A 288358-nucleotide genomic window follows, 5' to 3' on the forward strand; every position below is an offset into this window, starting at 1 on the left:
ACGTTTCCCGAGTTAATAACAGCGAGTTTTCTCGTGACGTCTGTATGTAAGTAGGTATGTGTGTATGTATGTCGTATAACTCAAGAACGGTAAGCCCTAGAAAGTTGAAATTTGGTACGTAGACTCCTAGTGGGATCAAATTGTGCACCTCCCTTTTTGGTTGCATTCGGGTGTTTTTTAAAGGGGTCTTTTGAACCTTTTTGGGGGAAATCATTGTTAATTTCGATGTAAACTGAAGTGGTGTTATTATTTGGTGGGCACTTGGCGATATATCGCCAGTCTTTTTGTCGCCAAGTTTTGTCGCTAAATTTGCGACAAATTTGGCGTTTTTTAATTTTTCTTTTTTTAAATCTGGTTTCAATTTGGCCACTGTTGGTGATATATAGAGAGTAAACTATTGAATCGCATTAAAAATGCCTAAAATGGGGAAATGACATAAAATAGGAGTAAAAGGAAGTCATGTGATGCACACATCAGCTCGTTTTCCTGGGTGAGTTGAAATGGAGTGACTCCACTTTTATTATCAATGGACTTAAAAAAATGTCTTGTTATTACGTCATAACGCATAAGCTTCGAATATTTTATTCCAACGCGTAAAACTTCATTCACATTAAGTTTCTCACTATTAGTTCTGACTTCTGGACCTTAAAAGTACTCATCAGTAAAAGAAATTTCGTCTTTTACTAAGAAGTCTAAAATCTTGGCTGACAAAAATGTCATTCCGTCATTAAAAACAAAAAAAAAAAAAAAAAAAAAAAAAAACCAAATAGCGTAAAAATCGAAAAATAAAACAACAACAAAAATTAATCTTTGTGTTTTGTTTTTCATGTTTTAATTGTTAACAAAGAAATACAAAAAAAAAAAACAGTTTTATTGATGACTAGCTGCGTCGTCCGGCTTTGAACGGTCTACCTTGAAAATAAAAGCTGTGTCAAGGGACATCGTCTGTTCAACAATCAGACTTAAATAAAAAAACACATCATGCAAAATTTCCCTTCCCATTAATGACGACAGATTCTAAAATTATTTTAAGAAATTAAAATGAGAAAGGAGAAACAAACGAAGGATTAAAAAGACGTAATCATGGCAACACAAAATAAAACGTCATTAACTTAAATGGAGAAGGAAATTTCGAACTTGATTTTAAACAACTTATAACTTTTTTTCTAATTGAGATAGAATCTCAGATCTTCGACCTTAGGTCGAGTTAGATCTGGATAAAAAAAAACGACATTTTTTTGATTTTTTATTGATGTTTTAAGTAGTGTCTGAAATCAAGCGAAAAATTTGAGGTTGCATTGAACACAGAAAAGTCTTCCCTTTCCAACAATGTATAATAATAAATGCGGGTAATTTTTTATACCTACATTCCACAAAATTGGTTCTTAGAATAAAAAAGAACTATAATTCGACTTTTTTTTTTCGAACTGGTCTTCAAAACTTTCCGTTACTGAAAGAAACAAACTGAAAATTTCAATGGGGGAGCCTCCGTGGCTCTGTGGTAGAAGCTTCATCTTCTAAATCCTTTTCTTGTGTTGCAAATCTTTCCTCTGTCTGTCCGGAGGCAATGCGCTTGGCACGAAGTTCTCTATGCATGTGAAGCTCTTTAGCTTCTAAATAAATACAAATAAATTTCAATGAAATTGGCCGAGTCTCGAGCTTTGCGAGTTCCAACAAACAGACGCAGTTCTCGAGTTTTGCGTGTTCAAACTGTAAGGCCCTTTTTGTAGTCTTCATTTTATAATGTGTAGAAATTGTTACGTTTTAATCATTAGGCTTTTGTTTTTCCTCAAAAATGTCATTCTGTCAAACATGGAATTGCCCTGTTATTAACAGTGGCAGGACGTTGTAACAGATTATGTTAAATATTGGTAATTGCTAATTAAGTATATCAATTAAAATCAGTTATGCACCTATTGTGGAGAGTCAGGAAAATTATGTTTTTCGCAATCACGTGTGTGTGTGTGCGTCTGTGTGTATGTAGGCGTGTGTGTGGGGGGGTATGTGTTTTTGCGTGTAGAGGGTATGTGTTTGTGTGTGTAAGCATGTGTGTTTGTGTCTATGTGCAGGTATGAGTGTGTGGGTAGTTGTGTGTATGAGTGTTTGTGGGGGGGGGATGTGTATGTGTGTGTAGGCTATGTGTTCGTGTCTGTGTGCAAGCATAAGGGTGTGGGTAGTTGTGTGCAGGTGTGTGTGTATGTGTTGGGGTCTGTATGTATGCGTGTGTGTGTATGTGTTTGTGTGTTTGTATGTGTTTGTGTGTGTGTATGTGTTTCTGTATGTGTGTAGGTGTATGTATGTGTGTGCATGTGTTTGTGTGTGTGTGTGTACGTGCGTGTATGTGTGCGTGTAAGTGCAGGATATTGACGCAACCTGGAGACGGTTTTCGCTATATAGGAGCAGCATCGTGAGGTGGCCGGTCGACGATGATGCTGCAGAGGGTGCTGGCGGGAAAATAAAATCATAGGACATCAAAACAGTCAAATGAAAGCAATAAGCAATCGTGATTGATCAAAAATAATAATAATAAAATAAGATAATCAATTTGAATTCTGAAATTTTTAATTCAAATTATGTTTTTCGCAATCACGAGTTGCGACAAGACCCTACTCATTGGACTTATTGTTTGTAGAAACGGCTCCTGTCCCCCAAGCCTGCCCCTCCTCTTGAGGGGTTACGTGTGTATGGTTGTGTATGTGTAGGCTTGTGTGTGTGCGTAGACCTATGTGTCAAAAAGTATGCACGCTAACGTGCATTCGTTGGCGTGTTTGTATGTATGTGTAGGCTTGTGTGTGTGCGTAGACCTATGTGTCAAAAAGTATGCACGCTAACGTGCATTCGTTGGCGTGTTTGTATGTGTGTAAAGGCGTGTGTGTGAGTGTGCATATGTATAAGCGTGCATGTGTATAAGCGTGCATGTGTATAAGCGTGCATGTATATAAGTGTGCATGTGTATGAGCGTGCGTGTGTGTAGGACATGGACGCCACCGACCAGAAGAAGTAGATTCAGGGGGACAGTGTTCAGGACCAGAGGAGCCGCGCCTGCAGAAGACGGTGGGCGGTGATGGCTCCTGGTCCAAGTAGAAAAGGAACCACAACCAGGGCCGGACTGGACCCCTCAAAGGGGCGCAAACCTTAGAACTTCAGAAGGGCGCATGATACGTCTGCACTTATTTACCAATTGTAGATATATATAACAAGGGGGGTGCGAGGGAGAAAAGGTTTTCATGATGTGTCATTGCTCATTACTAATTAAAAAACTTCTTGCATACGTGTTCACATGAGAGGGGCATTAAAACTTTTATTTGGGCGTTTTGCTGGGTATTTTCGGGGGGAGGGGAGTCTTCGTCCTTGTGTGTGTGTGTGTGATTATAATATTTTGCCTGCTATCTTTTTTTTGATTGACCTGAAGAGAGGGAATGGTATTAGGAGAGTAGTGCAGGGTTTTCCTTTAAGTGAGATATGTAATGCTCCAAAATTTAGAATGTCAGGGGGTTTTTCCTAATAAGAGCACAACAAGAATTTTCTTTAGAGGGAGCAAATAAAAAAAAAAGAAAAGAAAGAAAGATCCAGATCTAATAGGGAAAGGTAAAGAAGGAAAAGGTGGGGTCCGGTGGTTCTACCCCGGAAAAATTTTGACATTTGTTGTTTTAAAAACGCAATTATAGACTTTTTTTGCTGATGTTAGGGGGAAAAAAGTACATTGGTCTCAGCGGATATTCTAGAAACTGAAGCCTTAAAAGCACGATTATAGGCCAGATTTACTGAATTTCAGTAAGGAATGGAGCTTCAGAGACTGGCTCCGATCGATTTTTTTTTAAATAAATCGGAATTAATTATTCCTCCCCCTTCAAATTTTCGAACTTAAAGTTTAAAAAACTCACTTGTCGACAAACGGAACGTTACGGAAAGGAGTTTCTGGAGCTTTTCCCTGGAAAAGGGAAAGAGGTAATTGTAGTTTAAAGAACCTATTTTTTTTTAATGCATCGATTCTTAAAGTGTGTTCCGTGGAACCCTAGGGTTCCGCCACGAGTTAGTTATTGAGAAACTTATTTTCCACAGTAAATTAATGAAAAATTAAAGAAAAAAAAAACATCAAGGATTTAAACTGCCACGACAGATTGTAGTTGTAGTCGTCATTATGTTTTGCATCGCCATGCCAGCATGACAAAGAAAATTCCATCTGATTTGAAGCAAATTCTTTCTTTAGCTTTAACAGTAGTTTTAACAAGTTTCATGCCCTTCAGTTAAGACTATTCAGCTATATTTATATTATTCATATTAGAGACATGAGTAGTTAACACAAATAACTAATTTCCCAGACAGAAATATGTTTGCTTTCCGCAGGAAAAGTTTTTATGAGATTGAATGAACTTCCTGACGAACTGAAGCTTTTTTTTTAACTGGAACAAAAAACATGAGTATATCTGTAAGCTTTCAATGTTTTCCACGCGGAGCGATAGGGATTGCAAATATGTACCGAATTTCGTCTGATTCTATGCTTTACGCTTTGAGTTGGATTGTGCACAAAAAATCGCTCAAATACATGTAGACGCAGACACACGGACAGATTCAATAAATGCTTAAAGTAGGTTGGGCACAACTTAAAACTGGGTAATGTGTCAAAATATGAAAAATTTCTCGAAACTGAGTTTCTTCTTATATAAGTAATTAAGATAGCGAATGATTATTACTTTTCATTTGACTTTCAGATCGTTAGCATTTTGTCTTAGGGGTTCCTTGATGTGTAAGTGAAGCACTAAGGGTTCCGTAGCTGGAAAAGTTTGGAAACCGCTGTATTAGAGGAAGGCGGTTCGGGGACCCTTGCGCCTATATAAGTCTTGAAAACGTTATTGTGATACCATATTTTGTAATACAGTGGAAGCCGGTTAATTGAATCGGTGGTTAATTGAATCAACTGCTTTAATGAATCAAATTGTCAAAAACAGAATAAAATCCAGCTTTGTTGAATTAGTCACTTTTTGGAATCAAAACTGTTTAGAGCAAACTTGATTCATATAAGCGGCGGTCACTGTATTAGAGCCAGTAATTTTTCGAAATTAAAACTCCAAAAACGCAATTCTTAGCGATTTTCGAACTTGCTAGGTATTTGGGGCCTCCCTTGGAAATTTTGAGAAATTGAAGATTTGAACATGAAATTTCAGATGCTACATAATGCTTTCGGTGTAGAAGGGGGAGGGGGGTGGTCCGGAGAAGTAGCATTTTGAAGACTTACTTATTTTCAGACGAACTAGGAAAAAAGGGAAAAAAATTGGGTGTTGGGGAAAGGGATGGGGGGGGGTGATAATTAACTGAATAAGCTGTAACTATTGAATATTTTTCATTCAAAGATTTCTTTAAAAGAAATTAAGATTTTCCCCAACCGTATTATTATTATTATTTTAAAATTTTAATCACTTTGTTTTCCCAATGTTCTTTTCTTCTCTTCAATAATAAAGAATGGTTTTGAAAAACATTCAACTCAGAATTCTGGGGGAAGGCACCCTTCAGGTTGCGCCACTGCCCTCCAACCAAAAATTCTTTAATAATTGCATAGAAATTTTGCAAAAGGAACCTGTAAAGCTTTTATGACGTTTCTACTTTAACTGATTACATTTCATTGACTTTCTCGCTTCTTTTGAACGAATTAAAATGTTATTGATTACCGATTCTTGATAATATTAAATATTTCATTATAATAAAAGGAAAATATGATTCTTTTGGATTTAAAATTTCTTTAAAAACTGTGATTACCGTATCATAGTGCACAAGAAATTGCTCTTTTGGTCAACATTATTACCACATCCCAAGCTAAAGTAGCATGACTAAACATAAACATAAAATTGTAATATAATGTTATCTGAAAATAACGGAAAATCTATAAATGATTATGAGTAAATGTTACAAAATAAGAAAATGAACTGAAGTCAATAATAGCGATTGTGGAATCAGATTAGGGAAGATATGAATTAATAATATACAGTGGCTCCCAAAAGTGTTCGTACACTTTGAATTTTTTTAGTAAAACCGAAATACCTCGAAATTGAATGCGAATATGAAGTCCAATATTTTTTCACATCATTCTCTTGTTATTCTAAATACAACTCATTGGTTTTTTTCAAAATATTGACGAATCTTCTTTTTGAAATGGGTCAGAAAACGAAGAGACAGAGAAATAACACGTCACAAAAGTCATCGTACACTCAAATATTTTCGAATAAATTCATAATTAAAATTATCATATACCATTTTATTAATATTTTTGCATTGTGTTGACCCTTATTCGTCATTTGGCTTTAATTTTTTGTTTATTTATTCCTTAATATTGTGCTTATTACTGTAAAATGGCTGGTATTCGTAAAAAACCGCAAACACCATTCAAAGTTTGAATTTTTTTTCTCACAGTAGTGGTAAATTGGTTTGAAATATCTCTAAATTAGTTAATTTATTTGTTTGTATAGTAAAGTGCTTGAGAAAATGCTTTAAAGAAAGGAATCGGACCGAAAACAAGGTAAGAAAAGGTGAACCGGCAAAGTTGACAAAACGTGATCGGAGATTTAAAGTTAAAAAATTTATGAAAAATACACATTTGAGTGCTGTAAAAGTTTCTGCAGAGTTAAATAAAACATTTTACATTTAATTTTCATCTAAAATTGTTCGCCAAGTTCTCTGATTAGTTGGATTAAATGGGACCTCTTCCCGCAGAAATTTTCTTGGTCGTGCGAAAAACAGACGCCTTACGCTTTTCGTCGCAAAAATCAATGAAACATGCTAAAAACGTTTTAGTATTACGTCTTACTTACAGATAAAAATTAATGTAACATTTTTGGTTAAATTGTTGTATAACTGTAAGTAGAAGAAAAAATTAGGATCTTAATCTTAAGAACTTATTTGGATCAGTTAATCAGGACGGTGGAGGTGTTCTAGTGTGAGGGTGCATATCAGCATCAGGACTTGGTAGTTTGTAATTTTTTGATGAAATAATGAATCATGCTGTTCCTTTAAATATTTTAAAAACCAATTTTGAGCTCTTAGTCAATAATTTGGTTATTGGAAACAACTTTGTTTTTCATCAAGATAACGATGAGAAGCACACGGCTTTCAACGTTTGCGTCTAGTGCCTCGAAAATTGTCCTAAAGTTTAAAAAATATCCCCTAAATCTCCAGATTTTAACTTAATGTAACATAGTTAGAGATATCTGGAGGTTAGATTACGAAAATAGGGCTTTAAAACGAAAATAGAGCTAGAAACAATAAGACTCGAAGTATGGTTGAACACTTACTCGGAAATTACGCACAAAAAAGAAAGAAAAAGAATGAAATCTATTCCCAGACGTGTAAAAGGTGTTATGAATACTGTATGATATTCTACTAATTAATAACTTAATGAAACGTTAGATTATTCAATAATATATAGACATTTTATAAAGTGTACGAAGACTTTTGTGAGATAAAATTTCCGGCACCTTTTTGGTTTTTGATTTTTAGAAAATTAAGTTTTAATATTTTTTAAAAACTTTTCATGTCGTTTTGTTAAAAATTGATCACAGATCTTATTATTAAATACCTATTCCGAAATATTAATTCTAACCAATGGATTGGGGCCTATTTCGTTGAAAGTCGTAAGTGTACGAAGACTTTTGGGAGCCACTGTATGTACAAAATAATGCTTCTTAAAAAGGAAAAATTTTCCTCAAAAAAGTAAAAGTTTATAAATATAAATTTTAAAGGATTAATTTAATAAATATTCTCACAATGATAAAAGGATCCCATTTCTTGACTACCTTCCCACAGTTCGTCAATAACTTTTTCATTGTAAATTGCAAGAAGTTTCTGTTGTCTCAAAATGTCTTTTTAATAAGTCTTTTGGATCATTCCATAAGTGACTAACGTAACATTCGCAGCTGATTTTTAAACTCTTTTTACTTATACCGGGAGTAAAAAATAAATGTATTTTGGTTTAATATGCAGATTTAAAATGTACAAGGTGACTATTTTTCATTTCTACCAAGAATTTGACGCAAAAAAAGCGTTGGCAGGTGTTTTTCACCAAAAAAAGGCATCATGACTAACGTAACATTTTTGCAACCCTGAGAAACAATGCTTATGTTACGAGGCAAATTTTTCTGAAACTTACGCAGACATTTAAAATTGGCCGATATATTTGTAAGAGGTATACAATCTATTTTTAAAAATGTACTACAGATTTGTTACAGATTAATCTTTTTTGGCTCTTAATGGTACTTTTACGAAAAACTGTGTGTGACTAACGTAACGTGACTAACGTAACCATCGAATAACAAGCAATGAATGCATATAAAAAACTTTTTATAATCAATTTTTTGCTCTTATATTACTTTTACACTTTTCAGGAACCTTCTTTGTGTTGTATTATTATTCTTTCTTTACTTTTTTTTCTATATTAGTGTACGAAATTGAATGGAAGGATTCAGTTCAATTGACTCAATTTGAATGTGCGAAAAAATAATAAACAAATAAAAAAAACTGCTTTTACAAACTGAATAACATCATTCTTGTGCTAAATAAATTCTACATATCTCTCTTTTAAAAAATTAACTTTTTGCAAGTTGGTAATTTCACTGAATTCTAGTATTCTGCTGATATACTAGTTATCGTCATAAGAAACTCAGTAGTGATTTCCCTTACGAAAATAGTTGATAGAGCTTAATAGAATTCTATAGAAAACTATATAGAAGTCTATAAGAAAGTTCCCATAGAAATTATTTCTATATAATTCTATAGATATCCATATAGAATTTGAGAATGAAGTTTCTATAGAGAATTTATTTAATAAAGTTCTATAGAAACTGCTATAGAATTTGACCATAAGGTTTCTGTAGATGATAAATTCTATAGAATTAGATCAAAGAAACTTCCCTTACTGTAGAATTTTGTAAAAAGTTGAGAATTCGTTCATTTTGTTTACAATTATAGTTTTCATTAGTGTTTATACAATACTTCTAGTTTGGAAAGGCTAAAAAGCCCTAATTAATTAGGAAGTTTAATCCCTAAAATGAAATAGTTTAATTCCTAATTAATCTATTTAATTTTAAGAATAAATAATTTTAACAATTAATTATTTGTTAAGGTCATATTTTTTATTACAATGGCGGATTTAGTATGGTCTTTAATGATAATACTGTAGCACTTTGTAATAGTTCGAAGAAAAAAAAATCAAACTTAATTAAATAAATAAAAAAAAAATCATAAAAGATAAAAATTATTTATTATGTACAATGTTTAAGTTATTTTATAATAATAATAAAACTTCTAAACATTGAAATTAATTCTAAGTGCGTGAGAAGTCGTATAACTTCTTGTCAATGTTTAGTAAATAAAATAATAAAAATTCCAAGATGCAATCTCCATATTTTGTTGCAAGAGCTTCCAGCAATATTTCTCTCAATCTCTTTGCGCATGCGCCAGTCTGTTTTCCCCTTTCTGTCCCGAACGGCGAATCGTCCATTTTGCATTGCACGTGCTATCCAACATAGCGCTGAAAATGGCCGAAACTTGGGGAATCTGTTGAAAGTATGTATTATTTTTGTGTTGTTTTGTTATATTTATATTTTTATTGTTATTTTAAGCCATGGGAATGCATAAATTTATGAATAGTAGTTATAAAACAAAACTTGAATTTTAAATCCAGAATGAATTTTATTATAAATCGGAAATAGCATTTGATTTTACTACATAAATAAAGCTCATGACTGAGTAATGACATTAATTTACTAGTGATTTTTGCATTATTAATTGATATGTAAGTAACAATAACCGAAAGTTTAGACGTGTTAACATTGTTTTTTATACTGATAGGGGTTTTAATATTTAATCTGCACTCCCAAATGGTACCACTGTCCAGTTTTATGAAGTGTCTTTATCTAACAATAATGTGTAATCGTTGTAATAAATTGCTGCACCTAATATTTTTAGGCATAATTTGGTTTTGTCAAATGTATATTAATTATGTAAAGCATTGTCATTGTGTTTTATGAAGCTCTTGATAGGATCTAGAGGCTGTATAGGAAGATCTATAAAAAGATCTATAGAAGTTTTATAAGAAGATTTATAGAGGCTCTATAAGAAACACCTGTATAGAGTTTTATAGAATTATGGCCCAATTTTCTATAGGACATTTCTATAGGATTCTATAAAAAATAACTCTGTAGAATTCTATAAGAAGTATATAGAATTCTATAGAACTAATTTTATAGAATCCTATAGAATTTTTCACTATAGAATTCTATAGAAAACGACCTATAGAAAATTGGGCCATAATTCTATAAGATTCTATATAGGTATTTCTAAAGATTTTTTTTATAGAATTCTATAGACCATTTTCATAAGGGTTTCAATGGCATATTATTTTTTAAGGTTTACTGATTCATCGAACGAATAGTGTTGTCATCCTTTTGAATTAAAATGTAATATTGAAAAAAAAATATTCGAACGTTTTTGCAGAATGCATTTTAATTCCAGTTATCACCGCAAATGTTTGACTTTCTAAATGATCATTCTTGCATTTTCTGAAATATATGGCAGCAGCGCTTATTGTCACTGTATCATGTAACATCTTCAAATGTTTTCCAACGAGCAGCCGTTACTTCATTTTAATAATAGGTGGAGATGTATTTTCTAAAAAATAGAGGCGTTCTCCTTTGTTAAGACTGTCTTTCTATTTATTATTTTAATTCTTAAGCTTGGATTCTTGTGTTGAATGCACATTCATCAGAGTACTCATTTTGCTTCACTCACTTTTTTCTTTTTTAATAATTCTTTAAATTGTAAGTATCTTTATAAAGACCTTTAAAAAAGTATTTTTCTAAGTAAACAGAAGGTCTACAATGTAATATTACTGGTATTTTTCACCCTTTATATTTTTAATCAATATAGAATGCCTACATATTCAAAATTGTTCATGAAAATTTACATTGAATTAAATAAGTTTTAAATATTAGCAGTCATTTTTAAAATGTTACGTTAGTCACATGCAAACTGTTACGTTAGTCACAGCTCAAATGTTACGTTAGTCACACTAATTATTTTATATCTACTGATACTAAAATAAATATTTTGCACTTTTTAAGTAGATATGACACAGATGTAAGAAAATAAAAAGTGCTGTTTGGTTCAATCATCCGGTTTAGTTTTTAAGCAGAAAACAGTGCATTTTCGTGACTAACGTAACATAAATATTTTCCGTGAAGTAACCAAACTAATTAAAAGACTTATCTTATAATGTATGCAAAAAGAACAGTCAGTTTTATTGGGCCAACATCTATTCATTTAGAATAAATATAGTTCTTTTAAAAATTTGCAAAAATTTTTACATTACACAAGAAAACGTAGACGCGTGTTTTTTGCACATGCTAAGCATTTTCTACAACCTCACACGTTTAGAGCCAGAAGAAAAACACCGAATGAAATTTTTGCGAACTGTTATTGGATTTATGTACTAGAAAGTATGCTAAATAAAATGATTGGTCACAATTAAGGCTTTGTGGAAAAAAAATTTCTGGGGTTGAGGTTGACATTTCTATGGAATGACCCTTTTCAAAATTCAAGATGGCAAAAACGGACCCTTCAAGAAACTATTCGCCTACAACAGCGTATAAAAAAATGTCCTTGAACACCTGAAAAATGGGGGAAGAGGCAGGCCCGGATTTACGTAACCGCACGCTGCAGTACGGGGGGCAGGGCACACCACAGAGGGCCTCCTTTACCCTTAAAATCAGCCTGACTCCGGGCTCTTCGCCTCTGACTCCGCAAACCTGGAAAAAAGACATTTTTGTCGTGTTGTCGCGATAACGTGAAATGAAATAACTGAAGGGCGTATTTAAAAACGCAACAGAGCGCTTAGAAACTGACTAACATTTACAAGTACGGGATATTTGTCTTAATTCTAGATTGAAAGAGCTCTGTTATCTTAAAATGTTTTTTTAATGTCTCAAAATATCTGTTTAAGTAATTTTAAAATTAACGATCGCAGAAACGGGCCCCGCAAAACTATTCTTTTAAATACCTGAAAAAAGAAGGAAAGAGGATGAGAGAGTCACAATATGCCCAAGTAGCATTGAATCTTGGCGCAATATTGTACTTGGTTGGCTGAATGTTGGCGTACGATTTACACCCAATATTGGCTGAAGCTCGTAGGGGATACATTTTAACAATATCGGCCAATATTGCTATTGCAATCTTGAGCCATTATTGCATGCCGATCTAACGCCAATATTGGCGTTACGTTGGCTAAATAGTGGCTCACAATATTGGCTGAAGCACGGAGGGGATACATTTTGACAATATCGGCCAATATTGCTTTTGCAATCTTGAGCCATTATTGCATGCCGATCTAAGGCCAATATTGGCGTTACGTTGGCTAAATAGTGGCTCACAATATTGGCTGAAGCACGGAGGGGATACATTTTGACAATATTGGCCAATATTGCAATCACACTCTTGAGCCACTATTGCATGCCGATTTTAAGCCAATATTGGTTAAATAGTGGCTTCCATTATTGTTATTGTTATATACACTACTGTCTACATAAAATGCGACATCAAGAAGGTGCAGTCAGAATGATACAAAATTTTACACTTGATGGCAACATTGATTACAAAATGAAAATAAACATTTATTACTGGAAAAATCCCAAATGATTGAAGGTTTAAGTACCCTGTTGAATAAACTCTAGCTTGAATGTACAACACTGTACAGTCGAACATTGAGGTATACTAGTCTCATATGATGTAATAGGTCAATTCCTATCAGTTAATGTAAAGCACTACTAATTCAATCAAACTCATAGATTGTTCAATTTACCGTCAAGTCATTCCAGATATGCTCAATTTGCGACAAATCATAACATCACGCAGGTCAGAAAAGGTGATAATGTGGGAGAGGAACCCCCCCCCCCCTCCCTGCTGTGTGTGACGGTGCATTGCCCTATTGAACACGAGTCTCAACACATGACAAAAATATACCATTAGGTTGTGATAGTGCAGTGAATCAATGTTGGAGGTGATCCTGTCCCACACACAATATAGCACCCCATAGCATCACTACAGCTGTCGATGTGGTGTGCTCTTAAAAAGCAGGCTTTGTTAGGGTCGCATACACTTGGAGTAGGTTCGAGTTCAAATCGATTTGCTAGCAACTGAATGGTTCCTGATTGCTCTCATAGCGATGAATCCAGATCGAATTTCGCAAAATAAACATTTTTGTAAGGTTATGGAGAACACGTTGTGAACTACCAAATAATGCTTTTGCTTTTCAGCGGCATACCCCACCCACAGCTGGGATGCCTTTATGGGTTGCAATCATGTACAAAACATAGTCACTTCTAATATTGATCCACAGCACTACGACAGGTCACCCTGCGGTCCCCATGACACCAAACTGCGTTAATATCATTATTCAGTCACATGTGTTGGCACTCATGGCGGGGCTCCCAGGAAGACACTGCTTGATCACACACAGCAAGGGTGTGAGAGGACTTCTTTTTCCACTTTCTATGTCCAGTGCGTCACCCTATTTTGTCACAAATTGAGCATATCTGGGATCACTTGAGATGGTAAATTGCGTAGGCTATGAGCTTGATGGAATTAGGTGCACATTTCTAGTACCTGTGTAGTAGGATATCCTACAAGACTGATATGCTTCAATGTTTGACTGTATTACCTCGTACATTCACGCAATAGGTAGCTCGACAGGAGACTTAAACCTCCATTCATTTGGGATTTTTATAGTAATAAATGATCAATTTGTTCTCATTTTGTAATCACTTTCTGATAGTAAGGTTGCCATCACGTGTATAAAATTTCATTTCACTCTGACTACTATCCTTCTTGGTGTTGCATTTCGTGTGGCCAGCAGTGTAGGTAGCTGTTAAAGTTTAACCAGGACTGAAATTGTTAGGATTCCAACAATTTCAAACGAAAAGGAAGAAGGAATTAAAAGTCGCTTTCCTGGAAGCTTCGACCACGTAAACACTGAAGATGACTGCCGCAGATGCAGTTGAAACGTTTGTGGTAACAACACTCAGACCACAGCAGAACAGCCCAAAATCTCACAACATTATCAATTTAATTCATACTAAAAGTGCCTAGTTATTAAATGTTGGTCAGAAAAAAAAGAGAATTTCTTATGACTGTGCACCAATTAATGTATATTTTATTTTTGAATCATATAACTGTAAAAGTAGCTAACAGAAGAAAAATGAAACAGTCAATGCTAACTCCATAAAAATTGATGAAAATGTAAAATGAAATATAATAAAAAGAAAACTTAATTTTAATTCTACATATTGTAATAATAACATAAGAAAATAAAGAGTGATTTGAGGAAGCATTTACTATTTTAAAGACTTTAATTTGTGCTAATTGAAAATATCGGATATTTCCGAATTCTGCTCAAAACTTACTAACATTGCTAAATATTAGTTACAAAAGTTCCTGAGCAGAATTCAGATTAGAGTTAATTCTCCCTCGACGAACAAATAGAAAATTTGTACACATTTGGTTTCATTGCAATTCTACGGTTGCACAGAAAGTAAATGTAATTGAAGTACAGTGCAAAAGTTGCTCAAAATCTTTGCTTGATCGTTTTCATTGTCATTCAAAATAATAATAAACTTTTTAATTTGAAATAACTGATTAGTAAAGTTATTTTGCAATATTGAACAATTAATGGTAGGAATTTTTATTCCTATTTAAAAAAATTAAATATGAACATCATTTTTAAGTACCTTTTTCTGTGACTCGGATAGTTCAGAAATAGCAACTTAATTTTGCAAGAATTAACTCCTTCAGTAAAATGTTTGACCATGTTTATGTAAATAAAGTAAGTAGATCTTTAAAATTTCTTTATCAAATACTCCAGCATATGTCTAATATTTTCACATAAACAAAAAGTATTCAATAATGAACTAACAATTATTGTCAAAGAAAAATAATAAGATCTATTTCACAAAATTGGCATTCATTATAATAAATGTGGAAACAAACTACACTCAAACCTAGTTTTGTGTGGTGGATAGGGACCGCATAAAAAAATTCACTCAAAACTTCACTATTAGCTACAAAAAAATGCTTTCGTAACACAGTCTCACTTGAAAATAACCCAAAACTTACGAAACAACTGTAGGAATTTCTTCTTTAAACAAATTCAAGACACTTTTCACTCCAGAGTTCCCCCGTACCTACCACTTTTTGTGGCTTAACCAGTTAGATGGGACCCTGAAGACAGCTCTGCATTTGCAACTACTTTGAATCTCGCCAACCATTTAAATCCGCTTTTAAAATATACATCGGAGAATGATTCATCACTTAAAAATACTACCGAGCACTTGTTTTATAGACAAGTTAGTCAATTGAGTCACAATTTGATTGAAATTTTCATGTACCACAAAGAAAAAGGATCCCACACAAACAGGTTTGAGTGTACTGCAAACAAAGTTGTTAAGTTTTTCTTTTTTAAAATGGATGTAATGTAGGTGACAATGAACACTGAATAATCTGAAAATCATTTATTATTGATGCAAATATAGGTTGCACTTATTTCAGTGAAATTATGGACAAGCAGTCAGTCTAGTACATATGTTTGAAAACTAAAACACATAAAAAAGTACTTCCATTTACCATAATGAAAGGAAAATTTAAAAAGTTGAAAATGATTATTAAACCCTTTGCATTTTGGCTTAACTTCTGACATCACTTTTTAGCCCTGTATTGTCTTAGTTTTTATAAAAAATAAATACATTCATTTTTATTTCTAAACAAATAAAAAATATTCCATACATAATGCAAAAGAACTTACGGCTTACTTTACATGTTTTTCCCCTCACCTTTAAATTTCCAAAATCTTCAACATTATTAAATTTTAATCTACTTTTAATAGATGAAAGAGTATGAACACTTAATTTTTTTGTGCAAAAGAGATGAAGTGAAACAATTTATAAGGTTGAAAAGGAACATTCACTAGAACAGTTTGTTACAGGCAACAGTATAAATAGAATTATTTGTAAAGCAAATGGACAATTCCACGGTGTTGGACGTATTACTTGCACAACATTTATCAATAAAAGTTCAGATTTTCTAGATGATTGAGCCATTTTTTTTGCTCAATACTTATGCATGTAGAAACAATTAAAAAACCTACGAAATTTCAAGAAAAAAGTTCTAACTTGAAATATGAAAAATGTCATAGTGTTGAACGTATATTCAAGAGATTCCTGACATGTCATTAGAAAATAAGGGTTTGGCACAAAAAATTCAACACTGGTGTAAAATCATAGTTAATTAAAGCATGTTGGTTTTATTCGATTTCGGATACATTTCGTGAACAACTTTATCAGATAGAACTTCAAATATTTCCGTAACAATGTCTGACGCTAAATAGTTTACACTACCTTAACTGCCATCTAATCGTACATGCTCAGCTGAAAATAGACTATGGAACATAATTCTCATTCCGTAATGAGCAAAAGTCTTATGATCATCAAAACGCAAATCCGTGTAGAGAAATGAACTTGGTAGCATAAAACTAGTCCGTAAAATCTTCTTTCAGATTTTGCATTCAGACTTCTAAAAGTTTACTAGATTATTGTCAATAAGTTTAGGTGTTATAGAGCACTGTGAAAAGGAATGCAGTTTTCCAGTAGAAATTTGAATTTTCACGGAAAGTTTGTCTCATGATACATTCTCACTTTAGAATCATGAAAATAAAACTCCTGGAATCTTTATATATTGATCCAGTGTTTCCAAAGTCAAATATGATCCAGAATTTACTCCAGTTTCAAATGTTAGTTCAGAATTCTCAATGTTTGACGCAATTTAGAATGTCACTGTTCGATTATGATTTCGAGTTTTGAAAACACAATGTCGATCCAAAATTTTCACTGCTTCACATCGTTTCAGCAATTTCTTCAACGTTGGATATCTATCCAGAATTTTATCCAGTATTTAATATTTCTTGAAAAAAATTTTTGCCTTATTTCATTACTTTTATTTTGGAAGACAAAGTTCATCACTGCAAAAGAAAGCTTTCTCATTGAGTTGCTCCAATAACGCTTCCTTCCTCCCCTTCTTTCGCTTTTTAAAATTTTAGAGTGGATTAGACATAGTTAAAAAAAAAATTCACTGATGAAAATGATAAAACATCATTTAAGAAATGAAGGCAACAATAAAATTTTGAGGAAAATATCTCCGATATTCGGACAAAAGCATTTTACCATGTGCAGCGGCGAGGAAGAGCAACAAAACACAAAATGTGCAGAGCAGACAAAGTTGAAGTTTTCTTTTTCGCCGGGTTTTAAAAAATTACAAAAGCGTTTAAAGTGAACTCAAATAGCTCCAATTTTTGAGGACTCTCTCTACGTTCAAAATTTGTCTTAGCTTCAAAACAGTTTGTGGAGTTTCAGGTAATCAGACTCAGTGTTTAATTGCTCACTTAGGAAAATGAATCATTTTTCAGATTTGTTTCAAAATCGGTTGAACATCAAAGAGCCATCTTCCGCCCAATATTGGCATTCCATAATTCGACCAATTTTTCGCCAATATTGTCTCACAGCCTAAATACAATAATGGTTGCGCATTGTTAAGCCAATATTGGGACAAGATTGTGTGCCAATCTAAGTACAATATTGTTAATGCAATGAGACGCCAATATTGGTTCAAGATTATCTGCCAATCTAAGAACAATATTGTTAATACAATGGGAAGCCAATATTGGCTTAATATTGCAAAAATCGTGCCAATATTGGCCAAGACGTTGCCAACGTGAACAATCTCACGCCAATATTGAGCCAAGATAAAATGCTACTTGGGTGGCTGCAGGGCGCTTTAAAATTGCAATGGAAAATATTGCGGTCCTAATACACTGTTACAGAAACAAAACGAGCTATAGAATTTTTATTAAGAAAAAAAAAAGGAGGCAAAATTTAAATTACTATTAAAAATGATAATGTAATATATATAACTGATAATTACTTTTAAGGAATCACCCAAGATAAAAACTGAACTTTCTTTTATCCATGTCTACCCGATCTCCTCCCTCCATCCAAATCACCAATGTAAAATTTCCCCGCCAGAATTTCGCAGGTGATTCTGGGTATTGAGTAAGCTATCAGCGGTTCCTGGTTCCGGGAATTTATGTTACTCGTCAAGACACCTGTCCAAGGAAATGGGGGACCTGGGATTTTGACCGTCAAATAACGTTTAAAGTCGCCCAATGACAATGATTGAAAAAAAAGAAACAAGTTTTGAAAAAAAGGCAAAATAATTCGAAGTACCACAGTGATTAGCCAAAAGGCTTATATTGCCGTAAAACTATTGCCTGAAGAATTTCGAGGTGTCAGGAATAGAGAGTAGAAAAATCGACAGTTAAAAGGGAAAAAATATTTTTTAAGTAGCAAAAAAAAAAGGGGGAGGGGATAATTTTTTTAGCAAAGAACCTTTTTGAACGAAAAAAATTCTGGCGTAGGGGCGCATCGGCCATGTGGCCGGTTGCCCGGCGGACCAGTCCGGGCCTGACCACAACATCAAGTACGGTCAAATGAAAATAATTAGGAATCGTGATTGCTCGAAAAAGAAAGAAAGGAAGAAAGAAAGAAAAAGAAAGAAAAAGAAGAAAAAGAAAGAAAGATGAAAATAGAAGATTTCGAAGGCCCGGGATTTTTCCCAGTAGGCCTGATTGGGACCTTGGGACCATAGAGTCCCTTACCCACAGTGTGGTAACGGACCATTTAACGTTTCTCCTGCCAATGGACTTTATATTCCTAACTCCTGATGAACATGCGTAGTTATTGCACAGACTTTTGATAACGGGAAATATGCTCGGAAAAGAGATAAATAAAAATGATGTGATTTTTGACTTATATATTTACTATTGAGGAGCAAAAAGGCTTAGAAATGGGAAAATGCTAATAAGAATGAAGAAATTCGTACCAAATGAATTCTTCATCATTTCTTTATAGAATTTCCAAGCTAAAAACTTTCAAAAGATCTCGCTTCTTAAGTATAAAGAAGAGTTTTTAAGCCGATAAAAAAAATGCATAATCTAGCTTCACCTTTAGAAAAATATGTTCAGTTCTTTAAAAGCTAACTGCAACCGCTGCCATCTGTCTTCTTGCCTCCTGCCATGTGGTGTTTACGTTTTTAGAGTGAACGTGGAGGAAAGTTAAAAACATAATTTTCTTCTGACTTTAACTGTTGTTTTAGATTAATAATGGGGAAATCAAAAGCAAAAAGGCCCAAATCACGAAAAGTGAATCCTACTGGAATTCCCAGTGTTAAAGAATTGGAGGAATGCGAAGAGATACTAATTCCAATGAATTTTGAGGCCGGTACTTTAGAATCAGTCATTGAAAAGGTAATTACGCATGCAACAATTGAATCAGAAAGAAAAATATTTTTTCCGGAACGCTATAAGTCACATATTATGTTGTCTTCTTCGTTAGGGACAAAAGTTATGATTGCATCATCACTGCGTTGTAGCATACATTGTGATCAAAGTTACCAAGAGGTCAAATTACCAGCAATTTTTGAGTCTCTGGTATCGGGTCAGATGCTTAATAAAAGTTTAACTCTTGATCGTCGTCCCAAATACTCAACTGGAAGGTCATGTATAAATTATTTACCTACAAAGTTCATGCATACATTAAACACCAGGACTCGACCCTGGATATGGTGAAAAAAGTAGACCGATAGAAATCAAAAGGTTGGGAGTGTTCTACGCAGTAGAATAGTAGAGTGTTCTATAAAAAAAAGTTAGGGAAAATTGCAATATGGTAGACTCCAAATCTTTTACCCCAAACTAAGTCTGTCTTTGATCAATACTGGTAGCGTTGTAGGCTCTGAGGGAAAATGACTGATTCTGACTTTTGGAAGTTTAAAGTTTTCAACTTCCGACCCTGATTTCTTTGTTTCAAAATCAGTCCAACTCAGCAGCCTTGTAAAAAAACTAGCCAATTTATTGTAGAGATATGCCAATTGGTCATATTATAAATTCAACTTTAGGGCATTTCTGTGGTGGTAATAACTCATTTTTTGATTTTTTTGAGACGCGCCCATTGGTCTTTGCAGTGACAATATGAAAACATCATAACACGAGATCACATTTTTATGTTTTTAAAGCTTGTTTTTAACTAATTTGAACTCGTTTCTTACACAATTGTTATTAAAAAAAAAAAAAAGACTACACAGAAGTACTCATTTTTGGGTACTCATCATACACTTCATTTTAAACAATATGTAAAACAATCTGCTCTTGAGTTCTTTCATCCTACTTTGGCCGATCATCCCCCATGGCCAATTTGCCACTTCGCAAATTGGCCGGCTTGCCCGAAATAAAGAAAAGATCAGAATTTAGCAGCTGGTAAGTTTACTGTAATGATGGCCAAAATGCAAATTAGCTGGCCATTTTGCGAACTTTCCGATTTTATGCTTTGGCTGTAACATACATACAATGGTTTCCTTGTGTCATCAACTGCCTTTTCGCTCCTTATTTGCATATACAGTGCAACCCTGGTTTTACGTTTTTAGTCGGACTAGTGATAAAAGACGTACCAAGTGGGGGGAAAATCGGGGACCAGGTTGAAAATCTAAGCATATGGTTTAAAAATAGAAAATTACCCATACCAATGAACTGGTGGAAAAAATATTTTTCCTTTTGTAGTATTTTTTTAGCATTAATTTCATTTGCATGCTCTATACTAAGGATGTTTTACAAATTTGTTGTTTAGTTGTACTTCTTAGTTGGCATTTACAACATGATTAAAATTGAGGAATAAAATTCAAATATTGCCAGATATTTTTGTTTTCTGTCTTTGAGTGTGAAGTATCATTAAAATTTGATTACAATGATTAATTTTAATTAGATTGTTTTTTAACAATATTTAATATTTCATGCAATTTAAAACTTAAGAAATTGAAATGCTGCAAAATTTAATACAGTACAGAACCTTTCTATGTAATCCAGAGTACTGGGAAACCAGAAAAACTGGGAAGTTCTTGCTCGGTTTTCTGGCTATTTTTAAAAATGCGCATTTTAGGCAGTTTTTTAAAAGTGAGCATTTTTTTTTGAAATATCTTAAAGAATATAAACGATTTCTTTGAAAATATAGTAATGACTCGGGTAGAACTCAAAGTTTTGTACAAAAACAAACTTCAAAGTTGAGTCATTTAGCATACAGGGCAAAAAATTTTCCCAAATGAACCCGATCAAAATTCCAACTTTTCCTCGACTTTATTCCAATTTAAAGCTAATAAGTACTGAAATATTCTAATGTGTTTTTTTTTTGTTGTTGTTGTTGAATGGCTGTACTTTAAACTTTTTAGAGGGTAAAAGTGATCACGTGAAAAATGCTGAATATCAGATTCTCGAATTCTGATAGTTCACACAGCGGAGCCTAGAAATCGTCAAACAAAGAACTGTATTAAGGCTGCAACAACTTAAAAAGCAAATTTCTATCGATGTTAATTCATTGCAACTATTAAAAACTATTGTAACTACAAAAGCGAAATTTAAAAAAAAAGAAAAAGAAAAAAACGAGTTTATAAAAGCAAACTTTTTTTTATGCACTAGTAAAAAATCAAACATTGACATTCATAAACACATTTCTTACCATTCTTGTTTTTCTTTTTTTTAAAAACATTATCGAGTACTGTAGTGATTTTTTCCCCTTCTTTTTACCATGTTGTGAAAATGTAAATAAAAACATTATCAAGTACTGTAGTGATTTCTTTCCCTTCTTTTTACCTTGTTGTGAATATGTAAATTTTTTTGGATTTTAAGTGGTTTTTTCAATTAAAATGTTTAAATACAGTGAAGCACCGTTTATACGTTTTTGAAGGGACTATATGAAAAAAGCGTACAAACGAAAAAACGTATTATAGGTATAGGTTAATGTGTATTAGAATTTGCAGGGATCAATTTTAAAAATATATAAAAGAGAAATGTATAAACGGTGCTTCACTGTACTTTCTTATTTATAAGCATTTCTGAACAGTTTACTTCATATTTTAAGATGTATTACTATTTATTATATAATATAGTAATTTGGGTCTTAAACACCATAAGCAAACTGCAATTTTTAGCAATCCAGAAAACAAGGAAATTCAGCTATCCGGAATAGCGATGGTTCCGAACATCCCGCATAATTGGTTCTCTACTGTATCTAACGATGTTCTTATTTTTTTTCTTCCTTTTTTGTTTATTTTATGTTATATTTTTAACTGCATATTATAAGCAAAAAATTAGCAATTAATTCTGAAGTAGTTATAAATTGATTTAATATATTTAATTGCTAAACATTGCAGTGTTTTTTTCTCTCAATTTTTTTAAAAAATGTTTACTGTGTGATATTAAGGGTAACGGCACCAGAAACAGATATGCTTAAGACATTGCTATCAGGTTAACACAATTTTCTGAGCTTTTCAGTGTATTTAGACTTTTAAAACTATTTTTCTCTCATGCAACGACATCTCATCTAACGTTTGACTGCTTCTGGATCCTCTAATTAGTTAATTCTATTTCTATTTGCTCAATTTTGAAAAAAGGTCTGACCCCCAGTAACGAACACCAATAATTCTGATGATACCCAGTAAACAGATAGGATGTGTAATGGACAGAATTCCCCTTTTCTCTTCGAAATGTGCATAAGTCCTTTATTTTTAGACCTAAAACCTTAATAAATTCAAATGAACATGAAACACTGGTAGACCTCATGGTGGCTGTTCATAATTTTCCACCACTGCCTTATAAATACTAACTGGCGCCTTAAATTCACTTTGATAACACTAGATGGTTTCACCGTATTCATGAGTTGTAGCAACCAGGGCTGCAGAGTCGGAAGAAAAATGACCCAACTCCAACTCCTGGATCTTGGAACGTCCGACTCCGGCTTCTTCATTTATTAATTTTTTTTCAACCCCCTCCCCTCATGGGAAAGAGAAAAAAACCCTAAACAGAGATTGAAACAATACTTCCTTTTTATGACACTTTTGCTTTGTATTTTACTGTAAACCTAAGATTCACACAACGTTAGAAATTGAATTTGAAAATCAATTTATCCAGTAGTTGGGATTTCTAATGTGAGATAACTTTAAAATCCTATTTTTAAAGTATCGAAAAGGACTGATTTGCTCCTCTTTACTGTTTAACAAATAGATGCTGATCAAATCCTGTGCTTTCTATTTTTGAAAGCTGTAAGTTGAGAGAAAAAAAAAACTTTTGCCATACCAAAAAACTTTTCTTGAGGGGGGTGGTCCGTTGACCATCTGACTAGATTACTGAATTTGAAGTCTCTGACGATTTGTCGAACCTCCAATTCATCCAAAACATCTCGATGGGTATTAAGAACAGCCAAGTTGTTCAATCCCTTCTGCTCGACTGTTGATGGGAAATACGACTTCAGACGTAATAGAGCGCAAAATGATCGTTCTGCTGTTGCTGTTGTAACTACTTCAAGCAGCTTAACACACATAAGCAGCTTTTCAAATAACATTTCTCCAACTGCAGGCCCTTGTGTAATGTACTTATATCAAGCATGTTTTCTTAAGACCACCGGCTAAAACATATTCAAGTGTTGGTGCAGTCTCACAATGTCTAGGTTATTTTTGAAAAATACGTTTGATATTTCAACATTTGTTTCACCTCTCTTTACTTAAAACTAGCACTCTTGTTCAACTGCAATGACCTGTATGAGTCCAATTTATGCAAACCGCTCAGTAATGCAAGATTGCACCGTTTCACAAACCTCAATGTAATTTGAAGTATTCCTTTGAGGTTTTGAAAGTGTGCTGTGAGCTGTCTTCATTGTTTTCATACTTCTTTGGTATTCTGAGGAAGGGAAAGATCAGCAACTTGTAAAGGTTTCTTTTTCTTTTAAACACAAATTCCAAAAGTATTCAAAACTATCACGCCTTCCATAATCAAACCCTCATATATATTTTCCAGATCAGCAACACTTAGATGTGCGCTGCTACTCTGCCCGGTAGCGACAGATTTCACCCAAGGTTCACGCATTCGGACAAATTCCAACTGTGCTCGAAGCACCGTAACACTATCATTAATTACACCACTTATTTTCAACTAACCTGCATACTACCGTAATATTTATTTGTTTTAAGCTCTTGCGGTTGGACAGTCCCAGAATTACATGTTAAATGGACGAGATATCTCGTCATAAACTGCAAGGTGGTTAACTCATAACTGAAAGTATTTTACAATGTAACTATCTTCAAACGGAAAATAAAAAATACTAACATAATTTTCTGATTTTAGAAAGCTAAATAAAACAAATATTTTTCTTAAATTATTGGGGAGCTCTGCCCCCCCCCCCCAAAATAAACTTTTGAGGGTGCTCAGGCTCCCTATAGGCCCATGAAGTCGGCGCCACTGAAAGGCGACTAAAGGTCATGAGCAGTATTCGAAATGCATTCTCTTGAACTCAAAAAAGAATAATTATACTCCTTAAAATGAAATAGCCGAGCTTTAAAAATGTTCAACTGTGCTCATAAATTGCCAGTCGAGTAATTGTCTAATCCAGCTAATCCATCTCAGTCATCGATCTACGTGTGTGGAAATCATATTTATATTACTTTGAAAATTTGAGATACATTTTAATAAATGTATCGTTCAACAATGGCCTGATCAGCAATGGATTGCAATTGAAGGCTCACCTAAATTTTGTCATGAAATTAGTTGAAAACAATTATAACTCATGTTCTAATTACCTTGGAACAGTGGAACAAATTTTATCTGATGCAGAAAATTCAAGTTTTCATAGATATTTTTAAATATTTTTTGCGAGCTTTTTTAATGTTCTTTAAAAACATTCTTCTTTTTCGCGTTGTTGGATTTGGGTCTGAGGTCGCATGCCAAATTTCAAAAGAATCTGATCGCAAGAAGTGGGCGAAATTTAAGTTGAAATTTATGTTGCAAGATTCTGTCACAAGATCCATACATACAGGTGAAGCTAATAAAAGCGTGTTTAAAAAAAAAAGAAACCCGGAGTCGGCATGTTTTTGAATGGCTGATTCCTTTACTCCAAAATCAGACCGACTCTGCACAGCCCTGGCAGCAACATCGGTTTTACCCGCCTAAAATTATTATTTTTATCCAAAATAACGACTGTCTAACAGGAAATATCCAACGTTGTTTAGCACAAATAAACAGATTTCAGAATTTTCGCCCCTTTTCTTTGATATCATATTTTTTCTTCGTTGCGTTGTAGGTGGTTATGGTAATGTCTTTCTTTGGAACTTTTTTCTTTTTTTTTTCTGTCTTTACGTTTCCATTTCATGTTTTATTTTGTACTTGTTTAACTTTTTGTTGTTTTCCAACCTCTTTCTGTTTTCCTGAATTATGTTTATTCTTCCTTTCGCTAAATGTGGCAGTTGATTCGTAGTAAAAATTTTTCGGACATAAATTTATTGCTAATTTATTAATAAGCTGTTTCATTTTGACAGCAACATGTATTTTATGGGTCTTTTTACTGAAATTAATTGCTTAAGGGTTTTCTCTGGGAGGGAATCATGAACAAATCTTGACTTTGAGTTCCGTTTTGTCTTGTTTTGCTTTTGTTATTGCTTATTTTGATATTTAAACTGTCTGCTGTCCATTTTCATTGCTTTTACTGGGTGTCTTTACATCTAGAAGCTCACACCTTTGAATTGAAAAAGGGTTTCCTTGAAACCTCGAAACACGTGTATTCTGAAATCTGTTTATTTGTGCTAAACAACATTGGATATTTCCTATTATTTCTCGGCACAAAGGTATTTATTTATTGCTTAACGACTGTCTGTTACTGGTGCTGTTACCCTAATGTGTCATAAAGTTTGAAAGAAAAATTGAAAAGCAAACAAACTTAAATTTAACATTTGAGTGTTTTCTTTTACATTATAATTACTTTCAATGTGATAAAATTAGAAGTAACAATGAATTAGTTTTGTATAATGGTACTAATACTTTCATTCATTGTATAAAAAATATGTTTACCAATTATCAAACATTTAAGTTTGTTTACTATTTGGCTGCCGAATAGTATTCGGCTGAACTGAATATTCAGTTTGTCTGCCGAATATGCAGTATACAAAATACTAACCGAGTATTCTGTGTATCTCTGGTCAAAACCAAGACCCCAAGCAAGTTATTAACTGTCAGGGCTAGAGTCGCCAGACTTGCTGTTGCTCATGTTGGAAAGTTTTGGATGAAAAAGTTTTGAGAGATTTTGAGATCTTAATTAAGGGCCCAATACAGGTTGATTTTACTACCGCTTTTTGGTATTTTCACAAAAATCTTATTTTAAAATCGGTACTTTCACAAAAATCAAGTTATAAAATCAGCTGCTTCACAAAACTAACTTTGAAAATCGACACATTCTAGAAACAATATTAAAATACGAAAGTTTCACAAAAACCTGTGTTTTAAAATGGAAAACATGTTTTTCTGTTTAAAACATAGTTTACTCATAAAATAAAATGCTAAGATTATTTACATGAACAATCACAACTTTTTCATAAACTCAAGTTTCACTGTTTTTCGCCAAATTGCTTTTAAGCAATCTTTTAGCATCAGTTTTAGGGGATGGTGATTTCTTGAATTGTATATAGTACAAAGCTTATTGAGCTGAGATACAATGATATTTTCCCTACCTTTTAGGTCCCCCCCCCCCCCCCCCAAAAAAAAAAAAAAAAGTTCGAAATATTAGTTAATGACATTTGCACTTTTCAAACTAAAGTTTAAATTGCTTTAATTTTCTGAGACAGAAATTAGAACGTGCCTTTAAAAGATCACAAAATCAATGCTGATAAAAAAAAAAACTTTCACAAAAATAGAATATTGATACAATACTTTCCCAAAAATAGGTTGTGAGAAAAAAATCCTGGATTTGCCCCTGTAATTTCTATTTGGCAATAGTATCAATTTTAACGTAAATGATTGATGTGAATAGTACCATGTGAGTATATGTATAGTTCAGGTTTAATTAATAATGAATTAATATTGGATGTTATGTTTCAGTTACAAAGTCGTGAAGGGGATGAGAAGGAATGTGCTGCGGTCACTATTGCAAATATGGCCAGCAATCCAAGTTTCATATCATCTCTGATGGAAAGTGAAGCTGTAAGGATAGCTGCACCTCTTCTTATTGATCGGAATCTTTCCGTGAGACATACTATTGCAGGATGCCTGAGGTATGCATCTTTTTGTCATAAAGTTTAGACAATCATTTAAGTTATATCTGGTTCTAAAGTTGGAAAAAAAGTATTTAGGGGAACTCATCTTGTGGTTTGGGGTGACTGACCAAAAGAAAAGGTGGTTTGACCAACTTACATTACATTTGCATTATTCTTACAATAAAAAACCAAGTATTTTAAAGAACCCTTCCCCCTTCTAACTACATCACTGGCTATATCTTAGAGGGGGGGAGGGGGTTCAGTTGTAAAAAAGTGATTTTTTTGTTTTGTCTTGTAGTTAAACATTTCAAAAATATATTCCCAAAATTTCAAGTCGTTTCGAGCAAAATTCTCAAAGTTGTCAACCATTCAGTCTCTGCTCCTTCAAACTGTAGCTCCGACGGCTGGCAAAGAATGCAGCAGTTCTGACAGCTGCGGACGCTTAGAATGTCAGTGCTGCTTGCTTGGGGTTAATTAAATATGCTATAAATAAATAACGAGAAAAGAAGTGGCGGAGGAAATCGAAGCTGCTACGGAGACTCTTGTATGGAGCTGGAATTGATGCTTTTTAGCTTCTAAATCTTTAAACGCGTTTTTCTCAAAACCACTTTTTCAAAGTCGGTGTTCACTCCCATTTTAAAACCAATTGAACAATTCATTTCCAATTTTGTACACACTTTCGGCATATAAAAAACCTCCCCCCTACGCTGAGTGTGAGTTTTTTTCTTTTTTCTTAATGCTTTATTTACTAACAAAATAGCAAAATTTTTCGTGAAAAATAGCATTTTTAGCTTCAAATGGTCGCCAAAGATTTTAAAGTAAAACAGAAAAACGGTCTGAGAACGTAGGGGGGGGGGGGGATTAATTAATATTTTGACTAAATTCAAATAGAATTTGGTTTCAGGTAAATGTCAGTTGAGTCAGTCTGTGATTACCGCAAATCATCTTTTTCCAAAGGTGCTCTGGAAAAGCTCTGTCACCTACTTGTCTATGGATATTTTTTAATAAAAAATTTATAGAATATTCTTAAAACCATACGTAATAATGCACAAAAGGTTTTAATAAATTTAATCAAACCATTTTCTTTAGACAAATTTGTAAAAATAGTGAATTTTTTGATGCTGAAAACTTGACCACCCTCCCCCCACCCTAAAAATAAATTTTAGATAGAAGTGTGTTTTGATAATCTCCCGTTTTGCATCTATCTGGTGCCTTAATTATCCTTTTTTCTCTAGCATTGTATATAGCAGGGATTCACGATCCCTAGGAGGAGGGGGGGGGGAGGTAGGTTTTGAAGAACTTTATGGGACACACACATGAATGTCTTTCAAAATATAAAGTAAAAAAAAATAAAAGTTACTATACTTTACGCAATTTTTAAATCATATGGAAAATGGAAATGTTTTCACCAAGATCTCTTTTTTTGAAGTTTTTAGTTCAGTTTTTGTCTACATATGCCTGTGAATATGCGTTTGCAGAATTATTAAGCTCAAAATATCGATCAAAATTAGATGCTTAAAGTTACCTGAGGTGCAATTTTTCACACTACAACCTAACAGGGTTCGAAAATATCGTGTTATTTATGAAAATATCAAAAATATCCTATATTTTGATATATATCAGATATTTTGATTCAGGTGGTTGGAAGTAGCGCGCTGTGCGCCACAATTAGCGACGCTACTGTAGTAGCTACATTTTTTAGTAGTTTGTATTGTAGTGCACTACTTAAAAAAAATTAGAGCAGCGAGTAGTTCGCTACAAAAAAAAGGTATTTGTAGCGATTTCTGAAAACTACTTTTGAATAAAGTTTCAAAAAAAAAAAAAAAACACGTTTTCAAACGAATTTGACTGGTGCAAGTTTTACACCAGTAAAACTTGCATCAATCAGATTCGTAATACTGAAAAATACGAGCTGACGTCTGACATATTATTTTGATGCCGTACATTCTATCTGTTTGACGCCATTAGTTTGTTTGGCATAGAAACTTTCACATTTTCCCAATATTCGCCTAAAATAGAGCAAGGCTTAGAAAGAAAGAACATGCGAACTTTGCCCCTTAAGAAAAAAGCTTTCAATATCAATGTCATATGCACGTGCAGTCGAATCGCAACTTACGCGAAGGATGCGTTTCAAAACTTCTAGGTTGATATTTCGCGTTGTGAAAAAGGGTATCTATACAAATTTTTATGAACATGCCAATTATTTTAAGCTCTTGAAAACAACCCTCAAACTGTTTTAGCCCATTGTTCTTAAAAAAAGCTGTATTATTGAATAAAAATATGATTCGAATGCACAAAAGCAACGGAAGAGAATGGCATAAAATGAAACAGTACGTACAATAAGTATAGTATGTAGCAATAATAAAATGCAGCACAACAATAGTACTGTTGTACATTAGATACAGTAATTTTATTCTACAAAGCACATCGAAACTCTGTGCATTTCTTCATTTGTCAGAAATTTTTTGTTTTCCCCTCCGTTTTCAAATTTTAGATAAACAGCATGCTTATGTGTGAAATATGTTTCATCAACTTCATATTTGGACTGAAAAAGATGCAAGGCAGCGATTTGTACGTTAACAATCCGTTGTTTCGACTAGTACAGTGCGAGAAATTTTGGCTTTCAATGATGCTAAAAGGAAATTCCATCCACGAAACTAATATTTAGTTCCCAAAAAAGAAGTTGATATAAGCCCTGCGCTTCCGCTAAGAAAATTTTCGTGTTGCGGGTGAGGAATTCGCGTCAGCTGCAAAATTCGTTTCTCGAGTAAAACTCACTATATAGCTGTTTCGCGTTGGTCGAATTGCGTTGTATCTCGAGTTCACTGTTGTTAAAAATTGCACATTGAAGTAAAGTAAGCATTTTTAGTTATGTTTCATGTTTCGGATAGTTAGTAGTACCGTTTGGTATATTTTCCCTATTTCTTTATTTTTTCTTTTTTACTGATTGAGTGTTGATATATTGACATATTGAAAGTCAATTATTAAATGTTGTGAGTTTTTGAGGTTATTCGGTAAAATTGAAAAATGCTTTTATTTCATTTTATCAGGGACGTAAGGAAAAGATGGCGTCCAGGTCCTCCCCCCCCCCCAGCTTGAAGCTCAAAAGCAATTAATTCCTACGAAATATAAGTTCCTTTAAAATTAACTCATATATTGGAAATTAAAGTTTTTCTCTTTTGTTTATAATATGCTTTTCATCATCTAAATCAATTTTATGTATATGTATGTCTATGTAAAATTTTAATGAAATCATGACTGGATTTATCTCAGTTTCAAGTAGCCGAGTTACACTCTTTGAATGAAATATTTACTGCCAGGAGATGATTAAAAATTTGAAGGTTGAATTCCTTCCTTAAACCCTTTCTTCCAGGAAATATTCTTGCGAATCGTAAAAAATGTTTGGATTGACAAATCGTTTCAGTAAAGGAAAGAAAAAAGTAAATTTATAGCAATATTCCATGTTCAAATGAGCCTATATATGAATCTAAACAATTTTTTGATATTTTATTACTCAATTCTCAAACTGTGTGTATGTGTATGTTATTTATTTATTATTTTTTTTAAAGTAGCGAAGTAGTGACTACATTTCAAAAGTAGTTTGTAGTTGCTACATTTTGAAAAAAGTAGTTGTAGTTAGCTACATTTGTGCTAGTGTCCCTAGTTGTAGCTCACTACAAAAAATGTAGTTTTCCCAACCACTGTTTTGATTTATATCCGATATTTTCAATCAGCACAAACAAAAGTCTTCAAAATAGTAAATGCATTCTTAAATCTCACTCTTTCTTTCCTCATATTGTTATTACAATATTTAGACTTAAAATTAAAATTTCTTTCATTATTTATATTTAATATTTCACTTAACATTTTTATCAATTTTAATGGAGTTAATTTAGCATTAGCTGCTTTATTCATGTTTCTTCTGTTACCTAGTTTTAGACAGTTACATGATTCAGAAATAAAAAAAAATATGTATTAGTCAGTGCACATTCATAAGACATTTTCTTTTTTGTTCTGACCAACATCTAATATTTAATTACACACTTTTAATATAAATTAAAATTGTTGCATTACTAATAATTTTTAGGGCTCGACTGATGGCATTTTTTGGCCGATGGGCCGATTGTTCAAACATGGCCGATGGCCGCTTGTTTTCCTCCAAGTAGCCAATGCCGGTGGCCGATGGCAAAAAAAAAAAAACAGAAATAAATTGATAAGATTATCCGGGATTTAAAGGATCAATTATTCATTTCACTTTACTTTCTTTCTACAAATAAGGATTCATAATGAAAAAAAAATCAGATTTCAACCTAAATTTCTATTTTACGATCACCCAATTTGAACTTAACAAGTTTTTTGCGGCACATCTGTACATGCATATGTACCTAAGAACATATAGATGACCGAAATATCCATTTTGAATGCCTCCTCAGCTAATTATCGCAAATTCTCTTGTGATGTCTTCATGCGCGTAAACTAGCGTCACTCAAAAGCGTTATGAAATAGTATAAAATTTTACACAGAATAATTCACATTAGGGCAATTCTCAAAAGATGGGAGCAAACACAGACTTCAACTTTGAAGCTTCAACACCAAATTACTTTAATTTTAATTAACTCTAAAATTTTTGAGGTAAATTATAATGCTGTATAGAGACAAGAATTGACATAAATTATGGAAAAAAAGCTCTTCAAATGCCCTTAAAAAATATTTTCTTTGCTAAATGGCACAATTTTGTACATACCAAAACGTTAACTGAGCAAATGTACCATTAAAAAAAAATTTTTTTTCATTATTTCCATACCTTTCAAAAAAAAAAAAAAAAAAAAAAAAATTAAAGGCATGAATCTTACACTGAATAATTTTTTGTTAATATTTTACACAAATAACAAAAGTAAAGACAGATTATTTACTTTGTAAACGATTTTAGAAAAAAGTAAGTTTGAAATTTGATGCATGTCCAAAAGTTACGATCTTTACAATGCTATTATTTGAGAACTAAGTATATGATGTTTTCGTTTTAATGGTATTTATCGATCCTCAGAATCAGTTTTTAATTGTTTAAAAGTGTTTTCAGAAGCTTTTATGCAGTATCTTAGAAGAAAAATAATTTTTCTTAAACATACATGTGAGATGTCCAAATGGCGTTACGATCTTGACGCCGATAATTCTGTCCGTTTATTTATAATTTTTTTATAATCCACTGTCTTCTAACATCAATAAAAAAGATTATTATGATGTTATCTTCTTTAATCCATTGGTATTTTGCATAATTAATACGTTACACATTGAACAATACATAAATTACAGTAAAAACATGGCTGGTTGTGATCGAACGAAAGCCATTTTGCGCGAAAATCGCCAAGCAAACCTCCGTTGGCGACAACACAGTATACAGTAAGCTAAAGGTTACCAGAGGGAGATTCCAGTTTGACAAATGTAGTTAATCGTCAGCTGCACCAGTTTTGTCGCTTTTATCACCTGCGCTAGCAATTTTTTTTTTTCGTAACCGCTTTTATTATTTTAGAATTTTTTTTTCTCTTCTTTCTTTTAAACACATAATTTGACGATCTCCAAATAGAAATATGAATTTCTTTTTTCAATAATTTTTTTTAGACATCGTTTTAATTCTTATGACATTAGAAAAAATATCCATTATTAAAACTGATGTCACTTTTTACATTCTTTCTCAAAGCATATTTTGTTTATTTTTCCTTTAAAAATATATATGTCATATTTATTTGTCTCTATTTTTATTCCTTATTTGTCCCAATAAATCAAACTACAAGTTTGTATAATTATTTCCATGAAGCTTTTTTCTACCTTTCATCAACTTCTTCAAAATCATTCCAAAACTTTATTATATGTAAAGAGCAGTATGTATAGCCATTCAAGTACTTCATTAATATCCTCTTTATCATTAAATTGCAAAATCCAAAAAGTAGTAAATAAAATTTTCATTGGAAAAGCTAAAAATCAGATTAACAGTTGTCAAAAATGTTGAAACTTACATTATGATGATGTCCAAAATCCGTTACCTACAGGACAACAAATGTCCAAAATCTGTTACCTACAGACTGCTAATTTAATTTGCTAATTAACAATTTTTACAAATACCTGCTGTCTTTTCATGTTCATATATTGTGTTCTAGGTATGCATACTATAGAATAAAAGCAAAATTGATATCAAATTCGAAAATTTTTGAAATTGCTCAAAGTTAACTTTTTTGTTCCCACCTTTTGAGAACTGCCCATTACCGAAGCACATCTATCTACAAAATAGCCACTTTAAACGACTATGCACTTCTGCCAACGCTTCGTATAGCTTTTAGAAGCACTCCTGGAAGACATTTTTCGCAACCACCTGTAAGGCCTGCTGCTTTAACTTCATTGTTGGAAAGAAGGTAACTTCATGTTGAGGATGCACGGTTTCGATTGGTCAATACTCTGATATGACAAACAAATAACGTTTCGTCGGACTCAGCTCCGTGTGACTTTATACCTGTTACCAGCAAAAAAACATTTGCATGGACACTGCTTTCTTCCATCAGGAGAAGATAAAGCTGCATCATAGAAGATAGCAAAAACTGGAAGACGTACATAGTCCCTCAATGTGGACTATTTGAAGGTGGATGTGCTTCGGTAATGTGAACTATTCTGGGTAAGGTTTTATACAGCTTGTCCCTGAACTTTTGGAACCGCGAAAAATTACACAATAAAAGTGGAAAGATTGTACATAGACATTTTTTTAGTCATCAAATTAAACAAAAAGGCAACAGATAAATTACAATATTTAATCATAATAGGAATATTTTTATACTTATTTAAAATTTATGAATAGAAAAGTTTGCATTTTTCATAAAAGCTATAAACAGTGACATAAATTTTGCTGTAAAAAGAAATAGCCATGAAAAGAGCGATGGTTCTTAAAATGCAGCTACAATAAACAAACTCAATATTTACACCAAATTAATAACTAAATACATATACTACTTGACCTGATGTTTGCACACATAATATTGAACAATTTGATTGTTTAATCTTTTATGGAGCTTTACAAACAAGTTCAAATTAAATTTCTCAATTTAACAATAATTTTCTCAAATTTAAAAAACTGCATAATAGAAAGTCCTTGAAAATTTTCTATAAATAACGAACATAACTTATTCATTGATTTTATATAAATACATAAAAATAGTTACTTACAACGGAAAAAAAATCGATCACTATTAATGATGCAAAAAAGATGGCGAATCACGAAATATTGGTGTGAAACAAGTATGAGAAATACGCAAAATGACATTTCTTGACCAAAATAAATAATCGCTAAATATTTAAGAAATACTTGAAATGACGAAGTTGGGTTAGGGGGAATCATCACCCTCTTATTTTGGAGTAACTCACAACGTTAAACTTCGGCCCCAACTTTTTTACGTCCTTTTACCAAAAAAGGAAGTATTGTATTCGCGAAAAAATTTTCACATCAAAAATTGGCCTTAATTTTAGATTTTTCTCACCCCGAATGAGTGTTGAGTTTTTTTTCGACCCCGACCACACGTGGATATATGCCCAGAAATGTACAGAGACCTGAAATATCCATTTTGACGACCACCGAGTTAATTACAACGAATTTTCTCGTGACGTTCGTATGTACGTATGTCTGTGGGTATGTGTGTATGTATCTCGCATAACTCAAAAACGGCATGTCCTAGAAAGTTAAAATTTGGGTACGTAGACTCCTAGTGGGGTCTAGTTGTGCACCTTCCTCTTTTGGTTGCATTCGGATGTTCTTAAGAGGGTCTTTTGCCCCCTTTGGGGGGGGGGGGAATCATTGTTAATTTCGATTGTAAACTCAAGTGGTGTTATAATTTGTCGGACACTTGGTGATACATCGCCAGTCTTTTGGTCGCCAAGTTTTGTCGCTAACTTGGCGACAAATTTGGGGAGTTTTTTTTAAAAAATTTGGTTTCAATTTGGCCACTGTTGGTGCTATTTAGAGAGTAAACAATTGAATCACTTTAAAATTGCCAATAATGTGGAAATGACATTAAATTGGAGTAAAAGGAATGCCATGTGATGCACACATCAGCTCGTTTTTTATTGTAATATTAGAAAAAGTGTTCGGAGATCTTATCCAGAACTTTAAAACGCATTTCCAGCTTTCTTGGACGAAGCTAGAAGACGCGTTGGGGTTTGGGGGCTGTTTTCTATAATTTTTTATATTAAAGTTCTGAAAATATAATTTTAGGTTATGTTTTGATGGAATGGGTTGTCTATCAAGGAAATATTTCAAGCTGGAAGGCTTAAAAATGAATATTTTTTTAGACAGGTTAAGGGAACAGAGAGTGTTTAAGGACTTTTCATACAAATTTTCTATAATTTTTTATACTAAAGCTCTGAAAATATAATTTTAGGTTATGTTTTGATGGAATGGGTTGTCTATCAAGGAAATATTTCAAGCTGGAAGGATTAAAATGAATATTTTTTTAGACATGTTAAGGGAACAGAGTGTGTTTAAGGACTTTTCGTACAAATTTTCGACATTAAAGCTAGAAAAGCAATATTAAGCTTTTTTACTGGTAACCCTAGGGGAAGGAGATTCGGGAGCTCTTCTTCGTCTTAAAAACATATTGTAACGGATCTGGTGCGACTTCCAACTTTCTTGAAAGGACGACCCAGTTCTTGATAAAAACACAGGAGGTTTATTTACACTATGTACAGGAAAGATTGTTTACAACTGCTAAATTAATCATCAGCAATTAAGCAAATAACAATCAACACCGTACGCTCAACAGTTACACACATATTTACATCCAAATAAGCAAAAATACAGCTCAAAAGGCTTCACCAAACAGAGCAATAAATGCTCTCCAGTGTAACACTGCAATGATTCACAAGCAAAAACTAACTCGAGACTGACTTTTTATCATGCAGGACGCTTTTTAAAGACATCGAAAGAGAACTCTCAAATATTCCACAAGATTCCCGAAAATCGTATACCGTTATTTTATTTCCTTCCATTCAAATTTTATCATTCAGAAATGAGGGGAACATATACTTCTGCAGAATGTACGGGGGCTGTATATTCATTACAAGAAGCTATTTACAGGTTACGTTGCTACAATTTTAGATGAAAGATAATTTAGTAAACGCCAAATTTAGCTAGATTACGACAAATTAATCACAAAAAATAATTAATATTTACAGAATTTGTAAAAATATTTTAAATCTTACTTAGGCGACGATAAAAATAGATAGGGAAGAGAAGTTTCACACCATAAGTAGTTTAAAATTGAAAAGCCAAAATAAAATTTTATTCTGCACTGGTGTGCAAAAATTAAGGACGAGATGGTTTTTTCAATATAACTTTGTACAAAAGCTTTCCAAATCAAAACATTTAATACCGTAAGATCCCCAATACGTAAGGACATGTGTAATGTAAGCAACACTTACTAAAAGAGAAATCAGAGGGATAAAAAGAAGCTTTATTGAAAAAGTAGCATGGAGCGCAATGCGACTGAAGGCCGAAACATCCCTGTGATGGGTGTCCAGCAAGAAACATCCGGTCTTCAGTAGGGGATATGATCTCCCCCGACTGCTAGGCAGGTTTCACAGCGTCTGCCCATGCTGAGAATGAGGGTGTCAATGAGTTGTTGAGGCATTGCTGCCCATTCGTCTTGCAGCGCCAATCGAAACTCCCGAATCGTTATTGGTGGTAAGGTACGAGCTGTCAAGCGTCTGCCTAGAAAATCCCATACATGCTCGATGGGATTGAGATCCGTAGATCGTGCCGGCCAATCTATACGTTCAATATCCTCACTCTCTAAGAGCTGTTCGGCAGCTACTGTGCGATGACATGGTGCATTGTCGTCCATGAAAAGGAACTGCGGTCCCATAGCGCCTCTAAAAAGACGCACATATGGAAGAAGAATCTCGTTACAATAACGGGTCCCGTTGACTGAACCTGCTCCTGTGGCGGATTGGTTAAAGAAGTCGGCCCTGGCATAAAGGGATGTTGCGGCCGCATAGCTTCTATCGATACTAATTTTTATAAAAATGATTAGGAAACGATATCGCTTAAATATGAGGAAACTATTCAAAGAAATTAAATACTTTCTTTAAAACAAAATATAACAGATGGGATTCTTTTCTGTGTTTTAATGGTAAACAATTGATACAAGATAAGCTAAACCTATGTTTGTAAAAAAAAGGTGATTAATCTATTTAAGTATTTTTAAGTGCCAGGTGCTGTATTGATTACTTCTGTAATAATATCTTCTAACATTACTTCAGTTAGAATAGGGAGGTTATTAGAGAGGCGAGGGGTGAGTGCGACCCCTTAATTTTTTCAAACACATATGTATCAATACAGAGAGAGATAGAGAGAGTAGATTGATTTTCTTGCATATGGGGGTTATTAAATATTAGTATTAGAAACCTAATTGTAAGTTTAACATTGAGTCAGAAATATAAGGTAATGGGGTCTTTCCCCTGGAAAAATTTTCAAATTGTAGTCCAAAAAACGCAATTTTAGATGATCTCTGGTGATGTTAAGGAAAGTGGAGGCTCGAGGGTCCTTCTCCCTCCACCGACAATTTTTTGGAAGTGAAACTCTGAACTTGCATTTATATATTATCTTCAATTATGTTAGGAAGATGGGGTCCGGGAAAATTTCAAAATCTTAGCTCTGAAAACGCAGTTTTAAAAGATTTTGGGTGATGCTAGGGAAAGGAAAGATTCGAGCAACATCCACCAAGATTTTTTTTGAAATTGAAATCTTAAAAAGGTAATTGTAAGCTTTTTTTTTTGATAAAAACTAGGACATCGACAGTTATTCAAAAGTTAAGTTCTATAAACGAAACTTTTACCGACCTTTGGTGATTTTAGGAGGAGGAGTTATAGCGAGGCTCTCCTTGGAATTTTTTCGAAATTGAAGCATTAAAAACGAGATTTTTGACATGCTAGACGATGATGACGGAGAGGGAGGGGACGGACGGACTTTCCTTAAAAGTAGTCTCCTAGTTAAAGCATATTTCTGGGGCCTGTGTATTTTTCTATATACATAACTCTGATTTTCAAGATGATATTTTTCCATTTAAAAAAAAATAGGAAAGATAAATGGTAGAAAAGGTTGGTGTGTCGACGGCACCTGAGAATCATAGTTTATATCATTTTTAAACTGAAGGGTCTTCAACCGTGGGTTTGAATCCTTCGAGGGATATTGTGTGAGAGAAACTAAATATTTTATTTTTCGCAAAAAAAAAAAAAAAAAAAATGTTAGAAACGCACATTTAGGAGGTCCTCCCCCCTTGCCTTTTACTTAAATAATCTTTATAAATCAGAATTTTGGATGCTCCAAATTGTGTTTTAAGATTGCATTTTCTGTTAAAACTTTATTGAAAAAATATTTTTTGTCACTTTTATTGCAATTGTTATGAACTACAATTCATAACAATTGTGAATTGCCATCCATAAGCAAAGTAAATGTGAATTGCAATTCATAGATGAAATTGAAAAATGGAAAAAAGGATTTTAACTTTTAAATACTGCCCTTGTTTTTCTGTTTTTTATTGCATTACTAAAATGAAATTGGCGGCCCCATTTCTGAAAAACTGCTGGTGTAGCACCCTCACGGCCCCCGTAGCGACGGCCTTGCACCCTCCATCCGCGGGCTTGAGCCCATGCATGACGAAGGACAGAGGCGTAGCTAGACCCGACTTTCGGGGGGGGGGGGGGTTACTTCTTTTATTTTATTATATATATATATATATATATATATATATATATATATATATATATATATATATATGTGTGTGTGTGTGTGTGTGTGTGTGAACTTTTACATACTTTGGAATGGGGTGCCCCAAGTTCGATACTTGTGTCAAACAAAACAAAATCAAAGAATTTTTTTTATTTATTTATTTTTTGTAATGTTTTGGAAAATTTAACTTTTTTTTTCCTTTTTCTCCATTTAATTTAAAGTGAAACTTTCTAGCAACAGGTCTAGTCAAAACCAGTCTATCCAAATCAGGGGGGAAAATCAAATATCTGATGAGCGTGTTCCGTTCATTTCAGTGTGACTGCTTAATTTAGAGGCTAACACACATCTACAAAAGCTGGCATCCCTGAAAGCTAATAGATGGATCCATTTCCGCCTGTGAACTGGATGTTTGACTTTCAATCTCATCGGTGGTCAGACTATTTTCACTAACTTGGTTCGCACTAAAAGCATGAAATAAAATAAAAAAAGACTTCTTGATTATAACCTGCAAAAAATGAAATTACTTTTCATATCGTTATAGTTATATGTTGCTTTTTATATGTATTTACATTTATGCTAGTTCTAAAGCAGTTAATAAAATTTGAATTAAAAAAGAGGGAAGAAATATAGGCGGTAGAAAGTTATTTGCACAAAGCTGCATACCATCTGTTCTCCTTTCAAGTTTTTATTTTTAATTTTATTACCTGCTTTAGAATTTACATAAATATCTATTTGAGAGAGCAACAGCAATTTTCGAGTGTTATAAACAGAAGTCTTATTTATTTTCTACTTTTTAATGCGAACCAAGGTAACAGAAATAGCACTGAACAGTCTAGATTCATTTCGTTTTTAAACATTTTATTCCTGTAATGCTATGCAGTTTTTCTTTTAAATTAAAATAAAATTTCCTTCAGAAGGGTTCGATGGAATTAATGCTGCTTCAGCAGACTGTACTTCGTTTTCTTCAGAGGACGTCAACTTTCTCTTTTTAGAGCAACCATTTTCGTCATTTACATTTTTTGGGGGGGGGGGGGGGGTAAAAAGCTTGTTATCGGTTTTGCTCGCTTCATTATACAACAATGTTCACTTAGAATATACTATTCTAAATAGTTCAAACTGCACGTTTTTAAAAGAATACGCAGTAAATACTGGCTGACATTTTCGACAAATCGATGTGATTGCGGTGGATTTTCTGGTTAGCAAAGGCCGTTTTGACTATGACAGCACAACGCCAACAAAAACCTTATGTCTCAAATTCCGGCTATGCTATCATTTTCGGATTCGAAGCAGTGGCGTACTGGGTCCAAAATGTGTACCGGGAAATACACTTGACCGGCGCCTTGTTCTATTTTCGTAACCCACCTCCCCCCAATTCAACAAGCTAACTAATAAATTAAACTTGACGAACTTCCTATCAGAAGAGTTTATAATCTTCAGCGCTCTGGGAGAAATGTAGCTTTTGTCACTCCCCCCCCCCCCCCCGCTCAATCCACAAGCTCTACTAATAAATTAAACTTGACGAACTTCCTATCAGAGGAGTATATAATCTTCAGCACCCTGGGAGAAATATAGCTTTTGTCCCCCCTCCCCTTCCGTTTGACGAAATGAGAGAAAGTTTTTCTTTTAAATCTTCATTCGGTGATGTTAGAAAAAGGGGTGTTTTGGGTCGGTGGGGGGGGGGGGGAGAAAATATGCTCAACAGAAAGTTTTTCGAAATTGAAGTCCAAAACACGATTGTAGGAAAATCTGAGACAACGTTAGTGAACGGGGAAGGAATGCGGTTTGGGACTCTTCTTAGAAATTTTTCGAAATAAGTCTCAAATATACAATACAGTAAGCCATCTTAGGTGAAGTTAGGGTTCGGAAAAATTTCCCCAGAAGTTGTTCAATATTACAGTCCGAAAAACAAAAACTCAGATGGTTTTTAGCAATTTTGGAGCAATGCTGAGTTCGGAGGTTCTCCTCTAGAATGTTTTTAAAAAATTAGGTTCTAAAAACGAAATTAATGATGTGGGAGATGAGTTGTTCAGAACTTTTCCTCCGGAAATTTTTTGAAATTAAAGCCCTAAAAGTAGCTGTAAACCATCTGTGATGATTTCAGGAATGAAGATTGGCGGAAATAAGAGTCTGGGCCGGAAATTATTCAAAATTGAAATCCTAATTACACCTTTGTCTGCCATCGTTGATGACGTCAGGTGAAAGCATGGGTTTCGAGGACTTTTCCTGGGAAATTTTCAAAATGAGTCCTAAATCGGAAATTTTAGACGATCTTTAATGGGGGGAAATATTGCGTTTGAAGGGTTCTCCTGTTTTCCACGAAAGTTTTTTGAAATTGAAGTATCAAAACGTAATTTGAGACTTAGGCTACTTTGATAACCTGAAAGGAAGAAATGGAGATCGGGTACTCATCCCCGGCAATTTTTCGAAATCGAAGTTCTAACTTCTAAAAATTAAACTTTAGACGTGGTTTTATAACTTTATGACAGGATTCTCGTGGACGGGGGAAGAGGAAGCTTTCCCACAAAATTTTTAAAATTGATGACTTGGAAACGCTGTTTTATACGTTTATAAATGTGGAACTGTTGCTACAGAGCGCCCAGGTCTCCCGCGAAGTCAAAAAAGTAGGGTGAGTACAGGGGTTGATACAAAGAAAGTTTTTTCAGGGGCAGCGGTAAAGTAAAAAGTCTCCCTCCCCCCTCCGCTCATACAATTTTAAGCTTTGGGCGTGTTCCATTTGTGCCTGTCCCCCCCCCCTAAAATGCGCTACTGCGTTGTATGAAAATGGCGGCCCTTTATTGTTTCAAACGTATCTATACTAATAATATAAAGCTGAAGAGTTTGTTTGTTTGAACGCGCTAATCTCAGGAACTGGTTCAAATTGAAAAATTATTTTTGTGTTGAATACTGCATTTATTGATTAAGGCTATAGGCTTTTTTTTTTTTTAATAATAAGATTGACCGAACTATTTGTAATTGCAAATTAAATGTTTAATTGTTTAGTTCTATGAATTCCTTATAGATGGCGGAGTAAGTTAACTCATCGAGTTGGCGCTGGCCGAAAGTGTCGATAGCTGCGAGGAATCATGCCGCACGGCTCAGATACTACGCTATTGTGAGTCTGTAGTGTCAGCGAACTGATTTTGGAATGCGTTTTTTCTTTTCTTTTCTTTTTTTTTCCTGTTCACGTACATAATTTGATTTCGTAGGCTTTTTCTATTGGGTTTTGTTTTCCTTATTTCTTCAACGTTTGTTTTTGTTCTTATAGTCGAAGATAATTACTTATATAAGTAAATAATTTGATTTGTCATATTATTCAATTGTGATTGTTCTTTACAGCGTTTTTATTTAGTATTGTTTGTTTGGCGAAACATTTTAAATTTCAGAAAAAAAAAAATCGTTAAAAGACAGGTTTACGGTAGCGTGGTTACATAGCGCGTTAGGCGATGAACTACAGTTGAAGGATTATTTTGAATTTGTATAGCTACTGTTAATCTTTTAATGTGTTTTAGCGAATAGTTTTAAATTCCAAAGAGACTTGAATAGGTTTTTTGAAAAGGTGTGTACGCATTTTACTTGAAGAAAAATGATCATTTCACATCAGAAGGGGGGGGGGGGGGCGTGGATTTTTTTTTCCTTCTACGGACATTCTTTACATTCCTAGTACGGGTATCGCCGTGCGGGTACTGATAGTATTAAATAAAGAGAAAGAGAATGTCTTCATCTTCTGGTTCAAGAGTCTGGTCATTACTAGATCTAAGTATTGACAATATGAACCTAATCATGAGAATAATATTCACTCAAAAATAAGTGTGGAGTGCAAGGGCTTCTCCCCCGAAACTTTTTTGGTTTTTTCGTTTTCAAAATGCATTTAAACGAAATTTGGTAATGTTAGGAGCAGGAGAGGAAAGAGAGCGCTCCCTCGTCTATTTTCCGGAATTGAAACGTTAAAATTAAATTTTTATCTACAATTATGATAATGAAAGGGGTCCCTGGAAGTTTTTAGAAATTTTAGCTCTTTAAACGCAGTTTTAGACGATCTTTGGTTGTACTATGGAAAGGAGATCGAGGCCCATCCCGGAAAATGTTGTAATTTGTGATTTTAAAAGTGCATTCTAGATTATCATTGGTAATGTTAGGGGTTGAAGAGGTTCGTTGATGCTCCGTGACCATATTTCAAAATTGAAACTTTAAAAACGCAATTGTAGATTATATCCGATTTTTTTAGAAGGATGGTGTGTTGGGCTTTTCTCTCCCCCAAAAATTGTAGCTGTAAAAACGCATTTAGGCTATCTGCAGTGATGTTAGGGAAGGAGAGCCACTAATCGCCGCTCAACTGTATACTTCAGAATATCGTGAAACATATTGTAATATTTTTTTTTTGGGGGGGGGGCGAAATGCGAAAAAGCTTGGGAAAAAAAATTGTTTCGAGAAGAAATTTTCCATTCGCCTTTCTTTTCACCCCCCCCCCCCTTTGTGCTCGGCGCCCAACGCGGTCGCATGCCAGACATCCTCGAATCAGCACTGTTCATCACTAGATAGTATAAAATGAAGTCTGCAAAAAGCGTCCGTTTGTTTAAACGCGCTAAACTCGAGAACTACCCGGCCGATTTCCCTAAAACCTTCACAGCATCTTTCTTTTAGCCCCGGAAAGGTTTGCAGACAGGTTTGAAAAAAAAGAAAAAATGACGATTCGTTTTTTTTTTTTTTTTAATTCTAATATAGACCCAATTTTTAAATAAAATCCCTAATATGGGGGTGAAAAATTACTTGCACATATATTAATATTACATATAGTTGGAAAGGGAAGAATTTTCCGCGTTCTACGCAATTTGTTTCAATGCTCTAACTTAATTGCGGCGGGAGTTATTTGCGTTTTTAGCTCGAATTTTTTTAGGCTTAGCTGACATTTAGGCACTACTTTCTTCATTAAATCTATCAATAAAAAGTGAACAAACTGTCTCACAGTTTTGTTTTTTGACACCATTGGAAAAAGCGATATTTTTTACTTCAGATCCATCTTGACCTATGGTCGAGAAACAAAGCTTCTATGTTGAAAGGGGAAAAAAAAAAGTTTTAAGCCTTTTTAAATCAAGTTCAAAAAACCGCGCCGCATCAACGCTACGGTATTTTCAATAACTGTTGAAATATTCCGCAGCGCTTCTGAATCATGAATAACACTTAAGTGCTATGTAATGCTGTTAGTTATGATTAGTTATATCAGTGGTGAATCTAGGGGAAGGAGCTATTGTTGGAAGCGATCCCAAGACGATGTAAAAATTTTTCGTCCTCAGTCCCCCACTACTCCCTCCCCTCCCCGGAATAAAGTCTTTGCTTGCCACCGAGTTATAGAGAGAAAGGCGCCGCGCCGTAGGAAAGTTAGATGTCCAAAATAGGCGCCTTGGTTCAAAAATATCTTGGAACCATAGCATTAGCTAACAAGGGCGCCCATATGGGGGGGGGGGGCAAGTAGAGGCTCAAGTCACTTTTATTTTGAAAACGATGGGAAAAAATCCGTTACCATTTTTTTTCTCTGGGAAATAGGTAAATTTGGATGAGAATGGAAGAAACAGAAACCGATAATGAAAGTAACTTTGATTTTAAAAACTCCTATTACGTATAGTTTTATGACGTCAAGTCGTCTTATTTGTTTTTATCATACAATAAATCTTATGGAATTTGGGCGCCATAATATCCAGTACAAAATCCAAAAAAAAAAAAAAAAATACTTAAGCACCGGCGCACCGGGAATTTTCCCGGTATCCCGGCGGCCCAGTACGCCACTGATTCGAAGCCCAATGATCTTCAAAGCAGCAAACAAAAGCATTTTCTTCAACTCGAAACAGAAAGGGCTGAGGGGGCAAAAAAAAAAAGGAGAAATGCGTTCCACGAATAGGTTTTCTAGGAAGATTAACGAAAGGACAGTCGTTTCGAGCACTTTCTTGGAAGAGTAAAGGGGTGAAATTCACAGATTGAGTATTAGTTGCATTAAGGATGAGTATTTCAAGTTCATGGTTAAAGGTCATTCAAGTTAAAAGCCATTTTGCTCTGTTATCTGGTTTAGTACTGTTCTGTGATCGCTCTCTTTCTTAAAATTATGATTCCTTAAAGAAAACCAAGATGATAGGAGGGAAAAGAAAGTTTAAGATTTTTTCAAGTAAAGAAAAAAGGAAAATCCTAGAATATTGGCCAGGTTAGATTTGCAGCAATTGCTAACCTCAAGTGGATAAATAATTAATCAAAAAACAAGAAAAGGAAAAAATCAGGCACCAAAAAGCAATAAAAGACGTTTTCTTCAAAAAGATATGCTCAAAGTTTCTTTTACTGTCAAAATGTTTCCTTAAACTGGCAATAAAGCACTTAATAATGTAATAATAGAATAAAGACCTAACAAAACTAATACAGAGGAATTTTGATCAAGAGCCCATGTTGTCTATAGTATTGATTTCAAATTTTCACCATCATATTCCAAATTTCTATAAAGTTTCTTAAAGCCCCCGTATCTTAAAACCTCTTTATCTCGATTTTTTCCCTTCCTGTGAAATTCGAAACATACAGATTCAACTGTATGTAATTTTCCCACTGCGCCACTCATAAAATTAAACATACTTAACAATTTTCAGAATCTATGACAAAAAAAGGCTACATATACGTAGATTTAACAAATCAATCTCATTTCTAATGCGAAGTGTGAAATTTCACTCAATTATCAAAAAAATGTTACAGCACAGTGAGGAGTGAGGCGTCTTTACGCTTGAGGGTCACTCATTGAGCTGATTTTCAATGGTACTGGGGGGGGGGGGGGAGCGAAGTGTATTTTTAATCACTGTTATTCAGAAAAAAAATTTTGATTTTTTTTTCTTTTCTTTTTCTTTTCTCTTTTTTTTCTTTTCTCTTTTTTTTCTTTTCTCTTTTTTTTCTTTTCTCTTTTCTTTTCTTTCTTTCCCTCTCTCTCTCCTTTTTTTTGGGACAAACATTTCGGGGGGGGGGGGGTTTGTCCCCAAAACCCCCCCCCCACTTAGCTACGCCCCTGACGAAGGATTAAAGCTAGAGAATTTAAGTAGCGGTATTTACATTTTGCTGTTTGTAGACAAGGCAACTGATCGTCCCGAAACATGACCGGCCCACCGGGCAAATGCCCGGTTGCCTGCCGGGTGTATCCGCCACTGCCTGCGTCGAAGATGTGAAGGTCTGTACGACTACCAAGCATGATGCCTCCCCAAACGAGAACACCGCGACCTCCATACCTGTCCCTTTCAATGATGTTCGAGGGATGATTGTGGCTTCCCTGCTCTCTCCAGATGAGTATGCGATGAGAATCGCTTCTCAGACTGAATCTGCTCTCATCTGTGTATGAGTACTCGTCCCCATTCATTGTCTCTCCGATTCCGGTGTTCCCGGCACCACAGAGAACGCCTTCTCCGATGGGCAGGCGTTAAAGGTACAACCGTATAGGGCGTCGCGTCGTACAAACTGTTAGATTTTTAATTTAAACTTTCACAAAAAGTGAAAGAATCATTAAATTTTGAAAAAGAATCATTAAAAATACGTTTTTGCATCATGCAGAATCAATCCTTTTTCAATGTAAACATTGCATCACATTGTGACGTCATTTGTGCGATCGATCGCGATAACTCAGTTAAATGAATGAACTTTTGGGTGAACCGAGTCACCAGTTCATTGTATCTTATAACTGCGAGTTTTTTTTTTAGATTGAGTTACTTTTTGATTGGCAACACATCTTTAACTTTCTTGCATTGGCAACACATCTTGTGTTTTGCATATTCTTAATTTGAAAGCCATGTGAAGACCTTAAATACTTTGAGCGATCTTTTCCGCTCTCTCTCTCATCTCTCTCACCTAGCATGTGTTGCATGTAGTAATTTGTCATGTCTGCCAGTGCTCTTTACTCCTGGCAGATCGTAATACAAAGTGATGTCAATTTTAAAGTTATAAAACGCCTTTATGCCTATTTAGTGTGTTACGGAAATGCCTTATATTCTATGGCAACAGCATGTTCGTAAATTGAATGTTTCGTTGTATAATAGCGGCTGATATATATATTTATTTTTTCAAAATGCTTTTTAAATATCAATGAAGATGTTGTCCTACAACTTAAGAAATCTTTTGAAAATAATAAATACAGATTTTCCTTGAGGAAAAATGCTCCACGTGTTTTTCATTTTCTTCAACTTCAGGCTGTGGACATGTTTTGCAGGTTCACTTCTACTAGCGGTGTAGTAAGTCTAATTCTACTACACTTAATGCTCACACAAACAGACCACCACCGTGCAGTCTTCTGGTCACGGTAAAACGCGATATCGGTCGTCCAGTCGCCTGTGTCGTGTGTCTAGCGATTTCTCCCGCTGTCTGCCGCCTGTTTCTTCTGGCCTGTAAGACAATATGCCGGTCATCTGCGGTGTGATTCCTCGTGGATGACCACTACTGAACCCCCGGATAGCCGTTCCTGTAGTTTGAAATTGTCTCCAAAGTCGTGAAACGATGCTGTGAGCAATTCCGAACTCTGCAGCCACACTTGTCACACTGCGGCCTTCCTCCAACTTCCCAATGATTCGACCTTGGGTAAAAGCATCCAGATGTCGTCTAACAGATTGATTATTCACCATTTCTCGCTGAGGCAGCAACTCGGTGTGGTTTTAACTGCTATACGGCGTGCAATCTCTTTGCCAGAAATACTGATCTTACACCGACAACATGCTTTATACTACTCAGACACTCCCCCATTACGTTTGCCTGCATATCTGCGCATGTGCTACCGTACACTTCTTACTTAATCTCCTGATTGGTCTTTCTGTCCGCTCTGCCTCTTCGTTCAGATGATATGCTAATTTTTCGACTTCGTCCTTAATTTTTGCACACCAGTGTATGTTTTTCCAATTTAGGGGGTGAAGATTAGAGTAAATTGGGGAAAAAACATAGAAAATTCACTCTAAAAATAATCGAAAATAGTGCGTTAAAAATGCAATTTTCGGTAATCTTTGATGACATTAGGTGGAAGCAGGGGTTCACCCATGAAAATGTTCCGAAATTAAAGGTCTGACAACAGTTTTAGGTTCTCTTTGTAAAAGTATCGCAGTATTTAAAATATCCGAAAATTCGGTTTTTATCCAGCGTACGTTCTGACCTTGGGGAAGGGGAGGGGAGCTACAGTCCCCTTAGCCAGCAAACAGACTAAAATATGTGACTTAATTTGAAACTAATAACTTCAGTTTAAAAAGCTTCGACAGCAGGACGAAGTTTTTTCCTCTAAGACTTTCCATGCCATTGCAAATAACATTGTGATCTGATGTGAGTTTTGATCAAATGGGAGAAGGGGCTACTGTTCCTATAGCTCCCCCCCCCCCCCCAACCTAACATTAACACAGCAACATATATAGTTTATATATTTATTTAAAAGAACGCATATTTAAGTTTGCAAAAGTATCGAATTTTGTCTAGTGTTATTTCTGACCACATCGGGGGGGGGGGGGGGGCTACAGCACCCTTAGCTTGAGAACGAAGTAAAATGTATATAGTTAGTTTAATTTGAAAGTAATAACTTTCAGATGAAAAAAAAAAGCGATTGCAGAACACGAAACTATTTTCTCCAAGCCTTTCCATTCCATTACAGATCACAATTTGATCCGTTTTTTAGTTTTGACCAAATAAGAGAAGGGTTGGTTGCAGCCCCCCTTCCCCCTTCTCCTTCCATTAATATTCCACTATATATAGTAGTTTATTTAAATATAATGCATATTTAAATTCGCAAATGTATTGCAGTATTAAAAGTCTCTGAAATTTCGATTTTATCTAGTGTAAATTCGGACCTCATGGGGAGGACTATAGCCCCCTTAGCCCCCCTTCTGGATCCGCCACTGCACACACCCACAAAACACTCCTCTTTCTAGCATCACCGAAGGAAGATGAAAAAGAAAAATCTTTTTCCTCATTTCGATGAATAGGAGGGGGAGCAAAAGCTTCAGTTGTCCCAGGGGCCGGTCAAGTGTTTTTCCCGATGCACATTTTCGACCCAGTTCGCCACTGCTACTAGGTCCAAGTATTGACAATATGATTCTAATGCTAAGTATAATAATCACTCGATGTTGGGGAGCGGAAGGAGGGGAGGGGGTGTCTATCTCGTAAAATTTTCGAATTTGTAGTCTTAAAAATGCATTTTAGATGAGCTTTGATAATGCTTGGGAGAAGAAGAGGTTTATCGTGGTGATACAACTGCGTTTGATAGAGTAAAAAGAATGTAAAATATTGGGGGGACATTTCTGAATTGAAGTATTTACATTTTTTAAAAACTTGCAATTCCACTTTGGGTGGGAAGGTTTCCGCCACGGTCGCATTTTTCGCCAAATGCGAAAATACTATCTAAAATACGAAAATGAAGCAAGTCGTTTTCGCTTTTCTGCTTAAGTAAAAAACTAAATACAGAAATGATACACGATTCCAGAGAGGAAGCTAGCATGGTGATTTTCACGAAAATTTTTTGTTAAGGTTGTTAAAATAACTAGTACGGCAGGCTGACGTGTTATGTTCATGAAGAAAACGAAGCCACACAAAAGTGACACATTTATTCAAACACTTTCGGACAATACAAGAAGGGAAAAAAGAAAATGGTAAAAATTCCAAGGGTTATCTACACGTGATTCGTACAAGTGCGAGCCGCGAGCAACATGGCGCTAAGACAACATGTAGCGCTTCACTTCTCTTCAATAGCAAGAAGTTGAGCTGTCAATATTTGTTGCCGCACTAGTAAGTTCAACAACTATTAGTTTTAATGAGCATTATGTCCCCTCTATCCTGCATGTATTCGGAACTCCAGCTCTCGAATACACTACCTTGCGGTGATTTACAAAACTGCCGATGAAACTAAAACATTGCCACGTTGCGTTCCACGTGTGTCTGTTGACGTAAACACAGGCAGTTTGTTCTGAGTATTTATTAACGCAATCGATGTGTCTTAGTTTGCTTTCAGCTACAGAAATTAATTCGTCCCTTAGTAGTATTCTCGAGCTTCTCAAAATAATGTTAGTTTTCCTTATTTCTTTCAAAAAAGTATTAAATGGTGGAAGCGTAAACAAGAAAACTCTGGATTAACAAAATTGGATAACGTTATACCAGGTAAAATTTTTTATTGTTTTGTATGAATTTGTAAGAATGAGTTTTTTTTAATCTTAAATTAATTTAACTAATCATATTTTACAGCAGCATTTAGTTGGAATGGACAGTATGCAAAATATTTTCTTGAATTTATTATCGTAGAACAAAATGAAAAATGTTTCACCGAGAAAGAATTTACTTTATTCCTTTTATTCTCAGCTGAAAGGTTTCGCCAAATTTGTTTAGGGTTATAGTTTTAGTATTGTGTGAGCAAAGTAGCCTTGGCGAGATTTCGCGTTTTTAGTTAAACCATTTTTAATTTTTATCGTGAGTGGAATAAAATGATAGTAAGATTACAGAATTCGATAAGTAAAAAGAAATAATGGTCAATCAACTGAAAAGAAAACTACCACCATATATAAACTGTGAGTACACATTTTATTTATTTTGTTCTGACCAGGAAACATCACGAGTTCAGTAATCATGAAAAAAGTTAAAAATGGTCGCATTCGAAAGAGTATCTTTAGAAAAAAATTTGACCCAAATATTGTGTGCCCTCGTCCTTTTGTTTTTGAGATATGGGGGGTCAAAGTCTGTCGAAATCTTACGAATATTCGCCAAATTTAAAGACTTGGCAAGAAATGGAAAATACCACGTGATTTCATCGCCTGCGTCTAGCAAGACTATCATTTCCATTTCTGGTCATCTGCAAAGCGCGTAAACGATGTTTCGAATTAACCCTTTACTTGTGTGGGTAAAATTAAAAAGTAACTATGAAGCCTGTGAAATGGAAACTAGAGAGCTTTATCCAGAGGAGCTACAACTTTATAACGAAATTGAACGCAAGATTTAACTTTGTAATCGTGATAATAATGCATTTCAGAATTTAAGTGCATTTCAAGTGTGTTTTACTTAACTAATTTAAGTTTGTACTCTTGTAATGAAATGTCTTGTAAGTAATTAATAATTATGTACGAGAATCAATTATGAATAAGTAAAAAAAAAACATGCTTATTAAAGCTTATATATTGAAAATAAAATGGATAGTTTTTGATGTTGAAAGAACATGATCATGGATTGTAGTATCCCAGCTCTTATTTATTTTTTCAAAAGTTATTATCATTCATGAAGTTTTATTGTCTGACCACTGCTAGCGAAAATGTTTAATTTAAAATCGAAAAAAATAATAATTAAAAAAAAGAAAACAACGGATAGTAAATGTCAAAAATTTGCACAGCAAAACTAACGATGTCGAAAATTACTTCATAACAGATTCTTATCAAAAATTTTATAGTCGACGTTCATTACAACAACCCCTGTAGTTCGAAAAAGTCTGTCACTGCAACTGAAAGTCGCTATAACGTAAATGCACATCATATTGCATGTTATTTAGTCATTTTTAAAAATACTGAAGTCACTTTTACCAATTATGTTTCACGTTAAAAGGGAATTCAAATACGAGCAAAATAAAAATTAATAGTTTTTTTTTTTTTTTTATTTGACTTGTTAGAGGGTTTACACATAACTTGAAAACGATACACATAACGAAAAACACACTGGAAACAACTGACAGAAATCGTTTTTTTTTTTAAATTTGAGAACAGGGTTTCAAATCTTTAAAAATGTCGTTTTCTTCGTATTTAGATACTGTTGAAGACTTCAGATTTACGACTTTTCAAAAAAAAAAAAAAGACTTTAAAGTGTGTTTACCGTTTCTCTACGGTTATCATATTTTTTTCAAAACAGTTTCATCATCGAAAAAACTCTTTCAGTGGAAATATTTCACCCGCAGAAGCATAAAAGTTTTAAACATCAGTTTTTTAACAGTCTTAAGAATAACAAAAAATTCCATTGTTTTTATAATAAAATAAAACAAATATTTCGGGCTGTGGCGTTTTCCCCTATACAGTTGCACGTTAATATCCCGGAACACAAGCCCCTAAAAATTTCAATGCCGCAGTCTGTGCCACGACACCCCGCGCCATGGTAGTCACCCCGAGTAAAGAATTAATGCGATATTTCTCACGCGCTTTGGTGGTGACCAAATATGGAAGTGAAATGTCTTGTCAGATGCAGATGTTGAATTCGCGTCGTACCTTCCCTTTGTGAACAAAACTCGCTAAATTTGGCGACTTTACTAAAAATTTCGGCAATTTTTAAGACATCATATTTCGATAACGTGGTCACGAGGGCACGTAGTTTCAGTGCCATAAACATGTTTTCCAATGCTCTTTCGAATGCCACCAATTTGGAATTTTTTTGAATTTCCTTGATCGTGATGTTTCCTGGTGAGTGAATTTGAATAAATATCAGTTTTTCTCTCTTGGAGGGGTCTTTGTGGTATTTAGGCGTGTGGCTCTTCTGAGGAAAGGTAGCACTTTTCATGTTGAGCGTATTTACAAGTGCTGTACCTGTACTATACATGAGTATAGTGTACAAACAGTACTATAAATGAAAGCCATTGCTTGCTAAACATCTCTGTCAAAGTAAGCTGTTTGAATAGTTTCGCGAGGGAAGGACATGCAGACAGATTCATTATTTGGTGAACCGCTGAACGTTTTCGGTTTTTTTAAGCTCTGCAAATGATTCGGATAATTAGCGATTCTTAGAGTCAGAGCTCAAATAGTTGGACTTCAACTGTGTTTTTAATCCTTAATGGCCAACAAATAAAAATATCGATTTCAAACGTTCCAACGCCATCTCCCCCATTTAGGACTTATTAGATTTGTTTTCATTAGAGCTCAAATGCTAATTTTGAAGAATAAATAAGAAGTTTTCTTACTGCCGATTAATTTTCTGTCTTAAATTCTGAAATTTTCTGTTTTCAAGGTGAACAATAAAGCTTTGACGTGCCAAATTAAATCAAGAATTAAAAATTAAGCCCCCTCCCTCGACTACACCATTGCTAATTTCCAACCCTATTTCTCCGACGACTTCTGTTTCTTTCAATTCATGGTGCCTTATCTTTCTTTCCTTTCAGAAAACTTATTTCGAAAGAAAGAACGGGTTGTGTCGAACAGGAATGGAATACGGGCCTCTCCTTTTAGAACTCCCGCGCGGGCAGGAGCAGCAGATATGGATACCGCCGTAAACTTTTCCGGAATGCCACCTGACCGAAGGGCCGAGAAACCCCCTCGGGCTCAACCAGAAGGAATAAAGCGCGGGAAAAGAAAAGGAAAAGAACAGCCCATCGAAGATGCAAAAGGCAAAAATCTCACGACCATGCAGATCGGGCTTGCGATCCATTAGCAGTGTATTTCCCTCGGTGACATACTCTTGCAGGCGCTCTATACATCAAGACGAACTCGGCTTGCCTCTACGGGATTTTATGCACCGCTGATGCGGCAAATAATGCGTCAGAGAAGCCCCCCCCCCCCCCTCACTTTGGGCCTCCCCGTCTCTCCTTTTCGCTTTTTTGTTATTATTTGGAATTTTAAGTTTCTCTGATGGAATACCATCGCACGGCTGTCGCGGAAGTTTGGGTATTTTCGCCGGACTTGGAGAAAGTAATTTTTTATACGTAAGTTGACTGGGTTTGTTTTTGGTGGTCGACTTTTCCACCGCTGGTGGTTTGCGAAACTATCCTAGAGTTGTCAGAGTTCCCCCCCCCCCCTTCTTTCCTTTTTTTTTGTACTTTTTCGATTGCGTTTGTGTTTGAAATATGGGAGCAATATTTACGCAAAGTCTTAGCCTTCGAAAAGCGTTCTCTGTCTAATCCCTCTACTTTTCTCCTTCTCTTTCTATGTGGAGTGTTGAAAGATGGTTTTGATTTTTGCACAGCAAAAAAATATATACAGATTTTGTTTCGCTTTTTTTTATTTTTAAAAATATATTGTTAAAGGTTTAAAATATATGGACCTAACCTAAATACAAAAAATATTCTTGTAAAGATGCAGGTATAAAGTGATACGGGGAAGAATGAAAATAAAAGCAAAAATGGAAGTAATAAAAAATAAACCGTTAACTGGGTTAACTTAACCCAAATTTTGCAAAAAAAAAAAAAAAAAAAAAAAAATTGGTCAGATTGAAGTTAATTTAAAAAGAATCAGTAAAGCTAGGGGCCCCCCGAACTCAAATTTTTGGGAGGGCGGAAATTCTCAATTTGCCGAATGAACTCCGAACTTAGCCGAATGATGATAATTTTGCCGAATCGTCAGCCCAAATTTGCTGAATAAGAAATTTTTTGGAAGGTCACGGTGACCTCCCGTGACCCATCGGAGCCCCCCTGCTGGAGACTCTCAGATCATTCTGTTAAACATCCACGTTTTGGTTGCACCCCCAGATGTATCTCGTTAGGGACCATTCTTTAATTACGTAAGGATGATTTTGGCAATTTTTGACCCTCCTCCCCCATGTAAGGGTACGTAAGATTTTTCACCCCCCCCCCCTCCGGTGCTATTCTTACGTAAGATTCCGTTTCGTTTTCCAAAATAATAAAAATAACGAATCTACGAATCTTTTATCACTGGAATCGTTATTAAATTCACTATTATTAAATTAAACCTTATTGTATCAAGAAATATCTACTAAAAAATTGGAATCTAGACAAAATGTTTTTTTGACATTTTTTTTTTTTTTTTTTGTATATGATGCGATAATAATTAAAAATAAAACATGCCATACAAAGTGCGATTTTTTTTTACACCATTCATTCCTTGTAAAACAAATAAAAAAACAGCTCATCCTGATAAGTTTTGTATCTTAAAGACGCAAATGGAATATGATCCCTGCCAAACCATTTGACCACGCGATTTCTAATGTAAAATATCGACTTGAAAAATATTACGTAAGAAGGGTTTGGATTACCCTCCCCCCCAGTAAGGGTATGTAGAGATTTTTCCAACCCCCCTCCCCCTCGGAACCCGTACGTAATTAATGAATGTCCCCTTAGTTCACACTAACATTAAAGTTACACAATTAACTTGTACTACTAAAATTTAAAATTCCTGCAGTCGATATCGTCTGCACTTGCAAAACTTTTCTGCATTTCCCCGGAATCCAGGGTTTTTTTAATTGACGAATTCTGAGGCGTTCTAACTGACCTTTCGGGACCCCGGTGCAACTCAGGTGTAAGTTTCTGTTTCGTCTTCTGAGGTATGGAATGGTTATATAGTTAAGGGTTTATCGTGTTTCCCTATTGTATTTTGTATTTTACTTGTTTTAAATTAACTCAGACAAAATTACCTAAATATCAGTGAACCAGCAGTGAAAACCTTTCCATGTTTCTTTCTAAGGGTTAGCAAAGTTATTATTATTATTATTCTATAAACGCATTTTGATAGTAGGAAGGGGGATGGAAGAATTCAACCCTTGACGTTTAAAAAAAAAGTGAAGCCATTTTTCTACTTACGATTTGTTTGAAAATTGACGAAACAACAGCGGCAAAAAGGGAATGAATTCTTGCATCTAGTTCGAGTGCCTTTGTGCAGAATGAACTCGTGTAGAGGTGCGACATCGATGGCAAAACATCGATGTTAGAAATTAAAACATCGATGGTATTGATACATCGACCAAAAAACATCGATGTTTTAAAACATCGATCTTTTTATCAATGTATAACATACATTTTTGAATATGCTACACTAATTTAAGCAATACAAAAGAATACGTATCCGACGAATATATTGAAAATACTGAACTTCAAATCATGAATATAATTTAATAAGAAAAATTTCGCCACATCTTGGTGTTATAGTAGGACAAAAATTGATAATAAGACAAGCTAAGATTATTACAAACTAGTTATAGTAATAATGAAATATTTTCAAACTGAATGAAACTAAAAGTAAAATTACATAAAAAAAAGAATCTAACTAGTAAGAAAAATGTATCATAGCACTTACCGTCAGTTGAATGATGAGAAAAAGTTGTGCTAATTATTTTAAAAATACAAAATTAATTCTAACAGTTATTTTTAAGAGCAAGAAATATGTGTTGTACTGTTAGTTAATAATTAAACACAAATTGTAAGTAATAGAGGAACGACTTGTTGGGGGAAGTTGATAAGCAACCCCGAATAATATTGGTGTTGACAGTTTGGAGAAATAGAAGTTTGTTTACTTTGTTCTCCAGACGCGCATTTCTCTTTTCGCAGACTATCCCGCCAGTCAGAGAAACATGTCTTTCCGATGGAACAGAAGTTGCCATCACTATCAAATACTTTAAAGCAACTTTTACCAAGCTCTCTCTTACCAGTTATAATTTTCACCCTAGTAATGTTATCCCTTTAGTTTAAGAACTGGGGCCTTGAAATGCACCATACCACCAGTGTCAGGTTCTTCTAATGGCTTTGACCTTTTCCTCACTATCTAGTTAATCTTTTACTATCTTGTAGTGACTTTCCCAAAAATCATCCTCTACACAGAAAAATTGATCTTATAAAATGGGTGCAAAAAAATTATTATTTTTTAGCAACTCCATAAGTAAACTTAATTACCTAGCAAAAAAATTGGAGCAAACTTTATGATAATTTTCAATTAAAATGCTAAAACATTGAAACATCGAAACCAAAACATCGATGGTCCAAAAACATCGAGAGAAAAACATCGATGTTTCCAAAACATCGACATCGATGTCGCACCCCTAAACTCGTGCCACTTGGACAGGAAAAAGGTTAACATCTAGTTATACGTGCACGATGGCTGGTGGTCTGAAACCTTCTGAAATACAGTAGAACCTCGTTTATCCGTCTCCCGTTGATTGGGATTTCCGGTTAATTCGGATCAATTTCGTGGAGTTTTTATAAAGGTTTATGTTTATATAAGTTGTCTATATATTTGCTGAACTATAGTACGCCAAACATTCGCTTTTTATTCGAATTAAATGTATGACTCCTGCATAGATCGCTTAATAAATTATAGCAATCTATAACAAATATCATGACGTACTTGGAGCGAGTCCGACACCACTGCAGCTAAGCTATAAATGATAAAGTGTGGATTTTGCAAAACAATCTTACGTAATTTTGTTACAAAGCATTGTTTTTTGTTGTAATAAAAGGTACTTTTGCTTATTGAGCAATCACGATTGCTTATTGTTCTCATTTGACCGTTTTTGGTGTCCGTGCCTTTTTCAACTTGGACCAGAAGCCTTTGCAGCACCACCGCCCACCGTCCTCTGCTGGAGGCGCGGCGCGGCTGCTCCGGTTTTGAGCTATCCGCTTCTCCTGGTCGGAGGCGTCCATGTCCTACACACACATACACACACACACACACGACTTCACACACATACACTCACACACGCCTACGTGCATACACACAGGTCTACACACACACACACAACTATGCACAAGTAACCGCCCAGGAGGAGAGGCAGACTTGGGGTGGGGGACGGGGACAGGGACAGGAGCCGTTTCTAGAAACAATAATTCCAATGAGTAGGGTCTTGTCTCAGTTCGTGATTGCGAAAAACATAATTTGAATTCAAAATTTTTAGAATTCAAATTAATTTTCTTTTTTTTGAGAATTTGTTTTGATTATTTTCCATACTGCCCGGGTTTTCCGGATTTCCTTTGATCCCAGTTAGTTCGGACAAACGAGGTTCTACTGCACTAACAGAAAAACGAACTCAAATAACCCTGCAGGAAAATCGGTGTCTGTTTTGTAGCACTAAATCAATTTCTCCCCTTTCATTGATCGTGATTTTTCCTGTTTCTCTTTCAGAAATGTCGCTACGTGTGGTGGTTACTCAGTCTGCCAAGCTATGGTAGATCAAGACATTTTAACAAGCCTGGTGAGCCTCCTGCAACAGGTAAGAAACTGTTATTCATTATTTCCTGTTTCAGCGCGATTTTCCTCTTCGTTTAGATACATATGTTACTGCAGGGGTCGAAGTAGTCCTATATATCCTATATTTCCTATATTTTCAAGAAAAGCATCAAAATCGTCCTATATTTCCTATATTTTTGAAAAATGTCGTATATTTCTTATATTTCCGTTTTTTGTTGTTGAACCAGGAGGACATTAATTCTACAAATTTTGGTGCATGGTACACTAAAGGAAAAGATGATTTTACCGCTTTTTGCCATTTTTGCAACTGTTCAGTGCCCATAAGCAATAGTGGATTTTCGCAATTGAGGCAGCATGCTAAAACATTCAAGCATAAAGAAGACTCTGAAAAACGTCAAGAGGATCCTTCTCAAGCTCTGTTTGTTCTTAGCACAAGTGTTAAAGGGTTCAGTTTAGATATAAAATCAAATAACAGTGGAATTAGTACTTGAATCATGAGTGAGGAAGAAAAAATAACAATTTTCTTTGTTCAAATTTTATTTAATTATTTCGTTTATAAAGTACACTGTTTTTTTCAAAAATTATTCTTTCAACTACAGGAAAGTCATTTCAGATGTAAGGAATAATTTTATTTGAGGTTTTTTTTAAAACAAAATCACTGATAAGAATAAATAAATAATATAGGATATGTATTATTTCTTTTTTCATAGCAAAAATATTCATATAATGTGTCCTATATTTGTCCTATATTTTTTGCGGAAAATGTCCTATATGTGACAAGTCGGTCACTTCTACCCCTGTTACTGTGAAAGACCGAAACCTCGTAAACGTCATCGTCCCGACGGTGAATGTCGACATTCACATGGCAAAGGCATCGGCGGAAGACCGAATATTTCCTATGAATCAGCAGCAAATGTTGATTCTCCAAGAAACATCTCTCCTCAACTGCCTACTTCTTTAGCTGATGTGTTTGGGACACCTTCAACTCTAAACGCTGAATTAATCCCTATTTGGCTTGGGGTTGTCCTTAAATGATGTCACATTTTTTTCTTCAACTTTTTGACCCCCTTCCCCGTTTTGTCACAAAATATCACACTATTTTTCATTAACATATTGTAAAGAATGCGTGAATGCCCTCCCCCTTGTCCAGGGGGGCTTATGATCCGAAAATTTTGGGTTGCTATTTCCGAAAAATTTCTGCTGACAACACACCTTAAAACTAAAAATTTAACGAAATGAATTTAAAAAAAACTTTTAAAATGCTTTTTTTTCAAATGATTTTTGTCTGCATCATACTTGAAGAGTTTTTATGGGGGAAGGGGAGGGGGTAGCTCCTTTATAGTATGCGAAAATTTCACTGTCTTCAGAAAATTTTACTTAAGTTCACTATCACTCCTGCCCTTGTCATTAACTCACAATTTCCGACCCCCTCCCCTCAAAACGTAATATCATTTGTGGACATCCCCTTATCTGGATTTAATTTTTACTCCTTTTAAAAATTCGCTAGAAAGGGTTTTCCGTCTTTGCACTGACTACCGGGGGGAAGGGGGGGGGAGGGCAATGGGAGGACACGGGCGGTCTTCGCGACCTCCCAAAAAATTCCATGTTCCGCAAAATTTGACGATTCGGCGAATATGGAGACAGCAAATTTGCAATTTTTAGAAAACATCATTTAATGATGATTTATTACATATTTTTTGTTCGGTAAAATTCGGAGTTTCATTCGGCAACCTGAAAATTCACCCCCCTCCCAAGAATTTAATTTCGGGACTTCCCAGCGGTGTTTGTAATCCGACATTTCAAGAAAATTTTGGGTTGCCGTTTCCAAAAACTTTGGGTTGGCAACATTCTAAAACTGAAAAATTATATTTGCGGAAAAAAAAAACGATTCCTTTAAAACGTTTTTATTGAATGATTCCAATGATTTCTGTGTGCATATTTGGGCGAAAGGGGGGGGGGATCCAGCTCCCGAAAATTTCATACTGTCTTCAGAAAATTTTACTTGAGTCCACTTGCACGCCCGGGACGTCCCTACTGACTACGTCTTAATGGATTCAGTACAAAGCGTGACAAAAATATTGTCGAATAGTTAATTGTAAAAGTGGAGAAAATTACACGAATTGATTTGGATCGATTCTATCGGGGGGGGGGGGGGTGAATCGAAATGCCGTAATTGCTTACCTTTCATTTTTGGCTCATTGAGTGAGATCCATCCGAAGACAGTCAGAAGTCGAAATTGAGTAATTTAATGCATTCAACTTTTCAAATTCGAGCAATCTGCGAGAGGTATATTGATCTTTGCCTTCGGAAAACATTCCGCCTGGAGCAGATTTTGTATTCGACAGGAAAATAAGAGTTATTGAATTCTAAAGAGATTTGGAGGTCATTCGGAATAAAACGTCTGCAATTTTAAAAGATATTAGAATTCTCTTTCGCTATCTTTTCAAATTTTATCGGATTTTCCAACTCGCTCTGGCATTCCGTATGTATTGCCGTTTGGAGAAGATCATATTATTCTAAGAAAAGAAACTTCATTTGCTTATTCGGTCGGGCAGCGCGCGTCCGAAGGGAATATGGGGGGAAGGGGCTGACTCTCTCTCTCCCTTTCGCAGACGAGGCAGAAAAGAACCTCGCGGCCATTTTTCCAAAAGAGTCAGGTACATTTATGCGTACTTTTCTCTCTCTCTCTCCTTGCTCCATGCAAATGCAGGGGCGGTCTCCGGGGTGCGCCCTGTCCCACCAGGGGGCGCGCAGGAGGAAGAGAGAGGATCGCCTGCCGCGGGCGATAAGAAAAGGGGATGGGGGAGGCCGAAGATGAAAGCCAAAAAAGAAGGGACTTGAATTTTACATAGGACGTCATACCCAGTTATGATTTGTCCTCCAGAGGGCTCTGGGAGCCAGGACGTCATTTTTCTTTATTCCTCGTCTGCATATTGCGGCGCGCGTTCGGTTATTTCGATGATGACTGCGCGGCCAGGGGTGTCCCACGGGAGTTTCCTCTCCTCCGCTTACTCGGAGGGATTTTGCCGCTCATTTTCTGTTTTTTTCCCCAATGCTCCTCTGTATCCATATGCACGGACCCGTTCCTTCGTTCCATTACCCCGTTCTTCGAGTTTTGCGTAGTGGCCGTTCGGGTCGGGCGTTCATTGCTGCCATTTTGGTCCCCAATTGCGAGTGAAAGGTATTGTTAATGAGTGCAAACTGCTGAGTGTCGTCTTGGCTTGACTAAAAAAGTCCGAAACGTCGCTGGGAATTTCCGTGGAGAGTTTTGGGGTTTCACAGGTTTTTTTCAATTTCCTGTGAAAATCAAGTCTCTTTGTCAAGATGTTTCCTGAATGGCTACAAGTTGCACGAATGCAGATTTCTCATTGCCGTGAAAAATATTTTTAGCTACCAGTTTAAAGATTAACGGATCGTATTTGTTCAGTGTATCGTCTTCAGTTCGATTGCAGCCCGTCGACTAAGCTCCCAATGAGAGCGATTAAGTCTCTGGATACCGTAGTGTTGCAAGAATTGCAGGCAAGTGAAGTGATTGGTTCTTACGTGCAATTCTGCCTTAGCTTTGTCAATAATGCTTTAGCAGCTTTCGTGGAAAATCAGGAAGGTGCCAAGCTATTATTTCAAACCAACAGAGTTTTCTCTGAAGCTTCCATAGACATGGTTGGCATTAACCGGGGACATTTCTGAATTCTTCAGAAAGATTCCAGGATAATGTCAGGAAGGTTACTAGATTTTATCAGAAAGTGTTCCTGTTTTTTGCATGGTATGTAACTGTCACAAATTTTGAACATTTGACGAAGATAGAGGAAGCTCTGATAGAGGTCTGCAGCGGTGGCGGTTCAAGTCGTTATTTTAGGGTCTTCATTTTATAGGAAAAAGCAACTTTTTTGTCAATTTTTTTCGTGTGTCACTGTACTATCAGTTGGGTATATTTTTCAAAGCACAATTCTTCATTTGTTGCCCGTTATTTTCCAGGAACGTTTCTGAATTATTCTTCTGAAATTACATTACACCACAAACTGTCTGAAGTCTGTAATTTACCCCAAACAAAACACGTGGAATAGAATGTTTTACCTTTTTCTTTAGTATTGTTAATCACCGCAAGGTAGCGTATTCGAGCTCTGGAGTTGCGAATATAGATAGGCCGACGCATCGGATTTTTAATTGTTGCACTGTTAGGGTTACCACAGCAAAGTTTCGGATTTCGCCAAATTTGCAGAAAATAATATTTTATTCAATAAACAATTCACGTGCCGCTAATAATTGCTCGCAGTGAACAATCACCAAACGCGATAACTCACCAGAAAGACAACCACCCAAACACGCGCTCCGATTCAAAATGGCTAATCTAAAGCTGATGCGCCGGCTCGTTTTTATAGGGGCATTAGACGGATCATGTCCTACGCAAGTGGAATCTGTCTAGGCTTAACCTTTTCAGCCACCATTAGCCAGATTAATCTTCTTTTTAAGCACTTTTATTATACTTGGCCTGATTTTCACGGAGAAATCTGAGGCCTGTTTTTGCTTATATCTCTGCAACTAGACCACTTAGAGACTTCGGGATTTCACTAAATGATTTGCTTAATCTTAAGGTACAACTTAGCGGTGAAAAATTAAAATTCGAGAGTAAAGTTATTATTTCAGTTTTGATGGAAAACAGCAAATTTCATGTAATTTCCCTATTAAATGTTTAAATATAAAACCCATTGTTACAAATTTTGTTGCCTTGCAACAGTAATGTTAAAAGCAATCATAATGAAAATTTTGAATCAAGGCTTCTCTGAAGCAAGCATAAATCCTAGAGAGGAACAAGGATTAAATTTTAGTGCCAACTGCTTAAAGTTTTACACACGTATATAGGTTTTTTCCCTTTTTGTACTGAGCATTTATAAGAAAAAATAAGTTGAAGTTTCGTGAGGGTAAAATTATTCTATTTCTGAAATACGTTTACTCTAATAAGAATAAAATAACAGATTTTTTTTAAAAATACCAAGAACTTTTCAAAATGCACTCAAAAGGACAAAATAACTTTTCGGGGTGAGAAAGGACAATTTAAGAATTCCTGTAGTTTTCGAAAATTCCAAGAAAATGACACCACAATCGAAGAAAAGTGCGGTTCTAGTCATTTCAAACCAAACATTCCCAATAAGAAAAATATGCATTGTTTCAACACTCAAAGTTAGCTAGATAATGATAATAAATTCCCTTCATGACTTGAGCCGCACTTTTCTTCGTTTGTGGTGTCATTTTCTTGGAATTTTCGAAGAAGAGTTTTTTTTTTTTTTTTTTTATTCTTTTGAGTGCATTATGAAAAGTGCTTGGCATTTTTTAAAAAGTTCTGTTATTCGTAATCTGTAGAAGGTAGTTGCTGTCCCTGAAAATAGTAATTAGAATATCATGCATGTGCAGTAAACTCCCGATAATCGATGAAAAATTTGCCATTGCAACATCGGATAAGCGAATTTCGCGGATATTCGTTTGATAATCAAAAAAAAAAAAAAAAAGAAGAAAAAAGATCAGGATTACTGGCAGACAAAGAAAATCTCGAGTAACGATACTAGAGACTAACGTATAAATTAGTACACTTAAAACGATAACTGGACCAGTAGCGTAACTAGGGGTTAAAAGGCGTGGCTTTCGCCAGGGTGCGGCATTTCGAGTGATTAAAAAAAAAAAACTTTTTTTAAGATTTTCTTTTAATCATAAAATTTGAAAAATGCTTAAAAAAAAAAAAAAAAAAAAACCCTCGCAAGGAAAGAAAAAAAAAAAAACTAGAGACACATCCATAACATCTACTGAAAAGGAGCATTGGGCATCATTGTAAACAATTCTAAAAAAATAAGAAGAAAAAAATAATTACGATGCTACCTCCTAATTTTCGGATAAACTAAGCAATGACCTCTGGCGACTTCTCATGTGGGCGACCTTCGGGGGGGGGGGGTGCAATTTCTTTAGTTCGTCAGGGGCGCTAGACCCCATAGTTACGCTATTGAACTGGACTCTAGAAAATGTACTTAAATGCAAAAAAAAAAGTCTTCCATTATTGCAAACGGATACAGTAAATCATGCAAACAGATCAAATAAATCGAATCAAGTTAGGTTGCGCCTAAAACGTGTAAAGCAAGGATTTTTTGGAAGAAAACTGCTCCAGTCACTCGTTTACAGGCGTAAAAAGTGTAGACGTGAAAATCTGGTTTCAACTAGTCAGGTTTCTGTGACCTAGGAAAGTTTGATGTCATTAGGAAGGAGGAGGAAAAAAGAAATAGGAATGTATTTTACACATGTTAAGTTAAAATGAGTATTTTCTACATTCAGTAAGTCATCAACTCAAAAATACATAAATGAATAATAAATCAACAACTCGCAGTAACAATGTTTCACTTAGGATAATCGGGAGTTTATTGTCATAACATCTTTTATGGATCGTTTGTGAAATATCGTATCATTTATAGTCACAGACGGGGCAAGTTGTTCCGTTTTTGCTTTAGGTACTATAAAATTAACTGTAAACAAATCTTACGAAATACAACTCAAAAAAGTCTTCACATCAAAGGGGAATTTAATACTTGATTTTAATGTCAGAATAATAATTCTAGAACTAAATTTCCATGACAAATTTCGAGCTTGTTTGAAAACGGAACTTTTAGCCCCGCTCCCCTACATTCGAGATATAGAGACAACTATTGAAAACACTAAATTATTTTGGGACTTAATGAAAAACTCGAGATAACGGAATATTCGAGTTATAAGGCTTTGGGTCATCGAGAGGCGACTGTATGTACTTGGAAATTTTAAAGTAGGAGTCAGTAAAAAAAAAATGCTAAAAAGTCAGTAAAAACTAAATCTCGGAATTGGCATGTTTTTTTTTTTTTTTTTTTTTTTTTTGTAACTCCAACTCCTTTGGTCCAAAACTGGTTCGACTCAAACTCCACATCCCTGGATCGTTTTTGCAGTAAGTAATTTTAAAATTTCATATCAAACAAACAAAGAATATAATTAACATTTCGCCTCAAAAATGACGCTACTGAAATAATTTATTACTTCAGCTGAACGGGGGTGCCCATCTCCCCCCAAGTTCAGTGGCACAAATCCCCCCCTCGAAAAAAAAAAAGATCTTAACACTCTTTCCCTTTTTTATTTTTAGCTTTTTTTTAAATTTACTTTTTTTTTAATAATAGTTATTTACTTTTTTATTTTTTAGTTATCTTTTTTTATTTTATTTATTTAAAATATTTCTTATTTATTTATTTTTATTATTATTATTTTATTAAAAGAGTTTTGTACTACGCTAATGTCACACACACACACACACACACAAACTAAATAAATATATGAAAGGAAATGTAAACAGAATAAAATAAATAATTTGAATTTGAAATAAATCAAGAAAAAATTTAAATATGGGTCCAACCCTTAGGGAATCAGCAACAAATTGAAAGAACCGAACTTCCAAAAGCTTTTTTGATCGTCTTTCATTGTAAATAGCATGAAATATGCTGTAAATTTCAGCAATGTAAATTTCATGCTTATCAAACCTTCACAGCATGCAAGAGAAGTATAATACTAAAATTTTAACTAAAAATTTTGAAAATTTGATGGAATATGAACATTTAAGGCAATTAATTTCTCACTGCGCATGCGCGAAAGAAATTTTTTAAGGTTCAAAATTTCATGGCGAAATAGATTTGTCACCTTAAAAAAAGAAAAAAAAAGTCGTTGAATATCATAAGAACTTAAAAAGATATCGGCGAAATAATGAGCTGCATTTCAGTTATTCTCGATAGGCGACGAATCGTATGGGATCGTTCGCAAATTTACAACATTTGCCTGCAATTTCCAGGGCTGCCGAGAACCAAGGCGGGTTCCTTGTCGGTTTGATCGCCGGTTTCCCTCCGCCCAGGGCCGGATTTAGGGGAGGGCAGGCGGGGCTACTGCCCCGGGGCCTCCACAACAAAGGACCCCCACAATAAAATTTAACCTTCCCATGGACAGGGCCCCTAGTTTCCGACTAGGCTGACATGACCTCTTATCTGCCCTGCATACTTCTTATGAAATTAATTAGTAGCGATTTTTCCCAATCAGGTGCATTATTCCAGGTCGTTTTGGTGCATTTATTGACACCCAAGCAGTTTCAAGAATTTTTCGCACCCAAAACCGTGGGTTCGTTTGTAGTGGAGAAGGGGGTGGCATTTCTCAACATGACCCCCCAAAATGGTAGTCTGCATGTAACCCTAGTTGCACGTGCATTTCTTTTGAACGCAGGCCCAGATTTGGAAGTGTGGAGGCCCCGGGGCCACGAAGGATAGGAGGCCCCTAATCGGGGTTCGAAAAGATCATCATCGAAAATATCCGATACTTTGATATATATCCGAATATTTTGATATTTATGTATATATCCGATATTTTCGATCAGCACTTTAAAAGTAAATACATTCTGAAGTTACTGCTATTTATCTTACTACTATTATATATGCGAAAGTTTGTCTGTATGGATGTATGGATGTATGGATGTTTGTTACTCTTTCACGCAAAAACTACTGAACGGATTTTGATGAAACTTTACAATAATATAGCTTATGCATCAGAATAACACATAGGGTAGTTTTCGTCCCGTTATGGGGGGCAAAACCCCCTTGGGGGAGCAATAAAATACAATTTTCGTATAAATCCTCTAATATAGGGATGAAAAAATGCTTGCACATATTTACATTATATGTCCATCGAAAGCTCTGATTTTTCTGCTGAAGATGGCACCTATTCGAAATTTCTAAGTAGAATAAAAAACGAGTTATGAGCTTTTTAGTTCCATGTTCGAAGGCTTTCCTAAACTCAATACAGTATTTAGTGTATCATCTCAACTCCCTGTCGATAGCGACAATTGTTGTATTGTTGACTATCTTTGCTTTTCGTCTGACTGTTCAAGGCTTTTATCAAGTCAAATCTTGAAGTAAGATTTTTGCACAAGATTGGCAAATAATATATGATTTGGCTGATCATTTTCCATTTAAACGGAACTTTAATGTAATTAATGGTTTTTATTATTATTTATGATTGGATAATGAACACTTACTCATTATCCAATCAACCAGCAGATCGCCAAAATTTTTGCAGAAAGATTTCCGTAGCTGATGCATTTGGCAGTTTTTTTCAACGTCGCTGTTTTTGAAGCCGAAGACTACGTCATAATGTTTCTCAGCTTTCACCATGTAAACAAAATATCGCCAATCAAAGAATCTTTAGAAAACTTTTTTTACTGTGTTAAATAATCCAGCAACTAAATTAGGCAAATCCATAAACATCACAAAAACTTCCATTAATTTTAATTTTTGTACAATTTCAAACAATCGCCGAATTTTTCTACTTATTTTGGAAACATTTCGGATGAAACTCTTTAGCGCAATTTTATGGTGACCAAAAGTATCTCAGCACCTGACGATAATATCTTTGTAACGAAAATTAATATCATATCGTTTTACAGAGTAAGGAAAGAAGGAGGGAGCATCATCGAAGGTATCCCAAAACGATTCCCGCAAATTCGGTAAAATCGCACCAAGAGCCCACAATGATTGAAATTTCCCAAAATAACTAAAGCAAGTATAAGGGGATTACGAGCAACTTCAATAGCAATACAGAGAAGGTTTTAGACTCCATGTTAAAAAAAAAAAGTATCAACAGATTAATCTGTTTAAACATGAGAAGAATAATTTCATGTTTTGGAAATTTGCATATGCTTGAATATCGTACTTTCGTTTCTGGTGTTTTCGTTTCTAAATCAATACTATTTTGTTTTTTATACTTATTGCTATTTTGCTTTTATGGGTAAGGAAGAAACTCGATTTTTAATCACGTCAAAAAGATGTGTTTTAAATTCTTTCACTTAAACCAGAAAACAAAAGCAAGTAACGATTTTTTTCTCATAATTATTACTGACCCAGGCAGGGTATTTTTGCTAGTGTGAATATAACTGTGTATTATTTTCAAACCATTGACATGTTTAAGCTTTACGGTTCTAATTTTGACTTTCCACTTAGCATTAGTCGAAGTCCTTCGCATGTATTAATCTATTGAAATATCACAAAAATTATATTTTCATTCAGTCTTAATTACAAATCCATACAATAAGATGAAGACAACACCGATAGTATAAAGATTACTTACAAGAAAGTGCATATAAAAAATATATGTAAGAGTGATTTCAAAGTATAATCCATCAACCATATTCAACAACTCAATAAAAACACAAGTCTCTTTTAAAATGATAAACACAATTTATTCACACACACAGTAAAAGACAATTAAATAAACTTACATCTTTAAGTAAAACTCTTCAAAACTTTCAAGCATATTTTTAACATCGATCAAATAAATCAGACACAAGACATTTTAAACATGGACTATCAACATTCAAAGTAACGAAGTCACGAGCCAAGTTTTCCCAATTAACATTATAAAGAGCCTGTTCGAAAAAAGTGTCGAACTTTCGACCCCTTGTTAATGATTCATTCATGCACTCTCATGTAAAAAAATGAATCCATTTTTACAATCCACACATTCTTTTTTAGAAAGGTAGTTTATGTTGCATATGAGCTCATCAAATAGACACTTACGTAGAGAATGAGCCAATTTACCAACTTCTTGTTATGTATATGTGCTGATTTTATCACATCGACAATCACAGGGATATTTTTTCTCAATTTCCGAAAGGATGTACTCTTTTAGAGTATAAGTCATAAGTTTGTCTTTGGCACTACGTGAGATACAAGGGGACGCGTAACACAATTTGTCAATCTGGCTTTCCAAAAGTAGAACTCTATCAGGCATCAACTGGAACACTTCTCGTTTCAGTTTGAACAATCTTTGCACACTAACACAGATGTTACAATTCGCACTCTCGTTGAATACACATAAGTCCTGTTTTATAACAAAAGCGAAATCACGGTCTTCGATTAATTTTTGATTTATATTTTTACGTAGGCTTGAAACAAGTGATCTCCACACATCTGGTTCTAAGGAAATACCATCCTTAGTTGGTCGAAGAATACCATCTTTCCCACACGTATATCTTCTAATATGCACGCGTGTACGTTTCCGAAAAGTATTTACTCAAGTGCAAATACAGTCACCCAAGTGTATCATATCGTCAGGCTGTGGAGTAGGCTTAATGTTCGTCTTCGTGCTCCTTACATTCATCTGTTCATCTTCAGGCTTCAAAGTTTCAGAATGATTTTCACCAACGTTACTCATTCTTAACTCTCATAGGATTAGGAGTCACAATACTAAAATAACTTCCTGTGAAAGTAAAAAATAAATCAAACTAGGTTTTAACACTAGCGGGTGAAGAAAAATCCTAAGTACATAGAACAAAATTTCACGACGTCTTTCAAAGCTCGGAATCACTCTGAAAATGATTCTCCAAACATCCACTATAAACCAATGAATATTCACTCTAACCAATAAGAAGTGTACATAAGTCTCTAGCTACTGACGTCATAGAATATCACACGAACTTTTGAGCAGAGTTGAGTTGTTTTCCACAGTATTCAGAGTTTTAGAAAATGCCAACACTTTGACTTCCAACTTCATCCTGACCTACTACGAGTAATTTTAAGATGGTAGCAAGTTTTCACATCAAACCGAATGTTGATGATGTTTTCGCATCTCGCGCATGACATGGTCAATCACGTGTAATTGATCATGTCAATTCTGAGCTTTGAAAGACGTCGTGAAATTTTGTTCTATGTACTTAGGATTTTTCTTAACCCGCTAGTGTTAAAACCTAGTTTTTTTATATTATTATTATTTATAGGGAGAAAAAACGTAAAATTTGCTGGCCCGTGAAAGTTAGGATATTTTGTAAAAATTTTATTGTGGGGGCCCCTTTATTGTGGAGGCCCCGAGGCAGTAGCCCCGCCTGCCCTCCCCTAAATCCGGCCCTGTTTGGACGTGATTCTTTCGTTTCGAAAACGAAAGAATCACTTGTAGAAACCCTGTACACATATTGTTGGTAAACCAAAATGGAGGAAGAAGAGATCGGGCCATGGGGGCCATAAGAAGTTCGGCTTTGCTCTCTCTCTTTCTGCGTGCTCGTGTGACGATGAAGAATAACGAGAAAACTATGGCCGCCGAGGCCCTAAGTTTAATGAGCTGGGCCCTTCCCGGGGGGCCGCCGGCAGGCATTAGCTGCGCGCACGAATTAAAGTGTCGCGCAAAAAGGAAAAGAAAAAGGAGTTGGAAATGAGCTCCGGGACCCGAGGAGAATTGCCGGGGCACACGCCGGATTACCGGGGCGGAGAATGAAGGGGCGCCATGCAAATGAAAAGAAGCCCCACGGGACGCCCGGCCATTAAAGATTTATGCTGGCATAGAACCCATTGATTGACGGCGTTTCCCAGGTATTAAAAGAGTACATTGGGGTGGTATCCTCTTCTTTCTTTCTCCCTCTCTCGCCATCCTTTTCAACTGCGGCGGAACAGATACATACATTTATATATATTTTTTCATCGTGTTCGCATGGTGTGTTCATTTCGTTTGAGGCAGTATTCGCAGGCTGTTTTGCGTCTTGAAATAGCGGTTGGAAAAAACGGTTGTCCAGTGGTTGTGCTTCAAGCTGAGGAAGAGTAAATCGTTTGAAAGGAAAGTTTATACAGTCAAAAGTATTGCACCTACAACGATGAGAAACGCGTGAAAATGACCGCACACGTATCAAGATTTAGAATTGTGTTAACCAGGTGGTAATACGAATGCAATATTTTTTTAATGGCGGCAGAGCAAGAAATGCTGTTTTTTTGTGCGTGTGTGTTGCATCTTAAGAGACGCAACACACACCGATAAATCACCGATCCTTGTGTTCTACGTTGATTTGTGGGGGAGGGGAGTACTTAAAGAATGTCATTAATATTCCCCCAAAGCACTACAAGAACAGATTAATATTAAGCATATTATAGCACACCTAAACGCTTCTTTTTTGTTTTGTCGTCATTTTTAAAATACTGCACTTGTGTTACCGCCTGCGTTGTGTAAATAGCTGGGACTGTAACAAGGACTTGGTTTTTTCCCTGCATCGACACTGTACTTGCAGAAAAACAACATTTACAGAATCATATTCTCGGGGAAAACTTGACTCCATTTTTTACTTCCTTTTACAAAAAAGAAAGTATTGTAGTCGCGAAAAAATTTCCACTTAAAAATCGACCTTAATTTCTATTTTGCTCACCCCCGAATGAATGTTGAGGTTTTCTTTCGACTCGAACACACGTGCATATATACCTAAGAACGTATAGGCGCCCGAAATATCCATTTTGACGTTTCCCGAGTTAATTACAACGAGTTTTCTCGTGACGTCTGTATGTACGTATGTATGTGCGTATGTATGTCGCATAACTCAAGAACGGTATGTCCTACAAAGTTGAAATTTGGTACGTAGACTCATAGTGGGGTCTAGTTGTGCACCTCCCCTTTTGGTTGCATTCGGGTGTTTCTAAAGGGGTCTTTAGCACCTTTTTGGAGGGAAATCCTTGTTAATTTCGATACAAAATCAAGTTGTGTTATAATTTGGCGGACACTTGGCGATATATCGCCAGTCTTTTGGTCGCCAATTTGGCGACAAAACTTGGCGATTTTTTTTTTTTTTTTTTTAAATTTGGTTTCAATTTGGCCACTGTTGGTAATATTTAGAGAGTTAACTATTGAATCACATTAAACTTGCAATAATGGAGAAATAACATTAAATTGGTGTAAAAGGAAGTCATGTGATGCACACATCAGCTCGTTTTAATTTTTAACTGAGCCATTCATTTTTAATCGTGTTATTGCATCTGACAGTTTAACTTTGCTAGTAAATTTAAAGACTAAATGTTGTTGGCTATCGATATCCGACTGCTCTCAAAGCTCGGTTAAAAGAATAAAAAATGCATGAACTTGGGGAAAGAAAGAAAAAAAACTTTTCTAGCAGGAATAACATTTAAAATTTTTCCAAAAACTGAAGCCATTAAGATCATATTTTTGAACCGAAAGGGCATCGGGAAATAAGAATTTTGCGAAATAGGAAAAAAAAATGGGGGGGGGGGGGGGTAGTAATACGAACCAAAATGACTGAAAGAGGAAGGGAGGGGGGAAAAAAATGGCGAAAAGGCGCACTATCGAGAAGAGTAAAGTATTTGGTAAGTGAGATTTTGTGTCTTCTGAAGTCTCGTGGGGAGGAATTTTAAAGCGCTCGTTCTGGGAACCGCAATGTCTGTCCGTCTGTCTGTCTGCCTGACGGTAGTCAATCGCCGGTTTCCCACTCCGCATACCAAAATATACACGTTTGCGCCCTCCTGCCACCTCCCGCCATGAATCCATTAAATGCCGAAGGAAAGGGAAAAATGGCGTGTCCCACTTGGATAACTCAAAACGTCATGTTTGTGAGATTCGGGGGCATGGGGGGGGGGGGGGTAGTTAAATAAATACCTAAACCTTTTTTTTTTTAATTGCAATTTATGGCGACTTAGAACGACGTAGGTTAATTTTGCATCAATTCATATTTTTGAAGCTATGTTCCTTATGGGACGTTATGGGGAAGTGAACTGAAAGAAAAAAAAAAAATTAACTTGAATTTTGTTTTTTGCAATCACGAGTGTGTGTGTATGTAGGCATGTGTGTTTGTGTCTGTGTGCAGGTGTGAGTGTGTGGGTAGTTGTGTGTATGAGTGTTTGTGTGTGGGGGGGGGAATGTGTATGTAGGCATATGTGTTTGTGTCTGTGTGCAGGCATCAGTGTGTGGGTAGTTGTGTGCGTGAGTGTTTGTGTGTGTGGGGGGGATGTGTATGTGTGTGTAGGCATATGTGTCTGTGTGTAGGCATGAATGTGCGGGTAGTTGTGTGTGTGTGTATGTGTACGTGTCTGTATGCATGCGTGTGTGCATGTGTTTGTGTGTGTGTATGTGTTTGTGTAGTTGTGTGTAGGTGTGTGTATGTGTGTGTATGTATGTGTGTGTGTGTAGTTGTGTATGTATGCGCGTGTGTGTAGGACATGGATGCAACCTGGAGACGGCTTTCGCTGTAGGAGCAGCAGCGTGAGGAGCCGGTCGACGGTGATGGTACGGAGGGTGGCGGGGGGAAAATAAAATGATAGCTCGCCAAAAACAGTCAAATGAAAGCAATCGTGATTGCTCAAAAAAAACATTCAATTGGTAGAGCGTGTTCATTTCTCTAAATGCGTCGTTTTTATACGCATGTCATATATTTTTAGTACGCTGAATCAAAGAAAACAGATTTTAACTCAGTAGGACTTACCGTCCCGTAGATAATTGAATTTTAGTTAAACTTAAGTTTTTTTTTTTTTTTGCCGAGCTAATGGGGTTGTTTCGGAAATTTTAAAAGTTTTTTTTTTTTTTTTTTTCTGAAATAGCATGCTTAAAAACATAGGATCTGGCCATTTTTTAAATAATTTGACAAAGTTTATTATTATTTAAAAAATATTTTAATCGGTGCGTAGATTCAATTTCATTTTGAACGCTTCTGCACATGACATCACCAGTGATGAAATGCCATTCACTGATGCCACTAGCGCAGAGCGAAATATTTAATTCGCATCTTTATTCACATGTACTGGCAACGATATGGTTGATAACGAGCATGGAGCGCAATATGTAATTCGCTACTGAATTATCATGAGCTGGAAACGCGGTAGACAGCTAGCGTAAGTATTCAGCGCGCCAGTGGAATACGAGGCAAAGTGCATCACTTGTGACATAAATACCACGCCTTGTTTGAAAACTCGGACAATAAAAAAATAATTAAAAGTTAAACGTTTTGAAAATAAAAGATTTTTCTCGCTCCATGTTTTTTTTTTTGAGCAATCACGATTGCTTATTGTTCTTATTTGGCTGTCCTTGGCGTCTGGTTCCTTTTTCAGCTTGGACCCGGGACCTCTCCAGCACCACCGCCCACCTCCTTTGCTGGCGCAGCTCCTCCGGTCCTGAGCACTGTCCTCCTGAATCCGTTTTCCTGGTCGATGGCGTCCATGTCCTACACACATGCACGCGCCTTTACATACATACGCGCCTAGGCCTACATGCATACACACAAGCCTACACACACACACACACACACACAACTATACACACGTAACGGCCCAGGAGGAGAGGCAGGCTTTGGGGGACAGGAGCTGTTTCCATTAACCCCAATGAGTAAGGTAAAGTCGCAACTCGTGATTGCAAAACACATAATTTGAATTCAAAATTTCAGAATTCAAACTAGTTTTTTTAAAATTAGTTTAATTTGCTCATTCTCTCAGTTTCAGTGACTAAAAGTAGATAGTGCTTTTGATTGATGGAAACAACCCCATTGTGCTATTGTAACATGTTTCATTTCATCTACGAAATATCGTACTTATAGAACCAATTCTCTTTCCATGTATCAGTACAGTCGGAGTCATCATCTAATGCATTTAATTCCTTCGTGGTTTTTCTAAATCTCTGACGTTCAGTAAGATATATCTCATCAAAAACAACCCTGTTGTAAAAATTTCCCCGCCAAGAAAACCTTTAACTTTTCCGCGCAAAAAAGAAGGCCTTCACATCCTAAACTCAAAAACCCACAGCCATAAAAAGTTATATCTAGTTTGCCCGCCAAGTAACTGCCAAACTATCATCCACCCTCTTCTCCTCTTTCATCACACCTACTTCCATTAGAACCTCCTCCCACCTTCAACTCTTCAGAAATGTGGATAGATCCTTTAAATTGTTTATCTTGTTTGGCGGGAAGCTTTTTGCTCACCAAGCAACCACTTCACTTTGAAAAGCTTCCCGCCAAACAGGATAAACTATTTAAAGGATCTATCCACATTTCTGAGGAGTTGAAGGTGGGAGGAGGTTCTAATGGAAGTAGGTGTGATGAAAGAGGAGAAGAGGGAGGATGATAGTTTGGCAGCGATACTTGGCAGGCAAAGTAGAAATCATAACTTTTTGTGGCTGTGGGTTTTTGAGTTTAGGATGTAAAGGCCTTCTTTTTTGCGCGGAAAAGTTAAAGGTTTTCTTGGCGGGGAAATTTTTACAACAGGGTTGTTTTTGATGAGCTATCACATCTTTTTGCATTGATATTATTACTTTGTATTTTTAGAATTGAGACCTTCAAGTCAGAAAATGTTCAATTGAAACAACGCTGTTTTGTGTTTTTAAGGAACAATAATGGCAAGCCTAATTTTACGTCAAGGTATTTTCTGACCATTAAGATTCTATGTTCGTTTTGCGAGAATTGAGCCGTTTAAATTTTATTGCAATCCTTGTAATCTTTCTCTGTTTCAAAGAAAACTTCTTGGATAATAAAATACTATTCTTTGAATTACATTGTTTTCGAGTATTTTACAACTTCGCAATAAATTCTATTAGTTTCTTTCAGAACCGTGTCCAAGGGGAGGGTTTTAGGGGTTAAACCCCTCCCATTGGCGAAAAATAATAAGGAAAATGAAGAAAATATGTTTTTTTTTTTTTTGGCTGAAATTAATTTTAATGTAAAGTTTGTGTTCAGCGTTTTTTTTTTTTTTTTAATTAAACTTTCTCTCTTTTCTTAAGTTTTTCTGCAATTTACAACTGTTAAAACTTTCTCAACTGAAATAATAATTCGGAAAAACTAAGGTGGAAGAACTGCTGAATGATCTATCAATACAAAGCATTAATATTGCTTATTGTAAGGAGATTATGATGAATTTAGCATAGCAATGAAAATGCATTAGTGATGGTGTTTGGTAATATAATTTGTATCTGCAATAACCTCTTTATTGTTTAGTTTATTAAGCATTATTTCAATTATTTAGAACATAAAACCTGATATACATTCTACATTATAAAAGAATTTGTGGATAAATTTTAGTGTTTATTGCAATGTACCGCATAGTAAGCAGATTTAATTAAAAAGAAACAAACAAGGTTTGATTAAAGTGAACCTGTAAAATAAAGAATTACTTTGGTCACCTGCGCAACCAAAACTATCCCTCAAAAAAAAGGGGGGGGGGGGCGGTTCAACAGCCCCTCCAGGTGTATAAACGCCATACTGGGATCGGCAATTTGTCGTAAACTAAAGGTTGTGGGGCATTCAATTCCCCCTCCCGCAGGTAAGATTAAAACCCCTCCCTTTATGAAAATCTGGACACGGGCCTGGTTTCTTTATTTGACGGATTATTTAACCTTTTCATGAAAGATTTTTTAAATGTTTCACAGCTTGCGGGCTATTTTAATCTAACTTTTTACTTTTTATTTAATGACTTTTTTTTCTTAAATCGTGGATTATTTTTTCGTTTTATGGGATAATTTTAATTGTTTGGTGATTTGTCTTTTTTTTTTTTTTTTTTGATGGAAGTCTTTGTCTTGTTTAATACCTAGTTTTGTGTAAAAGTTCATAAAAAAAACGAAATAACGCATGTTATCACCAAGCAAAAAAAAAAAAAACCTAAGCCAATTAATATTTTAAATTTGAATAATGTCAGAAGATCTATACAATTGTACTCGACGTCAAATCGCGGACATCCCAAATTTGCCACAGCGACTTAGCATGATTCGCACGGACTTAGCCCATTAAAAGTCTTGCTTAAATTAATTGCAAAAATTTTGTGTTAACAAATGACTGCAAAACACGGATATCCACACACGTATTTCATATATTTTAAATTTATAATGTGTTATGTTTTTCGAAAAATGCATTAATTTAGAAATAAGCAAACCAATAAAAAAGTGCTGTTTTTCGCTTTCAATTACTAAGTTAGATGTATCATATTCATATGCGTATAGTTTCACACAATATGTCAAGCAAAATATTTCAATGGTTTAACCCCAGTTTCGCGCCGACATTTAAAATTTCTTCCCTCCATAAATATATCAAAACTGAAAAACAGAGGGAAAGAAATTTCGTATCGGCAATTTTTTTTTTTTTTTTTTTTTGGGGGGGGGGGGGGGGGCGGGGAGGACAGCATTCTAATCTCATTCATTAATTTGTTTCTCTGCTTAAGTATAAACAAACAACATAGAATCTGAAAACAGAAAGCCCAATGAGCTAAGTCTGCGCGCATGCGCAGTCGCTGTGGCAAATTTGTGATATCCTCGATTTAACGTCTAGTTGCAACTGTTGGGTATGTTTTAGTATTGATTGAATTTCATTTCCTAAGACAACTTTGAAATAACTGTTAGATCTGTTCTAACCTTGCAATTGCAGTCCGAGATAAACAAACCCTATGAGCTGAGAGTAAGTACATAAGAATTTAGGGGAAATTAGTTATTTTCAAACTTTAATTACTCCGGCCCATTATATCCTTGTGGGTTGAATTTTTGTATATGTACTCAATGGCCTCCCAAGAATATGTATACAAAAAATCATTACCATAGCCCCCCGGGGGGCTGTGATAGAACCCCGGGAAGGTACTATTTTAGGGGTAAAACCAAAGGGGGAAGGGGAGGGGGGTCAAATGGCACAAAAGGCACATCAGTAGGGCACAAGGAATGTGTGCAAAATTTCAGCTTGATTCCTTTTTTCGTCTGGGCTGTAGCCCTGTCAAAGAAAGCGAAAACGTTTTTGAACAACGATTTTCTAACTTAAATTCCTCCTCCCTCTGATGGTCCAGGGGATTGTATTTTGGTTTGCGGCGTCAGGGGTCACTAGAGATTGAGTATACCAAAAATCAACTCCGGGGGTCTTCATGGGGCTGAGATACAAAGGAGTGAAAAACTCAGAAAACCGCAACTTGCTCTGTCGCGTAAACGTACTTAGTCGCTCTTATTTTCTTTCGTCTTTCTTAGCAGTGGATTTGCTTTTGTTGACTGCTGGACGTTTGGTTTCCTTGGCGGCCGGAACGCTCCTGCGTCCCGTGATTGTCGGTACTGTAAAAGTACTTATTTCCACGAGGCTTTAATTTTCGCGAGTTCGCTGTAATCGAAAAAATGTAAGCCTCGCGAAATATTTTAACTTTATACAAAAATCAACTAACACACGGTTAACACGGTAGATGATTTTTACTTTCTTCTATATCTAATATATAGAAGAAAGTATTGGATTCGTGCAAATTTTCGAATTTCGACGGATTCGAACGTTTTGAGGTGTGCCGAGTCCATTTCGAATATTTTTGGAAAATGTCTGTCTGTGTGTGTGTATGTGTGTGAACAGTTTTTTGTGGCCGCTCTACAGCAAAAACTACCGCATGAAATCGAACGAAATTTGGTACACACATGTGCCCCTATGTGAACTTGTGCCCATTTGTTTTTGGCGCGAATTCCTCCAAGGGGGTTGGAGCAATGGGACGTTTTTTGAGTTACGCGTGCTTGCATTAATCAGGAAGTAACTGGCAGAATCAAACAAAATTTGGTCCATATGTTGCCATCAACAGGAACAGGCGCTGATTTAATTTTGGTGTCAATAACTCAAACGAGGGTTGAGCTATAGAACGTTTTTTGTCGTCAATTGTGACTGCTGTATCTCAAGAAATAATGAACGGAATGAAAGAAAAATGTATCGGCAAGTAGCCCTTAGTGGGTATAAGAGCTGATTTTATTTTGGTGTCAACAGCTAAAAAGGGAGTAGCGCATTCACTCGTTCTTTTTTTCCATTGTGAGTGTCCTATCACAAGAAGTAATGCTACGTTCTGGTTGAAATTTGGAATATATGTGAATCCATATGTAAACAGGCTTTGGTTCAATTTTGGCGCCAATCGTTCCAAGAGGTGTTGATTTTTTTTTTTTTTTTTTTTTTGCGAGTAAAAATAGCTTTATCAATGCAACAGTAAGAAAGATAAATCGTAACAGATTGTCGTCTGCGTATTTCTCGTGATTTTAATTGTATGGAAATGATCGGAAATATTCATAGACTAATAATAAGAGTAGACCGAGCTTTCTCATTCTTGCTGATGAAGAAAATTGGTTCATAGATGTATCATGTGACTAGTGGAAGGGCTTGGCGAAGACTTTGGCAGCATGGTTGCTAGATGGCAGCATTATCTACAGTTTGGCACTCGACATGTATTTTACGACAATGTGTTTTCATTAAAAAAAACTTCCAGGTGCAGAGATTGAACTGTTTTTCTTTTTGTTATGCATTATTTTGACATTAGTAATAGTTTTTTGATCAGTTTTCGGTAACTTTTATTTCATTTGGAGCTGTCAGCGTTGGCGTGAACGAAATGGCGTAAACGTTTTGCGTTAACGCAAAAATGTACTAATCGGTATCTTAAATTGAAACTGTAGGTAAAAATCTTACCGTTTGCTGATTCTTCTTGGTCGCTTGCATCTGTTATTGCTTAGAGAGTTATTGAAATTGACTAAAGAAAATGCACAATACTATCTAAACGAAAAACTCACTATATTAACAAAATATTTACGACTTAGAATAACAAATTTACAAATCGGACTCCATAAAAGATCATTCTTCCGTGTTCCATAAATTCTACTTATTTTATTTTCGCGCTGGCATTGATCGTCTGCTACGATTAACACACGCTGTTGCTAGGATATCCACCAGTCACATGGTTTGGTTTATGAGCAGCAAAAGGGTTGCCATAGCTCGGTCTACTCTTATTATTAGTCTATGGAAATATTATCTCAATGATTTAAAATTTTTAACTGTTGCCATCTTATGTTTGTTAACAAATAAAATATTTGTAATTAATTCAAGCAAGGCTTTTAAAATAACTTTCAATTTTCGCCCTTTGCTTTGCTTTTGCAATAATTCAGACATTGGGATGGTCGTCAAGTTTTTGCATGTGTAATTTTGTTTTTGTTTGGAATATTTGGAACTCCAGCGCTCGAATACGCTACCTTGCGGTGATTTACAAAACTGCAAATGAAACTAAAACATTGCCACGTTGCGTTCCACGTGTGTCTGTTGACGTAAACACAGGCAGTTTGTTCTGAGTATTTATTAACGCAACCGATGTGTCTTAGTTTGCTTTCAGCTACAGAAATTAATTCGTCCCTTAGTAGTATTCTCGAGCTTCTCAAAATAATGTTAGTTTTCATTATTTCCTTAATAATTCGGAACTCCAGCGCTCGAATACGCTACCTTGCGGTGATTTATAAAACTGCGAATGCAACTAAAACATTGCCACGTTGCGCTCCACGTGTGTCTGTTGACGTAAACACAGGCAGTTTGTTCTGAGTATTTATTAACGCAATCGATGTGTCTTAGTTTGCTTTCAGCTACAGAAATTAATTCTTCCCTTAGTAGTATTCTCGAGCTTTTCAAAATAATGTTAGTTTTCATTATTTCCTTAATAATTGGTGAAAGCGAAAATTCTGGATTAACAAACTTGGATAACGTTATACAAGGTAAAATTTTTTATTGTTTTGTATGAATTTGTAAGAATATGGGGTTTTTTTTAATCTTAAATTAATTAAACTTACCATATTTTACAGCAGCATTTAGTTGGAATGGACAGTAATCAAAATATTTTCTTGAATATATTATCGTAGAACAAAATGAATAACCGAGAAAGAATTTACTTTATTCCTTTTATTCTCAGCTGAAAGGTTTCGCCAAATTTGTTTAGGGTTATAGTTCTATAGTATAGTGCGAGCAAAGTAGCCTTGGCGAGATTTCGCGTTTTTAGATAACCATTTTTAATTTTTATCATGAGTGGAATAAAAATGGTAGTAAGATTACAGAATTCGATAAGTGAAAAGAAATAATGGTCAATCAACTGAAAAGAAAACTACCACCATATATCCGTGAGAATTTTGTTGATGATTTGCATAACATGACACAATTAAATCGTAACTCAGAAATTAGAAAAATCGAAACAGAAAATTTTTAAATTAACCGATTCGGGAATTCGAGAGAAATAACTCAGCCAACAAAATGCAAAACAATAAGTGCTAGCCAAGCAAGGCAAAGAAGTATCCATCTTCTTTCGATAACAATTTGTAATGTCATATTGAATTTTCTAGCATTAATTGTTATTCTTGTCAGGCCACAATTATTATTTAGTTTTATCAAGAATTGATAAATATCGAATTCAACATCGTGGAAATAGCTGCTTAGAACTACGAACTACGTAGTTTTGCATTAATCTTTGACGTTTAGTAATGCTTCTTGAATTCTCATTTCTTTCTACGTGGGCCAAAATATCCACAAGACTTTGAAAATTAATTTAAAAAGAATAAAGCGAAAAAATCATACGTACGAACAAAAATCACAACACTTTTAGCATTTTCTTCGTTACCATGTGCGTTTGTTTTAGTTTTTAAGTCCGCCATTAGACAGTGACTTCAGTGCCCCCTATAGTTCGTTGGAGTTGCGAATTGCTTCCTCGTCAAGCATGGGGAGGGATAAGGAAAAAAAAAAGAAAAATATAGAAGAAAGTTTCGTGATGGCCAGTTGATTTTGTTCAAATTTTTATGGTGGATTTGTTTAAAGATTTTAGAAGACACGCATTTTTTTTTCCTCCAAAAATTTTTTTGGGTTCTTGTAAAAATTCTTAAAGTGGAGCCCGACGTATAGGTTTTCCCAAATCAGCGTTTTTACTTCCTTTTACAAAAAAGGAAGTATTGTATTCGCGAAAAAAGTTTCACCCAAAAAAACGGCCTTAATTTCCATTTTGCTCACCCCCAAATGAATGTTGAGTTTTTTTTTGCAACCCCACCACACGTAGATATGTGCCTAGGAACGTGCAGACACCCGAAATATCCATTTTGACGATTCCCGAGTTAATTACGACGAATTTTCTCGTGACGTCTGTATGTATGTATGTATGTATGTATGTGCGTATGTGTGTATGTATGTCGCATAACTCAAGAACGGAATGTCCTAGAAAATTGAAATTGGGTACGTAGACTCCTCCTCTCTAGTTGTGCACCTTCTTTTTTGGTTGCATTCGCATGCTCCGAAGGGGGTCTTTTGCCTTTTTTTGGGGGGGGAAATCTTTTTAATTTCGATGTAAAATCACGTGGTGTTATACTTTGGCGAACACTTGGCGATATATCGCCAGCCTTTTAATCGCCAAGTTTTGTCGCCAACTTGGCTACAAATTTGGCGATATTTTTTATTTATTTTTTATTTATTTACTTATTTCTTTTATTTTATTTTTTACTTTCTTCTATAGCTAATATATAGAAAAAGTATTGGATTCGTGCAAATTTTCGAATTTCGACGGATTCGAACGTTTTGAGGTGTGCCGAGTCCATTTCGAATATTTTTGGAAAATGTCTGTCTCTGTGTGTGTATGTGTGTGAACAGTTTTTTGTGGCCGCTCTACAGCAAAAACTACCGCATGAAATCGAACGAAATTTGGTACACACATGTGCCCCTATGTGAACTTGTGCCCATTTGTTTTTGGCGCGAATTCCTCCAAGGGGGTTGGAGCAATGAGACGTTTTTTGAGTTACGCGTGCTTGCATTAATCAGGAAGTAACTGGCAGAATCAAACAAAATTTGGTCCATATGTTGCCATCAACAGGAACAGGCGCTGATTTAATTTTGGTGTCAATAACTCAAACGAGGGTTGAGCTATAGAACGTTTTTTGTCGTCAATTGTGACTGCTGTATCTCAAGAAATAATGAACGGAATGAAAGAAAAATGTATCGGCAAGTAGCCCTTAGTTGGTATAAGAGCTGATTTTATTTTGGTGTCAACAGCTAAAAAGGGAGTAGCGCAATCACTCGTTCTTTTTTTCCATTGTGAGTGCCCTATCTCAAGAAGTAATACTACGTTCTGGTTGAAATTTGGAATATATGTGAATCCATATGTAAACAGGCTTTGGTTCAATTTTGTCGCCAATCGCTCCAAGAGGTGTTGATTTTTTTTTTTTTTTTTGCGAATAAAAATAGCTTTATTAATGCAACAATGAGAAAGATAAATCGTAATAGATTGCCGTCTGCGTATTTCTCGTGATTTTAATTGTATGGAAATGATCGGAAATATTATCTCAATGATTTAAAATTTTTAACTGTTGCCATCTTATGTTTGTTAACAAATAAAATATTTATAATAAATTCAAGTAAGGCTTTTAAAATAACTTTCAATTTTCGCTCTTTGCTTTGCTTTTGCAATAATTCAGACATTGGGATGGTCGTCTAGTTTTTGCATGTGTAATTTTGTTTTTGTTGGGAATATTGCATATTGTCAAGCATGGGGAGGGATCAGAAAAAAAAAAAAGAAAAATATAGAAAAAAGTTTCGTGATGGCCACAACATACTAGTTTTTTTATCACGCAGCTCAGCTTTTTATGCTGGCATTTCGACCAAATGAAGTACCTCCATTTTTTTTTTTAGTAAAATCTACAATGTCAAATTCTAGATATTCTCTGTATCCCATACTGCACTCTGCTGCCAAGACCGTTTTCTACTTTTTAATTTTACAAAATAGACTGCACTAATACACAATCTCAGAATTATTGTGCAGTTGACTCGATTTTTCAAGCTTCTAACTTACAAAATTCACGATTTTACTACATATTTGCTAATCACAAAAAATCTTCACTTGAAACTGCAGTTTTTCATTCTTTTTTACGAACTAAAAATGTCAAAAATCGCTTTTTTTTTGAGCAATCACGATTGCTTATTGTTCTCATTTGACTGTTTTAAATTACTATCATTTTATTTTCCCACCAGCACCCTCTGCCGGCACCACCGTCGCGTCGACCGGCCTCACGATGCTGCTCCTCTAGCGAAAACCCTCTCCAGCTTGCGTCAATATCCTACACACACACGCATACACACACTCATGCCCGTGCACAGACACAAACACACACTCCTACACACACACACACATATACACACACTCATGCCTGCACACAGACTCAAACACATATGCCTACATACACACACATGAACGCCTACACACACGCGCGCGTACACGCACACCTCTGCATACACAACACGCACACGCATGCATACATACACAACACGCACACGCATGCATTTATACACAACACGCACACGCATGTAGACATACACACACGCACCTACACAAACACACACGCGCATTCATACACACACGCTCGTGATTGCGAAAAACAGAATTTGAATTCAAGATGCCAAAAATTCAAATTATTATTATTTTTTTTTTTTTTCACGAACTCTACGTTAAGTCAAAGTAGCTTTCTCGAAGAATTCCAACACCAAGAATACGGAATGGGACTATTCGGCGCGGCCGTTTCGGCTCCGCCGTTTTGGCGCGGCCGTTTCGGCGCGAAACCCATTTCGGCACTGCCGTTTCGGCGCGGCCCATTTCAATACGACCTGTTCAAAAATCGAAATTGTCAGCATGTAAATCTGCTAAACATTGCTTCAAAATTCAAGATATCATTTATTTTTTTAAGTTTTGTAAAAAGTTTTATGAAGTAATATTTTAAAAAGTGCATTTTGTTTTCTTTTTTATTATTAGTTGATAACATGTAAGTTTAAAAACATCTTCATAATTTTTCGAAGTAGATAAGTTAGGAAACAGCATTGACATTTTTCTATGAAATGTAAATATAAAACTCATTCAATTTAAATTGATTTTTTTTTCGTTGCTGATCATTAATTTGTGCACTTACTTAAATATCTTTTCTGTAAAAAATTTAAAAATGTCAACTAATAATAAGATGAATTTTTTATATTTTTTATTGGAAAACGTTAACGTGTTGAGAAACTCACACGTGTAACCCTGCTGTCTACAAAGTTAAGTTGTGTAAAGTTCTTTGAACACAGGATAGACAAGAAAAAACTTTATTATGTAAAGATTATTATTATTTATTGCTTTTAAGTTTCATAAAGACTAATATAATGAACAAAAAATATTTTAAATTTTTTTTAAATAAAAATAAAATATTTTGTGTCTTTTTAGTTCTTGTAACTGTTCTATAGTACTTAACTGTCAACTGACTATTTCGTAACAAAAAAAAAGGCAATAATGAAAAATAATAATAATAATAAAAATTTAAAAAAAAAGTAATTTACGAAAAAATTATAAATTGAGTACAGAAAAATAATAGTGTTTAGAACTAACTTTAAAAAATAAATGATTTTTTAGTCAATAAAAAAAAATCAAACAATGCCCTAAATTTACCTTGATGTCCATACATGGGTTTGTAATAGTTAAGTCGAGCTTTTTGGTTAGTTTGAAACGTGTTTTCACGTGAAGAAGACTTATGAAATTATTTCCAATAGCTGCAGCAACAAAGAAGTAATCACCACAGAAACACAAAACGGTTCAGCATTGATAAAAAAAAAAAAAAAAAATCGACAAAGAGGTAGGACTGGTACTGGCATTATTTGCTAATTTTTCAAGATATTTTCTTTTATGTTATCGCAGTAAAACATACGTGGATCACATATGCCCCTCTTTTCCCCCACTGTAAATTTAAAAATAAATTTTAACTAGCTTCTAGAGCGCTAAATTCACATTCTTCTTTCAGAAATCTTTTTCCTTCTTTGAACTAAAATTTCTGAAATTCATTAAGTTCAGAATGTAAAAATCTGGCGCCGAAACGACCGGCGCTGAAACGGTCAGCGCCGAATCGGCCAGCGCCGAAACGGCCGCGCCTAAACGGCCGCGCCGAAACAGCCGCGCTGAAACGGCCGCGCCGAATCGTAACAAACCCCCAAGAATAGTCGATCTCAGGGATCCCTTTCATTCAATCGGTAATTTCATGTTCCTCCGTGTTTGCTTTTGTTTTTATAAAGGAATACATTGGTTTAAAAGTGGTTCCTAGGCAAGGCCCGACTAACTAAAAGTGAGGCCCAAGGCCCACAATAATTTGGAGGCCCCCTGAAGGCTATTATTTTAAAAATATGTGAATTTTTTTGTATAGTTGTAAAGCTATGCATAATTCTTTAAGTAATTTGGGGCCCCTTAGGAAGAGGGTGCCCCAGGCCCAGGCGGCCTGTGCGGTAATCAGGCCCTGTTCCTAGGCCTTGGTCGTACGATCTGAATTTTTCGATGTCTATGCTTTGAAACCTTTATTTGGCGCAAAAAACAAAACAAATAAAAATTAATTTGAATTTTGACCTCTTGAATTCAAATTATGTTTTTCGCAATCACGAGTGTGTGTGTGCGTGTATGTAGGCATGTGTGTTTATATGTGTGTGGGGCATGTGTGTTTGTGTATAGGGAGTATGTGTGTTTTGTGTGTGTAGGCATGTGTGTTTGTGTCTGTGTGCAGGTATGAGTGTGTGGGTACTTGTATGTATGAGTGTTTGTGTGTGTGTGGGGGGGGGGAATGTGTATGTGTGTGTAGGCATATGTGTCTGTGTGCAGGCATGAGTGTTATGAGTGTGGGTAGTTGTGTATAGGTGTGTGTGTATGTGTAGGTGTCTGTATGTATGCGTGTGTGTATGTATGTGTTTGAGTGTGTATGTGTGTGTGTATGTATTTGTGTGTGTGTGCGCGCGCGCGTGTGTGTGTAGCATAAGGATGCAACCTGGAGATGGTTTTCGCTATAGGAGCAGCATCGTGAAGAGCCGGCCGACTATGGTGCTGGCAGAGGATGCTGGAGGGAAAATAAAATGGTAACGCATCAAAACAGTCAAATGAAAGCAATAAGCAATCGTGATTGCTCAAAAAAAAAGTTTTCAGTTTCGATTTCAAGAACTTTCGATATTACAAACTTTTTTCTTGGACTCAAAGGGTTCGTCAATTTTAGCGTCAAGTCTATTAGGGGCCTTTCAAAAGGATGTCACGTTTTGAGAAGGGGACGGTTGTGTCGGAAAATTGTAACAGTTTATGACAAATGGGAAGGAGGAGGGTAACAAGAAGTATGATATCACATTTCTTTTTACAATATATCTTTGTTAAACGGCGTGACACGTGACAAGGGGAGGAAGGTATAAGGCGAAGTGTGACACCGGGGGGGGGGGAGGTTCAAGTTTCTTGCAATAATTCTAAAGGGGCTGTTTGGATTTTGGAAGCTGCTGTAGAATGCCAATTTGAAGTTGTGGAAATCTCTCTTACTACATTTAATATTCTATACAATATTACAAGTGATAGAAATGCTGTGATGCTGTAAAATACAAATGGGTTAGTTTTAAAACCTTTTGGAAATTTTAGTTTTCGGATTCTACGCTGCACTAATTTTATTAAAATTTAACTTTACGTTTAATTTTTCATGTAATTCGAAGTGACCGTATGGATCACTTTGAACCATACTTGGATCGGGATGAAGATTTTCGGAATTTATCATGAAGGAGATCTTCAGAGGGAGATGTTATTTGAAAACGCTGATATCACCATTCTAATAGAGACTTTAGGGAATGTTTCTCTTTCCGAAATGAGAAGTTTTTTGTGCTATTGTCCTCATTTAAATGTGAGCTTTAAAAAAAAAAAAAACTGTTGTGCTTACTCTGATTTTAATGGTATTTTTACTCTGAACTTTTTTGGTATTTTAATCAAGACTGTTTACGTTGTTAAGAAACAGTTGATTTCCTTCACGTGGGGAATTTTAAAGGTTTGATGTTCTCACTCTAAAGGGACATTATTAGAATCTGGATTTGTAGTAACTGTTAACCTTATTTTGCGATGATTTCTCAGGTAAGAAGCTATACAATAATTTAGATATCAGGTGTAGCGCTGGACACATTTGACGGGGATGGGGATTGTAAGGGAAATGGTTGACTTTATTTAAGAATTATTGACCTCACTCGAATGAATTGGAATTTTTGAGAATTACCCAAACTAACTTCATTATAACTCCTGAACGTTTTCTTGATTCATGTTGTGTGATTTTTTGGGTGTCTTACCAGTTTCGCCGAAATTTCATTCCCCTCTCCCTTTGATTTTCAGTTTTCATCACATCTTTTGATACATTAATGGGGGAAGGCCATTTTAAATGTCGGCAAAACTGGGGAGAAACCGTTTTTTGATAATTATATGACCTCTCCCTGTGTTGACCATTAACTTGAATTGATTAAAAAAAACTACATCAACGTGAGCGAAGCCGCGGGTAAAAGCTAGTTTTATCCATAAAACTATTATTTTCTCCTCTTCATTTGCTCATAATGAAATGCACGTCATAAACGCATGGAGATTGGAATTTATTTTATTTCCGATAAAGTGAATATCCTAAGTATCGATTACAAGACGACATTACAGAAAAATGTAGTTATTTTTACTGATCGGAATTCGATGCAATGATTTAAATACAGAATTAGCATCCAGAATCGATTCCATAAACATGCTCGTGACGAGCGTTTCCCATTTTCTCCGTCTTCCGAAAAACAACTCACTTCACTTGTGCAATGACTGAACATTCCAATTCGCTAACTCCATTCCTTTTTCCCTTTCCACTCTTGCTGAGGTTTTTTTTTTTTTTTTTTTTTGGAAAACACTACCAGAGCATGTTTTCTTGCGCAGCTCGATTTCGTGATTTTAAGTGTTGACTTTTGACAGTTTTCTTTTTTCTATGTTTTTTCAGACAACTTGGTCCGGATTTTATTTGAATTTTTTGAAATGCTTGTAAATCTACCAATACAATACTATTCCTCATTCTTGCAATAATTAACTGACATTATATTATTTATTAAGTAATTAAATGTCAGTTAATTATTGCAAAAATGAGTTACATGTAATATTAATTATTTTTGGTGACATTAGAGAGGACCTTGGTGATCGATGTTGCTCCCTTGAAAATTTTCCGAAATTAAAAGCCTAAAAACGCAGTGTTTGACTCTCTTTGGTCTTGTCAAGTCAGATCATGACCCTCTTTTGGATTTATTTATTTGGGCGGCACACTTGAATTTGCCTCCCTGGATATCGAACCCGGCTTGTCCATAGGTCCGCACTGTATATATATATATATATATATATATATATATATATATATATATATATATATATATATATATATATATCCAGCAATATAATTGCTGGAAAAATTAAAGCAAAACAACTTACATACATTAGAACCTTCCTTAAAGGACACCTCCGAATAAGGGACCCCTCTGTTTAAGGGACATTTTTTCTGGTCCCAGTCCCTTTGAATAGGGACTTTCATGTATTTGCCTCTAAATAAGGGACACTATTTAAGGGACAGTGCTAGAGAAAACAAAATTACAAAAAATGATGTACAAGTGCATAAGAAAGAGTGAATTTACTGGAATTCAAGTTTAACTTTTCCTTTAAAAATGAATTAGGAGAGTTGAACATTATCATATGTTGAAGAAACAAGTATTATACATTGTACAAATCTTGCTGAAGGTTACATGCATGATTTGCCCGCCCAGATATTTATTCAAGTAGCTCAGGGCCAAAGGAGAGGGCACAGAAACTGACTAGCTATTTATATAAAAATTGAAACATGAACGCTAATTCTGATTCACAATGTCTTGCATTGTAAATTACATAACATGAAGCAAATTCATGCCTTGAATTACTTCAAAATAATTGCTTTATGGGGAAAAACTTTGGACTTACCAAATTTTTAACTCAAATATCTATATATATATATATAAATGAATGTTTGTATGTCATCCATGAACTCAAAAACTACCCGGCAGATTTGGTTGAAACTTTCACCGTTTGTTATTTTTGGTACTGAGAATGTTTATAGACCAGTTCGAAAAAAATCCGATCGATAGTTCCTTTTTTATTCCAATTTAAGTCACAATCCATTGGATAAATACGAATAAAATTATCGGCTGCAGAAATTAATTCGCGTGAAAGATCTCATTGATAAGAAGTTAGCTGTTGCCATTTTTCTTGAGTTTGAACAAATAAATTCTTTCTTTATTGTTTTATGGCTTTTCATGCAACGGGGGGGATTTAAAACTTTTTCTATTTGATATTTTTAGCGATGGATTGATCTTGCAAACTGCGTGAGTACAAAATTTGAGTATAGTCACGGCTTCACTTGATACCTGGACCGATTATTATGAAAGTTGCTATATATATATGTATTTTTCCACGGAGAAGGTGCATAATATGCTCATTGAAGCCAGGTGGCACTGCAGAGTAGCAACTTCTGCCCCGTTCAACCGATTGTCATGAAAATCAGTATAATGATGTATTTTTTTGTTGGCGTAGCAACGCGCGTCGAGTACAGCTAGTAATTAATAAAAAAATTAAAAAATCATTGAGTGTGAATTTCATTTGGCTGTGTATGAGAAATGAAAAGTATGTAATCTTAAGTGTTAATAGGGTTTGTAAGTTCGTAAAAAAATTATACTGAGTAAAGTTCATTGCATGTATAAACTAAAATACCTCCGAAGAAGGGACCTCTATTTAAGGGACATAATGACGGGTCCCATTAGTGTCCATTATTGAGAGGTTCTACTGTATTTATAATTCAGAAGCATTATATTAACGTCCATTATTTTTGTTAACATTGCGCTGGCAAAAAGAATCGTTAATGTTTCTCTAACATGCTAACTTTTTTAGACTCCGAACTGTACAAAACTCTTTCCTATGCGATGGATGCCTCGATCACAAATTAATGACTTTTCATAACTATTTTTTATAAATATACTTTATTGTTTCTTGAAAAATATTTTTGGCTCAGTTTTAAAATACTGACATCGAAAAAACATCGACCTTACTGCATCGATGGTGAAAAAGCAGCAATATTTCGAAATAATCGACATCTCTTCTTGATAGTGACTTAAAAATTAAGATATTAACTTACTTCCTTCGAAGCATGTGTTACTTATGCTACTTACAGGGTTCACAAATATGATGCTATTTTCGAAAATATTCGATATTTTGATATATATCCAACTAGCAAAAATACCCGGCGTTGCCTGGGTCAGTAATAATTATGAGAAAAAATCGTTACTTGCTTTTGTTTTCTGGTTTAAGTGAAAGAATTTAAAACACATCTTTTTGACGTGATTAAAAATCGAGTTTCTTCCTTACCCATAAAAGTAAAATAGCAATAAGTATGAAGAACAAAATAGTATTGATTTAGAAACGAAAGCACTATATTTAAGCATATACAAATTTCCAAAACATGAAATTACTCTTCTCATGTTTAAAAAAATTAATCTGTTGATACTTTTTTTTTTTTTAACATGGAGTCTAAAACCTTCTCTGTATTGCTATTGAAGTTGCTCGTAATCCCCTTATACTTGCTTTAGTTATTTTGGGAAATTTCAATCATTGTGGGCTCTTGGTGCGATTTTACCGAATTTGCGGGAATCGTTTTGGGATACCTTTGATGATGCTCCCTCCTTCTTTCCTTACTTTGTAAAACGATATGATATTAATTTTCGTTACAAAGATATTATCGCTAGGTGCTGAGATACACTTTTGGTCACCATAAAATGGCGCTGAAGAGTTTCATCCAAAATGTTTCCAAAATAAGTAGTAAAATTTGGCGATTGTTTGAAATTGTGCAAAAAGGAAAATTAATGGAAGTTTTTGTGCTGTTTATGGATTTGCCTAATTTAGTTGCTGGATTATTTAACGCACAGTAAAAAAAGTTTTTTAAAGATTCTTTGATTGGCGATATTTTGTTTACATGGTGAAAGCTGAGAAACATTATGACGTAGTCTTCGGCTTCAAAAACAGCGACGTTGAAAAAAACTGCCAAATGCATCAGCTACGGAAATCTTTCTGCAAAACGTTTGGCGATCTGCTGGTTGATTGGATAATGAGTAAGTGTTCAATCAGCATTAATAATAATAAAAACCATTAATTACATTAAAGTTCCGTTTAAATGGAAAATGATCAGCCAAATCATATATTATTTGCCAATCTTGTGCAAAAATCTTACTTCAAGATTTGACTTGAGAAAAGCCTTGAACAGTCACGAAAAGCAAAGATAGTCAACAATACAACAATTGTCGCTATCGACAGGGAGTTGAGATGATACACTAAATACTGTATTGAGTTTAGGAAAGCCTTCGAACATGGAACTAAAAAGCTCATAACTCGTTTTTTATTCTACTTAGAAATTTTGAATAGGTGCCATCTTCAGCAGAAAAATCAGAGCTTTCGATGGACATATAATGTAAATATGTGCAAGTATTTTTTCATCCCTATATTAGAGAATTTATACGAAAATTGTATTTTATTGCTCCCCTAAGGGGGTTTTGCCCCCCATAACGGGACGAAAACTACCCTATGTGTTATTCTGATGCATAAGCTATATTATTGTAAAGTTTCATCAAAATCCGTTCAGTAGTTTTTGCGTGAAAGAGTAACAAACATCCATACATCCATACATCCGTACAGACAAACTTTCTCATATATAATAGTACAGTGAAACCTGTGTAAGTTGACCACTTGCAGTGCAGTACTTTGGTGGTCAACTTAGACAGGTGGTCAACTTATAAAGGGGGTAATGATTTTTTTTTTTGGAATTCTTGCACCATGACACCTTTTGTAATTCTTGCAATTGACACCTACTCTTTCTATTTAACTCACTTTCATTGTTTAGCATTACTTTGAAACAATAATTTAAGATGTTATTCAAATATTTTTAGAGATTATTTTCCCAGAATGACGTATAATGTGTCGTGCAAATTTAAAATTTCAGTAAATTGATCAAAAAAAAAAAGCCTTATTGTTTATGAAAAGTTACTCATTTTATATTAATAGTTCCTAAAAATTTATAGCTAATCAAAAATTACAAATTTTTCGCTTAACAACAGAAGAAAAACAAGTTTGGGGAATAAAAGGGTTCTTAGTAGTTTTCCCATGTGGTTAAACTCAAAAGCAGGCTTAGTTTTGCTGCTGTTTCATTTAGTTGGTAAAATGCTGGTCTGGCATCAGAAATGTTCTTGGAAAACTTAAAATAATAATAATAATAAAAAATAATAATAATAATTTGCTGAATAAAATTTTAAAAAATAAACCAAGTGGTCAACTTACAAAGGGTTTTTTACAATACTCCAATCCAAACTTGGTGTTCATTAGTGGTCATAATAGACAGGTGGTCAAGATAGAGAGGTGGTCAAGTTACAGAGGTTTTCCTTCATTATATAAGATAGGACTAATTCCGTTCCTGACAAAAGCGGTCAGCATAGACAGGTGGTCAACTTACAAAGGTGGTCAACTTTACAGGTTTTACTGTAGTAAGATATTTTCAATCAGCACAAACTGAAGTCTTCAAAATTGTAAATGCATCCTCAAATCACACTTTAATTTTCTTACATTGTTATTACAATATGTAGACTTAAAACTAAGGTTTCTCTCATTCTTTATATTTAATATTTCATTTTACATTTTTGTCGATTTTCATAAAGTTAATTTATCATTAACTGTGTTACTAATTTTTTTCCTGATTTACACAGAAAAAAAATGCATTTGTTGGTGCACAGTCATAAGACATTTTCTTTATTTCTGACCAACGCTTAATATTTAATTAGGCACTTTAAATATGATAAGTTGTTACATTACTAATAATAAAAATGAATTAAAATGAAATATTATATTACTTTGCTGCATTAATGAAGTATTAATACATCATAAAAATGTGGAGCACAACTTTTTGGGTATTTTTAACAATAAATGAACAATATTAATGTGATTAATATAATTTTTATATTTAAAATACCGTAGTTAAAAAAATAAATACCAAAGTATCATGATATTTTCAAAATAAATATCGGGTATATATCGTGCTTTATAAGCATGATCTATATTGACCGATATATATCGGCGAACCTTGGCTACTTAAGACTTTAAAATTTAATAATCCAATTTCATCTTCCTTTAAAAAATGTCAAGCTTTTTTAAATTTTATTTTTGATGTTACGTTATTCCATAGCGTGGATTTCAATATTTTTTTCAAATAAAATTATTTTTCTGAGTAGGAAAAAAAAAACGTTCAACATTTCGCAGCTCCTGTTTTGCCACGCCCATATTCGATTGTCTAAACTTTCCAAACAAAACTTTTACCGCATTTATTATTCTCTCTCCCCTTTTTACTTTTACAAAAAAAGGAAGAATTGTATTCGCGAAAAAATTTTCACTCAAAAATCGGCCTTAATTTCCATTTTGCTCACCTGCAAATGAATGTTGAGTTTTTGTTTCGACCCGACCACACGTACATATGTACCTAAGAACGTATAGAAGCCCGAAATATCCATTTTGATGTTTCCCGAGTTAATTACAATGAGTTTTCTCGTGACGTCTGTATGTATGACGCATAACTCAAGAACGGTATGTCCTAGAAAAATGAAATTTGGTACAGACTCCTAGTGGGGTCTAGTTGTGCACCTCCTTTTTTGGTTGCATTCGGGTGTTTCTAAGGGGGATCTTTTGCATCTTTTTAGGGGAAATTAATTGTTAATTTCGATGCAAACTCAAGTGGTGTTATAATTTGGCGGACACTTGGCGATATATCGCCAGTCTTTTGGTCGCCAAGTTTTGTCGCCAACTTGGCGGCAAATTTAGTGATTTTTTTAAATTTTTTTTTTAATATGGTTTTAATGTGGCTATTGTTGGTGATATTTAGAGAGTTAGAGAGCGAATCACATTAAAATTGCAATAATAGGGAAATGACATTAATTGGTGTAAAAAGAAGTCATGTGATACACACATCTGCTCGTTTCTAATGGAATTAGCCTATACGATATTTACCCAACATCTTCACTTCTAATTTAAATTGACTAAGTAATTTTAATGATCTAATTTTTAACGTCAATTTAATAAAGATAGTGTTGAATGCTTAGGTATCATATAATTGCTTTAAAAAATGATTCATTATATCTAATTTCCTTCATCCATACAAGGCCTCAGCCCATGTATTTTGTCATGTTTCAATGGTAAAGGAGGATCGAAAATGAAGGTGGTTACCAAAGTAGCAAGAAAAAAAAATCATAGGAATTAAATATTTCTTCACTTTATAATGAACCAAATTTATATAGCATCGTAAATAGTGGGATAGTGCATGTTTAAAAGTCTTTTTTTTTTTTTTTTTTTTTTTTTTTTTTTTTTTTAAAGCTGGAGAAAGTGAATGGGAGCCTGATAGTTGACACCTGCAATTTTCCTGAAACTTTCAGGATATTTTACTAGTATTATGATAAAAAAAAAAGGTAAAGCTTTTTTCCTCTCTAATTTGACTTGTTGGCCCTCGAGTGGAGGTCAAAGTTTAGGGTCGGGAGAAAAAAAGAGCTAAATTTATGATTGCTTTGCTTCAAAAGCAATGAGTGAACCGAGCCAATTCTTTTTAATAAGGATACTACTTGATACTAGGTACATTCTAGTATAAGTATTTTGGCGACTCACTCATGGCTTTGTGGACAAAAGTCAATTGAAAAAGCAATTTTTAAAACTCTTTTTACCTTGTTTCATCCTGGATATCTGCTAAAGCCGTGAGTAACCCTCGGAAATAAGTATATGATTAACTACTCACCACAGTATAGTACTAAGAAAAATAAAAAATAGCATTCGTTTCTCTTGGCTTTAGTAGTTAAACGGTCTCAAAGTCGATGATTTTTTAAAAATGGCCAAGTTTAGAGGTCAGTAACTTTGATCGCGACGGGTCAACAACTTAAACTTTTTTAATAAGTTTCCAGGCTGGCAAACCAGTGGTCCCTTTCCTGTGTGAAGATGTGTATTTGATGTTTAACAATTTAATGAAGCGATTTTTTAAAAGTTCTAAAAGTTTCCCAAAAAAGCAAAGTGTTTTAAGGATGGATGGATGTAATAGTTTGAAATTTACATTAAATCATGATATAAATGTAATGTGTATAAAATGTCACATAAGCACAGTCAAACATTAAAAAAATTGCGGAAGTAGCTAAACCAACCTTTAAATTAGCAACTGGAAAATTTTTGTTTAGAGTATGGAAAACCTTTAAAAGTCAGGGAAGTTGAAATTTTCTTTTGAGTAGACACCCTGTAATAGACAAAGTGACATAAATCAATTTATTGACAACTTTTGTGGTCATAATGTAGGTATTTATTTCTTACTGCTGAGTATTTTCTTATCAATATTGTTTGTTTTATTTATTTATTTTTTTTCACTATGAAATAATTTTCTGTTTTTATTTTAGTACAAAGAGCCTTGGACTCCCCAAAAAGTAACAGAGGGGAAAATAGACTCTAAGACAGAAATTTTTCTGGAAGCGTGCAATCTACTGTGGACTTTGTGGTAACTATCAAATACTACCCTATTTTTCTTTTGAGTTATAATAACCAATCAAATTCATAATTAGCTGCAAAATCTAATTCCCTACATTTATTATATTGTAAAAGGCTTCATTTTATTCCTAAAGTCTTATTTTAAAATAATACACAAACTACCATAGTCTTCCAAAAGCCCACTCAAAGTAATCAAGTTTAATAAAAAATACCTTTATGCTTGAAAATTATACGATATCACAATGTTAAACTTAACATTGTTATATCTTATCAAAGCAATAAGTTAAAATTTTGCTGATTATTCTAAAAATTAATGTAAGGCTTTAAAATTATCTTATTAGGCTGTCATTATCTCATCTATTATGAATATTGTGCATTAGTAGTAGTCTAATTTAGGTGGGTAACAGATGCTTGGAAAAATTCTGAATTCTTCATTAATTCTCATGTTATCGAACAAAAAGGCCCTCTGTCTTTCTAAGGCTAGTAAAAACAGCACAAAAGTTCAATATTACAGAAAACTGTGCATTAGAAAATTATATAAAATTCCATATGTTTTGATAAAAATCAAAAATGTATTCCAACTTGTATTATATTTCTTGTTGGAAAAAACAAGATTAATATTTTACAACTCCTGCATTTTTTGGTTCTTGAATCAGACTCATTAATGTATGATTTCAAGTGTACATGCACTGCACGTTAAAGACATTTTTGTGAACACCTTAATTATGATCGAGTTGATAACTTGTTATGTTATGCATGACTAACCCTTTGAACTTTATTTAATCAGGATATTAATTTTTCAGTGAAAGTTGTGACATTGCTGTTTCAGTCTTCAACAAGAAAAACCTCATATCAATATTGCTCCCATGTTTAAATATTGATGTATACAATCTACAAATAGCTCTTGCTGTTGGTAAATAATTCCATTGTTTTTTACATCATTGATTTTAGTGAATATTTATCTGTGTATCTAATTGAATTTCTCCATTGCAGCTCAGTGCCTTCACACAGTTGCTGAAGATAACCAAGAAGTGACGGCAATTCTGTCACAACCTCTAGTCCTAGAACAGTTGAGGTCACTGATGACACTGACACCTACTCAACCTGAGCATATTTTGCTCAAAACTGTCGCAGCAGGCAAGTAGTTTTTTGCAATTATTTATGTTAAAAAAAAGTTTTGTCTTTTATACTCGGTATTGCAAGATCAGTACCAAACAATTTTTTGGCACAGTATAGCCTGTCAAGGCTCTAGTGCCATAAAACCCTAGAACAAACCAAACCCCCAAAAAATATTTCCTTCAAAAAGAAGAAAATCAAAAGCCTAAAAATCCTGCTAAATTTTAGAATTGCCAAAATGTGGATAATTTGATTTACATTTTATCTTTAATAGTTTTATCTTATTCAGCCTATGTTGTTGCATTCAAATAAACAAAGTTTTTGTTACTTTTCAATAGGAATTATATTAAATGTTTTCTCCAGTGACTTAAATAATACTTTGAACGACGCTGCTACTTCTATTATTGAAGTCGTGGATTTAACACTAAATGAATCTATCACTCCAACTTTAGAGCTCTTATCACAACAAATCGCTAGTCATAAGGTAAGTTAGAGTTTTTGTCTAATTGTTGCTTTTATAAAGGTTGAAAATTGTTAAAATTTTCATTACACTGCGAAGGTTGTCTCATGCTCCTTTCCAATTTTAGGCTGAACGGTCAAATAGATACCATGAAGAAAAAGACATTGATGCAAAGGTAAATGCATTCTGGACAAATATTAATTTTTACTTGAAGAAGAAAAACATCGCTTTTTGCAAAATTTCAAAAACATTCAGTTTTATAGTAATTTAAAATGAGAGGAAATAGTTTTTATCTTTGGATAGGTTTTCCTGTAGAAGCAGAATCTTCATTTAATTGGAGATACTGTTTAAGGAATATTTCCTAAAATTTTGCTTTTGGAAAGTTTTTTAACAAACAGGATGCAAAATTTGAAAGTCAACAAGCCTTCTTAACAGAGTTTTCGATGCCCCCCCCCTCCCAGAAAGAAAAAAAAAACACTGGGTGAGTTTCTTAAAAAGACTAATAAAATCGAGGTGGGAATGTATATATTTTTGTTGTTTTATTGAAAACAACTGAAATCGTTTTCTGACTTAAAGCATATTTAAATATGATTTTACCCATAAGTGCATCAATTTTGATGAATAAAAGCTTAGAGTATCTTTTCAACCATCAATTTCATAATTTTGTTTTTAATTTTATCAAACAAGAAAGAAAATATAACACCAACAAAATATTATGTCAGTTTTCATAATTTATTTTATTTTGCAAAATAATAATTCACTTGAAATTCAAATTTCTCTACAAGTTATTTAACATAGCTGCCATATAATATCTCTTAAAGATAGTTTTCATATTTATTTTCAGAAAGATTTCATAATAAATTAATTTTACAAAAGTGGATATCTTGAAGAATCACTCTCAGTATATTGACAAAGCATGAAAATAGATAGCTTGCATGCTTTTTGAATTCTACTCATTAAAATTCTTTTATAAAAATCATTCATGGAATGATTTAAGTAAGTTGTTAGCAGGGGAAGCTGCTGTACACACGGACAAAATTTACTTTTCAATTTTTGCTATTCCCTGTGAATGAATAATCGATCGGTAAAATTTTTTGGCAGAATCTACAACTTATCATCTAACTTGGCAATTTTTGTCAGGTGAAAATCTCAAAGCTTTCAACTGCAAAATTTTTTTCTTTAAAATTACTTTTTTTGTTTGTGGGTACAACACCCCGTTCACCCCACAGACAGAGGCCTTGTGCCATGGACATATGAAAAAACAATAAATAAATAGGTCTGAGGAACTAAATTATACTCAATACATACTCATCCAGGGGTGCCAATCCCCCCCAAGTTCAATGGCACAAATTCCCCCCCCCCCCCAAAAGTTTTCCCAACCCTCTTTCCCTTTTTTATTTTTTATTTTCTAACTCTCTTTTTTATTTTTATTATTTTTTTTTTTTAAATATTTTTATTCATTTGTTTATTTATTTATTTTTAATTATTATTATTATCATTATTTTATTAGAAAATTCTGTGCTACGCCAATGACACACACACAAACTAAATAAATAAAATAAATTAAATATAAACAAAATAAGATAAAATAAAATAAATAACTTAAATTAAAAATAAATCAACAAATAAATTTTAATAAATAAATATAAAAAATTGAAATATCCCCCCCCCGAAAATTTTGATGGCACAAGTTGCACCATAATCCCCCCCCCCCCCCGTGGGCACCCTTGTATTCATCAGCCATTTTATATTGAAATACCATTGTAAATAACATTAAGTAAAAAAATCCGACAGAAATCAAACTTTGAAAATTAACCGAATACCTAAGTTTTTTTCCATTTCTTTAAGAAATTATCCTTAATTTTTAACATCAGTTAACTGTTTAAAAAAAAATATTATTCTTAAGAGAGCCTTATATGTTTTTAAACAAAAAATTAACTAGATACATGACTAGTATGGCTCTCTATGTACCTATATAATGACTTCAATTTATATGAAAATTTAATCCTTTAACAAAATTAACCCATTGCAAAAAACTCAGTTTAGATTACCCCAACCAATCAACCTGAACATTGAATAAACTGAAGTAACAGAAAGAGTAACTGTGGCATTTTTTTCTAGCTTCTTTTCAATGTTATTGTCTGTATTAAGCTTTAAAAAAAAATAGTTTTGCAAATAAAAAAAAAGTGAAACAATGTTTTTTTAAACTGAGTTCTCATAGGCTAAAAGGGTTCTCTTCTGACAGACTGATGTTATGCATAAAATCTAAAAGATCCCATTAAAACCCACTTGGGCTGATCTTTAAAAAAACCGGAGTTTTGGAAAACCTTGCTTCTTGAAACCTTGCCTGTGAAATCTAACATTCATTAATGCCCAAAAAATGGAGAAATTTCTAGAAATTCTGAAAATTTTTCGAACATTATTTACAAATACAAATACAAAAGTGACGACCAGCAACAGGCTCTGGGCCCAGCTAGACTGGTCGTAGTCAATTTACAATCCCCAGTGAAGATCAATGGCCCTCTTAAAACAATCTACTCCCTTGCTCATTACCACCTCTTCCGGTAAGCCGTTCCAAGGTTCCACTACCATGCTGAAATAATAATTTTTCCTAATATCCATGTTAGCCTGAGATTTAAATAGTACGTTTAAATAGTACATATCAAGTTTCATTTGTTAATGAAAATTGACAAACTCATAAGTATCCAAACATATTGCAAAGTTTGTATTATTTTACAAATTTCCATTTTAAATATCTTTCTAAAATATAATTAGAACCAATCTTGACTCGAAAAAGCATTAATGCAGCAGATCTTTGCAATGTTTTTTCTCAAAATTTGATCATTGTTACTAATTTTGAAAAAAAAAAAAAAAAAAAAAATCCTTTTTAAAAATATTTAACTTAAGTCCTTTTCTCCACTTCTTTTTTTCCTTAAAAAAAATTAAAAAAAAAATCCTTTAAAAGAATGAAAATGCTGAGATATACAAGTATTCTCACTACTAAAAAGAGAGAAATTTTGTACCTATATTTATAAAATCTGAAAATTCATTTCATAAATTGAAAGTTTTTGTCAACCGCTTACATTATGATCTATATTTTTTACACATTTGTTTCCTTAAATTTTTGCTGCCAATGAAATTTTTTTTCTTTTCTTTTCACTTTCTGTACAGAAAAATGAAATTGAAAAAACAGTGAAAATCCTGGACAATGTTCTCCCTGCAAAGCAAATAGCCTTAGAAATTTTGACCAATATATGCTTTGGCGATGGTAAGAATTTTATGCCTTAGATACTTTTTTTAATCATAAGAAAATACTTCTATTACTTTTCTTGTGTATCAGTTTGCTTTCAAAATCGAAACCTTGACAAACATCGTCATATAGACTAAACAACTAATCATGCATGAATATTTTCTCATTGTATTTTTTCAATCCTTAATAAAAAGCAAATTTTTGCATCTATTGACAGCAAGTTAATACTTATTTATTAAAAATTTAAATGAATTCATATTTATTAAAAAAAAAGTTATTTTGAGTGGGGGTTTTTTATGTACAAGACAATTGTATAAATATTATAACTTGCATCCATTTATAAATTTTGCTACAAGGCAGTTAGTTATCTGTGAAATTTATTTTATGGGAGTAAAATTTGCAAGTTATCTCTCAATGCTTGAATTTTTATTAGTTTTGGAAGGAAAAAAAAAAAGAAGTTGGGGAAATTTAATTTTTTCTGTTCTGTCTCATATTTTACCTTCTTATTGATTATGGAATTTCAGAAAACCTTCAATTTTTGTGTACAATCCAAGTTTCATAACTGTTCTACAATTAAAAAAAAGAGCTATGATCTAGTTTTCAGAATAAGTAAATAACATATGGTATATGTTGCGCTTTGAATTTGGTGACAAATTAGATGTTTCAATGGAACATTTTATTTTGTTTTCAACCAAAATAAACTCTGATCTTTACCCTAAAGCAGAGTGGTGGGAGCAGGGCCGGATTTAGGGGAGGGCAGGTGGGGCTACTGCCCTGGGGCCTCCACAACAAAGGGGCCCCCACAACAGATTTTTTTTATAAAATATCCTAACTTTCACGGGTGGTAAATATCGGATATATATACATATATATCAAAATATCCGGATATATATCAAAGTATCGGATATTTTCGAAAATATGATTATCTTTTCGAACCCTGATTAGGGGCCTCCACTCCTTCGTTGCCCCGGGGCCTAAACACTTCCAAATCCGGCCCTGGGTGGGAGGTCCATGATTTTGGGCTCTTTTTCTCTTTTCACCTTTTCCTTTCGCAGAAATCTTGCAAAGCTCCATTTTTCTTCCTTCCGGGAGGGAACTGTGCAGGGGAAAGCTTGGTGTTTGTTGTAGTTAGCGAAAAGAAAATTACCCACAGCCATGCTTAGAAATTTTCGACCATAAAGATCCATCAGGTTTCACCTTGGTGGACTTTAATGGTTAATCCAGAGGAAATTTTCTCGTAAGGTTAACTGATTTTGTTTCAGCTAACCATAATAAACACAGCCTTCTCACATGCAGTCTCCATTTTCTATTCTTAGTTCAATTGTCTAGCAACTAGTGTCCTCTACTTTAGGCCATTAATAGCAGAAAAACCTTTAGGGTGTTTTATTCTTTTACTGGAAAATGTGTTTTTGTTTTATTTCACTTGCTAGTATGTTTATTGATGTTTTGAATGGTAAGGGGCCATTCACACACACACACACACATTAATTACATAAGGAAGATTTTAGCAATTTTTGACCACCCTCCCCCTATGTAAGGGTACGCAAGATTTTTCAAACCCCTTCCCCCTTTTCTTACGTAAGATTCCATTTCGTTTCTCAAATAATAAAATTAATTTTATATCACTGAAATCGAAATTTAATTCACTATTAATAAATTAAACCCTTTTGTGGTAAAGAAATATTTACTAAAAAGTTGGAATCTAGACTGCCTTTTTTTCAATACTTTTTTGTATAAGGTGCAATATTAATTAAAAATAAAACTTGCCATACATAATGCAATTCTTTTATTACATTTCAAACTGTTCACCCTTTGTAAAACAAATAAAAAATGGGGTTGGAATCAAAAATTAATTATTGGAAAAAATTAAACCCTTTTGTGTAAAGAAATATTTACTAAAAAGTTGGAATCTAGACTGACTGTTTTATCGACACTTTTTTGTAGAAGGTACGATATTAATTAAAAATAAAACTCGCCACACATAGTGCAATTCTTTTATTAGATTTCAAACTATTCAGTATTCATTCTTTGTAAAACAAATAAAAAACAGCTCATCCTTATACGTTTATTACCTTCCAGGCGCAAATGAAATATAACCCCTGCCAAACCATTTGGCCGCGCAATTTCTAATGTAAAATATCGACTTGGAAAATATTACGTAAGAATGAGTTTGAACCCCCCCCCCAGTAAGTTTATGTAGAGATTTTTCCAACCCCCCCCTCCCCGTCGGGACCCGTACGTAATTAATGAATGTCCCCTTAGTTCAAACTAACATTAAAATTAACACAATAAACATGTACTACTTAAATTTAAAATTCCTGCACAAAAATCGATGAGGGGGGGTTGACCCCCCCTCCCCCCCAAGTAAGTTTATGTAGAGATTTTTCCAACATCCTCCCCCTCGGGACCCTTACGTAATAAATGAAGGGTCCCCTAAGGATATTTCTCCAACAACCAGTACATTTTTTAGATATAGATTCAAACTTTTCTTTATGATCGCTCTTACCTCTTAAAAATAACTATAACACATATCAGTTTTGCCCAAAATAATGATTTTCAAATTTTCTTTTCTAAATTTTTTAGGGGTTTGTTTTTAAATGCTGCATTTAAAATTAAATAAATTAATGACTGCTTAGCCTGTTTGAAGTTAACAATGTATATACAGTGAAACCTCAATAAGTAGTCGACCGTTTAAGTGGTCGTTTTTCTTTGGTCCCGAAAAGGTCTCATTCACAGTAATGTAAAATTAAAATGTTCCTCTTTTACTGGTCACCAAATTTAATTTTACCCGCTTAACTAGTCACTCAAAAGTTGTTTTCTAAAATTCCTTTTCCTTATTGTATCTAAGAAAATAGTGTCGGACTTAGTTGAAAGGCTGTTTGATATTTATTTTCCTTGAAATCTCGATCCTTCGTTCTGGTCGTCCAAAGCATACTTCTTTCTGTGACTCTGCCGAGTGCCGAGAATAAGAATCAAACTCCTTCCAGCAAGACAGACAAAATCTAATACCTGGAGAAAGTTAGTCAGTATTTAACATCCGTTCACAAGGAACAAAAAACACAAAATTTAAAGCTTGATTTACGTTAGAAGAGATAGTTCTTTTCCGTAAGCAACAATATCATCAGTCGACATCGAAGGATTGTATTAATGTACCGTAACTACATTAAAAAGGGTTGTTGTTATTTAGTAATGTATAAGTAAGAGAAAATAATACAAAGTAACGATCATTAGTATTTCCCCCCTTTTTAATATTTCCACTAATTTATAGACATTGATTACATAAGCTATTTAACGAATAAATACCTTTGTGCTGAAGATTCAAAAAATCAGTAATCCAACGTCATAAAGCACAAAAATTGCAAAATATTGCAGACACGTGTTTTGGTGTTACAAGGAACACCTTTATCTTACTGCAATTCCTTATTTTTCTTCTGTGTGGACTCCTTTGTTAAAATTGGTTTAGTTTTTCTATTATTTTTATGTAAACGTCCTACATTTCTTACTTTTATTTTTTCATTTTTTGTTTTCTTATTTCGTTTCGTGATTTACTAATTCCAATATGTTTATCCTTCACTTTGTTTTTTCCTGCATTTCTCCGTTTGATACATTGCTTTCATACATAGTTTTTCCCGCTGGTAAATTTTATTGCTAATTTATTCAGAGTGGTTTCATTTTTGGACTTTTTGCATTGTTTATGGGTTTTCTTGGAAGATTTATTACTTAACAGTTTTTTCCTGATGGAATTATACAATAAATTTTGCCTCCAGGTGTCATTTTATCTTTTTTGTTTTGTTTAATTTCTACTTTTTGATATTTATACTATCTCCTGTTCCATCAAGTTGCTTTTCTCGGATGACTTTTCATCCAGAAGCTCACACTTCTTTGCATTGAAAAAGGTGTTCCTTGTAACACCGAAACACGTGTCTGCAATATTTTGCAATTTTTGTGCTTTATGACGGATTACTGATTTTTTGAATACATAAGCTATTGTTTTTCTCACAGAATTCTACTGCTATTCATGAATATTTGTAAGGCTTTTTGTTTTCTTCCTTAATTTCCCACTCCACATAAGTAGTCACTCCGCATAAGTGGTCAAAAATTTTTGGTCCCTTGAGTGACGATTTAACAAGCTTTTACTGTATTTTAGATGCAAATGACTGGGATGATATGTCTAGTAGTGACACCTGTGATGAAACTGAAATGGATATTGATGAAAACACGGTAGCTCCTATCAAGGTATGTTAATCTTTTAATCTGAAGTAGTAAAATTAATGTAATTATCATGCAATTCAGCTGCATATTTTTCTCTTCATTTACAGCTTGGTTTGAGAGTTCCGTGTGAAATTCATGGTATCATTGTTAATGGAAAACTGTTAGAAAAAGTAACTAACCAAATAGTTATTCCATCTGATGAAATTGTGCAATCATTGTCAGAAAGTTCTGATGCTAAACATATTTTATCGAAGTGAGTTTTTGCCTTTTTAATTTTCTTTATATAATAAAAGGAGCATACACAGTCTGATCACCGATGAGATGGAGAGGCAAACATCCCGTTTAGAGGCAGAAATAGACGCATTTACTGAGGTGGCAGTTTGTTTGTTACAGATACAGTCGTCCCTCGCTACTTTGCGCTTCGACTTTCGCGGCTTCACTACATCGCGATTTTTTTTTTTTTTTCAAATACAGTAATTAGTTTTTTATGCGCTTGTGTAAACTGTTTCCTTCATAAGAATAACAAAGTATGTCTTTTAAGTAAGGTAAGCTCTTCTGAGGGCTGTATAGCTGTACTATTTGAGGGAGTGGAGGTATAAAATCGTCGAAGAAAGAGTTGGGAATCGCTATCTCATTTTAATCGTTAAACACTAACTGAAAAGTATAAGTCACTGTATATTACATCTGTAATTGTAAATCACTAACTGGCAATTAATTCATCATCGAACAAGTTGAGCTATTTTCATGGATTAGTAGTAGTGTGTACAAACTGCATGAGTGTGCAGTTTATTTCCCAATAATAAACTATTTTAGTGATACCTATTACGTCTAACATATCTCATTTTCTCATATTTTGTGCAATTTTTTAAGTAATGCAAATGTAAACGTTCATGTCTAGGGGGCTCTACCTATGTTAAAAACCTATTTAAATTGTCTTAAATAAGTTTTATGGGCTCCAATTAGGAAAATATACGGTTTATAAATACATAATCCTACTTTGTGGAAATTCAGTTATCGCGGTAAAGTCTGGAAGGAATTAACAGCGTTAAACGAGGGTTGACTGTATATGCTTTTACTTCCTTCTATAATGAAGAGGATGTATTGTCTTCACGCAAAATTTATCACTTATATTTCAGCATAAAATTTCATTTTAATTAGCCCAAAAAGAATTTTGATTTGTCTTTATCATGATGTCTAAAGATATTTTGGTGTAACTTTTAGACAACCAAAAAATTTCATTTTGACAGTCTCCAAATCTATTTTGACAAGTTTTATAGGGACAACACTTGCATGCATTGTATAAAAAATGTCAACTGTCTTATCTAATTTTTTAAACTGTGTAACTCTAAAAATAAATAAGCAGTATGAAAGAGGCCCATCATTGAGTGATTTCAGTTTGACATGTGTTTGAGGAAAATGTTTTACATTTTTTGTGAATTTATTAGACAAAATTTCTATGCAATTAATTTTTACTTGTGATCAAACATTCGGATAATAAACAGGTCTAATAAGACAAACTGGTGAATCAGGAAACATATAATTAAACGAATTTAATTCTAACTTGTTTTAACATAAAATTCCAATTTTTAAAAAGTTAGTATAGTGGAGCACCATTTATATGTTTTTGAAGGAACTGTATGAAAAAAGCGTACAAACGAAAAAAATGTATAATAGGTATAACTTAATTGTGTATTAGACTTTGCAGGGATCAATTTTTAAAAACGTATAATTGATAAAAACGTATAAAAGAGAAACGTATAAACGGTGCTTCACTGTATTTTTCTTTCTTTTTTTTTAATGTTACTTTTTGTACTTTTTAAAGGTTAAGTACAGTCAGGTGTCGAGCACTTCTATGCTTGAACAATATGGTTCAGGGTCTGGAAATGGATGATCTTGGAGGCCCAAAGCATTTATTTTGAATTATGGATGAATATTGCCAACCTACTTTTCAAAAAAAACAGGTAAAAGGAAATAATTGAAGTTGTACAGTTTCAAAAATGTGTTAAATGTAAGAAATTCTTTTTAGCAAATTCATTGCACTTTTAAGCCTTTTTTTTTTTTTCATTTATAAAGTTGGAAGAATGCAAAAAAATAAATAAATAATCACAACTTCCAAATCTGATGTTAGAAAATAATTCAAAACAAATGGACTGCAAATAATAAAAAACTAAGTATTGAAAACTAAACCTTGAAAATATTTCGTAGATGTGTTTTCAATTCAGAATAAAAATTTTTGAGTTTACAACTTAAGGCAGCCATTACAAAAATCTTGGTGTCTTAAAAAATGCTAAAACATCTGAGGAGATTCGTTAAGGAGACCAACTTCAAGAATGATTCATTTTTGCGACGCAATTTGGACTTTGTATGAAGAGTAAAATTAAGCTAAGGATTGTTAGATAGTTATCTTCAGTGATTGAAATTAAAAATTACTGTTTCAAATGTGTATGCTGTCAAACTGCGTGATATTGTTTTTGTCTGTTGATGATTCTTTTTCCTAATGTATTTGTCAAGTAAGAAAAGTTGCAAAACTAAAGAAAGCAGATATGAAAGAAACATATATTTCTGTGTTAAATTCTTTAGTTTAATGCTATTTAATTTTACTTAAGGTTTGTCCACAAATGGTTCCATGCTTTGAAAAGGGAGGGGGTTGGGTCGTGAAGTTTTGACAGTTTGTGACAAAGGATAAGGGGCAGGGGGGTAGCAAGAAGTTTGACACCTCTTATGTTGGTTGATATAAAAGAATTTTTAGTAACAGCATGTTTAAGTAATGTAACATTATGCGCAACGAGGGAGGCGAAGTATGTTACTTTGTGATAGAAAGTAACATACTGTTTCAAATATGTTGGAAAAAGGTGCATCATTTATGGACAGCCCCTTCTGGTTTTCAACTAATGCATCTTTTATTCAATTTTTTAATTCTATGTTTTGATTTGTTTTCTTTATCTAATAAGTTTATTGATTTTCTTATGATAAAAAATGTATTTTTAAATTCATCCTTTAATGTAGATTTTTAAAAAACGTGTTTAAAAAACTAACAACTCTCATTACACAAACATGTTACGTAATGTGTAATGAGAGGAAGTGAAGTGTGACACATTGTGACCAAGGAGGCGATATGTTAAATGTGTTGGGAAAATGTGTCATTTACAGGGTTGCCAACTTTGGGGAAACAATTCGAGGAGCATCTGCGGTGGTTTTGTGGAGCATTTTGAAATTTTGCGGAGCAGCCAGGTATTTTGCATAAAATTCAATAAAAAATAACTAAAACCACATATCTAAAACAGTTTTTGAGCTTTGATAATCATTTTAAGCACTAGGATAAAAATGAAAAACAGCTTTAAACACTAAGTCATGTTTGAAAACCCTCGGCCGGGAAATGCGGAGCAAGATAACTTTTTTGCCGAGTTTTACTATTTTTGCGGAACAACTCCGCAAGATGCAGAGCAGTTGGCACCCTGCATTTATAAACGCTTTCTTCTGTTTTTCAACCAATTTATCTTTCAGTGGCGCAGCCACGGGAGGGGTTTTGGGGTTAAACCCTTCCCATAACTTAAACACATTCACGTCTACCATACAAATCAGGGGAAAAAACGGTATTTAAACTTTTCCAAGCGAGATAGGTACCGAAAAAATCTTTGCTGCTTTAATGACTGGGAAGCAGTCACAAATTACTTTCCAATCCGTAAATATGTAAGTAATACTTTATGATGAGCATCCCTGCCAGTATAAGAGAGCCAAAATGGTGCTAATGAAGTGCAACAAGAGCTGCGTTTATAACACACCTTTCGACCGAGTAAATCCCGCTCTGACTCCACAAAATATCAATTGAAAAATTCCCCGTTTCCATGTAAAAAGAAATTCTCCCATTGTACCAGAGGAAGTGGTTTTTACCCAGCCTCCTTAGCGGCTAGTAGATGAACTTGTTTCGCGTAATGCATTCTGGGTAAAAACACCGCTTTCATTCCAGAAGCTAGTAAGAGGAGAGATTTCACATAAACCCCACAAATAACCGGAATGGGGTGCAAAGCAGGTTTTTTCTGGGGTCAAAAGTGTCCATGGAAACGGCCCTAAGGTATCATGCTCCCTCAGCACTTCCAGCACTGCACAAATCCTTTTTAGGGAAACCTAGAGAGCCTATCACACCAGATTTTCTGAACTCATTCCAAATTCTCATCGAATAATTGAAACCATTTTTAGCTGGCATTTGATAATCATAAAGACATTGATATACAGTTAAACCTCAATAAGTAGTCGACTGGTTAAGTGGTCACTCCGTTTAAGTGGTCGTTTTTCTTTGGTCCCGACAAGGTCTCATCGACAGTAATGCAAAATGACCCTCCTTCACTGGTCACCAAATTTAATTTTACCCGCTTAACTAGTCACTCAAAAGTTGTTTTCTAAAATTCCTTTTCCTTATCGGATCTTAGAAAATAGTATCGGACTTAGTTGAAAGGCTGTTTGATATTTATTTTCCTTGAAATCTCAATCCTCGGTTCTGGTCATTCAAAGAATAATTCTTGCTGTGACTCTGCCAAGTGCCGAGAATATGAATTTAACGCCTTCCAGCAAGACAGACAAAATCTGATAGCTGGAGAAAGTTAGTCAGTATTTAACATCCGTTCACAAGGAACAAAAAACACAAAATTTAAAGCTTGATTTACGTTAGAAGAGATAGTTCTTTTCCGTAAGCAACAATATCATCAGTCGACATTGAAGGATTGTATTAAATGTACTGTGACTACATTAAAATAAGTTGTTATTAAGTAATGTATAAGTAAGAGGAAACAAAACAAAGTAACTGTCTCATTAGTATTTTTCCCCCTTTTTAAAATTTCCACTAATTTATAGACATTAATTACATAAGCTATTGTTTTTCTCACAGAACTCTACTGCTATTCATGAATATTTGTAAGACTTTTTGTTTTCTTCCTTAATTTCCCACTCCACATAAGTAGTCACTCCGCATAAGTGGTCAAAAATTTTTGGTCCCTTGAGTGACGACTTAACGAGCTTTTACTGTATTTGAAGAGAAGGTTTTGAATAGTGATCTTGCAAAAAATACACAAAAAATGAATATGAGATTAAAGTAAAACTAATGATAAATATATTGTGCTCTCTCTTGATGCATTTGAAGAGGAGGAGAAAAACTTACAAAAAAAAAAAAGAATGTAAGATTACAGTAAAACTAGTAGTAAATATATTGTGCTTTTTCCCACTTTCTTCGTTTTAAAATCATAGTGATATCAACGGGAACTACTAATTATTTTTAGCAAGCGTTATAAATGAATAAGTACTACTCCATAGAAACTCTTTGATTACATATATTGAATATTTTCACATTATAAATTAATGTGAAAGCAACAATTTTCAATCTTGGAAACCCCTCCGACAAAAATTTTCTGGCTGCGCCACTGACATCTTTTCTAATTGTATGTTTTGATTTGTTTTCTTTATCTAATAAGATAAAGCCTTTTATATGTTTTTTCAAAAACATGTTTAAAATATTTAGACATATCTGACACTGATCAACTCGAAGCTGCTACCAGCTCTATGAGTGCTGTACTCCAGAAATTGGCCGAGGCAGATTGTTCATCTCTGTTCAGCAGTTTTACAGAATCTGATTTAGAGCTTCTCACCAACATCTACCATCAATGCCAAGACTCCAACATCAAAGTCAACATAATCAGAGCTATGGGAACCATCGGCTGTCTTCTGGGAAATCTGACACTTCCACTTAGTTCCAAACTCATTGCAGTGAGTATAGTATTTTTTGCATTTTGATATACTATTAGGGAAAATAAATACAGTCAAACCTCCATATATCGAACTTCCACATATCGAAATTTTCTATATATCGAAATCACAGCAAATTTCTATGTTCATTACATAGAAAAATTGTTTCTATATATCGAAAAAAAATTTGAGACATTCGTAGATTTTTTTCCCACTTCAGACTGTTTGTCTCATGAAAAATGAAAATTAGTGGAGAAAATTATATTCACTCAAGGTTGCTACGAAACTCATAAGGTGTCTGGGGTTTAGGGGTGTGTAGAAAGGTCGTTGTTTCGTTCTGGAGTTCTTAAATTCCCTCAAGTTTATTTCAAATCTTAGTTGTAACTAGTAACACTGTAAAATCAGTTTCAAGTTATCCCTTTTGTCTGTTGATTGTCATTCCTAGTCTTTTTAGCTTCAGTAAAAATCATTCAAGTTCAGTAGACTGATTTTTTACTTTTCTCTCGATTACACTGTCTAAACGAAACCCCCTCCATGTTGCGAATCAAGTTAATTGCAGAAGAAATGATTGTATGACGGCGCAAAAATGTAATTTCTGTTAATTTTATATTTTTCAACTTCCATTTAATCCGATGCTCGTATAAATTAGAAATTGGGTTTTGTACCCGAAAATTAGCTTTAATTTTAGTGTTTTAGGAGATTTGTACGATAAAATAAGATCGTTTCTATATATCGATTTTTTTTTTCCAGAAATTTGCTACTTCGATATATGGAGGTCGAACTGTAAATACCTTTGTACTGAACAGTAAAGAAAGAAAAACAACGTTAAAAAAGCACAAATTTGCCAATTACAGCAGACACGTGTTTCAGCGTTACAGGGAACGCTTTTGTCGGATGTCTTTTCATCCATAAGCTCATTACTTTTTGCACGCAAAAAGGCGTTCCCTGTAACGCCGAAACACTTGTCTGCTGTAATTGGCAAATTTGTGCTTTTTTAACGTTGTTTTTCTTACTATACTATTAGTGAGTTAGTTTCTGTATAGTTATGACATTGGACATTATATTTAAAAAAAAACACTAACCAAACTAAGCAATATTGATGACAAGCTTATCAGATTTATTATTTCTCACAGGTGTATTTTTTAATTTTTGTCAGGGAGGGGGGGGGGGGGGGGGATTTTCTCAACACTTCATCAAATTTCATAGGGCATCATTTGAAAGATTTTTCTTTACCACTTCCGGTGAAAAATAGAGAATTCACGTTTTGGTTGTGTTGTTGAACAAACCAATTTAGCAGTAAGTTACCACCCCTAAGAGAATTACAGGCAAAATACCAGACAGCCCGGTTGTCACATCTAGAGACTGCAGTTTTGTTCTTATTAGAACTCTTCAGCCTGGAACAGTGAATAACCGAGCTGGAGGCAGATGTCATGTCATGGAAGCTGAGAGCGGCCAACAAACTGGTAGATAAAATAAATTCATCTCACCAGCGAGTGTCCGCAACATGGTACGGTACAACTTGTGAATGGAACTTAAAGCTTGGGTAAGTAGCAGTAAGTCTACTAATTACCCTTATTAATTAAGACTGCTAATTACCCAAGCTGTAATGTTAACCATACATACATATTCATTTATATAGATACATATACCTTTGCTGAAGGCGTAAAAATAAATTTGGTGATATTCAAAAAATGCATTTTTTGCATGACCTTAACTAGAAAATAATTTTTGGGAGAATTTAAAAACTTTCATGCAGAGCTTTGCACTATTTGTGCTAATGTTCAGGTCGTCGGGTTATCTCTTATGAAAGCATTTTGTGTAATTAATATACATATGAAAGACATTTGAGTTTTGGAACAATATTTTTTGGAAATTTTTAAATATAAACAAACATTTAAATGTCAAACCGAACTTTTTGGAGGGGGGTTTGAACCCTAAAAACCTCCCCCCCCCCTTGTATACGGCCCTGATTTTTCGGTTGCCTACAAGTCATAAATACTTTCTGACTTCTTTGATAAAAACTAGTCAAAATATGCTTAAGAGTAATTAAAATAAAAGTTAATGTTAAAATTTAAGTGAAGTTTTCTTGAAGACAATTATTAATTTCCATTGTAGAAGCAGACTTAAAGATAAAATGAAAAGCTTACTGTGAACACAAACCCTAACTGGAAAATTTTCTGCAAATAATTATTTTGCCTAATTCACCCTTGAATAAAGAATTAAATTTTATATTCAAATATGAAAAAGAAAAAAAAAGTGCTTTAAATCATTTAATTTTTTTTTTTTTTTTTTATAATAACATATTGTTTATGCTTTATTTGTCACCAACAGAAGAAAAACTGCCAAAACAATTTTTTTTCATACAAGTGCTTTAAAATTTTTTCAAAAAAAAAAAGGCTTCAACAGAAATTTAAAGGGTTTATTTAATTTTTTTTTTAATTAACGTTAGCAATTTAAAAAAATTTCTGCAGAACCAAAAATTTTCTGCGAACGCCGTTCGCGTGTTCGTCTATATTATGCAAGACTGTGTAGAAGGAAATAATGGTTGCAAGTCTTTATGTCCTTCAAATAGATTAAAAATTTTAATGACTAAGAATTTTTCAGATTGTTAAAGTTTTCAGTAATCCAAGGTGTCCTAAGCCCCAATTACCTCACAATTTTGAGACTCTACTGTAATTAATTTGTAAAATGTTTCATGTAGCTATTAATATTTTATGAACTTATCTCTCATGATAATTAATATGTAAATGTTTCCCTGCAGTGATTTCGCTAATTTATCCTCCATTATTAGATCATAGGTACATTTTTGCTTGAAATCAGTGCAAAGGTTTCAGACATTTGGCTCACTGCTGAATCCTTAGATGTTATTATGGACGTTTTCGCAGAGGATCATTTAGATGGTATTGCTCAAGAAATTTGCCTTGTAGATAAACTAACTCATCTTTTACCTCTTCTAAAAGGAAAGGTATGTAACTTACGTTATTTTTTTAAATCATTTTTGCTGACCTAAATTATGCTTTTATTGTCTTACTTTAAAGAAATCAGCTTTCATAAAGATGGAGTTTAAAATATTGTATTTGATCTTTATCTTTACTAATAATAAAGCTCAAAGTTTGTCTGGATATCTGTCGAGATGTCTCTCTGTGACCACGCATAGTGCTGTTCGGCTGATTTTCACGAAAATTTAGTACAGAATTAGTTTGTAGCATCAGGGTGTGCACCTCGAAGCGATTTTTTGAGAATTCGTTTTTGTTCTTTTTCTATTCTAATTTTAAGAACATTTTCCCAAGCAAATTATTATAACATGGATGAGTAAATTACCAAATTGTCATAACGTGAAACCATAACATGGGCAAGCAAATGAACATAGCAAATTGGCGAGAAATTCATCATCCATTATTTGTAAATATACAGGCAAATCAAATGATCTTTTTAATTTTCTACTACAGGCAATGCCGAGCGGGTACCATTAGTATTAAATAAAATCCTGTTCTAGCGTTATCCAATGTTAACAACATTTCACTCTTTGAGAGCAATTGATCCTATTTAGAATCACTAAAACAGGAATGAATTAGGAATGGAAATTTGAAATACTCTTGTTACATAAAAATGGGACCCTTGCCCGAATATTTTCTGAAACTCAAGTCTTAAAAATGCAATTGTAAAGCCATATTTTGTAATATTATGGCCAATAATTTTTTTTGAAATTAAAGCTCCAAAAACGCAATGATTATTGATGTTGCTGAGTATTTGGGGGGGGGGGGGGGCTTTCTTCTGAAATTTACAAAAATTTTATGCAAAAAAATGACATCTTTGTTTTTAACATGTATGAAAGCTGGTATTAAATTGGTACAAGTAAAACCAAAAAACTCTTGAAAGGAATCATTGGATGAGTCCAGATCAATATTTAACTTGAATGAAATCAACTTCGATAAATACATTTTCTATTTATAATTAACAAATTATTTGTTCCTGTTCTTAGTTTGATCAATATGAGTAACTAATTCAGTTTTAACTGTTTGTTTTTTAGCTTGCAGGGTAACGTTTTACAAGTTAAAAGTTTAGATTTTAAACATTTCCATTTTTCAAAAAGTTTTTGGGGTATTAATGCATAATAAATATTAGAAACAGATTCATTGCTTGCCTTTTAATTTGTATTTCTGATTATTTTGTTCATTAATATTTAAAATATGCAAGTATGACACGTTCACACATAAGATGCACTGATGTTATAACTAAATTCATTTTTTCTGTGTGTATGGGGGGGAGGGGCGCCGTCAGCTCTTCGGGGGGCCCTGGTACCAAGTTGTCTGTGTACGAAGCTTAATAGATTGAGCAGATGCTAAACTGCTAGATGATATTTCTTAGAACATTTTATGAATTAGCAATCTCATTAGAGTGTGGAATTGCATGTTAATTCCTCTGAAAAGATATTATGTAAAAAAGGCATGTTAGTATTAGAAAGGATACCTCTCATTTAGAAATGAAGTCTACTTGTTCATAAAAATTATATACAAGCTTTCTTATGCTAACGAAAATTAGGGATAAGCTAACAAACACTTGAAAGCATAGGTCTGTGAAAATTAAAAGTTGAAGAAAAGGACGTTATTACAGAAAGAGGGCAACATATTCGGATTCAGAATGTCAATTTTGCTATATAGGGATAGCTAAAAAAACTACAAAGCCAACGAGAGTTATTGTCATTGCTTGCTTGTGAAATACTTGATCAGTTGTTCTGCTATCTGGGCCATATGTAGAAGTTATGTTTCAACTACAGTCGAACCTCCATATATCGAACTTCCACGTATCGAAATTTTCTATATATCGAATTTAATGTTTTTTTTTGAGACATTCGTAGATTTTTTTTCCTTTTTAGACTGTTTGTCTCATGATAAATAAAGGTTAGGGGAGAAAATTACGTTCACTAAAGGTTGCTACGAAACTCATAAGGAATCTGGGGTTGAAGGGTGTGTAGATAGTTCGTTGTTTCGTTCTAGAATTCTTAAATTCCCTCAAGTTTATTTCAAATATCTTAGTTATAACCAGTAACGTTGTAAAATCAATTTCAAGTCATCCCTTTTGTCTGTTGATTATCGTTCCTAGTCGTTTTAGCTGCAGTAAAAATCATTCAAGTTAAGTAGATTAATTTTTTACTTTTCTCTCGATTTGTCAAAACGAAAATCCCTTAATGTTGCGAATCAAGTTGAATTGACAAAGAATAAAGATGTATGAAGGCACAAAAATGTAATTTCTGTTATTTTTTTAATTAACTTTCAATTAATCCGATGCTCGTATAAATTAGAAATTAGGTATCATACACGAAAATTAGCTTTAATTTTAATGTTTTAGGAGATTTTTAGGATAAAATAAGATCGTTTCTATATATTGAAATTTCTATATATCGAATTTTTTTCGGCAATTTGCTACTTCGATATATGGAGGTCCCACTTTATTATTATTATTGCTGCTCGCTTGAGAAATACTTGATCAATTGCTCTGTAATCTGGGCCATGTAAAAGTTATATTTCAACTCGCTTTTTCTAGTTCAAGTGCAATCATGCCTGCATGTAGTGGGAACACAACAAATTGGAAGAAAAAATTGATTTGTCGATCATCCTATTTTGTAAAAAGTTGGTAATAAGCCGTAATTTTTCAAAAATAGTTTTTTTTGCTATGTCAGTAGAAATAGCATCTATATTCAAAAAGATTTGAGAATTTCTTTCAGAAATGCCTACCTTTTTTTGCATGTTTTGAAGAGGTTAGTAGGCAGAACTTATATATAAAGGGTGTCCCAAAATTAACGCAAGATTTGAATTTGCCACCATTTTTTCCATAAATTGTTGGCAGCCATGAAAAAAAAAAAAAAAACTATTTGACAGTTGAGAGTTTAGGGTTAGTAAAAATGGGGTGTTATTGTACCATACAGCTAGAGAGAGTGAAACATTTCAATGACTGCATAAGGCATTTCCTGGTCGCGTACTCTCTCATTTTGGTGATCAGAATTGGCACCCTAGATCGTGTGATTTAACATTTTTAAATTTCTTCTTATGGGGTTATTTGAATTCAAAGGTCTATGTCAACAAGCCCACAACCACCCGTGCATTACCATGTTGCGATACCGAGCGCCAATAACAGTAAACTGCTTGACCAGCCTCAACTTTAATTATTTTTGAAACAAATGTTCACTAATGAAAGCGCGTTATTGTATCGTATAACGCTCCATTTTTGATTACCCTAAGCTCTCAGCTGTCGAATTGTTCTTTTTTCAGGGTTGCCAACCATTTATTTCAAAAATGGCAGCAAATCAAATCTTGCGTTAATTTTGGGACACCCTTTACAAGAAAATAGTACTGACATTCAAAATAAGAACAGAAGAAAAAAAATATTATTAAATAAAATATCAGGGTTTAAAGCTTTTTTTTGTGCATATGAAAAAGACAGCAATGTTTAACTTTTATAATTCCTCAACTTTGTATGCAAAATAACTGATAAAAAAAATTCCAGTTCAATGCAAATTTAGAAAGATATTGAGGATCTAAGGAGTTGTATTTCATTTATTTGCAAAAAGGAGATATAATGGTAAGGGGGTTGTTCATTAATTGTGTATTTTTATCACAAATCTCAGCAGAATAGCACTGAATGACTGTGGAGGAGTCTGATTTGTGAACATCCCAGTGCTGTTTATTTTCCAATAATTATTAAATAAAATTTCTCCTTCAATTTTGTATATTTTACCAAATCAGTGTTTTTATTCCTTTTGATTGTATTTCTGTTTGATATAAAAGCTTACTTAAAACTGAGTATGCTTGACTTATATTGGTAAATAAAGAATTTTTTGACCTGTTTGTTATCAAAATCACTAGAGCCCTAAAGCGATCACATTAAGTGAAGATTACTGTATTTCAGTTCCTTCCGCTTCTTCCATTGCTTGCTTTAAAAAATTCCAAAAAGAAAACAAAATAGTATGAAACATTCTAGAGCATTTTATCCTTAAATGGGAGCTTTTTATGTGGTAATAATTGCTTTATATAATGTATCTCTTTCAAACATACATTACCACTAAACATCATGCTCTTAAAATTCCATTAAAACGAGTGTTAACTTTCCTTTACTGTGGAAACGTTACAGAATGTGATGAAGAGTATAAAGAAACTTTTCACCTAGTTATATTATTGTTTTACTTTATTTTACAGATCAAGCAGCAACGGAAGAGTTTAGGTGAACATTTGCCAGTGATAATGACAGCAAAAACAAATTTGTTACGTTTTATAAAATATAAAGAAAGATCAAAATAAATGATGAGTTTCTCTTTTATTGTTTGCTTTTTTAGATTGTTTTTCCGATCTGCAACTTTTTACATTTCTATTCTACTAAATAAGGTATCCATAAATCATACTGTACCATGAGTATGCTCTTATTAAATCATTAATGAAATGAAAAAGCGATGTTTAATTCACAATATATACTTTATTAAATTTCTCAGATCTCTCAATAATAAACAGTAAATAAATGCTATAAAAATACACAGGGAATATTTCAATACAACTTTAACAATTTAATTCAAAGGAAAAAAACTTTGCATCAACAAATGTAAAACAATTGCTACATAAGCAATTCAACAAGAAAACTACTTAAAAAACACTGGTGCAACCAAACCATCATATAAAAATTATACTAAAACTGTTTATAAATCTGAGTGATCTTTTTGTACATTTGGAATGTGTATGAAAATGTCAAAGAATTGTATTAACAAGAGTAACAATTATATAAATTGGCAGCCTAGAGAAATTTCGAAATTGGAAAAGCATAACAAATCTAAAATAAATTCGACTGCGATAAAAACTTTGAAATTTTTTTTAGAGAGAAAAAAAAAGCAATTTTTTTCAGTAATTTCAATATACGTAAAACCAGATGTTCACACCAGTTTTGAGGTAGTACCAAACAGATCAACTTAACCGAAACATTCATAACTTTGGTAAAATCACAACAGGAAATAATTTTAAAAATTTGAAAAAAAAAAGTTTCCATTAGATTCTAAGGAAAGATGTTTTTCAGTAAAAAGATAATAAAATATATTGATTTAAAAAATAGTTTTTTACAGTCAAATATGATAATTAAACAGAAACTTGCAAACAAACTGTTTGTAAATTTTCAAGGCATCATTCAATATTTTTAATGTGCAGCAACAATGAAGAAAAGTGAAAAGGTTATGACTGCATGGTTTTGGGGCTAGAAACTTTTGCAATGGAGATAAATTTATAAATTTTTACTAGCTAGATTTTTATGAAAACAGGCATTTTAAGAAACATTACAAAACCATTTGCAGATTTAAATCATGCAATAGGGCTAAATGACCAGTATTAAATATGAATGAACATATAAAAATAAAGGAATTCAAAACTTTTCAAAAAGTTTTTTAAAATGTCAATTGAACTATGATTTTCTTGATTTTAGCGTAAATTTATCTGTGTGCCTCTAGTACAAAAATGTGAAGAAAAAGATTAGAGAAGGGATAATAAATTTGGATGATTCTAAAAATGTTTCAATTCGTTTTGTTGGTCATTTCAACGGGAGTAAAAAACATTGAACATATTTAATTATGTTTAGCTCTAAATGAGGAGCAGAAATAGGTTTACAGAGCAATTATTATTTGCTTTACTATAAGCAAAAAAGCATAACTATCAAAATTAAAACAACCTTGAAAATTTTGGATACATGGAATATGTTGATTATGAGCTAAATCTTTTCATAACATTTATCACAATATATTAGACATTTTTTCTTTAAATGTAGATTTTAGTGTAAAAACATATTAAATGTTTATTAATTAAAACAAAGGGAACTCGTCTTCAAGAATCTGATACTGCATGTGAATATGCATATATCTGTGAAGTTACAGTCAATATGATACATGCCGAAGTTAATATTCTGGGATCCAATTTTAGGTCTAATATTCTTACTAATTGTGAGACTGCAGATGTGGGCATTCCCATCATTAGTGAATGTGATCAAATAAATAGTCATTTAAAAATCCCTGATAATTTTTACTCATTAAATACTTTACAGACTTATGATCAATGAGTAAGTTCTATTCTATTTTATTTACTAACATGTTGGATTTTCTAAGAGTAAATTTCAAAGGACAAGAACATTTAGAAAAACAACCAAACATTCAGGTACACTTCTGGAGAAAAAATACATTGATGCTAGTGTACACACATCTTAAAATTATTAATTGCAAACAACAAAAAATATATTTTCCATTGTCAATAAATTAAAGACATTATAATTAAGCTAAATTGTACTTATTACTTACTACTGGTATAGTTTTAAAAACTACATTAATTAATCAGAGAAATGACCTTTTTACAAAGTACATGCATCTGTAGATTGTATGCTTTAAAAAATTTAATCTTTTAAAAAGAACTACGAAAACTGTCAGAAAAAATAAATTAGTTTACACTAGACTTGTGTTTATTCACACGGTGCAGATGGACCTTGTGTATTGTGACTTTGGAAGACACTTAAGATGTTGCAAATGATTTTAAAGATTATAAAAAATAACTTTTTGTCACAATCAATAGATGCACCTCTCCACATTGTGGTGAAAAGAAAAGAGGTGATCTCTCAGTCCCAAAAGGACAGAAAATTACATTTTTCATCCCACTGGAAGTGAGGTTGTGTTTTCCTAGCACATATCGTCGATGCCGTGCTAAACTAACTAATGTGAAAATTAGCACTTTTCAGGAAAGCCAAAACATTGAATATTATTTTTCTCCTTTTGATGCGTTTAGTTATTTTTAAAGTTTTAATTTTATAGACAACTTTAAGAGTGAAAAACACTATCGTTTGAAGTAGTTATAGCCAGTATCCCTTTTTGAGTACCACAGTAAAAATTGAATTTGAAACGAGATTTTTCACATTTGTTTGTTTAGCATGGAACAGATGATATTATTCTATAAGGTTATCGAATCATAATTAATGACAAATGACTGCAACTAATTTTAATTTTACTCTGTTTTGTTGCCGGGTCACCAATGCTCTTCGCCAAAGCAATCAAGGAATACACAAATGATGTTTTTAATTGAAGGAAGGATTTTTATTTTGTGATACTTAAATTAATATTACTAAATACATAAATAAATTTAATTCTTTAATACCGTAAAATTATGTGCTGTAATTTAAATGTTTATGTATGAACAGCAAATAAATTTGCTATGTCTGCCAAATTGGAATGGTACTCAAATCAATTATGCTATTTCTTCATTGAAATGGTTTCATTTCACTAACAATTGTAAGGATTTATTATTTTAATTATTTTAATTGGAATTAGATACCAAGACTGCCTAATCCGACTATTATATGGCTGATAACATAACTAAACCGAAACATTTTTTTTTTAACTTCATATCATTATTTTAATTGTAAGGTAATACCTTAATGAAAGACCATTAAAATAACTTGGTTTTCTTTTATCTTTGCTAATAAATAGAATTTTCCAAAACTGAATCTTTGGCACTGCAAAAGGAATTAAACTTTGAATGGAAGAAGTCATTTCTATGAAAAATAATTTAAATTAATAAAAATATATGTGAAATAGTTTTAATATACACACATATTTGTACATACATAAAACATCAATAATACTCGACAACATTCTAGTCAAAACAACATATCATACAATCCCGAATAGTATTTCGCACAGTTATTTTTTGCATGATTAATAATTTAGAACACCTCAAAGCAAATGGAAACCGTATTTCAATTTCATATAGTTTTTTTTTTTTTAATGTTTGCATGATTAACAGTTGAAACATCTAAAAACAACTTTGAAAACAGAAACGCCATTACAACTCCACACAGTTGAATAACAAATTGTCCATTATTAACCCTGTTGTTAAATGATAATTGGAAAAATAACATAACACAATGTTACATTCTGGATCAAGGACAGCATCTTAATTTATGAACCTTATTTTTTAAAAAAAGGGGGGTAATATTCGAGAATGTATGGTATGATGAAAAACATTTTGATGAAAAAACACAAACAATGCAAGGAGAAAATTTTATCCATTTCCTATCATGGATTTATTCGTTTGAATATCATGTTAGAATAGGTAGCGCTTCTATGGATCTTTCACAAAAGAAGAGAGCAAGTATGTCAAGAAAGAACAAAGTAGTGTAAGGTAATGTCATGATGGAACAAGGCAATTGAAATAGTTACTAAATTGTCATGGACTAATCTTTCGTTGTATAGTACCAGACAACTGATTTTTTTTTTCAACACTGAACAACATTAAAATTTATGATACTCAATACCTGATGCTTTTAAAATAAAAAGGTAAGATGAGGCAACTATTAAACAAAGGAGGATAAGTGACAAATATGAAAATTTACTGAACTACTGTAATGATAGGCAAAACACCAGTGGCATACCAGAAATTTTTGGGAAGAGGGAGTTACTTATAATCATAGTTTTAGTGCTTTACGGGGTTTCTGACCCCTATCCCCCCTCTCTCTACATTGGTGAAAAAAAGCAGCCATCCGTTTCATGGTGAGAGATGCTATCAGGCGAGATTCCATGGTCTCACCAAACTTCTTTTTTAAGACTATAAGGAATGTAATTACATTATTCAAAACATTCCATTAAAAAGAGTCATAGGAGATTAAGTAATATGGCTCCCTCAACATTATAATATTTCTAATTTTTGTAAAAATAACTGCATGCTTATTTAATAAAAAGGATGCCATCTTGATATTTCAACCTTCTCTTGAGAGGAGAGAAAAATATATTGAAGATTTGAACGACTGTTAAAAAACAGTCCGCAAACGAATCAGAAGTTATATTTTAACTCTTATTCAACATGGTTTAGAAGGACTACTAAATGAAAACTCCTACCTGACTTGCTTTGCTATTGTTTCACTTGACTTCCTTTTTTGTCACTTACGCCCTTTTTCCATGGGCGCCCATATAGGAGGATAAGGGGGGGAGCTCAAGCCCCCCCCCCCTAGAAATTAGAACTTCCTTGCTTTTAGTACTTTTTTCTTTGCAAAAATGTAAATACATTTCTTCTCCAGCCATTAATGAATAAGTTATTAAAAATGTCACATTTTAATGATGCTAATCTGCCTGAAATCTTGTTTTCATGGGGAAAATATCTAAGCCCCCCTTACAATTTTGCATATGGGCGCCCTTGCCTCTTTCTTTCCACTAAATCAAGCATTTTAAATGTTACACTTGAAAACTTTCACAACTAATATTTTGTAAAATATATTATTCTCCTTACTTTTTTTATATAAAAAAAGGCATGCTCATGAACTTTTTCGCCCAGAGTATGGATGGAACTGTTGAAAGTTAAAAATGAGTTATTGATTTCGAATAAAAATCTATAGATATTATGTGCATATTTAAACAGCTATTCAAAAATTATCACACTCCTTCAAAATCACTTTCATCACTTCAGTAATTTGCAACTGACTGCCATTTCTTTTGCAAGTAAGCACCAATTAAATGTTAGAATTTTATATACATTCTCTCAACATCTATAAACAATTAATACAATATTTCTTGCATGCTATACATTTATTTAAAACACGCACATTTCTATAATACTCTCAGCTGAATAGTTTCACCAGACATGTGTAAGATAGCGTTTTCTTTCTTTCTATACCCTTGTACTTTATTAAACTTTAGCACAATATGGAGAATCTTCAGGTCTAAAACGAAACATCAGAGCATTCTCAAATAACTGTTTTAAAACACTACTGCAGAGTAGAGATGAGTTCGGGCTCATTTTTAGGAGCCCGGTCCCGCCCGAGCCCGAAAATTTGTAACTGAGCCCACCCGAGCCCGAGTGATATTGTCTCAGACCAAAATCTGAGCCAGCCCGAGCCCGAAGGAAACTTTCTTGTATCAAATACCGAGCCTTCTACAGTCTGACATGATCTGTTAATGAAAAATGTTACGTCAAATGTTCTTCATTAACAGAAGTTTCTAAGTTTTCTTAAAATGCTCCACTTCAAATGCATTACTGTATGACATATTGCAATAGTAATGGCAAAAAAAAACACTATAAATAAGCGTTAATTTTTTTTTGAGGGGGGGGGGGATTTGACATTGATTGAACTGATTTAAATGTTCCTTTCATTTTCTCACAGTAGGAAAATGTTTATTTGCTTTGAATGCAGATTGGCGATTGAATATCTGTGCTTGAGCCTGAGCCCGAAACCTGTTTTCGGTTCTAGAGCCCGAAACCTGTTTTCAGTTCCAGAGCTCGAGCCCACTTCGGGCCCGGGCGGAGCCCGTCTCATCTCTACTGCAGAGTAGTTAAAAGTGTTTGCATCTCGTTCACATTTTCACTAATATTGCCAAGTTTGTGATAACCATAATTTTTGGTAGAATAGCTATAGCTAATACAGTAGAACATCTCAATAAGGGACACTAAGGGGACCAGACATTTTGTTCCTTAAATAGAGGTGTCCCTTATTCGGAGGTGGATGAATTGATGCATGCCGTGTACTTAGTCGTATAATATCACAATAAACATTAACTATTCACACTTAATATTATGTACTGAAAATGTCTCATTATGAATAAAATTCATAATTATTCAGATTTCTAAGTTTATATTATTGTATTAATTAAACTTTAATCAAAAATTTTGTAATCGCAAAGTTTTGTAGCATACAGAAATAATTTTGAAGTAATTCATTACATATATTTGCTTTACGTTATGTAATTTACAATGTAATACTATGTGAATTACGATTAATGTTCAAATTTTAAATTTAATATACCAAGTTAATTAGTTGCTGTGTGCACTCTGCATCAGCTTTGAATCTACTTGAATAAGTTGTTGAGAGGACACATCATGCATGTCAATTTCAGCAAGTTTTTATACAATACATTACTGGATTCACATATGTGTATGTCAAACTTACCTCAAATAATTTTTAGAGGAATAGTGACACTTTAATTCCAGTAAATTCAATTTCTTATGAGCTTATACATTATTTTTTGCATTTTTTGGGCTTTGTGACTGTCCCTTAATTAGAGGTAAATACATAGAAATTCCTATTCAAAGGGACTGGGACTAGAAAAAATGTCCCTTAAATAGAGGTGTCCCTTAATGAAGGTTCTACTCTATCAGCGTTAAAGTTTTTTTTTTTTTTTTCAATAGTGAGGTGCAACGCACACATCTTTCAATGGCAAAAAGAATAACTAAATGGAGATACAGTTATTTTTAAAAAAATTTACATAAGATATTGGAACCAAGAATATAGCAATCAATAGGGTGATTATAACTAAATTTTCTATTTCAAAATGCTGTAAAAAACGAACAGCCGACCAGAATGGCTTAATTTGAGTGTACAGTAGGCGCCGCCTAATGTGATCACGGTTATTGTAATTGTTCGCTTAATGTAATCAGAATCACAAAGTTCCGGAACACTTGTATGTTAACACACGTTGAAAAAGTCGGATATTGTAATCAGCGTCTTTGTTTATTGTTATCACTTTTTCATAAACTTTCAAATTTTTCCCCGTTGTTCTTCCTCAATTAACAGAAATACATAGGCAAACCCTGACAAAACTAACTTTCTGTGTAGCATTTTGTAGTTTTCAATAGCAGTTCAAAATTTTTCTAGGAATGAAGCTACAGAAAGTTCGCCCCCAGTGACCACAGACTCCCCCTAAGAAATTTTTCTTTTGCACCTAAAAAAATTCCGTCGCTGGACATGGCATTGATGTAGGACTTCCATTGTTGCTATTGCTTTGTAAACTAATAAAGAATTGTGTCGAGATTGAAGACAAAGCGAAGTTAAATTAAAATTTAAACAACAAGCAAAACCATGATGGAAAAGATAGAAAAACTGAATGTGCTTTGAAACTGGTTTACAAATATCAGGGAAAACGGTCATATTTTACTTCACCTATAACTATGTGATTAAAAATTGCATAATTTAGCTTTAACTTTTTAAAATTCAGATATTTCCATTCTGTTAATTTAATAATTTATATAATTTAATACTGCGTTCAGTTCTGTCATTGTGATTTCAATTTGAGGTTGCTAAAATAAATGCACCTTAATTGGAATTAAAAATCATTATTTTGTGTCTCCTGGATTCTTTTTGGTTATTGTTATCAGTCGGTTATTGTTATCAAATTGTATTTGTCCCAAAGGGATCACATTAAGCGGCGCCTACTGTACTTGAAAAAGAGGCAAATGGTATGCAATATGAAAAAAAGGGAAGCTCTAATCTAATGCATATGTCGTTGAATGAAACATTACTCTGGTGGTGAAGTCTTTTATAAGAACGGCAACTGTGCAGTAGCAGCTTTAAAGAAATTTTAGTCATTAAACAGTTTAAACATCTGTGGCCAGATCTGTGCCTAGAGTCGGCAGAAAATTAATAAGAAATTCGAACAGATTTTTCTGAAGCGAAATTTGAAAGAGAGAGCAAATCTTTCAAATTTCACATATAAGGTAATGAGAAGCAAAGGAATGCAAGTGGCAAAATTTGGAGATAACCAGTACAAATGGTAGGTGAACCTCTTCTCTGTCTTGGGGCAAGAGATTGTACTAGTAGCTCTGGTAGCTGCTGCTGTATAGCATGATTTAGAAAAAAAAATCAATGAAAATCTATCTAGGCTCTGATCTTTAAACGCATTTTACTTGAAACTTAAAATAGTCCACTTGCATCCTTTTGCTTCTCACTGTCTCATATAAATGTTATCAGAAGTGTAGTCACAGCATTACAGGAAGGACCATTGTCCATTACAGGAATCTTCAAGTACATTCAGTTCAAATTTGAAATTATTCTGACCTGTGATTCGTTTCAAACAGCATTTTGAAAGAGCAACTTAAAATATAGATACAGGGTGATTGTTATTTAACTAGAGTCTGAAGTTTAATTCTGTCTGCTAGCAAATCAACAATAGTATTTGACTTAAGTGCTTTATCTTTATGATTATACAAAAGTGCTTTTTCTTTTGGATATTTTTTTTCAAAAACATTTTCAAACTTTGCAATTTCTAACTGCCGAAATAATGTAACACAAGTATTCAGGATTCTCAATGTATATTTCACTTGAAAAGAACTAAGCCAAATACAACTAAAGCATACAAAGCAGCTATGCTTTTTATGTATCAGTAAAATTATGGTCAAATAATTATGCTAATTAGAATCAAACCGCTGTATTGTTTTTTAGTTTTAACTGCTCCTGAATGTGTACATTTTTTACTGCATAATTTGTTTTTCATTTTACTACCCACAGCAAAACACAAAATTTTACTTCCTGCAGCAAGTATTGCAGTGCGTCTACAAAAAAATATGATCATCCAGCTGAATTACATATAACAAAATTTTGCTTAATGATATTTTATGTATTGAATTTCTCAGTATATTTTTTGGTAGTAAAAACTGTGTCATGTAAAGGATATTCAAATCAATAAAAATGATTTCGTATGGTGATTGTAAAAATTTCTGCAAAAGAAGGCTATTAGAGCATTTGACTGATAAAAATCAGCTATCTAAGATTATTAATTTAATAGCTCTGAAATTTAACCTAATTTTTACTAAATTTAAATTAGTTCAGAAATTTTTAAAATCTTATATAATTTGTGGATTTTAAAAGATATTTTCTTTCAAAAATAAAATTATTTTTCATTTTATTTGTCTCTCTATTTCGACGCATGCAATTTAATTTTCAAAAACTGAAACATTAAGTTAACGAATAAGTAACTGAAAGAACTGCATCATTACCTATTATTTGTACTCTTCTAAGAATTTTTCATGAAATTCTTCCATTTTTTTCAGCATTATCTTTAATTTATCAGTTTGTGGTAAAATTGTGGTCCTAAAAAATGAAAAAGTAGATATGAGATGAAATGTTATTTTCAAGTAAAAAAAAATTGTCATACTTTCGTATAAAAAATAAATACCTTAGTGCTAAAAATTTAAAATCCCACGGGAACAAGAAAAAATGTTAACTAAGCAGACATCAACTTATTGAGGTTCCATAATTATAATTCCTAAAGAGCTTCTGTATCACTTACCTACTAATGCTTAACATTCAAATGATGAAAATTAATTCCAAGTTTTTTCTTTTTTAGAAAAGCACATAATAAAATCATTAATATTATTTAAATACCTCGTGAGAAATAATGCAATAATTTTTGAAAAGAGATAAAAGTTTCTTGTCAGTCAAGTCTGTTAACGACAAGAAGTCCTGCTTACACTTGTTTCAAAACTATGTATGTCATGGTGCCCTCTTTCTCTAGGAGACACACCCTTGGGTACATTTATCTTACCCTTTTAGAAGAACTACACTAACAGCACAAAGTGTAGTAGTCAATTACCCTGGGATAAAAAGTCTCTAAAAGAGCTTTCCAGAAGGGGTTTGATTGGCCAAGAAACCGCAGCGTAAAATTCTGTTTTATGCTGAACTATTACCATGATTGAAAATCATTTGATTTTCATGAGATGTGTGAAAGCAATCATTATTAAATTGCAAAAAAAAAAAAAGTCTCTGCAGAAAATGAAACAATGGCAATATTTTACTTTTAAGAATAAAAAAATTAATTTCAAAAACGTGTGGTTACAGCAAAATTTGCCGCCCTAGGCAGCTGCCTACTTTGCCTATTGGGAAATTGGGCCCCAACTTCCACACTTAGGATATAAATTTGGAGGGGGAAGAAATTTTCTTCAGCTTCTCTCATATCTCTATGGCAAACTACTTAAGGACCAACTACAGAACTTAGGATCACAGATTTAATGCAGGGGTGCTCACCAGGGGAGGGGGGGGAAGGGGTCATGGCGCAGATTGTGGCATTGATATTTTTAGGAGGGAGTGGTTGTTTTGAGGGGTATTTTTTCCTTTTTTGGGGATCCTTTTATTTGGGGGGATATTTAGCGGGGGTTTTGCCTTTTTCAAGGGGGGGGGGGGTGGCACCCGTTTCATGAGCATGTACTTGCTGGATCTTTATGGCCTCAGTCATTAAATATATGATCCTCGGATTGCAAGTTTGATGTCCTAACCACTAAGCTTTCACTGGTTTACAACCATGTTAAGTTATTGAGTAGGGACTAAATGCTATGAATACCTAAAATGATGAGTCCCAGGTATTTGTCCAAACCCACTGCCAGGAACAACGCAGATTCCCGTACTCTCTAGAAGCTGCATGGCATAAAAGAAATCTGGTGCTTGTCCAAGGGACTGAAAAATACCAAGAAATCAACCAAAATTTGATTGCAATAGTTAAAACATGAAATACAGTCGAACTCTTAATACAAGCTGTTAAAAATTCCAGAATTTATTTGTATTGGCCGTGATTCGTAACAACCGTAAATGAATGATACTGTAAAAAAATGAAGAAATGCTGAACTATATTCAAAAAATATTACTACTAATACACACATTGTAATCTAACTGTTAGTACATTCAGAAAAAAAAAATCACTTATTTCTTATTAAATGAATGTTTTTGAAAACAGTTGGAAAGAACTGAAGATAATCGACAATCGCGGAATAGGTTGTAATCCATAATGGAAGATAAACAGTTTTATCTCCAAGTAAATTGAAATGTCCATATGTAAACAAATGTACAAGCTTTATTTTCTATGAAAAATATTTAATTATTTTTTTCTGGACACACAATGGGAATTCTACTACCAAACAAAACAATAAATAATTTCTATAAAAGAAACTTACAGCCTGAGTAAAAACTTTAAGGCCAGTAAAAAAATTTGAGAATACGGGAAAATGAAGTTAAAGGGATTTTAATATTGTTGATCTAGTAATCATTAATGTTCATTCGAAAGAAATAATGCAATATTTAAGTTTTTTAAAGTATGCTTTTACCGGAAAAGTAGTAGTATATTCAAAGTTAGTATTTCAGTATGAGTAACAACTTTAAGGCCACCAGTATTTCTTAAATACTAATGTAAATTTACTACAATAAATATCACAGCAATTAATAAGATTTTGGAAACCCTTCAACTTGTAGTTTTTTTCATTAATTTCTTCGAAGTTTTGGTGCTCTTTGTGAAGATGTCGAAAGGTAAGAAGTTAACTGATCATGAAAGAGGGCAGATTGAAGCTTTTTCTCAAACGGGAATGAGTAGCCGTACTATTGCGAAAAATAGGAAAATCAAAGACTGTGGTCAATAATTTATTGAGATTGAAAGACAATTATGGTAAAAAAAATCCCGGTAGAAGACCTAGAGCTTTGTCCTTGCGTGATGAAAGAAGTGTTAGCAAACTTACATCAACTGGGAAGTACTCAACCAGGAAACTTATTCAGGCGACAGGCTTAAATGTTTGTCAAAAAACGATATATAACACATTTAGAAGGTGTGAAAGTTTTGCTTACGTGGCAAAATTGGCTAAGCCACATTTACTGAATAGGCACAAAATAGAGCGTTTGAATTTCAGCCAAAAAGTCATGACCTGGGATAACCAATGGATACAAATTTTTTTTTCTGATGAAAAGAAGTGGAACTTGGATGAACCAGACGGATGGAAGCACTATTGGCATGATTTACGAAGGCAAAAAGAAATATTCTCCAAACGCCAATTGGGTGGAGGCTCATGACTTGGGGGTGCTTTTCTTACAATTGTATAGGCACAATTGCATTTGTTTCGGGTAAAATGGATTCACAAGCATATCAAAATGTCCTCCCAAGTCATCTCTTACCAAATGATGAATTTATCGCTGGAGAAAATTGGAAATATCAGCAACAAAATGCACCTATCCATTCGAGTAACAGTACACATAATTGTTTAAAAGTCAACAATGTTGAAACTTTGAAATGGCCAGCTAAGTCTCTAGATCTCAACCCAATCGAGTACTTATTTGGCGACTTAGCAAGAAGAGTTTATGCAAATTGGAGACATTTTACTTCATCAATAGAGCTGAAATCTACTGTCGAAGATGAATGGTATAAAACAGATCCCGAATATTGTCAAAAACTAGTTTCATTTATGCAAACAAGAATATTTGAAGTAATTCTTAGAAATGGCTCCTGCACAAGATTTTAAATGCTTGTATTTCTTTCTTCTTATGTTTTTTTCTATGTTGGCCTTAAAGATTTTACTCAGCTCCCTCAGGTTCAAATCTTGATCTGTATCATTTTCTGATGATGAAATAATTACAAATGATTGTTTTGTCGTTTTTTGCTTGCATTTAAGGCTAATAATTATTCACTTAAAATATATTTTTATCCTCAGTTAAAGACATGTCCAATTTCTCAAAAAAATTTACTGGATTTAAAGTTTTTACTCAGACTGTACAGTATTCAACCACGAACATTTTGAGTAAAGAAGTCAGAAATTTTTGTTTGTCTTAGCCGAGACTTTCAGTTTAACGTATGTATTATTCGTGAAATTTTTAATGTAATTAGATAGCAAACCGAACTTAATGAAGAAAATGTTTGTTTTAAACTTGATTGCATTAAGAGAGTTCAACTGTATATACACACATAAAAAAACTCAAAATTTTTGAAATTTTTATTTATTTTTTTCTTGACTTTCTGGTGCTGGGGAAATGATATTAATAATACTTACCTATTTTTATGTGAGGGGACTCTCCATGTCTTGACGCTACACTCGTTAAATGCAGTCCCAAAATTTTCGTTCATTCCTGCATGCGTAGTAAAAAATGTAAACAAACCGAACGGTGCATGATTAACGGTTCAGTTAAAACTCACAGTGAAAAGAATCTTTTTCGTCAATGTAACGGTTTCAAAATTAACGGTTCGAAATTAAGTGTTGCCAATAATATTTTTGAGTTTCATTGAAGGATTTCATCGAACTTTCAAGAAAGAATATGTAAATTGTGTGGAACGTCATCGAGGTGGTATTTAAGCGATGGACATCCATCCATCGATCTCTCCCTCCCCTGCTTCCACTGCAAGGATGTCTCCTCCTGTATAAGCTGCTGTAGTGGGCTACCAGCCCAGGGATTTATCATCCTGCTGATGATGGAATAGTGTTTAATCTGATCCACCTGCCGAATGAATTACGCCGGCCGGCCTTACGTGAATGTTTCAAGACTTCGATTGGAATCACCTGGCGGAAGACGGTTCAAGATTACTGGACTTTTCCATTATCAAGATGAACTTTTTAGGAGCACCTGTGGTATAATTGTTTGATTTTCTTGTTCATGTTCGCTGCAATACTTTTTATTGCTGGATAGGATTCTACATGAATAATATATTTTTAAGAAGCCTTTTGCTAACATGTTGTATTTTGGTACTAATAAATGTTAATGATCTACTTAAATATGCTTCCTAATTTGACTCAACCAAGACACATTTGTGAGGTCCACTAAAAACTTTAATTAGTTTTTCCTCCTGACAAAAACAATAACTTAAATCTGCACAAAGGCATACATTACATTAAAAAAAAAAAAAAGAATGTAAAGATTTATAAAATATAATAATAATAATAACATAAAAAAGTAAATCTAAAAATATAAAGAGATTGAACTCATCATTGTGGGCAATCTCAAAGAAAAAGGAAAGGTTCAAAAGCACCAATTCCAATAAATTAAAAACATGAAACTATACTGAACTAGGTAAACACATTGAACCTAACACAAGTGAAACATGAAGATTATTTATGAAAAAACTGAAAAATTATAATAAATAAAATTTATTTATTTACTTTTATTTTGTATGGTTTGAAATTATTTTCTTGCTAATATTCCTTAAAACTGTCTAAGCAGAATTTTTGCAAGAAAGAAGATTAAAAAATTGGCAATTAATTTTGATGAACAATTAACATAATTCTTAAAATCCCGATAAAATACATGGGAACCAAACAGGGGCGAATTTACAGTCGATTCAAGAGGGTGGCAGTTGAAAACCGTAAAAACCATTTCTCTCCACCCCCCTCCAGACTCGTCATGTAGGGGGAGAGTCAATTGCCCCCCCCCTTATCCTGTCTTAAATACTAATCGCCCCTAACGAATTTATCACCCCTCCCCTGCTTGATGTGTCAAATTGACCCAGAGTACAGGTTAGTCCTGGAAGAAAAAGGTTAAAAATGCATAAATTAAAAAAAAAAAAAACGATTAAAATTCGAAAAAGGGGGGAGGGACGAGCTTAGGTTCAAATTAGAAAGTGGGTAACGCTGTCCATCCTCAACTACACTAGCAGTCTAAAATTAATTTAAAACAAATTTGTGGAATGTACTTGGTTAAAATGAGTAGCGATTGCTAGTAATTCCTTCCATTCTACGTTATTGGTTTCAGAAAATGATGGTCATGGAGGGGGCGGTTGCCCCCACGGCCCCCCTAGTAAATCCGCCACTGGAACGAAAGACATAAATACAGCCAAATGTGTTCATATCGAACTTGCCTATCCTAAAAACCTATCGTAAATTGAAAATTTTCAAGTTCCCTTTCAAATCAGGGTTGGCAAGTTTCTGCCGAGGTGGTTAAAACCGCTGGTAGAAACCGGTTAAAACCGGCATGGCAAAAACCACTTTCTGCCACATTTGTGGCAGAAACTGGCAAAAATTCACAAAATTAAAAATTCTTGATATACAACAGAAAATACATAGAAAAAAATAAATTGTTAACCAAAGCACTGTAATTTTATTACAAAATTATCACAATTCAAAATCAAATGTTACATTGTTGGGACCCTGCAATTGCCTCTTCGGAAAAGTGGTTTCAAAAATCTAAACAGGTTCTCAATTTAATATGCACAAATGAGAAACTTTAGAATATTCTTGAAATAGAAGAGCTAGCAGACAATGCATCAAGGAGCAAGCAATGTTCGTGAAACTTTCATCTATTGTATAACTGGTCCACCATGTGGTAACTAGGGTTGTGGTAAAAATTTGACTAGAAAAATTAATTTTGAGGAATGGGGCCAATTTATTTTGCAAAGCTGTGACATTAGGTACAAAATTCTAGGCAAGTAAAATTCTGGCACTTTCTGCTTGAAGCACGTGACATAATTTCAATCACAAACAATTTAGAGGAAGCATAGTGAGCAAATTACAATCAGTAATGCCCGTTCAATTCTGTATGTCGCTCCTCTTTCCTAAGTACCCCAGTATGATTTTTTATCCTTTGTTAAATTAATCCAAATACTACGAGCCTCAGCAATTTATAAGTTCCCTTTCTGAACTAAATCAAGGGCGCTAGCATTGGATTTTATTTTTTTAAATGATGAAATGATGTTTAATTCTTTAGTTTACTCAAACAAATATCATTTACTAATTACTTGAGTTATTAAAGACACTTTTAAGTTTTTGCCAGTTTCTGCCACTGGCACGGCAAAAACTAGTTTTTGTCGGCAGAAAGCTAACCCTGTTTCAAATACCCCATTTAATGTTTTCCCCCAAGTTTATCTCAAATATATTTTCCCAAAAACCCCTATATCTTGAATTCCAACTATACTATCGTTTTTTAATTTGATCCCCAGCAATCTTTATCAGTAGTAGAACTTGAAGAAATATTTTTCTAATATCATCAGTCATATAGTGCTCCAAGTCTTCTGAGACATGTAGCCCAGAGAAAACTATAAGTACAAGGAAAAAGTTTTTTAGGAATTTCATCCACTCAGAAATGGGGGGGGGGGGGGAGCATTGCTGAACTCTTATTTTGTAGTCTGAGTATATATGTTTTGTAGAGTTCAAACTGTTTCAATTGAGGACAAAATAAAAATCTGACCATTTTTGAATGATAGTCATTGAAAAATAATAATTTTTGTCCTTAAGGTATGCATAAACTTGCCATTGACAGAGTCATTGAAATTAGTAAAACGTGTGATCACAATACGTCATCTGTAAACTGTTCAACATCAATGCAAAAGAATTGATCAAGTCTTTATCGTTCATAAAATTGCCTATTTTTACAACCTCTGTATCTCAAATATTTCTTTTGCCCCCTGAAATTTGAATTAGATGCAGACAGAATAAGAGTGCTATTTAGAATGTAAACCCTGTGTACACATTCCATGAGTTCAAGCTTGTTAGTATATGAGGGGGAGGAGAATATACTTGTGCTATTACAGAACTTAAGGCAGGCGAAGACTTAACCTGTCAAAAAATCTTTAAGGAGTCACAGTACCTTTCAAACATTTTTTTAAAATTTAAGTAAATTTTATATTTCTTTGAAACCATAACATGCATACTTATTTTGTAATCAATAATTTATTTTCAAATTTTAAAAGTATTGCCTAATTTTTTTAAAAATTCAAAAAATTGAGAAAAATTTCAATTTTTGAAAATCTCTAAGGCTTTTTATTTTTGCACTAATTAAAAAAGTTCTTTGCTAAACGATCACTAGAATCATCTCTAAAAATCTGTGCATTCATTTGCATATGAGTTTATTAGAAAATTTTCTGTGATTAATTACGTAAAAAATCAAAGTTTTTTTTTTTTTTTTAATTTGGTTTTTAAAGGTTTAACATGCTCTAAACATTTGAGTAATTTATAAAATGCTTATCCAATGCAGTTTTGTCAAATATGTTATCCCAATTGCAAAAAGTATCACTTTAAAGCTGTATCTTGAATAGAAAAAAATCCTTAGGGATTCTAATGACATGAAAACAATAAAAAAAAACATCATCGAGAAAAAGCAATTTTAAGTTTTTCTTTTGCATAATATCACATAGCGAGCATGGCCTAAAACAACTCATAACTTTTTAAATATTTGAACTAAAGCAATGAAACTTTTCCCCTGTGTTCAGAATAGTTTTTAATTTTGAAATAAGCGATAAAATTTTTTTTGATTGTTTCTTCATTTTTGAGGTACTGTAACCCCTTAAAGCGAAACAAATAATTCTTATAAAATATTACAAAACTTCATATAACTACATAAACATAAAATGAACTTGTGTCCCAAATACCTAGCTAACAAATTTGTAACAGATGCAAGATTTTTTTTTTTTTTCAAACAAAAGCTCAGTAACTGTGTGGATAAAAGAAACGCAAGATCCTACTTAATGTTTTCTTATTGAAGTAAGGTTGTTTTATTTGCCTATTAAAATAAGCCCCCTTCAAGTTTATGGTATGATTTTCAATAATATATCATAGCACAGACTCTTGTTACACCAAAATTGTCTTTGCTTGAACGTAAATTCATAGTTATTGAAAAATAATTTTCTTGAAAACTTATCAATAAAGGCATTTTAACACCCATTTTGGTAACTTCCATGGAGATATTTAAAACTCAAAATATAACTCAACCGGGGGGGGGGGGGGGGGGTCAATCGAAAGATCAAAAAAAATTTTTTTTTTTCAGAAAAAGGGGGAAATCAAATCTTACAATGGGGAATCGATCATTAAAATGTTCAATACCATCATTCAATTCACCTTTGAATTCTCTCTTAAGCGAATATTGAAAAAACTCATTATAATTTTTTGCACTTTGTTTCATTAGAAATTAGGGATAGCAAGACCCTCATTAAAATATGGATAGGTATTGGAGAATATTCTTAAGTCAAAAAGGAACATAATTAAGTTAAATAAAATGTTTCTAACAGACAGTGAATTGAATTGTGTAATAACTAATTTCAACTAAATAAAAAAAATTGAAGTGTCATAAAGTTTGGTAGCAACTGAAATTAGCAAATGTGGTTCAATTTTAAACCAATTTTGATTATTCAATCTCAGTCATTAACGAATGTTAGTTCTGACGCTAAAAGAACACATTATCTTTCTTCCCGTCCTAATTAATACGAGAGCAAATCAAAAAGTCTCTTTGCGCCTATTTTTTATTCGCCAAAAACAGGCACATACAGGTATTTACAAATATACGTAGTGTACTACGTACCTTACATTATTCCTCCACATAGTCACTACACCGGTTCAGACATTTGTCCCATCGCAGCACTAAATTAGGGATCCCTGAGTGATAGAATTCTTCCTTCTGCCTGTGGAACCACTGTTGGACCACGTTCTTGGCTTCTTTGTCACATGTGAATCTCTGTCCTGCCAGAAACTTCTTCAGTGGAGCGAAAACGTGAAAACCACTAGGGGAAGGTCTGGACTGTAGGTGCCCCTATGAATTGCTGTGGGCTTTTGTCCGTTGCTCCACACAAAACAAATTACACTTCGCTGCTCATAAGCTGTGAACGTCTGAGGAACAACCGTCATCTTAAATGACTGATAGCAGCTTCGCTCTTCCGAGCAATAAGCAGATTCGGCTGGTACGGTTCGAGGAAGTCACTGCTGGGAATGTATATGTTTGCTTTGTATTCACAGCCATATTTTGGCTTTAAAAAAAAGGCGCAGACGTTTTGATTTGTCCTTGTATAACATCTAGCAGATAAAAATTAAAGATTTAATATAAAAATTTGAAACTGGTCTTTTAAATTCTTGGAATGCCGTAACAATGCTTCATTAAAAAATATAATTATGACATGTGTAAATTAGTTCCAATAAAAAAATTTGCCTGTTATTCTTGACTACATTTTGTACGATGAACTATTTCTGGCTGGGCATTGGCCCACGAGTCTTGATAAATTAGAAAAATTTATGGATTCAAATGTTAGAGCATTGCCTGATTGCCTACTCTTGTCTTATTCAACCCTCTGATTAAACAGAGACTTGTTTGTTTAATCACTTACACATTTCAAAATGCAAAGAAGAAGTTATTGTAGACTTTTTTCCTTACATATACGAAAAATAAAAACCTACAAGATGCGATCTTCTCTCTTATTGGCCATCTATCACTAGAAACTATTTGTACTTCCTTTCCTAATATTATTACAGTAAATGAATTATAATTAATATTTCCTGTACTATGGGAAAAAACCTTACCGTACAGGAAATATTAACAGAAATGTTATCTACAGTTCAAAAGGCATGCAAATGATAATTCAAAGTGTGAATAAAAACGAAGCATTTTCCCAGTTTTGAAGGCCTCTATGTAAAAAATTTGTTCTGTTTAAGCAGTGTAGGGTTAATGAAAAGGATTTGGGGAGGAAGGAGAAGGAATATGGGTCACCAAAACAACCAAAGAAAAACCAAAAGTAGTGACACCCAAAAAAAAGTACTGCATACTGAAAATACTACACTATAAAAGGAATCCACTCAATATGAAAAAAAGAACTCCATGACTGGATTACCTTGGCTTTTTGCACTGCTTTTTCAGGAAGTTCTAAGCGTGGAAAGGCATACATGGCTCCAGCCACTTCATTGCATTTGATGCCTTTCATGCCGTTAAATGTCTTGGCAATAAGGATTGCTCTTTCCTTTAGAGACTGCAAAATTCCATTCTTTTCCTTTGGAAATAAATAAGAAACAATTTCATAAAATAAATAAAAAAAGACAACTTTTTATTGTAAAAATGACATGTTAACACTAGCGATGTTCCGGATATCCATATCCGCGGATATCCAAGGAAAAATAAAGATCTGTATCCGCATCCGTTACTTTTTTGACGGATCTTTTCTATTATAAAAATTCTATTCCCTATTTAAATTATAAGGTGTCATTTCAGAAGTCAACGGCCCTCTGCGACATGTTTTTCTTTTTTTAATTTTTAGTTTAATATTAGTTTTCATTATTGATTTGAGGTTTCTGTTATTCTTCATTTTGATTTTTCTCGGTATCCTTCAAAAAAAGTGAGACAAAATTCACAATTTACTGTTACTAAAGGTGTTCCTGGCTTTGTTATTCCATCGGTCGGAGTAATTTGGGTGGAATGGATCAGCGCTGCAGTTATGCTGAAATAAAATGCGAAAAATTATTTCTAGCCTATCCAGTAGCATCTTTACACTCCTGCTCCTGTATCCTACATCTACCGAGTAAGCTAGAAATAATTTTTCACATTCTATTTAAGCATTAATGCAGCACTGACCCGTTCCTTCCAACTCCCCCTCAATTTGAACGGAAATTTCCTTAAAGAGTAAATCAGTCTTTATTATATTTTCGCCGTAGATGACATTTTTTGAAGAAACTATGCTATTATGATGACAGGAATACCTTCCGTAATAAATTTTACATTTGGATAGTTGAATTGGGCAAAAAAAAAATTTTGAGATTTGTATCTGTATCAGCGGATCTTGACATTAATGATCCGTATTCGTATTCGCGGATCCACTTTTTTAACGATCCGGCACATCACTAGTTAACACTATTCCAAAAAAATGAAATTTAAGAGCTTTATGCTATTAGCTGTAGCAAATGAAAATATGTTAGCTAATTGCTTCAGCCTTGATGTGAAGGAAGTCCCCTGAACTAGTAATTGTAGTAAGAACAGGTTTAAAATAATAAAAATAATTTCCTATTCTCTCTTATTTGCTAAGTTTCATTAAGTGTTGTTAAGTTTAAAAGTCTTATAGCGACAACTTAAATTAAGAATGAACAGCTAACTGTCTACATTATTACAGTATTTTCTGGGAGATAAGCAGCAAGTAGCCACAGTTGACAAGAATAAAATATTTTTGTAGCTAAATGCACTTTATTAATGATAGAAAATCTGCACACAGTTTGATCTTACGGTTTGATCTTGTTCATTACAATGACAATGCACAAGAATTAAAAAACTTTTTTTTTAAGTTAAAATTTTTCCTCGACATTTTACAATGAGTAACTTGTCAAAATTATAGCTTAAAATTAAATTCACAGTACTTAGTTATTCAACACAAAACAATAAAATATATATACTATGCTATATAGTATCAGGTAATTACATTTTTTACTACTACCTCAAATGTGCTGGATAAAAACATATTTAACATCCTCGTTCTGATACCCTTTACACAGATTGGCCAAGGAGGCAACCTCTCACTTTTGGTACTGGTGGTGTAAACTACTAGCTTTGATCTGGTGATTTAAATACATATATATATATATTTATAGGAGAGCACATCGCAAAGAGTTAGCAATCATTTTTGAAATCCTCCAAATAAGAAATTTTTATCACCAAAACCAAGTTTATTTTAAAAAGCAATCGAAATCATTTCTCTGTATGACTGCATCTGTTTTTGATATTTTTAGGAAAAACCCAGTATCATAACTAGCCTAAATGGATGGACAATGTCGGGCAAAGGAATTTAATGGGGATTGCGCGTAAGGTCGGATACAGAAAAATCTTCTGGAGAAGGCCCAGGAAATTAAATAGCCTTCCCCCCCCCCCCCAAATACAATGTTTCATAAGAAAGTGTTTTCAAATTAATTTACATTTTACTATTATATGATAAAGAAAATCATAGCTAACCAATAATTAAAATTTTTAATAAAAATGTTAATTATTGGTTTCATCATAGAAAAATTAATGGACGAATCATGATATTACATTCTCCTTGAATTCGAAAACGGCGAGTTAAATGTATTCTGCAACTCTGGCCTATGACTCCAGTGTTACTGCTTTTGCAAACAAAAGTACTTTTATTCCAAATATGCTGTGTGTGTTTTGTGTTCTTTTAAAACAACTATATCAAAAAAATTCTATAGAGAAGTCAATTAAAAAATAATTTAAAAAATAGTTAAACTAATTGATCCTTTGGGGGGAGGGGCACGGCCCCCCTGGGCCCCTCCTAAAATCGGCTACTGAATGGGCGATTATTCAGGCAAAAAAGGCTCATAAGTCTGAAGGCTGTTGGTCTTCTTACTGGTCATTGCACCTCAAAGCAGTACCTTACTACTATGGCTGTCAGCAGTAGCGGATTTTGAGCGGGGCCAGGGGGCCTGTGTTCCCCCCCCCCCTACTAAAAGGATGAATTAATTTCACTATTTTATTTATTACTTTTTAATTGACCTTTCTTTTGCATTTTTTTATATAGTTAATTAAAAAGAACACAAAACACACACAGTATATTTTGAATAAAAGCATTATTGTTTGCTAAAGAATCATTACTGAAGTCTAAGGCCCAGAGTTGCAAAATACATTTAACTCACCGGTTTCGAATTTAAGGGACCGAATTATCGCGATTTGTCGACTAATTCCTCTTTGATGGAATCAATAATTAATATTTTTTGTTTAAATGTGTATGCGCACTTAAAAGAGTAATTTTGATCCAGGAAGCTATTTGCGAAATAATAGATTTCTTTTTCAGCTTATAAAAAATGCAAATGAAAGAAATCATCCGGTAGTTTTTTGGAAAACCCATGATTTTTAAGTTAAACGGCATGTAGTATCAATATGCCATCTCAACTGTATGATGGCTTTAAGAACAAATCAGCAACTGTTAATTCACACATAGTTTCTGAATTCTTCAATAAAAGTTATACGTTATGAAGTTATGATTTTCTTAATCAAATAATATTTTATAGTTAAAATATAAATCTTAATATATAAAAATCTTCTGTGCGTACGTTTGTCACCGCAAGGCTTTTAAGCGGCCGGACCGATTTTGATCAAATTTTTTGTGTGTAATTAAGTTGTGGCAAGCATGGTTTCGAAGCGCGATGGATCGAATTGGTAACGTTTTAGTTAATTAATTTAAACATTGGATGGCAAAATCTCCCAAATGATTAATATTTATTTTAACCTATTGTTGAGCGAGAACCGAAATAAATATTTAACCCGTTGCCAAAGACCAATAAGAAAGCCAGCTCTGCTTTTTATAATGAAATTTCCTGCCGTGATATGTCAACTGAGAATAGATAAAACGTAGAGATTGAGAGTGAAGCCTTCATTTCTTGAAAGCAACGATTTTAGGTCCAGTGATATATTTTAAAGTAAAGTACTGCAAGGTTCACGCAAAACGTGTATTCTGTCGTCATAGTTGAACCATGTGACCGGATCGGTGCTTTAGGTTTTCCTAACTAAAAGATCAGAAAGTACCGTACCTAGCAACATTTGTTTCTTGGCCGAAATCCATCTGAGTTTTGGCACCAACGTCAAGAATACTTTAAAGATTATCTAACTAATCAGTACACTATAAAAGGAAAAGATGATGGAATTTAAAGACGAAACAAATTTTATTTTCGTCCAGATAAATTACAACACGGTAGTTCTGTACACAAAAGATCAGTGCAGTGGAAGATCTTTATCTTTGGTGGAAAGAACAAATTAGGCAATATATGAAATTTTAAAAGTTTCCATTCAAAAGATCGGATTGCTAATCGGTCGGAGTTGGCTTCGCTCACTGATCGGCTAGATTACAGTAATGTGGTTGCTTGGCGACTTTGGCTAGAAACAATAGAGTTGCGTGATCATTTGTTTACATTCTAAAGCTACTATTAATGTAATTTATTGTATTTTTTGTTTGTTTGGCGAAAAATTTCAAATTGCAAAGATTTGTTTTTTGTTTTTAAAGAGTGTTTAGTCATTTTAATCGAAGAATGTGTTTATTTTACATAGGGAGGGCGGTTTCGCTTATTCAGAGAACGGTGTTTACCTTTATAATTTTTTAAACGATATCCTTTCGATTGTTTTGTTCTTTTTAATATGGCGGGCGTTGCAGCGGGATTTCCAGTTTGTTCTAGATGGGTAGTTGGTTTTTTGCACTTAATATCTGAGGACGCTTTTTATCCTTTGAGTATGGCTGAAAAAACAAACCATCAAGTACGGGAGAAAAAATAGTAGGAGCCCTTTACAATCTCGGTATTTTAAGAACAATTATGAGAGCCAGTTTAGAAAATGGTGGTATGTATTCCTAGAGTCTTTTATTACAAGTAAGTAACAGCTAAATGACCGGAAATGGATCTCTTATCAAAATGGATGATTTAAGAAATTCTCTCTAAATGATTCGATCCTCAATGTTTATTCTCAAACCAAGACTCTTTGTCAAAAAATAGTTAATAAAACAACTGCTCAGTGGGCATTAGATAAATCAAGTTGTAATAAATACTATACGCATTCTGACACCACGCAGCTTAAAACATTTTCTTTTTACTTACTTTTTTCAAAAAAACGGTTCGAACACGTGATAGTTTGTTGAAATTTTTTAACTTTTCAATTTACAAAGTTTGATCAGAACAACATCTTTGGGGTCCTCTAGTTAATTTATAAAAACTCAAATGTGGTATGGGTTTATTTAATAACCTTGCCCTTGTGTCATAATCATTATGACAATGTTCCTAAGTAAAGCCGCTCACTGTCTAGCATCTCAGTGACATTATATTGGGTTTTGTATTTAAAAGGCTTAAAACGTTAAAGATGTTTTCGGTTCACATTCAAAGTATATTAGTGCATAACATTCATGTACTTAAAATCCATGTACTTTCATGCACTTAATTCACGTACTTTTTTTTTTAATCCAAAAAATAAATAAATAAAAATAAAAAAAAACACCCACATTTAAAAATAAAGTCATTAAAACTTTGTTATGAAACACTGAAGGCAGTGGGGAGGGGGGGGGGAGAGATTCAATTTTTCGTGCCTACTCCAACAGATTTTTCTGTATCCACCCCTGGGTGTCAGTAATGATCAAGTTAGCAGAAGTTGCTTCTTTTGTGTGGAAACTGTTACCCACATCCTTTATGATTGCAAGGCTCCGATAGGTTCGTCATAAGGCCTTGGTTGTCGTTTGCTCGAACTTTGGAGGACTCATGACATTCGTATCAAGTGTTTGCTGAATTTTGCTTCAGCTACTGGTCTATTGTACGACTTCTGTTTGCAGATTTATACAATAGACTTCTGGTTGCCGCGCCTCTCTCTGTTGCCCCCTTTCATTTCATTTCATGCTTGCATTCAATGCATTTCAAATGCCAATTTTACTATCACTCCTCCAGTTTCCTAAGTGCTAAACATTATTGCTATGTAAATAACTTTCAGAAAACTTCTCTATTGAAATTAAGCCATGCTAGTTTTGACAAACTGCCGATCCACTGATGGATCAGACTTAACGCTTATACAAACTTGTAATCAATCAAATGCAAAAAAAAAAAAAAAACTTGAAAATTTTTTGCTGAACAGATTAGTTGTAACTGTTTTACTGAGTAAAAATTTCAAGACATGCTTTTCTGAGGTGTATACAAATTACTTAAACATTAAACACCAAAAATATAGAAGTTAGTTACGCAGCTAATTTTGATGGTTTTTATTTATTAGTTTGTTTATTTTCCAAACTATATTTTTACATACATCTTGAACTTGAGAAAAAAAGAAAAAACGTTTTTAAAAGAGAAGATAAGTTTTTGACCACCAGATTTGTTATTAGAAACTGTTTCTATTTTTTTTTTTTTTTTCGTTTTAACTGAGGTAGTTTAATTCAGTGATTCTCAACCGGTGGTCCGACGGACCGACAACAGTCCAGAAAAATTTGACCGGTCCACAAAGACTTTTGCTTATCCACATTCAAAAATTTCCTTTCCGAAAAAAAAAAGGAAAGAAACAAAAAGAAAACACCATAATAAAAATAATATCTTATACGACATCTTTTATGTGAGAGATTAATTTTCATAGTTTTCTATGATTTTTCAGCAATGTTTATTATTTACGTATAATATTACAGTAGTTACCTATCTTATCCTGATGATTTAATTGATTTTGTAACTGTTCTTTAACACCTTTAATTTGTATATTTATTAATTCATTTATTATTGTTAAATAATAAATGAATTATTGTTATTGCTTTTGTAAAAAAGGGGAAAAAAAACCCTCAGCCATTTGAAAAAAGATTTCATAAGTGTTTAACTGTGCCTGAATTCCCCCCTCCCAGTTATTTTTCCCCCCTCCAAAAAAAAATTAAAAGGAAGAACCAAAGAGGAAAAAATACTCATCAGTCCGTCAAAAAAATCCTATTTTTTAACATCCTTGAATAAAAGTTTTTTTTTTTTTTTTTGCAAAGAAAAAATAGAATTAAAAAAAAAAAAACATCACTGGTCTGAGAATTATTTTCAAAAGCTATTGCTGGTCCACAGCCCAAAAAAGGATGAGAAACACTGATTTAATTGATTTCATACCTTTATACAGAACATTTATATTTCGACACAAAGTTGATACAGTCAACTCTTGATAACTCAACTCACAGGGGATAGGCTAAAAACTGGCCAGTTATAAGTAGTTAGATCTATGGAAAGCTTCCACAACCTTCTCAAGAGTTAGGGACTCGATAAAAACTGTGAGGTAAAGAAATATTAGAGTTGTAAACCTCAAAGTTGTCAGGAGTTAACCCTATTTTCAAACCATGATTTCAATTACAATTTTTAAAAAAATTACTTAAATATTTTGTAACTGAACTGAATAAAAAGTTTTAAAAAAATTAAATCCCTGTAAAGGAAGCAGAAGGATTGCGCAGAGAAAAGAATGTATAGGTTCCTTTACTTGTACTTGGAAAACAAGTTTACATAATTACTAAGCATAACTGCAATGGAACAGCAATCTTTAAATACCTGCAATAGGCATTTCCCATTATCTTAATATATAAAAATCAATGTCCTGAGATAACATATATATATATCAACGCACAGCCAATACTGCTGAAGCCTCAGACTTGAAATTTGGCAAGCATGTCCACATGATTATGAAAGTATCCACTAAGAAAGGTTTTTTCGAAATATCGATTAGTTCAGGAGAAATTAATTAAAATTCCTTAATTTCTGTGAAATTAAAACCTGTCATTGAAATTTAAATCCCTTATTTTCGGAGGCTTCCCTTCATTCAAATCATTATTCAGTACTTCATCTCAACTTTTGGTTGAAAGCAAATTTTAAATTTGATATTGTTTTTGTTTCTCACGTGATTCTTCGAGGTTTTTCTCAAGTCAAATAATAATGTTACCGTCTTTTGCTTTCATTTTTTCAAAACTAGAAGCGAAGTTTTTAAGAACATCATCACAGGTAGACTATTCTTTTGAATTTAGAAGAGTGCAGTTTCCTGTAAAAGTTTGCTTTGCAATAACTGTTAATAAGTCAGAAGGACAGACACTAAAAGTAGCAGGGATCGATTTTGGAAAAGACTTTTTTCCACATGGCCAATTTTATGTAGCTTACTACTCCAACGTCAGTTCATCAAGCAGCTCAATAGTTTTAGCACCAGGAAAAAAAAAAATGTTGTATACAAAGAAGTTTTTGCTTAAACATAGGTATAACAATAAAATGTGGATAGCCTGTGTTTGCAAAGATAATCAATACTTTTAAAAAATCGTTAATAACAGTTGAAGATCGGTTAAGGACAAGGGCATATATATGTATATATGGAGTCCAGGGGCCCCGGGATCCTCTCAAAATTAGAAAACATTATAGGCAATCAGTAATTATTATAGCGGATTTTTGAAACTAGGTGCACCAAGCACTGTTAACCCCTGCGAATTCTATTACCCCAGCAATGCCAGGTACGGGAATGCTAGTTTATTATATCTCAAATAGTAGATAAAAAAACAAAGTATTTCATTACCTTTATGTACAAATCATAGGATGGTTCGCCTTTTTGAGGAGGGTTAGCTACACAAGACATTGTTGCCTATTAAATAAAAAGGAGAGAAAAAATTGAGAGTTAGGAAACATAAAATTTGTTTTTCTTTAAATTATTTTTATTATTAACATTGTTATTATTAATACTTGTTCAAAAGAAACAAGATAAATAACTTACTTGCCCTAAAATACTAGAACATAAGCGGGCAGATACACATTTTAAAAGCATCTTTTTGACTTCTGGATCCATATTGACAATTTCACAATAACCACCACGCATACCACACCTAAAAACATATTGGAAGTTTAATCAGGTAATAAAACATTTGGTTTCATAAAAAAAAGCTGCATCCAAATAATTATTATTCCTAGAATGTATCTTGGACAGAGAATTTTTTTATAACTATACAGACTACTTCATTTTAACACTAGAAATTACGCCGATCTTTTTATATCTAGAAATATGGAAGGGGTCATTTTGACCATTGAGAAGAAATCTGCATAGTTCCCTATATAATGTTAAATATTTGTAAAAATTAGTTTTAAAATAAACATATTTATAATAAATGTAGTTTAATAAAAATAAAAAAAAAACAGATTTTTAGGGTACATAATGCATTATTTAAAAAAAAAGACTAAAATGCCCTTCAAAAAAAAAAAAAAAAACTTTCAGTTGCATTTCAGAAGCTAGCGGCTAATGTTTCCTTCTATGTATAAAAACATTATAAACGCTTCAAGTACTTAAAATAGTTCGTTCTAAGAGACCGAGTTTCTGCTCTGTTTCAGCATCAGTAAATGTATTTGCAATTCTTTTTTTCTCAAAAGGGTCAAATTGACACCTGCCTGCACTTTTAGTTATAGCCCTTTAGTTTAGGTTTAAAAGAATTAAAATTTTCTTGAAAACTTTTTATTATTATTCTGCAGGATGACTTGGGAAAAGTCAAGAAAGGATTAAGCTTTTTATGAAAATACAGAGGAGTAGTTAGCAAAAAAAGTTTGATTGGGGTCAAAATGACCCCTCACGTGATTCTAGTGTTAAATATAATAGAGACATTTTAACCTATTTGAGATGAGCACTTCGGTCAGCAAAACGTTTTCGTACTATTTGTTAATTTGGGAAAAGTTGAGTCCCTAAGTCCAACTTAGGAAACCAGGGGAATCCCCCACCCCCAATCAAGAGTAACAGAAATGAAAGCTCATTTAAAGCTACAATTGATTATTAACATTACTTATCGCCAAGTCTCCTGCATTCACTCTGGAATTAAGTACTTTTTTTTAACGTGAAAGAAATAAGACAATTGTAGGAGAGAGAATTATTGCTACTGTATCCTATCTAAAGTACTACAAGTAAATCTTTAGAATTTATTTGAACTACAACCTTCAAACATCGCTCACAGGGGTGCTCTGAATTCAAAACTTTCAGAGGGGTAAATATTGAATTTACAAAAAGGTACTTAATGATACTTAATTTTATCAAACGATAAAACACAAACATGGATACGTACCTACATCTAATTATAAGAGATATTTAAGCATTATTTAAAAATTTAATTTCTTTTAATTTTATTTATTTTTAAGCAATGCAGTAGTTCTCAAAATTTGGTAGGTCACAGTAACCTCTCATCAGGGTGCCGATAGTCATATCCGGCTGTAAGTAACCTTTGCAGACAGTCAAATGAGCAAAATCCATCTTGAAAGGGTTAAAGACTTTAATGTATATCAGCTGAGCTCCAAACTTTTTTGATCTGCAGCACTCTTTCAAGAATTAGCATTTTCTCACGCACTATAGCCTATATGAGTTGCATTATATACAGGTAGTTATCAAAATAATGGAAACACTTTATGACAAGTGTGTTGGGAATCACTACTATGCAGTAAATGTTCTGTTAATGAAGGAGCCTTCTGACTGCAATCACTCATACTGGTGAATCCAGACGGTGATCGAGTTCTATGGTCACTTTTGCTGCCGTTATTCCCTTTTTAGACATTACAATCCGCTTCAACAGCTGTCAGTTTCTTTCACTGAGCTTCTCTTTTCGTCCACTATTTTGCTTTTCCTTGTCTTACCGCGTTAGGTTTGCTGTCATGACTTTAGATACTGTACCCCTACAAATGCCAAAAAGTTGAGATGTTTCAGTTGAGTATTGCTCCAGTTAGACGCCCTCCAACAATTTGGCCTCTTTTAAAGTCTGAGAGGTCCAACATTTCACATGCTTGAAAAAAATCCAAGACTTCCAAAACTTCAATTAAGTCACCATATACACCCAGAATATGTACACTGCTTGACAATTGCTAAGGAACAAGTGATTTATACAAATTTGTACCTCAACCATCTGGCCAATGGAAATAAATTCAGGTTCAGATGGCGTGGTAAAACTAGACTCATTATCTGTATAAAAGACAGCGCATACATGCTCAAGATTCATACGAAAATTCACGCCGTTTGGTTTTTAACAAAAATAGTGCTGGATGTTAAAAAAGGTTTTCCTCTGAAATTCTGTTAAGTTCTTGAAATACTTACGAGTAAAATGTTAGCAAGACATCATTTGAATATCTACGATCGTGGACGAGCCGTTGGACGACTAGAAGCAGGTCAAAGTGTCACCACTGTGGCTGCTGCAATGGGTGTATCAAAAAGTTTCATCTCCCGATTAAAGACGGCCGCTGAAGGTGGAAATGTTTTGCAAAAGCATGCCGGGGGTCGTGGTACAAGCACCACACCTTCAGAGGATCGCTATGTAGCCCTCATGGCAAAAAGGAACAGAAATTTCACTCCAGGACAGATAGCTGCAAATTTAACAACCGCTACCGGTATGCATGTTTCTGCAAGAACCATCTCATAGCGAGTAAATAATGTCGGTTTGTATGCCTGGAAGCCCGTGCGTTGCATCCAAGTTCAACCACGCCATCGTCAAGAGAGATTACGCTGGTGTAAGGAACATGTTGCTGGGATCGTCAAAATTGGTCTCGAATTATGTTCTCTGACGAATCTCGTTTCAGTGAGACAAGTGATTCTGGTCACCAACTACTGTGGAGAGAGCGTGGAACACGTTATGCACAAAAATTTGTTTGCGAACGTGATCGGTATGGCCCAGGCGTCATGGTGTGGGCAGGCATCATGCACAGTGGCAGAACACCGCTTCACATTTTTGAATAAGAAAGCGATATGTTTCAAATGTATTGCAGAGATGTTATGCTGGACCATGTTCGTCTTTTTAGGGGGACTGTAGGTCCAGACTTTCTCTTTACGGACGACGATACACGGCCACACTGGAGCATTGAAGTGCCAGACACACTGCAAAGTGAAAACATTCTCTGTATGCAGTGGCCTGCTTACTTTCCCGACTTAAATCCAATTGAACTTGCCTGGAAGGCTCTTGGCAGACGTGTTGCGCGAGGAACCGTCCCTCCCAGAACAGTACAAGAACTCAAATCCGCATTGAGAGAGGAATAGGAAAACATCCCCCAAGCACTCCTCAATGATTAGTGGGGAGTATGGTAAAACAGATGCAAATTGTGCTTTAGTGTCCCTGATAATCATACGTCATATTAAAGTACTCGTGTCACCATCATTCTGACCTAGATCATTTTTTTGTTATTGCATGAAAGTCATTTAAGTAGGATTATTTTTTTATTTTTAAGTTTTTACATCATTGATGCTGTAATATCTGTATTATTTTGTACCTATAATAAAGGCACATCCTCCCTACTAACTATATATTTCGTTCTGTTTCTTTAATCATTATCTATTCTCAACTATTCCAAAAAACGTAATTGTTCCTTAGCAATTGTCAAGCAGTGTACATTGCTATTTATATTTAAAAAAAAAAAACATACCTAGTTTTGTTCTTCATTACTTAAGAAGCACATTCAAAAATGTCACTTTTATTCACAGGTGTTTCCAATATTTTGGTAACTACCTGTACATTGATACCATGAACATTTCACAACACACACTTTGGGAACCCCTGATGTACATAATAAATCATCTCAAAAAAAAATGTTTACTGCTAAATGTGCTACATCACTTACTCGCCCATATATCCCTTAGACACGGACATGAAAGATGCCAGCTCCATGTTTTTATACGGCTCTCCCAACTCTGTCATAACCTTTTTAAAAGAATGAAACTCCATTCCTTCTGCATACACATTATCTTGATATACCTGAAATATAAATATACGATATAAGAAAAAAGGTAATATTTTGAAATGTTTAAAGAAAGTACAGCAAAACTATACTGAATTAAAGCACATCAGTGAATTAAAATATAAAGACATTACAGCAAGGAAAGTTTGATCGTTAGAGAGAAGGCGAGCTTCGTGAATACAAAATCTCTTTACTTCCTACATGGAAGTAAAAACAGTGAAAGTATTGAATTAAAAACAAAATGTTTTACATGAGGGCAATATCTTTTTCAAACTTCTGAAAAGGAATCAGTGCAGGGCATAAAAGATGTCTTTTGAACATACTATTTCACATGCAAAATTTTTTTCAATACAAACTACTTTCTCCGGTGTCCCAACCAAGACACTTAAAGATTAGCCAAATTTGACAGTCATGTGTCGTTAATATTATTGCCATGAGCAGGTAAATGGCAGTATCTTCAAAAATGAGTTTTTGAAATATTTGAAGAAATGTTCAGTGGATTCAAACAATAGGAATTTTAACAATAGAAAAATGTTGGAATTAAGACTTTTTTTTTTGCCTTTTTTTTCAGTGGCAATCAAATAAGCAAGCTTGTACAATAAAGATAATGTACAATAGATGACAAAAATATACAAAAAAAAAAAAAGCAGATACTGCTCTTTGCCTGCACACGGCAGAATATATATGTAAACTTATACACTAAAACAAAACTTTCCCATCTGGCCCCAAAAGCAAATTCGGGAGAAATCTTTTTTTCTTTCTTTTCGCTCACCTTACCTTGATTATCCAGGACTCATTCAACAAAAATTTTAATTGCACCCTCCTCTTCCATTAAAAATATCATTTCAAGGTCACAGGAAGCAGCCGTTCCTATAACAAGTGCCTCACTATTGGTGCATTAATATTTCTTTTTTTTCCAAAACCCATCAGCAAATGGTCCCACAAACAGAATATGAACTACAGGTCAGTGGAAAATTTTACAATACAGGATGGAGAAATGAACAAATATATTCTACAAAATAAGCATACTTTTTCAAGAATGATTTTGTAAAAGTCACCATATGTATCCAGGGCTGCCACAGAAGTTCAAGAATGAAATTCTCTGGCAATTGAAGGTTTTCCTGTTGCTTTTAGCAAAAATTCCAGGTTAATGAAAGTCAACCTACTTTATTAAATACCATACAATTTATTTTTAATGTAATTAATCCTCCTTTTTTGAATCAAATAGTGCCTAAAAATTATCAATAATTGTAATCAATATTTAGGTTACGTTGAGATAAACTAAAAATTAAATTACATTGATTACAAATGCTTAGCCAGTTTTAAAGTTGGCATGTTTCCAAAAAAAGTTAAAAGCAAAATTTGCGACTTTTTCAGAAGAGGCAAAACAAAATATAATGATAATTAAAACGTAACTTAATATTTCTATTCTTTTTTTAAAAATCTTTTTAGCTTTATAGAGTCTTCAAAAATAAGCTTGAATGCTTTTTTCTCTCAACTATCAGGAAAATTCGCATATCCGGAACGCAACATTGTACTGCAGCATCTTTGCCTGAATGGCGCAGCAGTTTCACTCATCGGATGGAAAATTAGAAAGGAATTCCCTGACATTTCCAGAAATTTCAACAATGAGGACATTCCCTGACAGTTCCCTGACCAATTTAAGTGATTCTTATTTTCCCTGACAATTCCAGGTTTTCAACATTTTCCAGGTGCGTGGCGACCCTGTGTATCTTTTGAGTGCCAGGAAAAAATTTCCATCTAGGAAAATTCATACTTAAAATCGAATCTGCAAAGTTTTGTCAGAAAGCTAAAAATATCTCTAATCCTAGATTGTCATATTAACCATGTTCTGCACCTCTGGAATTCTGTAAGTCAAGTTTAATCAAAAGCAAAAAGGACCAAGGTCCGATTAAAAGAGGCGCCCTAGGCCAAAATACTTTTTTGGGGGCCCCCTGTATTCAAACTTTATAACTTTAGTTCAAGGCTGAATCAATTTTAGCAATAGACTAAAGTAATTTCAGCCATTTGGGGGCCCCTAGGCAAGGGTCTAGTTGGCCTGTTCAGTAATCAGGCCCTGAAAAGGACCCATTATCCCCACAACCAAGTTTATCAGATATATATCAACAGAACCAAAGAAAAAATGAAGTTGATCAAAATAGTTACCTCATCAGCCATTATTAAAAGTTTCTCTTCATACGCCAAATTTTATGATCTCTTCGATATTTTTGCGAGTAAGCACAGACCCTACAATTAAAATCTAGTTTTTTAAAAGGCAGCAACATCAAAAAAGGATGGAAAGTGATTAAAAATGCTTCAGATACATGGAAAAAGAAAAAAGTAGAGCTTATATACCATACCAGTTGGGTTTCCAGGATTAATAACAGCTATAGCCCTAGGAAACACAATCTTTTTTTTGCTTCATTTATGGCTCTTTTCAGCTCTTTGATACTTAGAGCCCATTGCATTATCTTCATCTAGGTAATAATTTATCTTGAGGGAGCAAAAAGAACCATAAATATAATTACAATGATTTCCCTTACTCATCAATTGAAAAAAAAGAAACAATGAAGTAAATTAAAAGCAGGTGATGAATTTCTACCATTCACATTTTCTTCAACAAGAGATTAAAATAATGGACCGATCATAAGCAAAAAATCATACTACAGTGAAATCCCATTATAATGAATACCAATACAGTGAAATATCTGTTTCATCACAATAAATTTTGAGTCCCGATTTAATTTCCATTACATTGCGTTAATTAAATTAGAACAAAATTCCCACTACAACGAACAAAATTTGCAGTCCCTTGAAGCTCATTGCAACAGGATTTCACCGTATTTCTATTTTCCCCAATTTGCCAAAATAAAGAAAAGTAACTTTATACAGGAGGCTATTTTTTTGTAACACTAGGGTTTCCTTCAGTCAAAAGTATTACTTTTAGTCACTGAAATTGATAGAATAAGCGGGGGGAAAAAAACATGGAGAAAGAAAATTTATTTTTCCAATAGTTATTTTTTATTTATTTTTCTATCATATCTGATTTTGGAAATAAGGCGTGATCTTTATGACGTCACAAGTGTTGTACTTTGGTAAGCTACTCCATTGGCGCACAGAATGTTTATGCATTGTTAAAAAAAGGTTGCAATTAAACAGTAATAGTAATAGCAATCATAATGAGAATTTTGAATGAAGGCTTTTCTGAAGCAAATATGAAATTCATTAGTGTTATTGCGCTACAGTATTTTTGTCTTTATCTAATGCTAAAATACTGTACTCCGAGCTTATGGCATCAGTGAATGGCATTTCATCATGTGTGATGTCATGAGCAGAAGCATAAAAATGGAGTGGAATCTATGCATTGATTAAAATAATATTTTAAAAATATTAAACTTCGTAAAATTAGTTTTTAAATGGTTAAAATCTATGTTTTTAAGCATGCTGTTTCAGAAAAAAATACTTTTAAAATTTCGGAAACAACCCAATTGAAAGCGAACTTATACTTACAGGTAAGCTTCTACAAGTCATGCTTTTTCACCATTTTGTTAAATGCTCTCCCTTGCACTTTTTCGTTATATGTAACAGCTACAATTATCTATCGACTTATGCTGTATTTAAAATAAAAATCTCCAAAACAAATCTCTAAACAAAATTGTTAAGCGTCTTTGGAAAATTTTTCGCAAGAGCTTTGTGTCCATTAAGACAAAAGTTTTATTTGGCAGAGATCTATAACACAAGTGGGTTTCATCAACTTTGTAAGTGCAAGAAACTTTCCAATTGTTCATTATTTCGTTCTCTACATTTATTTTTTTAATCCTTAAATAAATTTGCCCGCAAAGAAGGATATATCCATGTAAATGACTTCCCAAATAGCGGCCGGGTCCATGCTTGAGGGTGTCAGCACAAGAAAAGTTCCCAATACAGGGTTGCCACTCAATTTTGGAAAAAAAATTCCCTGTGTTTTCTCTGTATGAAAATAAAACATTACAAATGAGCGAGCACTGATTATTTGGAAAAGAACATTAATATCCTGATAATTTCACCACAGGGTAAAAAAACGAAACACAAATTTCTAAATAAATAAGGGAAAATAAATAAGAATTCATAATAACTGAAATAATAGCATGGTGGTTGAATATATTCAACTTTTTATTCAAAAAAAAAAAAAAAAAACTTCTCTTAGCCATGGACCTAAAAGTGTATAAGTGACCCAGAACAATGATTATTGACGACTAATTTCATACACTCTAAATTATCATGAAATTCAAGATTCTATTTTTATGATAAATATTTTAATATTTACGTTTAAAAAAAACTTTCAAGCAAAATTACCATTTTTTATTTTACTTTATTTCTGAACTTGATTAATATTCTCATTATAATTATTACTATTTATCTAATTTTTGGTAGTTTATATATTTGGGAATTGATTTTTGTAACTTTAATTTAAGAAGGAAAAAAAATCCCTGTATTTTCCAGGTTTTTGAGGAAATTTTCGAAATTCCCCGGATTTTCCCTGTTTTATTGTTGATTTTTGAATTTCCTGTGTTTTTCCTGTTTCTTCAGGTTTCCCTGTGGCGTGGAAACCCTGCAATACATTAGGGGGAATGTCTTAGTGTCGAGGAATTGAAAACTACCTACATAAAACGGCTGCTTGCTTGGGAGGGGTTTTCTTGTAAAATGTACATAAGTCCTAATATGTTGTAAAAAATATACAATGTGCTAGGGTGGTTCGAAAATACATGCAAAAAAAAAAAGAAAAAGGTTTTCTTAGATAACAGGACACTCCTCAATACTTTTAGACTTATGGATAATAATATACTGGAAGAATTTTAGCTTCCTATTTCAACTGAGAGAGGGTGCTTAACCCCCCCCCCCCCAAACTTCAATAGTATGGGGAGGGGGGTTAAAAAAATATTTCGAACTGAAAAAAACAATGCTGCATATTATAATATACACTAGAAATATGCATATACATTGCAATAAAATAATTATTTACAAAACAACAGCTGGGGAAATTAAATATTTCTTAATTTGTGGCATTTTTTATGCTACGGCAAATGTTAAATCAAGGGGAGCACCCTCTTAAAATTTGAGTATGAAGCTAAAACTTTTACAGCATGTTATCAGTAAGTCTAAAAAATAGGTGGTGTACTGGACTCTAGTTGAAAAAAAGTTTTTTGAACCACCCTGGTGTACATGTCTTGCAACATATTTCTTACATGGCTAAACCAAACTGACAGGATAACCCTGAAAAAAATTAATGATTTGTTTTAAAGTGATTTTTATAATTACTGTTTCTCAGTTTTGGATAGCCATATAATACTCGGGAAGTTATTCTTCAGATTTATGTCAACAGATGGAATAACATTACTAAAATGCGACTGGAACAGCTTAAAAACATAGAAATTATGGATCTAAGCAGGCTCAGGAATTCATGAAGGGAGGGGGGTTTAAATTTTAATTTTTTTCATGCTTGTTTGCAGTTAAAAACACATACCAGTATGTCAAACATAATTTTTTTCTTTTTTTCAATTTCAATTGTGTAAATTTAAAATCAAGTCTTTATCTATTCATACTATGTGGTGCATTACAAAAAGTATTAAACAATGTACACATAATTCTTATATAACATGTTATGTATACCAGGTTCAACACCACAAAATAATACTTAATTATAAAAACTATTTTTAAAAAGTTCATTGAAGAGGAAAGATTATTTCACCAAATACTCTTATACATTTTCATTACGACAACATTCTTTTTTTTTTTTTTTTGTAAAATCACAGATTCATCAAAACTTTCTCAGAAAAAGCAATATTTATGCAGTAGTAGCATTGTGTTGTCAGATCATTCAGCAATTCTTTTGCCACTAAATCACAAAAAAAAAAAAAAAAAAAAAAAAACAAAGAAAATGCTTTCAAAAACGAGCACTAAATGCAAAAATAAGCACTAAAGTTAATTTCAGTAAAATGTTCATTTTATTCATTTTTATAACCACCCAATTTGCTGAATTTAAAAGCTAGTTGTCCTGTTAAAAATTAAGAGAATTGATTATTTACAACTCTGCCATTTATGTATAAAGAAAATATTTACAAGAAATAGGTTTACGCTATTAACAGATACATCTGTTTCCTGTACCAAAAACATTTTACCATTCAGTAAATTACCGCCTAATGTATTTCATTTTACAATTGTTTTTAGAAATCTTCAAAATTAAAATGTTTTATTCAGAACTGTTCATGTTCTTCAAAGTTTATGGAATGAAACAAGAGTCTTAAGATATTAGGGGTCTCCTTAGGGCATTTTATGGAACAATTGATGCAATTTTATCAGTAAGTTACCACCCCTAAGCCAGGGCTAAGGCCAGAACTACATGCAATATACCAGACAGCCCGGTTATCACATCCAGGGACTGCAATTAATCCAGACTGATGAGTTCTAATAAGAACGAAACTACAGTCTCTGGATGTGATAACCAGGCTGTCTGGTATATTGCATGTACAGTAAGCTCCCGATTAATCGCAGAATAGGTTAGCACGGTAACCGCAGATAAGCAAAAACAGCAGATAATCCAAATAATAGGTAAGAAATGATACTGCAGTAAACAATAGCTAAAAAATATGAATAAAACTCACATATATTTAAATTATAGCTAAAAACTTTGCTACTTTTTGGCTACTAACATTGAGTGTAAAAATATATGTAAAGGGTAAAAACAGACAATAACACAATCATAATTACAAAAAACATTTAATGAGTTTTAAAAAAAAGGTGAAAAGCCTCACAAATAATCTGATTGTGCATAATCAGGAGTTTGACTAGTTCCCAAAATTCTATGAATTGAAAATTTAAACTCACCATATGCATTCCAAATTCGGCTATTGTTGCAGAGTACAAGGGATACTGAGGAATAGGAACCATGATACCAGACACCTTTCCACCATTATGATAATTCAACAGGCTTAACACACTCTGAAAAGATTGAAAATTAAAATTTTGATTAGAAAGCAAAAAACAACTAACAAAAGGGGGAGGAGAGAAAGAAAATCAGAACTAACCTTAACACCTTCACTGGCTCCAGTACACATAATAATGTCCAAATAATTGGCAGGAACACCATCTCTTCTTTCAATGTACTGAGCAACATGCTTCTTAATAATCTCTACACCTGTACTATCACTGTATGCACCTATATAAATGCTAAGAATTTAATAATGAAGTAGCAAAATTCATTAATCTAAAAATTTAACTGAAATCTAGATTGGGAAAAAAAAAGAAAATAATGCTAAAAAACATTAAAGCATTGCCTTCCCAAGCTAAAATGCTAGCTTTATAATATGACTAGTTACCTGCAACGACCAGCTGGTTCGCCTTTGGTGGCTGCTTGAATTTCGCCTTTGTACGCCAAGGTTGCCACCTTCGGCTTGCTTGAGTAAATTTGGCGATGGTATAACTGAATCTGTAGCTGTCTATATCAATATTATCATTCGCCTTTTTATGCCAAGACTGCCGCCTTTTGCGGCTGCTTAAATAAATTTGGCACCGGTATTAAACAATCTATATCTGTAGTTTTAAAAAACCTGTACGCTTTATTCTTTTAGTTAAATAGCTCAAAAAAAGCTCTCTCCTTGTTCCCTGTAGTGTGTAAAAGTAGCCTCTCTTCCTCCCGTTTTTCCGCGCTCATTTCCTAATCTGATTGAAAAAAGAATTCCTTAATTAAAAAAAAGTTTCGAAAAAAGCAAGGGCTACGGTTAGCAATAGCCAAAAAAAAAAAAAAGAAGAAACAAATAAGCAAATTGAAATCCAAGCATGACGTCACAACAAATGGGAACGCCCTATCATTTTTCCCCTGGTCCAAAGGACTGTAGCAGATAAAATGTGTCACTTTAAATTAAAAAAATTGTAAAAAAAAAAGCTATTGCATAATTTTGAAAAAAAAAAAATACTGAAGAAGGTGAAATGTCTTGTCTACTACATACTAAATTTTCAGAAAGAAAGCTCTCATACATTTTGTAGGATGGATTTAGAAATAATTATACCCAAAAAAAAGCGAAAAATAAAGGTTTTTTCAAAATTTTATAAAGATTATTTTTTGAAAAAAGCTACTGCGTATTTTTGAAAAAAAAAAAAGTCTGAAGAGGAGGCATGTTTTGCCTACTACATACTAAATTTTCAGAAAGAAATATCTAATACTTTTTGGGGGATGGGTTTAGAAAAAAGTCATACCCGGGAAAAATACAAAAAGGTCTTTTCAAAAATTCATAAAAAGTTCAAAGATTGGTCATTCTTCAAAAATTTTTCGGCCGTCATATTTGAATTTAAATTCCCAACACTATGGTACAAAAAATATTTTCCTGGCGCGATTGGTTCGGGGTCTGTGACGAATTGAACACAAAAAAGTGCTAAAAAGCACATAAAACATTTCATTAACAAAAATTAATTCGAAATTAAGAATTTCGGGTTCGAGGTGCACGTCCCCAGGGTATGTTCGGTTTGTGTGCCAAGTTTCAGAGCTGTAGGTGCTATGGGGGCTTCTCGCCATTGGGTACAAACAAACAAACACCGTCTGCTTTAGATATGTAGATGAAAAGTGAAATTATTGATCCATATAAATGTTATCAAATTCTGTTAATGATTCCTCTGCCCAACTACATTTGGTGGAGAACTGAAAATTCATTTTTGGAACTGCTACATATCAGTAAAAACGCTAATTTTGTATCAGAAAAATTAGTTTTATATCAGTAAAAATACTGATTTTGTATCAGAAAAATCAGTTTTGTATTAGGTGAACTCTGATTTTTCTAACAGAATCCTGAACTTTATATAAGACCATTATACAATTTGAAGCAAATACAAAACATTCAGCAGTGGATTAACCATGTCCCAATTGGGGAAAGGGGGGGGGGGGCATTACCATATGAGCCCAGAATGAGAATAAAAAATGCACATGATAAATGTTTTATACAGTCCTGTGATAGAAAAATAGGCCTCAAAAATGCATTATGATAAGCCCACAAACCTGTAAATCCACCACTGAAAACCTTCATAACAAAAAATACACAAATAATTTTTAAAAACCCAATTTTGTAGCTATATTGACACTTAAAAAAGTGTGCAGGAAAATACTTTTGGTAAGTGTAAGATTAATCAGAAGACATACTTATTTTAAATTAGTTGTTTCACAGCTTTTGCAATAAATATTTATCATATTTTTTGTTATAGCATTACATGACAGAGAAAACAACTAGCGTTCAGATTGTTAAAAAATGTCATGTATTTATAACACTCAAAACCTAAAGCAAAAAAGAAAAACTTAAAAGAACACACTTACAAGCAAGAAAATTTGTTTTCTAATTGTTATAAAAAGAAAAGAAAAAAACAGAGAGAGAAAGAGAGATGCTATCTTTTGGAATTAAGTGTTGGGAAGATTGATTTGTGATTAAGGTTTAAGAGCCATTGTCTGTAAGGATCAGGCAGGTTGTGATTGTTGACATTTTTAATTTTCTTTATTTTTGCAAATGTTGTTCCTTATCATGAATGTAATGTTTGTGCAAAATATGAGCTTTGTCTGCCTTACCGTTTTTGGGAAATTAAATTTTTTAATTTAGGGGGCGTGGCACATTTTTGCGTGTTTTTCAAATTTGCAGATTTTAAAGTTCTTGTTGCTTTAAGCGCCCCTATAATGACATGGATTTTTAAATTCTATACTATTATATGGTCTTCTTAGATACTATTACAGGTGTCAAATCGGTGTCACTACGAGGGCGACGGCCACGAACTCCGTTTAAAAATGACCGAAAATGAATTTTTTTCTATATTCAAGGTCAATTTTCTCAAAGCGCCTTCATGATGACACCAACATTTTTAGATCATTTTCTAGCCACACTTACATACATCAAAAATATGTATCAAAATCGGTGTCACTATAAGGGCGCCAGAAGATATTGGAACTTTTATTCGATAAATTTCACAAAAACACAAATATTTAAAATTTAACTACAACTGTCGCCCTCATAGCAGAGATCTGATACTAAATTAGGTTGATAACCAACATGTTTGTCTAACATTTGCACAAAAAAAATCGGTGTCACTCCTATTATTTTTGGAAATATAATCGTTCGAAGTTAGTACGTTATGGCGTTTTTTTATATTTATTTATTTAATCTTTTCACCACCAGATAGTTTTTTTGAACATATTTATTTTTAATTTAATACAAAAATGTGTATCTTTTTAACATAAACGCTTTGGGCAGTAAGAGCGTCTTTTTCTTGAATAGAAAATGCCCGTTTTGATATAGGTACAGGCAGATGTATTGTGCATAATATGTCCAGATTATCATACCAATACTCATCTTGTTTTTTCGGCCAAACTAATCTATTTATTCCAATTGTTCTTGACATACATTTGACCTCAACTTGCAAATGGATTTTATACGAAAGATGCATAGAAAGAAGCTCTTACAAACAAGCCCGGATTACCCAATAGGCCAACCTAGGCCCTGGCCTAGGGGCGCAAGCCAAAAAGGGCGCATATCCAGGAGGAGAAAAAAATGAACAGCTCATTAGAAAATAAAAGGAAAGTGGCATGCTAGTATTTGGACAGTAAAAATACAGCTAGAACTGATTGGGACCTTACCACTGAGCAGAAAAAAGCAATTAGAGGAGAGGGGGGCGTAATGCTTGAGTCTAGGTACTGTTTCTGGTCAAAACAGATAATTTTCTGGGGGCGCCGACTCCGAGGGCGCTGCGATGCTCCAGCAACCCCCCCCCCAATATTTGCGGGGGTGCCGGGCACCCTCACTATCAGCAGAAAACTGATGAAAACCTTTTTGTATGGCCTCTTTTTCTAGAAGCAGAAAAAAGAGGCCATACAAAAAGGGAGGAATTTTTAAATATTTAGGTAAGCTTAACAAAAAGAACAAATTATACTGTTGTGTTTTTGTTCCTAAACTATTTGTGTTTTGATTCTCACTAAAATTTTCTCTGCTTTAATGTAATTCATTCTATTTTACTTTATTTTATTTTCATTTATTTATTTTTTTCTCGTAAAATTTTTCTGTGGTAAAAACCCGAAGTAAAAAAAGATATTTTCGCCTAGTGTTTCTGTTTATAAAACTGAAGCACATTTTCTTGAGAGTTATACGCTCTGAAAAATTGCCCTTGTTTGGTCCATTGTGCTCGGTGTTTGAGCACCCCCACTGGTTTTCAAAACCCGGTGACACTAAATTTTCAATATCTTTGATTTGAACAATAATTTCAAAATTCGGTAAACCTATGATATAGAAAGTGTTCAATGTAAAAAACTTGTTCATGAAACAATTTTTCTCTTGATGTCTTTAAATCATGTCAATAAGTATATGTTTTGCAATTAATAATTTATTAGTTCATGTTTAGTTTTGACAGTCAATAATTATCGGCGCCCGAAGCTTAAATTTTTGAAGGGATGAAATTATTAATTTACCGAATGAAGTTTCAAATTTTACGGAATGACAAAACACGAGTATGCATAATTGCACGTGTAGCAAAATCTAACGAAAACAGACAATAGACATCCCTTTAAAGAATATTTTTATGTTGTCTCCAAACTGTTAGACATTGTTTGACGCATAAGGAAATTTTGGGGAGTTCACAGTGACCTCCTGCGGCCTTTGCCAATAATATCCCCTATTTTGTACACAAAATATTCACCATAGTCTGTTTTAGTTCTCCACACTAAGCATTGCATACAAGTTTCCTAATAAATAATTTCTTTGACACAATTTTCTATCTTTTCCTTTATAATTACCTCTGTTATTGGGTTTCACTTCCAACATATTATTTTTCTGAATATTTTTTTTTTCAAAACATCATCTAGATCACAACAAAGTTGATAAAAATAAAAGAAAAATTAAATATATTTACTGAGAGAGACCAGCAGTTTTAAATATTTTCAAGGTAAAAAACGAAACTATCAAGGAATTCAAGAGTCATGATATCTAAATGTAAATAAAAAGGGGAAAAAATACTTCAGATATCACTGCTAAATATCATCTCAGCTCAAACCGGTAAAAGCTTTTTCCTTGGGCTACAGACATTTGTTTTCCAAACAGATAAAAATTTTGAGGCGGAAAATTTGAAAATTTCACAATGAAAAACCAAAACAGTTAAATGTTTTTGAAAAAGAAAAATTGAGGCAAGATGTTTGATAACATATTTTAAGAAATGAATGAAAATTTCGGGACGTAGCAATGTGGGGAGGGAGGCGTTTTCTGAGCCTAATCCCATCATGTTACGTCACCAAAGGTAACCTAAAATTGCGAATTTTATAAATTTAATTTCAGAAAAAAATTACAGAAGAGCTTCCCCCAACCTGCTTCTACTAACATCTTCAAAGTTTTTCTGAGTTTGCTTTTTATGAAACGTTAGTTTCAAAAAGTTTCCGAGTGTTTCTATATTTTCCGAACATTATCGAGATTTTTTTCATAGGACCTCAAGTTTTGAACATCTGTGCAGGAGGGTCCCCTCCCCTTCTTAGCATTTTGAAGATGGTCTAAAATTTCGAAAATTTTCCGGAAAAGAGTCCTCAAACCCAATCCCTTTACCCAGCACCATCAGATGCATTAGAAGTCCTACAAATGCATATTTAGAGTTTTCTTTTCAAAGGCTTCATATCATAACAGATCGTATAAAACTTTGTTTTTAAGTCCTCAAGCCCAAAGATTTTCCAGGGAAGTGACCTTGACTTCAGTATCCCCTCCCCCCTTTCTCCAACTCATTTAAAATCGCCTAAGATTAGGACCTGAATTTAGAAAAAAAAAAAAAAATCCGGATAGCTGCAGAGTTTAGCCTTTCTCCAACATTATTAAAATTGTCTAAAGCTTTGTTTTTAGGACTTTAAATTCGAAAAATTTACGGAAGAGAGTTACCCAATTCCATCCCTCTTCCTTTTGTTATTAAAGATGGCTCACAATAAAGAATTTAGGCTTTTAATTTCGAAAACTTTCTGGGGGAGAATGGCTTAACCCCATCCATTTCCCTAACATCATAAAAGATGTCTTCGAATGTTGCAGTCTTTAATTTCAAATAAGTTCCTTGCTAAAGCAACCCGCTCATCAAAAAAATATCCTCTAAAATTGTTTTAGGACCTCAATTTTTTTGTTGTCTCCCAGCATCATTAAAGTTTTTCAAAAACTTAGTTTTATGACCTTAATTTCGAAAAGGGAGGGGGAGAGTTCCCTAACCGATCCCTTTCTCTAACATCATCAAAGATGACCGTTACTTCGAGTTAAATGGCCTAAAATTGCATTTCTGAAGTGTCAATTTTGGCAAATTTCTGGTGTGCACCGGCAAATCCACAGCACCCCCCCCCCCCTTTTGAACATTAACCATGGGAAAATTGAAAATGAAACCCATCCCTTAATTTTCAAATTGGGGAAGGGGCGCGAAATTTTCACTTATCTCCCGGACGCTGCTACGCCTCTGAGAAAGAAGAGGGGGGGGGGATACGATTTCGATACATTTCGAATATGTGAAGGGAGTAGGAGGGTATAATCTCTAAGTTTGGCCTAGGGGCGTAAATAGACGTTAATCCGGTCCTGCTTACAAACATCTTATATAAATGCTTCAAATTTTCAACTAATAAATATCCCTGCATTGCCAAAAGTTCAATTTAATGAAATTGGATGGTCCCTATCTTTACGAGCTCAGTTCAAGTTCACTTCAAAGCAGAAGGAGTATTTATAAGAACAATTTACGATTGGTGAAAATACTGGGAAAAAACAACATCCCTGTCAAGTTGCACACTAGATGAGAAATGCAGTTCATAACGGGGAAAAAACTGTTCGTTGCTTCAGAGTATTGTACTATGAAACAAATCTTATCCTTTTTTTCGATGGAAGAAACAAAAAAACGAATGCATTCTCAATACATCAAATGAGAATATTGAAAAAAAATGAACATTCAGAATCTGAAACTGAATTTGAGGATAACGTAGACCAAAACGAAGAAAACATTAAGAATTAAGTCAAACCAATTTCAGAAAGACGGTCATCTCTTATTGAAAACTGCTAATTTTGTAGCACTAAAGCATGGGAAAACATGGTATCCCAGAAAAAGAGTGGAAGTTGACCATTTGCAAGTTTATGTCAAATGCATGTCAAGAACAATTGGAATAAATAAATTTGTTTGGCCGGAAAAAACAAGACGAGTATTGGTATAATAGGCTAGACATGTTATGCACAATAGATCCACCTGGTACCTATATCAAAACGGGCATTTTCTATTCAAGAAAAAGACTCTCTTGCTGCCCAAAGCTGTTTATGTTATAAGGTACACTTCTTTGCATTAAATTAAAAATAAATATGTACAAAAAAAAATCTGGATGTGAAAATATTAAATAAATAAATATAAAAAAAAAACGCCATAACGTACTAACTTGGAACGATTATATTTCCAAAAATAATAGGAGTGACACCGATTTTTTGTGTGCAAATGTTAGACAAACATGTTGGTTATCAACCTAATGTAGTATCAGATATCTGCTATGAGGGCGACAGTTGTAGTTAAATTTTAAATATTTGTGTTTTTGTGAAATTTATCGAATAAAAGTTCCAATATCTTCTGGCGCCCTTATTGTGACACCGATTTTAATACATATTTTTGATGTATGTAAGTGTGGCTAGAAAATGATCTAAAAATGTTGGTGTCATCATGAAGGCGCTTTGAGAAAATTGGCCTTGAATATAGAAAAAAATTCATTTTCGGTCATTTTTAAACGGAGTTTGTGGGCGTCGCCCTCGTAGTGTCACCGATTTGACACCTGTAACAGTATCTAACAAGACCATATAGTAATATGGAATTAAAGAATCCATGTCATTATAAGGACGCTTCAAGCAACAAGCACATTAAAATCTGCAAATTTGAAAAACCGGCAAAAATGTGCCACGCCCCCTAAACAAAAAAAAATTGTTTTCTCAAAAATGGTGAGTCAGACAAAGCTCAAATTTCGGATTTACATTACATTTATGATAAGGAACAACATATGTGAAAATAAAAAAAATTAAAAATGTCAATAATCACAAATGCTTTAAACTGCCTGATTCTTACAGACAATGGCTCTTAAGATATCAAGATCAACTCACCATTAATTTAGTAAAATAGCACACATTTGGCAAATGATTGAAGTTTTATTTCTAAGATCTCATCCAAATAAGTAGCGAATTGCAATAGGAAAGCTACTTCTTCACTTTATTTGCTGAACAAATACTTTGAAAGGTCAAAATACTTCACAGTGGACATTCAAAACTTTTTCTGCATTGGAAAAAAGACTTGTAACTTCAAAACATGTGTATGCAATAATTTTGTAAATTTTGGAGTTCAATAGTGGTGGTTTTATGAATTCCTTTTTGAGCACAAAAGTAGGGAATTTTTAATTTTTCAACGTTTGATAGAAAATTATACAGACTTCAAATATACCATTATACATCCCAAAAACAACACATAAACTACACAGAAGTACTAGGAAACAAAAATATGAAATACAGTGGAATCTCGATTTTTACATATTCTGTAGGACTAGTGATAAAGGGATCAAGCAGGAAAACTTAAAACTGGGGGCAGGGGAAAAAATGCAGCACATTGTTTACAAATTGACGCTTATCCAATAAATGTTTTTAGATATAATTTAATTTATAGTTTGTTCTATTCTAACAATTTTTAGCAAACTTGCTCCTTGATTGGCATTTACAAACAAAACTTTATGAGCTTTTAATCGCTTGATCAGTTCTGGGGACATCTTCTACTACTTCTTATTATGCATCTTCATCACTATCATTGAAAGCAGGAATTAAACCCAATATAGAAGGAATCCATGATGTGATGAGACGATACATGTGTTGCCGACTTTTGGAAGATTTTGAAGAGCGTCAGCAGTTCTGTACTTTTACGAAGCTCTTGTGAAAGAAGATTGGATGATTGGAAGAGCAAAGTAAACCCCGCTCACAAAGAAAGGACAATAAGACAGAGCAAAAAGAACGCTGAAGCAGCTTCAAACAGTTATAAATCAAATTTATCTTGCAAAAAAGAAATTAAAAAAAAAAACCTCTGAATCTTGTAGATAAGAATAATTTAGATCTACTGAAGAAAAGTGTATTAAGCATAATTTCTGTTAAAGGGTAACGAAAAATCTGGAATATTTTAACAATATCCGTTTTCCAGTTTTCAAGGACCAGCAGAAAATGACCGAAGGAGGATAATGTATGAAACGGAAACGTAAAATGGGGGTTCCACTGTACGTATCTAAAACCAAACCATAACTTACCAACACTATGTCCAGCACAGCCTTTTAAGATGTCAGAAGCTCGTTTTTTGACATCAGACGGAAAACGGTCATCTTCCATTAAATCAGGATAAGTACATAAAGTCAGAATCTGCCATTAGAAAGGAAAATAACATAATTACTATCTTTAATTACAAGCCTGGTATAAGCATGATTGCACGTTATGTTACAGAAAAGTATATGAATTAAATGCTCTATTACAGAAAGATAAGTTCAGTATTGCTTCACAGACAAGTTGTCATAAAAGAAAATGGAGCGAAGTTAAATCACACAAATTTGCTGAGAATGTGTTAAAAGGAAACTCTTATATCACAGTAAGTGATCTTATGGACACGTGGATTCTAAGAGAAATTCTAATTGGATAATAGAGTGGATTCTAAAGAAGTTCTTCTGCCCTTATATAGAAGTTTGGTAAGACCCCATTTGGAGTATGCTGTTCAGTTTTGGTCTCCTTATCTTAAGAAAGACATTAATGTATTGGAAAGGGTTCAAAGGCGGGCTACAAGGCTAATAAATGGACTTTCTCACTTAGACTATGATTCCAGACTTAGAAGGCTTAAAATGTACAGTCTTGAGCAAAGAATAGACCGAGGGGACATGATTCAGCTGTTTAAATTTATTAAAACGAAAGATGTTACGGGGCTGAAGTTTAGCACTGAAAACAGGACAAGGGGTCATTGTTTTAAGCTATTTAAATCTCAGGCTAACATGGATATTAGGAAAAATTATTATTTTAGCAGGGTAGTGGAACCTTGGAACAGCTTACCGGAAGAGGTGGTAATGAGCAAGGGAGTAGACAGTTTTAAGAGGGCCATTGATCTTCACTGGGGATTGTGAATTGACTAGGACCAGTCTAGCTGGGCCCAGAGCCTGTTGCTGGTCGTCACTTTTGTATTTGTATTTATATTTGTATTCCCTGATGGGAGCTTGAAAGGACATTCAACCAGGGCCCGACAAACACTTCTGAGGATACTGGGTACAAACTTTATTTGGTACCCACAACCTCCCTCATTCCCATACCTTATGGTATATCAACAAAATATAATGAAATATAATAGATATCAATAAAATATGATATACCTCATGATATATCAATAAAATATTTTGAGACTTAAGTATTTATACTACATCAATGCTAAAATATGGTATTGTTTGCAAAAATATTATAATATGAGATGTTTCTGAAATACCTGGTAGCAATAGAACATAAATATCAAAAAATCCCTTATATAACAATTAAAATGTAATAAAATATAATATATGGCTTGTAGTGACTGAGATTTAAAGAATTTTTTTTCTAGACTTAATATTTGCTTTTGCTAAGGTGCAATTTGATTTTGCTTCATTTTTAAATAACTCTGAACATTTGGGGTCCATGAAATGTTGGTGCCCTGGGCCCATGCCTTAACAGTCTGTGGTACAGCTCTGAAAATATCGCTAGAAATCGAGTTTTATGAAAATGAAAGTGTGAAATGTAAAATTTTATTTTTCTGCAAAATAAAGCTGTATTATTACGAGGAGAAAATATTTTGATAAAATGTTGCTGCACTTACGAGAAAATTGAAACTAAAATAAAGAACGATTTTATCTTTATTGATGTGACGGGAAGTCCATCTTTATCGGCAAAGCGTACGAAATGATGTCATACGTACGAGAGCTCTGAACCAATGATGAGCAGGCAGGGGAGGACTGGGTCCCGCAAGAGGGCGCCAACCTTGGCTTCCAAAAAGCGTAAAAAAAAGTGCAAAAAGTAAAAAAAAAAAGATGCAATAATTAAAATAAATAAATAAACAAATAATAAATAAATAAATAAAACGATAGTACACAGGTTTACGGGTTTAAAGAAAAGAAAAAAAAAGAAGTGAAGTTGCACAGGCTTGTTTTATCAGAAAAATAAATAAATAAATAAAAATAAAGAAGCTACACCAAAAACAAAAATTATAATTTTTTTTAAAAATAAAAAAAGGTGTTCAGGCTTGAGGGTGCATAGGCGGGGAGGGGGGGGGCATCGGCCCGCCCCTGTGAGCAGGTAAAGCATAAATACTTGTGTTACTTCGCCAGTATCGTCTGCTAGACTTTCCGTGTAAGAGAGTATTCATTTTCTTTTTAAAGTATTTTTTCAACTATGGAAGAACAGATTAAAAAACAGGTAAGTAACTATTTATTTTAAGTACAAATGTTGGGCATTAGTTAATTTGGTTATTTAAGTTCTATACAGTTGAAATACAGAAAAAAATAAGCATCTGTCTATGCAAAACACTCTGAAATAATTGTTTCTTCTTTTAATTTAATTGGATTTTTTTTTTTTTTTTTTTTTTTTATGATTCATAATATTCACTATTTGGTTAATTGCTGAAGTTAATTTGAAACAGTCAAGTTTTTCACATCATATGCTTTTAATTCTTGTTATCAGATTAAAATCTCAAAATCTTAGGTATATTATTTTAAATACATAATCATACTTTTAATTGCATTCTATGCAATTAAAGCATATTTTTCCATTACTGCAATTAAAATTTTGACAATTCTTTCTCATTCCATTTTTTGCTGTAATGTTTGGACAAAGTTACTAAGAAACTTTGTTCGTCAAAGCCATACATTATTTTGTCATTTTAATGGTCTTCAAAGCATTCCATTAAAACAATTCACTAAATAAAACTTTAAAAAGCTCCATTAGAATGTAAATTCATCTGCCAAAAAAACATATCAATTCAGTAAAAACAATAAAAGTTTGCTTAAAATGTGAAATTAAAATATGAAGCAAACGGTTGCAGCGACCTAAACGATGTGCCTTTTTTTCCCTGCCAACTTAGTAGAAAGTGAACACGCGCCAAGTACTGTCAAAGCGATTGTATTTGCCATAGCAGAAAAAACCTTTTAAAAGAATTGTATTCTAAACTGTTAAAGGGAATCATTAATTATTTTTCATTATAATCTAAGTAATTAGTAAGCATTTGAACATAGAATATAACTAATTGTACGTCTCAGAATACCATATACTGCAATGTTCTGTGTCAGAGCTGCTTGTTCTGTGATCTTAGTTCCTCTTTTCATCTCATTCTGTTATTTGCAATGCTATGTTTTGAAATTAAACCTTTGTTGGAGATACTGTAATGATGCATATTTTCACAAATTATAATGTTTCCTTATCATTAAATTCTGCATACACAATAAAAGAGCTTTGACCGAGCTTCCAAGCAGCAACGCTTTAACTTGAAGCATTATTCCACATAAACATCATCTGCCAATTGCCAACAGTTACGGAAAAAAAGTTAAAAACGTATTTTCATTAAGGAAAAACTATGAAAATAAAAAAATTCAGAAAAAAACCCATAAATTTCTTTTCTAATCAAACTAACACTGTTGAATTTGATCATACTGCATTGCTAGTATAAAATAAACGCTGCATAAGAATTGAGGTTTGTTTACATTTTGTCGTTTCCCATTGGTCCATCTCAAAGAAATTCGACGTAATATTCCTTACGCGGTTTGCATATAGATTAATTTATTGTCGTTTTTTTCATTTTTGCAACAACTTGGAATCAAAATATTTTAGTATTTTAACCATCGAATATTTTCTCCTTCATTTCTGCTGCTTTTCATTTTGAAATTCCATTGTTGCAGAATGAAACACTATGGTTGACTGTCCCACGGATTATATCTGGCCCTGTATTCAACAAAAGCTTCAAAAAAGCTCAAAAGGCCTTTTGTTGGATGTCTTTCCATTAACAAGCTCACTTCTTTGGCATTAAAAAAGGAGGGATCCTCGTAACTCCGAAACATGGATATGCAGTTTATGCTAATTATGCACAATTTGTGCCAATTAAAGTTATGTTTTCTTTCACTTGTTTAATGTTTATTCGCGTGAATTAGTAACCACGTCATAATTTATCGCTTAAGGGGCTGTCCATAAATAATGTTGCACTTTGAGGGGGAGTCATGAAATTGTGACAAAGGAGAGGAAGGGGGAAACAAATGTGACACTATGCATTTTTCAACAAGAATATGTTCATGAAAAATAGTGTGACATGTGATGAGGGGAGGGAGGAAGTAGGGCCGGCTCTAGTAGTTTTGCCGCTCTGGGCGATGCTGACAAGTGCCGGCCTCGTGTCTTAATAATATGTATATAGATTTTTTTTAATCATTAAGCATACTCTCATGTATTGCTGTAATTTGAGCTGCAAAGAGAAAAAACTAAAGAACAAATTTGAGGGGGGAGGGGTTCCTTCCTTTTTGAGCAATCACGATTGCCAATTGTTTTCATTTTCCCGTCCTTGATGTCTGGTTCCTTTTTAAACCATACCATCCTCTGCAAGCGCCTCATACACACTCACACACATACGCGCCTTTACACACATATACATATGCCAATGTGCATGCACACAGGTCCACGCACATACACAAGTGTACACATACATAACTATACACACGTAACCGCCCAAGAGGAGGGGCAGGAACCTTTTCTAGAAACAAGCGAGTGGGGTAGTAACCAATGAGTAGGGTCCTGACGCATCTCGTGATTGCGAAAAACATAATTTGAATTCAAAATTTCAGAATTCAAATTCACTTTGAAAAATTGAAAGGGTTTTTATCTTTTTTTTTAGCCTCCTTACATTTTGTCATCACAAAATTTGTCACCCTTGGAAGCAGAACAGGTTGCCTGCAGGAAGAGCTGCGGGGTTGGGATTTGAAGTGAGACACTTGGTGACAAAGGGAAGAGGCGAAGTGTGCTACTTTATGATAATGGGGGGAGGGGCATCAAAAATGTGGGGGGGGGGAAGTGTGACATCATTTATTGACAGCCCGAGATAAAATAATCACAATGGCCCCAGGAATTCGTCATTAAGGAGTCTTGACTATATTTATGTTTTGACACTTAAGTGAGCTTTAAGTGACTAAACTTTCAAAGCAGTGTAACCTATATCATTGAAATTATTTAGAGATGTCTGTCACATTTAGATACAGTAAATAGCTTTGCTAGCTGGCTCATATAGACAAATTCATTTAATTCAGCATAAGCACTATTGTAAGTCAAATGTATTAATTTACGCTTATTTTTAACACAATCATTACCTGTCGAATGAAAGTAATAGGCTTCTGTCCCATTGCATGGCAATCTCCTATATTAGCTTTAATGACTTGATTAAATGGTTTTTTGACTCCCTAAAAAAGGAAAAAATAAGTTATTTTTACACATGCATAGCATCATATAAGAAAGTTATATATTTTTTTTATTTGTACATTAAACATAAAAATCAACAAAAAAGTTGAGGAAAAAAACCACAATAGTCTCAAATATTTTTGCCGGGCAATAATCTTTGAGATCTAGCCATGTTACATACATCTTTGACAAATCTAGATGAATATGACTATTATAAAATGAACCTATTTCCTTACTACTGACTCGGACAGAAATTTAAAAACTTTAAGACCAACACCAGAACTGAGTATTTTATGAGCAAAATCAATCAGATAAAGCTGCTTCCAGGCTCAAAAGTCATATAATTTATGCTCTGCACATCAGGGAAATATTAGTTAGGGAAAAAAATATGTGTTACAGGGTGGCGACAGAAAAAGAAAAAAAGTTCCCCGACTTTTCCCTGATTAAGTTTACCAAATTTGCCTAATTTACGTTACCAATGATAATGGTTTCCTTGCTTTTCCCTACTTGAAAACCATTGTATATTACATAAAATGCAGTGTTTAAAACGTTTTAAGCTATTAATTTAAAATATTTTTTTAAAAAGATGCTCCATTTTTTAGTAAAAATAGCACATTAAAATATCTGCAGGGAATATTATAGGAAATCTCAACAAATACTTTACTTCAAGTAATCAGTTAACAGTTAATCAGTTAAGTCAGTAATCAGTTAAGAATTCTAAGAAAATTATTACAAACACTCTTAAAGAAATATCTAATCATAATAAAACTAAAAAGTTTTTATAGAAATGATTTTAAACTAAATTTTCAAGCAGTATAATTATTGCTGCAAAAATAACAAAAAAAAAACTTATGTACACTAGGTAACTCAATTTCAAATGATTTCCTTATTTGTTAGGGGAAAAAATCTTAGATTACTTTTGTAACAAACAGTATTGAAATGCAAAAAACAATAAATTAATTTCAAAACATAGGTATATGTATATAAAACTTGGTTTTAAAATAAAAGGATTTTAGAGTCTGAAAAATAAACCCTGCATATAATCTGAGGCGATAGCGAATAATACGATGGCAAAAAAACAAAGTTGATTTTCATTCAGCATTCAATTTTAGCAGTTAAATTAAAAATGCAAAGAAGTAATAATTTTTAAGCTTTTATCTGTATTAATTTAAAAAAACAAAGGTTTTTTTTCTTGAAAGCTTGATTACAATAGCCCTACTAGCAAAATTTCTTGCACCAACCTTAACAGATCTTGATATTGTAGTGACGGTGTCAATATTGACGTGTTACATACTACGTAAAGGTTGAATACAGATTAAAAAGCAATATTGCAATAACAACACGTATGCACAGTGGCAGATTGGTTGAAAAAATCGGCCCTGGCATTAAGAGATGTAGCGGCCCCATAGATCTTGTAGATATTAAGGCTCTCCTCTGATATGCCCCCCTCTTGGCGAGATTTTAATTTTTCGCTCGATACGAAAATCGCCAATAAGGCGATAACTTGGCAACGCTGGTTTTGCAACTTGAACGCTGGAAAGTAGTTTCTCGAAGTGTGTCTTTTTGCACGTGTCTCTGTGGTAGGAGGTAGGTGCTCATATGTTCCGCTCTTAGGGAGATTTTAAGTTGAATACTCTAAAATAAAGTTTCAATTCAAACTTTATTTTAGAGTATTCTTTTTCTTGTTGTTTTTTAATGTTAATTTAGTTGAATTTTCTATTTTAATTATGAGTTCGGTTTGTGATGTTGTCCAAATGTATCAATTGAAATTTTTGAATGAAAAATTGTGAATACAAAAATGAGGATATGTTTGTAAAGTTTTTGGAAATAATTCGCGAAATTAATTGGGTGGAGTACAAAATACAAGTAAAATAAGGTTGTTTTTTTTGGAATTTTTTTTGTCAAAACAAACATAATTTAAATATTTTTGTAAAGTAATGATAATAAAAAATGGGATAATTTCCCTAAGAGCGGAACATATGTGCACTGCCTCACGTGAGGAAGTAAAAGAAAAGTAAAAAAGGTAAGTGAACATATTTTGAATTATTGTGTTTTTAGTGTGTTTCTGGTAGTTTGTATTTTGGTCTGGTTGGCATTTTTGTAGCACAAAAATGGTGTTAATTTCACATAAAATCTGTGACTTTATTGTATACTGAACGGAGGAGATCTGTGACTTATATCCGACTGTGATGTATATTAAAAGTCGGAGGGATAACGGACCGAGCGGCAGCGAGGTCCTGGCGAGCCCGAGGTCTCATAGTACTTTCGTAATGAGACCGAGGCAGGGCCGGCGAGCCGAGGTCTCATTACGAAAGTACTATGAGACCGAGGGCTCGTATCCCGGAGAAACAACGGAAAAAAATTAGTGCATTAATTTCATTAAATAATTAATGACATAATTTGAATTTTTCCTGTTGGCACTAAAAAAGCATCGCTAAGAACGATGTATGACATATGACGTCATACATAGTTTTCTTGGCGACGCTTTTTTGGCGCCAACAGGAAAAAGTCGCCAAGAGGGGGGTATATCAGATTTGTTCCGATATTAAATTTTACCTAACTATTGGGATATCACTTAAATATGAAGAAATTATTCTTAACAAGTAAATATGTTTCATTTAAATAAAATACAGATAGGAACACTTCTGTGCTTTAATAGTGAACAAATTGATACAGTATTAACTAAACAATATTTTGGGGAAAATTGTGATTGTAATTGTCCATTTAAGTATTTTCATAATGCCCAGAACTTGATTGAATATTTCCGTAATGATAATACTGCTTGGCTAGTATGTCCTTTTCCTGACATTAAACTGAAGTTTGGGAGGGGTGGAATTCCCCCCCCCCCATATAAGAACGTAGAAACATTGAAACTCCTCTATTTTTGAAAATTTAGACACAGGCCTGGCCCACACCTGGTCGTATGGAAAAATCCTAGACTTGTTTTAACATTTTTTCGATTTAAAACAGAATTAAACAAAATATTTAAAAAAAATTATGAAGGAACGAAAACTGAACATTAAGCATGTGGGCAAATTAAAGAACAGCAACAATATTAATTCATTCACTTAGTAATGAAATAGAAAGTATATAGTAAGATATTAACCTTTATCCTCTCCCCCCCCCCCACCCAATCTAAATTTTCGTTCAGAAATGAAACTTTTCTGCAGTTTTATACATCAATGATTTTAAAAAAAAGTTTTTTTTTTAAGCTGCTTATTTTATATAAATAAAATCTCATAACAAAACGGAAGTGACTTTGCTGCACAGAGTTTACTATTTTGTAAAGATCAAACAAGCTTTTCCCTGATTTTGAACGCGTGAATTTAAATAAAGCTTCGGAAGTTTACTAAAGCTAGACAGGAAATACATCATTATTTGTGCCAATACAAAATCAGGGACGATCGGGAGAACTGGAGCGGAAATAGTTTCATAACAGGTGTTATTTTTAACCTTGGTCAAGATGATTCAATATTCTATTTTACTGAACAAATGGTATAAGGGGCATTCCACGGTATTTTTGACATTATGTAGAGTCCGTAACGTGACCTTTTTTTGCCATAAATTTTTAATTTAGTTTGATTTGCAAATTATTTTAATTTGAGTTGGTGTGTTGGTAGGAAAAGATCAAAATAAATACGGATTCTACATAATTGTCAAAAATACCTTGGAATGCCCCATAAATTAAAAAAATTATAAGTCATGCATAATAAAGAAAATGCAAAATTTTTTGGAGAAAATGTAGAATTAAGGTTGCAAGTATATTAAAAATATAACATAATAAATTTCACCTTTTCCAATTCTTTTTCTATTTCAAGAGCACGAATAACAAGTGCTCCCCGAACAGCATATTCCATTGTTTTAATATTTTGATTCATATTGTCTAAAGTCACAGTCTTATTCATCTTGGTAGAATACATGTTTGATATCACCCTTGACTTACAGCAGTCGGCAAAACCACCGTGGACAGTTGTTTTGGTGGCTCGTGCCAAATCTTTATGCACATGCGCCAAAAACTCGCCGAGAGTGCGCCGCACAGCCAATGCATTACTGGAATACATCGTTCTTTTTTCTCTTGAGATCGATTTAAAGCGAAAAATAAGAACAAAAACTGAAAATGACAGAACTGGTAAATAATGACATACGAAATCCCATAAAATCGTAAGTGATTTTCACATTTACCCGGCAACGAGGTTAGGCGTAGTTAATCAATTCGAATTGATATTTATCCTGAACAACAAGCAAGATGTTGAGAAATAAAATATGTCTTCCGATGCAAACACACATTAAATCTTCATTTTCCTTAATTACTTTAGGAACGTTTTAGACGTTTGGATTTATCTTCAGATCATCGGAGCTCGTCGCCATGCAGCTGACGACCGTGAACGTTTTACAGCAGAGAGCTATTTTTAAACGATATCTTATTTGGCGACTTTAATTAGACTTTGAACGCCGTTCTGTCTACTGCATACTCGATCTACTGCAATTTAGTTATTTCAATTCTGAGCCGAAATATCAAATAAGTTTTAATTTTCACAATTTAAAACATTCTTTCGAGATGTTTCATAAAATTTAAAGCTTGCATTCTGAAGACATCCTACAAAAATTTGTCAGAAAGAATTATTATACAAATCGAAATAGCAAAGATATTAAAAATGATTAATGTGTTTCAAATATTTTTTTCCTCAACAAAATGAACTTAAAAATCTAAGCAACGAAAATATTTCTGAGGAAAATGCAATTGTGAGTAGACAGATTATTAAAATACTCAGTTTTAAAAAGCAGACGACGCACGCCTGAATCAATCTCAGTTATTATTTCAGTTAACCGTTTCGTGACGTTATCTTAACATTTTTATTTTTTTGGAAATTAAATTTCTCATTCAGCATTAAAATAGAGTTTCTACCAATTAAAAAAAAAACTAATTCGCAACTCCAATAAACTGTAGGGGGCGCTGCAGCCTGTCTAATGGCGGATGAAAAAGGTAAAACAAACAGATGCCGTAACTTATAACTTTCTTTGAAGTTTAATGAATGACAGTAATATTTCATAGTGTTTGTGGGAAACTTTCTTTTCTATTCCTCTTAAATTACATTGCACCACAAAACTCTCTGAAGCCTGTGATTTTCTCCAAAGAAAACACGTGGAACGGAATGTTTTACCTTTTTCTTTAGTATTGTTAATCACCGCAAGGTAGCGTATTCAAGCTCTGGAGTTGCGAATGGGAAAGGGGCTCATTTTTTTTTACAATTATATACTTCCAGAAAAAGTATCCACGATTATCCTAGCCGGAATTTAGTAATTCCGGCTAGGATAATCGTGACTACCACTACTAGGACCAGTCTAGCTGGGCCCAGAGCCTGTTGCTGGTCGTCACTTTTGTATTTGTAATTTTTTATGCTAAATCATATGACTAGATTTTCAGACGAAAAAGAAGTGAGAAGAAAAATGGACGATTCCTTTGTTTCAAGGATTTTTTTTTTTTTCAGTTACCAAGTGTGGGAAAAGCAGTCAGTCTGAAATATGTTACAAATCAGTGACGCAGTGATAGAAAATGAGAGGGATTCTCCCTCATGAAGCACGAAATTAATTACATGTGTGCATAAGTAGAGGTGTCCTCCACCCCTCCCCCTGAAAAAAAAAGATAAGAAACAGCGTGCAAGGGGGTCATGGCTCCATTTAAATTTTCAGGGTGGGGGGGGGGTTGTTTTCAAGTGTATTTTCCTTCTCCCTGCCCTCCCCCCCAAAAAAAGGAAAAAATACCCCTTTAAACAACCTCCCTTAAAAATTTTACTGGCGCAGTCTGAGCAATGACTCTTTCCCCACCTCTGGTTTCATCCTTACTAATCACTCCCAGGAAAGCATGATAATGTAAGGTGCCATACAAAAATGTACTAGTTCTCAAATCAATTACAATATTTAAAGGGAGAAGGACCTTAACATTCAAAACAATTCTGTTGTAGAAAGTGCTCAGAAGCTCTATTAGTTCCTATGTAAAACGATTGCTTTGTTCTTTTTTATTAATGAAAGTAAATCTTCAAACCTTAAAGCAAACACGAAGCTGTATGCAGCATATTCTACAAATTTAACTTAGCAACGCAATGCTAGAGTTTCTTATACTACAGATACCACAAACAGAAAGCTTATTTAATAACCACTGGTTTTATTTCTTTATTCATAACAAAAACTTTTCAATATTAATTTCTCAGTAAAAAAAATTGAGTTTCATTTTTTAACATTGATTTATGTTCTATTTTTTAATACTGCTGATTGTGATCATCATGAAATATACATGATTTTTGTGAATACTAAAAGCCAAAATAAATCTGTCTAAATCAGAATACAAGTTTGAAATTTACTATATAAGTGTCATAGCCAGGTGGGATAAGGAGGTCATGCTGCCTCCCATGAAGCAGCAAAAATTTGTGTATGAACACACATGCAAGGGCCTAAAACTGCTTTTTGACCTTTAACTTCAAACCATTTCATGATACCCCCCCCCCTCCCCCACACAAAAAATTTCTCGCTACACCACTGATATATCAGGAGTTCCCCCCTAAATACCACAAAGAACCCCCAAAACAACAGAAAAATCTCTCTCAAACCACCCCGCTAAGCATTTCAATGGTGCAGTCTGCAAAATGACTTCCCTGGCTACATAACAATGCATGAGAGTTGACTCAACTTAGCGAAATACTCAAACATGTTCCTCCACTTTCTAAAAAAAGTTTTAAAGTTAGCTTTATAACTTGAACATTCCTTTTTCTAAAAAATTTCATTGCATCCCAAACTCTTGAGAAGGTAGTGGGAACTTCCTATAGGGGTTGAACTACCAACAACTGAAAGGTTTTAGGAGGTCCCCAGGGATTTTGAGCTGTCGAAAGTTCACTGTATTTGGAAAAAAGGGGGATGTGGTATACATTTTATTGCCTTTTAAACCACAATTCATGACCTTTTTATTCCACCCTCTACCTCTTAGCTTAAAGTCATTACATTTTCTACTCTCTCTCTCAAATATGGAGGCTGTCAAACGTGTACGCTAAGCATATCCTCTGAAGTTTAACAATATTGTGAAGTACTGACCATGTATAGACTGAAGCACATCAATTAATCTTTCGCTTAAAAAATTATTTGTAAGAAAATTGAAATAATAAGCATCCAAATGTAGTTAAATATTTCATTTATTTACAATTTATCAACATCGAAATATTTGTAACAAAAATAGATGATTCAAAATCACTAACAATTTATTGATACAATTTATACAAACATTTCAGATTTTCACATGAAACGAACATTTCGTACCTTAATTTGCTCAGCAAAACCTCCCTTATACATCATATTTTGTATTCTCACACAATAGTAGCAAAAACATAATTAAAATAAATAAGAAAAAGGCGAATTTTTAAAAGTTGAGATAAAATTTAAAAACTTAAGTGTCTTCACTTACTGACTAAATATTTATTTTTGAAATAGCATAATATTTAAATGAAGACTAATTCAGTTTAACATATTTGTCCAACATTCCATTTTTAAAAACTTAGATTTTCAAACTCAAAGTATACAAGACAAAGGTTAAAATTGCAAAATTTGATCAATAATCTTAATGTGATATATAAAGAACAGCAATCTGCTTTCTCTCTCCAAGAAGGTAAATTATGGTGTGAATATTTAAGCTAAAAGTGTGAATATTTTATTAATCTAAAGAAGTAACTTTTAAATTCAAACAGAATAAAGATAACCATAATTAATCTGAAGAAATAAAAAAGCTCTACTTGTTTCCTCAACTTCACAGTTATCAAGAAATAATAACTGGCCCATATTAAAAAAAAAAGAGAATCTTTAATTTGGCCTTATTTTCAGAGTTGAAATGAAATACACAGCACAATATATATTAGCAAAAAATAACTGAATATGTTATACAGTTAATTTAAAAAATAAAGAAAAAAGAACTGAAAGGACTAGATGGCTGTCTTAACTATGGTGGCTAACTGTATATTTCCTCCTCCTATAAATATATAAATATATCATACAACAGTTGCAATTTAAGATAAATTTTACCAGTAGAAATAACTTTTCAGGAAAAAAGGACCATGATAGTGTTACTAACATTTTCCTTCACCTGCAAGTACACTAACTCAAAATACATAATACATTCTTCTATCTTTCTCCCTCTCTTTTTAATGATTTTTGCTAAGTTCAAAAAAAAAAGGATAGACTTGAAGTGCATGAATTGTTGCAGATGTGAGCAAATTAGACAATCAAAATATTTGAAAACAAAATAGTAATGATTATATCTGCTTTGACTTCATCATTTTGTCTGATAGGAAACTAACAAATTCAAGACTTGAAACATAAATAGGTACTCTATGAACATTGTGTTCATAAGAGAAAAATAAAAAACCAGTAAACAAACTATTTTCTTTGCACAAATGGGGAAAATTTTTGAAAATTTAAGATTTCTAATTATTGCTTATGGTAAAACTTTTATTCATAATATAAAAATTTCAGTCAGAAAAAAATATTTTCTAAAAAATGCAACATTTGTGTACTAAACAATTCTTTTAATTTTAGAACTAAGAACTTTCAATTGCAATAACATTTTCTTTCTGCACCAAAAAGGTAAAGAAACAAAATAAACACTGCTTTTAGAGTTGGCAATTATTGAAAAAACAAAAACAAAAAAACAATAATAATGTACTAGGCACATAAACAGTTATAAATGGTATAAATAAATATTATAAAAATGATTGCACTATAGGAGCTGATGATCTATACGTAAGAGGCTGTAAATGGCCACAAGAAGGTGTTATATTACAGTACATTGTACACTGAGGACCATGGATTTCCATCCTGTGTAGGTTTTTTGACTGAGTCCTCAGATCTTCAATTGCATAGGGAAACTCAACAGGTTTTGAGATGCCTTTATAATCAGGTTCCTTAGGATACAGATCATCCCCTACAGAAACAAAACCAATATTAAGAAATGTAACATTTTACAAAAAAAATTGCAATTGCACAAGTTAACATTCCATATAATCGATGCAAGTTTCAGAAGTATGGATAAAAGAAGAAAGGATGAAACTTCGTTTTAAATTATAAAAATAACATTCAGTTCATTAAAAAATCAGCATAATCTTTCTACAGTGGTATGGCTGCCCACAAGGAGGGCAGAGGGGAGTTCGAGCCCCTAGAGACATTGGTAGTTTTGCTTCTTTTTACAAAGTAGGCGCCACTTAATGTAATCACTTTGGGACAAATACAATTTGATAATAATAACTAGAGACGTACCGAGTACTTGGTAACTACTCGGTACTTGGCCTACTCGGCCAATTTGCCGAGTACTCGTACTCGGCCAAATTCTAATCAGATACTCGGCCAATACCGAGTAGTTACAAAGAACTGAATATTGTCCAAAACAGATACTAAAATTTATAAAAAAAGAGCAAGCATTATATTCTGCAATCATTTACAATTAAAATTTATAAGTCAAATTTGAATTTTGAGAATAATGAAGTTTGTAATGCTTGAATGGAATAAATCTTTATTTTAATGTCCCCAAAGTTAATAAAACTTATTTTTAAAAAATTACGCAAAAAAGGTAAGTATAGAAAATATGGAATTTTTTTATTAAAAATAGATTTTTTCTACAAACAAAAATTTGTGATAAAAAATATAAAAATACCTTTGCTTAAAAGATAAAAGAAAATAAAACAACGTTAAAAGCACAGTGCTGGAACACTGCAGACACGTGTTTGGCGTTACAAGGAATTCCTTTTTCAATGCACAAAATGGGAGCTTGTGGATTTAAAGGCATCCGACAAAAGTCGGATTTTTTTGTCGAATGTCTTGACATTCTTTAGCTCACATGTTATGCACTGAAAAAGACGTTCATTGTAACGGGGGGGGGGGAGGCAGAAACACGGTGTCTTCAGTGTTCCTGCACATTTGTTTTATCTGCTTTTAAAAATTATTTATGTTTGGCGGACTAGAACTAGAATTGATTGGTTGTAATTTGTTTTAATTCGGACATGATTAATCATACCTTTTACTTATTTATTTTTAATTTAAAAAATATTTTTTTGCAAAATTTTTGACACAAACGAAATTGTTTATGTAATGCGTAATTAAATTTCAGCAGGAATTTAGTTTTAAAAACTATTATATGGACAAGGAGGCCAATACTACTATTCTAATAAGTTCAAAATTCATCACATGTTTGTCGGTGGTTCTTCTTAAAACATAATTGGTACTTGGTAACTCGGCCGAGTAGTGAAAGGCCGAGTACTCGGTACTCGGCCAAAATGCTACTCGGTACGTCTCTAATAATAACCAACTGATAACAATAGCCAAAAGGAATCAAGGAAGACAAAATGAAGATTTTTTTCAATTAAGAAGCATACAACTGCAAATTAAAATTACAATTACTCAACTAAACACAGTTTAAAATTATAAATTAGCAGAATGACGTACAGTCGAGTCCCGACTTACGCGAGGGATGTCTTCCAAGACTCCTTGCGTAAGTCAAAATTTCGCGTTGTGGAAAAATATATGCATAAATTTTTTTAAAGCATACCAAATACTTTTAGACACTTATAAACACCCCTTAAACTGTTCTAAAGCATTCCTTAACTAGACACTACAGTTTCTTGCATAAAGAATTGAACTTTTACTGTATTTAAAAAATAAAAAACTGTTATTCAACATGAAATACTTTAAGATGCACAAAATGAATGACCAATGAGAATGAAAGACATAAAATATAACAGTACGATATGCACAGCATGTAGTAAAATTAAAATGATGCTCTATAATAGCACTGTACAGTAGATATAATAACAATATTTAAGAGTTACTCTAGACTAGTTTGGTGTGGGAACTTTGGCTGTCAGTGTTGAATAAAGGGATGAAATAAGATTCACGCAATCAATATTTAGTAGCCAATAACGAAGCTGATACTTCCTTCCGAAAAAAAAATTGGGCGAAAAATTCATGTTAGCTCAAAAATTTGTTTCTTGTGAAAAATTCGCATAAGTCGAATTGCGTTGTAGTGGAGTCCACTATACTTCATTTTTTCCACATTTAAAATAGGCAAACAATACTTTAGCCATCCGTTTGATGCTAAAGTATTGTTCGCCCATTTCAAAAGCCAGGAAAAAAGTTTTTAAAGTTAAGTTTTTTCTGCATTAACAGACCATTTACTCGCGCAACATTTTCTCTGACATTCGTAAACCAGTTTCAAAGCAGATTCAATTTCACCATCATTTCCAGCACGGTTTCGCTTGTTGTTTAAATTTTCAATTTGTTTTCAATCATGAAACACTTTTTTTGTAACTTACAAAGTAATGGCTGAGAAATTTTTAGATGTACTGCCTTGAATCATCATGGTTGAATTGTCAAAGTGTTTAAAGAGAAAAAATTCTCCTGCTTTACCGATGAGAAGGGAACTTATTTTCCAGGAAGCTACTTATCAGTGTTTGTCCTTGTATTTTTCTTTATTAAGGAGCAAAAAAAGGGAAAAAATTCAAAATATATGAAAAAGTGATAACAATAAACAAATACACTGATTACAATATCCGATTTTTTAAATGCATTTTAATATACAAGTGTTACGGGTTTTCGCGATTCTGATAACATTAAGCGATTGATAACATTAACCATGATCAAATTAAGCGGCTCCTACTGTATTGTATTCGCGAAAAAATTTTCACTCAAAAAACGACCTTAATTTCCATTTTACTCACTCCCGAATGAATATTGAGTTTTTTTCGACTCTCGACCGCACGTGGATAAGTGCTTAAGAACATATAGACCCTCGAAATATCCATTTTGATGATTCCCGAGTTAATTACAACAAGTTTTCTCCTGGCGTCTGTATGTACGTATGTAGCATAACTCAAGAACGGGTAGGTTCTAGAAAGTTCGGTACATAGACTCCTAGAGGGGTCTAGTTGTGCGCCTCCCCTTTTGATTGCATTTGGGTGTTTCTAAAGGGGTTTTTTGCCCCTTTTTGGGGGGAAATCATTGTTAATTTCGATGTAAACTCAAGTAGTGTTATAATTTTGCGGACACTTGGTGATATGTATCGCCAGTATTTTGGTCGCTAAGTTTTGTCGCCAACTTGGTGATAAATTTGGCGATTTTATTTTTTGATTTTTTTTAAATTTTAAATCTGGTTTCATTTTGCCTACTGTTGGTGATATTTAGAGAGTAAACTATTGAATCACATTAAAAATGCCAGTAATGGGGAAATGACATTAAATTGGAGTAAAAGGAAGTCATGTGATGCACACATCAGCTTGTTTTTTAGAAATAAAGTTTGAGCATAAATATCATTCAAAACATTTCAACTTGCCATTAATGAATGATCATTAAAAAAAATTGCTAACTTTTATAACAATATTTTGAAAAACAAATTTCGACCTTCCTTCCAAAGAAAACAAAAACATGAATTCCCTTAAAATGGTTAAAAGTTTGTCGAATTTTAAAACACAAAATTTTCATGAGACTAACTCTCTTTTTCGCTTTGTAAAACAAAAAGAAGAAATTAAGAGTATTTTTCTTTAATCTACATATAATTTTCTTAACCAACTCAAAAAAATGATGAGAAAAACCTGAAAAAAAGTGCACAGGAAAAAACATCATTTGTCGGCTTTTTTTTTAGTAAAGTCAAACATGTTTTTGTGCCGACTTTTTTTGTCACACAATTAGTGTTTAAACCAAATAAACCAGATTTAAACCAAAAAAAAAAAAAAAACACTTTTTAAAAAAAAACCAGGTTTTTTACTAACCCTGCTGCTAGCATGTATGTACGTTTCCAATTTTTATCTTAATTATAAATGCTTAATATTGCTGAATGGTTAAATTATCTGCTATCAAATTAATATATTTTCATATATTGCATAAATTTTTAATTTTTTATTTGGATTTTGGTTTCTTATAAATAAAGTTCCATATATTTGCACTGGAAGATATACTTGAAAACTGATTACACGAATGTTCAAACTGTCTATAACAATAACCTGTCTGTAATAATATATTTTTTAGGTCCCAACAGTACTGTTATAGACAGGTTTTATTGAAATTAATGAATATGTTGATTCTTTTCATTTAAGGAACATTTTTAAAATCTAAACAGCAAAAATACACAGGTGTATACTTTTCAGTTAATGCCCTCTGCTCGCCCACGGCAGTATGCACAATTGTATGTGAAAAAATTTAAGTGAAAATGGGGGGGGGGGGGGGGGGGAGAATAGAATCTTTTTAATAGAAAGATGTTTAAATATTTTAAAAAATGAATTATTGATAAAAATTAAAAAGGCATTAAATAACAATTTAAAGAAAACAAACATGTGTATTGCCTATATTTGCTGCAAATATTAACACCTTCATCTGTCAAATAGCAGTTTCATTGCAAATTAATGTATTAACAATATTAAAACAACAGCTATAAAGGTTTGAAGTTTTTGAGTCTAGAGTCAAAAGTTATAAAGTGAATTAACAATTTGGTGTTGAGAAAAAAAGTTTTATATAGTGGCTCTGATACGTTAAAGCTTGACCTTGACATTGATTACTTTTCCAGGGGGAATTTCAGTGACAAAGAGAAGATGTAATTGCTGCATGGATTTCAGTTGGGAAACTTTTGAAAAACTTCTTCAAAAGTGCACTAACTCAACTCTGCGCTACTCACCATTATTCCCTATAACTAGGCTTGCCATATTTTTGAAATGTTCAACCAGGTCACCAGAATACCCCCCCCCTGGTTGGTTTTCAGAGTGTTTTAAAGGGTAGTTCTTTCTCAATGCCATGAATGAATGGTTACTATCAGCCAAAACCAGGGGTAATAAATAATACATGACACAAGCACACAGATACAGGTAAACATTTTATTTCCTACATGTCAATATTTTAAAGTTACTTTAGTAAGAAAAAAAACTTTAAATGAGGAACCAGATTTTGAACAATATTTTCTTCATCTTTACATTGACTGGGGGACTTTTTTGAAAGTTTTCTTTTGTTTTTATTCCTGTTGTAAAAATTCTCCCAAGCTAATCTGAAATTAATTTTACAAGTCAATGTTACAAATCTGTACTTCAGAGCCATGCTAACGTAAGTCTTATAATCGCTACTGCACAGGAGATAGGAAAATCATTTGTCTGGGGCACGCAAAGAATGGGAAGTACGCTCTTTTAACACTGGCAAATAATTACAGAGGATGTCTTTTTTTTTTTAATTACCTTTGTATGGCTTGATGTGGACTAGGCAGCACATAAAGTGTGCAGTAATACACTGACAGTCGCAATTTTTGGACTTACGTCAGTCTGGATCTGAGCTACAGAAATGACAAAGTTATTATCTTAATAAATCCTTCATAAATTATTTTTAGACATTTTTGGTCATCTGTAATCACATTTATCTTTTACTGGGCCGTGGAGTAAACTAGTCGGAACACCGGGATTTTGTCTGAAAACCTGGGAAGTCTGGAAATCCTACCTACCTATAACCCCAAAAAGGGAATAAACATTATCGAGATCAAACTTCAACTTATCAGAGCTACCTTACACACTGAAATGAAACCCTATCTTGTTATGATATAAATGTTAATATAAAGCTGAGTTCAATTTTTTTGTTCAATTCTTAATTTAGAGTATATGTTTTCACTTTTGATTTAGTACCTAAAGATAACTTAACCATAACTTCTTGTGGTATCTTATGTTGTTTGAAAATAAATATAGATTTAAAGAGAGAAAATAAATGTATATTTTTTAATTTAACCAAATATTTTAATAAAAAATTACAATGATAAAGACATTAGGTTGCACTATGATACATAAAAACTAATGTGAGATCCTTCGTTTTTAATAAATATATTAGTGATATTTATTCTTCAATATTTATACCAATAGGGGGCTCTGCCCCCTGCTCGATAACGCTTACCGACCCTCGAAGACGGCTTTGCAGTCTTATTTGATTCGCCAAGATTTAATTCGTCAATTAAAAAGAAACAAATTAAAAACGCATTATGAGCTCCCTTTGGATCAAAAAGCACCCCTTCCTCGGGTTTCAAAATTACAGTAAAACCCCTCTAATGCGGACACTAGTGGGACGAATTTTTTTTGTCCACAATAGAAGGGTGTCCGCAGTACAGGGGTTTAATAATGTTATTTGCCTTGGGGAATCGGGGAATTAAAAATTGTCAGCATAAGAGGGGTGTCTGCTCTTGAGGGGTGTCCGTTAGGAGGGGTTTTACTGTATTTTTACCAACTTTTAGAGTGGTCTCTAGTAATATATTTTGCTCTTTAGCTCGGGGCTTGAATTGAACTGAGCCTGAAATTTTCCGTTAAAATCGAAATCAGTAAAGTTTGTGAATAAGAAAGAATTAACATGCGAATCGAAAAGACGTAACTACGGCAACGCCAAATAAAATATCAATAATTTTAATGGAGATGATATTATTCAAACTTTATTTTTAACAGCTTGTACCTTTTTTTTTCTTTGGAGATAGAAACTTAGTGTTTCGACCATAGGTCTAGTTAGATCTGGAGTAAAAAAAGCTGCTCGTTCCAGTGGTGTCAAAAAGAAAACTGTGGGACAATTCCTTCGCTTTTTACTAATAGATTTAATGAAGAAAGTAATACCTAAATTTTAGCTAAGCCTAAAAATGTTCGAACTAAAAACGCAAATAACTCCCGCCGTATTTAAGTTAGAGCATTCAAACAAATCGCGTAGAATGCAAATTTCTACCCTTTCCAGCAATATATAATATTAATATGTAAAAAGTAATTTTTCACCCTTTTAATAAGAAGTAATAGGCAATTTAAGCGAAATTTGAGCTTATAAATTTAATTACAAACAAACTAAATTGAATTTTAAAAAATAAAACTCCAGGTGCACATCCCTGGGCCTTGAAAAAAGTTTGTACAAAATTTCAAGGCTGTAGGTGCTATGGGGTCTTCTGGGTGCAGGTCCGCCACGGACTTCCTTCAATAATTTCTTTGAAACCTTACTTTTATTTACTATAAAGAGATAATAAATTAATCTTTTTTTACTAGTAATGTTCAACAATATTGAATTTGACTATGTTCAACTGCTTCATTTTGTTGAATTCTATTACTTCTACAGCAAAAAAGAAATAAGTAATTTACATTTTCTTTGTACATTTATTGGCTTAGGACTAATATACAATCATTCTATTCTAATTCTGATGATTAATTTCAAAATATTTTACTATTAATAAATATTGCAATAAAATTGCAGTTAAATTGAGTTATGTAATAATTCTGTTTTACCACAACAATTTTGCATATTAAGCATATAGAAAATCAGTGGATTTTCATTTTGGGCCATTTCTTCCACCGCACTGAACCTTTTACAAAACGAGCTGATGTGTGCATCACATGACTTCCTTTTACTCCAATTTAATGTCATTTTCTCATTATAGGCAGTTTTAATATGATTTAATAGTTTACTCTCTAAATATCACCAACAGTGGACAAATTAAAACCATACTTAAAAAAAAAAATTGCCAAATTTGTCGCCAAAAGACTGGCGATATATCGCCAAGTGTCCTCCAAATTATAACACCACATGAGTTTACATCGAAATTAACAATGATTTCCCCCCAAAAAATGGGCAAAAGACCCCCCTTGGAGTATACGAATGCAACCAAAAAGGAAAGTGCGCAACTAGACCCCACTAGGAGTCTATGTACCAAATTTCAACTTTCTAGGACATTCCGTTCTTGAGTTATGCGACATACATACACATATTACGCACATACATACGTCATGAGAAAACTCGTTGTAATTAACTCAGAGATTGTCAAAATGGATGTTTTGGGTGTCTGTACATTCTTACGCACATATCTACATGTGGTCGGGTTGGAAAAAAAAACTCAACATTCATTTGGGGGTGAGCAAAATGGAAATTAAGGCCGATTTTTGAGTGGAAATTTTTTCGTGAATACAATACTTCCTTTTTTCTAAAAGGAAGTAAAAAGTAGAGGAAATACCAACCATGGCTGCAACTGTTACCATGGATTGTTTCATAAAAGAGGTGTACCTGGTAGTAAGGAAAGAGCACCATCCATTGTTGTAGAAATTATGGGTAGCCATCTCTCACATCCTTTAGGTTCTCTATTTTTGGCAAATTCCTTTAACTCGTGATAACTTTGAATGGGAATCATTCTTGACAGCTCATAAACTTGAGGAGGAGCAAGAAATACTGCATTTGTTGAATTGTCTTCTAACATTTCTTCAGGAGTGCACCACTAAGAGAAAAAGACAAGATAACTTTTAAAGAACACAAGTAATTGATCCTAATGAAAACAATTGCTTTATAAAGTACTTAAGAGTTTGACTTTGTTGGGCTTTACTTAAAATCACAGATGAAATGCTTCTATTTACACCACATTATTCAGAACATCATTTATTTTTAGGAAAATGTTATAAAAGAAAATTTGAATAAAATAATGTACATTGTAATTGAAAGAATCAAATTAAAATTCAATTAAAATGATTAGCATTCTACAGTACAAGAAACTAAATACAGTGGAACCTTTGATTATCTGAGCTAAATGGAAACGATAGTGCCTCGGATGTCAGAAATCTCGATTAATAGAAATTTTGTACAATTTTGTCAGGATCAGGCCCAGATTTATAAGTTTTGAATGTGAGCCACCTAACACTGCGGGTACGCAATGTTAGTACTGCTGGGTACTGCTACGAGTACCGCAGTGTACGGGTACTGCTGGGCCTGGCTACTAAGCCAGTAGATAGCTTCTAAGTTAGGCATTCATACATCATATTTAAGAAACATATATGTATATTTTGTATTATATATAGGAAGAATATTAATCACCAGTATCTTACTTTATGTTTAAAAATGTAATTCTCTTCTAACAGAGGCATGGAACATTGGCAGTTTTGTAATAGAAAGTCCCCCCCCCCCACACACACACAGAAACAACTAATAGATCAAATAAACAATTTATTTCATCCTTACTTGACAAAAACGGAAGTTATGGAATAAATATGGACTACGCTTTTACTGTGTCAAAATGTACATTGAAAAAACATCTACCTATGTCCATAGCCCTCTTTCATAGCACCTAAGAGCATTTTATATCAAAATTTCTGTGTGGGTATTAATAGAAAAAAATACCAGAACAAAATTGTACCTTCTAGTATTCACATTCACATTTTAACAAAAAATTATTATTTTTTCAATTGAATAGAGATGTACCAAGTACTCGGTAACTACTCGACCAATTTGCTGAGTAATTGGTACTTGGCCAAATTTTAATAAGATACTCGGCCAATGCCGAGTTGTTGTAAAAAATTGAATAATGTTCAAGACAGATTTTACAATTAATAAAAAAGTGGAAGCATATAATGTACTGAAATCATTTAGAAAAAATATTTATAAGAAATACAAAAATACCTTTGTTTAAAAAATAAAAACAAATTAAACAACGTTAAAAGCACAAATGTGCAGGAACACTGCAGACACATGTTCTGGTCTTAAAAGGAATGCCTTTTTCAATGCACAAAATGTGAGCTTATGGATTTAAAGACATTCAACAAAAGTCAGATTTTTTTTGTTGGGTTACATTCATTAGCTCAGATTTTATGCATAGAAAAAGATGTTCCTTGAAACGCGTATCTGCAGTGTTCCTGCATATTAATGCTTTTAATGTTCTTTTGTTAGCTTTTAAAGATTATTTATGTTTGGCGGACTAGAACTATAATAGATTGATATAAATTGTTTTAATTCCAACTTGATTTATTATAGCTCTTATTTGTTTATTTTTAATTTTAAAAATAACTTTTTTGTAAAATTTTTGACACAAAATTTTTTTAATATTGCATAATTAAATTTCAGTAGAAATTTTGCTTTAAAAACTATTATATGCACAAGGAGGTCTATACTACTACTCCAATGAGTTCAAAATTCATCACGTGTGTGTCGGTCTTTCTTCTCAAAACATAATTCAGACTCGGTGCTCAGTAACTCGTTACTCAGTCAAGTAGTGAAAGGCCAAGTACTCGGTACTACGGCTACTCTGCCAAAGGGCTACTCAGTACGTCTCTAGTAAGTAATGGAATTAACAAATTCACACTTCCAATTGCAATATAAATAGGATTTTGAATCAGAAAATCAATACCGTGAATTAAAAAGAAATTGTTACTTAAAAATTTTAGGAAAGAGAACTTTTCTTACCCTCATAACTGTAACTTCGCCTTTGTCTAAGAGAACATCTGGTTGGCGAGGTAAGCAGCACAGATAGAACATGGTATCATACCTCCTGTGGCCAACAGAAGTGGGGGTGAGCCAGTCTGACCACTCATATAATGACCATATATCAGGACACATATGTGATTCTAAACACAAATCAAGGAAGGCATATGGATCATTATGAATCTTTTCTTGCCACATCTGAATATCTATATTTTGAGTAACAAGGGTATGAGTTGTGGCTTCTTGCGTCGTCTCCAGTGCCGGATTCGTCAAAAGAAGAATACCTGTTTCTTCAAATGTTTCCCTGATAGCTGCAACGCGTAATGCTATGTCTGCCGGAATGTAATCCTCGTTGGTAGGAGCCTTCTTTGATTCTAGAGTTGTGGGGTGGGTCACCATAGGTGGCCTGGGACCATGAAAATGAGAACAAAATTCTAATAGTTCCTTTCTTGAGATACCTAGTTTGCCAAATACCGACCACCAAAGAGGAGAGTAGTCGGCAACTTCAACTAGACCTCCAGGATATACATAGGCATTTGCCATGAAAGAACTTAAACCGCTTCTTTTGACCATTAGAAGTCTGTAATCACAAGAAGTTTGTTTGGTGTCATAATTCCATTTGGCAGAGCCCATTACTTCAGCTAAATTTTTACCTTTTGCAACAACATCATGCAACGACAATCGAGAAGCAATGATGAGGCTTGATGCTTCTCTCCATGGCGGATATTCCATTTTTGCTAGAAAATAAAGAAATAAATAAATTTTGAGATTTCTTATTTTATGTCAAGTTCTCTTATCATAGTATGTAGAACAAAGATTATATTTCATTAGCAATAAACAAAATAGAATTCAAATTTTAAAGGCAGAATTATATAACATAATTGACAATTTTTCACAACATCCAAAACTATAGTTTAACTGACAAATGATGTTCGGTGAATAATTATTACATTTAAAATGTATTTTTTAGCATCACTAAAAAAATTTTCATTGTTCAGCAACATTCAGGGTTTATTCTACAAAATTGGGGGTTCAAACTACAGCCCTTAGTTGACAGCTATTTCATCCTAATTTCTTCTTGCAAAAAAGTATTTATGGCTCATGTCCAACAATAAACACCATATGAGGCATAAAGAAGCAAAGGAATGTAAGTGGACTTTTTCAAGTTTTGAGTAAAATGCATTTTAAAGTTGTGGTCATAGATAGACTTACATTGAAAACTTTTTCTAAATCATGCTGTACAGTAGAAGACCATTATAACATCCATCTGTACAACACAATTCTCTATAAACCGCACTACTTTTCAGAAGTAAACAATAGGTTTTGAAGTTTAAAAAAATCCCTCTGTTTTGCTTTGCAAAAATAAAAATTGTTAGGCAAATTAAATTTTGAAAGTTTTTCATCTTTCCATCTTATTTCAAAGTTTTTAAATTGAAAATTAGTACTCATAGTAAACAGAAAATACCAGATGGCTCTTGAAAATGCAGCTGTTATGCAAACTATGAAGCTAGCAGAAGTGCAGGATTTTGATTGTGAAACATATTTATTTTTGAATAACTGATTGTAATATTGGTGCTTTAATACTCATTGCAGATAAAACTCATTCTGAAGTGCTAATATATAGATATGTTCTGAATATTAGTTTCAAAATTTGTGAAATGATCTTTATATAAACGCAAAAGCTCTGGTCCCAAAGTGTGCGTTATAAGTCTTCTATTGTATTAGCAATGCCTACCAGGGCTACTAGTACTACTATCTCTTGCTCCAAGACAGAGCTGTTCCTTGTACTGGTTCTCTCCAATTTTTTACTTTTGGCACTTACATCCCTTTGCTTCTCACCATGGGTGCCACTCTAAAAATTGGCCAGGACTGAAAAGCGCGTGGCTCCGTTTCGCGACACATAAATGTTAGCGCTTAGTTTGTTTGATGTTTTAGACATATATAATGCTAATTTTTGATGCTGTAACTATATAGTAAAACCAAATTGTAAGATTAAGTAAAAATTAAAACCTAAATAAAAAAATAACGTATCATTGTCCAAGATTTTTAGGAGGTAAAAGCAGAAAAAGAACTTAATAATAAAATACAATAAAAAAAACTTACTATTTGCTACTGCAGAAAAAAAGCTTCAGATTTTATAGTTCATGTTACATAAATAGTTCATATTTCATACAAAAAAATAGTAATTAAAAAAAATTCAGGTATGAGATTCTTGGCTATAAGATGCATTGTGATAAAAACTTTAATAAAATTTTCCAGATTAAGATAAGAATGGTTGAAATCAACAGATTGAGTGACTTATTTAATTATTTTTTGGGAGAAAAACAAAAAAAAAAAAAACAGCTTATCTTTTTAATTTTAGCAGATGGGCCAGTTTTTTGTCCTCAGCAGAATAAGACCTTTTTTGAGAGTGAAAGATTCAAAAGTAAAGATTTGTTTCATCTATAAAAATCATTTTGAACATGGAAAAAAAAGTCCGATGGCCGAAATTTTGAAAAGACGGAATTCCGTCCCTTGGACGGAAGTGTGGCAACCATGCTTCTCACTGTCTCATATGTGGTTTTGATAGGATGATGTCACATTTACTGAAAAACTAACTTATTCCTATTCCATATAAAATTATAGATTGGACCTAATAAAATTTCAAACTTATACACAATATTTTTAATTTTTATTAGCTGGTCAGCCTGCGGTTCTTTTTAAATGGAGCCAAGATATAATAACTGATTGTCATGACAGTCACTCAATTTTGATGCGCCAATGAAGATAGTGGTTTAGGCAACAACTACTGGGGTCATTCCTCCTGTTCTAATGTGTCGAGCAATAATAATAACTTTCTTACTTATTATTTTGATGGCTTTTATTAACACTCATACAATTTTATGCATAAACAAAACACTGGAAATTAAATCACAATGCAGCTAACAGCGACTTTGCCAGGTACTGGATATCTGGTGTCCTTTGTCTGTCAAGAGATATCCTGCACACAATTTGCTAGTTTCTACCAAAAGAAGTTCAAAAGCCCTATGGTCCACACAACTTTTTTTTTTATATGTAAATAGCATGAATTTTGCCATAAAACTGAAAATAACACAACTACAAATGTGATGATCAGCCACAGGCTCTGGGCCTGGCTAGACTGACCCTAATTAGTTTATTAGTCTCCAATAAAGATCAATAGTTTTCTTAAAGCTATCTATTCCCTTGCTCATTACAGTTTCTTCCGGTAAGCTTATTCCAAGAGCTCATAATTCTACTAAAGTATTGCAGTTCCACTAAAGAAGTGCAGGAGCTTAGCTCCTGTGATCTTCTATGCAAATAAAGTCCTGGCTTTAAGCTACATATTTATTCTTTTTAGATAATCGCTGTCAAAAAGCAATATATTAAACATATGCTTTATATCATTTCTTTAATACATTTAAACATAATTCAATATTTACAAAACCTCGGCATATACTTTAATAATGCTGTATACAAAATGAAACATCACAATATTCTGTTTATTTGAAATATCCTTCTCCTTCACTTTCCATGCATTAAGTTGTGGTGTGTGGGTGTAGAGGACATATTTGTACAACACAGTTATCTAAGTACAAAATATACTTTAAGCATTAAACTTTTATCAATGTTCCATGATTGGAATTCAAAAACCATTATTCTCTGAAACATGAATGCTAAACTCATGAACCTGAAATGTTCAAACACGACATACTAGTAAGTTTATGGCCTTTTCCAGAATAGCAGAATGTTGTTATTGTAAAAAAAAACTTGATATATTTTCAGGGGCTTATATGATTGCTTTTTGCCCCGAAAAGAATGTTATAAGTGATGATGAAGAGTTTATATGGAAATTAGATGAAAGGAAAGGTTACAGATGACACTATATCTCATTCATGCACAGTGAAAATCAATTTTTGTATTCACAATACAATAATATAAATATTTAACATGAAGACTAGTTTTTAAATACTTATCATATTATTATGTAAGAAATTTAATCTATCCATTATGATTTCAGGTAGCTTAAATATGGTTGAAAAGTAAAATTGCAATGTAATTTAATGTACTAGTACCTGAAACCAGTAGGGATAGTGCCTAACCACGGATTGTATGGAATTTTCAAACTTCCAGATCAGACGAATCTATGTGAATAACGGGGAAAAGTAAGAATTTGATGCGCGTATTGCGCTCATTCGAATAAGACTCTGCTTCTGCAAAAACTGACATTGCTAAAAATAATAGATTTGTCCATTTCCGGCTGTAAAATGGATGTTTGTCTTTCCATACCAGGGCCCAATACAGGCTGATTTTGCTACCGTTTTTCGGTACCTTCACAAAAATCTTGTTTTGAAATCGGTACTTTCACAAAAATCAAGTAATAAAATCAATAGCTTCACAAAAACATCGAAAATTTCACAAAAATTATTTTAAAATATAAAATTTGTTTATCTGTTTAAAACAAAATATACTCATAAAATAAAATTATAAGCAGGTTTATATGAACAATCGCTTAAATAGAAACCTTTTTGTAGTATTTTAACTAATTTTTAGCTGTTTCTCACCAAAGTGTATTTATGCAATATTATCGCAATCTTTATACATCTGTTTTGAGGAACCGTTTTTCTAATAATTTCCTATATTGTACGCAGTACATAGACCATTAAGCTGAAATTACGATGGTACTTTTCGTACTTCTTAGGTTTTTAGCTCCCCCCCCCCCAAAAAAAAGAAACCTGTTTAAAATAATACTAGATGACATTTCCACTTTTAGAACTAAAATTTCACTTGTTCCACTACTTCTTTTACAAAAATTAGGATACGTCTAAAATTTCACAAAAACAATGCTTATAAAAAAACTTTCACAAAAATAGAATGATGCAATACTTTCACAAAAATAGGTAGTGAGAAAAAAATCCTGGATTGGCCCTGCATACAATCCGTGGTCAGACAGTATGTGCATCTGATAGCTTCAGGATGCAACTCGAAATGCCCAAACATTTAATGTGCTTTGAATAATTTTAAAACATACTAACATAAAGTAATATGTTTATTTAATGAAAAATTGCATTTCAATAATTCACAACTCAACCTCAATACAAAATTTGCATCATGCTATAGCAACAGCACACAGTAGGAATGCTTATATTAATTTGGGTTTACATTCGCAACAAAAAACGTTTTAAATTCAAAACAAAAGCATATTTTTGCTGCATGAATAATGCACATGTATTGCAGTCTTCTCCACAGTACTAAAATGTGTCAAATGTGGTTTCAATTATTTCCTTACAACCTTCCGATATAATTTTTTATAAATATGAGGAAATTCTTATCATTTGAACAAGCAAGAAAGCTTCAATACACTCTGATATTTTCCACAATAAACCTCAAGAATATAAGGGAAAAAAGATAAATTTTAACTGTCTCTCAGCAATGATTTTCCTTGATATCTATTTTAAACTGAGGTGATAGATTTCAATTTTTCCACTTTTAAATGCATTTTTTAAGAAATAGCATAATAATTAAATCGAAATAGCATTGCAGATGTATTAATTTCACGAAATATCACATAAAGAAACATATCAATTAATTACTCACAATAAAAAGTAGCAACTGTTAACGAATGAACTTCAGTTATGAATACATTATTTTGTTACACGTTTAACAAGGAATGTTACTCACAACAGAAATTATTTCTCAGTTCATATTTCATGAGGTTATCTAACCTCAACAGCGTTTTCTGAGAACAAATACTTCTTCGTGAACTATTAATTACAAAAAACGGGTTCAAAATTTTAATCATCGCTAAAATTTTTCAAAATTTCTGACCACAACACGGAACGACGGAACTCACACATGATCGTAAGATAAATTAAAAACGCATAGCGCCATCTCGTGAGGAATGTGAGAACCAAACGGAAATTTCGACGTAAGGCAGGAAAAATTGAGCTGATTATTTTACCTGATGTTTTTCCCAACAGGTTCCGTCTTCGATGGGAGCTGGCGGGGAACTAATCGGAGAAAGGGGCGAGAAGAATATTTTAAGAGAATGATGGGGATGATGAAGTTTCCTTTCTCTGCGCATTGGTTGACAGAGCAAATGGAATACGGCTTGGTCAAGGACGATGCTAGTGGGTCACTCACTTATTAGCCTACTGAGCCTCAGGAAAACTGGTTTAACATATAAGTTCTTTCGCTCTCGAGAGAAAAGACGCGGTAATGAAATTGACGTCAGATGAGATGATGGGACAAGTCTGTGTGGAATTTGGTGGTGAGGAGGAGGAGCGATGGGAATTCCAGCGGAGAAACAAATAGATAAAGAAATAATTGTCCCCATGGAAATATGAGATCATTTTGACACATGCCAAAATTTTTCTAGCTTGGCGAATTCTGAATGACGATTTGGAAAATTTAAATACAATTTATCTCTTTGTTTTTATGTCTTTTTTAAGGATGCCTTTTGTCTTTTATTAGGTGTAGACAGAGCTGAATTTCAAACAAAAAAAAAAAAAAATGAAGGAGCCCAAAAATAGTTCCCAAAACCTAATTTTACTCGTAAATAGCCGGCATTTTTCGTTTAAAATGTTACAGTTTGCCCAAAATTGCAAAAAAAAAAGTCCCTATGTAAATTAAGCAAGCATCAGATAAATATATGTATACTTGCACTTCTTTTTCCCTTAGACAGGCAAAAAAAAAAAAAATGGAGTTTCTTGCGGTAAATTGAGAATTTTTCCTCTTCTTAAAATTTAGCTTCAAGACACTCCTGATTAAAACATAAAAACTGGGCCTCCCTTTCGCTTTTTCCCTCTTCAGGCTCGTTATTTGGGTCACCGGGGGGGAGGGGAGGCGTCAGTTGGATTTTAAAACATTTTGTATTCATGCCTTTTTTTTTCTTTTTTTAACCAAAAATTTCGGAAATTTTTGAAATGACGGGCCTTTCTCTCTCTTTTAAGCATTTAATTGTTGACAATTCAAAATCTACCATCCCTTTTCTGGGGTCTTTAACCGGCCAGTCATTTAGGGATGTCAGAGGGGGGGGGGAGCACAATTGACAGTCCCCTGGTTTTGATAAGTCAATGCATTTACAAACATGTGGTTTGTGGACGTAGTTTTTCTAGTCTTTCGAAAAATAAGCATTAAGAATGTGCTCTTTGCAGCTAATCCCTCCAGTCTGGAATACTTTGAAATGACGGGCCTTATCATTAATATTTTCCAAATAACATGGCATGCTACACCCTTCAGCAGTCTTTTATATATATACACTTGAAAAACATTGATAACCAGAACGCCAAACCAGGGTCGCCGAGAGCCAAGGTGGGCACCCCTCCCCCATGAAAGTTATAATACCCCAATAGAGAAGTTGCAACCTATTAAATGTTCATATTTTGGCTATTGGATATTGTTAATTGACCCTCAAAACTAAAAAATTCACTATCGAAAAATTTTAAAACACCGTGATTGATTTTTAATGAATTTTTAAAAATCCACGCGCAAAAGTGCGCTCTTCTGAAACGTCAAGAGCCTACGTCACAGGGCGCTAATGGGCAGCCTTCCGCCGAAGATCCCTTGTTTTCGCTAGGGACATTTTGAGCGCGCTGATATTTTTATTTTTTAGAAATTCAATAATCCTTTTGAACACACTATGGAGGCCGGATTCGTTAAAGCACAGTCTAAATAATCTTCCTCAAGAAACATCAATGATGATATTCGAATATTTCCGAGAGGATGAGAGGTTTAATGTTCCAGAAACGCGAGAAGTTAAATGCGAGGAGATAAGCCTTTTACGTTTCGTCTTCGAAGTCGAATGCACGTCCTTCGGCTTCTCCCCTATCGGAAGAGCGCATGACGTCACTTCCTATGCCATTTGACGTCACAAGCGCTGGAACTTTAAAAATTAATTTAAAAAAAACTACTTATAGTATCGCAAAATTGTTTTCACCTATGATGTTCATACATGTTACTCTATCATATAAAAATAAAATTGAAAAATCGAAAACTTCCCTATTCCGAGCCTGCTGGGCCTGGCCCCTACTTTCCGTTTCGCCTGACGTGATCTCTCGTCGGCCCTACGCTAAACCATCAGCCAGAAGCATCTCACGAATTCCCCTTCCTTCCCCTCGAAAAGTTGATTGAAAAGAATTTAACGTAAGAGGAAAAAATTGCCAAACATTGTTTCGTGGTGGGGGTGGGGGGAGGGGGAAACCTAAAATGTCTATCGGTATATGTGAAAGAAATTGCGCAAAAAATGAAAGAAGGTGCCAAAGCCTGGTGCGGCGCTTAGGTTGTTAATGAATGATGATGATAAGAGGTGCCTTTTATAGAACCTCTTATCTATTCGTAATGCATTTAATTAAGTTTTCCATTTGATACAAAACAGTCCATAGGAGTGTCTTATATCTAATGGGTCTATAGACCCCCCGAATACGTCATCTATAAAAATATACCTGCTATTAAAAAAAAAAAAAAAGATGTTTGCAGATTTTGAAGTACCGTAAAACGGGGCTACTGGAGCCTCCAAGGGTACTTGAACCCATGAGAAAAAAGTGTTTAAAATCCGTCCTGGTCCTATAAAACTCAATGTATAGACTTAAAAAACCTTCTCCATGACCGGTAACAGTACTAGGCAGAGGCTGGTGCATGAAACAAAGTTTCTGCTATTCCCGCTTTTTTCTGATTGAGGTTATGATTACAAGTTGTCTAAACAGTTGTTTTTAGTGTCTGCAAACTTTCACTTGTAAGTTCATGGAAACATCTGATATAATCAATGAAAATATAGTTTTATTTTTGCATTCTATTTTCTAATAAAACAACAGTGTTTTAAGGTTATAGTTATATAATTAACACAGTAATTAATATAAGTTTGTAAAAGTGGACTGGTTTCCTTAAAATGGGGCTACTTGAACCCAGCGTTCAAGCAGCCTCAGACCACATTTCATCACTAAATTAGGTTAAGTAAGCTTTGTAATCTTTAAAAAAAAAAGAAGTTAGTTACTATTTATACCCTTTATTTGTGCAGATCTGGGGATAAAAAGGGTCCGAAAGTAAAAGAGAACCCCTTGAGGTAGGAAAAAATGCGGATTATTAAGAGGAAAAATTACAAGTGTGTCCAGATTCAATTAATTCCGGAAAAATGTCTTAGAGAGTGGTATCAGTCATTTTAACTTAAGTATATCAACTCTAAAAAGGAAATTAAAAGATCATTCACAAAACAAGCCTGGGCATCCTCTAGTATTTAGCAGCGAGGAAGAACAGGTATTAATATCAGAGAAAATAAATCCACCAAGCCATCAAAGAGAGGAGTTTTCATTCTTTCTAAGGTTTAAATCATGAGCATTTCAATTGGTTTTAGATGTATTTAGATTATATTTCTGTTTGAGAAATTATGTTTGCAAACTGGTAGCTACCAGTTTGTTTGGCACTCTTGGCTTCCTTAAGAGGTTTTCCATCTCCAGCTCAGTCACTTTCCTATGCCGGGCTGATGAGTGCTAATAAGCACGAAACTGCAGTCCTCGGCTGGAAATGACTGAGCTGGCGGTGTTAGATGAGTAGTTCAGTACAATATATTTCAGCTGTGTATAACTAACAAATATTACTTCCTTCTTCAATGCACAAAAAGTAAAAAAATTGCTTTAGATCATACAAAAAAGATTTAAGAAATGTCAGTTTTCTAGTCAGGACAAGGACATTTCCGTTAGAAAAGGCTTATTAATCTACAATCATGAAAGAAGGCGCTGAATGCAATTAATTAAGGGTAAAACTATGCCTTACTACATGCTTTTGCAATATCAAATAAATAAATAAATAAATAAATTTATCAACATAAAAATAAACGGATAAAGTCAGGAACCAAACTGTCAATCGTTTTGAAAATCACCCAACTAACGGACGAAAATATTTTTACGTTAGTCAGAAAATTTAAAGACTATTATTAACCTTTTGTATAGAAACGAACTGATGTGTGCATCACATGACTTCTTTTTACTCCAATTTAATGTAATTTCCCCATTATCCCATTATTAGCAATTTTAATATGATTCAATAGTTTACTCTCTAAATATCACCATCAATGGCCAAATTAAAACCAGATTAAAAAAAAATAATTTAAAAAAATCGCCAAATTTGTCGCTAAGTTGGCGACAAAACTTGGCGACCGAAAGACTGGCGATATATCGCCAAGTGTCGTCTAAATTATAGCACCACTTGAGTTTACATCGAAATTAACCATGATTTCCCCCACAAAGGGGCAAAAGACCCCTTTTGGAGCATACGAATGCAACCAAAAAGGAAGGTGCACAACTAGACCCCAAAAGGAGTCTACGTATCAAATTTCAACTTTCCTAGGACATTCCGTTCTTGAATTATGCGACATACATACACACATACGCATATACATACGTACATACAGACGTCACGAGAAAACTCGTAATTAACTCGGGGATCGTCAAAATGGATATTTCGGGTGTCAGTACGTTCCTAGGCACTTATCCACGTGTGGTCGGGTTGAAAAAAAAGCTCAACATTCATTTGGGGGTGAGCAAAATGGAAATTAAGGCCGATTTTTGAGTGAAATTTTTTTTGCGAATACAGTACTTCCTTTTTTGTAAAAGGAAGTAAAAATGGTAGAAGCAACATATATATGGATTAAAAATGCAAATTGAGGATTAACATTGTTTCAAGTGAAGTGTAAAGTGTTTAAATCAATGACCAAAAATCTTCCAATATTAAAAACCAGGTAATTCCATCCAGAACTAAACGAGCCTACTTTCCTGCATACTAACATTGCTTTTCGAGAATCTGATTAATATTCTCTTTATTCGCTACGACTGCAAATAATGTCAAACATACCTTTTCAACATTTAAAGCTGATTTCTAAGGACAAAATATGCCTCTCTTATTTGATGAAATAGATACGCAAAAAGTAAATAAATGAACAAATAAAGAAGTAGTGCTTTTTCAACAATGCAGCAAAATATATTTTTTCCTTAAAAACATTCTATAATCGTTTTCAGAAAAAAAGAAACAAGCACAGATTAAACGATTAAAATAAATAAATTTAATGAAAAAAAAATCGTTAGTAGCTTTTTCATTTGAAAAAAAAAAAAAAAAAGATAGCACCTCGAATTTCCTTTTCCCCTGTTGCCAAAATTTAAAAAACAAAAGGATATACTTTGAAAAATAAATTAAGAAACAATAAAATGTCCTTTTTAAATAAATAATTTAAAGAAATCTGTTCAACGACTTAGATAGTTCAGCTATTAATCCAACAATAGGTCCAGCCAATAAGATTCAACCTTGTATAAGTCGACTTCGAATGATACATAAGAAACGGATACATATTTGTCTCGAAGTTTTAAATACTCTGGGTTAACATATCTTAGGAAAAGTAACTTGGGGCCCAATTATGGGCCTTTGGAATTCCGCGTAACATGGGGTCAGAGCAGGGGGCTGCGAGGGGTTCTTTATCAGGAACATAGTAGAAGAAAAAAAGAAACTGGATCACGTGAATTCCTTTCCTTGCCACATAACGCTTTTCTCGTTGGAAAACTGGAACATTTATTAGACAATTTAATAATTCTTTCCCCAACCGCGGCATTCAACAAATGTTTCTAAGTTACGAATAACGATGTAATTACCAAAAGTTTAATATATAGTGGCCAAGAACGCCCCGAACTTAAATTTTTGGGAGGGGGAGGGGAATTCTCAATTTGACGAACGAAACTCTAATTTTTGCCGCAGGATAAAATGCGGGTACACACTCATAGGTACCTCTAACGAAAAAGGACATTCGGGCATTTAAAAATTTCAACATCGAAATTCTGTCTCCAAATTTGCCGAATCATCAGATGAAATTTGCCGAATAAGAACATTTTTAGGAGGGCATAAGTGTCCTCCCATCAAGATGTCCCAGATTGTAGCTTACATCCAAATTTGGAAAAGAAAAAAATGCCAATGATGCTACTAATTCGAAATATAACAATACAAGAATCGGTCGGAATGTCATAATTAGGTTCAATTAAGACCTGCAGCATGGTTCACTCACAGATTGTAATGAGTATTTCACACCTCACTCTGGACCAGGGTTGCCAGACGTCCCGGATTTCAAGACGTCCCGTATTTTGAGAAATTGTCCCGCGTCCCGGGGAACTTCCATACGGGACGGCTTAGGTCCCGTATTCTAGCTAATAACAATATTTTATAACAGGTGACAGTATTTTAAGGTACAAAAATAAAGTAAAACGAAAAATGTGACTGAACTAATTAGCACCTGTTCCTATCAACGTCGGTATGTATACTGAACTTCGTTCTATTGCTTGATTTATTCTTTGAGTTAGAGTTTCTCCAAAAGTGTACTCACAAATAAACATACCGAGAGGAATCTTTCAAAAGCTATTGAAACATGATTGTTTATCACCTCTTAAAAATACACCTTAACCAGTAATTGCGCTCAACCACAAAAGTATCACCCCCTTCCCTTCCTTTTCACTCTTAGAAGCTTGTCCCGTTTTTACAGTTCTTAAATCTGGCAACCCTGCTCTGGACAGTAAAGGCCAAATGTCAATTTTTGGAACTGGATTTTTTGAATTGATTTACACTACATTATGTGTAACGGTTCTACAGATGTGAAAACGCCTATTCTCTAGCAGGTCTACTTTATGCAATTCAGCATATTTAAATCATGAATCTTTGGCAAAACGCAGCATCTTCAGGTGATTGTATGAAGACATACTTGTTGATAAAGGGTGTCCCAAAGTTAACGCAAGATTTGAATTTGCCGCCATTTTTGCAATAAATGGTTGGCAACCCTGAAAAAAGAACAATTTGACAGCTGAGAGTTTAGGGTAATCAAAAATGGAGCATTATACGATACAATAACGTGCTTCAGTGGCGTAGCTAGACCCGACTTTCGGGGGGGTTACTTCTTTTATATATATATATATATATATATATATATATATATGTATAATCGCTTGGAATTTTTTCCTTTTCTCTTTTTTTTTTGAGAATAACTTTTCGGGGGGGGGGGGGTTGTCCCCAAAACCCCCCCCCCCTTAGCTACGCCTCTGACGTGCTTTCATTATTGAACAATTGTTTCAAAAATAATGAAAGTTGAGGCTGGTCAAGCAGTTACTGTTATTGGCGCTCGGTATCGCAACACGGTAATGCGCGGGTGGTTGTGGGCTTGTTGATATAGACCTTTGAATTCAAATAACCCCGTAAGAAGAAATTTAAAAATGTTAAATCACACGATCTAGGGTGCCAATTCTGATCACCGAAATGAGATAGTACGCGACCAGGAAATGCCTCATGCAGTAATTGAAATGTTTCACTCTCTCTAGCTGTATGGTACAATAACATCCCATTTTCACTAACCCTAAACTCTCAACTGTCAAATTGTTCTTTTTTCATGGCTGCCAACAATTTATGGAAAAAATGGTGGCAAATTCAAATCTTGCGTTAATTTTGGGACACCCTTTATAACCTGGTGTTTACACTATGTTATATAAATAACGGTGATTAAGTCTCGATCGCTTCGAGGAATCGAAGTTCTACCAAGGCCATCAAGAGTCAAGACGGACCCCCTGTCAGTTTGGGCCCCGGATCCACCCTTACCCCCAAAAAAACCTATAAAACTTTTTTTTTTTCGATTCCAAGCCGACTAGACTGACATGGCATCTCGTCGGTCCTGGGTTCCACTGTATTCCTATGCTCAACAAGGAACGGAAATACTGGTTCTTGTCACATTCAAATAGTTAATTTACCAATCTAATTATTTTTCTTTTAATCACAGATTAATTAAGAAGTCAAAGTGATTTGTTTATCTGTTTGAGAAGTCAGACTACATCGCACAAGTCTATGTTGTTTTCAAATAGACAATGAGCGGCGGCAAGAGTGAATAACTCGTTTTTCTGCGGAACTTCCTTTAATAAATCCTTGGTGTAAGAACAGAGGAATGGTATACTGAAAGTACTGGTCCGTCTCACAGATATTTCAATGACATTTAATTGCAAAAATAATTGGAATTTTTTCCGGCAGCGTTTCTGTAATGCGGCTTTGTATCCAATTAGTAAAAATGGTCAAGGTCATAAAGAACATTTTTTTAACGATGGGTTGTGGAACATTTTGAGCGAGGAACGTAAACCTATATTGAATTGTGTTTTGCACTGGACTTCCATCACTTGCATCATATGATATTCTTGGAATAACAATGGAGCTTAATCGCTATGAAAATGAAAATTCATTGAGCTCGTAAACACGAATTTTCACTCTTTCGAAACACTCCGAAGAGCAATACGAGAAACACCTTAAAGCGCCAATCCAGGTTATGGTTGTGACCGAAAGTATACCACTAATGCTGTCTTCTGAAAATACAGGGTGTCCGAAAAGTCTTTAACGCATTTTAGAAAACCATAGAAAAGCAACAAATTGTCAAATAATGTTTCGTCATAAAACTTCATAGTTTCAAGAATTTTTTTATGACATCGTAAAAAAATCAAAAAGAAAAAAGAAAAAGAAAAAAAAAGAAAGTAATGTAATTATAGGTTACCGATATCGCTGTATCGTCACAGTAAGAAACACAGGCGTCATGTAAGATGTTGAATCTTTTTTTTTTTTTTTTTTTTTTGAGCAATCACGATTGCTTACTGTTCTCATTTGACAGTCCTTGATGTTGTGGTTCCTTTTTCAGCTTGGACCAGGGCCTTATGCAGCACCACCGTCCACCGACGACGGCGGTCCTGAGCACTGTCCCCTGGAATCCACTTCTGCTGGGTGGTGGCGTCCATGTCCTACAAACGCATGCTCATACACACTCGTCTACGCGCGCGCGCCTTTACACGCATACACACGCCTACGTGCACACACGTAAGCCTACACACACACACACACACACACACACACACACAACTATACACACGTAACCACCCAGGAGGAAGGACATGCTTGGGAGGGGGGAACCATTTCTGGAAACAATAACTCTAATCAGTAGGGTCTTGTCGCAACTCGCGATTGCGAAAAACATAATTTGAATTCAAAGTTTCAGAATTCAAATTAGAGTTGATTGGAGGAAGTGAGTCACATGTCTTTTTTTTTTTTTGAGCAATCACGATTGCTTATTGTTCTCACTTGATCGTCTTTGAGGTTCGGTTCCTTTTTCAGCTTGGACCAGGGGCCTCTGTAGCACCACAGCCCACCGGCCTCTGAGGCGCGGCTCCTGTGGTCCTGAGCACTCTCCGCCAGAATCCGCTTCTCCTTGGCGGTGGCGTCCATGTCCATATGCACGCGGCTTTACACACATACACACACGCCTACGTGCATACAAACAAGCCTGCACACCCACACGGTAATGGGTCAAAACTTCGCGGCCGAAACTTCGCCGAACAATATTTCGCGGCCAAAACTTCGTGTGGACAAAACTTCGCGCAGTCAAATTTTCGTGCGTACAAAACTTTGCACAAACAAAACTTCGCGCAGTCAAAATTTCGTGCGTACAAAACTTTGCATAAACAAAACTTCGTGCGTGTATTATTTTTCGTTTCTCAAATAAAACTTCTTAAAATTAAATTATTTTGGTTTCAATGCGAAAAAAATCTTTAAATTACATATAATTGACGCTCGTTATAACGATCTCACATTATAAAGACCTTTCCATTATAACGACTAGTGGTAAAAGTCCCAACTTTATCCCTATATACTCTACGCTAAAATTTATTTAAGATTACTTTTTGCTAAAAAAAACCTCAAATTTCTAAAAATTCATCTCTCTTGTGGCAGTTTTTAACTTTAAATTTTATTTTTATTCTTTTTTTTTTCATGAATCTTTATATCATAGAACATCTCCGCATAATTAGGATTTAAAATTTCGAAAAAAAAAAATTCAATCAATAAATTTCTTGCTCGAATGGGAAGGCGAGCAAATTATGGTTAACACCGGGAAAAGCAAGTTGGGAGGGAAGGGGGGGGGGGGTGGCTTCTGAATTTTACTGACAAATTTTAAAAAACTAATTTTAAAATGGGATTAGGAATAAATGATGAAAAAAATTAAAATAAAATACAAAATTTTTAACCATTAAAATTTTTTCCGTTAGGCAGCTATAGAATATTAAATCGTTATTATAAAATCATTGAATCGTTTTTGGAAACGTGATCAATTAATCTTAATTTAAGCTTCAAATTTATATCATTTATTACTTCATTAACTTGCTATACTTAAATTCATTTAGGATTTACACAATTAACTTGCAATCAAGTTAATTCATTATGAAAAAGTAGTTTTTTATATAGTGTGTGTCCATTGCGTTCCTGAAAATCATTGAACAATGCCCCCCCCCCCCGCCAAAAAAAGACACATTTTTACTTGTTTGCTAAGTTTACTATGATATGTTTATGGAAGTTCATTGTTATGAATTCGCGAAGTTCTACCCACGCAAAGTTATGAATCTGCGAAGATCTGTCCACGTGAAGTTTTGACCACTCAAAGTTTTGTCCACACTAAGTTTTGACCACGCAAAGTAATGGATAGGCGAAGTTTTGACCTTAGATGCACGGTTTGGGGTCAAAACTTTGCGACGAAAACTTCGCCAATCCATTACTTCGAGCGGTCAAAACTTCGCGTGGTCAAAACTTTGCGTGGAGAAAACTTCGCGCAGCCAAAACTTCGCGTAGACAAAACTTCGTCGATTCTTAACTTCGCTTGCCTAAAACTTTGCCGATCTATAACTTCGCCAATACAGGTCTTCGCGTGGATAGAACTTCGCGCATTCATGTGACAATGAACTTCCATGAACATGTCATATAAACTTTGCAAACAAGTGAGAATGTGCCTTTTTGGGGGGAGGGGGGGGGTATTGTTCAGTGATTTCCAGGAATCAAGGTCATTTCAGATTGCAAAAATGTTCTACTAGGAAAAATACCGGAAATTGTTTTTGCTGAATTCGGTCGCTATATTGGATTAAGCAATACAGAAAGGTCGTTATACCGAAAGCAAATCAACATAGGTTATGTAGGGATAAAGTTGTGACTTTTACCACTAGTCGTTATAACAGAATGGTCCTTGTATCGTGTGGTCGTTATAACAAACGTCGACTGTATATGTAATTTAAAGATTTTTTTTTTCACATTAAAACTAAAATAATTTTAATTTTAAAAAGGATTATTTTAGATGCGAAAAGTAATACAGCGCGAAGTTTTGTTTGTGCAAAGTTTTGTACGCACGAAATTTTGACTGCCTGAAGTTTTGTTCAGGCGAAGGTTTGACCGCGCGAAGTTTTGTCCATGCGAAGATTTGGCCGCGAAGTATTGTCCAGTGAAGTTTCGGCCGTGTAGTTTTAACCCATTACCCTGGACCCTAGTCTGAACTGGTGCCGTTACCCTACTTATTTTATTTAATACTTTTTAGCGCAAACCAAGATTATAGAAATAGTCTTTAGAATTTAAAAAAAAAAAAAACATTTTTTTATATTTTATTAAATTCATTCATTTACTTACTGTATCCTTTTGGAACGGTTAACAACATATAAAATTATTCTACGTACTACTTTCGAAGACGATATTTTTAATTTTTTTGCTGCTGACCACGAAAAAGGTTGGGTGGGAATGGGGTGGTTTCCTTCAGTTAAAATTACTACTTTTAGTCATTGAAATGGATAGAATGAGCAAAAAAATTAACATGGACACAGAAAATACTTTCATTTTCCCAACAGATTTTTTTTTAAATTAATTTTTTAAAATGTCCGATTTTTCAAACAAGGCGTGGTCTTGATGACGTCATAAATGATGCACCTTGTCGCATCTTTCTACTACGTTTCCACGTTATGATAATCAAGCAGCGAATTAAAATTGCGCTCTACGCTTGCTATCAACCATATCGTTGCCAATACATGTGAGTAAAGATGCGAATTACATATTTTGCACTGTGAATGGCAACACAGAATGGCATTTCATCATTTATGACGTCATCGGCAGAAGCCGTAAACAATGAAAGCGCTCTGATTTAAGTAATTTTTAAAAAATATTAAACGTAAACAAATTTATCAAAAAATGGTCAGATCCTATGTTTCTAAGCATGCTCTTTGAGAAAAAAAACTTTTAAAATTTTGGAAACGACCTCATTCGTCCGCACGTCAGGCAAGAAAAACTCATCCACGTGTCATGAACGAAGAGAAACATAATGCGCTAATTATTGCATAATATATTAAGTAATACTTCAAGTGACCATTTTGGGCTGACCATGACTGAATATTCCAAACGGGGTCTATGGGTCTCGGGCACGGGGTTTGTCCGTCGCATCCGATCGCAAGGGTCAAGGCCTCGTCCGTTTTCTGCGGCCTTGGTCCAGTGAGCTAATCCTTACGCAACGCAGACGAAAACGTAATCTTCGGTCATGCGGTTACGCTCACTTTTGTTTCGGGCCTCAGGGCTCACTTAAACCCTTCTTGTGGCAGGTTTAGAGAGAACTCTTGAAATCTCAATCTTTCTTTCTTCTTCTTTTTTATGCTTCTTACATTTATTTATATACAGTAGGCGCCGCTTAATGTGATCACGGTTAATGTTATCATTCGCTTAATGTTATCAGAATCACGAAGTCCCGGAACACTTGTATGTAAACACACGTTAAAAAAGTCGGATATTGTAATCGGCGTTTTCGTATATTGTTATCACTTTTTCTTAAAATTTCAATTTTTTCCCCGTTTTTGTTCCTCAACTAACAAAAATACATAGGCAAACCCTTGCGAGACTAACTTTCTGTGTAGCATTTTGTGGTTTTCAATAGCAGTTCAAAATTTTTCTAGGAATGAAGATACAGAAAGTTCGCCCCCAGTGACCAGACTCCCCCTAAGAAAACGTTCTTTTGCACCTAAAAAAATTCAGTCGCTGGACATGTAGCAGGCATTGATGTAGGATGATGTAGGACCTCCATTGTTGCCATTACTTTGTAAACTGTTAAAGAATTGTGTCGAGATTGAAAACAAAGCGAAATTAGATTAAAATTTAAACAACAAGCAAAACCATGCTGGAAAAGATAGAAAAGCTGAATGTGCTTTGAAACTGGTTTACGAATGTCAGGGAAAACGGTCATATTTTACTTCACCTATTACTATGTGATTAAAAATTGCATAATTTAGCTTTAACTTTTTATAATTCAGATATTTCCATTCTGTTTATTTAATAATTTATAATTTAAAACTGCGTTCAGTTGAGTCATTGTGATTTTAATTTGAGGTTGCCAAACTAAATGCGCCTTAATTGGAAAAAAAATCATTATTTTGTGTCTCTTGGATTTTTTCGGTTATTGTTATCAGTCGGTTATTGTTATCAAATTGTATTTGTCCCAAAGTGATCACATTAAGCGGCGTCTACTGTACCTTTGATTCATATTTTTTTCAAGTTAAAGCAATATGTATACAGTACTTCCAGTACGTTGTTTTTTTAACAAGAAAAAAAAAAAAGGAAAAGCTTCAAAAGAGAGATTTTGAAGTACTTGGATTATTTGCAAAGTTTGAAAAGTTTTTAACTTTGTATTTAGACGCAACCGCGGAGAAGAGATCTCGATGATAACGATACAGTTGGAATCGGAATCGAATATCGTCAGTTCCAAGAAGTTCTATTCGATTAAACGGGGTATTTGAATAAGCGGGGAAATTTTCTTTCCCTTTCTAAATTGACAACATTAATCTTATCAACAGCTATATAAAGGAATAACATATGTTACTGGCAAAAAGTTTCAAAATAAGTTAAATAAACAGCAAAATAGTTTAATAATTAGCATTTATATTACAAATACGTATGGAAATTACAAAAAGTAACTTTCAACTTTAGTTACGAAATCTGTTTTGATGTCTTTTTTTCCGTCATTCTTTTTTGAAAAATTCCATAATAGTGGATTGCTTGCTCAAGATCTTTGGAAATATATTTCTGACTCTCTTTTCTCCCTCCTTGTCTACCGTGTTTTACATTTAACATTTATCAATTTACTAGCTGTACCCGACGCGCGTTGCCACGCCAACAAAAAAATACATCATTATACTGATTTTCATGACAATCGGTTGAACGGGGCAGAAGTTGCTACTCTGCAGTGCCACCTGGTGGCGAGTGGCTTCAATGAGCATATTATGCACCTTCTCCGTGGAAAAATACATATATATATATAGCAATTTTCATAATAATCGGTCCAGGTATCAAGTGAAGCCGTGACTCTACTCAAATTTTGTACTCACGCAGTTTGCAAGATCGCTAAAAATATCAAATAGAAAAAGTTTTAAATCCCCCCGTTGCATGAAAAGCCATAAAACAATAAAGAAAGAATTTATTTGTTCAAACTCAAGAAAAATGGCAACAGCTAACTTCTTATCAATGAGATCTTTCACGCGAATTAATTTTATTCGTATTTATCCAATGGATTGTGACTTAAATTGGAATAGAAAAGGAACTATCGATTGGATTTTTTTCGAACTGGTCTATAAACATTACCAGTACCAAAAATAACAAACGGTGAAAGTTTCAGCCAAATCTGCCGGGTAGATTTTGAGTTCATGGATGACATACAGACAAACATTCATTTTTATATATAAAGATTATCGTCTGAGATGTGTATATGTCTCTTTGTGTCATATAATTTAATTATCGACTGCGTTATTTATTTCATTGATTTATTTTTTGCCAAAGACAAAAGAAATTCGGTAAAGCGTTGAAAATGTTTTGATAGAATATGAATGTTTTCTCTAAGTTACCGCCCTATAAACTGGTGCTAATTCTATATTATCACGAAACTGCAGTCCTCGACTGAAATGACTGAGCTGGCGGTGTATTTAAATATGAATGTTTTTTTTTCTAGCCCATAGTCGGAGAAAATATTAATTGTTCTTACCTATAATTTAGATCCAATTTATTCAAAAATGTTCTCAACAAAAATATTTGCGAAAGCTGATCAGTATTATTCGATTATCCGGGGAAATAATTCGATTTAGTGGGCATTTTTAATATTGCGTCCACGGGGAAATATTCGGTTCTGGGAGATTTTATTCGCAAAGCGGTTTTTCGTTTATCCGTTACCCAATTAAGCGGGACCGATAGTATCTCGATGCAGAGCTCGAAGGCCTTAAATAATAACAGAATAGCCCAATCTACTGCCCGCGGGCCCGATATAACTCCGTAAAACCGATTCATGTGGCCCGTTGCTACGTTCAATGTTCCGAACAGAAAAAAAAAAATTTTTTAAACCTTTCAAAATAACAGATGGTTTACATTCTATATTACGAATTATTGTTAGGAATTTGAAGCCTAATAATTAAAAATTGGTTTTTAAAAAACTGACGGAAACTTCGTATCAATGAAATAAGCATGTAGTAATAACAACAGTTATTAGTTGATAAATTTCCTTTCCTTTTCTGCGTTTTTCTATGTTATCTTTTTAATAAGATTTAAATATATTTTAGTTTTATACGCGTTGTGGCCGGACGAGATTCATCTTAGTAATCAGGTGCGGCCCTCAGTGGCGCACAGAAGGAGAGGGTCCAGGGGGTCCGGACCCCTCTCATGGACCTTGAGTTTTGTTAATTGAGTATAATCCTGTATATGTAATACGTAAAATTATTACAAGCAAAGGTAACAATAATTACAGATAAAAAAAATGAAATATATATATATATATATATATATATATTATTTTCTCTCTATCTTCCCCAACAAATTCGAACTGTATGTAAACATAATTTGTTCTAGAATGATGATTTTGTTTCGCTGTTTTTATTTTTAACTGAAAAAAGTAAATATAGTGGCTCCCAAAAGTGTTCCTATACCTACGACTTTCAATGAAATAGGACCCTATCCATTGGTTAGAAATAATATTTCGAAATAGGTATTTAATGATAAGATCTATGATCAATTCTCAACAAAACTACATGAATGTTTTTAAAAAATATTAAAGCTTAATTTTTTGAAATCAAAAACCAAAAAGTGCCGGAAATTTAATCTCACAAAAGTCTTCGTACACTTTAAAAAATATCTATATATTGTTGAATAATCTAACTTTTTATTAAGTTATTATTTAGTAGAATATCATGCAACATCAACAACACCTTTAAAACTTCTAGGAATAGGTTACATTCTTTTTTTGAGCAATCACGATTGCTTATTGCTTTCATTTGACTGTTTTGATGTCCTATCATTTTATTTTCCCACCGCCATCCTCCGCACCATCACCGTGGACCGGCCGCCTCACGATGCTGCTAATATAGCAAAAATCGTCTCCAGGTTGCTTCAATATCCTACACTTACACGCATACATGCACGCACGTGCAAACAAACACATACACACGCATACATACACCCACACACATACACAAACGCATACATACACCTACACACATACATAAACACATACATACACCTACACACATACACGAACACATACATACACCTACACACATACACAAACACATACACACACGCATACATACAGACACCTACACATACACACACACACGTACACACAACTACCCATGTATGTATGCGTGTGTGTATGTGTAGGTGTCTGTATATATGCGTGTGTGTATGTGTGTAGGTGTATGTGTGTGTATGTGTGTGTGTCTGCGTGTGTAGTTGTGTATGTATGCGCGTGTGTGTAGGACATGGATGCAACCTGGGGACGGCTTTCGCTATAGGAGCAGCATCGTGAGGAGCCGGTCGACGGTGATGGTGCGGAGGGTGGCGCTGGGAAAATAAAATGATAGCACGCCAAAAACAGTCAAATGAAAGCAATAAGCAATCGTGATTGCTAAAAAAAAAACCCATAGGTAAATGCAATATTTTTGTTGTTTAAAAAGAAAATTAGGTGGTTGTCAGATGTTTATAGACATGTCTGCCTCAGTCCCCCCCCCCCCCTCAAACGGTTGAGGGAATACTCCTATTTGAACGAAAAATATTTTGCATAATTTTAGTTCGCGAAATGAAATTATTGATTTGGTAAAACCATCGGCAACAACAAACACCGCACTTTTAACACTATAACATATGCACTTCAAAAACAGTCTCACATAATTTAATTCTGTTATTTATTTTTCTTATGTACAAGGTTGGTCATGTCATTTGGAAAAGAATCTGTTTCAGAAATGTTTTACTATACTTCTCGTTTCATTAAGTATGATTTTTATAGAAGAATGACTATGAAAAAAAAATGAACATAAATATATAAAACTTCATGGTGCACAAAAGCTCCAATACAACTAGGAAAACTTAGTCTTTTCAAACTGGTTACAAGCGCTATCTTGTACTTTTCCCCATTGCAATATTTTGGGGTAAACCGGGACCGCCGCGAATCTTAGAGATCTCTTCCCCTTCTCTCTAAGATTCGCGGCGGCCCCGGGTAAGCGGGGTAGTAAATGGCAAAATATATATATATATATATATATATATATATATATATATATATATATATATACATATATATGTACAGTGAAACTGTGCATATAACAATACTGTTGATAACGATACAGAAAAACCTCTGAAGTTGATCACTTTTTCAGCTACAGAACTAGTCCCATATCATCTTATATGAATCTCTATAAGTTGACCATTTGCTTAAGTTCATCACTAAAGTACTGCACCGCAAGTGGTCAACTTACACAGGAAAAATTTCACGGTATTTTTTTTTTTTTTTGGTTCCGACCAAATTCTTGTTTACATGACATACCAGCTCAGTCATTTCCAGCCAAGGACTGCACTCGTCTGATCTGCCCTAATTCTATATTAGCTACCAGTTTGTTTGGCACTCTAAGCTTCTTTAAGAGGTTTTCCAGCTCAGTTAGTCCTATGCCGGGCTGATGAGTGCTAATAAGCACGAAACTGCTGTCCTCTGCTGGAAATGACTGAGCTGGCGGTGTATGTCATCTATTTCTGCTTTAGCCCTGTCTATTGGGCGGTAATTTAATGAATACAAATTCCTATTTACCCAATGTATTTTCAACGTGTCTATAGCGATATTCAAATTTTGGATGCGTCTATCTATAACGATAATTTTTGCCTTTAAAGCAAAAAAAAAAAAAAAAAAAAAAAAATTCGACTCACCACCTCTTCCAATTTTTAAAACTTACGTCCCAAAGAAGAGAAATCAAATGATGGGAAGAAGGGTTGCAACCAGAATTTTGTTTTGGGGACTCTTTTACCAAGCATATTTATCGAGAATTATTTCCAGCTGCGTAGTCAAATAACTTCATTATTTTCTCTCAATCCTCCGCACCTCCTCCTCCCCCCCCCCCCCTCCAAAAAAAAAAAGACTACCTAAAAATGAAGTTTGGAGGGGTGTCTCTTTTCACTCAGAAATTTGAATTATTTAGTTGATGATAATATATTAAATTGAAATATGCTCCATAAAACCACTCGTGAGAGAATATTTGTTTTTGAATAATTGAATTATTTATTTACTTAATATTATTCCTTTATTTTTCCCTTCTATTTATACCATGGGAAAATTACCTTTTTTTCCGATTAATATGCAATTTAATACAATTGTTACTGTTTATTCATTTTTAACCGACTTCAAAAAGGAGGCGGTTATCAGTTCATACCGTATGTATGTTTTTTTTTTGTTTGTCCACTCATAGCGTCCCACCTAGTGAACCGATTTTAATGATTCTTTTTTTAATGGATAGAGGATGGCTCAACTTAGGTCCCATTACTTCGTTTGACCATATTTGTTCTTTAGAAAAAAAGTTATGGGCAAAAAACAGTAAATTTCCCTATTAAATAATTAAAATGATATTGTAGCGAAGTTCGCACTTTTCATCCGTGGATAACGGTGGCTCAGTGGTAGAATTCTCGTCTCCCACACGAGCGACCCGGGTTCAAATCCCGACTAGGACAAAGTGAATTTTACAAAAATTTCGTTTCTACTGTTTCCCGTATTTTCTCGAATGTTCTATTAATTTCTGTATCTTTTCAAGTTTGGAAAGTTCCAGCACTTTTTCAAGTTGTATATAAGGAGATGTAACGTTCATTCGTGGTTCTGAATAAAGATCTCGAGTTGAGACTAACGAGTATTCGCTTCATTTGGCTTTCACAGTGTCTTCGCTATCTTCATCTACGCGACAAAATGAAATTCATTGTTATAAAAGTTTGGTGCCATATAACTGTAACATTAATAGTAATTGTAATGATAATTTTGAATAAAGGCTTTTCTAAAGCAATACAGTGATATAGAGCCGCACTTCTTACTAGGTAACTTCTTACTTTTACTGAAATATCTACATTTACACTAAAAAGAATGAAATAAAAAAAATTTGAAAAAAAATAGAACCGACTTCAAAATTGCTCTAAAAAGTGAAAAATAATTTTATTCTTTAAACACCATCAATAATACTTTTAAACATAATTTTTGAAGTTGGCGCAAAAACAAAAAGTAAAATCCATTGTAACCATGCTTCGTTCATATTTTTATCAAAAAATCATCCAAACTTAGGAACGGAACATTTATATCGTTACTCAAATATGCTGTCATCAATGCGTAATGCATGTGGTAGTGAAGAAACTGGACGTGGTTAAATTTATACTTGTAGTTGAGTTATGGCTGTGAATGATTTTATCGATCGTTTTTGCGCCAACTTCAAAAATTATGTTTAAAAGTATTATTGATGGTGTTTAAAGAATAAAATTATTTTTCACTTTTTAGAGCAATTTTGAAGTCGGTTCTATTTTTTTTCAAAATTTTGTTGAATTCGATTACTTTTATCTTACTAATATTATATATGCGAAAGTTTGTCTGTATGGATGTATGGATGGATGTTTGTTACTCTTTCACGCAAAAACTACTGAACGGATTTTGATGAAACTTTACAATAATATAGCTTATGCATCAGAATAACACATAGGGTAGTTTTCGTCCCGTTATGGGGGGCAAAACCCCCTTAGGGGGGCAATAAAACACAATTTTTGTATAAATTCTCTAATATTGGGATGAAAAAATACTTGCACATATTTACATTATATGTCCATCGAAAGCTCTGATTTTTCTGCTGAAGATGGCACCTGTTCGAAATTTCTAAGTAGAATAAAAAACGAGTTATGAGCTTTTTCGTTCCATGTTCGAAGGCTTTCCTCAACTCAATACAGTATTTAGTGTATCATCTCAACTCCCTGTCGATAGCGACAATTGTTGTATTGTTGACTATCTTTGCTTTTTATGACTGTTCAAGGCTTTTCTCAAGTCAAATCTTGAAGTCAGATTTTTGCACAAGATTGGCAAATAATACATGATTTGGCTGATCATTTTCCACTTAAACGGAACTTTAATGTAATTAATGGTTTTTATTATTATTTATGCTGACTGAACGCTTACTCATTATCCAATCAACCAGCAGATCGCCAAAATTTTTGCAGAAAGATTTCCGTAGCTGATGCATTTGGCAGTTTTTTCAACGTTGCTGTTTTTGAAGCCGAAGACTACGTCATAATGTTTCTCAGCTTTCACCATGTAAACAAAATATCGCCAATCAAAGAGTTTTCAAAAGACTTTTTTTACTGTGTCAAAGAATCCAGCAACTAAATTAGGCAAATCCGTAAACAGCACAAAAACTTCCATTAATTTTCCTTTTTGCACAATTTCAAACAATCACCAAATTTTATTACTTATTTTGGTAACATTTCGGATGAAACTGTTTAGCGCCATTTTATGGTGACCAAAAATATCTCAGCATCTGGCGACGATATCTCTGTAACGAAAATTAATATCATATCGTTTTACAAAGTAAGGAAAGAATGGGGGAGCATCATCGAAGGTACCCCGAAACGACTTTCGCAAATTCGGTAAAATCGCACCAAGAGCCACAATGATTGAAATTTCCCGAAATCACTAAAGCAAGTATAAGGGGATTACGAGCGCAGCTACTTTTTTTAATCACTTCGTACTTCATTAGCCATACAGAGAAGGTTTTAGACTCCATGTTAAAAAAAAAGTATCAACAGATTAATCTTTTTAACCATGAGAAGATTAATTTCATGTTTTGGAAATTTGTATATGCTTAAATATAGTGCTTTCGTTTCTAAATCAATATTACTTTGTTCTTTATACTTATTGCTATTTTAGTTTTATGGGTAAGGAAGAAACTCGATTTTTAATCACGTCAAAAAGATGTGTTTTAAATTCTTTTACTTAAAACAGAAAACAAAAGCAAGTAACGAAAGCACTATATTTAAGCATATACAAATTTCCAGAACATGAAATTATTCTTCTCATGTTTAAAAAGATTAATCTGTTGATACTTTTTTTTTTTTAACATGGAGTCTAAAACCTTCTCTGTATGGCTAATGAAGTACGAAGTGGTTAAAAAAAAGTAGCTGCGCTCGTAATCCCCTTATCACTTTCAGGGGCGGTGGTCGCGCTGTGAAACCCCCAATTTATAAATTTTTTTCTCTTTTTTTTTCGAATGTTTTGAATCAAGATCGCTTGAGTCCTCTTCTTTTGAGTTCAATGAACAAAATGAGATGGCAGAATAACAAAAAAATATTTTTTTCTTAGGCTCAATTTCTTGTCCAAATCATCAAATTTTCAATTTTTCGTTTAACCCAAAATTGGAATTTTGTTTCAGATTTTAAAATTTTTAATTAGCGCTGAAAGAGTGAATCATTTTTCTTGGTTTTACCTGATGAACTCAATCATATTGTTCTAAATGATTCAAATTCATTTTTACATGTGTAAACATGTTTTTGTCCTTCCCCAGGTGGGGGGTGTGAACAAATGGGACACCACCCCCAGCGAAAAAAAGTGGCCAAAAATTTTTTTTAACTGAAAAATCTATGTCTAGATGATCAAATAAACCTACTTGTGGTGTTTTTTCTTCATATTTCTCAAAAATTAATGATGCGCCCCTGAAAGGGTTATACTTGCTTTCGTTATTTTGGGAAATTTCAATCATTGTGGGCTTTTGATGCGATTTTACCGAATTTGCGAAAGTCGTTTTGGGGTACCTTCGATGATGCTCCGCCCTTCTTTCCTTACTTTGTAAAACGATGTGATATTAATTTTTGTTACAGAGATATCGTCGCCAGATGCTGAGATACTTTTGGTCACCATAAAATGGCGCTTAAACAGTTTCATCCGAAATGTTTCCAAAATAAGTAGTAAAATTTGCTTTATTAAACGGAAATTTGAATTATTTAGTTGATGATAATATATTAAATTGAAATATGCTCCATAAAACCACTCGTGAGTGAATATTTGTTTTTGAATAATTGAATTATTTATTTACTTAATATTATTCCTTTATTTTTCCCTTCTATTTATACCATGGGAAAATTACCTTTTTTTTCCGATTAATATGCAATTTAATACAATTGTTACTGTTTATTCATTTTGTTGAATACGATTACTTTTATAGTAAATAAAATAATAGTTTAAAAAACTAAAAAAACACGCTTTCAAAGCAAAATGAACTAAAAAGTGAAAAATAATCTTTGAATGATAGTAGTTGACCAATCACTTAATTTTAATGTAATACAAAAAAGTGTGGGGTGCTGTCTATTTACATTTTTGCTTGGAAAACTAATGGAAGAAATTCAAGACAACTGATAAGAAGCCCCCCTCCCCACGCTTTTTTGTATTACATTAAAATTAAGTGATTGGTCAACTACCATCATTCAAAGATTATTTTTCACTTTTTAGTTCATTTTGCTACGAAAGCGTGTTTTTTTAGTTTTTTAAACTATTATTTTATTTTTCTGTTTTTTAGTCTTATGTTGGAGAATTATCAGGCGACGAAATTATTTATAAAACGAGTGCGAGGTAATATCTTAAAGTTAAGACAAGGGCACCCCGATGGGTAGCTACTGTGAGTCATCGATGTATGTTTGCGGAAATCATATTTATACTACTTTGAAAATTTGAGAAGCATTTGAATAAAAGTTTTGTTCAACAATGTTCTGATCAGCAATGAATTTCCAATTGGAGGCTCACCTTAAGTTTGGCATGATATTAGTTAAAAACAATTATATTTCATATTCTAATTACCTTGGAACACTGGAACAAATTTTGTCTGATGCAGAAAAATTAAAGGTTTTTGTAGATATTTTTAAATAATTTTTGCGAGCATTTTTTAATGTATTTTTTTAAATTTATCCTTTTTCACATTGTTGGATTTATGCCAAAATATTGATTAAAATTGGAGGAAACTAACAATTAAAAGAGTTAAATAATTAATTTGATTATCGAATATTGCATTGTCATCGGGTCTGAGGTCGCGTACCAAATTTTAAACGAATCCGATCGCAGGAAGTCGGCGAAATTCGAGCTGCAAGATTCCGTTACAACATACATATATACATACATACATACAGGTGAAGCTAATAAAAGCGTGTTAAAAATGTCCAAAATCAGTTGTACCAAAATTCATTTAAAATTTTCTTTGTAATCTTATTGACTAGTATTAATTGACAATTATTGTGTTTAAAAGTAACATTAAAATATTTAATTGTCAGAAAATAATGCATCGCAATAGAATTACATAACCATTATATTAAATCAGCAATAGGCAACTTAAACTAACTGCCGATCTAGTTCCTAAGTTTGTGCGAACACTAAGATCGATTGTGGGCGGGAAGGGGGGGGGGGGGCTGATTCTCCCTTCACTGGGCCGCTCGTAAAACCCCGTTAAAAACAATATTTTCTTAATTTAAAAAAATTGTAAAACGTCTTTACCAAGTTTTATTTCAAATCTATAACAACCTTTTGTAGACATTTTTTTTAAGAGCAGAAGATAAAAAGATGTTTTTTCTTGAAAATTAAAAATTTTGACACTTCCAGCGATTTTATAAAAAGTTTTGGAAAACATTCAAACTTTTGAATAAGGAGTTGAGCCTAGTTTTTTTTTCTCAGAAAATTATGTTTATTAATGGTACTCTGACAAAAAACATTGTCAAGAATTTAGATCTAGACTTTAGAGTATTGTCGCAATCGACTAAAAAGGGGCTGGAGGTCGAACGGTCGATATTGATCGGCGAGATGCCTACTGCTTTATTAAATCACTAGTGGTCCCCGCACGGCTTTGCCCGTAATAGAAAAATTAAAAGGTCTTTTGGTTCCCCTGTATATTTACAAATAATGCATGGTGAATTTTCTCGCCAATTGGCTTGTACCCATGTTACGGTTTCACGTTATGATAATTTCATATCTCGCCAATTGGCTTGTGCCCATGTTACGGTTCCACGTTATGATAATTTCGTAATTTACTCGTCCATCTTATAATATTTTTGTTCTTAAAATTTTAATAGAAAAAGAACCACGTCGAATTTTTGAAAAATCGCTTCGAGGTGCCCACCCCCCGTGCTACAAACTAACTTCGTGCCAAATTTCAAGAAAAAATGGTCGAACGGTCTAGGCGCTATGCGCGTCACAGAGATCCAGACATCCAGACATCCTCCGGACTGAGAGACTTTGAGCTTTATTATTAGTAAAGATAGCGAAAATTTCACGTGTCAAACATAAAAAAAAATAAACTTCATTTTGTCCGGTCTGTCCACCAAAAAAGAAATAAGACAAAATATAATTTCTGAATGTAGCAAAGTCAATTTTATTATTTTTATTTTTAATCAAAAACTTGTCTTTTGAACCCTTTCCTGCTTCTCATTATTCACTCTCCCACAATTAAGTTTCGACAAACATACAAATTATTTACCCTTGAAAGACGATTTTGTCAGAGTTTTCAAAACCATATGTTTTCAGCTTATCCCATGTAAATGTTTGAGCTTTGCTTCATGCTTCCGAGCTATTAATTCCGGATTAACATAGATTTCTTTTGTTGCGTTTCAAGTCTAACTTTAGAATACGAACTTCGTAGTAGTTTCTTAATTGCATAGTGTTTCCTTTGCTACTGAAAATTTGTCCAGAATCCGAGGTGTTGGAACTGCCATTCGTTGTGGACATCAATGCTGCAACATAATTTTTCATTCTCTTGCATAAATAACACGGTGTTTTTCAACAGTTAAATAAATTTTGATTACTGAGAAGTTTGTTTTCTGTTCGAAGTAAGACATTATACTAGAAACAAGTTCAGAAAAAACAGCAATGGTTATTGTAATCCACCATCTTTTTTACATGAAATTATTAATTTTATGGGATATCACAAAAACAAACAAAAAATAAATAAATAAATAAATAAAATTAAATTAAAAATAAATAAAAAAATAAAAATTAAAAAAAAAAAGATGAAGAAGAATTTTAGTTCAGAATACGTCACAAAAGTTAAAATTTTAGTTTGAAGTTGTATTGCAACGATTCATGAAATCTTTGCAACGACTATACTACAACCCGAGTCAAAGGTTAAAAATATTAAACTATTAAAAACAGAGTGTATATTTGTCCTATCTGTCCATGTAAGTCACTCAAACTTGGCGAATCGAGAATAAGCGATCGAACCAAGTATCGATAGATTCGTAATTTTCGAATATCATGTTAGGGCAGTTTTCGTTTTCTACGACGTTTAGGATTGATTAATTTAAACTTCATTCTCAAGATCCTCTTGATCCTCCATTACGCCAGAAAATGTAGTTCTTTGAATGACTATTCTCCTTTAGCTGAATTCTGGTCCAAAAATCCATGGTTCCATGAATTTTTATTCTTAACTCATAGGGGGCAGGATTCAAAACCATAGTTACTGTTTGACCACGGATTGTATGTAATTTGGCAATCTGCCAAGTAAAGACGATTTCATCTAAATGAATCTAGCAGGGGGGGGGGAGGGAAAATAACGATGGGATTTTGATGCACGCGTTTTATGATGTCACTAGTGCCTTATTCATTTATTGCATTCTCAAAAATAAAATAAGGGGAAGAAAAATAGTTACCGTGGAAACAACGAAGAAAAAATAAAATATTTTCATTTCGTTCAGGAACGTAAAAGCAAAATGGTAAGCTCAAAACTTGGTTGTGCATAAATAAATCAATTATTTTTTGCCTTGAGAATATTGGTCGAACATACTTTAGATTTAAAAAATGTTGCTGTGAGTAAATTTTCATTTTTACAAAACTAAGGCTAAATAATAGAGAGGCAAAAGTGCACATCTGAAACAAACCAACTAACATCCCTTTAAACCAATAGATACGTCCATTTCCGCCTGTAAACGGATATTAGCCTTTCCATGTAATCGATGGTCAGACAGTATGTTGTTGCATTGAAATGAGAAGGAAACATTTTTTTTTTCATTTGGTTTATTGCCTATTATTTCTCATAGGTGTATTTTCTCGCTATATATATATATATATATATATATATATATATATATATATATATATATATATATATATATATATGCCCATACTTTTCTAACTACTTCAAACTTCAAAAGTAAGACATCAATTCAAACATGCTTACACCGCTATCAACAAAAATAAACAAGTCACCCCCTCCCCCTATTTGACTATAAGGATTCATTATATATCATAATACAAAGTTTTAACTTCATAAAAAAATTTTGTATTTAAAAAATAATGATTTGTTGAGGCGGTTGGTTACGGGTGTGACTTCACGGTTACACCCGACCAGGGCTACGGGATCGTAGGGAAAACGGCTGATTCCGACTCCGCGAATTTTAGAACCTTCAACTCCGAATCCTTTACTCCAAAAGCAGTCCGACTCTTACTCCGAAAGTACTGGCACGGTTGCGGACTTTGAGGGAAAATGACCGACCCCGACTCTTGGAATTTTTTCGACTTTTCAACTCCCGATTCTTTTACCTCAAAATCAGTCCGATTCCGACTACAACATGTGTACATGATTATTTTCTATTGCCAAAAATATTTTTTAGAATATTCATACTTACTAATATAATTCGTTACATAAGAGTTAAAGTTTGCTAATAGCCAAGTAAGGTGCAAATATGTATGTAAAAATGTCATAACCATGCAAATGGATTCAGCATGATGCCGAACTAGATCTCTGTTTTAATTAACATGAACACTTTTAATTTCATACCTTGAAATCATGCAAGAACCCGATGCGTCTTCCAAATTCTTTGTTGATTAATCCCGAAAGACCTTGTCCCATAGAGAAAACACTGCGCAAGTATTACACAACCTGGTCGGCATTTCGATCGGCAATTAATACCTCACTTACATCACCGTGCTGCAAGAGGCGGGCGTGAATATCGGGGTCAGGAGAAAACTTTCATTGGCGAGGAGGGGTGTCACTGACACTGCTCTGACCCACATCGCACGGGGAGACGTGACTCCCGGTAGGCGATGACCATGAACCCCGGCACGTCCCGAGGAAGTCGTCAGGACTGCCTGATGGGCAAGATGCGCGGGGAATTTGCCGTCATGTTCTGCGATGAGGTGGATGTGAGCAGTTGCAAGTACAGTGCAGCCTCTCGATAGCTCGAATCTCTCCGGAAGAGAAAAAAATTCCAGTTTTCGAGCTATCGAGGTTTTGAAAAAAAAATAACAAATTAACTTTCAAAATTTCATTCACATCGCATTCGTTATCAGGGCCGCAGAGAGCCAAGGCGGCAACCTTATCAGTTTTGTCGCCAGGCCCCTCACCCAACCTCCCAAAAAAAAAAGAAAAGAAAGAAAAGGGGGGGGGGGATCTGGACTGCTTTTGAGAAAATTATTAAAAATGCCACAATAGTAAATACCAAAAGTGTAAATATTACTTTATCTTTACGTTTCCGCTCATTCGGAGTCCCCTCTCCTTTTCTTCCTTCCTTTCTTTTTCTTTCTTCCTTTTCTTTTTCGCTTTTTTTTTTTTTTTTTTTACGTCAGTGTCGCCGCCCTCCCCCCAAGGCTCACCATTTCACTAGACTTGAAATTTATTAAAATCCTTCTTTCGATGTAACAAGGCTCAATTTTTTAACCCCCGACACACAAAGGAAGGGAGTTATAAGTTTGACGTGTCTGTGTATATGTATCTCTGTATCCGTCTGTGGCACTCTAGTGCCTAAACTGCTGGACCGATTTTGAAAAACTTTTGCTTGTTCGAAAGGAGAGTTGATCGAGAGTGTTCTTAGCTAAGTTGCGTCTTTGGATGACATTAATTAACGGAGATATTAAATAAAAACCTCTAAAAGGTTTTTTGCGATATTTGCAGTCAAAATATATTAAAAAAGTTCAAAATTTAGTAACCAAAACAAAGAGTATATTTTTCTGTGTCGGATAGAATGTGTTTAGAACTTCCATGTTCTTAAGAAATCGAATTATAACGCTTTTTAAAGCAGATTTTAAATATGGCTAAGCCTTTATTCAGTGATAAGTAAACGAATTCATTGTTGACCGACAAGGAAATTAAAAGCAATGATTTAAAACTTTTATCTCACGCCAGTTTCTATTTGTTAACAAATAAAATACTTAACACTGATTTTTAATAATATAAGGGTTTTAAAGTGAATTTCAAATTTCCCTCTTGATTCTACATTTGCAACCCAGTCAGGGGTTTTTAAAATTTTTAATTTTAGTTACTTGTATAATAACAAAAATAATTTTTACTTGCTACTACAGTATGAGTATCAAGTTTTAAAAATTGCCAAATTTATTCGACTGGCTATTAGAAATTGTTAAACGGGATTGTTAGCTCTCCTGACTAAGCAGACTTCCTATTTTTCATTTTAAAATAATTTCCTTCATCATAGTTTTTTTTTCCTAGAAAGCTAAGGGAAATAAAAGCAGTTTTTATGGAAAATGAAAGAGAAAATAGTTTTCTCCAGATATCATTGATAGGGGTTTCTAGATAAGGAGGTTCGAGATATAACGATTTGACTGTACTGAAAATGTTTCATATCCCAAAGTTTAACGTGACAATGCAATTCAGAAAATAGAAACTTTAGAATCGTATTAATTATATTTTGCGGCTGATTTCCAAGAAAAAAAAAAGGATTTCCAAAATAGAAAAAGAAAGAAAGAGAAAAATATACATACATAGATTTAAAAAAACGCTATAATGATTCAAAAGCAGAATTCTAACAATTAGGGTTTTTCCATAAATGATGTTACACTTTTTCTTTCAAAAATTTGACCCCTACTCCCCTCCCCCCCTTCTGCGTCCTATAGTGTCATGATTCACCTTCCTCCTTTGTCACACTAACAGGTCATGTCGTCATAAACATATTCTTATTTTAAAAATGCATGATGTTATGTTTCTTGTTACTTCTTTCCTCTCTTTGTCACAAAATATCACAAATTTACGACCCCCCTCCTCCCTTTTTAAAAGCGTGACATCACTACTTGATGGTATGGTGGAAAAAGTTACTTGCACCTTCCCCTTAGGCTAGAGCCGATATATAGAATCATTCATATAGATAGGCCGGCGCATCAGCTCAAGTTTAGCCATTCCATTTTGGATCGGATTTCTCATTGTTGCGGAGCTAGGGTTACCAGAGAAAAGTTTTGGGTTTTGCCAAACTCACCAAAAATAACATTTTATTTAATAAATAATTCACGTGCCATTAATAATTGTTCCCAGTGAAAACTCAACAAACGCGATAACTTGCCAGAAAAGACAACCACTCAAACACACGCTCCGATCCAAAATGGCTGAACTTCAGCTGATGCGTCGGCTCGTATATATACGATACAGGCCTTACCTCAGGCTATATGCTAAGAGATAGGGCAAGGTGTAGAAAAGTTACAAAATAGTAAAATAAATGATTTTAAAAAAATCTTGAAACTTTTATGCAATTTAGTTGATTAGCAAACTGTACTTATAGCTTTGTAGTTACATCGAAAAAAAATTGAATCTCGTGCAAAATTTGACTAGTTATTCATGTTTTCCTTAAATAAGCAGTAGTTCCCAATTTTCATTTCAATATCATTTACCACAACCAGCAAATAATGCTTCTTTTTTTCTTTCTTTTTTTTTATATATCCAGGGGCGCCCGGAACTTAATTTTTTGGGAGGGCTAAACTTTTTAATTTGCCGAATGGAACTCCAAATTTTGCTGAATGATGATACTTTTGCCGAATGATGATCATTTCGCACAATAAAACTCAAAATTTCGCCGAATGGAGCTCCAAATTTCGTCGAATGGTTATAATTTTACCGAATCGTCAGAGAAAATGTGCAGAATAAGGAAATTTTTTGGAAGGTCGCTGTGACTTTCCGTGACCTCCCATCGGGCGCCCCTAGATACATAACTATCAAAAGCAACGTTAATGTATTGGAGTTTTACACAATTTGTGTAGAATCAAACCTTTTTTCTTCTGAGAACTCCCACCTCCTCCCCCCACCTCCTTCTCCATTTCGATCTATGGACAAAGCACAGTGATAACGGTGGTTTACGTTAAAAATTTTTTACTTGCGTTCTGGTACGAAAAGGTTTAGACCTGGAACACAACGCATAACGATATTAAATATCCAATTATTCTTTAAATAAATCCTGGTTACGCCCATGACTGTAATGATGGTATTTGTGGAAAAAACTTCAACATTTTTTTTTCTGCTCATATCAATACAAAGTTTGTAATTAGTGGATAATGACCCGTGAGATTAATAAATGAAACGCGGAGTGGTACTCCTTTAACTGTTACATCTAATTTATGAAACTTTATATAACTGCTACGCGTTGCTTTCTGCAGCTTTTGAGTTGCCGCGTGAGTTTTAATATTAGTCACACGTACTGACCTCAAGGTTTTTCAGAAATCAGAAGACATGTTTTTTTTTTATCTTTTGAATAAGCGTCGAAGAAATTGATTCAACAAGAGACAAAAAACAGACGTTTCATTTAATTAAGACGCCGTGGGATTGCCTGAGCAAAGTGCAAAGCTATTCTATAGCCTTTCTCAAGGTTAAAATGCTAATAATAAAGGGGAGGAGTTTTATAGGGTCGATATGAAAGTTAAGAAATAGCATTTTAGATCTTGAGGAAAAACAGTCAGGGAGGAAAATACTGTTCACGGTAAAGCTGGTTTCTCTGATAGTTTCAATTTTTTTACTGTACAGTACAACAATCTAGTTTATCTGAACTAGCTGGGACCAAAGGTAATCCGGGTAATATGAGTAACAAGCAAAGCATATTCTTAAATAATCAGACTTATCTTTTGTTACAGAAAAAACAGTGCTTTATAACAAAATTACACAGAATTGTTGTTACTAGCTAACACTTTATCATTTATAGTTCTGCTGCAGTGGTGTCGGACTGACATTTCAAAAACGCCATGTTGTTTGTTATATTAGCACACTGAAACCTGTGTAAGTTGACTACTTGCGGTGCAGAACTTTTAGACTGGTGGTTATGTAGGTCTAGCTCTGTTCCTGAATAAAGCAGTCAACTTAGACATAGTCCAATTTACTGCTTTTACTGTACTAAACTTTATTGTACGTTCTAGTTCTATGCAGGAGTTGTACGTTTAATCAAACTCAAAACCGAATGTTTGGCAAAATTATGGCCCGTTCTTAATCATAACTAAATTATTGTTCAAGCAAATAATTTTTTTTACTCCAAATTTGATCCGGATAAAACTGGAGATCCGGGAAAACGGGAGCTAGACATACTAAATTCTACTATACTTCATCCAAATATAGTAAAAATAAGCGGGATGAGGGGGGGGGGAGCGGTAAAGTTGACCTATTTCAGGGGCAGTAAAATTGATAACTCTGATACCATTTTTTTTCTTTTTTTCAGTTCTTTTCCAGTTAGTGAGAGTTAAGGGAAAACTACTATTTCACGGTTAAGTTGATTTCTCAGATAGATTCACTTTAAAAACTAAATTTAAAGTTGAAATTTTAAATTTCTTTCTATTAGAATTATGTTGTCTTGACATTAATTTCTCACTTTTCCCTTCAAGTTCGTGTTCTTTTATACCCATTGGAAATAGTTTCGGTCATGCGTGCTCAGTCAAAAAAAAAAAAAAAAAAAAAAACGAGTGGAATCATGTCCGGATAATTGGACAGTTCGGACAATTAGAGTTCGAATAACTGGAACCCTGTTTTCATATAACCCTAATTTAATGCATCTTTAAATTCAGAAACCAGTAATTCTGTTACGGGGGTCAAAATTCATTTCAGCGAATTTACAATTTAAAGACATCGATTTTTCTTAAACATTCACTTTTAGTGAAATTATTTCTGAAATTAGGCAGTTAATAAAGCTTTAAACGGTAAAAAATATAATTAAAAACTATGGAATGACACAATCAATGATTAAAAAAACTATAATAACAAAAATTTAAAAGTTATCACCATTTTTGGTTTTGGAACAAAAATGGCTGCCAAGGGGGGGGGGGGATTTTGGAATGTCTCCCCTTCCTAAAATAGTTGCTTATACAATGTCTACAAGCATGCCAAGTTTCATAATTTTATCACAAAATGCATTTTCTTCCCCCGTAGCCCTGTGACTATTCAGTAGAATCTCGTATGGACGTCCAAGTTAGGATCTACAAGTCTAAGAGATGTCCAACGTTTTGTGGACAAAATTGTTGTGATTTTGGCAAACCTTACAAAACTTTCCCAGTGGTTCTTCCAATTCCATTTTTACTGCTCTACAAGGAACAGGAAGCGTTTTGCAGAATGTGTATGAAAAATGTTTAAGCTCATCTATAAAAATAAAAATGAATGTTTGTATGTATGTCATCCATGAACTCAAAAACTACCCGGCAGATTTGGCTGAAACTTTCACCGTTTGTTATTTTTGGTACTGGGAATGTTTATAGACCAGTTCGAAAAAAATCCGATCGATAGTTCCTTTTTTATTCCAATTTAAGTCACAATCCATTGGATAAATACGAATAAAATTAATTCGCGTGAAAGATCTCATTGATAAGAAGTTAGCTGTTGCCATTTTTCTTGAGTTTGAACAAATAAATTCTTTCTTTATTGTTTTATGCTTTTCATGCAACGGGAGGATTTAAAACTTTTTCTATTTGATATTTTTAGCGATTGATTGATCATGTGAACTGCGTGAGAACAAAATTTGAGTATAGTCACGGCTTCACTTGATACCTGGACCGATTATTATGAAAATTGCTATATATATATGTATTTTTCCACGGAGAAGGTGCATAATATGCTCATTGAAGCCACTCGCCACCAGATGGCACTGCAGAGTAGCAACTTCTGCCCCGTTCAACCGATTGTCATGAAAATCAGTATACTGATGTATTTTTTTTTTGTTGGCGTAGCAACGCGCGTCGGGTACAGCTAGTATAATATAAAAATACTTACGTTCATTAATTCCTTTGGATTCGTAAGCCAGGTTAAAGTTTCGTAAAGAACCCGATATTCGCTCCCAAATGCCCATCGCTCCCATTCGAGTGTTCATGACAGCTTCTTTAAGAGCAAGCAAGAGCTCTTTGGTAGACTCGTTATCCGGTAAACCTAGTACAGGAAAAACAAATATATTTTAATATAAGTTACAGTGCGGTCCGTGTTACTTGATGATAGGCAGATAACTTCTCAGCATTTAAGAAACTTCAAATATCTATTTGCATCTACATAATCACGCTAAATAAATTCATAAATAATCAATTGATGGAGTATCCTATTCGATACTTCATTCTATCGAATGCTATCGCTATTCTTTTCAAATGCATTTCCACAATATTGTTTTTTAACAGTCATTACCGTTTGAGCCATCGCCCATTGCCGTAATAGGTAAAGAGAATTTAAACACATTAATCGTCTGCTCTAGCAAATATAGTTTCAAAAAACATATAAAATTTTTTAGCAAAAATATTTCATGATCATCTGCTCACATCGTTATACTAGTTGAAAGAAAGAAAAAGTATGTACAGCTACTCTATTCAAACGCATTTCCACATTTAAAATAAGTCATTAGCGTGCAGGGCCATGCACAGAAATTTTGGGACCCGTCACAAATGACTTTTACGGTCCCCTTCAATGTTGTATACTCCTACATGTATTTCTCTACATATATTTCGCCTATATATATTTCAACAATCTCGGGCCAAATTTTGGCTCGGGCCCGGGCCAACAGGTGTCCTTTCTCCCTCTCTGTGCACGCCCTTGCTAGAGTATGAACTATCTCCCACTACCATGCTATTAATAAGCAAATAAATAAATAAATAAACACATTAATCGTGTGCTCTTACTAACATAGTTTTAGCACATAACATTCTTGAGAAAAAATATTTCGTGACCGTCTGGTCACATCGATATACTAGTTGAAATAAAGAAAAATAAAAGCATATATCGCATCTCTATACAAACGTATTTCCCCAATTGTTTTTCAATCAGTCATTAGCGATTGAACCATCGCCTACTGCCATGACATTAAAAAGTAAAAAGAAATTAATAGCTAACATAGTTTCAATAAACACATAGCATTTTTAAGAAACGAGCTGATGTGTGCATCACATGACTTCCTTTTACTTCAATTTAATGTAATTTCCCCATTACGGGCAATTTTAATGTGATTCAGTAGTTCACTCTCTAAATATCACCAACAGTGGCCAAATTAAAACAGATTTTTAAAAAAAATCGCCAAATTTGTCGCCAAGTTGGCGACAAAACTTGGCGACCAAAAGACTGGCGATATATCGAGTTGTCCGCCAAATTATAACACCACTTGAGTTTACATCGGAATTAACAATGATTTAACAAAGACCCCTTTATAAACACCCGAATGCAATTAAAAGGGGAGGTGCACAACTAGATCCCACTAGGAGTCTACGTACCAAATTTCAACTTTCTAGGACTTACCGTTCTTCAGTTATGCGACATACATACGTACATACAGACGCCACGAGAAATTTCGTTGCAATTAACTCGGGAATCGCCATTATGGATATTTTGCGTGTCTATACGTTCTTAGGCACTTATCCACGTGTGGTCAAGTCGAAAAAAAAAAAAAAACTCAATATTCATTCGGGGGTGAGTAAAATGGAAATTAAGGTCGATTTTTGAGTGAAAATTCTTTCGCGAATACAATATTTCCTTTTTTGCAAAAGGAAGTAAAAATATTTCGTGATCGTCTTCTAGCTGAAAGAAAGAAAAATAAAAGTATGGCAATAGTAATGTAAATTTAGTATTGGTACTTTGACTTATATCTGTAAATTTTGTAAATTAAAAATTTCAATTATGATCACGGGGCTCTGTTTCATCAAACGCAAAAATAGCATAAAAACATAGTAGTCATTCTGTGAATTCTAAATATTTTTAACCGACTTCAAAAAAGAAGCGGTTATCAGTTCATACCGTATGTATGTTTTTTTTTTTTTTTTTTTGTCCACTCATAGCGTCTCACCTAGTGAACCGATTTTGATGATTCTTTTTTTAATGGATAGCGGATGTCTCAACTTAGGTCCCATTACTTTGTCTGACCATATTTGTTCTTTAGAAAAAAAGTTATGGGCAAGAAACAGTAAATTTTATGCAATTTCCCTATTAAATGATTAAAATGATATTGTAGCTAGGACAAAGTGAATTTTTTTAAAATTTCTTTTCTACTGTTTCCCGTATTTTCTCGCATTAGGTGATTTTTGGATCCTCACTACGACGTCATTTAGTCGGTCAAGGACTTTGTAGGGTCCATCCCAATGCGGCTGCAATTTGGGTGACAGACCTTTCCGTCGGATGGGATTCCATAACCAAACCTTGTCGCCTTCGTTGAATTCATGTCCAGTAGACCTTGTGTCGTATCGGGTCTTCATCTTCTCCGCCGCGATGTTGATTCGCTCTCGTGCGAAGTTATGAACGTCTTCCAACCGGGCCTGGAGATCCTGGATGTACTCCTCAGGCGATGCAGGCGCATCCGGAGGACGACCGAAAACGAGATCACAAGGTAGCCTTAGCTCTCGTCCGAAGAGCATCTGAGATGGGGCATATCCGGTAGTCTCGTGGACAGCACTGCGGTAGGCCAGCAGGAACAAAGGTAGCTTCTTGTCCCAATCCTGTTGATTTCTGGATACCATAAGCGAGAGATTATTTAGGATTGTGCGGTTAAATCTCTCCACCATGCCGTCCGATTGTGGGTGTAGTGGTGTTGTCCTAGTTTTCTCAATTCCGAAAATTTGACATAGGCCCTTAAACACAGCAGAGATGAAATTCCTCCCTTGATCGGAATGAATCTGCAAAGGTGTTCCATATCTCAAGATCCAATGTTGGACTAGAGTCTCTGCTACGGTGGTAGCCTCTTGATCCGGAATGGGATATGCTTCCGGCCATTTGGTGAAGTAGTCGATGGAAACAAGAATGTATTTGTTCCCATCAGCCGTTCTTGGTAGAGGACCCAGGATGTCGATCCCAATTCGTTCGAAAGGAGCTCCAACGTTGTACAGATGTAGCTTCCCTCTGCTTCTCTTCTTCGGTCCTTTACGAGCAGCACAGGCGTCACAAGAATGGCACCACTTCTCCACGTCATCCTTCGCCTTGCTCCAGAAGAAGCGCTCCCGAACTTTATTGAGGGTTTTCAAGACACCAAAATGTCCTCCAGTCGCACTACTATGTATTTCTTTCAGAACATCTGAAATCCTTGATCGGGGAAGTAGTAATTGCCACCTAGACGTTTTGCCGTCATCAGATTCCCATTTTCGGTACAGTACGCCGTTCCGTAAATGGAGTGAATTCCATAAAGCCCAGTATCTTTTTGTTGCAGGACTAAAGATGGAAACGTCCTGCCAGCTAGGTCGCCGACTGTCACTCTCCATGAACTCCAAAATTGGTTTTATGTCGGGGTCTTCAAGTTGATCTTTTCGAACTTGGTCGTCACTCCATGGATCAGGTTCTGATGATATTGGAGTCACTGTCACCTGATAGGCGGTAGGGCTAGTCGTTCCATACTGTTTCTCGATTCGGGAACAATAGTGGCAGTTCTCAGGACAGGGTCTCCTTGATAAAGCGTCAGCATTACCGTGAGACAACCCTTTTCGGTGCTTGATCTCCATGTCTTATTCCTGGAGCCGCTGTATCCACCTGGCTATCTGGCCTTCCGGATTTTTGAAGTTCAAAAGCCAAGTTAATGAGGTATGATCTGTCCGAAGCAGAAATTTTCGGCCGTAGAGGTAATGATGGAAGTGTTCTACAGCTTTCACTATGGCCAGTAACTCCTTTCTGGTGACGCAGTAATTTCGCTCCGACTTTGATAAGCATTTGCTCCAGTAAGCGATGACATGTTCATTTCCGTCAATTTCTTGGGATAAAACAGCTCCGATGCCCTCGTTGCTCGCATCAGTGTCCAGGATGAAGGATTTTTCAGGCTGAGGATAGGCGAGGATAGGCGTTGATGTTAAAGCCTCCTTCAGTCGTAGAAATGCATCTTCGCATTCTTTGGACCATTCAAACTTTTGCTTGCTTTCCGTCAGCTTATGCAAAGGTCATGCAATGTTGGAAAAACCCTTTACAAACTTCCTGTAGTACGTGCAGAGCCCCAGGAAACTTCGCAGCTGATGGATGTTTTCGGGACGACTCCAACTCTTGACCGCAGATACCTTTTCTGGATCGGTTTGTACACCTTCAGAAGAGATGATGTGTCCAAGGTAGTTCACTTCCCGGCGGAACAAATTACATTTGGACGGGCTTAACTTCAGATTGGCTTCCTTAAGCTTTTGCAGCACCTTCCTAAGATTTGCCAGATGTTCTTCGAAACTGCGTCCCACGATGATGATATCGTCTAAGTAGACCAGACAGGATTCGTAGGAAAGTCCTCTTAACACTGTCTCCATAAGACGCTCGAACGTAGCTGGTGCATTGCAGAGGCCGAAGGGCATCACTTTAAACTGCCATAAGCCTTGTCCAGTTGTAAACGCTGTCTTCTCTCGGTCATCAGGGTGTATCTCAACCTGCCAGTAGCCGCTCTTCAAGTACAGGGTCGAAAACCACTTGTGTCCGGAAAGAGTGTCCAAGGTGTCGTCTATCCGTGGAAGAGGGTAACTGTCTTTCTTGGTGATTTCATTCAGCCGTCGGTAATCGATACAAAATCTGGTGGAGCCATCTTTCTTTCGGACCAGGACGATGGGAGACGCCCAAGGACTGGATGACGGTTCGATTACATCATTCTCCTTCATCTCTTTCAGGAGGGTCTCAACCTCTTCCTTCTTGGCGAACGGTAGTCGTCTTGGATGCTGTTTAATAGGGGGGTGTTCTCCAGTGTAGATCCTATGCTGCGTTAAATTCGTACGGCCAACATCCTCCGATGTAGATGAAAACAGATGCTTGAAGTCATCCACCAATTGTTCCGCAGCAGTTCTTTGGTCTTTCGTTAATGGTGCACTCCCAATTAACTTCGATGTCAAGGACTCAGAAGACACAGTCTCGGGGGAATTGATTCTTCTAATGATGCAGTTTACTGGAGTACAAGTTGCTAACACTTCACCTTTCCGGATATTCCTTGGCCTTTCACTCACGTTGGCGACTCTCACAGGAATTACATCCTTAGAAAGGTCCACAAGCGTAGATGCTACCAGCACTCCTTTTAGGTTATTGCTTAGGTTAGGGTATTCAATGAGTCCAAATCGAAAACTATTGCTTTCTTCAAGGGAGCCAGGTATTAATGATTCTGACCTTGAGGGAATCGATAAATCTGTTTGGGCTATTATTTGATGAGCGGATTTTACATCACTTTCTGCAGGGAAAACGACTATGTCTTCTCTCATCGAGTGCAGCTCATTAGTCTTGAAGTCGAGAGTGAAGTCATATTTCTTCAAAAAGTCCAATCCGAGAATGAAGGGGTCCGTGATATTAGCGACGAATGCCGTATGATGGTAGGTGGCATTCCCAAACACTATTTCCAAGTCCACTTTACCGTCAATCTCGATTTTGTCACCTGTCACAGTCTGGAGACTTACGCGTGGCGATGTCCACAGCAGTTTCAATCCAAATTCACGAGCCACATCTGTCCTAACGATTGTCACATTGGCTCCAGTGTCGACAATCAGTTTGCAAGGATTCCCATTTACATGGGCGTAAATGAAAAGTCCATCACTGCCACTACTAGAAGAGGAAATCTGCAGAGCTCTGGTGGTGGTGATTTCCTTCCCTCGCGTAGCTTGGCGAGCCGGACAACTCCTTCGCAGGTGTCCTTCACTACCGCATTTCCAGCACTTCTGCTCGTTTCTTTTGGGCTGTTATGCTGCTCAGATGTCTTGCCAAGTCACCGAGTTGTCTCTCGAGTTCAGCGAGGTGGGACGACCTGGAATCAGACTCATCAGATTCCAGAGTTCGGATGGGATGGCGTTCCACACGGGTTGCTTGCTGGGCGGCTTCCAACTTCATCGCATACACAACAGCAGAATTCAGGTCTTTGACATCCGCCATCCGTAGAGCTTTCTGGATTTCCGGATCTCGAACCCCGTCGATGTAATAGTTGAGTGCCAGGTTGTCTCTAACATCCGCAGGACAGTCGCAAAAAGCAAGATGAGACAGTCTCTCGATGTCCGCCGCTAGCTCTTGCAGGGTTTCCCCGGTTTTCTGGAAACGGGACTTCAACTGGAGTCGACTGAAATCTTTCTGGCATTTCTCACCGAAGCGAAGCTCCAACGCAGATGTGAGGGCGGCGAAATCCAGGCGCTGGCTGTCCGGAAGGGTCTGGAGAATGTCCGCTGCGTCACCTCTCAGGGATGCTGCAAGATGACAGGCCTTGGTAGCAGAGTCCCATCCGTTCGCTTCCGCCACTATCATGAATTTAGTTTTGTAAACCTGCCACGAAGTTTTCCCATCAAATGTGGCAAGTTTAATGGACGGTCGAGCAACCGATGTGGGAGCGCCAAACTGTACAGAACTGCTTTCCGCGGTCGCCAATCTCCGTTCCATGTCTTTAATTATTTCTTCCTTAAATGAAGTAAATTTCTTGTCTTCTTCTTCCAACTTATTTTCCACATTGGCGATACGCTCTTCCACAGTATCAAATTTTTCTTCCAGAGCATCAACTTTATCTCCCATGGCGGTTAGTTGATTCTCCATCATGGTTTTCATCGACGTTAGGTCACTTTTTATTTCATCTTGACTTGTAGTAATTTTAGCAGTTAAATCACTATTTAACTGTTCTTGGTTAGTCGCCAATTCATTTTTCAATTGTTCTTGATTAGCCGCCAGTTCATTTTTCAATTGTACTTGATTTGCAGTCAATTCATTTTTTAATTGGTCCTGATTAGCCGCCATATCATTTTTTAATTGTTCTTGATTAGCCGCCAAACTTTCGGTAAAGGCACTTTTCACAGCGTTAATTGCTTCCAGAAGTTGTTTTAATTGGTCATCCATTGCGCGAGTAATCACCATAAAAACAAAGTCTATAAATTATAACAGTCTTTATGAAAAAAATGTCCAATCTCACACTTACTCCAAGAAAGTCCAGAAGAAGCCCCACGTTGGGCGCCAAATTGTAACGGATTCGGTGCGACTTCCACTTTCTTGAAATGAAGACACAGTTCTTGATAAAAGCACAGGAAATTTATTTACACAATGTACAGGAAAGATCGTCAACAACTGCTAAATTATTCATCAGCAATTAAGCAATTATCACACAACACCGTAAACTCAACGTTTACACACGTTTTTACTTCCAAATACGAAAACAACACAGCGAAATGCCTCGCAATAAACAGAGCAAAAATGCTCTCAGTTCGAAATCTCAATCGAAACTAAACTGTTTATCCATCGCTAACGGCTTATATACACCGAAAAGAAATCTCTCAAATATTCCAGAAAATGCTACAACGTTCTACAACTACACTTCCATTGATAAAATCAGTGAATGAAATAAGAAAAAAAAGAATAGGGGGTTGTATACTTTAGCCATATGTTAAGGGGTTGTATATTCATTACGGGAAACTATTTACAGGTTACGTTACTACAATAATTACTATTTACAGGATTTGTAACAATAATTTTAAGGATCACAAAATCAGATTAATTTCCTTCTTTCTTTTTTTTGAAACAATTACTTTGAATTCTCGCGTTTTTCTCACGAGAAGGGTACCAAATTTTACAGGTCGGTCTCTAAATCCCCCGTCATCAAAGTTTTTTTTACAGCAGCCCACGACGCAAATAAAAAACATAAAAATAGTCTGCAAGGTAAACTGGCATTAGATTAGTCATTATAGATCATCGCCAAATCCAAATGCTGAATTTAACGAGCTGATGTGTGCATCACATGACTTTCTTTTACACCAATTTAATGTCATTCTCTCATTATTGGCAGTTTTAGTGTGATTCAATGTTTTACTCTCTAAATATCACCAACAGCGGCCAAATTGAAACCAGATTTAAAAAAAAAAAATTGCCAAATTTGTCGTTATGTTGGCGGCAAACTTGGCGACCAAAAGACTGGCGATACATTTGCAAGTGTCTGCCAAATTATAACACCACTTGAGTTTACATCGAAATTAACGATGATTTACCCCCCAAAAAAGCAAAAGACCCCCTTTGGAGCATCCGAATTCAACCAAAAAGGGAGGTGCACAACTAGACCGTACTAGGAGTCTAAATTCCAAATTTCAACTTTCTAGGACATTCCGTTCTTGAGTTATGCGACATACATACACACATACGCACATACATACGTACATACAGACGTCGCGAGAAAACTCGTTGTAATTAACTCGGGGATCGTCAAAATGGATATTTCGGGTGTCTGTACGTTCGTACCCATATATCTACGTGTGGACGGGTTGAAAAATAAACTCAACATTTATTCGGGGGTGAGCAAAATGGAAATTAAGGCCGATTTTTGAGTGAAATTTTTTTCGCCAATACAATACTTCCTTTTTTGTAAAAGGAAGTAAAAATTATATTCGTCTACTGTCTATAATCTATTCAACACAAGAAAATCCATCCAGTTTCACAAATGGATGACAGCGAACTTTGCCATCTTGCCCTCCGTTCCTTTTATTTTCCTTTGTTTTTACTTCCCCTCTCCTCTGTTTTATTCCGAAGTATTTTTCTACTTCAAATGTGACACATTCAAACAAAAAATAGTTGAAAAAACTTTCTTATTCAGAAATAGGCTGCAGCAGTGTTGCCAGATTGGGGGAAATTTCCCCATTTTATGGAAATCTGGTGCTCTCTGGGGAAATTTTGGGGAAATGGGTTTTGAGGGGAATTTTTTTGGGAAAATTTTTTTCCTTGGAGGAAAACCTGGGGAAAAAATATTTTTTTCGTATTTAAATTCGCGTTTGACATCTGGTAGTTACATTGTTTGTATCAAATAGCGTTGGTTTAGCTTTGCTCAACTTTATGGAATTCGCATTTCGCATTATGTGGAATATTATGCTGCGGAATTCTCATTAATAGTTCTGCGTAAGTAACTAGTTAATACGTGAAACAGGCAAAAAAGAGTGTGATGAAGAATGTACTTAGATAAATATATACAAAAATCATAGTTTAAATGTACATACAGAAGCAGAGTAAGTAAATGCGAGTAGAAAGAAAATATTTGGTTATTTCTTATCTTTTGGTCAGGCGCTTGTATTTATGACTAGTGGCACCCGCACGGCTTTGCCCGCAGTAGAAAATTAAAAGGTATTTTGGTTCCCCTGTATATTTACAAATAATGCATGATGAATTTCTCGCCAATTGGTTTGCCCACGTCACGGTTCCGCATTATGATAACTTGGTAATTTAGTCGTCCATCTTATGAAAATTCTGCTGGGGAAAATGTTCGTAAAATTGGAATCGAAAAATCGCTTAAAGGTGCACATCCCCGTGCTACAGAATAATTCTTTGCCAAATTTCATGAAAATCGGTAGAACGGTCTAGGTGCTATGCACGTCACAGAGACCCTGACAGAGAGAGAGAGAGAGAGATCCGGAAAGAGAGACTTTCAGCTTTATTATTAGTAAAAAAAAAAGATAAACACAAAAAAAAAAAAAAAAAAAAAAAACCGAAAATGGGAAGAAAAAAAAAAGTTGGGGAATTTTATAAGAAAATTTGGCTATTTGGGGAAAAAAATTTTTTTCAAGAGACAAATATATCAGAGGAAGTCGATTCATTTTATGAAAATATTAGTGGGAAAATAATTTTTGAATTTGGGGAATTTTGATAGAAAACATCGCTTTTTGGGGTAAAGTTGGAAGGGAATTGGGGAAATCTGGATTTGACCATCTGGCAACACTGGGCTGCAGATCTCCCCAAGAATCTGCGACGGGCGTCGCAGCGCCGCTCTGTTTCTACTACCGATTATTGATACTTTTAAGTACTTCAGTTCACTATTACGACATATTAGCTGACATACGCCTGAAAATCTTGGGCTAAGTCTCTGGTATGCAGTTATCATCAGGGCTGCGGAGTTAGAAAGAAAATGACCGACTCCGACTCTCGGAATCGAAGGGTCTGCAGCAACAAAGAGTTAACTCCATTTTTTGATTGTTGGGTAATCTCCTGGAGTTAGCTGTTTCATTCGTTTGAGGCAATATGCAGTTAACTCCTGCTGGCGAATTTCTTTAGAACTATCAACCGGAAATAACTCCTTGATGAACCAAACCATCAAAAAATGGAGTTAACTCCTTGTTGAACCAAACCATCAAAAATGGAGTTAACTCCTTGTTGCAGCAAACCCTTCAATTTTATGACTTCCGACTCCGACACCTTCGCCGTAAAAGCAGCTCGACTCCGACTCCGCAGCCCAGGTTTCTACCAGAGGACCAAAACCGAGGCGGTACTCTCCTTGAACTATTATCGGTCTTGGCATGAAACTCCGATCGAAGTGGATGCTCGTGACAAATGGTGAGGTTTAGCAGGAAGTACCAGCAGAGCCCGACTAACTAAGGGTGAGGCCCAAGGCCCACAATAATTTTGAGGCCCCCTAAAGGCTATTATTTTAAAAATGTGTGTATTTTTTGTATAGTTGTAATGCTATGCATAATTCTTTAAGTAATTTGGGGCCCCTTAGGAAGAGGGGGCCCCAGGCCCAGGCCTAGTAGGCCTGTGCGGTAATCAGGCCCTGAGTACCAGGCTCACATCGGTCATGAATTATGCATGTGGAATACAACGTCTCCATTCGGGAAGGCTGAGGAAACCGCTCTCTTGGAATCGCTGCCGATCCCTCGAGCGCATTATGAGGAAAGAAACGAACTGGAACAACCAAGAGCAGCACATCACGTGCGCTCAATATGGTTCCTCCTTTTTACTCGATACTACAGCCAGGATTATATCCGAGGCCTTCGATTATACGCACTAAAAAAAAATCACGAAAATATGCATGCATATATGATAGCTATCAGCACTGAAAGCTAAAAATTAAGGGGACTTAGGCGTAGAATTAGGGGGCTTGGTGGCATGAATAAATTTAACGACAGTCATTTGAGTTAGGAAGATACTTTTAAAACATAAGTGAGGATTTCTTAAATAAAGAATGTGCAGGACCCAAATTCGACCTTCTTAAATCCAGCAGGACCCGAAATTCGGAAACTGAGAATATTATTATTATTACTGTTTTAAAGCCAAAAACTACAACCTTTAGGAGAAATTAAAAAAAAAAAAAAAGGCAAAAGCTGTTTTCTCTTATGAGTGGTTTTTTGCATTCCTTGCAGGAGGTAAAAAGCTCGGAGAAAAAATCGGGAACGTATTATATCTTTTTTTTTTGAAGTAATTAAAAGTTTTCAAAAGAAGGAAACTAACGTTTCAAAACTGATAGGTCGTTCACTGTACACTGCCGTTGGAAGGTAAAGGGCAATAACTGCAAATTATCTTTTTTTTTCCTTTTTCATTTTTGCCATCTAATATACGTTAGCTTTACTGTACAAGTTTGCTTACTTGATTTCTCGTAAAAAAGAACCTCAGGGTGAGAAGGAAAACATTTTGAACACTTGAAATCTTACAGTTTGCTGCGAACTGATAGAGAAAAAAGAGAAAAGATGGAGAAGATTGCAAAGATCGGCAAAATGTTAAAGTTGGTTGCACGAGAATTTTGTTAAAAATCGCCAATGGCTAATGTTCCCAATTTAAAACTGGATTAGACAGCTCATTTTTGACATCATACTGGTAATGCATTGCCAATTCGGTGGCAAAAACTTTTATCCCTACGTAACAATGTATCCCTAAGTGGTTGTCAATTTATAACATAACTGCACTTTGAATTTAAATTAACATTGGTTAGACAATAGAAAGGAGCACACACCGTATTACAGCCAAACAGATGGATGCACAACCAGACTCCATACAGACCCTACATACGGAATTCCGACCTTCTACGTCATACCGTTTTTGAGTAACTCTAGATACATGAACACGCTGTACATACATACGTACAAACAGATGTCACGAGAATATTCTTGATAACTAATTGGGGATGATCAAAATGAATATTTCGGCTGCTTATTAGTTTTTGCAGATGCACAGTATGCACATGAAGAAGTGCCAAAAGAATGAGTCATCTTCATTAATGGATAGTTAAAATGAAAATTTAAGCTGAAATTGGAGTTTAAAAATCTTTACTAATAATAAAGCTGAAAGTTTTTCTGTCTGTCTCTCTCTGTCCGGATCTCTGTCTGTCAGGATCTCTGTGACGCGCATAGCGCCTAGACCGTACGGCCAATTTTCATGAAATTTGGCACAGAATTAGTTTGTAGCATGGGGGTGTGCACCTCGAAGCGATTTTTAGAAAATTCGATTTTGTTCTTTTTCTATTGCAATTTTAAGAAAATGTTCCTGAGCAAAATTATCATAAGATGGACGAGTAAATTACCAAGTTATCATTACGTGAAACCGTAACATGGGCAAGCCAATTAGCAAGAAATTCATCATACATTATATGAAAATATACAGGCGAACCAAAAGACGTTTTAATTTTCTACTACGGGCAAAGCCGTGCGGGTGCCACGAGTTTATGAATAAATACATCTTTTACGACGTTCATGGAAGCAATAACCTTTAAAATCTCAAGCTGTGAAAATCAATGAAACACTGGCACTAAAAATAAACATTGATAGAGCCTAATATGACCTAAGAGTATGATGGTGGAGGGGAAATGATTTTCGGATTAGTTTGACATTTTACCTCGTAACTGATACCATAAGGAAAGATTTGAGGGAAAGAATATCTATGCAAATGTTGCACTTACATTTAATTTTATCACTCAATCAAAGGGGTCCTGCAGTTTTAATTTTGCCAGAAATCAAGTTCTGTATTTAAGAGACAGATATCGTCAAGGTCAAGTGCGCCACTTTGTGTCGCTGCATCTTTTTAGACATTCGGGTTACGAAGCGGCTGTCAAAGTGTTCATTAAGACTCGATTTTTTACTTCCTTTTACAAAAAAGGAAGTATTGTATTCGCGAAAAAATTTTCACTCAAAAATCGGCCTTAATTTCCATTTTTCTCACCCCCGAATGAATGTTGAGTATTTTTTTCGACCCGATTACACGTGGATATACCTAGGAACGTACAGACACCCGAAATATCCTTTTTGATGACTCCCGAGTTAATTACAACGAATTTTCTCGTGACGTCCGTATGTACGTATGTATGTGCGTATGTGTGTATGTATCTCGCATAACTCACAAAAACGGTATGTCCTAGAAAGTTGAAATTTGGTACGTAGACTTCTAGTGGGGTCTAGTTGCGCACCTTTCCTTTTGGTTGCATTCGGATTTTCGTAAGGGGATCTTTTGCCTCTTTTTTTTTGGGGGGGGGGGGAATCATTATTAATTTCGATGTAAACTCAAGTTGTGTTATAATTTGTCGGACACTAGGCGATATACCGCCAGTCTTTTGGTCGCCAAGTTTTATCGCTAACTTGGCGACAAATTTGGCAGTTTTTTTCTTTTTTTTGAGCAATCACGATTGCTTATTGTTCTCATTTGACCGTTTTTGGTGTCCGTGCCTTTTTCAGCTTGGACCAGGTGGCCTCTGCAGCACCACCGCCCACCGTCCTTTGCAGGCGAGGCTCCGAGCACTGCCTACTGGAATCCGTTTCTCCTGGTCGGTGCGTCCATATCCTACACACACGCACGCTCATATACACACAAGCCTTTACACACATACACACACTCCTACGTGCATACACACATGCCTAGGTGCATACACACAATTCTACGCACACACAAGCCTACACATGCACGCACGCGCGCCTACACACACACAACTATACATACGTAACCGCCCAGGAGGAGGGGCAGGCTTGGGGGGACAGGAGTCCTTTCTAGAAACAATAGTCCCCAATGAGCAGGATCCTGTCTCAACTCGTGTTTCCGAAAAACATAATTTGAATTCAAAATTTCAGAATTCAAGTTAATTTTCTTTTTCAAATTTGGTTTCAATTTGTCCACTGTTGGTGATATTTAGAGAGCAAACAATTGAATCACATTAAAATTGCCAAAAATGGGGAAATGACATTAAATTGGAGTAAAAGGAAGTCATGTGATGCACACATCAGCTCGTTTTTTTACAGCGCATCTTGTAGAAAAGAATGTCTGTTGCTTTTACTCCCATGACCTTCATTTTGCGATACAGTCAAGTGCCCGTACTTGGAACAGTTTTGAACGTTTATCTTTAGCAGCATATTAATCATAAGTTTTCAATTTGAACAAAGAATTCTATTTCGAGAAACAGGGGTGCCCACAGGGGGGGATTATGGCGCAAGTTGCGCCATCAAAATTTTTGGGGGGGATTTTTTTTCTTGGGGGAATATGAAATTTTTGAATTGCGGAAAGAAAAAATATTTAAACTCATTCAACAAGATATATATGCATTAATAATACTTTTTCCACATACTCTTCAGAGACATCGCGAAGGGGGGGAATGTTCACCCCCTCCCACAATTTTTCAGAAGTGGGGTCACCAATATCATTTTAGAGATGCAAGTAACAAAGAAAAATTTTAACTCTTTGTTGTTTTAAAAGAAATAAAATAGTAATTATAAATGAACAATTGAAATAATAGTGACAAAAATTATTTTTTTCTGTAAAATTTGAATAGAAAACGTAGTCTTAAAATACAATTTAGTAGCATTCACGATATCCTTTTACTAAGAGTATCTAAGTAAGGCCCGCGGAAATGTACGCTTCAAACATTCAAAAAAAAAAAAAGTATTCAGTACAGTACACTAGGCCGCAGAGTGAGTATGTCTGCCTAGTTGGAAACTGTGGGCTCGGCTTAAATTAAAGTATTGTGCATAGAGTAAAACTAGCATAATGGGAGGGAGGACCGTCTACAAAACTAACATGGTGCACGCAATGTCTCTCGGCGGCCCTGGTCATAAAAAACTATGCTTCATGGTTCTTCAGTTAAAAAAAAACAAAAATAAATAGGACAACTTCATTAGGACAGCCGTTAGGGTAGTGGTCGCGAAACATTCCCGTATGTTTTTATTATTATTTTTTTATTTATTTATTTATTTTTTTTTAATGACAAATATTCCTGAAAATCATTGCTAAGTGGAGAAAAATGTATGGGTCATCGAAATAAATTTGAAATAGTCACAGAGAGAGAGAGAGAGAGAGAGAGAGAGAGAAACACTTAAATAGAAAAAGAGATTCAAAGTATTGTAATGAATACTCACACCAAAAGTTCTAAATGTTTGAATGGAAAAATCGTAAGTAAATCAAAACTTGATCAAGAGATGCAGGTGGCATATTTACAATAACATGAAGTGGAATAGAAACCTAAGGCATCACAGAAAATTACTACATCCGTTCAAAATGTTAAAAGTCCTTTCTCTAAGGCCGTAAACACTTGTATTGCAAGAAAACAAAAATATTAGACCGGGAAATTGAAAATTTTACTAAAGAAAATCCAAGAAATAATCGTGTTTGGCAAATGAAAATTGGAAGAAAATATTGCCACAATATTTTTACCAATAATTAAAATTTACAATAAGATAGGAACGTAGCCAAACTGAAAGGAAGAGTGTAGAACTCCAAACCCTTCCTTTTACGTCCCCAAAGCTGTCCTGGAAGTGAGTTTTTAGAATTTAGGTTTTGAAAAAATCCCGGGAAAGCGTTCTCAAACCCCACCCCTTTCCCTTACTCTAAAGTCATTAAAGATGGCCTACACCTGACTATTTAGGACAGTAATTTCGAAAAACCATGAGAGTGCTCCCAACGTAACCTCCGAGAAACGCCCTCTCAATTAATCATTCATCATCATTCAAGGTCGAAAAAAATTCCGTCGTTTGGACTTTAAATTTAAAAAAACTCCCGGAGGTGTCCCGAAACTGTTGTCCTCCAAATATTACCGTAGATCCTCAAAAATTTCATTTTTAAGGTTTCAATTCAGAAAAATTTTCGGAGGAGACCAAACCTTCTATTCCTCTTACAGTATTGAAAATCGTCTACGACTGCGTTAATTAAATTTTAATTTTGAAAATTTGCCAGGGGAGGACTCCGAATCTCTCCACCCGTTAACATTACCAAAAATCTTCTGAAACTGCGGTTTCTATAGATCGTATTTTTTTCCGAGAGAATGCCCCCCCCCCCCTCCCCCTCTCGCCAACATCATTGAAAAATGTCTTAAACCTCGGTTTTAGTGCTTCAATTACGGAACATTTCTGGTCGCTAGCCCCTTCAAAACTCCCCCCCCCCCCACTTTTCATCGAAAGTTGGCTTCAATTTCGTTTTCGAAGCTGTAATTTCAAGTAACTGGTAGTGCACAACATTTTTACAAAAAAAAAAAAAAAAAACCCTCTACGTTTTTGAGCCTTCAAAATTTCAAAAACTTTCGGGGGAGGGTCGCCTTTGCCTTTAATATTACCATACATCGTCTAAAACTGCATTTTTCGAATTACAATTTTCAAATTTTTCCCGAGGGAGAGCCTGCGAATCCCGCTTTACGTGTGTGTCATAATCAGAAATAATTCACAATTAAGAATGCGTGCTTGAAGTTTGCATTTGGAAAAATTATAGAACGATGCCCCAGAGTCTCTTTCTCCCTCAACATCACCATAGATCGTCTGAAACTGTTTTTTTTAGATTCCAATCTCGGAAATTCCGGGGGAGAGCCCCCGGACCCCCTCTTCTGAACATAATTAAATATAACGTATGATTGTGTTGGGAACTTAAATTTGGGAAAATTATCGGAAGAGGCTATCCTGGACATCCACTCTCCTTCTTCCCAAACTTAAAATGTAGTCTAAGCCTGCGTTTTTATATCTTCAATTTTGAAATAATGCAAGAAGGTATCCCTCTGACACCACCTAAATCTGATTGAATATTATCCTTGCGATTAAATTTATATTACTAGTACTAAGGTCTAGTAATATGACTATCCCTGCTAAACCAGAAGCCATATTTTCTCTCTCTCTGCATATTGGAACATGCGTTTGAAACAATTAAGGGGCCACCGAAAACTTACAGACCCCTCCCCCCCAGTTTTGTGATCTGGCGACGGTCCTGGTACTCTTTCCAAAATTTAATGACCGTGTCTCTTTTTTAATGAAGGGAACGTCCCAGATGGCATGGAGTTAGTGTCCGTCTTAAAACTGGATCAGACGACTTGATTTCTTTTAAATTTTTTATAAATTTTCTCGAAGTAGCACAATTCTGCATGATGAATACGTGTGACAGTGATGAGAGAGAGAGGTCAAAAATTTTTTATTCTTTGTAATAATTCTGACCAGTGTGCTGTAGTAGTCTTTCTTTGCAGTTTACGAATAACATATTTTTTATCCCTCCAATCGACAATTAATGTATTTTCTTCATTAACTAGCTTAAGCTTATGAATAATTTTTCATTTCACTTCACTCCCATTTTCTCTACCATTTTTAAACTGATTGTTTTAATTTATCATTAAATGATTTTTATTAAAACTTTCAGTGATGTTGGTTTTCGCTGATGGAAGTGGAACAGTCTGTTCTTAAGGTGTTCATATTATTTTTCGTAAATTTCATTTACTTTCTTCTATCTCTGATATGTATAGAAGGATATTTGATTCGTTAAAATTCTCGAGTTCTGATTTATGCGCTGAATAGCTGAATCCATTTTTGAGAATTTCCGAAAAATATCTGTCACGGTGTGTGCGATCCATCTTTTTTGGCTATGCGACTTCAATTTTGGAAAATTTCCAGCAGAGTGATCCCACTGTAAGACCAGAATAACACCCTCATTATCATCAAGAGTCATCTAAAACTGCGTTTCTAGTACTGCAATTTTGAAAAATTTATAAGAGAAAGCCTTCCTCATTGCCCCCCCCCCCCTTTCCTTACACGATCAAAGACAAGCCTGGAATTGCGTTTTTGGAGTATCAATTTCAAAAAATTGCCGGGGGAATGGCATCGAAATTCATTTTCCACTAACATTATCAAGATCGATCAAAACTGCATTTTTAAAGCTACAAGTTCGAAAATTTAAGTGGAGCACCCCTCGTCCTCCCCCTCCCCCACTCTCGTCAACATTATTAAAAAATCGTCTTAAATTTGGTTTTCAGGGCTTCAATGTCGAGAAAAATTCCGGATGAGCTTCCGAAAACTCTTTTTCTTCACGTCACAAGGGTCGGCTACAATTGCGATTTTAGAACTTCAATTTCAGAAAATTGCTTGTCCCCCAACCATAGATAAGCGTTTTTAAAACTTTAATTTTAAATATTTTACTGGGGAGAGCCCTAGCATCTCTTCTTTCTCTAACATTGCCACAGATAGTCTAAAACTGCGTTTTTAGAACTACAATTTTGAAAATAAAGGAGAGCCCTCCTTAACACAACGGTAGACTAACCACAATTGTGCTTTTAAAGTTTCAATATTGAAAAATTACCGGGAAGGGGCCACGAAACCTTTTATACCCCCAAAATCACCAGAGATCATCTAAAACTGTGGTTTTAAAACTACAATTTAAAAATTTTTCCGGGGGAGAAACCCCCGGACATCCTATTTAAGTGACAATAAATTTCTGACTCAAGGTTCATATTGTATACATCTCGTGATGCTTCCATCCCAAGCCAGAAAGTTGAATTCAATCTATCCGTAAGTATCCATACGCTTCAAGAAAAAAAAAATGCAAATAAGGTGTAGCAAAAAACAGGGGTACCCAAAGCTAGTTTACTCAAGATCCATATTGTAAAATTCGGGAAAGCAAGGTGGGTCAACAATCCAACAATATTTCAGTTCAAATGGTATTTGTTAGTGCTACCCCCCCCCCCCCCCAGTAAATTTGACTGGAAATTAGACACTAAAAACTGTTATGTTTAACACGTTTCGAAAGCAAGAAAATTTTTGGGGGGGAATTTGCGCCATTGAGCTTGGGGGGGATGGGCACCCCTGTCGAGAAAGAGTTTCAGTTCTGCACCTCAGGACAAGGTATAGATGTGTAGATATGAGGCAGAGAGAAGCAAAGGGATGTAAGAGGACCATTTAAAGTTTCGAGTAAATGTGTTTTAAGTTTATCTCCTACGTAGGTATTTTTTTCGTAAATCATGCTCCATAGCATCATCTAGCCGGACTACTATTATCATTTCTTGTTCCAAAGCAGAAGAGTTTCCTCTACCATTTGTACTGGTTATCTTCAAATTTTTAATTTTGGCACTGACATCCCTTTGCTTCGCACTGCGTCATATGTTTCAAAATAAATTCTAAAATATGTATACACTAGTGTTACCCGCACGGTTTTGTCCGTAGTTGAAAATTAAAGGTCATTCGATTCGCCTGCATATTTACAAATAATGGATGACGAATTTCTCGTCAATTGGCTATGTTCATTCGCTCTCCCATTCCACGTCATGATAATTTCGTAATTTACATTTACTCCTCCATCTTATGATAATTTTGCTCCGGAAAATGTTCTTAAAATTGAAATAGAAAAAGAACAAAATCGAATTTTCGAAAATTCGCATAGAGGTGCACAGCCCCATGCTACAAACTAACTTTGTGCCAAATTTCATGAAAACTGGCCGAACGGTCTAGGCGCTATGCGCATCACACAGATCCAGACATCCTACAGACATCCTCCAGACAGAGAGACTGAGCTTTATTATTAGTAACTAGTGGTACCCGCACGGCTTCGCCCGTAATAGAAAAATTAAAAGGTCTTTTGGTTCGCCTGTATATTTCCAAATGTATGGTGAATTTTCTCGCCAATTGGCTTGTACCCATGTTACGGTTCCACGTTATGATAATTTCGTAAATTACTCGTCCATTTTATAATTTTTGTTCTTAAAATTGGAATAGAAAAAGAACCACATCGAATTTTCAAAAAATCGCTTCGAGGTGCACACCCCCATGCTACAAACTAACTTTGTGTCAAATTTCATGAAAATCGGTCGAACGGTCTAGGCGCTATGCGCGTCACAGACATCCTACAGGCATCCTTCGGACAGAGATACTTTCAGCTTTATTATTAGTCTTCTTCTTTACTAATAATAAAGCAGTAAGTCTCTCTGTCCGGAGGATGTCTGTAGGATGTCTGTAGGATGTCCGTAGGATGTCCGTAGGATGTCTGTGACGCGCATAGCGCTTAAACCGTTTGGCCGATTTTCATGAAATTTGGCACAAAGTTAGTATGTAGCATGGGGGTGTGCACCTCGAAGCGATTTTTCGAAAATTCGATGTGGTTCTTTTTTTATTCCAATTTTAAGAAAAAAAGTATCATAAATTACGAAATTATCGTAACGTGGAACCGTAACATGGGCACAAGCTAATTGGCGAGATACGAAATTATCATAACGTGGAACCGTAATGTCGGTAAAAGCCAACTGGCGAGAAAATTCACTATACATTATTTGTAAATATACAGGCGAACCAAAAGACCTTTTGATTTTTCTATTGCGGGCGAAGCCGTGCGGGTATCACTAGTTACTAATAATAAAGCAGAAAGTCTCTCTGTCCGGAGGATGTCTGTAGGATGTCTGTGACGCGCATAGCGCCTAAACCGTTCGGCCGATTTTCATGAAATTTGGCACAAAGTTAGTTTGTAGCATGGGGGTGTGCACCTCGAAGCGATTTTTCGAAAATTCGATGTGGTTCTTTTTTTATTCCAATTTTAAGAAAAAGAACTATCATAAATTACGAAATTATCATAACGTGGAACCGTAACATGGGCACAAGCCAATTGGCGAGGTACGAAATTATCATAGCGTGGAACCGTAACGTCGGTACAAGCCAATTGGCGAGAAAATTCACCATACATTATTTGTAAATATACAAGCGAACCAAAAGACCTTTAATTTTTCTATTACGGGCGAAGCCGTGCGGGTGCCACTAGTAGTAAATAAGATAAAGATATATTCAGTGTCCCAAGTTGGGGATCCTCCTCCCTAAATTGTCACCCTTAACGTAATTGATTTTTCTTTTAGCTGCGCAGAAATGGAAAATAACTTGAGGGCACCTATTATTTTAAGCAAGTTTATTTTACAACTAGTGGCACCCGCACGGCTTCGCCCGTAATAGAAAAATTAAAGGTCTTTTGGTTTGCCTGTATATTTACAAATAATGTATGGTGAATTTTCTCGCCAATTGGCTTGTACCGACGTTACAGTTCCACGTTATGATAATTTCGTATCTCGCCAATTGGCTTGTGCCCATGTTACGGTTCCACATTATGATAATTTCGTAATTTATGATAGTTTTTTTCTTAAAATTGGAATAAAAAAAGAACCACATCGAATTTTCGAAAAATCGCTTCGAGGTGCACATGCTACAAACTAACTTTGTGCCAAATTTCATGAAAATCGGCCGAACGGTCTAGGCGCTATGCGCGTCACAGACATCCAGACATCCGGACAGAGAGACTTTCAGCTTTATTATTAGTAAAGAAGACAAAGATAAAGATAAAGACTAAATAAAGAAAAAATAACATTGGACAGAAATAATACGACCTTGTACACTTTCACAAATTTCAGAATGCATACCTTTCCCTGAAAATATTTACTGTCGCCTCAGCCTACTTTGTTTTCTTGCATATAATGTTTTCGCGTTACCTTCTAAATTTGAAAGCATGAAAATTAGTATTTGGTGAACTCAAATATTTACTTATGCAGCTGATACTTAGCTCTTCGCATTCCTCTTTTAACATCTTTTCACATTCATTTTTATTCCTTCACTGTACGAAAAATTCACAAAAAATAAATTGGTCTCATTTACTTATATTTTGAGACTGATTTTCATTAATAGATCTAACATTTGAAATATTTTGGTCAAACTTATCTTGTTCACTGACAAACTCTCATTTTTTTATCAAACGCAAATTTTCTGTCCAGTAACGGTATGACACATTTATTGTCATCAGAATAGTGATCTATTAAATTTTTTTTCAAACTTATTTATATTTTTTCACAGCTAAAATTTTACTGCTATAATTTACACAATATTCCAGGTCGACACTTTTTCTGCTTTTGTATCCAATTTGGAACCATGTCACAAGTTTGGAGCGTATTTGCAATTTCTCTAATTTATGAATGAATAATTTAAACTGAGTGAGTTAAGCGAAAATGAATGTGCACGATACATTTCCGAGGAGTATGACGAAAATTCAAACTAATGCTGCTCAGTTGACGTTGGTAGCCAAAGATGTTTCCATGCTTAAATATCCCATATTGTATCAAATATTTCAAAATGATCAAACTTACCCATAATGCTGAAGCATTAAAGTTTAACTCACATAGCATCAAAAGATACTTATTCTCTTATCCTGTACCACCATTAATATCTTACTTGTAGTACACTGATAAGCGTACAAGCACTCAAAACACAATTTGTCAAAATACCCCTATTTAAGGTAATGAGATAGTATGGGCACTGACTGTAACAAAAATTTTTTGGATTTGTATGAGATGTTACACAGTGGTTCTGCATTGTCGTGAGAGTATCGCGTGAAACAACTATTTCCACTCATTATACAAATACAAAAGTGACGACCAGCAACAGACTCTGGGCCCAGCTAGACTGGTCCTAGTCAGTTTAAAATCCCCAATGAAGATCAATGGCCCTCTTAAAGCTATCCACCCTCCTTGCTGATAACCACCTCTTCTGGTAAGCTGCTCCAAGTGCCCACGGCTCTACTAAAGAAGTAATTTTTCCTAATTACCAGGTTAGCCTGAGATTTAAATAGCTTAAAACAATGACCCCTTGTCCTGTTTTCAGTGCTAAACTTCAGCCCCGTAACATCTTTCATTTTAATTAATTTAAACAACTGAATCAGGTCCCCTCGGTCTCTTCTTTGCTCAAGATTGTACATTTTTAGCCTTCTAAGCCTGGAATCATAGTCTAAGTGAGAAAGTCCATTTATAAGCCTTGTAGCTCGCCTTTGAACCCTTTCCAATACATTAATATCTTTCTTAAGATAAGGAGACCAAAACTGAACAACATACTCCAAATGAGGTCTTACCAAACTTCTGGACTGTTAACAAACTGTCTGGTCCTCATAAACTGTTGGAAATTTTAATGTTGTACTTCTACTTTATCGAAGGTTAATAACCCGAACCCGCTATTGCAAGAATTGCTTTGTTTGATTGTTATGTCAATGTTACCTCTGTACCTCAGAGCCAGACTGACGTAAATCCAAAAATTGCGATTTTCCGTTTATTAGTGCATTGTATATAGACGTCTATTCCGCATCGAGCATGTGAACGTAATTCTGAAAAGAGAAAAATACTTTTCAAATTTGTACCAGGGTTAACATAATTTTTATTTTTGAGGTAGACCGTGCAAAGTCGGGCGACGCAGCTAGTACCTTCATAAACGTGAAATTCACAAAAAGTGAATTGGTCTTATCAACAATTTAAGATGCATTTCCACTTTATTAATTCAGTTAAATTTATTCATGCATAAGTTTAAGAAATTGTTAATACTCTCCAAATTTAGGACACTGATCTAAGTTTGGAACCAAGGCAGAAAAGGGTGTACGAAGAATATTGAGAGAATGTTGGCACTGCCCGATTAAGATATCAGGAGTACAAGGTCAAATAATTTTTTGGGGCCACCCTGTATTCAAACTTTACACTTTTAGCTATCGGACAAAACAATTTTTGCCATTTGGGGGACCCAAAACTAGGTCATGGCCTAGTCAGAAATCAGGCCTTAAATGTCAGTGTTGAAAAGACAAATACTGACTGTTCTGATGACAAATACATGTGCCATGTAGTTAGAGGGCAGAAAAATGGTTCTTCGTAGATGTTCAGAATCTGTTGATAAATAGAAGACATTTTGTCAAAGTTTGACATCTGTCAGTATTGCCAAAACATAAGACGTTTTGACATTTGCTAGATCTACTAATCAAGTTGAGTTTCAAAGTATAGAAGAGGCTAATTTTTTTGTTCCGAACTTCACTTATTACGAAGGAACGAAAATGAATGAAAAAGTGTTTGTCGAAAAGATTACCAAAATGAAGAACCAATCGGAGATGATTTAAAAAAATCTACAAGAGGAACTATTTTGGCCCACAAAATATTTTAATTTTTCCATACGTAAAGGGGAACGCGGAAACGTTACATTCAGAGGAGTCAAGCGGGTTGAGAAGAGAATGAATATTTTCAGAGGAAAGTTTACATTCCCACACATGTAAAAGTCTACAAGATTGAAATTTCAATTGATGTTATTTTTTCCCTATTCAATTTCAAAAAAAAACTTCTTTCAAACGATAATAGGTGTCCGAAGTTATTATGTATCGATACATACATGAAACAAAAATCAAAATGTTAAGTGCCCCAAATTAAAGAGAAAGATCCCTAACTTGGGAAAAGGAATATTTTTTTCGATTTATTATTTTGGAGACATATCTACGTATTATAACTTATCTTCAGGTAAAGTACCAAAGCCCTCTAGGGGTGCCTCGATGGGAGGTCACCGTGACCTCCCAAAGTTTTCTTTTTTCGGAATATACTGTCAAACGATTCGGCAAAATTATCCTTATTTGCCAAATTTTGTCTGACGATTCGTCAAGATTGTCATCGTTTTCGCAAAATTTGAAGTTGCATTTTGCAAAATTGTCATCACTCGGCAAAATTTGAAGTTCCATTCGGCAAAGAGAGAGTTTTCACCCTCACAAAAATTTAACTTTAGAGCGCCTTCTGGGGCCCTCCGATAAAATAAAGCATTTTGTTCAAATTGAAAATAAGAGATGATGTAGTTAAACGCTAAGGTTCGAGACAGTTCAAAACTGTCTCGAGTAAAGACAATTGACTGTGCTTTATTAAAATACCATTGAAATTGCTTTCATAAATGCTAATTCTAACATATATATAATATTCAAAATAAAACAAAATCTTTAAAATTAAAGTTTTTAAAAAGCAATTTGTGATTCCCGAGATTTTTTAAAAGGTGGAGCTGTCACTTTCTTCAGGGGTGTCCACCCCTTAAAAGCAAGGGGCACCCCCTCCAAAAACCAAGAGTCCCCAAAAAAAAGTCAAAAATACCCATTAAAACAGCCCCCCCCCTAAAAATTCTAATGGCAGTCTGCACCATGACTCCCTCCCCCCCTAGGTGGGCACCCCTGCCTTCTTGCGCCGAGATTATTCCGAAATTTCGATTTTGCAACAATATCAACATGCACTGGCACTGAATAAATCCATTGAAGTCAGATTAAAAGTTTGTGTTTTATCAAAATACCAATGAAATTGGTTTCAAAGAGGCAAATTCTAACATAATATTAACTAGTATGTTGTGGCCATCACGAAACTTTCTTCTATATTTTTCTTTTTTTTTCTGATCCCTCCCCATGCTTGACGAGGAAGCAATATTCCCAACAAAAACAAAATGACACATGCAAAAACTTGACGACTATCCCAATGTCTGAATTATTGCGAAAGCAAAGCAAAGAGCGAAAATTGAAAGTTATTTTAAAAGCCTTGCTTGAATGAATTACAAATATTTTATTTGTTAACAAACATAAGATGGCAACAGTTAAAAATTTTAAATCATTGCGATAATATTTCCTATCATTTCCATACAATTAAAATCACGAGAAATACGCAGATGACAATCTATTACGATTTATCTTTCTTATTGTTGCATTAATAAAAATATTTTTATTCGAAAAAAAAAAAATCAACACCTCTTGGAGCGATCGGCGTCAAAATAGAACCAAAGCCTGTTTACATATGGATTCACATATATTCCAAATTTCAACCAGAACGTAGCATTACTTCTTGAGATAGGGCACTCAAAATGGAAAAAAAAGAACGGGTGATTGCGCTACCCCCTTTTTAGCTGTTGACACAAAAATAAAATCAGTTCTTATACCCACTAAGGGCTACTTGCCGATAAATTTTTCTTTCATTCCGTTCATTATTTCTTGAGATGCAGCAGTCACAATTGACGACAAAAAACGTTCTATAGCTCAACCCCCGTTTGAGTTATTGACACCAAAATTGAATCAGCACCTGTTCCTGTTAATACCAACATATGGATCAAATTTTGTTTGATTCCGCCAGTTACTTCCTGAGGAATAGCAAGCACGCGTAACTCGAAAAACGTCCCATTGCTCCACCCCCCTTGGAGGAATTCGCGCCAAAAACTAATGGGCACACGTTCACATAGGGGCACATATGTGTACCAAATTTCGTTCGATTTCATGCGGTAGTTTTTGTTGTAGAGCGGCCACAAAAAACTGGTCACACACAGACGTGACACACATACACACACACATACACACACACATACACACACACATACAGACAGACAGACATTTTCCAAAAATGATCGAAATGGACTCAGCACACCTCAAAACGTTCGAATCCGTCAAAATTCGAAATTCGAAAATTTGCACGAATCCAATACTTTCTTCTATATATTAGATATAGAAGAAAGTAAAAATAAAACAAAATCGTTAAAATTAAATTTTTAAAAAACAATTTGTGATTCCTGAGAGTTTTTTAAAAGGTAGAGCTGTCACCTTCTTGCGCCGAGATCATCAATTCCAATTTTGCAACGATATTTAATCTTAATCGAAGTACAGTTAACGCTTTCCAGTCGTCCCCCTCCCCAGTTAAACAATGAAAGTGTTTCCGAAATTAAATATAGGAAGAAACTTACTTGATTTCTTGACAAGTTTTAAATCCATTTTATGCACTAATTGTTTCGTGGAAACTCTCCTGACACTCGGAAGATTGCATTAATTTTTGAGCGGATTTCAAACATGGCAGAAAAGAACACGCGCACGCTGGTTAATCTCGCGAACAAACACGTTTTAATTGCTTCGATAAAAATGGAAGCGGGAAATGTGAGAGAAAGTTGTAGCAGGAAAAAAAAGAGTTCGCCATTTTTTTTTTCGATGCTAAACAACTTTGTTATTTATTCTAAACGGCAGATTAGCTTTTCCTGTTGTTAAAACAAGTCCTTGCCTTTCATCCTGTCAGTTTTATTGAAAAGCCAAGGTAGAGAGAAGGGATTGCATCGCTAGGAAACTTTTCTAGGACTTTTAGAAAAATAAAAAGGTTGCTCAGGATAAAGAACATTTCGAAAATGCTGCCGAATACAGAAATTGATGTTGTAGATTGTAAACATATTATTCACGACATATTGTTCAAGGCTCTTCTTGGGCTGTATTTATCTAATAGCCATAATTTCTTTCCTCTTCCTTATTTCCCTCCACTTTTAAAAAAATGTTATGCTAATTTGACATCGTTGAAATTAGAGACGTACCGAGTAGCACTTTGGCAGAGTAGCCGAGTATCGAGTGCTCAGCCTTTCACTACTCGGCCGAGTTACCAAGTACCAATTATGTTTTAAGAAGAACCACCGACACACATGTGATGAATTTTGAACTTATTGGAATAGTTGTATAAACCTCCTTGTCCATATAACAGTTTTTAAAACTAAATTCCTGCTAAATTCTGCTGAAATTTAATTACGCATTATTTAAAAAATTTTGTTTATGTCAAAAATTTTACAAAAAAATTATTTTTAAAATTAAAAATAAATAAATAAAAGGTATGATTAATCAAGTTGGAATTAAAACAAATTATACCAATCTATTATAGTTCTAGTCCGCCAAACAAATAATTTTTAAAAGCAAATTAAAACAAATGTGCAGGAACACTGCAGACACGTGTTTCTGCATTACAAGGAACGTCTTTTTCAGCGCATAAAATGTGAGCTAAAGAATGTCAAGACATTCGACAGAAGAATCCGACTTTTGGCGGATGCCTTTAAATCCACGAGCCCCCATTTTGTGCATTGAAAAAGGAATTCCTTGTAATGCCAAAACACGTGTCTGCACTGTGCTTTTAACATTGTTTTATTTTCATTTATTTTTTAAGCAAAGGTATTTTTATATTTCTTATAACTAATTTTTGTTTGTAGCAAAATCCATTTTTAATATAAAAATTCCATATTTTCTACACTTACTTTTTTTGCACAATTTTTAATAAATAAGTTTTATTAACTTTGGGGACATTAAAATAAAGACTAATTCTATTGAAGCATTACAAACTTCATTATTCTCAAAATTTAAATGTGACTTGTAAATGATTGCAGAAAATTATATATGCTTGCGCTTTTTTATAAATTTTAATATCTGTCTTGGACAATATTGTTACAAATCCTGTAAATAGTAATTATTGTAGTAACGTAACCCGTAAATAATTTCCCGTAATGAATATACAACCCCTTAACATATGGCTAAAGTATACAATCCCCCTATTGTTTTTATTTTCATTGATAAAATTTGATAACGGTCTACGCATTTCTCGAAGCAGAAAGAATGTTGTAGAAAATTCTTGGATGTTTATAAAAGCCGTTAGCGATGGATAAACAGTTAGTTTCGATTGAGATTTCGAACTGAGTGCATTTTTGCTCTGTTTATTGCGAGGCATTTCGCTGTGTTGTTTTCGTATTTGGAAGTAAATACGTGTGTAAACGTTGAGTTTACGGTGTTGTGTGATAATTGCTTAATTGCTGATGAATAATTTAGCAGTTGTTGACGCTCTTTCCTGTATATAGTGTAAATAAATCTCCTGTGTTTTTATCAAGAACTGTGTCTTCATTTCAAGAAAGTTTAAGTCGCACCGAATCCGTTACAATTTGGCGCCCAACGTGGGGCTTCTTCTGGACTTTCTTGGAGTAAGTGTGACTTTGGACATTTTTTTTCATAAAGACTGTTTGAATTTATAGACTTTGTTTTTATGGTGATTACTCGCGCAATGGATGACCAATTAAAACAACTTCTGGAAGCAATTAATGCTGTGAAAAGTGACTTGACCGAAAGTTTGGCGGCTAATCAAGAACAATTAAAAAATGATATGGCAGCTAATCAAGAACAATTAAAAAATGATATGGCGGCTAATCAAAACCAATTGAAAAGTGATTTAACGGTGCTGAAAAATGACCTAGTTTCTAACCAAGAGGAAATTAAAAACGATCTTACTTCGGTAAAGACTGTGATGGAAAATAAATTTAATGAGATAGAGCATCGAGTTGATGCTATTGAAGGAAAGTTTGAGGCAGTTGAAGGCCGATTCATCGCAGTGGAAAATAAAATCGAAGAGAAATTTGAAGAAAAATTAAGTTCCGTTGAAGGCCGATGCAATGCTGTAGAAAATAAACTGGAAGAAGAAGATAGAAAATTTCATCAACTTAAAGAAGACATCTTTAAAGACCTGGAGAGGAGATTGGCGACCGCGGAAAGCAGCTCTGTACAGTTTGGCGCTCCCACATCGGTTGCTCGGCCGTCCATTAAACTTGCCACATTTGATGGGAAAACTTCGTGGCAGGTTTACAAAACTCAGTTCATGATAGTGGCGGAAGCGAACGGATGGGACTCTGCTACCAAGGCCTGCCATCTTGCAGCAGCCCTGAGAGGTGACGCAGCGGACATTCTTCAGACCCTTCCGGACAGCCAGCGCCTGGATTTCGCCGCCCTCACATCTGCGTTGGAGCTTCGCTTCGGTGAGAAGTGCCAGAAAGATTTCAGACGACTCCAGTTGAAGTCCCGTTTCCAGAAAACCGGGGAAACCCTGCAAGAGCTAGCGGCGGACGTCGAGAGACTGTCTCATCTTGCTTTTTGCGACTGTCCTGCGGATGTTCGAGACAACCTGGCACTCAACTACTACATCGACGGGGTTCGAGATCCGGAAATCCAGAAAGCTCTACGGATGGCGGATGTCAAAGACCTGAGTTCTACTGTTGTGTATGCGATGAAGTTGGAGGCCGCCCAGCAAGCAACCCGCAAGGATCGCCATTCAATCCGCGGCGTGAAAACTGATGAGCCTGATTCGGTTTCGTCACGCTTTGCTGAACTGGAAAAGCAAATAAAAGAAATTGCAGGAATCCTCAAAAGGACTTCGGCTCCCAAGTACCAAAATGGACAATCACTTAAGTGCTGGAAATGTGGCGGCGAGGGTCACTTACGAAGAAACTGTGAAGCTCGCCAAGAAACCAGAGGGAAGAGCACCTCTCCCTCCCAGGTCCAGGAAAACTAAGCCATGGCAATCTCGCGGGGCGGAGGTCGCCAAATTGGAATGAGCCCCATCTTAAAGTTTTCCAGATTTCATCGACGAGTGGCGGCAGTAATGGACTGTTTGTTTACGCATATGTAAACGGGTTTCCCTGCGAACTGATTATTGACACTGGAGCCAATGTTACAATCATTAGAACAGATGTGGCTCGTCAATTTGGACTCAACATTCTATGGACGCCGCCCTGCGTTACCCTCCAAACTGTGACAGGTGACAAGATCGAGATTGAAGGTAAAGTAAACTTAGAAATTGTGTTTGGAAACGCCACTTACCATCATATGGCATTCGTTGCTGATATCACGGACCCCTTCATTCTCGGATTGGACTTTTTAAAGAAGTATGACTTCAACCTCGACTTCAAGACTAATGAGCTGCACTCGATGAGAGAAGACATAGCCGTTTTCCCCGCAGAAAGTGATGTAAAATCCGCTCATCAAATAATAGCCCAAACAGATTTATCGATTCCCTCAAGGTCAGAATCATTAATACCTGGCTCCCTTGAAGAAAGCAATAGTTTTCGATTTGGACTCATTGAATACCCCAACTTAAGCAATAGCCCAAAAGGAGTGCTGCTAGCATCTACGCTGGTGGACCTTTCTAAAGATGTAATTCCTGTGCGAGTCGTCAACGTGAGTGAAAGGCCAAGGAATATCCGGAAAGGTGAAGTGCTGGCAACTTGTACTCCAGTAAACTGCATCATTAGAAGAATCAATTCCCCCGAGACTGTGTCTTCTGAGTCCTTGACATCGAAGTTAATTGGGAGTGCACCCTTATCGAAAGATCAAAGAACTGCTGCGGAACAATTGGTGGACGACTTCAAGCATCTGTTTTCATCTACATCGGAGGATGTTGGCCGTACGAATTTAACGCAGCATAGGATCTACACAGGAGAACAACCCCCTATTAAACAGCATCCAAGACGACTACCGTTCGCCAAGAAGGAAGAGGTTGAGACCCTCCTGAAAGAGATGAAGGAGAATGATGTAATCGAACCTTCATACAGTCCTTGGGCCTCTCCCATCGTCTTGGTCCGAAAGAAAGATGGCTCCACCAGATTTTGTGTCGATTATCGACGGCTGAATGAAATCACCAAGAAAGACAGCTACCCTCTTCCACGGATAGACGACACCTTGGACACTCTTTCCGGACACAAGTGGTTTTCGACCCTGGACTTGAAGAGCGGCTACTGGCAGGTTGAAATACACCCTGATGACCGAGAGAAGACAGCGTTTACAACTGGACAAGGCTTATGGCAGTTTAAAGTGATGCCCTTCGGCCTCTGCAATGCACCAGCTACATTCGAGCGTCTTATGGAAACAGTGTTAAGAGGACTTTCCTACGAATCCTGTCTGGTCTACTTAGACGATATTATCATCGTGGGACGCAGTTTCGAAGAACATCTGGCAAATCTTAGGAAGGTGCTGCAAAAGCTTAAGGAAGCCAATCTGAAGTTAAGCCCGTCGAAATGTAATTTGTTCCGCCGGGAAGTGAACTACCTTGGTCACATCATCTTTTCTGAAGGTGTACAAACCGATCCAGAAAAGGTATCCGCGGTCAAGAGTTGGAGTCGTCCCGAAAACATCCATCAGCTGCGAAGTTTCCTGGGGCTCTGCACGTACTACAGGAAGTTTGTAAAGGGTTTTTCCAACATTGCACGACCTTTGCATAAGCTGACGGAGAGCAAGCAAAAGTTTGAATGGTCCAAAGAATGCGAAGATGCATTTCTACGACTGAAGGAGGCTTTAACATCAACGCCTATCCTCGCCTATCCTCAGCCTGAAAAATCCTTCATCCTGGACACTGATGCGAGCAACGAGGGCATCGGAGCTGTTTTATCCCAAGAAATTGACGGAAATGAACATGTCATCGCTTACTGGAGCAAATGCTTATCAAAGTCGGAGCGAAATTACTGCGTCACCAGAAAGGAGTTACTGGCCATAGTGAAAGCTGTAGAACACTTCCATCATTACCTCTACGGCCGAAAATTTCTGCTTCGGACAGATCATGCCTCATTAACTTGGCTTTTGAACTTCAAAAATCCGGAAGGCCAGATAGCCAGATGGATACAGCGGCTCCAGGAATATGACATGGAGATCAAGCATCGAAAAGGGTTATCTCACGGTAATGCTGACGCTTTATCAAGGAGACCCTGTCCTGAGAACTGCCACTATTGTTCCCGAATCGAGAAACAGTATGGAACAACTAGCCCTACTGCCTATCAGGTGACAGTGACTTCAACATCATCAGAACCTGATCCATGGAGTGACGACCAAGTTCGAAAAGATCAACTTGAAGACCCCGACATAAAACCAATTTTGGAATTCATGGAGAGTGACAGTCGACGCCCTAGCTGGCAGGACGTTTCCATCTTTAGTCCTGCAACAAAAAGATACTGGGCTTTATGGAACTCACTCCATTTACGGAACGGCGTGCTACACCGGAAATGGGAATCTGACGACGGCAAAACATCTAGGTGGCAGTTACTACTTCCCCGATCAAGGATTTCAGATGTTCTGAAAGAAATACATAGTAGTGCGACTGGAGGACATTTTGGTGTCTTGAAAACCCTCAATAAAGTTCGGGAGCGCTTCTTCTGGAGCAAGGCGAAGGATGACGTGGAGAAGTGGTGCCATTCTTGTGACGCCTGTGCTGCTCGTAAAGGACCGAAGAAGAGAAGCAGAGGGAAGCTACATCTGTACAACGTTGGAGCTCCTTTCGAACGAATTGGGATCGACATCCTGGGTCCTCTACCAAGAACTGCTGATGGGAACAAATACATTCTTGTTTCCATCGACTACTTCACCAAATGGCCGGAAGCATATCCCATTCCAGATCAAGAGGCTACCACCGTAGCAGAGACTCTAGTCCAACATTGGATCTCGAGATACGGAACACCTTTGCAGATTCATTCCGATCAAGGGAGGAATTTCGTCTCTGCTGTGTTTAAGGACCTATGTCAAATTCTCGGAATTGAGAAAACTAGGACAACACCGCTACACCCGCAATCGGACGGCATGGTGGAGAGATTTAACCACACAATCCTGAATAATCTCTCACTTATGGTCTCCAGAAATCAACAGGATTGGGACAAGAAGCTACCTTTGTTCCTGCTGGCCTATCGCAGTGCTGTCCACGAGACTACCGGATATGCCCCATCTCAGATGCTCTTCGGACGAGAGCTTCGGCTACCTTGTGATCTCGTCTTCGGTCGTCCTCCGGATGCGCCTTCATCGCCTGAGGAGTACATCCAGGATCTCCAGGCCCGGTTGGAAGACGTTCATAACTTCGCACGAGAGCGAATCAACATCGCGGCGGAGAAGATGAAGACCAGATACGACACAAGGTCTACTGGACATGAATTCAACGAAGGCGACAAGGTTTGGTTATGGAATCCCATCCGACGGAAAGGTCTGTCACCCAAATTGCAGTCGCATTGGGATGGACCCTACAAAGTCCTTAACCGACTAAATGACGTCGTAGTGAGGATCCAAAAATCACCTAATGCAAAACCTAGGGTTGTACATTATGATCGGTTAGCCCCATACTATGGCCATAGTTCATGAGTATTACGTAAACAACCATGGTTGATAACATAAAAGTTGTAGATAATTTTTTTTTTTTTTTGCTTTTAATGTTTAGTAATATTTCTTGTTATTATTGTGTTTCCTATGCATTATTGGTTATTATATAATGTGTGTATTTGTGAACTTGTGAAAGAAGTTTGCACCCTTTCTGGGGATTGTACTGCCCGGGACGTGCAGTCCTTGGAAAGGGGGCAATGTTACAAATTCTGTAAATAGTAATTATTGTAGTAACGTAACCTGTAAATAGTTTCCCGTAATGAATATACAACCCCTTAACATATGGCTAAAGTATACAACCTCCTATTCTTTTTTTTCTTATTTCATTCACTGATTTTATCAATGAAAGTGTAGTTGTAGAACGTTGTAGCATTTTCTGGAATCTTTGAGAGATTTCTTTTCGGTGTGTATATAAGCCGTTAGCGATGGATAAAAAGGGAGTTTCGATTGAGATTTCGAACTGAGAGCGTATTTGCTCTGTTTATAGCGAGGCATTTCGCTGTGTTGTTTTCGTATTTGGAAGTAAATACGTGTGTAAACGTTGAGTTTACGGTGTTGTGTGATAATTGCTTAATTGCTGATGAATAATTTAGCAGTTGTTGACGCTCTTTCCTGTATATAGTGTAAATAAATCTCCTGTGTTTTTATCAAGAACTGTGTCTTCATTTCAAGAAAGTGGAAGTCGCACCGAATCCGTTACAATATTCATTTTTTTGCAACTACTCGGTATTGACCGAGTATCTGATCAAAATTGGGCCGAGTACCGAGTACTCGGCAAATTGGCCGAGTAGGTCGATTACCGAGTAGTTACCGAGTACTCGGTACGTCTCTAGTTGAAATTAATTAATCATCCAGGAACGTAGAACTTGCCTAAAAGTGCTGTATGCATAACGGAGACCATACGTTCCGTTTTGAACGGGACAGTCCTGTTTTCAGGTATCCTGTCCCATTGTCCCCGGACATACTGAAGTGTCCCGCTTTTTAAAGGAACAAGTGAACACTGAATGCTTCAACCAAACGTCACTGGGTGGGGTTGTTTAAGCATTTTCACACAAATAAATTAAACGGTGCATATTATTATTTCAACATATTTTATGTTTGTTGAGTCTTACTGTTTGACCACGGATTGTATGTAATTTGGCAATCTGCCAACTAAAGATGATTCCATCTGAATGAATCTAGCAGGGAAGAAGGGAAAATAGCGATGGGATTTTGATGCACGTGTGTCATAATGTCACTAGTGCCTTATTCATTTATTGCATTCTCAAAAATTAAATAAGGGGAAACAAAAAAAAAAAATTCATTTTGTTCAGAAACGTAAAAGCAAAATGGTAAGCTCAAAACTTTGTTAAACCGGTAAATAAACAAATCAATTAATTTTTACCGTGAGAATATAGATCAAATATACTTTAGATTTAAAAAATGTTGCTGTGAGTACATTTTCATTTTTACAAAACTTAGGCTAAATAATAGAGAGGCAAAAGTGCACCTCTGAAACAAACCAACTAACATCCCTATAAACTAATAGATACGTCCATTTCCGCCTATAAACCGGATATTAGCCTTTCCATGTAATCGATGGTCAAACAGTAAATATTCGTACAAAGAGCATATTCGCTTATTTCTAATTCGGACTAGCGAAAAATCACAGTTGAAAATCGCAATTCAAAGCAATATTGTTTTTAAAAGTAAATTGCGTATGATATTCTCCAAAAATATCACTTTCGTTTAAAATCAGCACCAAATAAGGGGAATGTGGCAAAGTGAAAAAGAGGAGCAAAGCGAAATGGTCAAATATTTACTCCGCATTCAGCGCTACCTGATGCGGTAATATTTCAACTATGTAGTAGCACATATAGTCTATTCTAGTTCGTAAAAAAATAAAAAAAAAATAAAAAAAAAAACCCCGCCGAAGATTAAAGCAAATGATAATACAGCCAATTTTCAAAAATCGACACTCATATTGTAATATTTTGTTGGTGTCTAAAATTATTTTTGTTATTATAAGATGATAAAGTTCTCGTTATAAACATTTTAAATATTAATTGAAGACTTCTAATGTTCGTTGAAGTATATTTGCTTAGTTTATATTAAACTTATTTGTATTTCAAATATTTGTTTACAATTAGTCAAGTATATGCAGAGCAAAGTGGATGGGGCAAAGTGAAAGTTTTGTTTCGTTTATTCATTCAATCATTTACAAAATAACTGCAAATTTTGCTTTAACCACACATTTTTTAGTTTAATTTGTTATTCTTGAAAGTAAAATATTAGCATTCTTTCATTTTCCACACAGTTTTTTCTTCAGACTAAACAATGATTACTTTCACACATCTTATGAAAATCAAATGTTTTTCAATCATGGTAGTAGATCAACGTAAAACAGTAAGTGAAGACGAAAAGCGGGTGTCGGTTTCAGAAAGTGTCGTTGCGTTTGGTCAAAAGTCGCAACAAGATTGGAGTTTGAGATTTTTAGCGCTGTACTGATGTTTATGCAGTGCTGGTTTCTTGAGTGATTGACGTTTATTTTATTTTTTACATTATTAAGATTTAAAAATTGTTTTCTGTTAAGATTAAGTCTCGGAGGTAAATGAAATGAGTAACGAGCGAAAAAGGCTGAATGATTTTAAATAAACGAAACATTCTAAATTAAAAACCGAAGAACGAAAAAGAGTCTTTAAAAATTTTTTTTAAACGTGATATATTTTTTTCCCAAACGAGCAGTTTTCAAAAGCAGAAACTTTGGACTCTTTGCAATGTAATCCAGTTACAATTTACTAATAAAATAAAATCAAAGAGTGAGGAATGGTAACAAGTAAGTGAAATTATTCAAATCGTTAATTTGATGAAAAAATAAATAGCAGGATAAAGATGCTGCTTTAAATAATGATGACAACAGATATAATTGTTAACGCATAAGACATTAAAGTTCAGTGATTATCAAAGATTCAGCTACATAGATATTAAAAAGGCCAAGCTAGAGTTTCGATTTCGAAACACGGTTTTGATAATAAGAGCACTAATACATAACTTAAAAAAAATAATAATAATAATTTGAATTTTGTCATCTTGAATTCAAATTTTGTTTTTCGCAATCGCGAGTGTGTGTGTATGTAGGCGTGTGTGTTTGTGTGTGTGGGGGGTACGTGTGTTTGTGTGTAGCGGGTATGTGTATGTGTATGAGTGCTTGTGTGTGTGGGGGGGCGGGGTATGTGTATGTGTGTGTAGCAGGGTTGGCAAAAACCCGGGTTGTTTTAAAAAAGCCCATGGACCCAGGGTTTTTTGGTTTTTTTTTAAATAAAACCCAAAAAAAACCCAACTAAAGCTGGTTTTTTTTTAAAAAGAAATGTGCTTTTTTTTTTTTTTTTTTGTCTTTTTTTAGAGAAAATGTGGGTACTTGTAGAATATTGTAGCGTAAGTATATGAACAAAGCACAAAAATTGTCTTAAGGTAAAAAAAGCTGGAAAATTCAGCGTTTTCTGAAGAAAAGTATAAAAGACAACGCAACCCAAGAATGGTGAAGTTTCAGATTTTTTAGTATCCATGATTATCGGCAGTTAAGGCAAAGTTACTTCTCGAGTGATAAAATCTCATGTTTGTTTTTAATTACTACGCTTTTTTTTAAATTTTACTTTATTGTATTTCATTTTGTTATGCAAAACTACTGTAGAACCTCAAGTAGTTTAAATCCCTTTTTACTGAATTCCAGCTTAATCAAGACATTTCCTTGAATTTTATGTTGCCTGTTTTTCTACTTCTGTGTACAGAGTAAGAAATATTAAACTTTTACGCAAGATAATGAAAAAAAAATACTATACATCCTGTTCTGTTTTCTGTCCGACCGTTTGTAACACCTATTAATTTCTAAAAAATATGCCTTGTTTGTTCAAGATTTGTGACGTGTTGGTTTGCAGAAAAGAATTCAAATGAAAGCCTTTTAGCTAGAGTAGTTTCCTCTGTACAATCTACAAATATTGAGAAAATCAGACGTGACAGGACTTAGTTAAGATAATTTGAGTTATTTAATTAGAATATTTGAAGCATTTTTTTAATGCCATTAAGAGTTAAGAAATACTATTAAAGTTCAAAATTCATTTTTTATATCCATTTTCTGTGGTGAAGAGCAAATAAAAAAGTTTAAATTGTGAAAGTATTAAAATTAATTAATTTTTTTAAAGCTCCTCAGAAAATTTAAAAAACCCAAAAGTGGGCTAAATAATGGGTTTTTTTTCAAAAAAACTCATTGGATCCAACCCAGTTGGGTCCCATCCGGCCAACTCTGGTGTGTAGGCATATGTGTTTGTGTCTGTGTACAGGCATGAGTGTGTGTATGTGTATGTGTGTAGGCATGAATGTGTGGGTAGTTGTGTGTATGTGTAGGTGTCTGTATGTATGCGTGCGTGTATGTGTTTGTGTGTGTGCAGGTGTTTGTGTGTAGGTGTATGTATGTGTGCGTATGTGTTTGTTTGTACGTGCGTGTATGTATGCGTGTAAGTGTAGGATACTGACGCAACCTGGAGGCGGTTTTCGCTATAGGAGCAGCATCGTGAAGATCCGGTCGACGGTGATGCTGCGGAGGGTACTGGCGGGAAAATAAAATGACAGCACATCAAAACAGTCAAATGAAAGCAATAAGCAATCGTGATTGCTCAAAAAAAAAAAAAAAAACACACGCGCACACACACACACACAGAGAGTTAATTCGGTATATAATCCTTTATTAACCTGCCTAAGAGCAGTACTTGAGCCATGAACGATGTAAAAAATTAAATGACATAAACAGGGGCGCACTGAACTAAAATTTTTGGGAGGAGGAAAATTATAATTTTACCGAATGATTAAAACACAAGCTTACACGCATATCATACATACGTCCTTCTAATGAGAGGGAAAGATAGGCATCGTTAAAAAACAATTTTAAAAATTTAAAAAAAGAATCTCTATGTTGCAATATTATCTCCAAATTTGCTGAAAAAGGAATTTTATGAGAGACCACTGACTTCCCGTCGGGACGCCCCTGAATGTGAAACTTTATTTTTTGAGTCAAAGAAAATTTGCTTCTTTTAGAGAGGAGGGTGCGGCAGATTTCAATCTGACCAGCGGCGGCATGGAGCTAAATTCGGCCCTGGTAACAGCAACACTTAAATAATTTATTAAAAATTAAAAACTTATCAGCGATTACCAGCAGAATCTCAAAATAAACTAGTATGTTGTGGCCATTACGAAACTTTCTTCTATATTTTTCTTTTTTTTCTGATCCCTCCCCATGCTTGACGAGGAAGCAATATTCCCAATGAAAACAAAATTACACATGCAAAAACTTGACGACCATCCCAATGTCTGAATTATTGCAAAAGCAAAGCAGAGAGCGAAAATTGAAAGTTATTTTAAAAGCCTTGCTTGAATTAATTACAAATATTTTATTTGTTAACAAACATAAGATGGCAACAGTTAAAAATTTTAAATCATTGAGATAATATTTCCGATCATTTCCATACAATTAAAATCACGGGAAATACGCAGACGACAATCTATTACGATTTATCTTTCTTATTGTTGCATTAATAAAGCTATTTTTATTTAAAAAAAAAAAAATCAACACCTCTTGGAGCGATTGGCGTCAAAATTGAACCAAAGCCTGTTTACATATGGATTCACATATATTCCAAATTTCAATCAGAACGTAGCATTACTTCTTGAGATAGGGCACTCACAATGGAAAAAAAGAACGGGCGATTGCGCTACCCCCTTTTTAGCTGTTGACACCAAAATAAAATCAGCTCTTATACCCACTAAGGACTACTTGCCGATAAATTTTTCTTTCATTCCGTTCATTATTTCTTGAGATACAGCAGTCAAAATTGACGACGAAAAACGTTCTATAGCTCAACCCCCGTTTGAGTTATTGACACCAAAATTGAATCAGCACCTGTTCCTGTTACTGGCAACATATGGACGAAATTTTGTTTGATTCCGCCAGTTACTTCCTGAGGAATAGCAATCACGCGTAACTCAAAAAACGTCCCATTGCTCCACCCCCTTGGAGGAATTCGCGCCAAAAACCAATGGGCACAAGTTCACATAGGGGCACATATGTGTACCAAATTTCGTTCGATTTCATGCGGTAGTTTTTGCTGTAGAGCGGCCACAAAAAACTGGTCACACACAGACGTGACACACATACACACACACACACACACACACACATACACACACACAGACAGACAGACATTTTCCAAAAATAGTCGAAATGGACTCAGCACACCTCAAAACGTTCGAATCCGTCAAAATTCGAAATTCGAAAATTTGCACGAATCCAATACTTTCTTCTATATATTAGATATAGAAGAAAGTAAAAATAAAAACGAAACCTTGAAGAGATCCTGAAGATTTTAACTCATTTTTTAAAAGACAATTTAGAATAAAAGAGTATAAAACAACTTCAAAAGGCACAAATTTGTAGGCAACATCATATACATGTTTCGGGATTACAAAAAGCCCCTTTTTTATGTAAATTTGTCATTACTTTCTTCTATATCTAATATATAGAAGAAAGTATTGGATTCGTGCAAATTTTCGAATTTCGAATTTTGACGGATTCGAACGTTTTGAGGTGTGCCGAGTCCATTTCGACTATTTTTGGAAAATGTCTGTCTGTCTGTGTGTGTGTATGTATGTATGTGTGTGTATGTATGTATGTGTGTGTTTGTCACGTCTGTGTGTGACCAGTTTTTTGTGGCCGCTCTACAGCAAAAACTACCGCATGAAATTGACCGAAATTTGGTACACATATGTGCCCCTATGTGAACTTGTGCCCATTAGTTTTTGGCGCGAATTCCTCCAAGGGGGATGGAGCAATGGGACGTTTTTTGAGTTACGCGTGCTTGCTATTCCTCAGGAAGTAACTGGCGGAATCAAACAAAATTCGGTCCATATGTTGCCCCTAACAGAAGCAGGTGCTGATTCAATTTTGGTGTCAATAGCTCAAACGGGGGTTGAGTTATAGAACGTTTTTTATCGTCAATTGTGACTGCTGTATCTCAAGAAATAACGAACGGAATCAAACAAAAATTTTTTGACAAGTAGCCCTTAGTGGGTATAAGAGCTGATTTTATTTTGGTGTCAACAGCTAAAAGGGGGGTAGCGCAATCGCCCGTTCTTTTTTTCCATTGTGAGTGCCCTATCTCAAGAAGTAATGCTACGTTCTGGTTGAAATTTGGAATATGTGAATCCATACGTAAACAGGCTTTGGTTCAATTTTGACTCCAATCGCTCCAAGAGGTGTTGATTTTTTTTTTTTTTTAATAAAAATAGTTTTATTAATGCAACAATAAGAAAGATAAATCGTAATACAGTGGCTCCCAAAAGTGTTCGTACACTTTGAAATTTTTTAGTAAAACCAAAATAACTCAAAACTGAATTCGAATATAAAGTCCAATATTTTTTCACATCATTCCTATGTCATTCTAAATATAACCCATTGGTTTTTTCAAAATATTGAAGGATCTTCTTTTTGAAATGGGTCAGAAAACGAAGAGACAGAGAAATAACACGCCACAAAAGTCATCGTACACTTAAATATTTTCGAATAAATTCATGATTAAAATTATCATGTGCCGTTTTATTAATATTTTTGCATCGTGTTGACCCTTATGAGTCATCTGGCTTTAATTTTTGGTTTATTTATTCCATAATATATTGCTTATTACTGTAAAATGGCTGGTATTCGTAAAAAACCGCAAACGCCATTCAAAATTTGAATTTTTTTTCCACAGTAGTGGTAAATTGGTTTGAAATGTCCCTAAATTAGTTAATTTATTTGTTTGTGTAGTAAAGTGCGTGATAAAATGCTGTAAAGAAAGGAATCGGACCGAAAACAAGGTAAGAAAAGGGCAACCGGCAAAGTTGACAAAACGTGATCGTAGATTTAAAGTTAAAAAATTTATGAAAAATACACATTTCAGTAATGTAAAAGTTTCTGCAGAGTTAAATGAAACATTTTACATTTAATTTTCACCTAAAATTGTTCGCCAAGTTCTTTGATTAGCTGGATTAAATGGGACCTCTTCCCGCAGAAATTTTCTTGGTCGTGCGAAAACCAGAAAGCTTACGCTTTTCGTCCCAAAATCAATGATAAATAAGCTAAAAACAGTCTAGAATCATGTTTTACTTATAGATAAAAATTAATTTAACATTTTTAATTAAATTGTTGTATAAATGTAAGTATAAGAAAAAATTAGGAACTTAATCTTAAGAACTTAGTTGGATCAGTTAATCAGGACGGTGAAGGTGTTTTAGTGTGAGGGTACATATCAGCATCAGGACTTGGTAGTTTGTAATTTTTTGATGAAATAATGAATCATGCTGTTCCTTTAAATATTTAAAAAACCAATTTTGAACTCTTTGCCAAAAATTTGGTTATTGGAAACAACTTTGTTTTTTATCAAGATAACGATAAGAAGCACACGGTTTTCAACGCTTGCGTCTAGTGCCTCGAAAATCGTCCTAAAATTTAGAAAATACCCCCTCAATCTCCAGATTGTAACTTAATGTAACGTATTTAGAGATATCTGGAGGCTAGATTACGAAAATAGAGCTTTAAAACGAAAATAGAGCTAGAAATAGTAGTACTCGAAGTGTGGTATAACACTTACTCAGAAATTACGCTAAAAAAGAAAGAAAAAGAATGAAATCTATTCCCAGATGTTTAAAAGGTGTTATGAATACTGTATGATATTCTACTAATTAATAACTTAATCAAAAGTTAGATTAGTCAATAATATATAGACATTTTATAAAGTGTACGAAGACTTTTGTGAGATAAAATTTCCGGCACTTTTCGATTTTTGATTTTTAAAAAATTAAGTTTTAATATTTTTTAAAAACTTTTCATGCAGTTTCTTTAAAAATTGATCATCGATATTATAATTAAATACCTATTCCGAAATATTACTTCTAACCAATGATTTGGGGTCTATTTCATTGAAAGTCGTAGGTGTACGAAGACTTTTGGGAGCCACTGTAGATTGTCGTCTGCGTATTTCTCGTGATTTTAATTGTATGGAAATGATCGGAAATATACGTTCGGATAAATCTGCAACGGTCTACCACTGACGTCACAGCTACGTTGCCTTATGATGTCATCGGAATGGGTGGAGCTACGTTTTCTTCAGCCGGTCTGAAATAAGCGGATTTACGTTGTTTTAGTCTCGCTGTTTTTGTTTTTTTTTTTTAACTCATTCATTTCTTTTTTCTTATACTTTTGTAATTTTACTGGTACGACAATGATGTGACACCTATTATTTCCACAGTAAATAAGAGATGTGCACATGGGTGACGGCAAGGGGGGGGGGTGCAAGGAGGATTTCTTATACCTCACGGCTTTTGAAAAAAAAATCAAAAAACAATTTTCAAAAAACTTTTTTTTTATATTAACTTTTTTACTAGTTATTTATAAGAAATTTAAACATATATCACTAAGTTTTCTTTTATATTTAGGTGTTTATATTATTTTTAGGGGCATTCTTCATCCTTGACTTATAAAAACTAAATTGGCTTAGTTAAACATATTGAAAAATTACAAAATATCTTAAAGAACTGCAAAATGCATCACGATTAAAATTATTCTATCGCTTATGTTTACCTGAATTGGCAAGAAGCCCCCCCCCCCCCCCCGTCGACTTTAAAAAATAAAGTTGCAATAATTTAAAAACAAAAACTTTTTAATACTTTTAAAATATTTTTAAGCATGTTTTTAATGATACTAAATAAGAAAGAAAGTAACTACTTTTACTGAATAAGAAAGAAAGTAAAAATAACTGCATTTTAAGCAAAGGGCAAATGCAAAACTGCAGAAATACTGTGATCAGAAAAATGTAACTTTTAAACTGAATAATTATATAGAAATACGTCTTAGAAGTCGCTTTAAGATAAATTAAATGAATAAATAATTATTCACATAATTTTTTAAAAATTGGAAAATCAATAAATAAATAAAAATTAATTTTAATTTTGGCTGTCTTTCGCAATCACGTGTTTGTGTGTGTAGGTAGGCGTATGCGTGTAAGTCTATCTGCAGTCATGTTGTGTGCAGGCGTGTATATGTAGGTGTGGGAGTGGTGTATGCAGGCGTGTGTGTGTGTGTGTGCAGGCGTGTGTGTGCGTGTAGGCCTCTGCGTGTGTGTAGGATATGGATGCAACCTGGAGACGGTGTCCGCTGGAGTAGCAGTATGGGGACTGGGGAGGGGGTGGACAAGGTGGAGTCCCTCCAAAAATCCACCGGTGGTGGCAAAAATAAAATCAAAGGACGGACGCCCAAAACGGTCAAGTGAGAACAATAAGCAATTCACAATTGCTGAATTTAAAAAAAATGTAAAATAAAGAAGTTTATATAAATATGTTTTTGAGCAATCGCGGTTGTTTATTGTTTTTACTTGACAATAACTGATTTCCTTTGATTTCATTTTTCTATGCTTATGATGCAAACTTCTCTGGTGCACGGGCCTCCATGAGCGTGTCCATCTTCTTCAATGGTGGCGCCCATGTCCTCTGGTCCTCGGGCCTCCGCGAGCATGTCCCTCCTCCTTAGGTGGTGGCGCGTCCATGTCCTCTAGTCCACGAGCCTCCGCTAGCATGTTCCTCCCCTTGGATGGTAGCGCCCATGCACCTCGAAATCGAATTATTTATTAACGACCTTTTCGATTTCACACATCCTTTTTAAGCGAAAACATTATCCAGCACGCAACATCCAAAACATAACATCCAGTATCAAGCCCCAGGCAATCACTTGAATTTTGAAGTCAAGAATTCAATTACAGCGTTGAGGTAAAATCAATTAGTGGGAAAAAGAAGCCCATTGAGTAGGATCCCCAGGTAAATGATACAGCGACTTTTGCATGTTCTTAACATGTGGCCGTATTCTTCTGATCGGTAGGGCGTTGGATTCGCAACTGCAGGATCGCGGGTTCGATGCGGCTGATCGGAGATCCTCCGTGTACGCTAATGGTGACAGGTTCACGTCACTTAATCAGTCGTGATCACGAAGACCTCCAAGTTTCCAATCCAAATCGATATTTCCGAGGGTGCTGGATCGATCAGGGATTGCCCGGCTCCTGGTCTGGATCAAGAAACTAAGAAACTTAACTGTTTTCAGGGTCCTATCTGACCAATGAAACCATGTGTAAGCGGTAGGTACGGGAACATGGGCGCCCATATGCATAATTTTAAAAATGGGGGGGGGGGGGGTGCTCAGATATTTTTTCATGGTTTAGCAGGATATTTTCCCCATAGAAACCGATTTCAGAGCAGATTAGACTTTTTGAAGTGTGACATTTTTAATAAATTATTCATTGGTGGCTATAGTGAAGAAATTTTTTTACATTTTTGCAAAGAAAACGTGCTAAAAGCAAGGAGGTTCCAATATCAAAGGAGGGGGGGGGGGCTTGAACTCCCATTTTCCCCCCTATATGGGCGCCCTTGATGAGGGAGCCTGGAGTGTAGGCTAGTGTTATTTAACAAGTTGACTACGGAGGTATTGCTATTTCTGTTACTTTAATCTGCTATTAATCTAATACCAAGTATTTGCTAGAAAAGAAAGTTACACTTCCATCTCATTTCATTCCCTTCCCCCAAAATTTTAAATTTTTTTAAATTCGATCCTATATTTACAAGTTTATTCATTTAAAAACGTATTGCTAGCTTTATATCCTTGAAATTAAAATCAACAAAACTTATGAACTAACATTTGGCACTGGGGTGCTAAAATCAGATGTTCCGGTCAGCCGAACGCGAAGCCCCCAGTGTTTAGGTTCCAAGCACGCTTGGTACTCGTTTTATCGACCCACTGAAGAAATGAAAGGCCGAGTTGACCGTGCCGAACCTTGGCATAAAACCCGGGTCTGCAGCGCAGCGAAACGAGCAGGGGACTCTTATTCAAGTCATCTTAGTTTATTCCATAAAATAATACAAAAAAAAAAAAAAAAAAAAAAAAAAAAAAAACGAAACTTTGTCAAAAGCAGTCATTTAAAGGAGTTGGGATGCCTGAGCACAAATGCGATAAACTTCAGTTACGTATATTTTTCGTTTTAATCCATGCCTATGTTTCCTCTTATTCCTTAGAAATAATTTGGATTTGGTATAACAATCTTGACTCTCTCCCCATCCTGCTCTTCCACTTTCATTGGTTTTTTGTCAGCTGTTTTATTTCACGGACTCTTAAAACCTATTGTTCCCCATAAACTTAGCTATTAAATTATCCCACTTAGCTATTAAATTTTATTTAATTGCTAAAATAAAAATATAATGGTTGAGTAACTTGATAAACTTATTTTGACAATCGCCACCCCCTATTTTAAACTTTAATAATATTATTAACAAGAAATAACCAATGTTTTTTAGTATAAATAAGCAGATTTTTACCGGATGTCTTTACATCCAAAAGTTCGCAACTTTGAACTGAAAAAGGGGTTCCTGGAAACCCCGAAACACGTGTATTCAATACTCTATTTATTTGTGCTAATAAACGTTAGATATTTCCTGTTATTTCTCGGCTTAAAGGAATTAAATTATTTCTTAACAAAAAAATTCGTGATTTTTTTTCCATTTTTTTTTCGTATACCGTTTTATTTTATAGAGAGATAAACTTAAAATCTATTTTTCCCCACAAAATAGCTAAAATAGCTAAAATAAAACATATTTTGGTAAATAACTTGAAAAACTATTCTTGATATCTTCTCCCCCCTCCCATTTTTTGAATAAATCATATCTTTTATAACGCCAAATTTATGTCTTAAAAACAAATAATATTTTAATTAAATATAAAGTAAAACCATTATTGCTTTAAAAAATAAACTCCCTTTCTTTTTTATAACGATAATAAAAAGGAAATAAAGATAAAAAAGAGAAATAAATAAATAAAAAAATATGATCGAAAAGCGAAAAGAAAAAATTATCAAACGCGAAAATCAACTAGCGAAGAAAACGATGTGACGTCAGAAGGTTAGGTAGCTCCATCCATTCTTGTGACGTCAGAGGTAGACCGTTGCAGATTTATCCGAACGTGGAAATATTCGATTCGATTCGATTCAGAGTCACAACTGACTTCAACTGCATTTATGTCGAGGTCTGCATACTGAGTGCCTTACCTCCATTATTTTATATACCGATAGATGGCAGCACCATCACCGGATCGAGCAGTTAATGAGAATTTAGAACTAGTCCAAGAGCTAATAGCTACCTGGTACTAGCACCCCCAGAGGTATCGTTTCACTTGGAGGACATTGAGACCACGAGCATATTTAACGTCGCCCAGTCCCCTTTAATGACGACGGTGGGTCTTGTGGAAATATTATCTCAATGATTTAAAATTTTTAACTGTTGCCATCTTATGTTTGTTAATAAATAAAATATTTGTAATTAATTGAAGTAAGGCTTTTAAAGTAACTTTCAATTTTCGCTCTTTGCTTTGTTTTTACAATAATTCAAACATTGGGATGGTCGTCAAGTTTTTGCATGTGTAATTTTGTTTTTGTTAGGAATATTGCTTCCTCGTCAAGCATGAGGAGGGATCAGAAAAAGGAAAAATATAGAAGAAAGTTTCGTGATGGCCACAACATACTAGTAATTGTGTGGAAATGATCGGAAATATTATCTCAATGATTTAAAATTTTTAACTGTTGCCATCTTATGTTTGTTAACAAATAAAATATTTATAAGTAATTCAAGCAAGGCTTTTAAAATAACTTTCAATTTTCGCTCTTTGCTTTGCTTTTGCAATAATTCAGACATTGGGATGGTCGTCTAGTTTTTGCATGTGTAATTTTGTTTTTGTTGGGAATATTGCATATTGTCAAGCATGGAGAGGGATCAGGAAAAAAAAAAGAAAAATATAGAAGAAAGTTTCGTAATGGCCACAATATACTAGTTTTTACTTTCTTCTATATCTAATATATGGAAGAAAGTATTGGATTCGTGCAAATTTTCGAATTTTGACGGATTCGAACGTTTTGAGGTGTGCTGAGTTCATTTCGACTATTTTTGGAAAATGTCTGTGTGTGTGTGTGTGTGTGTGTGTGTGTGTGTGTGTGTGTGTATGTATGTGTGTGTGTGTGACCAGTTTTTTGTGGCCGCTCTACAGCAAAAACTACCGCATGAAATCGAACGAAATTTGGTACACATATGTGCCCGTATGTGAACTTGTGCCCATTGGTTTTTGGCGCGAATTCCTCCAAGGGGGGTGGAGCAATGGGACGTTTTTTGAGTTTTGCTCGATTGCTATTCCCCTGGAAGTAACTGGCGGAATCATACAAAATTTGGTCCATATGTTGTCCCTAACAGGTACAGATCCTGATTCAATTTTGGTGTCAATAGCTCAAACGGGGGTTGAGCTATAGAACGTTTTTTTGCCGTCAATTGTGACTGCTGTATCTCAATAAATTATGAACGTAATCAAACAAAAATTTATCGACAGGTAGCCCTTAGAGGGTATAAGAATTGATTCTATTTTGGTGTCAACAGCTAAAAAGGGGGTGGCGCAATCGAATGTTCTTTTTTTTTTCCATTGTGAGTGCCATATCTCAAGAAGTAATGCTACGTTCTGGATGAAATTTGGAATAATTATGAATCCATATGTAAACAGACGTTGGTTTAATTTTGGCGCCAATTGCTCCAGGGGGGGCTGATTTTTTTTTATTTGTGTGAATAAAAATAGCTTTTTATCTGCAACAATAAGAAAGATAAATCGTAACAGACTGTCGTCTGCGTTCAGCTCGTGCTTTTAATTGCATGGAAATGATCCGAAATATTATCTCAATGATTTAAAATTTTTAACTGTTGCCATCTTGTGTCTGTTAACAGATAAATGTTTGTAATTATTTTCAGCAAGTCTTTAAAAATAATTTTCAATTTTCATTCTTTGCTTTGCTTTTGAGATAAATCAGGAATTGGGATGGTCATCAAGTTTTGGCATGTGTAATTTTGTTTTCGTTGGGAATATTGCTTCCTCGTTAGGCATGGGGAGGGATAAAAATTATAAGAAAGATATAGAAGAAAGTTTCGTGATGGCCACAACATACTAGTTTAAGTTGTTGAATATTCCTGTACTAAGTACAAAGGTATTTATGCAATTATTTCAATAAATTTACAATGTTTTAACAGTAGCGTAACTAGGGGTTGGCAGGAGTGGCTCTCGCCAGGGGGCGCAGCAGCCAGGGGAGCGGTATTTCCGACCGATGAAAAAAATTTTTAAAAGAGTTTTTTTTTTGGTCATAGAATGTGAAAAATGCTTTAAAAAAAATTAAAAAAAACTCGCAAGAAAAAGAGCTAAAAGGAGGGAATACACACACACACACACACACATATATATATATATATATAAAACATCTTCTGAGAAGGAACATTAGCATCATTGAAAACAATTCTAAAAACGAAAATAAGAAAAAAAAATTACAATGCTGCCTCCTATTTGTCGAATAAATTAATCCAAATGTTCATTAATATATATATATATATATATATATATATATATATATATATATATATATATAATATATATATATATATATATATATATATATATATATATATATATATATATATATATATATATATATGAATAAATCTAAATAAAATTGAAGATGCAAAAAGCAAGAACATCAAAATGAAAAAAGGTGAACCAGGGACCGACACTTTCTCAAGGAGTGGACCGGTCCCTAAGTCCACAAAGCCCTTTCTATTTAGCAAGAGGGAAGGTCCCCATTAACTTGCTACCCTCCCCCGAGAGCCTTAGAGGAAAATTGAACAAGAAAACATACCTGAAAAATAATGAACGAAAGCGTTTTCAGGTGAACCATCAAAGGGAAGAAACGATCAGAATGTAGACCTTGAAAAAGAGAAATGATATGCACGTGCCAGGCAAACATGCAGTTAAGACACAGCAGAAGCAGAACCTGGAATTGTAAAACATGGAGTTGAAAAAAACCTGAAGTTGAAAAAACCTTGGAGAGGAAATAAAAATAATAATAAAAATAATAATAATAATTAAAAAAATACTAAAAATTAAAACTGGATCGGAAATTACATCAGAAATTAACAAAACATTTTCCAGGGGAATTTATATAGGAGTTTGAACTACAGGTAATGTAACGGAATTTAACAGGATTTTTATGAAATTTGGGGTAGATGGTAATATACGGAAAAATAATCTTAGAGTTTTTAACTTTAACTTTTTTGCAGGTGGAGGAATTATCTAGTTCTTCATCTAATAATTGGAGATAGAATTTTTTACATATAACTGAAAAGCTGTTGGCTGCTTTGTCAATGGGAGCGATTATAAAAGAGTCTTGAAGATCTTTGATGCATCTCATGTTGTGCATATATATATATATATATATATATATATATATATATATATATATATTGTAACGGATTCGGTGCGACTTCCACTTTCTTGAAATGAAAACACAGTTCTTGATAAAAACACAGGAAATTTATTTACACTATGTACAGGAAAGATCTTCAACAACTGCTAAATTATTCATCAGCAATTAAGCAATTATCACACAACACCGTAAACTCAACGTTTACACACGTATTTACTTCCAAATACGAAAACAACACAGAGCAAAATACACACTCTCAGTTCGAAATCCTCAATCGAAACTAACTGTTTATCCATCGCTAACGGCTTATATACACCGAAAAGAATTTTCCACAACATTCTTACCTCTTCGCGAAATGCGTAGACCGTTATCAAATTTTATCAATGAAAATAAAAAGAATAGGGGGGTTGTATACTTTAGCCATATGTTAAGGGGGTGTATATTCATTACGGGAAATTATTTACAGGTTACGTTACTACAATAATTACTATTTACAGGATTTGTAACATTGCCCCCTTCCTAAGGACTGCACGTCCCGGGCAGTACAATCCCCAGAAAGGGTGCCAAACTTCTATCACAAGTTCACAATTACACACATTAAATAATAACCAATAGTGCAAAGGAAACACAATAATAACAAGAAATATTACTAAACATTAAAAGCAAAAATTAATTATCTACAACTTTTATGTTATCAACCATGGTTGTTTACATAATACTCATGAACTATGGCCATAGTATGGGGCTAACCGATCATAATGTACAACCCTGGGTTTTGCATTAGGTGATTTTTGGATCCTCACTACGACGTCATTTAGTCGGTTAAGGACTTTGTAGGGTCCATCCCAATGCGACTGCAATTTGGGTGACAGACCTTTCCGTCGGATGGGATTCCATAACCAAACCTTGTCGCCTTCGTTGAATTCATGTCCAGTAGACCTTGTGTCGTATCGGGTCTTCATCTTCTCTGCCGCGATGTTGATTCGCTCTCGTGCGAAGTTATGAACGTCTTCCAACCGGGCCTGGAGATCCTGGATGTACTCCTCAGGCGATGAAGGCGCATCCGGAGGACGACCGAAGACGAGATCACAAGGTAGCCGAAGCTCTCGTCCAAAGAGCATCTGAGATGGGGCATATCCGGTAGTCTCGTGGACAGCACTGCGGTAGGCCAGCAGGAACAAAGGTAGCTTCTTGTCCCAATCCTGTTGATTTCTGGATACCATAAGTGAGAGATTATTCAGGATGGTGCGGTTAAATCTCTCCACCATGCCGTCCGATTGTGGGTGTAGTGGTGTTGTCGTAGTTTTCTCAATTCCGAGAATTTGACATAGGCCCTTAAACACAGCAGAGATGAAATTCCTCCCTTGATCGGAATGAATCTGCAAAGGTGTTCCATATCTCGAGATCCAGTGTTGGACTAGAGTCTCTGCGACGGTGGTAGCCTCTTGATCTGGAATGGGATATGCTTCCGGCCATTTGGTGAAGTAGTCGATGGAAACAAGAATGTATTTATTCCCATCAGCAGTTCTTGGTAGAGGACCCAGGATGTCAATCCCAATTCGTTCGAAAGGAGCTCCAACGTTGTACAGATGTAGCTTCCCTCTGCTTCTCTTCTTCGGTCCTTTACGAGCAGCACAGGCGTCACAAGAATGGCACCACTTCTCCACGTCATCCTTCGCCTTGCTCCAGAAGAAGCGCTCCCGAACTTTATTGAGGGTTTTCAAGACACCAAAATGTCCTCCAGTCGCACTACTATGTATTTCTTTCAGAACATCTGAAATCCTTGATCGGGGAAGTAGTAACTGCCACCTAGATGTTTTGCCGTCGTCAGATTCCCATTTTCGGTATAGCACGCCATTCCGTAAATGGAGCGACTTCCATAAATCCCAGTATCTTTTTGTTGCAGGACTGAAGATGGAAACGTCCTGCCAGCTAGGTCGCCGACTGTCACTTTCCATGAATTCCAAAATTGGTTTTATGTCGGGGTCTTCAAGTTGATCTTTTCGAACTTGGTCGTCACTCCATGGATCAGGTTCTGATGATGTTGAAGTCACTGTCACCTGATAGGCAGTAGGGCTAGTCGTTCCATACTGTTTCTCGATTCGGGAACAATAGTGGCAGTTCTCAGGACAGGGTCTTCTTGATAAAGCGTCAGCATTACCGTGAGATAACCCTTTTCGATGCTTGATCTCCATGTCATATTCCTGGAGCCGCTGTATCCATCTGGCTATCTGACCTTCCGGATTTTTGAAGTTCAAAAGCCAAGTTAATGAGGCATGATCTGTCCGAAGCAGAAATTTTCGGCCGTAGAGGTAATGATGGAAGTGTTCTACAGCTTTCACTATGGCCAGTAACTCCTTTCTAGTGACGCAGTAATTTCGCTCCGACTTTGATAAGCATTTGCTCCAATAAGCGATGACATGTTCATTTCCGTCAATTTCTTGGGATAAAACAGCTCCGATGCCCTCGTTGCTCGCATCAGTGTCCAGGATGAAGGATTTTTCAGGCTGAGGATAGGCGAGGATAGGCGTTGATGTTAAAGCCTCCTTCAGTCGTAGAAATGCATCTTCGCATTCTTTGGACCATTCAAACTTTTGCTTGCTCTCCGTCAGCTTATGCAAAGGTCGTGCAGTGTTGGAAAAACCCTTTACAAACTTCCTGTAGTACGTGCAGAGCCCCAGGAAACTTCGCAGCTGATGGATGTTTTCGGGACGACTTCAACTCCTTGACCGCAGATACCTTTTCCGGATCGGTTTGTACACCTTCAGAAGAGATGATGTGACCAAGGTAGTTCACTTCCCGGCGGAACAAATTACATTTGGACGGGCTTAACTTCAAATTGGCTTCCTTAAGCTTTTGCAGCACCTTCCTAAGATTTGCCAGATGTTCTTCGAAACTGCGTCCCACGATGATGATATCGTCTAAGTAGACCAGACAGGATTCGTAGGAAAGTCCTCTTAACACTGTCTCCATAAGACGCTCGAACGTAGCTGGTGCATTGCAGAGGCCGAAGGGCATCACTTTAAACTGCCATAAGCCTTGTCCAGTTGTAAACCGCTGTCTTCTCTCGGTCATCAGGGTGTATCTCAACCTGCCAGTAGCCGCTCTTCAAGTCCAGGGTCGAAAACCACTTGTGTCCGGAAAGAGTGTCCAAGGTGTCGTCTATCCGTGGAAGAGGGTAACTGTCTTTCTTGGTGATTTCATTCAGCCGTCGGTAATCGACACAAAATCTGGTGGAGCCATCTTTCTTTCGGACCAAGACGATGGGAGAGGCCCAAGGACTGGACGAGGGTTCGATGACATCATTCTCCTGCATCTCTTTCAGGAGGGTCTCGACCTCTTCCTTCTTGGCAAACGGTAGTCGTCTTGCCTGCTGTTTAATAGGGGGGTGTTCTCCAGTATAGATCCTATGCTGCGTTAAATCCGTCCGGCCCACATCCTCCGATGTAGATGAAAACAGATGCTTGAAGTTGTCCACCAATTGTTCCGCAACAGTTCTTTGATCATTCGATAACGGCGCACTCCCAATTAACTTCGATGTCAAGGACTCAGAAGACACAGTCTCAGGGGAATTGATTCTTCTAATGATGCAGTTTACTGGAGTACAAGTTGCCAACACATCACCTTTTCGGATATTCCTGGGCCTTTCACTCACGTTGGCGACTCTCACAGGAATTACATCCATAGAAAGGTCCACAAGCGTAGATGCTACCAGCACTCCTTTTAGGTTATTGTTTAGGTTGGGGTATTCAATGAGTCCAAATCGAAAACTACTGGGATTCTTCAATGGAGCCAGGTATTAATGATTCTGACCTTGAGGGAATCGATAAATCTGTTTGGGCTATTATTTGATGAGCGGATTTTACATCACTTTCTGCGGGGAAAACGGCTATGTCTTCTCTCATCGAGTGCAGCTCATTAGTCTTGAAGTCGAGGTTGAAGTCATACTTCTTTAAAAAGTCCAATCCGAGAATGAAGGGGTCCGTGATAGCAGCAACGAATGCCGTATGATGGTAAGTGGCATTTCCAAACACAATTTCTAAGTTTACTTTACCTTCAATCTCGATCTTGTCACCTGTCACAGTTTGGAGGGTAACGCAGGGCGGCGTCCAAAGAATGTTGAGTCCAAATTGACGAGCCACATCTGTTCTAATGATTGTAACATTGGCTCCAGTGTCAATAATCAGTTCGCAGGGAAACCCGTTTACGTATGCGTAAACAAACAGTCCATTACTGCCGCCACTCGTCGATGAAATCTGGAAAAACTTTAAGATGGGGCTCATTCCAATTTGGCGACCTCCGCCCCGCGAGATTGCCATGGCTTAGTTTTCCTGGACCTGCGAGGGAGAGGTGCTCTTCCCTCTGGTTTCTTGGCGAGCTTCACAGTTTCTTCGTAAGTGACCCTCGCCGCCACATTTCCAGCACTTAAGTGATTGTCCATTTTGGTATTTGGGAGCCGAAGTCCTTTTGAGGATTCCTGCAATTTCTTTTATTTGCTTTTCCAGTTCAGCAAAGCGTGACGAAACCGGATCAGGCTCATCAGTTTTCACGCCGCGGATTGAATGGCGATCCTTGCGGGTTGCTTGCTGGGCGGCCTCCAACTTCATCGCATACACAACAGCAGAACTCAGGTCTTTGACATCCGCCATCCGTAGAGCTTTCTGGATTTCCGGATCTCGAACCCCGTCGATGTAGTAGTTGAGTGCCAGGTTGTCTCGAACATCCGCAGGACAGTCGCAAAAAGCAAGATGAGACAGTCTCTCGACGTCCGCCGCTAGCTCTTGCAGGGTTTCCTCGGTATTCTGGAAACGGGACTTCAACTGGAGTCGGCTGAAGTCTTTCTGGCACTTCTCACCGAAGCGAAGCTCCAACGCAGATGTGAGGGCGGCGAAATCCAGGCGCTGGCTGTCCGGAAGGGTCTGAAGAATGTCCGCTGCGTCACCTCTCAGGGATGCTGCAAGATGGCAGGCCTTGGTAGCAGAGTCCCATCCGTTTGCTTCCGCCACTATCATGAATTGAGTTTTGTAAACCTGCCACGAAGTTTTCCCATCAAATGTGGCAAGTTTAATGGACGGTCGAGCAACCGATGTGGGAGCGCCAAACTGTACAGAGCTGCTTTCCGCGATCGCCAATCTCCTTTCCATGTTTTAAATTTTCTCATCCACATGATTTACAACTGTTGCGATACGGTTTTCTACTGTTTCAAATTTTTCATCAAAAGCATCAACTCGATGCTCTATCTCATTAAATTTGTTTTCCATCACAGTCTTTACCGAAGTAAGGTCGTTTTTAATTTTCTCTTGGTTAGAAGCTAAATCATTTTTCAGTACCATTAAATCACTTTTCAATTGTTCTTGATTAGCCGCAATGTCATTTTTTAATTGTTCTTGATTTGCAGTAAAACTTGCAGTCAAATCACTTTTTAATTGTTCTTGATTAGCCGCCATATCATTTTTTAATTGTTCTTGATTTGCAGTAAAACTTGCAGTCAAATCACTTTTTAATTGTTCTTGATTAGCCGCCATACTTTCAGCCAAGTCACTTTTCGCAGCATTAATTGCTTCCAGAAGTTGTTTTAATTGGTTATCCATTGCGCGAGTAATCACCATAAAAACAAAGTCTATAAATTCAAACAGTCTTTATGAAAAAATGTCCAAAGTCACACTTACTCCAAGAAAGTCCAGAAGAAGCCCCACGTTGGGCGCCAAATTGTAACGGATTCGGTGCGACTTCCACTTTCTTGAAATGAAAACACAGTTCTTGATAAAAACACAGGAAATTTATTTACACTATGTACAGGAAAGATCTTCAACAACTGCTAAATTATTCATCAGCAATTAAGCAATTATCACACAACACCGTAAACTCAACGTTTACACACGTATTTACTTCCAAATACGAAACAACACAGCGAAATGCCTCGCTATAAACAGAGCAAAATACACACTCTCAGTTCGAAATCCTCAATCGAAACTCTCCGTTTATCCATCGCTAACGGCTTTTATAAACATCCAAGAATTTTCTACAACATTCTTTCTGCTTCGAGAAATGCGTAGACCGTTATCAAATTTTATCAATGAAAATAAAAAGAATAGGGGGTTGTATACTTTAGCCATATGTTAAGGGGTTGTATATTCATTACGGGAAATTATTTACAGGTTACGTTACTACAATAATTACTATTTACAGGATTTGTAACAATATTTAATGCGTTGTTGTATTTATTGGTGGATTGGAGGGATAGTAAAAAACTATTAGGACCGATAGCCGATGTGAGCAAGGAACAAAGCATTATTTTTTCTCGCTCTTTCTCTCTATCGACTGCTGTCTTTGATTTGTCGAACCAAAAGCAATTTTTACTATGTATTTTTCAAAGGAGTAGAACCCTTAAAAACGTTTTATTAGTCAATTTTTTACTGTTTTTTTAAAAATAATTTTAATTACCCCTTGTCAGGCTTCAAACTGCAGAATTTATATCTATTTTTAAAAAATTCCTCCCGGGCCCCATTTAAAATTGGGGATATTCTCACTGCACTTATAGGGGAGCCATTCCTCATTCTCTTGATACCATTCCCCTTTTTAAGGTCAATCAAAGAAGGACAGCTGGAAAAACACATAAAAAAAAAGGGTAACAGCGTGGCTATGTACTAGAAACTAGCAGAAGGAGACAACATGTAGTGAAAACACACACACAACTCACAACCAGGCCCGACGAGAGGCCATGTCAGCCTAGTCGGACACTACCGGCCCAAGCCTTGGGGGGGGGGGGGGCTGAGACACTGACGTAAAAATAGAAAGAAAGAAGAAAAAGAAAGATTGAAAAAAAAAGGAGAAAAAAAACTCCGAATAAGGAAAAACGTAAAGATGAAGTAAATTAATTTACTTTTTTGGTATTTACTCTTAGGGCATTTAAAATAGAGGTAATTGTTTTCTTGCAAGCAGTTTTTGATTTTTTTTCTCCCCCTTCTCTCCCCCTTTTTCTTTCTTTTTTCCCTTTTCTTTTCTTCCCCCCTTTTTCTTTTCTTCCCCCTTTTTCTTTTTTTCCCATTTTCTTTTTCGTCTTCTTCTTCTTTTTTTTTAAGGAGAGGGGCGGAAGGGGGCCCGGGAACATACCTGACAAGGGGCCCGCCTTGGCTCTCTGCGGCCCTACTCACAACTAAACAAGACCTCTTTGCCACCAAAAGAAAAGTTGTCCGAACTACAAAAGGGGCCTCGTGCCTGAAATAGCTCAGGGCCCTATTTAGTGTAAGTTCGTCCCTGCTTGCAGAGTTGCAAAATTGCATTAGCATACAAGAATGTGTTCAAAATAAAATTAAACGATAAATGCAGTATACCGACAGCCGGGTTATGATGCCCAGAGACTGCAGTTTCGAACTTGTCATGGACTCATCAGTATGGAATAGTCAATAACTGAGCTCGAGGCAGATGTCATCTCATCAAAACTGAGATTACCTGTTAAGAAAATAGCTGACACCCGTCAATTGCTTTTGTCGGATATTTTTTTCCTTCATAAGCTCACTTCTTTTGCTTGAAAAAGGTTTTTCTTGTAATCCCGAAACATATGTGTATGCAGTTCTCAGCAATTTTGGACGAATTAACGTTGCAATATTTCCTTTTACTTTTCTACACAAAGGTATCTTTTATTTCTCATTAGTCTAAAGTTTTTTATTACTCATTTAAACTTTCGAACAACCAAACCAAACCAAAATTAAGAAAGATGTCAATTTTCACGGTTTTAGTTAATATCTTTCTTAGTTGAAATCAGACAAAAATTAAACCTAGCCAAGCACATTCGATTAAATCCCCTTTAGAAAAAAAAAAAAAATATATATATATCAAAATTGGTTCATCTGTTTAAGAGCTAAGATGCTACTGGCATACATTCGGAAGTACACATCAAACGTTACCCCCCTTTCCTTTTTACGTCCGGGGTCGGAAATTACTAAAAGGTCATTCTGCGCTGTCCAGATATGATGTCACGCGTTTTTTCATGTTTTCCGACCCCTCCCCTTCCCCCTTTTGTCACAAAGTCACACATCACCAGGGGCGTGCACAGGGGGGGGGGGGACACCTATTGGCCCGGGCCCGAGCTTGAAGGGGGCCCAACATTTTTGAAATTAGGGGTAATTAGGAAAAGTCATTTGTGAATGTGACGGGCCCCCAAAATTTCTTTGCACGCTCCTGCTCATCATCTTATCCTTCCTTGTCACATTTCTCGCTTAATTTCATAAACTTCTTATAAAAAATGCGTTTTGTCACAGGTCTTGTTCCTCCCCTTGTCACAAACTCATACTTTCACGAACCCCATCCGCTCAAAAAGTTTATACGACTCAAAACTGTTAACAGATCAGTTTGAAAATTCTAAAAAAAAAAAAGAAAATGCGAGTTAAAATTAATTTTTAACGAAATCTTTTCGCGAGTTTGATGGTAATGATATATGACGAAACTTCAATAAACCTGAACTCTTTTTACGAGCAATCAAACATTTTCCCACCCGATTTTGGCGACGATCCCAGGAAAAAAGAATAATACCTGGAAAAAAAAATGCTAAAAGGAATAGAAGTATGAAAAAAGTAATCGAAAC

General features: G+C 34.7%; 2 protein-coding genes and 1 pseudogene across 3 annotated transcripts; 1 reads left to right on the top strand and 2 right to left on the bottom strand.

The window, feature by feature from the left end:
• Positions 1–19159: 19159 nt before the first annotated feature.
• Positions 19160–117830, top strand: LOC129230571 (HEAT repeat-containing protein 3-like). Its single transcript, XM_054864976.1, is given in 16 exon segments — positions 19160–19387; positions 27041–27213; positions 57724–57811; positions 95660–95757; positions 96551–96660; positions 96741–96884; positions 97202–97347; positions 97451–97498; positions 100495–100591; positions 104721–104809; positions 104893–105038; positions 106608–106698; positions 106700–106744; positions 110294–110539; positions 113310–113483; positions 117712–117830. Coding segments are annotated over 16 exon segments (1941 nt in total). The 5' UTR covers positions 19160–19243; the 3' UTR covers positions 117814–117830.
• A 136-nt stretch (positions 117831–117966) lies between these two features.
• Positions 117967–175790, bottom strand: LOC129229944 (alanine aminotransferase 1-like; annotated as a pseudogene).
• A 3833-nt stretch (positions 175791–179623) lies between these two features.
• On the bottom strand, positions 179624–229914 carry LOC129229945 (acyl-coenzyme A diphosphatase NUDT19-like). 2 transcript variants are annotated; one of them, XM_054864327.1, is made up of 4 exons: positions 229781–229914; positions 190638–191392; positions 188478–188685; positions 179624–180375 (listed from the first exon to the last, which is right to left on the bottom strand). In XM_054864327.1, the coding sequence occupies exons 1-4, from the start codon at positions 229875–229877 to the stop codon at positions 180155–180157; spliced, it is 1281 nt and encodes a 426-aa protein (XP_054720302.1). In that variant the 5' UTR covers positions 229878–229914; the 3' UTR covers positions 179624–180154. The 2 variants fall into 2 exon arrangements, with proteins under 2 accessions (XP_054720302.1, XP_054720301.1); XM_054864326.1 differs by lacking the exon at positions 229781–229914 and adding an exon at positions 196335–196494.
• Between the last annotated feature and the right edge of the window lie 58444 nt (positions 229915–288358).

The sequence above is a fragment of the Uloborus diversus genome, chromosome 9, assembly GCF_026930045.1.
Source record: "Uloborus diversus isolate 005 chromosome 9, Udiv.v.3.1, whole genome shotgun sequence".
Classification (NCBI taxonomy): Eukaryota; Metazoa; Arthropoda; class Arachnida; order Araneae; family Uloboridae; genus Uloborus; species Uloborus diversus.

Excerpts from the sequence above, each read along its gene's own strand:
- LOC129229945 (XM_054864326.1), bottom strand. The coding sequence starts at position 196,455 with ATGATTAAAATTTTGAACCCGTTTTTTGTAATTAATAGTTCACGAAGA. Across the intron at positions 191,393-196,334 it reads ACTGAGAAATAATTTCTGTT|CAAAAATGGAATATCCGCCA; the intron begins GTGAGTAACATT and ends TTTATTTTCTAG. Across the intron at positions 188,686-190,637 it reads GCGAAGTTACAGTTATGAGG|TGGTGCACTCCTGAAGAAAT; the intron begins GTAAGAAAAGTT and ends TTTTTCTCTTAG.